General features: G+C 40.1%; 6 protein-coding genes, 1 long non-coding RNA gene, 1 other non-coding gene and 2 pseudogenes across 18 annotated transcripts in view; 6 read left to right on the top strand and 4 right to left on the bottom strand.

Annotated features, from left to right (window-relative positions):
* The window catches only part of PKNOX2 (PBX/knotted 1 homeobox 2), a 243,932-nt gene extending 218,114 nt beyond the window's left edge, over positions 1 to 25,818 (top strand). For 2 of the 4 annotated variants that reach the window (XM_039872786.1, XM_039872787.1), the window contains 6 exons: positions 5,494 to 5,623; positions 6,036 to 6,133; positions 6,950 to 7,069; positions 21,503 to 21,579; positions 22,480 to 22,658; positions 23,578 to 25,446. In XM_039872786.1, the coding sequence (XP_039728720.1) occupies positions 5,494 to 5,623; positions 6,036 to 6,133; positions 6,950 to 7,069; positions 21,503 to 21,579; positions 22,480 to 22,658; positions 23,578 to 23,804 (831 nt within the window). In that variant the 3' untranslated portion in view covers positions 23,805 to 25,446. Of the gene's footprint in view, positions 1 to 5,493; positions 5,624 to 6,035; positions 6,134 to 6,949; positions 7,070 to 21,502; positions 21,580 to 22,479; positions 22,659 to 23,577 lie in introns of all 4 variants that reach the window. The other 2 variants (XR_005654942.1, XM_039872788.1) reach the window with 2 other exon arrangements.
* Positions 25,819 to 29,450: 3,632 nt separating this feature from the next.
* LOC120610592 (U6 spliceosomal RNA) lies at positions 29,451 to 29,557 on the top strand. The gene has a single exon (XR_005654958.1). It is a non-coding gene; the product is annotated as a U6 spliceosomal RNA (small nuclear RNA).
* Positions 29,558 to 35,382: 5,825 nt separating this feature from the next.
* FEZ1 (fasciculation and elongation protein zeta 1) lies at positions 35,383 to 74,790 on the bottom strand. 6 transcript variants are annotated; one of them, XM_039872782.1, is made up of 12 exons: positions 74,633 to 74,788; positions 71,038 to 71,193; positions 70,641 to 70,831; positions 69,151 to 69,495; positions 62,678 to 62,777; positions 48,661 to 48,747; positions 46,579 to 46,747; positions 43,890 to 44,161; positions 42,836 to 42,931; positions 41,350 to 41,425; positions 38,096 to 38,161; positions 35,383 to 35,736 (listed from the first exon to the last, which is right to left on the bottom strand). In XM_039872782.1, exons 4-12 carry the CDS (start codon positions 69,459 to 69,461, stop codon positions 35,720 to 35,722), a joined length of 1,194 nt encoding a protein of 397 aa, XP_039728716.1. In that variant the 5' UTR covers positions 69,462 to 69,495; positions 70,641 to 70,831; positions 71,038 to 71,193; positions 74,633 to 74,788; the 3' UTR covers positions 35,383 to 35,719. The 6 variants fall into 6 exon arrangements, with proteins under 6 accessions (XP_039728716.1, XP_039728715.1, XP_039728719.1 ...); XM_039872781.1 differs by lacking the exon at positions 71,038 to 71,193; XM_039872785.1 differs by lacking the exons at positions 70,641 to 70,831; positions 71,038 to 71,193 and having other exon boundaries at positions 69,151 to 69,297; positions 69,447 to 69,495.
* Positions 74,791 to 111,501: 36,711 nt separating this feature from the next.
* EI24 (EI24 autophagy associated transmembrane protein) lies at positions 111,502 to 123,417 on the top strand. 2 transcript variants are annotated; one of them, XM_039872778.1, is made up of 11 exons: positions 111,502 to 111,639; positions 113,467 to 113,577; positions 116,570 to 116,715; positions 117,295 to 117,355; positions 118,188 to 118,254; positions 118,778 to 118,902; positions 119,214 to 119,333; positions 119,870 to 119,981; positions 120,851 to 120,962; positions 121,371 to 121,445; positions 122,398 to 123,417. In XM_039872778.1, the coding sequence occupies exons 2-11, from the start codon at positions 113,536 to 113,538 to the stop codon at positions 122,558 to 122,560; spliced, it is 1,023 nt and encodes a 340-aa protein (XP_039728712.1). In that variant the 5' UTR covers positions 111,502 to 111,639; positions 113,467 to 113,535; the 3' UTR covers positions 122,561 to 123,417. The 2 variants fall into 2 exon arrangements, with proteins under 2 accessions (XP_039728712.1, XP_039728713.1); XM_039872779.1 differs by lacking the exon at positions 111,502 to 111,639 and adding an exon at positions 114,402 to 114,459.
* On the bottom strand, positions 121,587 to 125,648 carry LOC120610462 (uncharacterized). Its single transcript, XR_005654941.1, has 2 exons — positions 125,519 to 125,648; positions 121,587 to 123,090 (listed from the first exon to the last, which is right to left on the bottom strand). It is a non-coding gene; the product is annotated as an uncharacterized LOC120610462 (long non-coding RNA).
* A 243-nt stretch (positions 125,649 to 125,891) lies between these two features.
* Positions 125,892 to 150,056, top strand: STT3A (STT3 oligosaccharyltransferase complex catalytic subunit A). The gene is made up of 18 exons (XM_039872775.1): positions 125,892 to 126,048; positions 128,212 to 128,338; positions 129,078 to 129,138; positions 130,768 to 130,889; positions 131,259 to 131,404; positions 132,589 to 132,679; positions 133,769 to 133,875; positions 134,775 to 134,939; positions 135,839 to 136,019; positions 136,810 to 136,965; positions 137,951 to 138,042; positions 138,734 to 138,889; positions 139,153 to 139,341; positions 140,262 to 140,378; positions 140,496 to 140,598; positions 146,702 to 146,890; positions 147,401 to 147,516; positions 148,165 to 150,056. The coding sequence occupies exons 2-18, from the start codon at positions 128,251 to 128,253 to the stop codon at positions 148,201 to 148,203; spliced, it is 2,118 nt and encodes a 705-aa protein (XP_039728709.1). The 5' UTR covers positions 125,892 to 126,048; positions 128,212 to 128,250; the 3' UTR covers positions 148,204 to 150,056.
* A 2,801-nt stretch (positions 150,057 to 152,857) lies between these two features.
* On the top strand, positions 152,858 to 189,876 carry CHEK1 (checkpoint kinase 1). 2 transcript variants are annotated; one of them, XM_039872776.1, is made up of 13 exons: positions 152,858 to 153,007; positions 153,667 to 153,751; positions 154,594 to 154,817; positions 155,990 to 156,054; positions 156,151 to 156,220; positions 160,367 to 160,555; positions 163,324 to 163,428; positions 164,925 to 165,020; positions 169,414 to 169,522; positions 169,712 to 169,889; positions 170,348 to 170,479; positions 183,824 to 183,925; positions 185,132 to 189,876. In XM_039872776.1, exons 2-13 carry the CDS (start codon positions 153,687 to 153,689, stop codon positions 185,225 to 185,227), a joined length of 1,431 nt encoding a protein of 476 aa, XP_039728710.1. In that variant the 5' UTR covers positions 152,858 to 153,007; positions 153,667 to 153,686; the 3' UTR covers positions 185,228 to 189,876. The 2 variants fall into 2 exon arrangements, with proteins under 2 accessions (XP_039728710.1, XP_039728711.1); XM_039872777.1 differs by lacking the exons at positions 152,858 to 153,007; positions 153,667 to 153,751; positions 154,594 to 154,817 and adding an exon at positions 155,596 to 155,693.
* LOC120610575 (uncharacterized) lies at positions 170,083 to 170,201 on the bottom strand (annotated as a pseudogene).
* A 3,141-nt stretch (positions 189,877 to 193,017) lies between the features above and the next one.
* Positions 193,018 to 193,876, top strand: LOC120610551 (nucleolar protein 7-like; annotated as a pseudogene).
* Positions 193,877 to 204,774: 10,898 nt separating this feature from the next.
* Positions 204,775 to 218,026, bottom strand: ACRV1 (acrosomal vesicle protein 1). Its single transcript, XM_039872920.1, has 7 exons — positions 217,993 to 218,026; positions 216,980 to 217,116; positions 213,229 to 213,311; positions 211,975 to 212,095; positions 207,299 to 207,911; positions 205,872 to 205,991; positions 204,775 to 205,129 (listed from the first exon to the last, which is right to left on the bottom strand). The coding sequence occupies exons 1-7, from the start codon at positions 218,024 to 218,026 to the stop codon at positions 205,005 to 205,007; spliced, it is 1,233 nt and encodes a 410-aa protein (XP_039728854.1). The 3' UTR covers positions 204,775 to 205,004.
* Positions 218,027 to 288,358: the final 70,332 nt, after the last annotated feature.

Below are 288,358 nucleotides of genomic sequence, written 5' to 3'. Positions count from 1 at the left end.
AACTCAGCTTCTCCTAGCCTAAGACAGGACACAGGCTCTGCCAGAATGGAAGGACACTGCCAGGAACCAAGTGTCTGGGGACAGCGGCAACCTCCCAGCTCCCCTAAGGCACATACTTACCCCATCCCAGGCCAAAGCCCAGGCCACACATTTATTGAGTATCTACCATGTGCCCAACACTGTGCTAGGCAGTTTAGGGGAATTCAAAGATAGACCTCTCTTTCTCTCAAAAAACCTTCAACTAATCAACCAGCCAAACAAACAAAAGCAAAACAAAACCCGAAACCAAGCTAGGGAAATAAGATGCAGACGTGAGAAAGAACCGCTGTGCTATATGTCTACTGCGTCAGGCCCGCAGGAAGCATTAGAGTCAAGAGCGTGGGCCATGGCCATGCCCGGGGTGTGTCAGGACAGGCTTTGCAGCAAAAGGGAAGCACTCAAAAGCGACTCCCCACGCCCCAGCCCTGGCAAGTCACAGACAAGCCCGCCTTCCTGGGAGGCCTGGGAAGGCTTTGGGGAGCTGGTCTGGGCTGGTGGATCCGCAGAGACCCCTAGTGGCTGGGACGGGGTGGATGCCAGGCAGCTGAGGCTCACCAGATTTCGCTTGTGGGGCCTGGGCACTCCCTGAACCCACTCACCTCTCACCCACCCATGCAGTAAATCTTAGGGAATGGTTTTTCTAAACTCCTCAGGTGAAAAGACCTTTGCAGGTTATCCAGTTCATTCCTCCGTTTCACAAGCCTCGTGGTAAGATAAACTTACAGCATTCCAAAATAACTCAAAGGAAAATTTTTCTATCAGTTCTTTCCTTCACGTCTTCATTTCTTCCTCCCATCTTAATTTATTCCAGAAATTTCTTCCTTTAGTGGAAATTACATCTCCCCAGGCAGCATAAGCCCTTTTCCTATTGACAGTGGCTGGTGAGGTGAACACAGCTAGGTCTTCCTTCCTATGCAGCCGGCAGACCACAATGTCAGAGTTCATAGTCATTATCGGTTCATTTGTGCACCATTCACCGCCCCCCCGCCGACCCCCGCTTCCAAAGGTAATACGGAGCCTTTCACTTTTTCTTGGTGAGGACTTTCTTTTGAACAAGTCATCTTTTTCGTTGTTCCAAAACTAAGCTTCGGAGTAAAACTCACCCAATGAGCACTGTGGTCTTGCAAGAATGACCGATGGCCCCAGGGAGTGAGGGCCTTGCCCCTCGTCCATGGGTGGAGTTCAGGGGGCACAAGCTTTCTCAAGCTGCTCCCCTACTGCTCTGCCCCCTCCTGAGAGGCTCTTAGCTTCTCTGTGTCTCAGAGAAACAACGCACAAGGAGCAGGAGAGGACAGCTTCCGGGGAGGCCTGGGGAGGCCAGCTTCCATCTGATCTCCCTGGGTCACCTGGTCTGTGCCCTAAGAGACATAAACTATAAAAGTTTTCAGCTTTGGGGCCTATTTCCTTACTGGAAAGTAAGAGGCCACATACTCCCCAGTCTGGTGGAATGGCTCCACCACAGAAGTCAGGAAAGTGCCCAGGATTCCCAGGTTTCCAGCAGTTTCCAGCAGTTTCCAGAGACTTAGGGACACCACTGCCATGTTCCTGGTGGAACAAGACCAAGCATTCTTGGGCTGGGGTATGAGACTTGATGCTGAAAAATGTCACTAAAACTGTACCACATGTGCTCCTCACCTTGTTATCGGCACTAAAGAGCCCGGCAGGAGGCAGCTCTATTTGGGTCTAGACAGGGCAGCACCCACCTGGTCTGGCGTCTGACAAGCCCCAAGAAGAAGCTGTGGAGAAGATAATAATACTGTATGCTTCGCCAACACCTCCTCCTAAGGGGCTCCCGCAGCTGCCATAGTAGCTCTCTCCCAGAAAAGACTCGTAGACTATTTCCAGAGATTCGAGGCTCTGTTGTCTCCATAGAGACAAAGGCTCAACCTGAAATAGCTGCAAAGTCCTGTAACAGAGCTGGTCAGAGGCTACAGCTTCGACTTCTAGGGCTCAGCTTTGGCCCAGAAACATCATAGGCAAGGACTGGCAACCACGGCTAGGTGTGCAGCCCCAGATGAATCTTCTGTTGCTAAGAATCCAAGTGGACAACTAGGACAGGTTTTAGTCTTGGCTGTGCCACTCCCTAGCTGAGCGACTTTAGCTAAAGGAAGAGGGGAATGATTTATTGGGTGCCTAACTGTGCCAGTCACTGTGCTCACGTGGAAGCCTGGCTGTAGGACCCCAAAGCGCATCTCTCTATGTGAGCATCAAAGCTACACTGAGAGCCAGAAGACCTGGGTTCGAGGCACAACTTCCTGATTATAGAAAGTCACTTCCATTCTCCGGACCTCAATTCCTCTTCAGGCAAAGAGAATAATTTCCCTCCTGCTGACCCCACAGGTAGTAAAATGAAATAGCATGGTGAAATAATGCTCTCTAATATTCAAAGTGTATGATAAATAGGTAGCTTTCCGACCCATTCAATTTTGGGGACCATCTGAGGGAAGTTTGTAAAAATACAGATTGCCGAGGGTCTGATTCAATGACCCTGAGGATCTGTGTCTTTCAAAACACCCCAGTGCACAGGCGGGTTTGTGAATCAGCTAATATTTACAGATGCGAGGGGGTGAATATCATTTCCCCAGACATTAGGGATGCCACGATTTTGCTTTCTTTTTCTGCCCAGCTAAGACATGGCCAGCCTGGCCCTGCCCTGGGTCTCTACCCATGAAGTTCTCCATTCCATTCCTTTGCTGATAGAACTTGGCTGCCTCTCAGCACCTCCCAGTAGAGACCTAGAGGGTAGGAAAGAGAAGGGTCTGATCCAATGCATCCATTGCCCTTGGTTACCCAAACCAGGTAAGCTGGCGTGGAAGCAAGACCAGCCACAAAGCTGAGAACCAGCCAGAGTTTGAATAAGCAGATAATGTATCTAGTAATGGTCATGGCTCACCCTTTTGCCTCTGGCTAGTAAAATGTGTATTGGGTTAAATCTCAAGGCATACCTCTTGTATTTATTTTACTGACTTTGTGTTTTTCTAAACTTACTGGATACTTTTTCTGGGGAAGAACATCTGGGACAACTTTTTATGTTTGAAATCCCCCAATATCCTTAATGAGGAGCATCATGGCGTGGATGAGTTCAAACAAGAGATCACTGAAAAGTCATTGCCATGAGTTTTAGGGTGAGTGCATGGAGGGGCCCCCTCCTCTATTAAATTTACCTTCCGAGTTTGTTTCAGCTTCAAATAATATCAGTACTGTTTACACCCTGTGAGAACAGTTGGCTGGAATGTCGAATGTTGAATGCTCAACCTTGAAGCAGATGCATAGGTGAAAACTCAGGCTTTCAGGGTTCCTGGATGTCGGCCCTGGGCCGACACATTCTATAAATGAGGAGACTGAGGCTCACGGAAGTGTCATGACTTGCCGGTTCCCAGATCCATCATCTTTGCTCTGGTCCCCATGCTGCCTCTGTACTTCTGGGTCTGAGTTATCTGTTCACCTTGCCTTCAATAACAATGTATTGAATCCCTATGGAGCACCTTGCAGCCCAGTTAATTGGCACAAGGTGGGTGTTTAGTAGTTGTGGATGAAGAAAGGATGTGTGTCCTGTTGCTGCTAACCACCCGGGGATCTTGGACAAGACACTTGGGTTTCTAAGCCTCAGCTCCTTATTTGTACCTCAGGAAGTTGGAATATGTGGCTTTTAAGGGCCGTCCCAGTTTCTAGGCTTCTGCAGGTAGGTCAAACTCAGTGTTAGACTTGAATTGCATGAGCAGGAAGGCCAAGAGTTCTGCTCAAAGAATAACCCTCATTGGCTGGAAGGTCCCAGAAAGGAGAAGGCAGGCCAAGAGCTGCCCTCCCCTTCCCCAAGGTCACAGCAGCAGAGGTGAGCCAAGAATAGAAGTGAGGCCTCAGATGGAGAGGTCCTGTCCAGCACAGGCAGGTGGACAGGAAGGACGGCGACTTTAGTTCTTCTCCAGCTCTGGGGCCAGGGACCATCCAGGAGGGTAAAAACAGCAGCTCTGGAGATGCTGAGAGGAGTTGAGTTGGCTGACCAGTGAGATGTAGAAATCAGTGCTGACCACTACCTGAGAGGCTCTGCAATTAATTTCTCGGGTGCCAGGGTCTGGGAGGTGAATCACCATGGCTGTTCCCTGGGCCTTTGATACTCTTCCTGTGTCTATTGCTGCAGGCGGGCAGTCATTAGCTCTGGGTGTCCTCCGAACACGTTTCCCCACTCCGCCCTCTAGACCTTCCCTGGAGGCTGAAGGCCCAAGCTTCTGTCAGTCCCGAGTCCAAGCTTTGAGCATGGGAACGTCAGCCCAGTGGCCACTGATCATCTGGTTCAATCCCTGTTTTCAAATGAGAAACTGTGGTCAGAAGAGCTGAAAGACCCAGGCCGGTCTCCTACAGCCCCTATAATCACGCCTCATTTGCCGCTCCTCTCACTTTCTCCAAATAAACATCTCATACACCCATTTCCTTTCTCACAAGCTCCCCGAGTGCCCAACTGCAGAGCAAGGAGGGCTCCCCTTCTTGCAGAGATGGCTGAAAAGTCATTCCCCCTGCCCCGCTGCAGTCTTTCAACATCAAGTCTGAGCACTTCCTCGCCCAGCTTTTACACAGCAATGATGACGCGAGCAGGGTGCTTTTCAGCTGAGTTGCCTACTGCAGAAACTAACCGCGAGGATGGTCCACTGGGAAAATGGGGCTGGCAGGTCAACGGTATGGAGCAAAGGGACTCTGTTTGCAGTGGGGGGTCTGTGTCCGGGGCCTGAGAAAGAAGAAGGAATCGATGAAATGTGCTAAAGGTCGAGGCTCGTAAGATGCCCTTAGAAGACTAGGAGACGGGTTACGAAGAGGCTATTTCTTATCATTACTTAACGAATGTTTCAGTAGCCACTGAGTGCCAGGCAATGAGCTAGGTGCTAAAGATACAAAGAAGGGATGTTAGAGGCTGCTATGTGTGTGGAGCTTGGCATAGTAAGTGCTGCGATTCGGATCTCGGAAGTGAGGCCCTGGGGGCGGGGCATATGGAGTGACCGTGTATGAAGGATGATTGGGTGCTGAGAACTAAAGCCTGGTTCTCAGCCCTGGCTGCACATTACAATCAGCTGGGAGCTTGCAGAACCCCCAAACCCCAGCTACACCCCTGACTAACTAAATTAGAATCTCTAGGGTTGGAACCCAGGCATCGATAGTGGAAATTCCAAAGCGAGACCAAGGTGGGGACCACTGGTTCATGGGGGAATTTAAGTCCCAGGTTTGCAGGGGCATGGAATGGCTAAATGCATGACTACTGTTGGTTAGATGGTTTAATATTGAGCCTTCTTATTTAATCTTTCTAGGAAGCCATGAGAATTGCCTTTCCTTCGGATTCGGGTCTGAGGAAGAGCAGGGAGAAGGGAGGAGGGAAGGCAGGAAGAGGGAAGGAGAGAGGAAGAATTGGGGCTGCAGCATCTGAGCTCTTAGTGACGTTGTCCCGAACCACTTCTCCCTTACTGCCAGGACCTCCTGCAGAATTCCCCCAATTCCATGTCTGGAGTCTCCAATAACCCCCAGGGAATCGTGGTCCCAGCCTCAGCGCTCCAGCAGAGCAACATCGCCATGACAACGGTCAACTCACAAGTGGTGTCAGGTCAGTTCAAGGGATTGTGGGGACACCCCTGGGAAGAGAAAGGGTGGCCCCAAGGGGCTTCCAGGGGTGGAGAGCAGAGCACTGCACAAGTGTCCTAGGAAATGGGAGGGAGGGACTCCCCGCTGAGTCTCTTGACTAAAGTATCCTGTAGGTTCACTGATAATTAGCACCAGGACCTGATTGTGATGGTTTAGAACAAATTTGGGTCAAAGTCTCATGAGCCCCTCAGAGACCAAGCAAGGCTATTGTCCCTTCCCCCAACATGTGCCGCCAAAGGCTCTAGACTCCAACCCCCATCCCATCCCTGCCCACAGGGGCTGAATATCTCCAGAGCAGAGGGTGTTTACAGGTGAGTGCCCTCACTCCCACCCGACCCGATGGCAGGAGACACAAAAACTGGTTGTCTCCTCAGGTGGAGCCTTATACCAGCCAGTTACCATGGTAACCTCCCAGGGTCAGGTGGTCACCCAAGCAATCCCCCAGGGAGCCATCCAGATCCAGAACACACAGGTGAGTGTGTGTGCAGCTGTGTGCACATATGCATGGGTGTGGGGGAGGGCAACCATGATCACTTACCATCTGCTAGGCACTTTACACAAGTAACTCATTTACTCCTCATTATTATTCTAAGAGATAACATCACTCCACTCTACAGATAAGAAACTGGGTGTTGGAAAGGTTTTATCAACTCCTGGGATTTTGCTGTCTCCAGGGTTACATCAAAGGCTGCTGCACTCTCTGCTCCTGGTCTTCTTCACTCAGCCACTCTGTAGCTCGATGGGGCAGGACACATGCACAGGGGGGCCGGAAGAGAGTAAGAGAATATGGAGTCAGAGGCCTGAGAGCTAACATTAACTCTGTGATTGTGGATAGACCACCTAATCTCTCTGAGCCTTAGAGTTCTTATCCACAAAAGGGGGATTAACATCAACTAACTGCACACGGCCCTACCAACCTACAGGGCTGCTGTGAAGACTCACCATGGTAATAGACAGGAAGGCGCTTTGCAAACTATAAAGTCCCCCGGGAATGCTAACTATTGGACGGTTTATGGCAAACTCACATTTCTTATACCCTCTGCATGGCTCTGCTTCCTCTGTCTCCTCTCTCGTTCCCTTCCCCCCTCCCCTTTCTCCTTTCTCTTCTCTTCCCTTCTCCATTCTCTGAGGGGCTGGTGTCAGGTGATAGGAAAGGTGACCTCCCAGGGCCCTAGAATGAGTTGGGAAGGGGGTTGGGAGAGAGAGCCTGCCGTCACTATGGCAACAGGTCCCTGGTTGCTGGCCCACCAGCCTGCTGATGCTGACTTTTTCTTCATGCTCCCTGAAGGTTAATCTTGACCTCACCTCCCTCCTGGACAATGAGGATAAGAAATCCAAGAACAAACGAGGAGTCTTGCCTAAGCACGCCACCAATATCATGCGTTCTTGGCTCTTCCAGCATCTCATGGTGAGTGTGTGTGTATGTACTGGGGCGTGGAGGTGCAGTGTGCCGTGTGAATATAACCTATTCGGTGCCAGACTCCATTGTCATCCCTAGGTTTACAGGAGGCGTGCCCCCAAAGAGAGGCTCTCTGATAGGGATATTCTCTTCCAGAGGCCAGGTTGGAAGGGAGGACTAAGTGGGACCTAAAGCTGGGAGACTTTCTTTAGTGCTTGCTGCTGCTGCCTCGAAAAAAAAAAAAAAAAAAAGGTTGACATCAAAGAAAGAGTGGGGCAGACAAATTCTGAAGAGAGTTAAGTACAGGGCAAGTGTATGGAATTGTTCTGTGAACAGAGTTCCTTGGGGATCAGGGCTTCCTGGCCCAGAACCCACTTCCTGCAAGCCTCCACACTCACCCTGTGGACGCTTCTCCTGAAGTAGAAAGCATTCATTCTCAGCCAGGACTCTTCTGTTTCCCGGACTCCTCACCGCTGGGGAAGCAGAAGCTGTGTGTCTCTTTCTCCCTTCCCAGAGCATCAGATGAGGTGCAGTGAGGGGGAGCCGTGGTTGAGACCGTAGACCCTGGAGGGGCAGCCAGGCTGAAATCCTGGCTTCCTCATGTAACCAGCTCGGCTCTGTGACACAGAGCAAATGCTTTCACGAGCCTCTGTGACTACTTCCGTGAAGTTGTGACAAAGCCCTAGGTTTAAATGTGATGTTTATAAAGTGCCTGCTATGTGCACCAACAAGATGGGAGCTATGTGTTTGTGTGTAGGGTTAGCTGCAACAAACAGGACTTTGGTTGAATGTCAGGAATGATTTCAAAACTACAGTCCCCTAGAGCCATCCAAGAGCCATCGCAATAAATAAAGGCCAGTGAGTGTATCTGGGCTGATTGTGTGTGTGCGTGTGTGTGTGTCTCCTGAGTAGTGAGGTAGATTCTGTGAGCACAGGCAGGCTCCCAGCAGCTTGCGAGTTCTTGGCCTGGCCTGGTGGGATACAGACAGATACAAGACAAACACCAAGCTTGGGACCTGCGACATGTGGGGAGAACTAGGAGTAAGGGAACTCTTTCTCAATGAGAAGGATCATGAGAATTAATCAACCAGTTGACCAGTCAGTAGCCCTTCATTTGAAATTGGAGTGCCTCCAGAAGCCACGGAGCCTAGGCCTAGGCAGTGGGTCTCAGATTCAGGGTATTAGAGACTCTGCCCCCGAAGCGCTGTGCACCCAGTGGATGGAAAGAACTGCTCTGCGGTGATCGATGTGGGGCGGGAACTCTGCCTCTCCCACATGTATCCCTACCCCAACTCTAAGGGCTCGGGGCTGCCCAGTGCTTTGCTGAGGGAGTGCATATTGAAAACACCCCTAGAGAACAAACAGTAACCTAGTTTGGAGAGAAGGGGGCTGGAAGGCTGAGGATTGTAGTGGAGAGAGGAGGTTGGAGCGACTCTCAGAGCCTAGTGATAAAGCCAGGGATGTCCAGCCTCAGGCCTCAGAAATGTCCCTGACTTCGGAGCTAGAGCTCATGGTAGGGATGCCCAGGTCTCCTGGCTGCTTTGGTTTCCACACTGTCGGAGAGCTGAAGGTCTCCGGTGGGGTCTGTGGCCCTGGGAGCCTGGTATCCACGCTACAGCTTCCAGCCTCGCCCGTGGGGAGAGGGGCCCCTGGGGAAGGATTCCCTCTGTGCACTGGCCTGTCGCACCCAAGATGGGGCAGCCTCCCCGCTCCATGGGCCTGGAGCTGCCTCCAGCACCATGTGGAGGTATGACAGGAAGGCCGAGGGTGTTGTAGAAGGCTCACGGGCTTTTGAGGCACCAAACCTGGGCTCAGACCTAGGCTTTACCTCTTATTCTGTCACCTGGACACGTTTGCCTCTTGTGAAGATGATGATGAAGCAGTGAAATGATTGTCAAGACTGTGGCATACGGAGGTGCTTAGTACATGTTGGTTTCCCCTTTCCTTTTTCCTCATCTCCCACTGCCATGCACTTTCGAAGACTGATGTGAACACGTCAGTCTTTATTATTATTATTATTATGGTGACACTGATTAATGAAATCCAGTAAGTTTCGAGCGTACAGTTCAACAGTAAGGCATATATATTTTGCATTGTGTGTTCACCACCCATAGTTAGATTTCTTTCTGTCACCACATATTTGACCCCTTTTATCCCACCTACCTGCCCCCTACCTGCCACCCTCTGGTAACCACTGGTCTATTGTTCTGTCCACGAGTCTCTGTTTGTTTGTCATGTTTTGAAGGGGAGAAAGGCAGGCATAGGAGGGAGAAGAGACTGTAAAATAAATTCCCCTGCCCAGAGTCCGGGCATCCAGGCCAGCGGCCCTCACCAACTCCCATCACCCGCTGTGGGCTCCACCTCAGCTACCATCCACTCCTCCTTTGAAGGTCACTGGCCTGAGACTGGACGGTCTCCTATTGGTCCCTCCTGGCTGTGCCTCCACTCTGACCGTGGGCCTCATTTCACGTCCTACCCTCTTGCCCCTTCCTGCTGAGCCCTCTCTGTGGCTCAGGGTCTTTTCTTTCTAATCCATGGTCACTTCCAGCCGGACTTGAGATGACAGAGGAAGGTCAGTGGAGAAGAGAGAGAGGTAGTAACTGAGCACAAAGCAAAAGGGAAGAAAGGACCCACATCGGCTCCATAGAAAGGACCTGGGACAATGGGGAGGGCTTACCGAAAAGCAAGAGTAAGACTTTCTGCCGGTACCTTCCCACCCCCTGGCCCCTCCCCAGCTCAGAGTGTGCTCAGTGCAGGTGCTATTAATAAAACACTTAACATTGGCAAAGTCCTCCCTCAGTTAATGCCTTCCCGCAGAAGCCATCAAAAGAGGACAGGGGAATGACCCCTGGGCCTTTAAAGTCAGAACTCGGAACTTTTGGAGGAGGGAGAGGAAGAGGATGGGGAGAAGTCCAGACTCTAGGGACAAGGAAATCTGGTGTTCCGATCTGTAACACCTGCTGATTTTACCATCATTCGAACCTAAGAACCTACCGACTTATACTGTTACTTCCCTGTTCTGTGTGGATGTGTGTGTCAAAGCTACACATCTTATGTCTCTGACTCAGTTGTAAATAGCTCAAGAACGGGGAGCATACATTTTGCCTCTTCTGTGGGCCCTAAAGCACTGATTCCCAAAGAATGCATTTGTACAGGGCCTTATAGTATCGCTCCCAAGAAAAGGTTCCACGGTGAATAAGTCTGGGGAAACCCAGTTATTCAGATTAGCTTATTTCTTTATTCTTAGTGAACTCGTGGACACTGTAAATTTGCAAGAGGGGGTATGGTTGAAGCTTTTCCCAAACATATTTGATCATTCTAAGTTTCACTATCTTGTTTCACTGTTGCTTCGAAGAACAACCTTGAGACTGTAGTTCTGAGGAAATACAACTCTGTTGTGACGCTGCATTGGACAGATAGTAGCTGTTTAGTTTTAGGAAAGGAGGGTAGAAAAGGTATGAAAAGGGGCAGATCTCAACATATAGTAGATGGTCTCATATCCAGTGCAATGAGGACGACGGATATGTTAATTGGTTAATTGGAAAAGCTGGTTAAAGAAAGGAACAACTATTAGAAAGACACATTTTACTTTACTTTAAAAGATATACATATATTTATTCACTAATCTCTTGATATTTGGTCAAGCTCTTTTCCTGATTAAAATCTGTCATTTTTCTCGCACAAACCTCTCTTATGATATCACATCTATAAGTTCCATCTTTATTTAAAATGGAATAAGAATTTTGACATTTGGGAAGTAATCTGGCTGCAGAATAACTCTAGATTTTTATTGTGTATTCAAGTCTCTTAACGTTTGCTTCTAAGTATAAGACATTTTTAAGCAAATCGAGTCTCAAGTCTTTCCAAAGCATTCCGCTTAGTTTTTTTTTTAGAAGCAATAACTCTTTCTTTTTGCCTTCATATTTTATTGGTTTGAAGAATAGTTCATTAAATTACATAATTACAGTAGCACATATAACTGGCATAAACCAGTTTGGTACAAACACTGTTGACTTCCTGATAAGCAGATAAATTGACTAATAAACATCCTGCAAAGTAGCCTATTCATCTCAAGTATTCAGGACAACGTGGACAGCAGTTCTGATGGTTTATAGAAGAAATGGAGAGCACTGTATAATCTGCAAACTTAGTTAACGGAGACTGGTTATTAGAACTTGTATAGTAAATACCGGTTTTTCCTGTCGTCTTCTTTCCCTCTGGCAGAAGTCAGTATTCTTTGATTCCTTTTGTCCTGTGTCTGAGGCTGCTTGTCATTGCCAGTGTTCTGTGGCAATGGCAGCTACGGAAGTGTATTCAGATGATAGAATGCTCCTGGGATGAAGACTAAACCCAGAGCCTTTTTGCTATTAGGCTGCAGAGAGAGTGGATGGTTTCATCCATTAGCCGCTTGCTTCTGGGTCCCTGAAGAACCCAGTGATACTTTCTTGCTGTTGCATTTTGGCTGAAAGAGGAAAAACTCCTGCTGGAAACAATGGTTCCATAACAAACCCAGGCTGGGCAAGAAATGCTGGCAGAGGGTCCTCTCCATGGAGGGGAAAGGGGAGGGCTGCACTTCCTCCCCAGCTTCTGCTCCATCCCCTCGCTCTAGATCTCAGCCTTGCCCTGCCCTGCTGGGCGATTCTGTTCATTTCCAACCAAAATATGACAGTTCTCTGGGCTGCAGCCACCCAAGTACATGAACAACTTTACAGGATATTCTGTGTGAGGCAGGTGGGGAATCCTACAGAGGAAACCTAGCCCCAGCAATCCCCTCACCCATCAAAGGAGCTACCCCTTCGTTAACCACTGCAGTGTGCTAGATGCATGCATGCTAGCATCTTTTTGCATCATCTTATGATCTACTCGGCCCCCGTAGGAGGCGGGCACTATTATTATCCACACTTAACTAATAACAAAGCTAGATTTAAAGAAGGTAACACGTGCCCCAAGGCCCCACAGGATGTGAACCCAGGTCTATGTGACTTGCGGTTCTACTTCCCTACCTACTAAGCTATAGTGCTTCCACTTTGACCCAAGCAACCACAGCATCTGTAGGTAAAGCAAAGGGGATCCCAGCTTTTAGCTTAGGCACAGACTCTCGTCCTAGGAGAGGTGTAGGATTTATTTTTCCAGCCCTAGTTTTCAAATACAGTGAGGCTGCCTTACTGTCTCTTCCTTTCCTCTCCCTTCTCCATCCATCACATTTAAAAGCTTAGTCAGCATCCAGCCAAGGCCACAGTTGTACTCTGCTCGGTGTTGCCTTCAGTCGCTCAACAGACAGTCCTTGCATGCCTTGCCACCTTCCCTGCGCCTCGCGTTGTATGAAGCCCTAAAGGAATTAGCCATCTATCCATCTGTACAGCTGACTTAGAAACGGCGAGGTCTCTCACAAAGAGAAAGAGTACAGTCTATAGAAAGGACGTGGTACCTGGAGGCAGGATCTGGATTTGAATTTCCCTGCCCCTTCTACCTAGCCAGGGGACCTGAGACAAGTTGCTTGACCTCATATCAGGCCTCAATTTCTTCTGCTGTAAAATGGGGATCACAATCTCCAGCTCATAGCATCGTCGTAAGGATAGAATAAGATGGTAGCGTAAAAGCACTTTGTCTGGATACAGACGTAGCCACTGCTGCAAATGCCTCCAGGCTCACTCTGGGAGTCCCATCATCTGCCCTGCCTTGGAAAATGCTGAGAGAAATCTTGACCCTTCTAGGGAATTTGTGGAGGAAAAAATAAGAAAACCTCGAAAAGCAAGAAAATGGCTTAGAGAGACTGAACAATTCTTGTTCCAGAATGTCTTGTCTGCTACTTTTTCCCTTAACTTCATCACACTACCTAAAATCCCACTCGTCAGAGAGCCACTTAAAATTATCCAACCCCTATCAAACATAGATGCTCAGGAGAGTCCGTGAGGCCATCGCTGATTCACGGCTTGGTAGGAATCGGTCCAAAGCTTGCTTTTCTACTCCCACTCAGCTAAGATCAGCTTTATGGGCAGAGTGCCAATGCTTGTTAGTGGTAGGAGATGAAGATTAGAATTTTTTTTTATCACAGCATTTTGAGAAGGCAAACCAGAATGGGATGCCAGAGGAAGAGTCTCCAGCAATTATTCTGAACCTCTGCTAGGCCCTTGACTCTTCTGAGAATCTGATGAAAACTTTATCTACATCATCATGAACAGTAGTTTCAGGGCATTTGACCTGGAAGTCCTAGAGGCCAGAGGCCTCAGGTTCAGAAAGCTGACTCTAGAATAACACAAAGGCCCTATGAAAAGAGATGCTGAGAGTGTCAACGGGGCCATAGAAAGGGAAAATCTGACAAAATCCATGCTCGCCCATCTCAGAGTTTACCCAGGTCTAGTTCTGTCCCCTGAAAGTAGAGGAAGATCTATTGCTTGTCCTTCCTGAATCTTGTGGATTCCTCCTCTCCACCGGAACATTGATCTTTGAACTAAGTTGGCCTTTGGAGCTAGCCTGGAAAACTCTTGTTTTTAAAATAACTTGTTTCTATGGGAAACTGTGATCTAAGTTCCAAATAACATGTCTATCTACTAACATCTAAGTTCCAGGTATGGGACGTGATGTCAGCACTCAAGGGGCTGCTAACTTCATTGGGGGGATAAATAAGTTACGCATACAAACCATGCATGGTCAACCCATGATGTGATCAAGTACTGGTACGCAAACACACATACTCGAGGAGTCAAGAATGGAGGAATCAATAGAGGTGAGGGGAGTCTGACCATCTGCGCTGGTCAGACATATCTAGAATAGTGTATCCAGGACTGAGCTTCAGATTTCAAAAGATCCTTTGACAAGTTGTGCCCAGGGAAGGACAGCCAGGATGGGGAAATGTCTGCTCAAATGACTCTAACAGGCAACATGTCATATGATGAAGGGTTAAGGCGCAGGGGATGTTTGGTCTTTAGAAGAGGTTTGTTGGTTTAGGGCGGTGTGTAGTATTGAGCTTAGGAGGCAGACAGACCATTTATTGAACCCAGCTCCGTTTTTTACTTGCTATATGACCTTGAATGGGTCAATGAACTTCTCTGATGTTAATTTCCTCTTCGTAAAGTGGAAATAATAGTACCTACCTGTGGGGAAGATGATCAATGACATGTTAAAAAGCCCAGTGCCTGACAGATGCTCTAGTGCAGAGATAGAGTGGATGTGGCTAAAGGTACAAGAGTGTGAATCCTGCTCTGCCACCCACTACTGTATAACCTAGGGCTGATTTTTTTAACCCGTCTGAGCTCAGTTTTCTCATGTGTAGAATGGGAATAATGACTGCTACTTCATAGGTGCCTGAAGAGTTCAATGAGAATGCACATCCAGTACTTTCACGGAGTACTCCGTGAATACCGTAGTATTCAGAGTTAGCCTAAAACTACAGGCATCCAGTAAGTGGTAGCGACATTCGTCATGAGGTGAGAGGCAGTGCTGCAGACGTCTGTTATGATGTCAGAGGACAGTCTATGCTCTGAGGCCAGATGAGCAGGGAGGCAGACTTGAGTTCAACCTTTCAGAACTTCAGAGCAAAGGGCTGCCACACTGACTGACAGTGGCAGGATTCTCCACATTTGGGGGGACGGCACGCATGGAATATGATAGTAAACCAATGAGCCTGCTTGCAGCTGGGGCTCAGCTAGACACTCTGGAGGCCCCCGGCCCCACCCAGCCACCCCTGGGACTGAGGATGGCACTATTTCTGCATACCTGTAACTTATTCAGGGGGCACTGCTGAAAGTTCTGGTGTGTAAGACTCTTGCCTTGGGGAGAGGCTGGCTTCGAGGGCCTCTCGGGCTCTCTGCAATATGGAGATGTTAGCCAACAGGGCTTGGTGGAAGAGCTGGGATGTGAGCCAGGCCTGGGAGGGTGGCTAGCATTTAGGACTGGGAAGGAAGGGCAGAAGGTGGAGTCATCTGGATGAGAATTACTCCTGACAGATCATGAATGCCCCTGCCTGGCCGGTGATTCCTTCTGACCCGACAGACTGAACCCTCCTGCCAGTCGTGAGCACGACATCCTCTTGTCCCCTTCCTCTCACCTTTGCAGCCTCGGGGACTGTGTGGCCCCTCAGCACGGCTGTGACTATTCTCTCTCCCATGCGGCTCAGGCATCTGTATCTGTTGAGCTCTGATGGAAGGGACACCTGGAAGCTGGAAGTCAGGCAAGCTGTGTTCCCAGCTGCATTCATCTTTCTGTGCCAGAGAAGCGCTCAATCTCGAATTCCTGCCTGTTACATGAGCGCGTTTACTCCCGCCCACCCTTCGCTGTAAGGAGGTAGGGAGAACAGACCCTGGAAGCTGCCCTTCGACTCCCCAGGAAGGACGGAGAGTGTCAGAGGCATGGCCTGGGGCAGCTGCAGTCCCAGGGCGTGTGCCACACTGGATGCTTCTGAAGCAGTGAGTGCCAGGGAAGGAGGCAAAATCAGGGGTCTCCATCTAAGACCAGGCCTGGTTGACAATAGGCCAGTTACCACGGGGTTGGACAGAGAGCTAAGCAGAAAAGAAAGAGGTATAGGAGACCCCGGGCTTGCACTGAGCCCCAGAACATTCCACGGGAGCCTGAAGCTCAGAGATGACATCCGAAAAATGGCCAGGGGAGATTTCCAACCTCACAGCATCCCCCAAGAAGCCCAAGACCGAGGTTAGGAGAAAACGTCCCAATCACATGTGCGCAGGGGCTGGAGCAGTCCCAGCGTCTGAGAAATAAAACCCACTTGCAGAAAGGAGCACATTTCTACATGCACGGAAGGGGCTCCGGGGGCTCCTGCCATCCGTCAGGAAAACAACCTGTGGCTTTTACAGAAACGGAGTCACGTGCGCTGAGCAGCACACTTATTTTCTTTGTTATGTATGTATGTATGTATGTATGTATTTAAACACTCATAGAGTATGCCAGGCACTGTTCAGAGCACCTTCCAAATATAAGCTCATTTAATCCTTATACAGCCTGGAGGTAGGTGGAATTCATTCCCCATTTTACAGAAGAGGACACTGAGTGATGAGTGTCAGATGTCAAAAGCTGGTGAGAGACCAGGATCCAAAGCCAGAAAGTTGGCCCTAGAGCCCACGTTCTCACCTACTCCTCACTGCCGCCTCCAAGACTCCTCTAGAAAGCTGAACACTATGCCCCATAGACCCCTAAGTATCTGTCCTTTCCCCCTCCCCCTCAAATACACGTAAAACAATCCATTCAGGAATAGCATTGCCACTAAGTCAGGTGATCTGACTCCTGGGGAGCCTGAATCCCTGATGCTCCTCCGACCCTCTGCCACCCACCTCCACACCCACAGATACACAAGGGAATGATGACAAGTACCAATGACCCCTTAGGTCCTTATGATCATTCATTCGACAAAGACATATTGAACATTTACCTGTGCCAGGCATTTTCCTCCCACTGACGAGATGGAGGTGAAAAGGAAAGTGTGGTCCCTTTTCTCAAAAACTGACAGCCTGTCTGGTTGGGGGGACAGACAACTAAACAAATCACCCTGTCGTATGTGGACTCCTGGGTAGGATGAGGACTCAGAGCTCATCGGAGGGACATCCCTATGAGCTTAAGGAGTCGGGCACAGGTTAAGAAGGACCAGTCTCGCCGCAGCGTGAAAGTTGAACCAAAACAGAAAGCAGAAGGAGGGAGAATAGCTTCGCGGTTGCAGGAGGGTGAAGAAGGGCAAGGCAGGAGATTTTTACAAGAGGAAACTATACAGCAATAAAAATGAACAGCTACAGTCACAGAACCGTAGATGAATCTCTCAACTATACTGTGGAGTGAAATACTACATGCTATATGATTCCATTTACACAGAGTCCAAAACCCAGGCAAAACTAAACCATAATGTTTAAGGATGTAATATAGATGTAAAACAATAAAGAAAATTGAGAAAGTCATTATCATTAGAAAGCGAATTATCTGTGGGGGAGTGATTGAGAGGAGGCGGAAGCGGGGAGGCTTCTGGGTGCTGACAGTGTCCTGTTTTTTGACCTGGGTGGTGGTCACGTGGGTGTTCGTGATAATACGTGAAGCTGTACGTTTTAGTTCTTGGTGCTTTCCTGTGTGTACACAATTGTAATGGGGAGCAGGGTAACAAAAAGAGAAAATGAAAGAATGGGAGCTCTGAGCCAGGGCAAGGACGCTAGGAAAGAGAAGTTTCTTGGGTTCTTATTGTGCTTCTCTCCGTTCTCAAAGTCTTGTTTCTCTGTTTAGCCTCTTTGAAATCGGAGTGCATCCTGCCATCGACGATGAAACGTGGTTGTATCAGGGTCCCTCGCCATCTCATTGCTTCCTTCTGATTGGCCTCTGACCCACCTAGAGCAATGCCAAAGCCAGTAGAGTTATAGCCCCCAGCAGGCCTCGTACCCACAGTTGGTCAGGAGTCAGAGGGGAAGAACGATGTGGTTCACTCCTCGTTGCAGAGAAAAGCGGGAAGGGAAAGCTGGCTCCAAGTTCTGCTCCACTGGCAGCATGGGGCCGACTCACACCAGCGGGCTGTTTTTTCCCATCTTTCATGCCCCTCAGTGACCTGGCCAGCCTCATGCTTATCAGCATGGGCTAGCGGGTGGAAGGACAATCTCAGGATGAGCTGTCAGTAAAAAGAAATGGCCAGGAGCCTATGAACCAGCCCTGGCCAAGTTTCTTCAGACCCAGGACCCCGGGCAGAACCCGTTCTTCAAACTAAAAGATGCCTCCAGCTTCGATAGAGCCCAGCAGAGACGGAGGCTACGGGGCTCTAAGGGGAGGTGTCAGAGAGAGGTGGGGAACAGTTTAGGTTGGAATTCCGAGGAATTTCCTGATGGCAGCTATGGTGCCATCAAGCACCTACTCTATGTAAATCCTACAATTCCTTTCTCTGAGAGACATCACAACAGAGTACAGAGTGAGCCAGTGGAACATCTATGCTTTCCTGCATTATCTCATTAAATTGTCTACCACGTCCCAGAGGTAGGCACTCTTGTTATTTCCAGTTTCAGCCAAGGGAACTAAGAATGGAAGACATAAAACAACAGAGTGCCAAGGTCACACAGCTGCTAAGAGTGGTGAGTGCAGGGCTTGCCCTCTCCAGAGGCCATCCTCTTAGCCACCTGGCGGCACGCCGAGTCACATGAGGCTCCGGGCAGGCCCCGCGAGAGATCTGATTTTCTGGCCCGTCTGTACCTCTTATTCAGGGAAGAATTGTCTGCTTCCAGAGAGCTGCTGCCTGCGCCCTTCCCTCCCGACTCCAGAGGAGTTCGTCCAGGTAGTCATCAGAGAGTAGCTACCGTAGCTCGATGGCTTCCCATGGTCTCATTTGATTCCTCGTCCTGTCCCTGGCCCTGAGCCGTTTCAATCGTGCTAAAAGTAGCACTGACCAAATCGAGGTCTGTCCAGGGGCCAGGACTATTTTGATTCTGTCCTCAAGAATCATCTGGTCTAAGGCGTGTACAAGCTGGACTGCTCCCATGAGCACTCAGATGTGGTGCCAGGAATGTTCTGGCTGACACACCTGTCCCCCAGGCTGGACCAACTGCTGCTTCTCATCCACAGCCTCCACCACATGCCTCCTGAGATTCTGGTCCCGGGAGGGATGGGTGGTAGGACTCACACTCCGGGAGGGGAAGGGGTTAATACCCTTATCCATAGAGAACCAGCAGTGAGCTTTGGTGACACTCCCCTTGTCCCTCTCCATTAAATGGGAGCATGTTGATCTATGGATTTATGACATTGACTCACCATGGAGGCCTATACCAGGAGCCTCCTTAGAGATAGCAAACGTAATCCTTCCATGGGAAGCAGAAAGGTTTCCTTTTCTGGAGGTCTTTATAGTGGCAGAGATTTGCATCTGAGTGGCTTAAACATAAGTCCTCCTGCAGGGCTTCTGCCCCAAAAGGCCCATCCCTTCCTTCTGATGGACCAGCCATTCTTCAAAGTCCACGGAAGGCCTGCGTCCGAGGGGAGTCCTCCCTGACCAGTCAGCCTCACCCTTCTCTTACACACTGCCCTTTAATAGAGGTTTTCCCCCTGGGCCTCTAGCCTTTCCCTCTCAGCTGTGAGCTCTGACGACCGGGTACCTTTCACGAGAGGGCACCCAGGTTGCAGTGGCCTCCCAGCCCTTGTGGGTTGCTGAACGGGCACGGTTGGCAAGGCCAGCCTTGTTCTGCTCAGGAAGCAAATCGGCTGTCCCTTCCTTGTGTTGATTCACTGATTTGTTCTAAAAACGACCACTGAACATCTACTCTGCCTGTTTCTGGTCTGGACACTGGAGATACAATGTCTAATAAGACTGGGTTCCTGCCTCAGAGCAACTCCCAGGATGGTGGGGAGACGTATATTATCAGAGAGTGGACTAAACGCAATTATTTAAGTGCAGCGGTGACTAACGTTGCCCTCGGGGCTTGGGAAAGGTCTCACGGAGGAGTCGATCTGTGACTGGTCTTCGCTTGGAAACGCATGCACTGGAAAAGTGGAAGAAAGAGCATTTCAGTGAAGGAAGCGGCGTGCGTAAAGGCGTGAAAGTACGAAAGGGCCTAGTACAAAAGTTGCCATATTTTTGCTTTGTTCTCAGCCCTGCTGGCCATGGACAGGAAAGCAGCTTGGCTCCTTGGGGAGGGGGATGGGAACTCCACGGAGCAGGTAGCAGGGTGTGGGGACCACTTCTTCCCCAGAAGATGTCAGGATGCACAGAGCCCCTGCTCCTCTGCCCCCTGGGGCCTGCGATCTCTCCTCCCAGCCTCCCCTGTTCTCTCCTAATCAGGATGAAATTGGCTCCTACGACACCGATGTGCTTTCCTCTTGTTAGAATCTTAATGTTGCATGAATCACAAGTCCCACTGCCCTGGCCTGGTGGTCAGGATCAGAGGTGTGAATTAAACAACACGTGATCCTGAGTACTTCGGTCAGGGGTGCTGAGGCCAGCGGAGCAGGCTGCTTCCTTTGTCACTGATGATGAGGGTGCCCCCAAGGCTGCCGATCTCAGACTCATTCCTTAGAGAGCTTTAGGCACCTTGCTGACATCACCCAATAATAATAACATGGACGGCCACCTCTTACTGAACACTTTACAAGTATAATTTCATGTAATCATTAGATGACTTTATGATGCCGGAGATCTCACAGCTGGTCAGGATAGAGCCAGAATTTGAGTCCCCAGCCTTTGGGACTTTAGAAATCCCAAGCACCACTTTAATGCCACCTCAGTCTTGAGGAATAATCCTGGCCCGAGGATGCTGGACAGCTTGGCTTTCTGCCCTAGGAGTCCCCAAATCTCCTCTGGCTTCCAGGGCAAGACTTTGGCCTATTCGGACATTCATCGCACCTCTACTGAGTGTCTCCTGGGTGCCAGGTGCTGTGCGGAAGCCTAGGAAAGATGCAAAGACCAGTATTCACTACCTGGGGAAGCCAGGAGGACCCCCTTCCCACTGCCGCCCCACAACTTTCCCATTCTTTAACGTGACCTGTTCAGCCTTCCCTGTACTCTGCCCGACACCCATTCTTCCTTCTTCGAAGCTTCCACAGGTCTCGTTACCCAAAGCACAGCACCTCTTGCTTTGTTTCTGCTTTCTTTCACCTGAAAGTCGTTTGTATGTCATTTGCATATGGAAGGCACCGGAGATACATTAATAGGACAAATTAATAAGACATGGTCTCTGCCACGATCTGACAGGGAGACGCACATGTAATCAGTGCATGGACTGAAGTGGCAGACACCTGTATCACTTCCTCACGCGCCCCCACCAAGACACTGACTTGGTCTTGTAAGGGGGCATCATGAAGTAATGGGAAGGAAACCGGACCCAGTTCAGAAGAGCTGAGTTCCAATACTTAACTGGCCTATCTTATGAAGTTTTAATGATATGCTTTATTAAATGAAAGTAAGTGAACGAAAGCATTTTACAGGTTACAAAGTATGATACGAGTGGTAATTATCATGATAGTTATCTTCTGTCTCCCTCCTAGGATGCCTAGCATAAATCTGGGCACACAGTAGATATGCAGTGAATATCATTTAGTTTAGATTGAGTTGATGCACTCACTCCATGTGTCACATTATGATAGTCCTGTGGGCTTTTGATGGGTTAGTGTGAGTCCTCACACTAACAGCGCCCACCCTGCCTGCTGGGGGGTGGGGGAGATGAGGGGAGGACAGAGTGAGAAGGATGTAAAGTGCCTTGGAGACTATCGATATCGAACTATAAGGAAACCACCTTGGTCCCCATCACGGGGTGCTGGGCTGAGGACCAGGGGTCCCTGAATTTGGAGCCAAACGCCTGGGGCAGCCACTCTCCAAGCCGTTGACCCATCCTTTTTGAGAAACAAACATGACACCTTTTGCCATTTGGGGTTCCAAACCATCGGGGCTGGCTGGCCCAGGATAATGCCTGTAACGTGGGCACGGTCCCTAGGGGGACCAGGCCACCACCTGCCCACCCCTCATCATCCCCTCGCCTTTCATTTCAGCACCCCTACCCTACGGAGGATGAGAAGAGGCAGATCGCGGCCCAGACAAACCTCACCCTCCTTCAAGTAAATAACTGGTGAGTTAGCATCGCCCGCCCAAAGGCTCTCAGATGCAGGGGCCACTTGCTTGGCAGGGGAATGCACGGCAGGGAGAAGAGACTAGAATGCCTAGTCCGGCCGCAGTCACAGCCCAGCCACCACTTCAGCCCTCCCACTTGGGCTGGACACAGAGAGCCAGAATCAGCACAGGCTCCTGTTACTTCATCTGCAGCTATTTTGCGCCCTCTGCTGGGAAACTGTGGCAGGAACATCACGGGTTAGAAAACCCAATCCCACCTGCACTGCAGAGACAAGTGCCTGCACCCAAGGACAGGAGGGGCCACAGTGGTCACCTGGTCTACCCACCACCTGTGCAAAACTAAAACATTCTGCAAAACCAGAAGTTGGCAGGAGGAGGAAGAGTTGGCTGTTCTGACCTCACAGGGATCTCAGTTTCCCCTTCTCTGTGTCTGGCTGGGCTGTCACAGAAACCTCTGAAAACGAGGTTGCATGGTCTGGTTGCATGGGAGTAGACCCAAGAGTTGGGTGCCTTGATCTGAGCCCTTGGCCCCCTGGAGGGAAGTCAGAGGTCAGTGCTTTTGATTAATGGGGTTCTTCCTTCTTCTGTTCAATCCTGAGGGGTCTTGAGTAGAGATTCTTGACCCTCCTCACGCATTCATCTCACGCTGCTCTGTGGTTGGTTACCAGGTGATTCCATGAGCTCTGCTGTGCCCAGGGCCCTTCTCCCAGCTGGGCTTCCACAGCCCAGGTCAGACCCCAGTCTGTTCTGCACAGTAAATCAGCTGCTGAGAGTGTGGAAGCAGCTTAGCCCTCTCTGCACACACACACACACGCACATGCACACACACACACGTGCGCACATCCCCACCGCCACGCAGGTGGTGACTAACCAGGCCTCCCCCTTCGCCCCTGGACAGGTTCATCAATGCCCGGAGGCGCATCCTGCAGCCCATGCTTGATGCTAGCAACCCAGACCCCGCCCCTAAAGCCAAGAAGATCAAGTCACAGCACCGGCCCACCCAAAGATTCTGGCCCAACTCCATTGCTGCGGGGGTGCTGCAGCAGCAGGGTGGCACCCCAGGGACAAACCCTGACGGTAAGACCTGAGGCTGAGTATACTCTAGGCTGGAGCTGGTGCGTAGGAGGGCCCCTGGAGCTCCTGCAGGACAGCTGTGCAAAGATTCAAGGGCTGAACGTCCACTTGCCCGAGAGGCAGGGGCTGCTCTGTCACAGTAGTTATCCCTCCCTGATCTCCATGAAAGGGTGTGTGAAAGCCGGAAAGAAGGGGATGTTTTGCATGTACTTTAACAAGCCGAAAGCAATCTCACGAAGACCAGTGGGAGTGAGTGGTCATCTGAGTTAACGACTGCTCAGCAGAGCCCCTTCCTCACTCCCACACCCACCCTAAGTTCCTTAGTGCCTGTCAGTTTCTGCACAGTTCCCCCAAAAGCCAGGGCTATCTATAAATACCGGGCAGGCAGCTGGCTTGTGAACGGAGGCCAGGAAGAGCTTTGTTTTCCCAGCTTCTCCATCACACCCCCCACATACACTTTTCTAATTGCCGGTCGCCTGGTGCACAAGGAATAATTCAAGGAGCCAGACATTTTATAACTCGGCACGTGAGGATAGCTGTACGTGGGGGGTGGAACGAAGGTGTTCATGTGCGTATACATACCTTCAGGTATACGTGCATTTATGTGGTTGTGTACCGGTTCCTACGTGATGCGTAGTTGTCTTATGAGGCATAGTGGAAATAAACAGATTTTTAGTTAAACCGGCCAGGGAAAGAATCCCAACTCTTTCACGCCCAACCGTGTCACCTTGCACTAATGGCTTAGCTATCTGAGACTCAGTTTCCTTCTCTTTAGAATGGAGATAATACCTACCCCACAGAGTTGTGAGATGGGGGGCTTCAGACTGGGGAATTGCCCAGCTCCCCACCCCAGCAGCCTGTCCATTCGACTCTCCACCACGGAAGTTCCTGGGCCTGACCCTCTCCTCCTTCTCTCGCGTAGGTTCCATCAACTTGGACAACCTGCAGTCCCTATCCTCAGACAATGCCACCATGGCCATGCAGCAGGCTATGATGGCTGCACACGATGACTCATTGGATGGGACAGAAGAAGAAGATGAGGATGAGATGGAAGAGGAAGAGGAAGAGGAGCTGGAGGAGGAGGCCGACGAGCTTCAGACGACGAATGTCAGTGACCTGGGCTTGGAACACAGTGACTCCCTGGAGTAGTCGGCATCCCAGATGGCACTGATCACCGAGCAGGAGAGGAGTGTCGTCAGGAGGGCTTTAGGGTGGGGGGGAAGGGGACATGGGCAGGCAGCGCCGAGGAAGTTGGGCCCCAGCTTCCCAAAATCCGTAGCTTGAAGAAATGCAGAGGAGATACCTGCTCCTTCCCAACCACCAAGCTTCTATGATACCCCAGCCCCACTTCCCTAGAACTGTGGAGGACTCCGTCTGGTGGGGCCAGTCAAGCAGGAGTGAGATCTGGACTCACCAAATCCCCAAGGACAGATTGCACCCATGGGCCCCCCACCGAAGGACTTGAGTTGTTTACAAGCCCTGCACTGTGAGGCGGTCAGTGCTTTTCGCAGAGCGAGTCTTTGCCAGGGGACAGAGTTAGGAGGAAAGGGAGAGACAAAGGGGGTCTGGATTCTACCCCCAGAAGGTTCTCAGCTCTTTTGAGAGACATTCAAAGGCGAGAGGAAGCCCAAACACGCAGCCGGCGGCTGGAGGAGTGGGAGGGCCTGAGGCATCACATCTTGCACATCGGGTGGGACCTGGATTCCGCAGGGCTCCAGCTCATTCCTCCAAGGCCCCGTCTCTGGGCTCGGGCAACCACGGACTCGGGGGAGAGGGACGGAGCCACCAGAGCCCACCTGTCTCTCTCCCCTGGAAACAAATGGTAAGATGGTGGGCTCCAACTATGGGAGGTTAAGAGGAGTCCCTTCACCTGGGTTGACTCCGGGACCCAAGGAGACGGCAGAACCTGGGCTAGGAGCCTATCGAGGTGACTTTGGGGACCACAGCTGTCCCTAGGTGGTCACGGAACTCAGCTCCTATAACAACAGGATGGTGGTGTCTTATCCCAGATGTTCCAGCCCTCGGATGGAGCTGCTCATATGTTCTGCCCACTCCAGAGGCCATCAGAGACGGTGGAGCCAGGTCAGCTCGGAATCTTCCCATCCCTCAGCCCCCACCCCCACTGCGGGCCCTCTGCTCCAGGCCGGCGCCATCAGCCTCCATCTTCTCTTCATTCTATCCTTCGGAGAAGACAGAAGAAACATTGGAGAAAAGCATCCAACTTAATGGGAAGCCAGGGGTTGGAGAAGGTGCTACATTCCTCCTCCCATCAATATCCAAAGTGTGGGGGAGGCCCAGAGAAATGGCACCCAAGAGCCAAGTGGTGCCCCACCCCACCCACCTCCTTAATCTACATACCACCATTACACACAGCACGGGAGGAACTGGGGCTCCGGCAAGGAGGAGGCTTTCCGCCATCTGCGCTAACACACGCCTTCCCACCCCAACTCCCAGGCCCCATGATTGGCACCCCTTATTGCCCCTCCCTCTTACCCCTATGGCTGTGAATGACAGGACTGGTCACACGTGTGTTCTCCATTGGATTTAATTTAATGGACTTGCAGTTTCACTTGTAAATTGTGCATTGGCCATCTCCTTCAGTGGCAGAATGTGAGCGGCTCCCTGGCTCAGCTTGAGGGGACCCTCAGGGCCCTCTGGGGCTACCCCTCCCCCACCCGGTTGGGGTAGAGCGAAGGGATGGTCGCTTTCCTGAGGTCTCCCTGAAATGAATGTATTTCTCCCCCAAAAGAGCTGATATTTAATGTTTTAATAGGGATTTTTGAGAAACAAATAACCTTATTTATAATCTGGGTGATTCGATCATTTTTTACTCCCTTTTGATGCCACAGGTAGAGGAAAGTCTAGCTTTTTTGGCAACGTGCAGTGGGATAAAATACATTTCTTTTTCTGGTTTGTTTTTCTGGTTAAAACACACACACACACACACACACACACACACACACACACACACACACACCCTTCCACTTACCACTTTGGACAGGTGTCCCACCCCAGCACAGGCACACCCGCACACACGTGCCCGCACACCCTCCTCCCAGCCCCTCCACCTGCCTAATGTTATGCAACCTCCTTCTGATGTATCCACCAAACCAATACTGAATGTGGCCCAGAAGTTTCCAGTAAATCTTATTACCTACCGTAATTCAACTGCGTGATTCTCTTTTTCTGTGGTTAGTGGGACTGTGGACCAGAGAGAATTTGGAGTCCTCAGCATAACCCTTATTTAACTGACTACCTACATGGAAGGGAACAGGCAGAGGGCTCTCTGGTGACCTCAGTTTACCTGCCTGGGGAGGAAGACAGCCAAGTTTGGCACACTCGCCACATATGTGTCTACCTCTAAGACAAAGAGAATCGAGAGAGAAGACGGAGGAAGCAATGCACTACCCTCTCCTGATGCTTTCCTCCAATAGCAATGGAGAGATCAGAATTTGGTCCCCTCCTCTACCGCATTCCACCTCCCCCAAAGTTCTTTGCTTTTAACAGCTCCATCCTAGGCTCCAAGGGTTTTCATCATTGAAGCTGGTGCCACCGCTGCTGCACATCCCCAGCTCTCACATGCCCACCCTGGCCCTATCCTTCAGGTCTCGGGAATCAAGGAGAGAAAGTCTTGACTGCCACATTTAATCCTGGATCTGTGTCCAGAGGGGAGCCTACTCTTTGAACCCCAGAGTTTGTCATTGTCTTCCCTGGACCAAGAAGAAATTTAGAGGCAACTTCTTTCTTGTCTCCCCAAGTAAGTGAGAAGCAGATTTCCTTGTTACCTTGAGCCTAGAGGTGGCCTCATCTGGACAATATTACTGAAATGTCCAGGGAATCGGCTTAGAAGCGGGAGGGAGAATTCCTCGTCCACATTTGCAAAGGCCGCAGTTTGCATTTACCAGTGAACACCCTAGAGCCAGGCTTAAGATGGGGAAGGGACTGGCGACATAGGCAAAATGGACCTCCAGCAGCTCTGATGGCGGTTCCCTGGGTCACGGCTCTCACTTGACCTGGCCCTCTCATCACAACCGGGGAATTCTGCAAACACAGCAGAGCCCTGGCTACAGGCAACAGAGAAAGGCTCAAGATTAGCGAGAAGGTGGTACCTTAGAACCTCACTTTCCAGAGCCGGGAAGATGGCAGACTTTCAAATAAACATTTCCCAGAGAACGCGCTGTTAAAAGATATGGTATATAAAAAAAAAAATCCGTGGCCAAATTAGACTAGGATGAACTGCACATTATATTTCGCTAATAAAGTTGCATAAGGCACGTTACTACAGTAAAGGCTCGGAAAAGTCCTGCAGAAAAGAAAACTGTTTAACTTTTTTTAACCTATTTCCCAAATTTATTTACCTTTTTTCCCCAAGTAATATCTATTCAATTATATTAGTATTTCACAAAACATACTTTACGGAACGCTATTCTAAGAAATTACAGAGCAGCCTGCCCAAGCCTTTCCCACTCCTTCCAAAGTTTTCCTCCCAAGTTCTGTCATCTTTTCAGCCACGCTGCCAACAGAAAAAGGGGTTTCCTAAATTATTTGAGATGTGGGTGGTTGTGTTTTAAGGAGGCAGCAGCCCCTCTCTGTGCATGACCCAAATCCCATCCAACCCAAGGAAATGTGCCACAATCCCTGTGGAAGTAAGAGAGATGGGACGATGTGGGTGCGGAGAAGTGGAGGGAAGATTTCCTCTACCCGCAGGATAGGCCTCTGATGCCTGGGCCCTGAGAACTCTCCACTGACTTCTGGCCCCAACCCCCAGCCCATCAGGAAAGACCTTTCAGGTTTGGAGATTCCCGCTCATGGGAGTTGATGGCTAGAGCTACACTTCCTTGGCCAAGGAACCCCCGACTGCCGAGGACGTGGCCGGATGAGGGCAATGACTCTGTCAGACAGAGTCTTGTTTGGACTCATTTGTTCAATCTGTATTTATTGAGCGCCAGCTCTGTCCCAGGCAGTTTTCGATCCTGAGGATACCGCTGTGATCGACAAAAACAAGTTCTTGTCTTCAGGAAGTTTACTTTCTAGTAGAAGACTGAGACTGAAAGTGTGCTCATGACGTCCCCTTAATGGTTAAAATGTGATCTCATCCTAGGATGGTGACCACAAACTTTATCATTCTGAGCCACAGATCAGGAGGCACTCAGGTCCAATGTGGAGTTCAGGTCAAATTCAGCTTGCAGACATGTTTTGTTTGGACCATATATTGTTTTAAATTTCTTGTGCCAACATTTAAGAAAGATTGCATGTAAAAATTCAGATTCCTGGCTTCTCTCAAAGAATCAGGCAACTCGGGACCTATATTCACACACAGACAGGGTCGGGTGTGCTTGGATCATTGCTGCCCCTTACGACATTGTCTCCAGGTGTCATGATATTGGCCACTCAGGTTGTCTCAATACCAAGACTGAGAATCACCCGCCGCTCATCATCGAGCTATCCCTACTCGATTGACTTATTGGTTAGTTCTGCTTCCCCCTCCCTTAATCCCTCTTTTGCGCCTTTCCCTCCAATTTTCGAATGGTTGTTTTTAAGAGGGCAAATATTTCTCTCTGCCCATTGCTCCATCAAGAGCAAGAAAACAAAATAGTACAGAAAGGGCTCTGCCTTTGGGAAAACAATGGAGAGAACACATTTGTTTGTGGAAGCGAAGATACTCCTACCTTCAACGCAAAGTGTACCTGTGTCTTGCACTCAGACATCTTCATTCTATGTTACCTGCGTACCTGGCTTATTGAGGCAGTCATGAGCCTTAGGGTACAAAAACCACCAGAGTTGCTCCTTATAAATGCAGATTAGGCCCCATAACCAGCTTTTCCCAGATTCAAAACAAGATACCTAAAGACTTTGAGAAACATTGCTCTCAGAAAATAGTTTTCAGTTGCCTTTAGAAGTTCGTTGTTTTAACTTCCTTTTGCTATATAGACTACAGCCCCCCAGGCCAGTTACTCATTGAGAAAGCATTCAGAGGTGCCTACTCTGTGCCTGACATTGGACAGGGGTCAGATAATTCAACTTCGCGGAGCATCACAGGCAGAGGGATCACCGAAGACCGGCAGAGAGGAAGCCGATAGCACCATAATCTGTGCATTTCCACTTCGGCATCTTATTTTCATCCCACAGATGAAGCAGATTTTATTACACCACGTTCAAGTGTAGATATCTTATACTTTTTTATTTCTCAGCATCTCTCTGGGCCAATCTCATTTAGCCCCTTAGCAAATTAAATGCATCTCATTAAACCAAACCCATTTAGGACAATGCCCTTCAGGTGTGTGCATCTTGGTGCATCTTTCATTTAAGACAAGTGCTTGATTTATTTTTCATCTCATTACACTCTTTAAAATTATATGCATCTCATTACACTCAGTGCACTGAGACGACTTATTTCAGGTGTAGACATTACACCCAGTATTATCAGGCAAGTATATTTTTTTCATTTCATTACAAGCCTTACAATTTATGTACATCTCATTACAATCAGCCATTTACGACAATTCCCTTCAGTTGTGTATATCTCATTATACCTTTTCATTTCAGATTTTTTTCATCTTATTACACCCAAGCATTATTCAGAGAACTCACCTCAGGTGTGCATAGCTCACATCCACCTGTTATTTCAGGAATTTTGGAGTGGTTGCTTTCCCCCATTGTATTGCAAAATTTTTATTATACCAGACTCACTTAAAGCCCACTCTGTTTACTTGTGGGCCTCCTATGCTCCTTTGTAGGGATAGGAAGGATACTGGGTTCCCCTGGATTTGGCAAGACTGTCAATAATTTCCTCTTGTGCTCACTTTAGCAGCACACATTCTAAAGTAGGAATGGTACAGAGAAGATTAACATGGCCCCTGCGCAAGGATGACACGCAAATTCATGAAGTGTTCCATAAATAATAATAATAATAATAATAATAATAATAATAATAATAATAATTTCCTCTTTCACATAGGGACCATCTAAATTAGCTTCCTCACTTGCACATTGAGAGTGTTAAAAGAGATAGCCGCTAAGCTCCCCTTTGGTTAATACTCTCTGAAACTCTGGTCCTGTGCACGACAGTGCAGCATGTTCCCCAGCTTCTCCTGGGGATGCCGCAGCTCTCTCTGGACAGGCCCCGCCCTGCTGGAGAAGCTGAGATTGACACCACTGCCCAGGCTTCTAACGGCTAGACTGCTTCACACTTCCTGCTTTTGACTGGATACTGCTGTGTATCCACGTGGGGTCACATCTTTGAAGGAGATGAAATAACTTTGCTCTCCTGTGATACACTCTCTCCAGCACCTCCAGGCTCCCTGGCATCTTCGTCTCTCCCCAAACCTCCACTCCAGGAGTTCTCAGTTGGGGGACATCTTAGAATTGCTAAGCAGGCTCTTGGAGTTGCGGGTGCCTAAGTTCCATGCTCAATCTACTAAATTAGAATCTCCAAGGGCGGGGCCAAAGTAGGTGCATTTTTAAAAGCACCTCAGAGATTCTGAACCACTACGTCACCGAAGCCTAATTTCAGAAAAGCATCTGCAGTGCAGTCGCTCTGAGCCGAAAACGTCTGATGCTCTCAGTACACCCCTCCCAGCTATATTTGCATGTAAGAATCCAAGCCGAGAGTGAAAAAGTCACTTTCCAGTCCTGAAAAGGGCACTAGGGGTCAGTAAACCCAACCTGCCCACCCCATACAGGAATCCCATCCACAGCACACTATAAATTGTCATCTCCCTTTACTGCCCAATGCTTCCCAGGCCAGAAAGGCAAACTGGTGCCCAGAGCCACCTTATCCCTCCGACTCCACCAGTGATCTGAGATCCGCCTTCTGGAGACAGATGGATGAAGGAGAAACCCTCCAGACTGTTTAATTGTGGTCCTCAAGGCCTATTTACCGCACACGCGGCTTCTCTGAGTACGTCTGGGTGGTCTGTGTGCTTCCTCTTCTGTCACTCTACCTGTCTCCTTGCCAATGAAAATAGAATCTTTTCGCTAAGCATAAAATAAATTTGAATTTCACCATTTCTCCTCCGCCACTCTAACGGAACGACCCTGCTGAGAAATCAGAATTCGGCATGACTCCCGCCTCTTTGCTTTGGCTCCCCATCCAGGGCTACCCCAAGCCACTGGTTCTAGAATCAGCAGGTGCCAGGGCTGATGGGACCACGACAAAGCAGGATTTTATGAGGATAAAGGGCAGGAGTAAGGCTGATTTTAGAGAAAGGGGCCACGCTCTGTCTTGTTTTGTTTTTGTTTTTGGGTTCTGTGTCTACTGGATTGAAAAGAGCGGATCCCCAAGGCTTAAGAGGCCATAGGGCCAGCCCTTTCTCTGTGTTCCTCGAAGTTTACTAATAAAAATAAAAGTCACAATTTATCGAGCACTTAGCATATATGCTAGATACTGTAGGTTATTCAAAATAACCCTGCAATTATTATTAATATTAGTATTCCCATTTCTAAAATGAGGTAACTAGGGCTCAAAGATATTGAATGATGTTCTCAAAAATTATTTAGCTACTATGTAGTAGAGCTGGGATTTGAACCAAAGACCAAACACATGCTCCTCTCATGAGGTAATTTGCCTCCCTAAGCCTCTGCTTGACAAGGGATGGCCTTCAGAGTCAAGTGCGAAGCCCTTCTTCCTCGAAAGCCTCAGAGGTGCCGGCAGCCCTGCACCTGCTTTTGCTTTTCTCCTGTAAGGTCCCAGATGAAGCAGCTCTCGGAGATTTGGACTCAAACCTCAGCCTGCTTCTCCCACAACTCAGCATCCACCGAGCAGCCCACCAGCTCCTAACTTGAACCGTCTGTTTTAGAGGCAGGGAGCGGGGCAGGATTTAGGTCCTCTGAGCTTACGAAGTTGCTCTGCATACTGTTCTAGGAGCTATAATACGGAAGTGGTTGGAGGCTAGTCTTGGAGGAGAGGCTTCTGCTGATTGTCCACAGACTGGGACAAAGAGGTGGCAACGGCAGGTCCACTCTACCGTTGTTGATGGTCACTCAGATGTGCTGTAGAGATTGATGTGTGAGGTCAGTGACAACGGCTGACATCCAAGCCTTTCTCATTTCTGGCCTGTGCAGGTGATTCCTTCTCTCCTGTCAGAGAGGGCAAGGCCAGATTCTTGTGTTTTTTTTTTTCAGGCTTGACTACTGAGAGTGAGAGCAAAACCAGGTTGAAAGATGGAGGAAGAGCAAAGAGAAGAGAGGTCATGTCTGGGAGAGAGAGACAGACTGGGTGCCCAAACGAAGTGGGGCAGGGGGGCGGGCTGTCTACTGAGAGCGGAGGACAGGCCAGGGCCAAGAGCACTGTCGGATTGGGCAACACTTTAATAAAAGGAAAAAAAGCCCAAACGCTTCTGTTCAAGGAGGAAAAGAAGAGAGAGGATAAAGTGGAAATACAATGGACTAGAATACAGACACCTGGCTGTTCCACTAATTTGCTTCTCTGGTTCTGTGATTCATTGTCCTCTTCTTTGGCAGGTTGAAAGCTGAGGAAAAAATGAGGAGGGGGACACACGGTAGAAGTAAGAGGGGGTGGAAAGAGAAAGGGAGAGGAACTAGATGTGCTTGTGTCTCTGGGGCTTTTCAGACAAAGCTATTATCAAAATGCCAACCAGCTCCTGCCTGGCCAATTTGCATACTCCATGCTGTGCTCTTTGAAGCAAGATGAATATGCATGAGGGCTTGGGCGGGGGTGTGGAGCTACTGGGCTGTGGGCTAAGGTGGCTCATTGTTCTTTTAAAAGAAAGGCATTAATAGAAAGCCAAAGCCCCGTCCTGGTCAGCAGAGTGGCCTTTGCTTCCCTTCTCTAGCGAAGGGAAGAGGAGGGCAAAGCTCAGGCTCAGTCAGAAATCTCGACTATTCTCTCATCCTCCCAAGGAAATAAATAATCAGGCGCCATCAAGAACCCAAGTGTCTCTTCTCCAAGAGCAGCATTTAATTACTCTCCTCTCCACGCATACTAATCACGGAGACTGGCTGGGCCAGCAGTCACCTCTCCTGCCTTCCGTGGAAATCAGGCTGCCTCTCTCGTTTCCCGCTTCTGCTGCAAGGAAAGCTGGGCACCCAGACTCTCCCTGCTTCCGGCCTTTGGTGGGACCCCAAGTGCTCTCTGTGGCTGGGCTGTGGTGAGAGTCCCTTGGACACAGTGGGTGCTCAAAAATGCTCACGGAATGGGCTCGCCGATGTCCATTAGAACTTGGCTTATCATTCATCCTAAGACACCTGGAGGATCATGCCTTCTCACTGACCTTCTCCATCTCTTCCCTGACCACGAGCGGAAGAGAGTTGTACTCTAGGCATTATTCCGGTGAGCATGAAAAAGATTTATTTCAAAATAGAATTTATCCCACAAACTTCAGGGCCCCAACACCCTTCCTTTTGGGGTTTCTTTCTGAGATATCACATCTGTCTCCCATCCTGAGACAGAAATACAAGGATAAGGAAATCCGGGATTTTGGAAAATGGCTCGTCCCTTGTGATCATCTGTTTCACCTCTACACGAATGAAGGCTGACGACTGGCTCTGTGGTGGAGTTGCCTTACCAGGACTTGAGCTTAGCAAAATCTACATCGAGACCTTTCATAGATGGGAACACATCTCAGTTAAAGAATCTACTAGCCAGACCAACCTCCTATCCACCTAGGAGGGTGCCCTACAGGCCTTGGCTGTCCAGTTCTCTTAGACTGGACTTGAGTTTCACAATCAAGACTGACTGGGTCTGAAGTATCGGTTCACCCTTGGGACCCTTCCTACAGTCCTGAAGGAGGAGACAGGAAACTGGGGGAAGAGATTTGCGTTCGCCCGTTACTCACAATACCTGTGCTTTCCTCAGGTTCAGCATCCGAGAGTCAGGGATCCCGCAACTGAAAACCTAGAGCAAAGCTTCTCCAAACCTTAATGTAAATAACAATTGCCAGGAAATCTTGTTAAAATGCAGCTTGTGACTCACTCGGTAGGTCTGGGGTGGGGCCTTAGGTTTTACATTTCTAACAAGTTCCTAGATGTTGTCAGTGATGCTGGTCTGGGCACCACATTTTGAGTAGCAGCCAAGGACAGAAGGAAGGGCAATGCAAAACCACGAGAAATCGATTTAATATTCCCTCTCAACTCCTGTGTGGACAAAAGGAGAGAAAAGAGCAGCCACCACTTCCACCCTTCCCTCCCAGACTCACCTCCTCCTAGACGCAGTGTATCCCTGACACGTGAGATTTATTTTTAACTGCCAGCAGCTTTGATGAGCTTGTCTCCGCTGCTTCAGACACCTGCTGGCAGGATAAATTGGGGGAAAGGAGTGGCTGACCCAGATCTGACAAATCCAAGGCAGGAAGAAAAGCTGCTGGGGAGTCAGTGCCTCCCCTTTGCTGAGACTGGTGACAAACCCCACCACTGGCTGTGTTAACTTGCTCATGACTTGATATCACCAGTGACCCTTTGCATCCTTAGCTGTAGCGCCAATGAAGGTAGAACTGAATTCACTCATTGTTGTCAAAGCCTGGTACTTACGTGAATTTTTTGACCCCTGAGGATCTACATGGGTGCCTATGTTTGCTTCTGTCTCCTATAGCAGTCAAGGTTCTATCTACACAGGGATTCTGCTTCATGTAGACCCCTGCATTAGAGCTGCAGGCACTGGGACAGCTTCCCTGGTGGAGCGAGTCCCCTTCACCCCATGCGAGACTGCTGCTGCTCCTAGAAAAGCAGAGGCTCGGGAAGTGAAAGGCAGGCACCGAGGATGGCGTCTACCGCCACCTACGTGAATCTGTGGCCTCCTGCGGAGTTGCCAGGGTGATACAGTATAGCTTTTCGCAACATGTACACTTAGTTCAACCAACACGGAGCCCCTAAGAGTGAGGAGAAGTCTCATTGGATAAGAGACCAAGCGGCAGTCTGACTCCACTCCTTCTGAACACCTCCGCTTCTCAGCCTCCTCATCTGTGAAATCAGGCCCTCACTCCCCATGCAGAGTTGCTGCGATGTGAGATAACGTATAGAGAGTGATAAGGCCGGGGGCAGGCTCACAGCCAGTGCTTGATCGAAGTTTTTGTTGCAAAATGAGGCTGTGGAAATTGTCAGGGTTAATATCATTTCAGCAGGAGAATGGAAGCCAAGAGAGTTCAGGTTGTGGTGAAATCAAGCCAGCATCTGGATACAAAGACAGCATTCACCTGCTGGTCATTCAAGGCTGCCACCGATGCCTGAGACAGCACAGAGGGGCCAGAGCTGCTGAACCACTGGGGCTGCAGGAAAGACACAGGACATGAAGGGATCATAGGATATGGTTCCCAGGGGTCGTTAGGGGCAGTGAAGAAAGCAGCTGCAATCCTACAGCTCAGCAGAGCTGCCTCCCTCCGACACCTGAGTCTCTAGGTTCCTGGGGACGGGCTGGCCATCTCAACAGGAGGTGCTACAGATGCCTGGCTGCTCCTTGAGGCTCACTTTCTATCTGCTAACTTCACAACCTCCCTTGTCATCCGACACCCTCTCCAACCAGTAGTTCCTACAACACATCGTGCAACTCCCTCTACAGTTGCCAAGGCACAAGATCTCAGAGCCTGTGGACGGCCTCCTCCCTCTGGCTGTACCGTGCGCAGCCCCATCACAATCACAACAGGACATGTTCCCGGTCCCTAAACACTATGCTGCCACCACAGGCCATGCAACATCACGTGAAGGCAGCTATACGTCCTTTCTCTAGAGGGCTCGTAACAGGAGCCACTGGACACCACACTCTAAAGCACGTGAATATTAATTAAATGAAGGTTTATTTCAAAATTAGTCTTAGAGTATAAGCTGTTTTTGAGGGTGGAGCCAGACTACAGAATGAGTGGTGAGAGCGTCTGCCTTCCTCCGACATAGGCGGAGAGGAGGCAGTGTCCCCAGCCCTGCCCCTCATCATGCATCCAATGATTACTAGGACTAGAAGCCAACAGCAAAGAACCCGCGCGCTTGCTCGTGTTTAATCCAGGTTAAACTCTACACGTGTAAATACACATCGGAGGTTACGTGGTGTCATGCAGTCCCTGTGATGGAATGACTCTTGCTCAGTGACCTCCGCTGCAAGGCTGCTCCCAAGGGCAAGGTTAGGTGGGACAGAGCACTGGAAAGAGAAGAGAACAGAGGTCAAAGCACAGCATAGGTCAGAACCTGCCATCCCAGGTAGCCCTGGCCGACAGCGGTCACGCTGGCTTCCCACCAGCGTCCTGAGCAGAGAACTGCCCCCTTAGAACAAGGAACAATTGCAGTCACGTGTCTTTCTTCCAGAAAAATGAAGAGCCAGTGGTAAGGGATTGTTTGGTGTAACAGTTAAGTACGTACTCTCCAGTGCCCAGCTGCCTGGGTTCAAATCCTGGATTCACTGTTTGTAATTCTATGACTTTAAGGAGATTTACTTTACCTCTCTTGCTTATTTCTTCATGTATACAATAGACAGTGCCTTTGCCTGCCCTTAAAGTGTTGTTCAGAGGCAAGTAGAAAGTGCTCGGTAAATGTGAACTAGTTTTATAAATTCACTGACATTTCAGTGGATTGTAAGGGGTAAAATCCAGCCCTCAGGCTCCCAGACTTGTAGAATCTATTTCTACAAATCATCTTTAAAAACACCTTTTGAGAAATGTGCTGCTCTTTTAAACCTTTAAGAGTCAGAAGTTCTTCCCATGTTTAGCCTAAATTCCTCCTGCAGAAATTTAAGATTAATCTCTCTGATCATTATGGAAATGCTATAGTTTGGAGGTTCTTAACCGAAGGTCCAAAATCCTTCAAAAACTATACCCAGTTGTCTGCATGTAGAGCAAAGGCTAGTGAAACAAAGGGTCTAGACAATGAATGATCATCAATGGGTACTGTTATAGACTGAATGCTTGTGTCTCCCCAAAATCCATATGTTGAAGCCCTTGAAGCCCTAACCCCCCAGTGCAGCCGTATTTGGAGATGGAGCCTCTGAGGAAGTAAGGTCATAAGGATGGAGCCCTTATCTGATAGGATTAGGTCTCTATAAGATTAGACTCCAGGGAGCAAATCTCTTTCTTCTCTCTCTCTTTCTGTCTCTCTCTCTCTCTCTGTCTCTCTGTCTCTGTCTCTGTCTGTCTCTCTGTCTCTCTGTCTCTCTGTCTCTCTGTCTCTCTCTCTCTCTCTCTCTCCTTGAGAACACAAAAGGAAAGACTATTATCTGCAAGCCAAGAAGAAAGCCCTCAATAGAAACCAAATTTGTTGTCACTTTCATTATGGACTTCTAGCCTCCAGAACTGTGAGAAAATGAATTTATGTTGTTTAAGCTAAGCAGTGGTATTTTGTTTTAGCAGCCTGGGCAGACTAACACACACACGCTAACGTCACAAAAAGAAAGACAACCAGAGAGTAGGTGACTCTTAATGGAAGTTTACAAATTTGAGGCTGAATCTGATCAAACTTCTAGCTCTACCAATGAACAGAAGTACAAAAGATGGAAGCACATACCCAATTAAACGATGTGGACACAACCATCTAGCAAAGGCCAGAATGAGAAAAGTCTATGGGACAAACAATCTGGCTTTTCCAAGAAATAAATGTCAAGGAATGCAAGCAACAAAGAAAAGGGGAACCAATATATATTAAGAGACTTAAGAGACATATTATCCAATTGCAAGATGTGGGACTTCACTGGATCCTGATCCAAACAAACCGAAAAAAATTTTATGGGAAAATCAGAGAAATCTGAACACTGATTGAATAGTCAGTGATATTGAGAAATTTTTTATTTTTCTAGTTGTTATAATATTGTGGTTATGTTTTTAAGAGTCCGTATGTTTACACTCTTTTACCAATAAATCCTTACTTCTGTCCAAGAAAAAAAAGAGTCCTTATGTTTTAGAAATCTATACTGAGATATTTATGTATGAAAAATATTATGATTGGGATTTGCTTCAAAATAATATGAAAGAGAGAAGTTGGGAAGAGGTATAAATGAAACATGATTGACAATGCGTTAATAATTGTTAAAGCAGGATGTTAAGTACATGAGTTCTCTCTGCTTTTATATGTGTTAAAAGTTTCCATAATACAAGATAAAACAAAAAGAAAGTTGTTATGAAAGGATCATAACTCTAGTTCATTGCCTATAAGCAGCTGAAAACTATTAATAGTATCCTCAGGCTTTGTTTTTCCCAACTAAATAGCCCAACTCCACAAAACTTTCACAATAAATCTTTTGTTGGTTTGGCTGCTCCTCATGTACAGTCCCTCTGGTGACTCGGGGGTGATGGAATCTGCTTCTCAGGCCTCCTAGCAACATCCAAAATGCAAAACCCCATGGCTGCGAGGGCCTCACAATGGTCCACTTGCTTTCCCGGCCCTGCCAGGCTTGGTCTGGTGTGAACACTCTTGGGAAGGCTGTACAGAGGGCTCCACACCTTCAGCAGGAGTCCTGGGGGAGGGGCCCCAAGAGGACCACTTCTGCTCCCAGGAGGCTGGGCTGCTCATACCTTTTAAAATGTAGTCCGTTAGCAAAGTGGGCACCTTCTCATTATCCTCCTTCATGGCAAAGAGAACTGGGGAAGGAGAGAGTGAGAGAGATGAGCCAAGGGAACCATCGGGGCGTAAAGCTCACTTTCTAGGGCAAACGACCCACACACGCAAAGTGAGTGAGAACTGATTCGGGGAAACCAGACATGCTTTGAGTATTGAGCAAAAGTCTAGAAGCTTCTGTCAAGAGTCAGCCTTCAACATGGTGATGAAGGAAAATATATCAAGAGTCAGAGTGGCCTATCATTGACTGTATTTTCTTTTTTTCCTTTATCTTTTACTTTTCTTTCTCTCCTATAATATCCACATCATCTCCTAAGTATATTTTTAATAATCGTAAAAATAAATAAATAAAGCGATTTAAAAAAAGAATCAACTTTCAGATGCAGTCAATCTAAATGTCAAAATAGTAGTTGTCACATCACTGAATCACCAATAAAACTGTTTCTAAAGATAGTCTATTCATATAAACAGACATTACTAGAAACCCTCCTCACCATCAATTTATAACAAATGTTAGGATATGTGAAAATGCAAGAGACTTATGGATCTTCAAAGAACTTACAGACTTCTTGTTGAAACTGGACATGACTACACATGAAGCAAACAATGTGAAGTTATTAAAGCCTAAAGGCTTTTTATAAAAGTTTTTTAAATAGCTTTTTTTGTTATTAAACTAGGTAGCATCTTTTCATATTCATAATTCATATTGTAGAAATCGGCTTTGTAGAAAATCCTTCAAGAAAGTAGCCCAACCTTGTTTTTGATATCAAAAAATGAGGGAGGGGTGTGTCCACCAATAGATTCCTTAGATTCTTTAAATAAACTCCGGTATATCTATTTCCTGTAGTCTTATAGCTTTATGAAAAATTAGAGAGATCTGTGTATACAAGACATACTTATCAGTGAAGAAAGGCCGTACAACATTATGTATTCCCTTTTAAATAAATGTTAATAATCATAGAAAAAAATCTAGAAAGATGTGTATAAAATTGTAAAAAGTGGTCATCTCTGAGAGGGAGACCATGGGGGAATGTTCTTTTCTGCATTAAATGTCCACAGTGTCTGGCTTTTTTTTGATGAGCATGTATTACTTTTTGCAAGCAGAGAAAACAGTAAAGATCACCGGGCACTGATTATAAGGGTCAGGAGGCAGCTGTGACAATAGAGGGACCGTGGTCACTTCTATTTCCTAGTTTCAAGTCAGGGTCATGAAACTGGATTCCAAAAACAGGGGTGGGTGAAGGACAGAGCCTGACAGGGGCAGGAGTTAGCAGCCAGACCCAGAAAAAAAAGAGAATGAACCCGAGGCCTTCCACATGTGGGTTTCTTTTGTTTTATTTCTTCTTTATTTTTAGATATGTATCCATTTCGACTGAATAGGCTGAAAATACTTTGCAGCTGAGCATGGGCAGACCAGATGCTGCACCAGGGAGACAGCCGTAAAAATACAATAAGTGCACTCAGTCAATATGTATCTAAGTTGATCTCCAAAATCTAAAATTGATGTGAGTTGTTCAGTCCCCGGGGCTGGTCTTTGGCCTATATCCTTGATTCAGGAGTAGGATAAAGAGGAGACACTCCTCACAAATGCATACGAGGATTTGCCAAAAAAGAGCTTTCATAACCTACGGAAGAATTTGGTATTCAGGAAAGATGGCAGCTTTTTTCTTTTAAGGGGAATAAAAAAATTGGAATGTGGTCTATCCACATGCTAGAAGAGAGCGCCATAAAAAGAATGTTAACCAAATGTTAACTAATGTGACTAAAATCACGATACAAAATTTTATAGCCAGTATAATTTTCCTTTGTTCGCTTTTCAGTATTTCCAAAGTATTCTAAATGATGGATACACTCTAGCTATAATTTTTAAAGTGAACTCGAAAAATGTAAACAAACCAATGGTTTCTTAATTAAAATGAAAGGATTTCACACTGAATTCTTGAATAGGTGTCTGTAATAGATAGCTCTTCCTTTCGTTAAGACCCTGAGTACTTTACACGTGTCAACCTTTGTAATTTGTCCAAATTATTTTCCAAATGCTTATTACTCATAAAAACATAAACACCTATAAATGTCAGTTCTCATCTATCTGCTCTCTTTTAAAAAATTTTAGTGCATATTTATGCAAATAAAGGACTTTAAAATGAGTCAAGAGGAAGCCAATGTACTTTGAATTTAAAATTCCAGTTTCTCAAGGACACAGTATCTATTGATGTCGGCAGTATTTTTGTTTACCAGAATCTCCTGCTTTAGTTTCCTGAAGTGATAAAAATGAGAATGTTTGGTTCCCTTCAGCACTGGGGCCCAGCAGGCATCTATCTCCCTTAGCTGAAGAGATGAAGTTTCTCTTCCTGTCCCCTGGGGTACCAAATAGCCCTGTGGCTGGCTCATTCTCTACTATGGGCTGAGCAGCCTGGCTAGTATGTCACTCAGTGCAGAGCATGGTTGCCAGGGAGATAGATGGATGTCTCTTGATTCACTGAGCCTGTTACCACATCTCAGCCTAGAATTCTCTTCCTAAAAGAATCAAGCTGATGCTGATGGCTAACATCATGTGCCCTTGGCCCTTTGGGGGTTGTAATGTTAGATGTATGTATATAAAGAGATTTTGCCTACAAAAGGCTCTCTATTACACACTGTTTTCTCCCATAGCTCAGAATGTTTATTAATATTTGACAATAGAGCCAAAGTGGAGGAGAGGAGGCAGTCATTTCCTGAAAGGAAAACCAGACTCCATTCTTTCTAATCAGCCTTACCCCACCCAAGAAACTTTGCTTCTTGTTAAAAATACAGTTGGTCCCACAGACTGAGCTCTCTGCTTTGAGGACACAAGTTCAGAGGAGGCAGCACCCTCGAGCTGCAGAGGAGAAAAAGGGCAAGGCAGAGAATACAAAGCCTTGAGAACTGCTGGGTGAACTGGAAGGTTCCTGCACACCCACCAGCCCTCTACTCTCTTTCACCAGGTCATTTTCTTCTGGCAAACCTCTTCCCTTACAGGCACCCAGGAGAGACAAGACAGCTCAGATCATCACTGCAGAGTACTTTAATTTTACCCCTGCGCAGGAGGAAGGGATGCGATGATACAGAGCACCTTTCGACCCATCTAAAATTGCTCCTGGAATTCTCAAGCCTGAGGCACCAGGGGTGCAACTCACAGAGAGGGAGGCAGACAAATGAGCAGCTGAACTCGCTGAGAATGAGACCAACTCACTGTTTGTCAGCATCTGGAGGTCTTCCACTGATGGAGGGGAGGCTTTCTTCTCGTAGGGGATGACTGTGTTCAGATACTACAAGACAAACGGCATTCAGGGCTTGAGACATAAGATATGGTCCCTCTGGGGTTGAGATACATGAGACAGTTTGCACGGGGATTGTGCTTTTCTCTAAGAAACACACTCCGTTGAATTTGACATTCTCAACAACACCCATAATAATTTGCACACCACTGTTTCAGGACCTTTTCCTCATGTTTGGGGGCTGTCTCTTTAAAATTAAGACTTTACCATATTAGCCAGGAAAAATTTCAACCGCTATTTCAACTTCTACATTCTCTTGACACTAGAAGCTCTTCAGTTATTTAGAAGTCCTGGTGGGCTTTTTCCCATCTGGGCTGAGAGCAAAGAGGGGGTATCACATTTTCTTAGCCTTTGCAGTGCAATTTGAAAATGAATGATTTCCCTTTTGTCAAAACCATGGGAGAGAGAACCTTAACCGCACCCTTGGTCTTGGATGTGGTTTGCTCCCTCTGCTGGGTATGAGGTGATTCTACAACAAAATCATCTTCGGGCCCAGTGGGATATCAAAGACACCAGGCCAGAAAGACCTTGAAGGGCTCAAGGAGAGCCTGGCACAGTGAGTGGGAAGACCTCTAGACCAAAAGTCAGAAGCTTGTATTTTAGTCATGGCTCTGCCACTTGGGAAAAGCTTGCCTAATCTCTCCAGGCCTTAGTTCTCACAGCTGTGAAATGAAGGGACTGGGTTAGATATTCCTAAAATCTCTTCCCGTGCTGTAGTTCTAGAATTCTAACATTTAGGATTCAGCTACAAATATGTATAAAACACATACACGATTTGTGTGCACTTATTCTATAATCTCATACTTGTCCATTTACACACCAGCCACCTCAGTCAGAGCATGCACTCCATGGGGACAGGACCAGGACTTACCTGAGGGCCTAGCGACAGAGCTCAGCACATAACAGGTATGAAATAAAAGTTTTGGACACTGTCTAAATAACCAGAAATGCTTCTCGGGCAAGTAACTGACTAAATGGAGCCAACCAGGAGGTGCTGCATCGTGGGTTACGGTCACAGCGGGCAGCCGAAGGAACAGTCTTGGTGGGACTGGTCAGCTGGTGACCCACTATGGTAGATTAATTAAGCTCTTGGAGATGGGGTCGATCCACAAATGGAACCGCCTTTTAATGCCTTTCGTTATTAAAACAGGTTAACCTACAGGTCTATAAGCAGTGTTGAGTTTTAAGTTGTATCCATGTCCTAGAACGTTAGAGCTTAAGAAACTGTTCACCTTTAAAAAGACACTTTCTGTTCCTCCTTCAGAGTGACAGACAATGTTAGGTCCCACCCCTTGCCCAAGTCCTGGGATAATTCTATTGAATCACCACTCCCGGCTCTGCTGGGGAGGCCAAGTCGCAAGAGTTTAGGAGGACAGCTGGGAGCAGCGGGATAGCTCCTACCTGTTTGTCGGGTCCTGAGGAGCCGAAAGTCTGGCGGATGCCGCTCTGCAGGATGTTGGAGATGCCTTCCATGCTGAAGCGCTGGGGGACAAGAGACTCAAGAAGGACAGTTGCTTCTTGTTCCATAGTTATCACCCCCAGGGACTTGCGTGTCCTCCCTCAACCACCCAGACACACCACACTGCACAGATAACTGCCCCCGGGTTCTGTGACTAGAAAGCTAATGTAAAAGACTTGGGCGAAATGACAGGCCAAAATGTAAGCCTGAGGTTCGCAAGAATAAAGAATCGAGTCTCAAAACCTCTTGTCTTAGCGGGTCTCAGGGCAACGAGACCCCTCTGCACTCTCCAGGTTTCCTCATTTCTGCCTCCACTGTATAAATAGTAAAATAAAGCAGCACAGCAAAATGTAGACAGATAATGATGCAAATATCTTAGGGAAGAAAACAAAATGCCCAGTCATTGGGGAGGGCAGATATAAAGTAACTATTTAACTGGGACGCTTTTCCCAAATGCACACGCCTAGGCCCGATTCAGTAGGTCTGGGACAGAGCTGAGGCGAAGACATTTTTTAAAAGCTCCTTAGATGATTCCCTGAGCTTCCCTGATTAAGAATCATCGGCGAGAAGAATCCTATCAATAAAGCGATAAGGCATCATAATTTTCGATCCCGAAACACCCTATCGACCTCCTAAAGAGGTAAGTCAGAACTCTAAGCTCAGCCAGTTGCAGAGGTTCTGACCCAGAGCCCCAAAGCACAGCTCTTCTCAGTCCTTCACCCCACCTTGTAAGGCCTTGACTCAGAGAACATATTCAATAATCGTCTCATGTTTACATCCTGTCTCCTCCAGTTATACTTGAGTCCTCTGGGGGAAGAGAGGAGACAGATAGCATCGTCTCCCTTTTTATGTCCCACTGTTTGCCACAGTGTCCTGCTCAGTCACTGCTCAGCACAGGCCTGTTTCTGAGCTCACTGCAGGGTTGGCATCGGGACCTGAGGTGGCGAGGGTTCATGGTGGGATGCACCCAGGCTTCCAGCTGGGTGGTTCACATACCTTGAGAGGCATCTGGTTCCCCTTCTCTATGCGGCTGCTCTGTAGGCTCAGCCCTTTCTCTTTCCGCCTCTTTTTCATCAGTTCTCGCTGCTCCTTCTGCTTGTTCTGAACCTCGATAAGCACTGTGATGAAGGAGTTCTTCACTTCCTTCTCAAATTCCAGCTCGTCCCTGCGGGCCAGCTGTTGCACCAGCTCCTCTGAGAAGTCTCGAATGGCACCCTCCACCTGGTCCAGCAGCTCCGTCAGCTCAGACCCAGACATGTGCCTCAGTCCTGTGGGGGAAGATCATTCGCAGGTCACACCTGCGTCCAAGCCAGAGCCCACTGCAGAGGCTCCTGGGGCTGCTGCCAACGTGAGATGGGACTGCCCCTCTGGAGGAGACCCATTCCAACTTCTCGAAGGTCCAGGAAAGACCTTCACAATTTAGAAGCATGCCAGGAAGGGCGGGGTCAGTTTATCGTCTGCAGAAGAGAAAATCATTCTTGAGAAATGAAAGAAGAAGAAGAAAGCCTCCAAGGAAGCCAGGGGTCTTGGCGCACAAGAAAGTGTGTGGACAGACATGTGGCTTCTTGATCTCTTATTCTGTCTGTTAATTTTTTCCTGGTTTCTATAATATTTCTCATATGAAATGGATCAAAAATTGGGGGGAAAAAAACAGTAAAAGGAGGGTTTTGGCATCTGTGGTGAAGAGCAACAGAGGGTGGCACTTATTCCCAAGAACTGATCAAGACATAACTGACAACCAAATAAATAGAGTGATTGGAGGCCTTCTTTATGCCTTTAGCCCTGTGTGGCAGTGCCTGTATTAAAAAATATATATGTGAAAAGTGTGGGAGACTGGCAACATGTAGGGGAAAATGAACCTCGGCTAGCTGAGACAGAGTGGTCTACTGTCAGAGAAAAGAAAAGGGAATCTGCGATCATGGGATGTAGATAATTTTATTTTAAATTTCTGTCCCCTAATCCTTCTTCATTTAAAACGGATTCAGAAAGCATCTTGGCAAAGGTATCCCTTCCTAATGGCATCTTTTGATTCTGCCTTAGAATCCATTTTCCTTTTCATTTCTGCTTTGCTTGGATATTTGCTGACTTGGTTCGACTTTCCCCTTTATTCTGTTCTACGGAGCTGTCCTTCTGTTTTTGCCATTTCACTGTGTATTTCAGCTGTTTTCACAAGTCTTTTGCTGAGCATGTCTGTGTTTGGGACCTTTGTGTGAATGAGAATGGCCTAATTGGGGCAGCTGTGTATGCAGCGCCACAGCCAAGTTCGCTGCATCGCTCTGCACAGATTCCTTCTGCTCGACACCACCCTGACTCTGCTCCTTACAGCCACAGTTTTACTTTCTGACACAGTTCTTGATTGAGATCATGCCTCTGTATTTACCACTATTCTAATCCGTTTTTGGAGCTTTATATCCTGGCCTGCCCACCTTCTCTCTTTGTTCTTCCTAAGTCCCTGTCACCCCACCTCTCATGGACTTACTCCCCATGGGCGTGGCCCCTCCTGCAACAAGAACATCATCATCCCTACAGATTAACAGATTTTATACTGTTTTGACTTTGCTGTGTTACATCGTTTCATCCCATTCTTCATCAACCTCTTTCTTTGCACAATCATAATTACTACAAACCTGTGTCAGAGAATTAATACGATACTCCGATTAAGAGTATGACCTCTGGAGTTAACCTACCCGGCTTCAAATTTGTCTCCACCCTTTCTGATTTGTATGTCATATAAGGGGAAACGCTAGTTTAGAATAAGAAGCTGGGTTCTCCTTGTTGAAAATAAGGGAGGAGACTCACCCTTTCCTTTACCTTCCTTTTCTTTTAGAATTTCTTTCTCTGTCCTTTTCAATTGTATGTCAATTAATTTAATGGCTGAATAAGGTTCTTGCCTCTCTTAGGACTCAGGACTGTTTCCACAGGAGGTCACTGTTTTGAAAAGTAATTGTCAGGGAAGATAATGAAAGGGGCATAGCTTGTCATCTGAGTCCAAATTGCAAAACCTCCTTAATATAATGGGTTGTATTCACTTAGCTCTAGATAAGAGTGAGATTTCTTTCTGGTCCTGCAGTCCCTTTAGTGAGTTGCCTGTGATGTACATCACATTCTGGCTTAATGCTTATTCAATAATAAAGTAATTTTCTTTCTCTTCTACTTCTGTAGAGAGGTTGCCTGGGTGAGAAGATTTTGTTTTTAATTCTATTTCCACCAAAAGTGGCCTTGAACAGGTCACTTAACGTCTCAGAATACTCAGCTCAGTCCTAATGGGGCTGATGTGGGATGAAATGAGATTATGCACAGAAAGTCTTAGAATAGGATCTGGTACATAGAAGCTCTCCGAAAATATAAGCTACTAATTATTATTATTATTATTATTATTATTATTATTACCTCTTGTAGGTTTTTTTTTTTCATTGATTTTATGGTAGCATGGTTTTGAATAGTGGGTTCAGATTTCTTCTACTTAGTCTGCTTTAGTTTTGTTCTTTGGTTAGTTTTACCATTTTAATTTTGCTCAACTGCTTCCCCACCATGCCCCACCAAAATGCTAACTTCTCTCCTGACGCCCACTAAGAAAGGTGCCAACTCCCTAGATGCGAGGTTCTACTGGCTACGCGTGAAGCATGTGACCAGTGTCCAACAGAGAGGGGTTCATCCTTGGCAAGCCCACCCCCAGGGCCCTCACCTTCATAGGACCAGTTGTTGTTGAAGGTCTGGGTCAAGGCCTGCATCTCCTGCAGGAGGACCGAGTCCGCCTGGGAGGAGGTTTCACCCCCCTCCTCCTCTTCCAGAACCTCTTCTTCTTCCTCAGGGTCTGGGGAGTTCTGCATCATTTCCTCAATCTCCTCAATTACCTGGAGAAGGTACACAAGAGACTGTTAACTCTCTTCTCTGCTGGAGGGACTTCCAGCCTGGATTTTGATCAGGTAAGGACATTTCTAATTTGCTGTCTGTAAAATTGCTACTTATTAAATATTGAATAATAATAAAAATAACTCTGACCAAAGGCTTACACATACTCTTTATTGTAAACCTTCTTCCAAGAACTCCATTTAGATGAGTGCTTTATTGGAAATAAACGACTCTTTCAGGAAACAAAGCAGAGCTGCCTGGAAGGGAACATTTACTTCAATTTGCTGAGCACTTTATTTCTAAGTGGGAAGATATTTTATCCAACCAACTTTAACTCAAAACCCAGTCCATTAATTGTTGTAATGTATATGACTGGAGAAAATAAAAAACAAACAAACAAACAAACAAAAAAACAGTGTTCTTAAGACAACTCAAGATGGGGAGTGTTTTTTTTTTACCTAGAAAGAAATGGCTTTTTCTCCAGAATTCACCTAGATAGGAACAAGTGAAAATAAAGATAATAAAGCAGTTTAAAAAAAAAAAAATTGGCAGGGTCTGGAGAGCAGAAAATATATTTAAAAATTCAGCTTTTGTCTAGACTACTGGGCTAGGGGGCAGCTCTTACCTAGAAGCAAGAGTAAAATTAGATAACCGCCAAAAGGAATAAGGGTGAACTACTTTGTGAGTTAATTGTTTACACATTTAAAGAGCAGAATAAGCAAAGACTACTGCTGGAAGGACTCCATCTGAGTCTGGTCACAACAGTGACCTGATTTGTGCATTTGTCTGTTTTTTGATGCTGCGATGGCCTCCAGCTTCAGGCTGATGGACCGTGATCTTTAAAGTGGGTTTCTTGGTGTTCGGCTGAACCAAAGATAAGAGGACTTAGGGTCCCCTCCTTTAGAATAATTGCCGTTTTATTTCCAAGCCTTCTCATCTCTACTCATGGATTTAGGAGACACTCAGTCTTCGATTATTGAGAGCCATTCATACAATGTAACCAAAGGAAACGACCCTCTTTAGAATTTTATGGCTTTTTTCTCTCAGAGTAGTTGTTGAATTTGTATCATTGAATTGTATTTCCCCTAAAATTCGCAAGAATAACTGTTAGCCCCTATTCTTTTTTATCTAGTTCCCTTCAATCTCTTGAGCCTCACTTATTTATATCCCACCTTTTAACACAGGTACAAAAGTGTTCCTTTTACTGAAAATCACTTTCTGGTGCTGAAAGCTCCCAGTGGAGCATTTTTCAGAATTACTTTGTGAAAATACTTGTACGATGCCTGCTCAAAACAAACACTACATATATTTGTTGACTAAAAGATTGAATAAGGAATCTGAAGACCCAACATTATTCCTCCTCAGTAATAAATTATCAAAATCAAATGTGAAACACTATATGTTTTCTCTTCTTTCTTTCCTTTTCTTTCTTTTCTTTTCTTTACAAAGAGACACAAGTGTCTCTAAGACTCATTTTGGAAGGTCCAAAATTTTCAATGGTCTATAAAATATTAGAATATATCTAGCACACAGAAATCTTATCTGTTACTTTTATTTTGGGGAGAACAGGTATTGGGACTCTTGTTTAAGTTCTTGACTCTAAGCACAATGAACTATTATAAGAGGCCTAGCAGAAAGTGAAGTCAGTAACCACTGGCCCTGCCTCTGGCTGTTATCACACACGGAGCCCATCCAACCCAAGTGTCAGGAATTATGTTCCTATTTACTACAGGTGGATAAACTGAAGCATAGAGAGAAATAAAATCCCTTCTGAAAGATACTCCAACTCAAACACGACCACCATGAGACCATACATTTTTCTTCTGCCTTAAATGAAGGTAGCAAGTATTTTCTCTTAAACCTTTTCTCTATCAAAATAACAAAAAATCCCAAGAACCGAGGGAGATAATCATACCTGATCTGCTGTGAGTAGAGGCTCCTCATTGATACCAGAGTCATGTTCACTCTTCTCATTGAATTCTTCCTCTTCTTTCTCATGGATCTGAAGGAGGGGAATGAAATTCTGATTGACCATCAGCAGAACTAAGATTTTTCTCTAATCTCTAGAATGAATGACACTGACCAAGAGGCCACTCCAGCCATCCTCTGGGTAAAGAAGGAGTCTGAAGAGGCCTCTAGAGTTCCATGCAATCCCAAATGTGACCCTACCACACTGCATGCACCACTGAGTACAGCTTGGTCAGAAAAGGACAATGAAGGATGAGTGGCTGGCACCATTCTGACTCAAAGGGAGCAGCATTGTTCCTTTACCCCCAGACAAGTCATCCTTGTGTGAATAGGAACCTTCTCAAGGAGAGTGATATTGTGACCAACAGCTGCAGCAAAGGCATACTTATTTATGTGAGGAGTTTCAATCTGGAGGATTTGTTTCCAGATTTTACATTATAAGGCATTCTAAAGGATAGGCTGGTCCAGTCCAAATAGTCGTTTGATGAAATGCCATCCTGTTATTGGAATCTAGGCGTGATGTCAAATCTGATGAAGAATGTAATAAATCTACCTGGGACATTCCACAGAATAGCCTAACCACATGAACTAAAGGACAAACTAAATGACAAACAATGTTGAATATTTTCCCTGTGTCTCCAAATTCCATAATCCCAAGTAAGATTCTGAAAGTTTTCGACCATCAAGATTCCACATGTTGACTCCAATGAGGTATCTACAGCATAGCCAGCTTTACTGTCCATATCCAAAATGGCCAGTCTGGTATTTATGTTCAAATCCTCTAAAGAATAAACCATTAAACTACCTAACAAGCAGCCTATGTCCAGAAGTCTGATTTGAAAGTCATAAAGGAGCTGGTAAGAGATGTCTTACCAGTTCTGGTGGGGACGGCCACCTGCCGCGTGGGCCTCGGCCCGCTCTGTCCAGGACGCTCTGTCCAGGAGATTTTCTGCAGAGCCCCTGACCATCCAGGAAACCGTTTTCCTTGCTCACTAATGGCTAGCATGCTCATCTGCCTCTTTTCTGGGGATATACTTTCCAATTCTAACAGGAAACGCCCCAGTTCCAACCCAAGCTGTCATTCCAAAGGTAGCCTATCCTCAGAAACTTCTCCCCTCTTCTTTGAGCTTCGCCTTGGCAGACACCCCTAACAAAACACACCTCTTCTGTCTTCGTTTGCTTAAAACCAGGACCATGTCATTAAAAAAATCAATCAAATATGTACTAAATGCCATCTGTGCTCAACCTGGAGAACAGGTAGGACAAGGGGAGTAATGGGATCATTCGAGGTGCTTGCATGCCAGATGGTGACATCTATTTCTGCTGTAGAACCCAGATACTCCTCTCTCTGCCAAGTCCACCACCTGTGGTAGCCACCTGGCTTCCCAGCTCCCCATCATGCAGAACGAAATTCCCGGAGCCACGGTTTGTTCACAACTATACTCAGATGGCAGAACTTTCTTAGGGCCAGAAAGTGGTAGAAGTCAGCTCATACCAAGAAACAGAGCTTTTTGTTTTCTGTCTGGATTGTTTTTTATAAGCGTCTGACAGCAAGTGTTAGTCTAGAACCAGATTTTTTTACATTAACTTTATTTTAAAAGTGAAATGTTTACATTTTCTGAAATGTGGCCAGTTTTAGTGGTTTTATCTCAATGACTGTTAATTCTGCATCTTTCAACTACACCATATCCCTTCCTGAGGTTCTCTGTCTGTGTCCCTGGCTGAAGGTAGGCCGGGAACTTTTTGAACAGGTCTTTCTTGCTGTTCAAATGTTATGGGCAAATGCATGGATGACTCTTAGAGCTTTCTCTCTTCTCCGTCTCTCTGGCACAAAGCCCGTAGTCTGATTTGTTAGGCTTGGGTTAAATGAGATTTTATAATCAATTACAAGCTTGTGAAAGTTACCATGAGTTCCTAGTACTAAGTGAGCTATACCTACCCCATATTTTCTCAGATCTCAAAAGTCTGCCACTAAAAATAAATAAAATAGAGTAAAATAAAAAAGTAAAATAAAATAAAAATAAAATAAGAAGTATACACAAAGTATTCCCCCAGAAAGTCCTGTCTCCTTGCTCTTCTACACATGGCTTATCCCCTCCTTCTGCCTCCTTTTGCCACATCCACCCTGTTCCTGGCCTTTCCTCCTCTGATTCTTTCATCCTTTCTCATTCTTTCTAGGCCCTTAGCCTCACATTTTCTCTCAATCCTACCAGACTCTCTTCTGCTCCAACAGCTTCTATAACTTCTCAACAAGCCCTCTTTCCTTACAAATGACATTTATAGACTTCTACCTGCCTTCCGTTACCAGGACAATATCTTATGCAGAGATTAGAAAGCTGGGAGGGAACTAACAGGGAGAAAGAGAAAGATTTTTGAAAAATGACAGCACTTCGTGTATATGAATGAGTATATGTGATAGATGATAGATGATTGATAGATAGATAGATAAGCACTATGTATATGAATATTCTTATTCCTAATATACAGCACAGTCAGAGAAATTGCCACAAGGAGTCCCATTAGCCTCTTGTGGGGCAATGGGAAGGTGGTAAAATGGGAACACTAAAGCTAACAACAATCTGCAAGCCGGGTCATTTGGGGCTAAATTTCTAACCGCAAATTGTTTCCACACTGTTGAAGTAAACTACAGCTTCTCCAAGAAAAATCCTTCTCCCAAGTGACTTCTTCCCAGAACCGAGAAAAGAAGACCTGGATCCAGGAAAGAGTCTGGCCACGCCATTCAGCAAGCTGTTTCTTCCTCCTGCTTTTGGTTAAGAGTGTGTCTTTAGGGCTATAACATGGTAGCTGAAAGCTTGAAAGTAAATTCAGAGAACCTTCCCTGGAGCCTGTAACAGTGCTGATCTGGCTGAGAAAGGCTTAAAATTACAATGAGTCCTTGTGTTCAACATGGCTATTAACCAGTGTCTTTTGTTAAAGCATTCCAAATTAGTCCATTTATAGAAAAGGGAATTTCTACTGCACAATATTTCTCTCCCCTTACTACGACTGTTTCATATGGGTAGTTGCTTTCTTGGCTAAATTAAGAGAACAAAGATACACTTTCACCTCCAGTCAAAATGTAGAAAAAAAAAATTACCAATAATTACCCAGCCCAAGGAAAGGGCAACTATATCCCTTTTGAGCCTATGAACAACCAGGAAACATTCTGTGTGGGTTAAGCCAATGCCCCTGTTCCCACAGTGAGATGCACAGAGCACAGCAAACAGCACGTGGCCAACAGCTATTTGTTGAAAGAATTAATGAACAAATGAAAATGAGGGGACTCGTTTTCATTTATTAAGTCCCACCTCCACAGGTAACTTAGCTGCTCAGTCACCTGGAAAACAGACAGATGTAACTTACAGTCCTGGACTTCCATGTCCTTCTTTTATATCATAGTTAGAAACAGTAAAAGAGGAGAGTTGTGAATAATAATACATACGTACATAGCTCAAGCATATTATCTTGACCTAAAAATATAAATATACATTTATTTATTCTCCAATCTCCTAATATAAGGCCAAAGGCCTTTTCTTCTATGATGAGCCTCTGAGTAGAGTTTCACATAGTCTTTCTTGCATCATCCACATCAAAACACGAATTTTAAATGAATTCTCATTTCTTTTTTTATAGTAAAAAGAAGGTACATAGGAAATTGAGCACACACATTCATCTCTTCTTCCTCCTAAAACCCTACTAAAGTTAGAGCTCAGGGATCAAAAAAGAATGTTCCACAGGGACAAATGAACTGGAGAAAAGACAATAATAGCAAAAAAGATGCCAGAAAGCAGATGTAGACCTAGATGACTAGAGAGAGTTAAACCCTGTGGAAGAAGCTGCCAAAAGAAAGTGGATTTGCACTGAAGATCTAGAAAGGCTCAGGATTTTTTATCAGGAGAAGTGAGACCCCAGGTCTATTCTCCCTTCTTATGTACAAGGACCATTATCATCTTCTAGCCATCAAAAAACTAGAGATTTCACTCTGGGAAGGTTGAACTAGAGAGGCTCTGGACTCAGAGATACAAGGCCGCTTGAAAGTAGGGGTGAGAGATCTTACTTAAGTCAGAGGGAGTAAATGAAAATCTACTCACTAGAGACCGCAAGCCACTGACTAGACCCCTGAGACACTGGCACTCAGGCTTATTCTCCTTAAGCAAGACATTGCAGGACTACACTTTATGGTTAGTATACTTCTGGGATACCGCCTGAGGAAAAAAAAATGTACAGATACATGCCAATATTTGGGGTCTCCAAACAAAATGACCAGGTCCTGACTGGTCACTCTACAGTGTGGTCAAGCAGGAAACAAGCCTTACTCCACAGAAAGAGTTCAGCCTGCTGGCCTCACTTTTAGGTATGAAAATATGCCCAAGGATTGTCAGACATTGGAGGACAATCCCCAACATGAGAGATAGGGATTAAAACAAATATACAGAAAAAGAACATTAAAAGCAATACAGAGAGCAGAAGAAATCCCTTGCTATCATCACTATATTGTTTCCTTGAAACAGAACCTATTTACTAGAATAAATCAAAAAACAAGAAAGTGCTCTTAGAAATTAAAAATATGATAGCAAAATTTAGATGTTCGGTGGAAGAATAGAAGACAGGTTAAGAAAATCACCTAGAGAATAAAACAAAGTAAGTAGATAGAAAATGGGAGGCAAAAAATATCAGGAGATCCATTTAAGTCCAATACTTGAATAAGAGAAACTCCAAAAATGAAAACAGAAGAGATGGCCTCTTGCAGCCATGACAGAGTAACCAGTACTGATATTACCCTCCCTGCCATGAACAAATATAAACCTGGGCAAAATCTATGAGCCAATTGTTTCTCCGGCACTGGACACTGGCAGTACAAGGCCGTGATCCTTGACAGAGGAGAAAAACATGAAATAAATGAAAGCTGAGAGAATCTGTCACTTGTGGACTTACACTACAAGAAATACTATAGAGAGGTTTTTGACCTGAAAGGAAATGATAGAAAATCAGATCTATAGGAAGGAAGGAAGAATACCAGAAATGGTAAATATGTAGGTAAATATTTAAAAATATCCTGAACCACTTGTACCACTTGAGGATACAGCCTTGGCAGTCTGCAAGCCGAAGAGGGCCTTTACCAGAACCTGACCAGACTGGCACTCTGATCTTTGACCTCCAGCCTCTGTAACTGTGAGAAATAAATTTCTGTTGTGTATAAACCACCTAGATAATTTGCTATAGCAGCCCAAACAAACTATGACTAAAAATAAAGTTTAAAATATGATCTAAGCTCCCACATTGAAGCTAAAAAAATGAAGGGTAAAGTAAATCCTTAGTAAGTACAAGAAAGGAAATAATGTAGTTAAGGGAAGACATCAACAACCTGAACAAGCAATAGAGAAAAAAAAAAGTGTTTCTCCAAAAAGATGAATAAAAGTGTTAAACTCATACATAGACTGATGAGAGAGAGGAGTGAGGGAGAGGGAGAGAAAGAGAGCGAAACAAAAATGAACAATATCTGTACTAAAAAGGGGACATCACAATAGATTTTAATGACATTAAGAGAATAAGAGAACATCATAAGCAACTTTGTGGTCGATACAGCCAATGACTTAAAGTCGATGAACAAATGCCTTGAAAACAAAATTTACTAAAACCAACTCAGGAAGAAATGGAAAATTTGAATAGCCCTACATCTATTACAGAAATTGAATCTGTAATCAAAAACCTTCCACAGAGAAAACTCCTGGTCTAGATAGTTTCACTGGTGTAGTCTATCAAACATTTAAGGAAGATATAATAACAATCTAACACAACTCTTTCAGAAAATAAAGAAAGAAAAATTCCTTCATTTTATGAAATTACAAGAAAATAAAGTAATAGGCAAAGATTCCTCATGAACATAAATGTAAAAACCCTTGGTTAAAATATTAGCAAATCAAATCCCACATTATATAAAAAAGGATAATATATCACAACTAAGTGGGGTCTATCCTAAGAATGAAGATTTGGTTTGATATTTGAAAATCGATTAATATAATTCACCATATTAACTCAATAAACTGACCTACATATATAAATTGATCTAAAGAGTTAACACAATCACAGTTGAATTTCTAGCAAGCTTTTTTTGTAGAAATTGGTCAACTGATTCCAAATTTTATGTGGAAATGCAAAGGACTTATAATAGCCAAAACAATTTTGGAAAAAAAAGAACAAAGTTGGAAAACTCATACTATTTTAGGTGAAGACATTCTAAAGTTACAGAAATGAATACAGGACCATATCGATATAAAGATAGACACATATATCAGTGAAACAGAATAGAGAATTCAGCAATAGATCTATACATATATGGTCAATTGATTTGCAACAAAGATGCCAAGATAATTTAATAGGGAAAGAGTAATAATTCCAATGAATAATACTGGAACAATGGATAGTCACGCATACACACATGCACGTGTGCACACACACACACAAGTGAACATTGACCCTTACTTCACACCGTATACAGAAACTAATTTAAAATGGGCCATTAACCATATAACCACTAAAACTACAAAATTTCTAGAAGACTTAAGAAAAAAATCTTAGTGACCCTAGGTTTGGCAATTTTTTAAATACTATACAAGAAGCACATAAAACTATAAAACTATAAAAAGAAAAACAATCAATAAGCTAGACTTCATCATGTTTAAAAACATTTGATCTTTAAAATATAATGTTAAGAAAGTTAAAAGGAATTCCATAGACAAGAATATTCATAAAACATATATCAGACAAAGGACATATATCTAGAATATAGATGTTAAATTAATTAAACGAGGAGGTCATTAGACTCAGGTGGCTTTAATGCCTTAGTAGCCTGCTTAGCAAACCTAAGCCTCTAATGCCTCAGGGTTTAGAATTCAAACCAAAGGAAAACCAGTCACAGCCAGCTAGGCTTTCCCAAATAGTACAACCATTTAAGCTATAACCAATCAAATAATTTCCTTTCTTGGCTTTCACCTCTTCTCTATAAGTCTTTTTTTTTTTTTTCATGTCAGCGAAATACTCCTAACCACTTCAGGTTTGGCACTGCCCAATTTGAATTGATTTTTGCTCAAATAAACTCTTATAAATGCAATATGCTTCATTTTATCTTTTAACATAGAACTCTAACAACTCAATAAATAACACAACAACCTACTAAGGAAATGGGCAAAAGATTTGAACAGGCACTTCACCAAAGAAGACACACGGGTTGTAAATAAGCACATAAAAAGATGGTCAATATCATATGTTATTAGGGAAATGCAAATTCAAACCAAAATAAGATACTACTATATACCTACTCGAATGTTTAAAGTTAAAAAGACTGTCCATAACAAGTACTGGTGAGGATGTGGAATAATTGGAGCTTTCAAACTGGGAAATAGTTAGACAGTTGAAACAAACTTACTATGTGACCCCAGACATTCCACTCATAAACTTTTACCCAAGAGAAATGGAGGCATACATCCACAAAAAGACTTACACAAGAATGTTAATAGTACCTTTGTTTCCAATATTCGAAAACTGGGAAACAACCTAAATGTCCATCAACAAGTGAATAAGTAAGCAAATAATGGTATAACCATATAGGAAATATTACTCAGCACTAAAAAGGAATGAATTGTCGATACATACAATTAAATGAATATCTAAATAATTATACTGAATTTAAAAAGTCAGACAAAAAGAGTACACGCTGCATGATTCCATTGATACAAAAATTCTAGAAAATGCAAACTAATCTATAGTGACAAAAACATGTTGCCTGAAGACTGCGGGGTAAATAGGAAGAGAGAAAGCTATACTCAATATCTTGATTGTGGTGATGATTTCACAGATATACGTATATCAAAACTAATCAAAATTCACACTTTAATATGTGCTGTTTATTGTATGCCAATTATCCTTCAATAAAGCTGCGAGAAAAAAGAAAACAAAATTAAAAAGTAAAATAAAATAATAATACGTCATGACCAAGTTAGGTTTATCTCAAGAATGCAAGGTTAATTTAATATTTGAAAATCAATTCATGTACTTTATTGTATTAATGTAATAAAGGAAAAAACTATATATTCATCTCTATTGAAGCAGAAAACAGAAATAATTAATTTTCAGAGAAATGACACAAGAAAACACGCCATAATATAAAGTCATGAACTTCCAGGTTAAAAGGGCCCACCGAGTGTCATGCAGAATGCATGAATTAAAAAAAAATTTTAACTCACTATAAGGTACATTATGTAAAATGAGAAAGGAAAAAATATATTCTAAAAGCTTCTAGAGAGAACCAAAAGAGAGTCACATATAAAAGATGGGGAATTTGAATACATTTTGGGCTCACAGCAACTAAAAGCTGAAAGATAGGAGAACAATGCCTTCAGAATTCTGAGTGAAAAAAAAAATTTGCAACCTGAAATAACTATTAAGTCCAACTCTCCATCAAGTAAATGACAGGAAAATAAAAACATTCTCATATATTCTAAAATACATATTCTTTTGTACCCTCTTTCAAGAATATACTAAACTTTTTTTTCACAAAAACAAGGGGCTATACCCAGAAAGATAAAAATATGGCAGTCAGAGGACTAGGGAGAAAGGCAAGAAGAATCCCCAGGAAGAAGGTGAGGTGTTTCCCAGGACAATGGTTGTGTGTCTAGAGTACAACCAGGCTAGTTTATAGCAGTAAGCTGGAGGATACTATTTTAGATGTTTTCTAGAAAAAAAATTGAAGTGATAGAATATCTGATTTTTTTTTAACCTACTATGAGATTTGGAGTTCATTCAGAGTTTGGGATTGAACTAATGATAAATATATAGGAAATTAAGCAAATGAAAAAACAAGGTAATGCTTCACTCCAGGTTGTACAAGAGAGGAAATATTCATATAGAACCCTACATGATTCAGCAAGAAACAGTATGTACAGAGTTACATGAGTGTATATATTTAATATTGATTTAACTATAAATTGATGATGACCCTTTATTAGAAAGTGTCAGGCTAAGTGGGAGCATTTGAGGTGATGTAAAAGAATTAAATCTTATCTTCAATAATTCAAAGTTAAAAGATAACAGCCAAAACTGTTAATTTCAAATAATCAGATAAATAGCAATAGAAATGTGTTATTTAGAAAACTGAAGATATCTGCCAAAACAAACAGCTAAAAGAAATAAACATGGTTGTCTCTATGGATTAGGGAAAGACAGTCAGGGGCTGCTGTTTTTATTTGCTTTAAGTCTCATAATATATTATTTAAAAAGTATGATTTGGAAAATGGCATAGATGATAGAAGCTTCATACATCCCCTCTTGCAACCACAGCAAAGTTGAGACTGAAACACAGAGCAAACAGCAAGCAAAGTAACCTGGGAGTCTAGATGATCAGAAGCCCTACAACTAGGGAGAGAAATAAGGAATCATCCTGCAAAGGTAGGAGGTAGGAGGGGGCTGAAGACATGAGGCTGCTGGGTCCCCAGAGGCTGAGTGGGACAGAGGCGATGGCAGTGCCAGCCAGCAGCTGCAGATGCCTCTTAAAGGGGCCATGTCTGAAACCAAACTTTCACTGTGACGGACCTGCTCCCTGCTCCCTGAGCACTAGCACGGGGTAGGTTTCTCGGGGGTCACCAGGGACTTAAAGGGGGACGCTGAGTTGTCGGAGTGAGGGCCAGAGGTGAGGCTTTCTACTGGGCAGAAGTGCTGGTGGTATCCATTCCTCCTCTGTTGAGTCCTCCTCCGCCACAGTGTATACATGCAGTGCCGCCATGGCGAGACATCATCAAACTCAATGACGGAGGTCACGCTGCCCAGAGGATTCCCTGAAACTCCACATCCCCCAACTCATGGCCCCACCCAGGCCACATCCAGCTGTGTCCTCAACAAGTCCTGTGCCACTTGCTGAGCAGCACCAAGACTCACACTGGTGGCAGCTGACCTTGGTTTTCGATGTGGCTTCTTGAGGCAATTATAAGCACAGCATTTGTGGATTGCTTGCTGAATCTTAACAGGTGGCCCCAGAGAGGCACAGGCTGGGGCTAAACTTGGCCTGCAGTTGAACCCCTCTCAGGACTGTGCTGCTGGACACCTACTTCACAAAGCCATGCTAATAAGACCAGAAGACTTAGGAGCTTTGATTAGTACATAGAGACACAGAAAGGTAGCCAAAATGGGAAGAGAAAGAAACAGAAACCATATGAAAGAACGGAACATAGATCAAGGAAAAATGGAGTCAAGCAATCTCACAGATGCAGAGTTCAAAACGTTGGTTACAAAGAAGCTCAATGAACTTAGGGGAAGTATCGATGAACTCAGCAAGAACTTTAACAAAGGGATAAAAAACATAAAAATGGAAATGGAAATTATAAAAAGGAACCAGTCAGAAATGAAGAACACATCATCTGAGATGAAGAGTATATTAGAGAGAATCAGCAGAGTAGAGGAAGAAGAGGCTCAAAACACCAAAATAGAGGAAGAGGAAGCCCAGGGCACCAAACCAGAACAGCAAGAAAAAAGTAACCAAGACTGTAATAATAATTTAAGGAGCTTATGGGACAAAATTAAGGGTAACAACATCCATGTCACAGGGGTACCTGAAGAGGGAGAACAAGAAGTTGAACTTATATTTGAAGAAATAATGATGGAAAATTTCCCTAACCTGGTAAAGGAAATAGACATACAACCCTAGGAAGCTCAGAGAGTCCCCCCAAAAAATGAACCCAAAGAGGCCCACACCAAGACACATCATAATTAAAATGCCAAAGGTTAAATACAAAGAGAGAATCTTAAAAACAGCAAGAGAAAAGCAGTTTGTTGCCTACAATGGAGCACCCATAAGACTGGCAGCTGGTTTCTCAAAAGAAACTGCAGGACAGAAGGGCTTGGCACAAAATATTCAAAGTGTTGAAACCCAGGATCTAAACGAAGACTATTTCACCCAGCAAAGCTATCATTCAGAATTGAAGGACAGATAAAGAGCTCTCAGACAAAAATAAGCTAAAGGAATTCATCAACACCATGCCAGTAGCACAGGAATTGTTGGAGGGACTTCTTTAAGAAGAAAAAAATCATGTATCAAAAACATGAATAAAGAATGGTAATAACTACATATTTATCAAGTACCTCAAATGGAAAAGAGTTAAGTGCTCCAACCAAAACATAGAGAAGCCAAATGGATAAGAAAACAAGCCCCTTATACATGCTGCCTACAAGAGACTCACTTCAGATTAAAAGACACACACAGACTAAAAAGAAGGGGATGAAAAAAGATATTGCCTTGATGGACCTGGAGGGTATTGCGCTGAATAAAGTAAGTCCGATAGAGAAAGACAAATACCACGTGATTTCACGTACATGTGGAATTTAAAGAACAAAATACACAACAAAACAACAAATGGAAACAAACTCATAGATATAGAGAATATTTTGAAAGCAACTAGACAGGAGGGGAGTTGGGGGGGGACGGTGAAAAAGGGCAAAGGGATTAAGAAGTACAAGTAGTCATGGAGATATAAAGTGTAGCATAAGGAAAATAGTCAACGATGTTGTAAAAAATATGTAAGGGTGACCACTTTGTGAGTTATATAGATCTCTAATCACTATATTGTACAACTGAAGCGAATATATTATTGTAGGCCAACTGTAATGGAAAAAAACTCATTGAATTATACAACGTAAATATGAGCAACTGTCTATTCTACTTCAATAAAGCTGGAAGAAAAAAAACTGCAAAACGCATTCCCCAGAATATATGTATGGTGTTTAATACTTCTTCAAAAATGCAAAAAAAGAAAATAGAAAATAATGGAATAAATCTAGTTGCCAAAATTAAATCAGGTCTTCAGTTTTTTGGCTGAAATAAACTCTTATAAAGTTAAAAAATAAATATAATAAAAGTATTATTTGACTTTTAAAACTATGTGTATGTTTTACTTTAATTTTTAAATTAACTAATTAATTTTTATGGTGACATTGGTTAACTACATCCGGTACGTTTCAGCTGTACATTTTAACGGTAAGGCATATATATATATTTACATTGTGTGTTCACCTCCCATAGTTAGATTTCTTTCTGTCACCACATATTTGACCCCTTTTACCCCATCTACCTTCTCCCTACTTTAATTTTTTAAAAAGTAAAAATGACTCTCTTTGCAGTCATAATCTAACAGCTTCTATATTTAATTAAATTGCTTGGTTACAGTCACAAGGACAAGCACGAACAGGTTTGGGAACAAACACAACTGATTCTTGGCAATGAACCACTTAGGTAGAAGAGACATCTGGGCTTGCTAGAGAGAATCCTACCAGCTGTGTGCAATCAACACACCAAAGGAGTCCGGTCAGTCTGTTTTACAGGAGGAATATGGAGCACCGATTTAAACTGAGATCAGTTAAAAGAGCTTCTACTGCAATGAATGCATATAATTAAGGAGAATGAAATAAAACAGCCTTGATCCGTCTACTTTTGCTACCCTGTCTTTTTCCCATGGATTAGACAGAAGAAATTCTACAAGGAATGGAGTTCAAGATCATCTTTCTCAAGGTCATTCGATTTGCCCTGAAATATTAACCCTCTTGAGGAAAATCTGCAAATGAGGATAAATTGGAGTCCTGTCGAAGGGCAAACTATCTTATATATCCTTTGGCTTAATCCATAAAATGAGTTGGAAAGGTGGCAGAAGAGATAAAACAAAATCTGCCTTTTGTACCACGACGGAACTGATTTAATTTCAGTAAAGAGATTTATTCCATTATTGCCGATTTTCTTTTTTGCCTTTTTGAGGAAGTACTAAACATCACACATATAAGCACTACAGGAGAAAAAAAGCAGGTGGGAGTTCAAAACAGGACCTGAGACACGCCCTCCAAGATCTATGCCAAGTAGGCTGTAACAAATCTGAGTCTCAGTCACCATCTTACCTGCCCCAGTCAATGAAGCCTTCAGGTTTTTGAGTATTTCGGGTTGCTAATTATTAGAAGAGTTAAGAAGAATATACCTTTTCAAAAAATCAGCCAACTGATGTCTTTGGTCTGCTATTTTGGGCAATGATTTGCAGAAACATCACCCATTAAGGGAAACCTGTTTCTCCCTCTTTTACTTGGACTCAATTCTAGAGTACCTAGGAAGATCATATCCGCCCCTTTCCCTCATCTGCTATGCCTGCAGGGCTGTGACAGCCCTTCCTGATAAGAAATTGTCAAATTTCCTTTATAGCTGAAACTAGAAAACCAAACAAGGCAGAAACTGGCTTTTAGCAGAACAGAGCCATTAAATGTTTAGACTTTTCTATATGTAGATTCAGCTAGGAGGGGCAGTTTGGATCTTCTGAAAGGTCACTCCTCACAGCCTATGCAAATCAACTCGAGTATTCTCTTTATTTTTTCAGAAGCCCTTATGATACTTTCTTCTTTTACATCAATAATCACAGAATGTGACTCAGGTCCAGCCACATAAATATCTTATTGACTGAGTTTTATAAAGAATTCCTCCAAAGTGCATGGCCACCTCACTAATATCTGGACCCCAACTATGAGCCAGGCTATGAGCCAGGCTCTGAGCTGGCCACAGATTGGTCAGCACTTGCTCTCAACAGTTTTTTTTTTTCCAGCACTGTTTTTGATGGGACTGACTGTTCATTTTAACAGTCATTATTTGAACACAAAAGAAGCTTGTGATAGCCACTCTCCTCCTTTTACTTCAGACCACCTGATTTTCCATGTGGGAGTGCACAGATCAGCAACAGAAGTATCTGCATTTACATTTTTCATAGATAATGAGTCCAAGCACCTCATGTAAATTGGACATGCTCCCTCATCTTATTTTTCACCTCCTCTACAACTCCTACCTTCCCAACAATGACACTGAGCTAATGGCGAAGACTGTCGAGTTACTGAATATTTTTCTAACTGGAATCTTCTCAAGCCCTGTTAAGTGGGGGGCCCCAGAGAGGTACCTCGGTGTCAGAGCTGTTGCCATTCAGAGCCTCGATGTTTGGGTCCCTCCAGTCTTCTGAGAGTGAAGGGATGTAATTGTCTGTCAGAGCATCCCAAACCCTGTAAACAAAGAGAAGCTCTCATTAGCACACATCTGTGGCTTGGCCCCGCCTGGAGGAAGGAAGAGCTGGGCCAGGGGAGGAGAGAGGCTTCTGTGTGTGCCAGGCTGAGATCATCTGCCTTCCAGCATGCAGGAGCAAAGCAGCTTCGAAACTAAACAAGGCAGGACCAGGACAGAAAAAGCCAAGAGAATGGACCCTGCAGGAATTTCTAGTGTAACAGGTGTTTGCTTCAGAGACGAGAAATTTCTCATCGTTGAGATACAAATGGTAAAGTCTGCAATCAAACCACCTCTGGCAATAAATAAATTGTCCCAGAAAATAAATATTCTCCTCAACCAAATAGTTCATGAACCTAAGAAATGCCCCTGTTCCTTTCCTAAGGGCAGAGAAGAGTGAGATAAAGAGATGATAGAGGTAGAGGTAGACGTAGAGGTAAAGGTAGAGGTAGAGACATAGATAGATCTAGATAAAGCTCTGGGGAGGTTTTCTGGCTGGATCTCATTAAGGTCAGGGTCATCACCTAGTGCCAACATTGTTAATGCTTACTTATTAGAATATTTAGTGAGCCCACAGGTGGCACAATCCTGCCCTCTAACAATGTGGAATCTAAGTATGCTGTGTATCCACCATAGATCCTCTGAGGCAAATATATAAAAGAGACCAATAAATACACCTCTGTCTACACAATTACTTTTCAGTGGGGAAAGATGGGGATCCCTTTATTACGTTTTTCTTTAAAATTCTGATATATACATTACAAGAAAGAATCTTCTACAATTCTTTTTGCTTAACTCACTGATTTTAGAAAGATTTCCTTGGAGTTTGGGGTGGGAGGGGGGAAGAATCGTGAAGTCACAAACTCTCACACACAGGAAAATAAATAAAGTTAGTCAACATCAAGAGATTAATGTAAATCAGCAAACCAAGCTCCTAAAATAATGCTATCCATATAAGCCAACAGCATTTGAATTAATATTAAATAATGATAAATGAGGGCTCTATGCAATCTCCTTTGGATGCCTATGCATGTCAAACATGAGTGATACCTATGAAACCAAGACATAGGAAGGTTTACTAATATAAGGAAATATCCATTTAAAAATAAGCAAATATATATACATATGAATCAAATTTAAAACATGACAAAATATGAGTTAAAATGCTGAAAAGATAAGTGCAAATTATATATAATTACATATCAATGTATATCAGAGCACAGATACTTGAAATCAAAATTAGACACAAAATGAGGGAGAGAAGTGCTTTTAACACATATAAAATCAGGAATGATATGTGATATACGGGTACATAAGCAAAGAGATTTTCCTAGTGCACAATGCATACAATTTAAATTGGTGATGAAACAAAATAGACTCGAGAAAACACAATTTAATGGCAGTGCTTGGGTTATCTGCTTATTCATTATTTTCCTACAGTTACAAGACAGCACTTTTTGAGACCCCATCAAGTGTTCATTAGACATCTATTCAGCAGATTTTCAGAGTCTACTTCTTAAACACGGGTAATAATCCAATCTCCATCAGGCACTATTAGAGCTTCATTAATTTAGCCTAATTCTAAATTCAAGTTTCACTTGCATTCTAAAGGCAACAGGCAAACATGATTTGCTCTCTCCAAGATAGAACTCTAAGCACCACACTCACTAGAAAGGTCGGTCGGTGGATGACCCTTCCTTGCATCCCTGCATCACATTCTTTGTGAGAACGAACAACGTGCATGCAGGCACTGACCTTCAGATTTGTTCTTGCAGCACATATCTGGAAAATGAAATTCAGCAAAACCCAAAATAGGCAGGAGCCTTCTATACCTCTCTCCTAGGCAGGACGAAAGCTGGAAACTTTAATAGACTGCACACTTCCCAATGACCTTGAAACCGTTCAGATCCTTAAAGTAACAACTGGGGACTCTCTCAAATTTTTAGGGAGTAGCAACTTTTCTCATCTGAGCCTTCACTGCCATACTATGGATTTCATCTCCATTAGTGACAATTCTCTAAATGTTTATCTTCTCAGGATTTCGAGCCATCCCCGTTTTCTTTCAGGTTTTGTCCAGGTTTTCTTCCCTTCTGAGGTACTTTTTATCCTTTGAGGGTCATAAACAACTTTTAAGATAGAGCTACTCTCACCTCTTTCCAGTCACTTGCATATCCTTCCTATACTTATTAGGTGCCCATTTAACGATAATAACAATAGCAGCCAATACTTAAAGAGCTCTTAACGTAAACCAAGTACTATTCTAAACTTTATGTGAACTAATTCCTTCACTCCCTAACTCTGTAAGGCAGAGACTAATGAGAAAAAAAAAACCCTGAAATCTAGGGTTACTTCTCTACGTTCACACAGCCAGTAATGACAGAGTCAGGATTTGAACCCAGGCACCAGAGCTACAGAGTGTATATTCCTAACCACTTAACTCCTCCAATTCTTTTTTTTCTTTTTCATTTTTTTAACTCCTCCAATTCTTGATAAATTTTATTATTCTGATGCATGAACATCAGAATAATATACCAAGTTCCAAATCACACCCTAGAACAGCAGTTCAGAAAGCGGTTCTGCATGAAAAATCTAAAACCGCATTGTTCTAAACAATGTGCTTTCATTAACATACGGAAGACGGAATGGCCCAAGCCGCAGGGGCACACACTGCTTTCTGCTACTTCTCCATCCTAAGGAAGGTTAAATGGAAGGCAAAGGAAGAACACTGGGAGGCAGGCAGCCATAGGAAGGAGGATACGGTGGCGAGAGGGAAAACGCAAAGCTTTCTGTGAAGAAAAGAGTGGACAGGGCTTTCTCCCCAGAGAGGCTATCTATCTGATTGTAATCAAGATCCTTGGGAATAGACATACTCCCTTTTATAGATAGGCACCCTGAGGTGGACTGTACACTTCCCTGAGAAGCATCCTATTTACTCTTACCTTGGGGAAAGAAGACTTTAAAAGCTATCTACTATATCTTTTATCAAAGAACTAAAATCAAAGAGGGTGCCTCGATTCCTGTCACTATGCTGCCATAGCACCCAAGATTCAATTTGCTCTCTCAGTCTCTGTAATAACAGAAAACGCTTTTCAGGTGCATATTTTATAGCTTGGGTTTAGATGCCTATAGAATTGACTAAATGATCTTTCACCAGAGAGGGCTAGGAATTTGGAAAGGATGCTGGATGAACAAAACAAACAGAATGGGTTGTGATAAGACACCTCTACAAAAATTCAGATCTGGAACTGGCAACATGGCCATCAAGGCTACATTAATCCTGCTACATGCTACATGCTCACACGTGCGCGCTCACACACACACCTATATACCTATTCCTGACAACATGGTAGGCAGTTTGCAGGGCTTATTAGAATTCCAGCTTGGTAACATTTCCCTTAATCCCCTATAGGCTGGCTACAGCCCTTGTCCCGTGTTTCATTTGCCTCCAGTCGAGCCAATATCCACACTTAGACACTTTTGCAGTGAATATTTAAGAATTATTCATTATTAGCACATTAATGACTGAACGACTTTTTAGATTCTTTCAAATTCTTAAATAGAATTAATACTATCTCTGCCTTCTATATGGGGAAACTGAACCTATAAGAAAAGAATTAACTTTCCTAAAAAAAAAAAATCATAGTTATTCATCAGCTTTTCCATTCTGATTATTCGGTACTTACTTGTCTTCGATTTAAAGAGCTGACTCCAGGCCGTCTATTGTGTGAACTTTATTTTTAACATCACCTTTAACCCTATAATTCCATCTGAAGAACAGGAAACTGCCATTGTTCTCACATGTTTGGCCTCTCTGTCTCCAGGGCACTAGTAAGAGGCTTGATAGGGACCCCAAGGAGGCAGAAGGTCAGGTGAGAACTGTTCATTACCATTTTGTAGAGGCCCCGAAGAGGCCCTGGCCTCCAGGTCCAATCTCTTATGATAGAGGAAAGGGTGATACCACATAAGCAAAGAAGAGATTCTGAAATAGTTTCCAAACTTAAAAGCATAAGGTGTATATTCAAGTTTAACACTGTTTGATGCCTAGAACTTTCATGCCCTGACCAATCAGAGATAAACTGATATCTCAGCCAATTTTGTATTAGCCAAACAGTTCCAAATGAGAACTAAAGAAATCAAAACTTCAAAGGGAATCACTGTGTTTGCTTTATGATTTGTGCAGTCTTCAAGGAGGTTAGTTTGACCAAGAATTTCATAGATTTTGTTTTAAGCTTCTATCATTTAGCTCTAGCCCACCCAAAACACTTTCATGCGTGGATGAAATATCCTTCTAAATACTAAACCTAAGCAAGTGTATTAAACCCTAGAGCTTTGCTCAGGAGAACTACAATCAAGTTAGATATTAAATCATCCTTTTCCTTTACCTCATCATAATTTTACAGTTGAAATATCTGGATAGTTGTCTATAAAACAAAGTATGTACTTTAATTCTGATTTTTATTTTAAGTTGTAAAGCTTTAGACACACTGGCTGCCTAAAAAGTATAGTGTTAATTTCTCAATTCCCAGATTCTTCCCTCTATACTCTCCCCAAATCATACTTTATCTCTGAGTAATTATTCAACCTTTGGTCTTCTAGCTGAGACAGTCAATGAGGCAGGCAAGTCGGAAAAATCAGGATGAGAAGCCCAATAATCCCTTGTGATGGTAATTGACATTGAGTGGCCTCTGCTAATGTGCTGGAGAGAATAAGAACCTGCTCGCTGGGCCTTCACCCTTAATGAGGCAGAGGGGGTGTTAGATGGCGGAGAAATGATTTGTTGGAAGCAAAAGGAATAGGACACATCTTAAAATGTCATTTTCAGAGAGCAGCCTGGGTGAGGTAAGAAATTAGGTTCTTCGCAAGTCCTTAGTCCCGCTTCATCAAGATTCAGCTCTGGAGGTTTCAAAGATGAGGACCCACGCAGTCAGCTAGAGTTAAGTGACTAGCCCAAGGTCACACGGCGAGTTAGTGAGAGTATGAAAATTAGAATTCATAGCCTTTGTATTTTTAGTTCATTGCCTGGTGCAATGAACTAGAGTGAAAAAAAAAAACCTCTGTATAATAAAGCCCCACAGTCATTCTTTTTTGACTTAAAGGAATTGAGCAAATTATAATGGTCTCAGTACCTAAAATGAACCAGTTTGATACTTAAAATGGAATCAGAACACACAGCCCACAGTGATAGTACTGGTCACCAGAATGAAATGTTCTCTATGATCATGCCTTCAGGCTAGCATTAATTAAAAAGAAAATAAGGAAATGGTGTGGACTTGGAAATACTTTACATGTACCTATAAGGCTGGCTATTATCGCTCATCCAATTCATTCAATATTCAATATTTCATTAAAAAAATATTATTTGATCACTTACTACACACCAAGCACTGTTTAGACAGTGAGGATATAGTAGTGAGTAAGTCAGGCAAATATACAGCCCTTTATTCACAGAGATACAGTCTTAGTTACCAAATTAGCAACTATCTGCCAAATGTGGTCAGATTTAACCCTCTAGGACACGCCTCTTACCAAACTTGTTTATAGTCAACTCTTCCCACTCTTATCCATTAAAAAAAAAGTACCGTTGCTCAAAACTTCCATTACCAACTATTTGACATTTCTTGTGTGATGCCTAAAGAACAATTGGTGGATATTTAATCTCTGTAGGGAATTCATTTGTACTTTTTACCAAACACACAAACACCCTACTTTATATAACAAATTAGCCCCTTCTTCTCTTTCTAGTCCCTCCTCAAACAGCACTTTTCTCAGATCCCTTCTCTTGACTACCATTCAGATCCAAGAAAGTGGCTAGTAAATGGCACAAGGAATCTGCACACTCAGAAGCCACTTCGCCCAGTTATCACCTTGATATTGTCCAGGCTCTCTGTTCAATCGGTATGCTATCTTATTTGGACATAGCTTAACATTTCTAGATAATTTTCCAGTCCTGAGGGGTTGTGAACAATTTGGAAATGTTCACAATTCTGGTGTTTCTTGAAACAAATTATTCTGATGACATAGATTCCTCTGTCACCGTTAATTTTTTTTCTGGTTCTTATTTCTGATATCTAGGTGGATTACCACTGACGTAAAGAAAGCTGAAGATAGACAGACCCCCAAATTTTCCATGTTCCTGAAATTCTATTTCATATCTAGGAAAACCTTTATATTTCCTAAAAATCCTTCACTCCTTTAAGGTTTGACTGTAAAGGGACATAACAGACCAATGTCAGCAATTACCAGTGCACTGCCCCATTGACATAAAACTATAAGTAATAAGCCATGAACTTGTAGATAGAAACTAGTTCTATGTCAAGAAGCCCCAAGACTATAGGCTCTCGTCTGAAGCAGAAGAGGGCAATTAAGATTTCTTACTCTTCGTCTTGCAGGGTCTCTTCCTCCTCTTGGATCTGGAACTGGTTCTTCACAGGAGCAAGGTTCTCGGTCTTGGCATTGTAGTTCCGAAAGCAGACATTGAGCTTCTCATCAAATTCATTCACGAGGTCCTCCATGGACTTGAAGCTGATTATTTCAGAAGAAAAATTCTCAAGCTCAGAGAGGGAGGGGTCCTCTAGTTGGTGGGGAGATGAGCCATAGAAACACCGTGGCTTTTCCTCACGTTCCTCCAAGCAGGAGGGCCGAAGGTCCTCAAACTCTTCATCCAAACTCACCAGTGGGGCCTCCATTCTTGCACAGCTGCAACTTTCAGGATTCGTTTATCTAGAAGAATAAACAAGGTAATGTGAGTTCGAACTGGGCTTTCGGTCCGAGGAAACGTAATCACATATTCCATTATCTCTGTCTCTCTAAAAACAAAGATTCCGCTTCGCTGGCATCCATCACTTCTGCACTTCCTCATCATGTACTTAGAAAGTTCAAATAGCATTTGAGACACACCCGCTTCCAATTCCCTCCTCCAAAAAACAAAGTGCAGTGGTTAAGTGTACGGCCCCTGGACCAGACTGCCTAGGTTTGCATCCTGTTCTGCCCCTTACCAGCTGCGACCTTAGCAAAGTACTTAACTTCTCTGTGCTTCCTTTTATTCATCTCAGGATAGATATAATAACAGGACCTATCTCCAAGGGTTATCATGGGGTTAAAAGAGTAAACACAGGGAAGAGCTTAAAACAATGCCTGGCAGACAGTAACTATCAATATTGTTCAATATGTGTACACATCCTTAAGCTGGAAGTTTTTCATAACATATATGGGGGCAAAACCTAACCTGACATAAGCTCATTTGGCAACTAAACCTGATCTACATGAAATATAAAAGCTGCTTATGGTTTTAAGTTATCCCATTTAGTGTGTTTTGCTGGAGAAATATTAATTTTTTAAATTATAGAGATTGCTGCCCCAGCCTCCAGGGGAAGATATGCAGAATATGCACTCTCTTATTGCCTTCAAAATTTGAGATAATTTATATTCTGAAACATGCCTGGATAGGAATTTGTGAGCCTGGATATTACTACCTTCATCAATAAATACGAGACCAAGAAAATACCAATAGAGACTTTCAAACAAGCACCTGAGTTTTTTCCAGACACAGAGCATATGTCTGGGACTAGAGGAATGAATTAAATGATCCATTATCCTGTAAGAGACAGACCCAGCTGTTACACGGCCAGAGTCCATAACAATCTTGGGCACTGCACCCTGGAGGGCTGCATACTCAGGCCTCCCTTCATTTCCCAACAGCTCCAGGCCCTCTTCAGACATTGCCTTCGACTGTGCTTTATCCATCTGTGTGTACCTCCAAGCCCTTGAATCTAAATTCCTCGAGGGCATAGACATCCTCTAAATATCCTCCACCACTCCCAGCACACACTGCCCTGTGGCTAGGCAATCAATCAATGTGTACTTACTGAAAAATTATCTTCTCACGCCACATACAGTTTCTCGTTTTCAAGTTCAGGCAGCACCAGCATCATTATCTATCACGTCCTTCTCTACACACAAAAGTTCCTTCCTCGTAACACAGAAAGACAACCCAACTTTTCTCTCCTGTCCGTGTGATTACTTATCCAGTTAGATGTTTTTAAATTGGAACCACCACCTGAGGACCAAACAGACAGCAAAAGCCATGGGTTTTGCCCTAGGAGTGCCATTCTCCATCTCCGCCTAAGTGAGGCAAAAGGTGTGCCAGGTGAGGATGGACAGCTCTTCCTGGGATTTAACTGGGATTAAGTCAGTTAGCATAGCATCACATCAAAACATATTCTGAGTATTTACAACTTTCAAAGGCAACATAATAGGACCTACCTTAAAATATAAAAAGATATAAAAGCAGGATGATATCTTGGAAGGAACACAGGCTCAAGAGCCAACAGATCTGCCAAATATCTGGCTCAGTGACAAGCATCGTGGGTCCTGATTACCTCATTTGTTAAAATGAAGGTGTTGGTATCGACCTAGTACCTTTGGAAGTTAATTTTAATAGCATATTAATTTAATTAATATTTAATTATGATATATTTTAATATTATATTTTATTTAATTCAATACACCCAAAATATCACCATTTCAAAATGTAAACCATTCCATGTTTTAAAATATTAATGAGACATTTTACGTTTTTTTCCATACTAAGGCTTTGAAATTCAGGGTGTATTTTACATTCACAGTAAAATTAAAAAAAAGTGTCCATTTGAATGAGCTGCCTTTCCAACACCCAATAGTCTCATGTAGCTAGTGGCTACCATACTGGACAGCACAACTATAAAGCAATATACAACTACTTGTCAGTCAAGGATTCTTCACCTAGGGTCTACAGACTCCAAGTGTTCTTTAAAAATAACTGCATTTTATTTGATGATTTTAAAAACATATTCGGAGAAGGATCTCATAGATTTCTCTATGTTGTCAAAGGGACCCATAGCACAAAAATGATTAGGAACCCCTGAGTGGCAAAGTGAGTTTAGAAAAGATCACAGAGTGCAATAGATAGTAAGGAAAGTTTTACAGACAAGGCCTTTGTGTTGTCGGAGATGAGACTCTGTGATGGTGAAGAGCCTGGACTCCAGGATCCCGTCCTGATCTTATATCACTTTCTAGCTGGGAGATTTGGGCAAATGATCAGCCTCTTTGTGCTTCAGTTTTCTCATGTGTAAAATGGGATTTAGAATAGCACTTACATTGAAGGTTGTTTTGTGAAGTAAATGAGATCACCTTCGAAGTGCTAAACCCAATGTATGGAATACACAGTGTCCAATAAATGTCAATGATTTTAGGAAAACGAGGATAACTTAGTTACATGGAAATGTGGAGTAAGAGTGCTTCAAGTAAAAGAAAAACTACCCCTGCTATGATATTCTATGTGCAATGCTTCAAAATGCTTATCAAATGAGAGAACTATTGCTAAATGAATTTTATCATCTTTTTTGCTAAAGCACCACTCCTGTTTTCAATTCCAAGCCTCTGGGACCATGGGTCTCATTTCAGAGAGATATGAAAGCTAAATAGTTGATGTTCCAAAAATGTGCACTTCTTTTAAATGTGCACTCTTTAGGAGATAAGGGGGCGCTGGGAGGAGAAGGAAATACCAAGGGCGCACTGATTTGAAACGGCAAAATCTATACTAATTAACCAGTAACAAGAAGGCAGTCCAACCAGAGCCTAGGACTAAGATCGAGTTTGGAATGTTCGCAACAGGAAGATTATGCCGAAAACACCTATCCTCAGCCTAGGCAGGCCCTACAGATATGGATTCCTCTAGAAGATGATAGAAGAAGAAACAGATGTCACAGCTCTAGATTTCAGAAACATGATCATAATCCATAATAAAGCCTGATTTATTTTCATTAATGTACTACCTAGGAGCCAAGAAGCTCTGCATGAATGGCCAGCTGGAAATCGAAAGTCACTCAACACCCAAAATAAGCCCAGCATTTGTAGAAAAATCCCAGGCTGCGGCAGAGGAAAGCCAGGCATTCCAACTGGCCCTACCATGGCCTTGAGGAGGGTCTCTGGGTTGGGGCTGGCAGCCCTTCTTGAAATGACGCCCTCTCTCTCCTTCCTTCAGCTCACTTTCTTTTGCTCTTCTCTATTAGTGGGATGCCTTTGCCCCCCAGCTGAAATGTCCTACTCTTGCACCCTGGTAAGCTCACCCCTATCTTCATTCACAGCTCTCCTCCTCTTAAAAGCTAGAGTTAATGGAATGGATAGCTTATCCTCTTTCCCTATACTTTCAAAATCGATTTTTAAAAAATATGTAAAGAATGGCAGAAAGAAGGAACCATAGAAGGGTTGTCTTGTCTTTTTCTCTGTATCATAGAACAGAATGCAGAACTATAGTTCAGTTATGTCCTATAACCTATTCCATTTATTTGGGCTCCCAATAGATGGTGTAATCGGAACAAGAAAAGGCACCACGGAGCTTAACAGAGGCCCAGTAGGAAACACATAAACCTCTTGTGCGGCATAATGATGTACTAGCCACAGCTTGGGGCTGCAGTACAAATTTCCAGTCCTTGCTTTGCTGAGCAGAGTAGACTGCAGCAGATCAGCAAAGAATTCACCATGCCTCCACAGACGCCCCATGACATCTTCCCCTTCTTCCCATTACTCGCCCCATAGATCAGCTGATACTGTGTGCGCCCACCACCATCCCTAGAACCTGCCCTCCGCTACTCAGCAAAACCCAGTCAGTATACATGATTGTGCCAGCTTCACATTTGGACAGAAAGAGAGTATTTCATTTGCATGTAAACCAACAACCCCTTTGCAGTTCTACTTCCTCCTGTTTCCCCTCCGCCTGCTGCTCCATTCACCCTCATCGCACATTCCCCCCACCCTCCGCCTCTGCGCTGTTGGGGTAAAGAAAGGCTCCTGAAGCAGCACAATGGCTGGCGAGCCAAGAAAGCTGGGCTCATCCCGTGGGCCGCACACAGACTCCACCGCCCTTGTGGCCAAATAAGACCGGGACACCGGAGTGGGAAGGGGGCTTAGAGGTGTGCGGCGAGGAGGGAAGGGATAGGCAAGAGGGAAGAGAGGGCTGTGAAAATAGCCTCCAGTTCGGGCTCTGTCCAGCGTTGTGCGCGGAGCTCTAGAGGCCCTGAGCCCACAGCAGGCGGCGCGCCCCCCACCACACTCGTCCTTTCTCCGACCTGTTCTGTGGTCCGACAATCGCTCCCCAGCGTCGGCGGCAGTAGCCAGGGTGCTGACCTTGCAGGAATGTTCAGACCTGGGGAAGGCCTGGCACCCCAAGGAAGGCACGGCGCGGGGGTGGGGGTGGGGGCGGGGGTTAGGGTGGGTTCTTAGGGCAGAGATGACTCTGAGGCGTTAAAGGTGGCAGACCGGATAACGGTCCTGGGAGGAGGCACTGACCCACTGCTCCAGCACAACCAGGCAGCGTCCTCTGCCCCCCTGGCCCCAGACCGCGTGCTCGGGCACACACGCGCACACACACACGCACACACACACACATTCTCTTCCTCACACACAGTCTCACACACACACATGCACACAGGCGCGGTACACGCGCACACACATAATTGTTGCACAGTTACACACACACACACACACACACACACACACACGCCACACACCCCACACACCCCACACACCAGGCCTGGCTGAGGGCCCAGGCTCTGATGCTGCTGGCAATGTCCATCGTCCCACGTCCCCAGCCCGGCGCTGCGTCCCCGCTGCGCTCCGGCGAAGGGCCGGGCAGAGAGCGCCGGCCTCCCGGATCTTTCTTTCCGATTCCAAGACGGGACGGGTCGAGGGTGCGGGGCTGCAGCGCCCCCAGACCTACCGACTGGGAAGCCCGGGTCGCGGGGCCTCCTTAACCACCCCGTCCAACCCCCACCCACGACTGTGGGTCGGTCCGGACCAAAGTCGCCCCCCGCGACTGCACCTGTGCTGATCCTGGCGGAGGGAGGCGAGTCCCGGGGCTCAGCGGGACACCGCCATCCACAGAACAGCCCGAGCTCAGCGCAGGGCAGCAGCGGGGCAGCGGCGGCGGCTGCGGCGAGCTCCCCTCAACCCGCCCTCCGCCCCTCCCCGCGCTCGTGCCCGGGATCTGGGGGCGCGCCCGCGCTCGGGCACTCGCCCACAGGCACGCGCGGGACTCATGCGTCATCCCCTCGTTAACATTCATAGCCTTCCTTGGAGCAGGTGGCTGGCTGCCTTTATTAATATTTATGAATTACTGTCCCCCTCCCCCTTTAACATCGGCCTTTCTGCTTCCCGTATGAATATGCAGAAGCTCCAAGATGTGCGCGTGCAGTAACTCCCAGTATGGAAACCTCACTGGGTCTGATGCTGTAGATTCTTCAGAAAAACTAGGCGGTGGCTGAGTGGATGGGCAGGCGGATGCCAGCAGACACTCTAAGACCCCCTGGACTCTCTGGACTCCCCATTCTACTCTACTGGTGCTGAGGCGGGCAAACTGACGGATGCCTTCCACCACCAACTCTAACCTCCAGCCAAAAGCCATAAACCCTTTTACGGCTCAAAGATGCAGGATGCGAGCTGAATCCAGGCCGATAAAGCTGAGATTTCCCGCTCAGGAGAACGTGAGATGATGAGGCTAATTCACCAGGCGATAGAAGGAAGGACCCTGGGGCCTTATGAAAATTTATTCCTCCTTCATGTGTCTTGTTCACTATACATAAGCCTGTCCTTGTAGATGCTCTGTAGGAAATCTAAAAATTCATGAAAGCGGACAATGAAAAGTGCAAGAACTGCAAGTGTCAATGAGAGGCACCTTGGAAGAGCGTGTTTGCTTAGAGAACCCGGGTTCTTTGACAAGTTAGAAATGAAGTCAGAGGAACTGGTGGGAGTCTAATGGTGAAGAATCTCTGGGCTCGGCTGAGACTCTCAGCTGAAAGCAGCAAGCAGCCTTTCCTTTGCTCATTTATGCATTCGTTCCACAAACATATCAATCATGAGAAGAAAGCAAAGCAGGGGAATTAGGTCCCAATGAGGTGAGAGGAATAGCTGGCCACCACCCTCTTGGTGGCATTAACCAGAGGGTTTCTTTCTGTCAGAGTGAAAGAAAAGTAGGTGGTTAGAAGGTCCCCGAGTCTACTTTCTTTGGGTTGATACTCAGTTCTGTGACTTGAGGGACTTAACCTCCTTGGGCCTCATGTCCTCCTCTATAAAGTGAGGACATTTAATAGCACTCACTTCTGAGGCTGTCGTAGGATTAGAGTTGATGTGTGTGAAGTCCTTCCAGGCAAAACAGATGGTACCATTTAAGTCTCGGCTATTATCTTCCCTAGGGGAAGCTTGGGGACACTGTACTAGAGGCTGCCTCCTGTCCCTATCTTCAAAGTATAGGACTCACAGGTTTGAGAAAGCTTTTAGGAAGTATAGGAAAGTGATAAAGAGCTTGGGCTCTTCAGAAAACTTGGGTTCAAACCCCAGAGTTCTATTTATTAGCTGGTGACTTTGTGTACGTTACATACCCTCGATGAGCTTCAGTTTCCTCATCTATAGAATAGGGATTCCAATATCTACTACAAGGTTGTTGTTGTGCACATTAAATAATATAATACCTGAAAAATACTTAGCACGGTGCCAGGTATATAATAAGTATTCAATAAATGAATTCTGTTGTTCTTTTTTGGTATGTGTGTGTGAGAATTTGAAGGAATTGGAAGCTGAGGACTGATATTCTAGGTATCTGGGGTGAAAATGTCCTGAACATGAGCAAAGTTATTCTTCCAGCAAATATTTCTTTCATTTCACTGTGGTAAAAACTACATAACAACATTTACCATGTGAATGTATATAATCTAGTGTCATTAAGTGCTTTCAAGGTTCATCCATGTTACAGCATGTGTCAGAATTTCATTCCTTTTTTAAAGCTGAGTGATATTCCATTGTATGGATATACCACAATCTGTTTATCCGTTCATTCATCTATAGACATTTGGATTGTTTCTACCTTTTGGCTATTGTGAATACTGCTAATTTCAGGGAACATTTTCTTTTATTGCATTCTATGACCTATGCTAGAACCTAGAGAGGTCATAATGAAGGTATGTCTTTGAAAGATCCAGACTTCAGTGCTTTGATTTCCAAACTCTGCTACTTGGAACCCAGAGTGCCTCCCCCAAAATCTATATCCACCCAGAACCTCAAAATGTGATGTGTTGTTTTTGTTTTTGTTTTTTTTATAAACAGGGTCTTTACAGATATAATTAGTAAAGATGAGGTCATACTGGATTAAAGTGGCCCTAAATCCAATGACTGGTGTCCTCATAAGAAGAGAGGACATATGGAGACACAAGAAAGAAAGCTGTGTGATGATGGAGGCAGAGATTTGAGAGATACGACTACGAGGTAAGGGACACCAAAGAAAGCCGGACACCACCCAAATGTGGAAGAGCCAAGGAAGGACTCTTCCCTGGAGCCTTGAGAGGGAACATGGACCTGCTGACCCCCTGATTTTGGACTTCTCCAGAACAGGGGGACTATAAATTGCTCTTGTTTTAAGCTATGCAGTTTGCAGTGATTTTTTTCTGGTAATTCTAGGAAATTAATGCAGATTTTGGTACTGGGAAGAGGGGTGCTACTGTAACAAGTACTTAAAAACGTGGAAGTAGCTTTGGGATTGTGTAATGTCTAGAGGCTGGAAGAATTTTGAGACACATGACAAAAAAAACCTAGATTGTCCTGAAGAGACCGTTGGTCTTTTCTGGGGAAGGCTCAGGAAAAAATGAGAAGCGTTGTAGAGAAAGCTTCTATCACCATAGAGAATCCATATGGTATGCACATGTCATGAACAGAGTGTTGCTAGAAATATGAATAAAGGTGCTCCTGGTTAAGATTCAGACGGAAATGAGAAACATGGATGAAAGGCAATCTGGTTATCAAGTGGCAGAGAATTGAGAACTTGGCTGAACTGTATTCTGTTGTTGAACAGCAAGTGGCCCTTGAGGCAATGAATTCAGATATCTTGCTAAGGAGATTTTTAAAGTGTGGAAGATGTGACCTGGTATTTCTGCGCTGCTTTAGGTAAAATGTAATGACTAATGATAACCTGGACCTCCTTCACTCCTAAGCATCGAGTTGCTTAGACACTGCCAGCCTGGACTAAAAGGGACAGAGATGGGATGAAATAAAGGAAAACTGTTAGGTTTCTAAAATTTCAGTCAAGAAACAGACTGACAGAGTTACAGGTATCCTCAGTTTTTTGGACATTCACTTTATAACGCTTCATTTTTACAGAAGACCTGCATTCGTACCTATTTTCTCTAAGCGAAAGAAATTTGAAGAGGGGTTTGGCTTTTTTTTTAAAAAAAAAAAAAAAAGGTTTAAAGTGAAAATAGTATTCAGCACAAGGGGTAGACATGAATTTTGGGAGTCTGGAGGGCAGACTGTGGTGAGTTGGAGAGAGTCCCTGTCAAATTCATGTCTTAGTCTGATCAGGCTTCTCTAACAAAGTACCACAGACTGGGTGGCTTAAAAACAACAGAAATGTATTTCTCATGGTTCTGGAGGCTGGAAGATCATGGTGCCAGCATGGTAGGGCTCTGGTGAAGGCCCTCTTCCAGGGAGCAGACTGGCCTTTTCTCACTGTGTCCTCACATAGTGGAAGGGGCGAGGAATCTCCCTCGGGCCACTTTTATAAAGGCACTAATCTGATTCTCGAAGGCTCCAACTCATTCATGAGGCCTTCCAAAGACTCCACCTCCTGATACCATCACACTGGGCATTAAGTTTTCAACCTATGAATTTTGGGAGGACACAAACATTCAATCCATAGCAACCCCAAACTTCAGAATATAACCTTATTTGGAAATAGGGTCTTTGCAGATGTAATTAGTTAAGGTGAGATCATACTGGATTAGAGTGGACCTAAAATCCAATGACTTGATGTTTTGTTAAGGCAGTCTTAAAAAACCAATACAGAACCTAGAAGAGTTAACCAAGATGAATCAATATATATTAATACCTCTTTTGTGCAATCCATGTAAAGCTTTGGCACGGGACCTAGCGTAGAGTAAGTGCTCAATAAATGCTCCTGTGTGGTGTTGTTAGGAGGTTCGAGAATCCCCCTTAGGGTTGACAGGGAGAGCTATTCCCACCTCTTCACCTCTCCAATCAGAGTAAGTTCAACTTTATTTCTTTTATACTAAGAGTTTCTAGAGCTTAAAAAGTTTCCAAACCACATTCCCAATGGACAAAGTGACAAGTGCTTTAAAGAAGATACAAAGCATTTTAAACAAAGCTCTATGTGATGGTGGGGAAGAGAGCAGAGGTTTTGCCCAAAAGTCACCTAACTTAGAGCAGGGTTTCTCAAGCTTGGCACTATTGATATTTTCGGTTGGGTGAGTCTTTGTTTTGGGGAGCTGTCCTGTGTGTTGTAGGATGTTTAGCAGAATCCCTGGACACTAGATGCCAGTAACACCTCCCCACCGCACCCTCCCTCCCACCCCGCCCAAGCGCCGTAACAACCAAAAATGTCTCCAGACTTTATCAAGTGACATTTTGGGGAAGTGGAAACATCACAAAAGCACCCCAGTTGAGAATCAATCACTCCCTTCGACATAGGTCTTTAAGTGATGAGTGAACATTCTGCTAAGATGGGGCTGCATTTCATACAGAAGGAACCGGCAGAGCAGAGCTTGGGTATGTGCAAAGGCACACACGTGCCTTTTAAGCAAACAAAAACAAAAACAAAAAAACTAAGGCTGTGTCATAGGTACAAACTGGTGGTTGTTGGAGATACAGGGCAAATATTCTCTTTTGGAATCACAGCAATCCATTCTAAGGGCTTATTTTAGTTCCCAAACTGAATTTATTTTAGTCCCAAATTTACTTGATATAATCAAAGATTCTTGGAGTATATAGAGCATTTAATGGTCATCTAGGCAAACCACCCACCTGATTCAGAAACCAACATGATGATACACACAATTTCTACTTCAACACCACTAGTGATGACAAACTTGACCTCACAGGGCTGACCATTCTTTGTTTTGTTTTGTTTTGTTTTTATTGGTTTTTAAACTAGAAATGACTCGCTAAGGTTAGAAATTCTGTGACAGCGTGGTAGGGGTTGTGCTCATCCTATTTGATCTTCCTTAGAAGGATCTTTCTTGGAGAAGCCAGTTTTCCATAACATTCTGGAAATGAGCTGCTGAATCTTTATTCAAAATTTAAGCTCATCACAGCCCAGTAAATAAAGATGAGATCACACCTGCTAACATGTTAAGACTCCTTGTTTTTTTCAACACTGGTGGTTCTCGAATACCAACATTCAATTCAAGCCTACGTGCAGCTCCATTCTCAGCCTCCAGGGCTGCTTCAACTCCCTGATTCGATTATACAAGGGAAATGGAATATTTTCCAAGACTCAAAATCTGTTCACAGCCATCTCGTGAGCAGGTAGTTACTCCCTACCACAAAGTACATGCTCCAAGAACAAGACCACATTGCGTTCAAAAAGAATAAGCAGTGTTATAAAAACTGACAATAAAACAACTCCTAGAATAATTATAAATTCCAGAGGTACTGTGATAAAAAATTTCAAAATACATGAACTAGTTGGCAAATAAAGAATTAGATCCCTCAAGATATTGGAACTCCCCATAAGTGTAAATGCAATGACAATTTTTTTTTCTATAAAGAAGAGAAATTGAATATTTTAAGAAAGAAGAACCACGAAATTTAATAGGAAAAGGCGAATGAGGTCCCCAGGATAGGGGAAGCTTTGATATCTACCGCAGTCAAAAAAGAAAAGTCATTAATCGTCCCTTCTGTGTAGCTTCCAAGTGATTTATCAGGGCAGATCAGCATGTGCTCTGGGTGAATGGGGATGAGATAGGTCTATTGTTGTCTTCTAGTCTCAATAGAAAATAGATCCAGACAGCAATGTCATGAGGGGAAGCTATCCATGACATGGTTCAGCTCCACCGGCTCACTTTTAGTTAATTTTTGGTCCTCATGAGACCGCTAGAGAAACTTGTAGGAACATCATTTGTATGAATCCCTGAGGACTGACTTTCACTCCCTTCAGTATTGGGGAACCGTCTCTGTTTTCTGCTACTCCCACATGCCCTGGTATTCCAAGATGTGATGATTCAGAAATGAACTTGAGGAAATGAAAATGCCAAAGAACATTGCCATTTTACTATACCAGTCTAGCCATGTAAAAATCACTTCACCAGCACACCCTCAGATTCCAGCATGCCCTGCTGATGCTGCCCTAAGCCACAGCCATCCTCTTCGAGGCCTCAACTCTGAGTCACTGCAGCATTTTCAACCTTGTGAAAATGACAAGCAAGGACGTGGTTCCATAGTGTAGCAGTTAGCACATCTGTTTTACATGTAGAAGGTCCTGGGTTCATGCCCCAGTGGAGCCACGGTCCACGGTCTACGGTCATGCCACCCTGAACAAGCCTGACGTCTGATTTCGGAAGCTAAGCAGGGTCAGACCTGGTTAGTATTTGGAAGGGAGACCACCTAGGAAGACCAGGTGCTGAGGGCATAAATAATAATATTTAATTTAAAAAAATAAGCGAAAAGCCCACATTTCCCTCTAAGTCTCATTCTCAGCAGTTGGTGCTTTTCATAAAGTTGTTATAGCCCATCTCTTCTTGTTGTGAGAGCTTAACAACACAGAACACCAATCCCTGGGGTATGTGCTGGGTCGGTAATAAGCATGATTTTTCCCTTTGAAATATACAGATCAAATGCTATCCTGCAAAATTCTTGGCATGGCCCGGCATTGTGACTGGGTTTTGGAGAGCTTTGAAAGAAAAAACTCATTGTTGGATAGTGAGCAGATCCTTGGAACATGTGAGAAGTTGATGAAGCAAAGCAGTCACTGCTGTCTTAGAAACACACAAAGCAGTTAGACATAGAACAAGTATAAACCAGAGGCTTTGACAGGCTTGGCATTTAAGATCATTCCAAATGTGCTGATTTTATAATTTGCATATTTGAATAAATCCAAATGATTTCCAGGTTAAGAATTTGTTCATTGGATGTAATGGATGAAATGCCAAATATATAAATCAAAGGAACTTCACTTGTTACCTATTAGAAAAGAAAAGATTATGCCAAAATCTGATAATGGCAACTCTTCACAGATAAAAAAAAAAAAAAAAAAAAATGAATAGAAAGTATTCTTAAATCCTTTTGTAAACTTGTTTAGAACAGAAAAATATTTGATCCATATTAAGTAATCTAATTCCCTACTACTTGCAAGGTCTAAGAAGAATCCCCAGTTAATGTTTTATGTAATAGTATAACTATGACTGGTCTGATTATCTAGACTACATTAGAAGAGAAGAAACTAAAGGGAAAGGAGAGGAGGAAGGGCATGGAATGTTGGTAACTTCGGAAAAACTCCATAGGCTGGGAGTCAGAAGTTTGGGATTTCAGAATCAACTTCACCATTAGTCAGCTTGATGACTTAGGGAAAATTCCTTAAGTTTTCTGAACCTCGATTTCCTCTTCTAAACTATAAAGAGCTCCAAATAAGAGCCTTTCCTGTTCTTAAATCCAATAAATCTAAACTCTACATTTTCTTTCAAAAACCAATCAACATTTTGGTTAAATTGACCCCAAACTGATTGAGAGATCTTAGAGTTTTTTTAACATCTTTGCCTTTGCTTCTCCATTTGTAGACTCCTATGTATTTCTTAGAGATATTGTGAGAAAGCAAGAGGATACACACTAAGTTATTTAAAGCCCTCAGGAGAAAGCAAAGTAAATTAAATCTACGAATTAACTCCAAATTCTATTTTATTCTAGTATTTTCTATAACCAAACCTCAGTTGCTACCTTGTCATAAAAACAATTTATATCCACTGGATGTTCTTTAATTTCCCCTTCTAGTGTTAGCAAATTTACCAAATAAAAATATTTGAAATTTGAATTTCGAAAAAAGAATGAATTTTTTTTTCCATGGACATGGGCTGTATTTGAGGACTGTTGGAGGAAGGGAGGGAGGGAGCCTAGGACCAGTGGGCAGGTGGGGGCAGGGGCTTCTCAACTTGCTTTTTAATTTGAAATAAAGAATGAAAAATTTTTTAAAAAGACAACTATGTCACAAGTATTGCATAAAATAGACTTATACTAAAAAATTATTGATTGTTTATATGAAATTCATATGAAATTTATATGAAATTTATATGAAATTTAACTGGGTACTCTGTATCTCTATTTTATCTGGCAACTCTATATCTATCCTTACCTTGGTAAAGACAGGCAATTTCTAAAGGTGTGTGTGATAATTAATTGAGTTGTACACCTTTTAGAATGTAGAGCCTATCTCAATGAAAAAGTTTAAAACAATGTTTCTAAGTGATATTTTAATCATCCTTGAATAATAAGTCTGGCCTAGGTATCGTTGTCTCTCTCTTCCTCTCTCTCTTCCATACTTCAAGAATATCTTTTGTGGGGAAAAAATAATATCTCTTGTGAGCATCTAAAAATGCCATATCTAGAAATTTGCATGAGACTGACTAGACTGCTCTATAGGGAGAGGTGAGAGTAAGTATAAGGAGAAAATAGTAGTAAGGGAAGGTGTAGTCAGGAGGAAATTTAAAAAGAAGTAATGACATCAGCCTCTGTTTGTCTGATCATGGGGCCGGATAAACCATAAACTAAAACTTGATCAGTACATGCACACAAAAACTTGTACCTGAATGTCCATAGCAGCTTTATTCACAATAGCTAAAAGAGTGGAAACAACCCAAATGTTCACTGACAGATTAATGGATAAACAAATGTGGTATATATATGCAATAAAATATTATTCATCCACAAAAAGAAACAGTACATGGATGAACCTTTAAGACCTTATGCTACAGTGAAAGAAGTCAAACACAGAAAGCCACAAATTGTATGATCTCATTTACATAAAATGTCCAGAATAGATAAATCTATAAAGAAAGAATGTAGATGAGTCAGGGGTTGTGTGGAGAAGGGAATAGAGAGTGGCTGCTAATGGGTGTGTAGTTTCTTTAGTTCCTTTCGGGGTGATGAAAAAGTACTAAAATTAGATGATGGTGATGGTTGCGCAATTCGGTGACTATATAAAATCCACTGAGTTGTGTGCTTTCAAAGAGTGACTTTTATGGCACGCGATTATATCTCAATAAAGCTGTTATTTTTTTAAAGTCGATGCATTAAAAATAAAGAAGAAACATGATCAGCTCTCAGGTGATGCCACAGAACCACCCAGAGCCACTTCTAAAGAGTCAACGGTGTAACAGGGTAGCTATTGTTTGTGTGCCCGTCATTGTAAGGAGCTTTAACTAATGTTACTGCTAAGTTTCACAATGACCCTATAAAGTAGGCATTATTATGCTCTGTCTTGAGAGAAGAGGAAACTGACTCAGAGTAATTTGTTCACAACTCGCACAGGTAAGTAAGGTGCAGGGCAGGGTTCTAATCCAGAGCCATCTGATTCCAAAGCCCAGGGTAGAGGGTAGCCCTGGCTCACATGATGTCCATCAGAGAAACCAAGGATGACAAGGATTCTGGCTAAGCCTAGGAAAAGGACTGGAAGGGCACTGCCAATTGCCCTGCTGCCCAACTCCTTTCTCTTCAGTAGAAGTTCTTTCTCCCTAGCGAATCTCGTTTTTGTTTTCGCTACATTCTCAGCCTTCCTTATCCATATTGCATAGACTTATTTCTCACTTTAGATGCTGCTTGGAAATGACCTCATCCCTAGACCTCTTTAACAAAAGCTTCTTGGACTCTCAGAGCCCAACAATAGCTCTGCATGGCATTTTGCCGGCAATCAAAACTTCACGTCAGAATTTGCTCACGTGTTGTGAGATGTTTTGCTCCCAGTCCCTTTTCTTCTGGTGCTGCTGAGCTACACTACGGAATAGAAAAGCATCAATAGGTTTAGGTCTTGGTGCCTGGTGAGATCGGAACTCATCAGGGGCTTCTCCTTGGGACCACCAAAGAGCAGGACATCTTTCTTCCTCATTTTCTCTTCTCCGGAGGAAGGAAGGCGCTCCTCCCTCCCTTCTTCCACAGAACTGCCTCCCTCCACTTCTATCCCTCCCGTCCTTACTGCCTTTCACTGTGGCTGCCAGGTTGCCATGCCAATAAGGTTCCCATGGTTACTAAGAAGAGCTGCTGCATTCCCACAGGCAAGGCCTGTTAACCAAAAGAGAAAGGGACACCATTATTGTCCCCAGGGCAAAAAAAAAAAAGGCAGGTCTCAGTCCAGGGGATGTGGAAGGGCAGATCTTGTTTATCCTGATGTCTCCATGCTGGACCGTAGACCAAATCTTGCTGCCTCCACTCAAGTTCTCTCTTCCCTAAGCTGGGAGAGAGGCGCCTGGCACTAGTTCAAGTCCATTGTTTTGCCTAGTGTGGGTCCAATAGGCACCACATTGTGAAAATCGTGTTAATATGTAAATACACTAATACATCTGGACTCTTTGTCTAGCTAGGAAAATTGTAAAATACAAAACATGCTCTACTGTCTCCTCAGCTGGATATCTTGTCTGAGAATCTGCTTTTCTCCTTATGGTGTTTCTCTCTGGATCGACTAGCTTAAGCTATAACACTTATTTAAAAAACAAAATTTGTTTTCTCCTAAATATAAAGAAATGTATTTTAATGTAAAAATTCAAAAATAAAGAAAAATTTTTAAAATTATTTACAGTTCAATCATCAAAATATTTATTTTTTCTTCTTAAAATACACAATTTTTGTTATTGGTTTGTCTTACGTAGTTGTAGCACATTATTTTTGAAACATGATTTACTTTATTCAAATTTTCCTGTGAATTTTTTCTCTGCTTTTATCAAAAATAAAAAATAATAATTCAAAAAAACATAATTGCCTTCTGTGCCTGAAAGCAGGGCGTAAATTTCTCTTTGAGGAAGTGCTCCTTCTTTGATACCTGGGTGAGAAAAGTGATTCTTGTCTTCAAATATGGGGAATCGATGCCAAGAGGAGTTTGCCTAAATGGACCTTACCAAAATAGTCCTTATAGTGCATTAGTTCCCCCATATATTTCCTAGTCAATTCTCCACAATTTATTGTCCATTGATGCTCGAACTATCTCCCCTTTGATAAAAGGTTATATAAGCCCCCAAGAACAAATGCTTCTTTGAGTTTTATTTCTTTTCTGTGAATTCCTGAGCACATAAACATTAGTAAAAATTATGTGCTTTTAACCTTGTTAATCTTCCTCTGTCAGTTTAATTTACAGGCCCCCAGGTACTAAATTTAAGAGAGTAGAGGAAAAGTCATCCCTGACACATCCATATTCATAGCAGCATTATTCACAATAAACGAGAGGTGGAAACAACCCAAGTGTTCATCAATGGATCAATGGATAAACAATATGTAATATAACCATAAAAAGGAATACTACTGAGCCTTAAAAAGGACGGGAACATTGAAAACATTATGCTAAGTGAAATAAACGAGATCTAGGGCCTCAAAAGGAAGGCAATTGACAGGAAGATGGGAATAACAAATGTTTGGTGAGCAAATGTTTGCCATGCCATGCAAAGACATAAGGACTTTGAACAAACAGGTTCTGCTGGGGTGTCCCCAGCCCAGCACACTTCACCCATACTCTTTGTAGTTGTCTCTGGTGATAATTCTCTTTCTACACCAGGCCCTTTATCTAAATTCTTTTAGGCAGTTAAAAAGAGGTAAAAGCTCTTCTTGAGTTTTTTTGCGTGTGCTTCAATTTTCTTCAGCTCAAAATAATCTACATGCCAAAGTAGCACATTCTGGGGAGATTTGTTCTGAACCCCTTTGCTTGCATAAGAAAAAGAGATTTACTGGTCGTCTCCAGTGGAAAACCAGCTATTGTTTTGAGCACATCCCTATACGTAATGTCCTTCTAGACTTTCACTCTTTGAGGGAGGAAGAATTTCTTTCTACTCTATTAGGTTCCGTGTCTGGACCTCAGAATTAAACTGACACAAGACAAATTAAAGAGAAGAAAAGTATACAAAATTTTAATATATATCTACATGTCCACAGGAGTCTTCATAAGGAAAATGAAGACCTGAAGAAGCAGTCTAGACCAAGAGCTTTTTTACTTTTTAAACAAAGAAATGATAAACTTGTAGAGATATGACAAGACAATGGGGTTGGAGGTAGGGGCAGTAAATTGTGGGAAAGTGACTAGGAAACATATGGGGGAAACCAGTGGAAGATCAGGGTTATTTTAGCAGATCTGGTTGTACAGATCCATCTCAGCCTCAACTCCCAGTCTCCAGTGATGAGAATGTTCTTCTCTTCCTGGTCCAGAGAGGGCACCCTTCTCAGAGGAAGTGTCATGACCTGCTTTTAGGGAGAAAGACGGAGGGCTGAGAGCCCTTCCTTCATGCACCTGCTTTTTCTCAAGTGCCTTCAGTTCAAAATAGTCAATATACCAAAGCAATGTGTTTGGGATGGTTTTTTTAGAACCCCTTCATTGCCCTTGAGCTACTTATAAATTGTAAATAATGTATAGAAATGCAAAACGATTCTTGCCTAAAGGCATGCAAATTAACTGTGTCACTGGAGGTTCAGCTGGCATCCCTCTCCCCTGAACCTTGGGAAAAGTCAGATTACCATTTATTTGTAAATTCATTTGACATTTCTTTAACCCATATAAATTTGTTTCTTTGACTTCTTTGAACTGGTTATAACATCTTATGAGCTCCTTCATTAATAATTAATTAAAATGTTAACATCGTTCTTTTTAAAAGTCTGTATGAGAGTCCTGTTTGACCATTGTTGAAAATTATCCTTTTCAACACTTTTTTACTTTTATGTTTGTTGAAAAACAAGGAGGAGTGTTTCTAGTTGTGGGCTTTTCCAGTGCAACATGAAAGTTAGTTCAATGAAGAGAGTAAATAAATATTTACTTTACTAAAGATTTTATCATATACACATGAAAAGTAATTCGGCTTTCAAATGTTAGATAGGGATAGTAATAAGAGCTTATATTTACCAAGTACTTAATAGGTTCCAGGCACCATTTTAAGCACTTTATTTGCATCCCTATGAGGTAAGTACTGAGAACCAAAACCCTCTACTCACACTCAGCCCAAGCACTGAGAAACAAAACCTTTCCTTACTGTCTGTAATCACAAGACTGCTATTTTACTGTCTTCATTAACGTTACTTTACTTTGCCTTGACTTTCCTGCCCAAGCAAATGATTTGATTGTACATTACAGGAATTTCCCATTAACTTATCAGTGAAAAGCATTAATAGTTTGTATACTACGATTCTTTGAATCATATTATTCGGTAATAAAAAGAAATGAAATATTTTCATTTTTTGCTACCACATGGATCCATGTTACAACATGGATGGACCTTGAGAACATCATGCCAAGTGAAAAAGCCAGTCACAAAGGATCACATATTGCATGACTCTATTTATATAATACATAATAGGTGTGGAGACCCATTCGGGCCTCCGGAGTTCACATAAAGATTATTTAAACTGAAGACTGAGATACAGCAGATGCCTTTTCCAGAGCTTCCTTATCTGACTAAAAGACAAAGCCTTCCAAGTGTGAAACTGCCATAAATCTCTTCAGGGAGCTTCACACCCAGGAAGACAGAGCACTCACATCAGGAAAGGAAAATTGCATAAATGAACTATCACAAACTGTTATGCTTTTCATTTGTTTCCCTAAAAGTTTGTTTTCTTTCCTAAAAAAATAACACCACCAAACTATTTGTTCTTCCCACAGAAGCCCTTTCTTTCCCCATCCTCTCCCCTATTGTACTGGTATAGAAAGTTCAGAGGGTTCTGCATGCATATAAATAAAACTTGTTTTCTTTTCTCCTGTTAATCTATTGTTAATTCGAAGGCCCCATTGTTGAACCTAAGTTGGTAGAGGGAAAGTTTTTCCTTCCGACGTAGGCAAATACAATAGGTAAATCTACAGAGACAGAAAGTAGATTGGTGGTTGCCTTGTGATGGTGGTTGGGTGGGAGGATATTGGGGACAATTAGAAATAACTGCTAATGAATAGGGAGGGGGTTTATTCTGGGGGGTAGTGAGAATGTTCTAAAATTGTTTGTGACGATGGTTGCACAACTCTGTGAAATTACTAAAAACCATTTTTTGGTATGGGAATTATATCTCGAAGTTGGTATTTTTAAGAATCTTTAAATCCCTCCTCTCGAATCCTCGCCTGGCTTTTTCCACCAATTCTAAACTGTGATATTTTGATTCTTGCTCCATCTTGTCTCTAATCAAGTCCCCAGTATTGAAAGGATTGTCTTAAACCAAGCTTAAAATTCTCAATAAATTTTGACTTTCCTTCTGTTACCTAACGGAAAAGGGTCTGACCACTCAACGCACCACAGAGCCAAACATTGAGCACCCAGTTTTGTAGTGGAGAAATCAAAACAATTTATTGGTGGGGTGCCAAGCCAGGAGACCGTTAAGCTAGTGCTCAAAATATGAACTCCTCATGGATTTTGATCAAGAGTTTTTAAAGGCAAAGATTGAAGGATGGGGGTCGGGGTCACAACTGAAGCTGATTGGTTAGTTCTTTTGCAAGCTTCTATGTCTTTCCTTAGTCTGAGTAATTAAATTCCTGACGTCATCTTGTCTGATGCCTTCATCACTGTGCTTGGGTGGTCTAACTGGGTAGGAGGACCAAGATTCTGCAAAATAGCTCATAATTGTGTATCAGTGACATTATCTTTAAAGCATAAAGCAAAAATATAATAAATAAATAAATAAATAATAAAGCAAAAAGCAGAAATGAAACATCTCATGACCTTTGTTATTGTTTAGGCTATCATTGTTTTGTGCTTAACTGGCTACATTTTTCTATTATCTCAAGCAAAGTGAAAGAGAAAGTGTTACCTTTTATAATCAAGCTGGCTAAAATTGAATCGTTATATAAGAGTTTTAAAAATTAAATTTTAATATCAATGGTGTACTTTTGTAAAATCAAAACTTAATTTTCTTTCTTCTGCTGAAAGGACAAAGTTTTCTTGGACTGTCAGATTGTTTTTGATAAGTAATCTGCTGAAGGGAACCCAAATTTTGCCACCCTGAAGCTGCCTTTTGGAATATTAACTTTAAGTTGTTTATTAAGAAATGAGCCTCAGAAAGAACCTTTGAGCCTCCCCACCTTTACTGCCCAAGAGATTCAGACAGAGAAACCTGCTTCGAGAAGGAAATCTTAGAAAAGTATGGTAAGTAAGGACATCAGGCAGGTGTCTATTAGCTGGATACCTGCAGTGTCCTGTTGTTTCTGAGCTGCCCTGAAAGAATTTGCCTGCCCCGTACTTTCCACTCTTTCTCAAGTACTCACCCATTCTCGCTTCTGAAATCTAATACCGCTTCCTCTCCTTTCTCCTTTGTCCAAAAATGTTTTATTTACCCAATGTTTTGGGAATTTATTTTAATATATACCCATGTGAATTCCCCATGTGCATGTATTAAAATTTTGATTTCCTCCTGTTAACCTGTCTTGGTTAATTTGACTATTAGCCCAGCTCAAAGAACTTAGAATATGGAAGAAAAGTATTAATTTTTGTTATCCCGCACTCTGCCCCCAAAAGCAGATTCTGTGTTTTATCGAAATAATTTTCTGGGCTTTATGTTTTTTAATCATACTGAGACAGGATATCACTTGTAAAATTCTTAATCTTTTAGCAGGAAATAAAATGGGACATCTCTTGCAGAGTTAATCTTTTTAGTAAACCTAGTTAAGTTTTCTTCTCTCCTTTCTTTGGAAAAAAGGCCCTCTCCCTCAAATCCTGATAATTGCCCTGGTGACTCAGATCCTCTGGCTATTGAAAAGAGTCATTAGCCCATTGGTAGCAGAAATGGTGTTAAGTTAGACAGGGCTCTTAGAGTCGGAGGGGGAAGGGGACTTTAGGCCAAAGATCTTTTTCACTCTTTAAGAAATATATCAACCAAGCCTGTTTCCCTTTACTCACTTAATAGGCAAATCAATAATAGAAATTAATAGATATATGATTTAAATACTAAGTTTGTTTCTTCTTTTCCTTGTCTAGGGACTGAGGTGGCACTTTAGCAGGAAACCCAAGACCCCACCCTGACTGAGGCAGAAAAGGAAAGAGCTCCATGAAACCCCTGTAGGCGGGGACTATGCCATTCTCAGCAGGAAGCAGATAGGGAAGAAGAGACCTCCCTTCCCTCAACATCCACACTAATAATAAGGGGGTTCATGGTTCTTAGAAAAGAGTTAAGCAAGAAAGTTAGTTAAGGGATTTCTGGTCTGCCCGCAAAGACTCTGAGATCATCCTATACCAGAAGTGGTCCACCCCAATCTGCCCACAATTAAGCAAACCCAAAGGCATTTTTTTTAACTCACACAAAGAAACCAGTAGGCAGAGAATTAGGTACCAGTTTAAGCCAGTCACTTGCACCTTCGCAGTGAAGACCCCAATGACCTTCAACTCACCTGACCTTCATCATACCATCATTACAATATGATGCATATGCTCAGAAGTTCATTAATATCATTGTAACAGACTGAATTCTAGGAACAAACATGCACAGAACAAAAAATGATGAATCACTGAGTCCTGTCAATCTTAGTTGTCAATCAAGGAAGCCCACTTTTCTAACCACTCACAGCAAAAAGGGATAAAAACACGGAAGGCTTTGTTACCAGACCTTTTGAGCCACACTTGTCTTCCTCAAGCCCACTTCCACTTCTGGAAGTGTACTTTCCTTTCTAATAAAACTTTTCTTTTGTATTTCGGTGTCTTGCTCAATTCTTTGTTCGAGACATCAAGAACCTGGACAATGCGCCAGGAGAGGACCCCACTCTCCGGTAACAGTATCTCTTAAGAAAACTGAATCTTCTCAATAGTGAGAATTCATCTTCTGTATCTGTCTTTGAAAGTGTTTATTGTTACTTTGGTTAAGTAGATAATTAAGTATCATTTCATTAAAAAAAAAAAAACCCTGTAATCCTTATTTAATCAAGTATTCAAACCTTTTGATAAATTTCCCCCAAATCAAATTCTAATAGAAGTCTTTTTGACTCCAAAGTAACTTTGAGAATTCCCAGTGGGCCCTGGAAAAATCTCAAAAAATTTGTCTCTCTCCTTATAAACAGGGAGATGTTGAAGTAATTAGGCTTATTTTATACGATAAATTACATGGGAAGCATTGTCAAGTATATGTTATAAGTGTTCCAGAAATTAGGTGAAGTTCCTGGAAGTCTGCTATATCCTGGCATAAGTTATTTGTCATTAAAATTGAAGCACACACTAAAAGGACCGTGTGAAGGGTGGGAAATTTTCAAGTGAGCCAACTAGCTAAGTCAGCTACAGGGAAGAAATATCTTTAGATACCAGAAGTTGTCCTACTTGCTTGTGTGTGGTTTAGGAAGTGTATTGTGTAAGATATGTAGATGGCCAATGTCTGCTTCTGTAATCCATTTACTTGTTAATTAAGGGTGTTGTTCCAGGCAAAGATATGCTAACAGCCAACTTCCACTTCTGTAATCTGCTTGCTTGTTCAGGAGACCACCAGGATATGGTCCTAAGCTTTATCAGCTGCCTCCTCTGAAAGCTCGGGGCTGCTCTCCTCTAGCCCTGCATGGTAGAGAGTCAGTCACCGGCCTAATAAAGGCTCATAATTAATCTCAATTGGCTCCATGGGTCTCAGAATCGTTCGCGCCATAACAACCAAACCTGAGTACCAAGGAAATGCCCTAGCTGTCTTTTCATGAAAAGGCAGCAATAACAAAATATATAAAGATTATGGTACATGTGGATGAAGTCCATCCTGATTTTGCAAAAATTACCCCTCATTGCCAGACTTTAGCTATCCTGATGTCCTTGTAACATGGCAACAGTCTGTTCCTGAATCAGAGAAGTTAAAATGAGTAAACAATGGCTATAAATTAAATAAATAGGACCATAGGAAACTGAAGACAGCTGCTTGGTTCTTTCCCACTCCCTGGCAAACATCCCACCCTTTTGGGTTTGTTTTGTTTTTTATTTTTTGTTTTTATATTCTTTCATTCATCATAGTGCATTTAAGCTGGACTATATTCAACTGCCACTTAGTAAGAGTTATCAATATGTTCTTGTTGCAGTCTGTATGTTTTCCTGATAGGCTGAAGCCTTCCCCAGTCATAAGGCTGATACCTCACACTGGCAAAGAAACTTAGAAAATATGTTTCCATTCTACACAAGAAAGTCACCATTAGAACAATGTCTATTGATATATAACCTTTTGTTGATCCCTTGTTGCTTCGTGTTAGTATGACCAGCTACTACTGTAAGACTTTAATGTCTTATTCTCAAGCCAAATAATTCAAGGGATCCTGTTGGTTATAGTCTAGAGTCTGGTGACTGGGAATTCTGGAAGCTTCATCAGAGAAACATAGCTCTCAAGCCCCATTAAAAGGAACCTTATCAAGTACTCCTGACCACTGATACTATTGCAAAACTAGAAGGCATTGAACGTTGGGTACACATCCCACAGTTGAAGAAGGCTCCATCTTCTGATTCTTCATACCAACTGGGGACCTCCAAATCAAATTGACTGGGAAAAGAAGTAGCTGACATCGATGTAGACTGATTCTGACTAAGATACTGGATCAAGACTTTCTACTTTAGCTAAACATAAAACTCTTTCTTCCCTTTCTTTCCTTTATTCTGACATTGGCCTGGAAAGATAACACCATCATCTGTATCTCCCAAGCCATTGCTAAGTGGGGTGACCTCTGGAATTTGTAATAATTTTTTATTTCTGGCTAGGAAAAAATCCAACTAACCCCTGCTTTGAATGAGCAATTGTACCCTGATAGGATTTATCCTTGTCTGTAGTGGTTATCATTATTCTCCTTGGGCCTATAAACTCCTAGATGGCTGGCACACAGCTGGGCAGTGACTCTCAGATTATCTGACTATGCCCCTAACTGTTTTAGCAAGGCTTACTAGGAGGCATTCATGATTCAGGAATCGCTTCCTTTGGCAGGGCCATATTTTTCTGGTTAGCAATAGATACAAATGTGAATATGATCAGAACTCCTCCTTAACTCTTAAAGACATTGCAGATTTCATTGCTAAGATATTAGCTGTCCAACAAAGATCCTTAGACTCTCTGACCAAAGCTGTTCTTGATTATAGAATAGCCTTGGTTATCTTTAGCTGAGCAAGGAGGTATCTGTGCTGTGGTCAACACCACCTGCTAAGCCTAGAACAATAATTCTGGGGAAGTTGAAATTCAGTTACATGAGATCATTAAGCATGCCATTTGGCTTAAAAGGATGACTCCTTCGGTGGAGTCTTTCTTTGACTGCTTTGAGTCTTGGGGACTCTGGAGGCTGTTACTTAGCTCCAGATAGTTTCTTCCATCTGACAACGCAGGAAATGCTGCCATATGGTCAAATTGTTTGAGAGGCTGAAAATCAGGATTTTCATGTGAATTCTCCTGATTTCTTAAATGTTAGAAAAACTGAAGTCCAAACAAAACATTTCTGCAGGGTAGATTCAGCCATGGATTATTATTTCCTGATTTTTGTATTAAAACATTTGAATAAGGGAAGAAATGAGATCAGATTTGTGTTTTAGAAATTTAGAGGAGGTTAAAACAGAGGAGAGGGTAGGAGACTGAAATTATAAATTGAGGTTCAAATGTGGATTAATCGAGGGTCTTATTGAATTTGTGTTCCTGAGTTATAGTCCTTAGTAAGGCCCAAATAAAACTTTCTTAAATTTATAGGGATTTAGTTTTCTTTTTGTCAACAGTTCTCATCACAAGGAAAAAAAATTATAACTATGTATGGTGACGAATGTTAACTAGACTTATTGTATAGTTATACAAATATTGAATCGTTATGTTATACACTTATAACGTTATAATGTAATAATATATGTCAATTATATCTCAATTTAAAAAGTCACAAAATTATGTACACATTATAAAACAAATCACATTTTATATGAATACATTCAAACAAAATGATACATATCTAACATATTGGAATATTTACATGAGAAAGGATGAAGAAAAGAGATAATGTATAAGTGAAAAAAAACAAACAAGTAGGACCTTGTCTAGACCAATGATTATAGTGAATTATGAACTGAGCCCAATAAACTTAATCAGATGTATCTTAATCAGATATCCTAAAAAAAAATGTTTAAGAAAAAAAAAAGGAAGTTACAACTCCTTACCATGTCATATACCAACCTCCATGATGGTCTTTATTTACCTTACCAACCTCTATTTCCTATTCCCCTTCTGCAGAATGGATTCTGTGCCTGCAGTTTCCTGGATAACAATGTCACTTCCTTTACAAAGACTTCTCCAGACTAGCTGTAGAGCTTTGTTTTGAGTTGTCCCTTATTGAACCTCAAATTAAAGTTTCACATTGTCGTAATTATTTACGTGCAAATGTGTCCTGCAATACTGTATGAATCCCTTGAAAGTATGGACCAGCGTATCCTTAGCACTTGTATCAGGACTGGGTTCAAGGCAGAAACCCGATAAATTATTTGGGATCAGTGACCATCTTGAACCAGAAGTCTCTCTCTTAAATTTTAGGAGACAGTATAGAATAATGGTTAAATGTATAAACTTTGGAATAACATAGATCTGTGTTTGGATTGGTTCTGTCACTTATTATCTCTCTGTCCTTGGGCAATTACTTAACCTCTCTAAATTTCAGTTTCTTACCTGTTAATTGAGAGAGGAATGACTGATAACATAACATTTCTATAGAGTTGCCTTGAGGTTTAAATTATATGATAAAAGTAAAGTGCGAGTCCAGTTTCTGTCACATAGGAAGCCCTCGATTAATAGTATTTATGATGATAAATAATTTATTTGAATATTTTATTTCACGTGAGTAAAGTAAAGCTTCTACTGTTTCATTTGCAAACCACTGTTTGATAGGACAGTATAATCTATTATTCGTAACGCCTTTCAATGGCTTAAATATGTTTTCCCTGGTTTATTTGTGTAGGAGATCTTTGCCTACTAAATTTGGGCTCCTTCTATCTACCTATGGGCCGTATGACCAAGACTCCTAGAATACCTGATCCCAAAGACAGACAAAGAGGTAGCTAGCAAAATCTTACTGATGCACAGTTTACATGCATTTTTCTCATTACTCATTCTCGTTTCTCATTAAATGTATACATTTAATTGGGATGTTTAGACCATTTACATTTAATGTGATTATTGACATAACTAAATTTAAATCTATTATCTTATTGTTTCCTACTTGTCCCATCTGTCTTTTCCCCCCTTTTTTCTCTTTTTCTGCCTTCTTTTGGATCGACTGAGTATCTTTTATGATTCCATCTTATTTTTCTTGTTGGCTTATTAACTATAACACTTTGAATTGTTATTTTATTGGTTGTTTTGGGTTTTATAGTCTAAATCTTTAACTTATCACAGTCAACCTTCAAGCAATATTATATTTGTGTACATTATGAAAACCTTAATACAGTATACTTTCATTTCTAATTTCCTTGCCTTTTTACTATAGTTGTCATACATTTTACTTCTACATATGTAGAAGTAACCTCCAATATATATATATATTTGCTTTAAACAGCTCATTATCTTTGAAAGAGATCTTAAAAATAAGAAAAATTTTTTTTATACTTACATATTTTCCATTCTTAGAGCTCTTCATTCCTTTACATAAATATGGGTTTCCATTGGTATGATTTTCCTTCTTCCTGAAAAATTTCCATAACATTTCTTATGGTTCATGTCTGCTGGTGATGAATTCTTTTACTTTTTCTATTCTCTGGAAAAGTCTTTATTTTACCTTATTTTAATTTATTAAGGCAAAATTCACGTAACATAAAATTAACCATTTAAAAGTGAACAATTAAGTATCATTTAGCACATTCACAATGTTGTACAACTAACACCTCTATATAGTTCCAAACATTTTCATCACTCCAAAATAAAACCCTGTACGCAGTAGGCACTTTTTTCCCATTCCCCCCTGGCTGGACCAATCTGCATTCTGTCTCTAAGTATATTTTATATAAAGGGGATTATTATAATATGTTGCCTTTTGAAACTGGCTTTTTCCTCTTAGCATATTGCTTGTGAAGTTCATCAAGTCATAGCATGATGTACTCATATTTCATTTCTTTGTCTATTGTATGTATACGCCACAATTTGTTTATACATCAATCCATTGATGGACATTTGGGCAGTTTCCACCTTTTGACTATTGTGAATAGTGCTGTTATGAACATTTGTGTACATGTATTTATTTGTGTCTCTGTTTCAGTTATTTCATGTTACTTTTATTTTGAAAAGTATTTTGCTGGACATAGAATTCTAGATTGACAATCATTTGCTTTCAGTACTTTAAAAATGTTGCTACATTCTTTTATGGCTTGCATTGTTTCTGGTGAGAAGTTTGCTATCATTTTTATCTTTGTTCCTCTAAGCATAATGTTTCTTTTTTTCCTACTGGCTTTTAAGATTTTCTCTTTATCTCTTGTTTTAAGCAATTTGGTTAAGATGTACCTTGCTGTAGGTTTCTTCATGTTTCTTGTGGTTGAGGTCTTAGATCTGTGAGCTTATAGTTTTTATCAAAATTGGATATTTTTTATTCATTATTTCTTCAAAAATTTTATATTTCCCTTCCCCACCTCACCCTCCTTTAGGCTCCAAATGGATGTATATTAGGTCTTATGAACATGTCCCACAGCCCACTGATTCTTTTTATAATTCTTTTTATAACTCTTTTAATGTTTTATTTACTTATTCTATCATTTGTATCATTCATGGATCTGTTTCTATTGTTAGGTTATACTCCTCATTATGCACCATATTTTCCTGCATCTTTGCATGCCAGGTCATTTTTAATTTGAATTTCAGACCTTATGCATGTTTCCTTGCTGGATATTTTCGCATTCATATACATATTCCGGAGCCTTTCTTCTGGGATACAGTTAACTTACCTGGAACATTTTGGTATTTTTAAGGATGAGGATGCCATTTAAACTTTGTTCAGTAGGACCCCAACAGCCTTTAGTAAGGGCTGGTTTTCCCCACTATTGAGGCAATATCTTTCCAGGCATTATTCTATCCTACATCCTTTATTTTAAAAAAAATTTTTTTACGTTAATTTAAAAAAAAATTTCCTCATCTACTACCCTCCTTCCACCTCCCTCCTACCATCTGATAACCACTAGTCTATTGTCCATGTTCATGAGTCTCCGTTTGGTTGTCTTGTTTATTTGTTGCTTTTAGGTTTATATCCCACATGTCAGTGATATCATGTAATTTTTAACTTTTTCTGTCTGGCTTATTTCGCTTAGCATGATTATCTCAAGGTCCACTCATGTTGTCGCAAACGGTAATATTTCATTTCTTCTTATGGCTGAGTAATATTCCATTGGATATATGTACCACAGCTTCTTTAGCCAATCTTCTATTGTAGAGCACTTAGGTTGCTTCCATGTCCTGCCCACTGTGAATAATGCTGCTATGAACAACGGTGTGCAAATATCTTTTTGGATATGAGTTTTCAAGTCTTTGGGGTAAATACTCAGTAGAGGGATTGCTGGATCATATGGTAGATTAATTCTTAGTATTTTGAGGAACCTCCATAGTGGCTGTACCAATTTGCAGTCCCACCAGCAGTGTATGAGGGTTCCTTTTTCTCCAAATCCTCTCCAACATTTGTTATTACCTGTCCAGTTGATTATAGCCATTCTAACAGGTGTGAGATGGTATCTCATTGTGGTTTTGATTTGCACTTCCCTAAAAGCTAGTGATGTCAAGCATCTTTTCATATATTTGTTGGCCATTTGCATGTCCTCTATGGAGAAGTGTCTGTTCAGGTCCTCTGCCCATTTTCTGATTGGATCGTTTATTTTTTTTGTTGTTACTGAGTTGTGTGAGTTCTTCATATATTTTGGATATAAGGCCCTTATTGCAGGTATTGCTTGCAAATATATTTTCCCATTAGGATGGTTGCCTCTTTACCTTGTCAACAGTTTCTTTTGCTGAGCAGAAGCTTTTGGTTTGATGTAGTCCCCATTCATTTATTTTAGCTTTTACTTTCCTTGCCTTTGAGGTCAAATTCATAAAATCCTCTTTAAGTCCAAGGTCCTTGAGTTTAGTTCCTATATTTTCTTCTATGCTTTTTATTGTTCCAGGTCTTATATTCAGGTCCTTAATCCATTTTGAGTTAATTTTGGTGTTCGGTGCTAGACAACAGTTTCATTCTTTTGCAGGTAGCTTTCCAGTTTTCCCAGCATCATTTATTGAAGAGGCTTTCCTTGCTCCTTTGTATGTTTTTGGCTTTTTTGTCGAAAATTATTTGCCCATATGAATATGGGTTTACTTCTTGACTCTCATTTCTGTTCCACTAGTCCATGTGTCTGTTTTTCTGCCAAACCATGCCATTTTGATTACTGTCACTTTGTAGTATAATTTGAAGTTGGGCAGAGTGATGCCTCCAGCCTCATTTTGTCAAGATGGCTTTGGCAATTTGGGATCTTTTGTGCTTCCATACAAATTTGACGATTTTTTGTTCCATTTCTTTAAACAATGCTGATGGGATTTTGATGGGGATTGCATTAAATCTGTATAATGCTTTAGGTAATATGGTCATTTTAACTATGTTGATTCTTTCAATCCAAGAACACAGAATATCTTTCCATTTCTTTGTATCCTCTTCAATTTCTTTTAATAGGGTCTTATAGTTTTTTATTATATAGGTCCTTCACATGTTTTGTTAAATTTATTCCCAAGTATTTTCTTCTTTGTGTTGCAATTGTAAAAGAAATTATTTTTTCCACTTCTTTTTCTGACACTTCGTTATGAGAGCATAGGAACTCTATGGATTTTTTAACATTAATTTTGTATCCAGAAACTTTACTCTTTTTGCTTATTGTTTCCAGTAGTGCTCTTGTGGAGTCTTTAGGGTTTTCTATACAGTGAATCATGTCATCCGCAAATAGTGACAGTTTGACTTCTTCCTTTCCTATTTGGATGCCTTTTATATCTTTCTCTTGTCTGATTGCACTCACCAGGACCTCCAATGTCATATTGAATTCCAGTGGTGATAGTGGACAGCCTTATCTTCTTGCTGATCTTAGAGGGAAGGTTTTTAGTTTTTCCAATATGGCCTTTATTATATTAGGTACTTTGCTTCTATACCAATTTTGTAAAGCGTTTTGATCATAAATGGATGCTGTATCTTGTCAAAGGCTTTGTCTGCATCTATTGATATGATTGTATGATTTTTATTTGTTAATTTGTTTATGCGGTATATCACATTAATCGATTTGTGTATGTTGAACCATTCCTGTGTCCCTGGGATGAAGCCCACTTGATCGTGGTGTATAATCTTTTTAATATGTTGCCGTATTCGGTTCACTAGTATCTTATTTAGGATTTTTGCATCTGCGTTCATGAGAGATATTGGTCTGTAGTTTCTTTTTTTGTGTTATCTTTAGCAGTTTTTGGTATCAGAGTAATACTGGCGTCATAAAATGAGTTGGGAAGTATTGCCTCCTCTTCGATTTGTTAGAAGAGTTTGAGGAAATTAGGTATTAAATCTAATACTGGCATCATAAAATGAGTTGGGAAGTATTGCCTCCTCTTCGATTTGTTAGAAGAGTTTGAGGAAATTAGGTATTGAATGTTTGGTAGAATTCACTGGTGAAGCTATCTGGTCCTGGACTTTTACTTTTTGGTAGGTTTTTGATGATTGTTTCAATTTCCATGCTGCTGATCGGTCTATTTAGATTTTCCAGTTCTTCTCGATTCAGTCTAGGAAGATTATATTTCTCTAAGTACTGGTCTATTTCTTCTAGGCTATTAAATTTGGTGTTATATACTTTTCAATAGTATTCTTGTATGATCCTTTGTATTTCTGATGTCAGTCGTAATTTCCTCTCTTTCATCCCTGATTTTGTTTATTTGTGTCCTTTCTCTTTTTTCTTTAGTGAGTCTAGCCAAGGGTCTTCCGATTTTATTAACCTTCTCACAGAATCAGCTTTTGTTGCATTTATTTTTTCTATTTTTTGTTGTTTGTTTTCAATTTCATTTATTTCTGCTCTAATTTTGATTATTTCTTTCCTTCTGCTGACTTTAGGCTTCATTTGTTCTTCCTTTTCTAGTTTTTTAAGATTAAGCATTAGGTCGTTTATTTGGGCTCATTCTAGTTTTTGGAGGTAGGCCTGTAATAATATAAATTGTCCTCTTCTGACACTTTTGCCGTGTCCCAAAAGTTTGATATGTTGTACTATCATTATCATTCATTTTTATATATTTCTCGATCTCTCTTTTTATTTCTTCTTCTTCAGTAGTATGTTGTTTAATCTCCATGTATTTGTGATTCTTCCCACTTTCTTTTTACAGTTGATCTCTAGTTTCAAAGCATTATGATCAGAGAATATGGTTGGTATGATTTCAATCCTCTTATCTTTGTTGATGCTATCTCTGTGTCTCAGTATGTGGTCAATCCTTGAGATTGTTCCATGTGTACTAGAGAAGAATGTGTAAGCAGCTGTTTTGGGGTGAAAGGCTCTGTAAATGTCCATTTCGTCCAGTTGGTCTAATGTGTCATTTAAGGATATTATTTCCTTATTGATTTTCTGTTTGAATGATCTGTCCATATCTGACAGTGGGTATTTAGGTCCCCTACTATGAAAGTGTTTTGGTTTGTTTCTCCCTTTACTTCTGTTAGTAATTGCTTTATATACTTTGGGGATCCCTGATTGGGAGCATAGATATTAATAAGTATAAGTTATGTCTTCTTGGTGCATGATTCCCTTTATCATTATGACGTGTCCCTCAGTATCTTTCTTTATCTTTTTTATTTTGAAGTCTATATCATTTGATATTAGTACTGCTACTCCTGCTTTTCTCTGAATGCCATTTTCTCGAAATATCATTTTCCACCCTTTCATTTCGAGTCTATATTTCTCTTTGGAGCTGAGATGTGTCTCCTGGAGGCAGCGTATGGTTGGATTTTGTTTTTTGATCCAATCTGCAACTCTGTGCCTTTTTATTGGTGAGTTCAGTCCACGTACATTTAGGGCAATTACTAAAATATGAGGTCTTCTTATAGCCATTTAATCTTTTGCTTTCTGGTAACTCAGTGTTTCCATTGCTTCCTTGTCCTTGTGTTTATATTTTCTTTATTTTGGTTGACTTTTGTGGGTTTCTCTCTGGTCTTTCTTGTTTTATGTTATATACTTCAGTTATGAATCTTTGGCGTGCGGTTGCCATTATAAATATGTAAAGGATAGTTTTATACATATATATATATATATATATATATATATATATATATATATATATATATATACAGTCATCCATTTTCTTCTGTGCGTGGCTTATCTCCATTCCCTTTGCAAATTTGGATCTTTGAATCCTCCCCTTTTCAGTCATTGTTGTCTTAATTTGTCCCTATGTATGCTGAACATTCATTACTATCTTGCTATAGCAAATTTCTTCTTATTTTCTAAGCTTATATTGCCCTGTTCTTAGTATGGGTTGCACTCTTCTGCTTCTATCAGCCCGCTAGTCACCTTACTTCTAATTATGTTTTTTTTTTTGTCATTTTTGTTTTAGGTGAGCTACCCCTTTCAGTACTTCCTGTAATGCAGGCCTCGTAGTGGAAAATCTCCTTAATTTTTGTATGTCTGGAAGGGTCTTTATTTCTCTTTCATATCTAAAGGAGAGCTTAGCTGGATACATTATTCTAGGCTGGTAGTTCCTTTCACTTAATAGTTTGAATATTCGATTCCACTCCTTTCTGGCTAGTAAGGTTTATGCTGAGAAGTTCCATAATAATCTAATGAGTTTTCCTTTATAAGATACCGTCTTCTTTTCCCTGGCTGCCCTGAGAATTCTGTCTTTGTCGTTGATTTTTGATAATTTTAATACAATGTGTCTTGGAGAAGCCCTTTTTGGGTTGAGATCATTGGGTGTCCTGTTGACTTCTTGAATTCCATGCTTCTGTTCATTCCTTAAATTTAGGTAATTCTCATCAACTATTTGTCTGAAAATGCTTTCTAATCTCTGCTCCTTTTCCTCCCCTTCAGGAACGCTCATTATTTTAATGTTTCCTTTCCTGATGGTATCGGCTAGTTCTTGTATTTCTCTTTCATTATTTTTCATTCTTCAGTTTCTCTCTTCTTCCTTCTGATTTATTGTTAGATTTCCATCTTTGATATCACTAATCCTTTCCTCCATTTAGTCGACTCTATTTCCCAAGCTTGCTATTTCATTTTTCAACTCTTGCAGTGTGTTATCTCCAGCAGGTCTATTCAGTTCTTTTTAAGGGTTTCATTCTCCTTGCTAAAGAACTCATTCTGCTCATCTAGTTGTTTTTTCAATTCATGAAATTGTTGATATGATTCATTTCAGATCTCACTGAGTTTTTTCAGAAGTACTATTCTGAATTCTCTGTCATTTAAGTCACATATTTCTATGTCTGTAAACTTATTTTCTGGAGATTTTTCTCTTTCTTCCTGCGATGCCTTGTCATCTTGGTTGTTCATGATGTTTAATGGACTATTTCTCCATCTGGGCATTAATGGAAGTGTATTCTGCTTTTTTTGCCAGAAAGATTTATTATATAATGGTCTTTCTAGCCTGTTGCAAAGAAGATGTTTTTCTTTTGGTTTCCAGTAGGTGGCATCTAAGCCTCTTGGATCCTGCTTTATATAAAGTCTTAATAATGCCTTTTTTTCCCTTATAGATGTTTAATCACGCTTGCTACCCTCAGTCTCAGTTCCTGTCAGTATTAGTAACTGTTTAGGTAGTGTTTGCTCAGATTCCCCTAGGGCTCCAGAGGGTTCCATCTCAGAGGGTATGGGGGAAGGGGCCCTCTGGGTTGGGGAATGGGGACTGCGGTTCAGCCTTGGTTTTGCATCCGTGGCTGGTAAAAATTAATTGTTGTTTTTCTACTGTACCCGCTTTTCTGCCATCCGCGCTTCTCTGCTTTCTGCCCTGATGACTGGGCACTGCCACCGGCCACAGGGAGCTCACAGCTCTCTCGGGCAGGGTTATTCAAGGAAGTTGCCGCACTTTCTCCCCTCCTCCCTCCTCCTACAGGGAGCTCCAACTGTAAGAGGTAGCTTTTTTGTTTCTCCCAGTCCAACATCCGGGGTTCTGACCTGTGGTAGCCTCTATGCGCAGAGCCCACACTCAGACATGCTGGTGTGCAGTTTGGGTGTTTTTTTGTTGAGTTTTTGATGTTCAGCTTATTGTTATTTCAAGGAGAGAGATCTGGGGACGTCTCTCACTTCACCATATTTCTGACGTCATCTCTACCCTATGTCCTTTAATTATCAAGTTTTCTCCACTCTGGCTGGTTGGAACATGAAGCATTTGTAGCTCTTTGTAAGGTCCAGGGATTATTTCTTCTTGTCCTTTTGGTAACTCTTCCTCAAACTTGAGGAGCTTCCTCATAATTCTGCACTGATGTATACCCAGCTGAACATGCAAGGAAGCCCCTCTACAGACCATTAGATCCTCCACCCTCTCTCTGCATTCTTTCATTTCTAGTGAACTCTAGCCACCTGTGCCTCCCAAGACCTCCAAATCTACCTCCTAAACTCAGGGAGACTGCCTAATTCTGCCTGGGTACCACTCCCTGTGCTGCCACCTCCATAGAGTAAAACAGCAATAGTAGGGCCCATCTTATTTGTTTACCCCTCGGGGATCACCATTCTGTATTATCTGATGTCCAATATCTGGAAACTGTTGTTTCATGTATGTTGTCTGTTTTCAAAGTTGTTATTGTTGCTGTTGTTGTTGTTGTTGTTGTCGTTATTGTGTGTGTGTGTGTGTGTGTGTGTGTGTGTGTGTGTAAATCCAGTCCCTATTACTATATCTTGGCCAGAGGAGGAATTCCTCCTCTTATATAATTTAATTTGATTCTTTATTATTCTGTAGTTGATAATATTATTACAGATGAACCATCTGTAGCTTGGAGAAATGAAGTAAGATTGCTCAGATCTTTACGTGATATATGATTTATGGGCACTAAAGCAAAATAAAACAAAATAAACCAAAACAAAAAATGCAAGAATTACAAAACTCTCCTGATGGAAGATAAAAGGGCAAATCAGAAACTGTGACAAAAATTCTCTGACCCTCAATACTGAGACCGTTCTGCATCTATCACTACTTCAGGGCAGTGTTTCTCAAGGTTAAGTCCAAGACTACCTGCATCACAAACACTTAGTTGCCTGGTTTAAAAGGGAGATGTCTCTGTTCCATTCATGGTATATTGAATCAAAATTTCTGGTGTAAATCCTTAGAATGTGTATTTCTAAGAAACATCCTTGTCTTAAGAAATAGAAAAGTTTCCACAAGAAATTTTGATTTTATACTCTCTCAAATCTCTTCAAGAATCTCTAACTTCTCTTTCTGGTTTCTTCAACTTTCCATCATATCTGACTCTTTACCCTAACAAAAAATATTCAATTTCTCACAACTTTTAAAAAAAGCTCTTTTAGTTCTAATTATGTAATGCCTGAGCTCTTCTTCACATTTAAGGTTTCTTAGTAAAAACTTTTTCATTCAATATGATATATACAAAAAAAAGCACAAATTGTAAGTGTACTACTCAATAAATGTTCTAAGTGAACGCATCCATGTACTCCCACCCATGCTAATAAATAGAACATTATCAGGAACCCAAATGTCCTCTTCATGTCGCTTTCCTTCATCCTCCCCAAATATAACCATTAACATGATCCATCACCTGGGTTAGCTTTGCTTGCTTTTCACCTTCATATAAGTAAAACTGTACAGTAGTCAGACTCTTGTGTTTGGGTTCTTTTGCCTAATTTAATATTTATGAGATTGACCCATTTTTATTTATAAAGAATTCTACTTTATAAATGCACTAGAATTTTCTTTATCCATTTACTGTTGACAAATGTTTTTGTTGTTTCCAGAATTTGGCAGTTAACCCATTTCCCATTTGCCCCAAGAATACTCACTGGTGGCACTTGTGGCTGCAACATTTACTCAGAGATAACTCATGGATTACAGTCCTAACCTTACCCCCAAAGTTTGCCATGAAATACCTCGCTTTTATTAATATTTTTGCATCACTCTAGTATGTCAATTGTCTTTGGAAAGCAATGACATTATTTTATGTATAGTATTCTGTTTTTAGAAGTTGTATTTCCATTTACAAAATACATTAATTCTCGATTGCTGAAAATGTCAAATCCTAGAAAACGTAGCACTCTTTCAGGTGATGATTTAACATCATTCTCAAACAGTTGTTAGCCGCAGGTTCATTTGATGAATCCAATATGCATATGTTCCTGTTACATTAGGATTAGAGACAAGTGCTATTTTGAAATAACCCTAGAACAGTTTTTATATTTTATTTTCACATTGAAAAACCAATCAGATTTGCTTCAGCATTAAAGAGCATGTTTCTATAAAATTAAATTAACGCTGGCAGCGAGCTGCACTTTTTTTTTTTTCTAAACAGGGGATGGGTTAAGAATAGTGCTGCTGTGAATATTTTCATGCATGCCTTTGGTGAGCTGTGAAATTAGAGGAAGCACAACCTATAAGACCACTTCCACTTCTGACTTTAATTGCAAGTTCAGGAGTCTCCAAGACCTCCCTTGGTTTCGATAATTTGCTAGAAGGACTCACATAACTCACTGAAAACTGTTATACTCATGGTTTCAGTTTATGCTGCTTTATTTCTATGCATTTTCCTTGGGCGATCTCTTCTACCTCCATCATTTCAACTAACCTTGTATGCTGATGATGCCCAAGTCTGTGTTGCTACCCAGATCTCTTTCCTGATTCCAGATCCAATTGCCTACTAAAAGATCTCCACTTGTATGTATGATAGGCACCTCAATATGTCTAAAACAGAATTTATCTTCCTCTGTATTTCTTACTTCTTCTGTATTCCTAATTTCAGGTAATGACATTTTTATCCATCAAGTCAGCCAACCTAGAAATGTAGGAGCCATTCCTGAGCCATTTACCTCTCTACCTCCCACCCAATCACCATGTCCTTAAGTGTTTTCCTTCTTGTTATCTCTCTAAACTGTTTTCTGCAAATTCAGGCTTTCATCATTCCTCCCTTGAATAATGGAAACAACCAACCTACTACTTACATTCACTACACCAATTTTGTTTGCCTCAAATCTATGTGCCTTGTAGCTACTTAGAGTGGTCTTTCATAAATGCAAATATAATCATATCATTTTCCTTAAAGTTCATCAGTGGCTCCTTGCTGTCACCAGATAGTATCCAAACTTTATGTGATGAAATAAAAAGCTACAATCTAACTTCCAATATCAACTTCATTAATTCATTCCCATAATCTTTCAACAGATTTTGAGTACCTACTCTAAAACTAGACACTGTGCTAGGGACTGGGAATGTAAAAAAGAACAAAGCAGTAATGGTCTGCTCCTAGTCTAATACAAATAATTACATAAATACTTATAATTTAGCAGGATGAGTACTTTGATAAAGGTAGTTCAGGGTGCCCCAGGAGCTCAAAGGAGGAACAGAGAATTGGCTGGGGAGGGTTTCACAGAGAATGTGATGGACGAGGAGGACTCAGCCAGGAGAAAGGGGTGTGTGCAGAGGGGGCAGAGGGAGGCAGAGGGAATGCCATATGAAGATCCAGAAGAAAGAGTGATGGTATGTTTTAAAAATTGTGACTAAAACGGAGTACAGAGAAGCATATGGTAAAAGAGGTATGCAGGCACAGATTCCCAGAGCCCTTACAAACCATAATAAAGATAAAGAGTTTAGACTTTATTCTGATGGGAATAGGGGCCACTGAAGGGTTTTAGGCAAAGAGAATAATCAGATTTCCATTTTCTAAAGCTCTATCTGTCTACTCTGTGGGTAATGGATTAGAGGTGGCTGACTGAAGCAGGAAGACTTTTGCAATAATTTAGGTGAGAGGTGATAGTGGTGTTGAGGAGGAAAAATTATCCTCTACCTTTTAAGGTTCTTTTGGTTGGACTAATCAACTTAACACAAGACAGATTCACAGGAGATAAAAACAAATTAAAGTTTAATAACATACACACCTCCTACATACCCAGAGACCCAGGTACACTGAGTAACTCACCAAATGCCAGAAGCCATCACCTTAAATACCACCTTCAGCTAAAAACAAAAGATGTTGGGGGTGGGGAGTCAGTTATAGAAGGTTACCAGCAACAGCACAGAAAACGGGTAAGATTGTTACACAGATTTAAGTGCAAGCCTTCTCCATTGATAATGAAAACAGGCCTGGTACAGTGAGGGAGACACCCTTACATATGGAGATTTCCTGATCTTTACGTGGCTGGCTCCTCTGCATTTAGATCTCAACACAAAGCCCCTCAAACGCACCTTCCCTTCCTACCATTCAAATAGCCAATGGCAGCTACCTGCCATCTGTCCTCTATAACATTCTCATGTTTTATCTTTTTCATTACTTATTACTGTCATTTTATTTTATCCTATCCTATCCTATCCTATCCTGTCCTATCCTACCTATTTACTTGAATGTAAATAGGTTCAAGCAGACATCTTGTCTGTCTTGCTTATCATTAACCCCTATTATTTGAAAAGAGTGGCAAATCGAAGGCACCAAATAAATAGGAAGTTTCTCTCCTGCCATTTCTGCTAATCTAAGTTCCAGCCATAATGAAAAACTTACAGTGCTCTAGACATGAAAGGTAGCTATGCCTGTGCTGTTCCCTTTGTGTAGAATCCCCTCCCCATCTGTTCTTCTTTTTGCTGACTCCTCATTGTCTCTCAGGACTTTGTTTTTATCACATTGCGTTACCTTGTCCTTTTTCACACTGAAGAAAAGCAAGTTAAGGGCAACCCTCAGGTTGAATGAATCAGAATATGTGTTTAGCAAGGTCTCCAGTTGATTTGTTTTCCCATTAAGATTAGAAGAGCAATACTTTAGTGTGATGATACAAGCATAAATTTAAAGGGGTAGCCTCATAGTGATCCATAAGGGAAAGCAGGTATGGTAAAGAAAGGGGCATGGCACTGGGAATCCGAAAAACCTGGTAGAAATTTTTTATCAGTTACAACACTTAAATGGTTGTGAAATAATAAATATGAAAGCCTTGGCACATAGTAGATGCTTAAGAAATCATAGAATCTCTCCCTTGAAAGATTCCAAGGCTAGAAACTAGGGTATATCTGGCCTCTAGATCTGGTATTGTCATGGAACCATAGAGTAAGAAGGGACCTTCATATAGATACTATTTATTTTATCAGCTTTGTATTATAGATATAGAAACTAAGGCTCATAGTTAGACTGGAGATCAAGTTTTCTGAGCTCAGTGCTCTGCCTCAGCTTCTTCATTTGTAAAATTAAGAAAATAATACCCTCACTTGTCTCCCAGGTGGCCTCTAATCTTACACAAGTATTCAAGAACTCTTTAAAAATGCAAGGTAAAAAAAATGCAAGGTAAAATTATTATTGTTTGTTAATTCTAGATTGTGATATGCATGTTGGAATTTGTAAGAGTTTCTTCCATCAAGCAAGTTGGAATAGGCTCATAGCTACTAAATTGTTCTAAATTCACACTTTTAAGAAAGAATAGTTTGGAACAATTGCTACTATTGTAATTACAAATTACAATAATCAGCTTATCATTAAACCACTTAAATGTCTTTATAATAATATATCTAAACCTCAGCAGATAAATTTATTTTACACTTGATCTTAACCAAAAGGCTGAGAAGCAATGGACTGTTTATTTTAATAATATAAAATTCCAAAAGAAATAAAAATATTTTCTATATAGTTCCTTATATTTAAGTTAAAGAGATTTACTCATATGAGACAAAAGGAAAATTTAGGGATGTCCCCTCTTTGTAACGACCTTAGTGATAGAATAAATATATTTATGAGAAAAGGAAACTTAAGTGGATATTCCTAAATCTGTTCTCAGTGAAAATGAGGTTACGACTCACAGCTGAAACAAAGAAAAAAGGTTCCCCGCACCCTTATATAATTGGCCCTTTACTTCAGGGTTTCTACTATTCTAAACGTTTCGTTCCCTTCTATCTTGCTAGTTTAACTTCCAGCATCTTCTTCCTTAAAGAGAAGGTAAGGTTCAGGATGCTCGGGGTAAGGGGTTTGTTTGTTTTGGAATGAGGCTGGAAGTTGGGCCAAGGAGACAGGTCAACAACCGCTCAGCCCACTGAACTGGAAGAGTCTGGAGGCCTGGGTATTTGTTCTGCTACTGACCTCGAGTAAGTCATTTGATATCTGGGCTTTGGGTTCCCTCCCGAATGGAAGGTTGCATTAAGTTTCTTCTAGTTGTAAAAAATCTGATTCTGTAGGTGGCCCTAGCACTAGCAGCTCTAAGCACAGCTAGAGAGGAAGGAAAATAGGAATTGGAAAGAAAACAAATGGGGAATGAGATATATGAAGTTGGGAATGGAAAAAAAGGTTAGAAGTGGGGCTTGACGGTTTGATGCCAAGAAATTGCCATCCCCAGGGTAGAAGTTGTCTAGTGGGAATGGAGATGAAAAGCTTTATTTCTATTTACTTTTACTTTTTTAGATCAACCATCACTTTGTGGTCAGAGTACACACCTAATGCAGCTGAATGGCAGAACAGCTTGTCCTATTGATGCAAGACAGGGCAAATTTCTCTGAGTGGGGGGAGACTAAGTCCTACACTGAGAAAGGTTCTTTGGCAGAGAGTGTAGAAGGAATTCAACACAAATGCCAAAGTTAGGGTCAAAAGGAAAGTTTATTAAAAAACTAATAATAAATATGAAAGCCCTGGTACATATAAAAATAATAAATATGAAAAAGCAAAGACTAGAAAAAGCAAAGACAAAAACCCAGGACAGGAGTGTCAGGGGATTCAGTCTGTCATTCTTTAGTTCCTGTGAGTTAAAGACTTTGTTTACCCATTTCCTTTGATACTAGGCATACTGTGAGAAAGGGGAAAGGGAAGAGTGGGTAGCGTGAAAAGGTAAGAATATGTAGTGTAAAAGGGCGGCTGGTAGTTCCCAGCTCTTAAACCATAGGTTCCCTATGGTTTTAGCCATAGGGATTGAAATTTTATTTTGTCTAGGGCAGCCAAAGACTTTCCTGTTCCGCCTTTCATAGGTGTGGGAAATAAATTGTTAGCAATCCCAGTAGAAATCTTTGTTCTGCAGGTGTCCTGGCCTGGCTGCAGAGCTGATTAGCATATTGTAGTCTTGAACGGTAGTTTAATTCTTTTGCCGCCTTCCTACATTACTATTCTTAAACCTTTTGAATTAAACTTGACTTAAATCTTTGGTTACAGAAAATTAACCAAATGAAACAAGGTAACCTCTGTATATTATTGCTCTCCTGTTGTCAGGTTTCGTAGGATTTCATAAGGACAAGCAACACTGCAAAAGCAAATGGAAGAGAGCAAACAACAGGATGACTGTTCGGGAAGGACCAGATTAGGGAAGCAGTCAGGTAAACCCAGGCGTCCCCAGACGCCTCACCCGACAGGGGAGGCCCAGGTAGACCCATTCCATTGCCTAAGCTGTGTCAGCCCCCGTCGTCCCCCGCCTTCGCCCTGGGCGGCTCCATTAAGGATTCAACCGACTTTCCAGCGGCCCTATGCATCCCAGGAATTCCCAATGCCGGCGCAGTACAAGCTAACTCCTGCGCCGCTGCAGCACCGCCTCCTTAATCCCGGAGGATCCATCGCCGACCGACTTCCCACCGCCCCGTGCGCTCCGGGCATGCCCAGTGTGGGCGCATCTTGACCCCGCCCCCTCCGCCGCAGCGGCCCCGCCCCCTCCGCCCTGGGCGGCTGGGCTCGGCGCCCGCCGACTTCCCACCGCCCCGCGCGGCCGGTGTCTACCTAGTGCGGGCGCAGCGGCCTCGGCCCTGGGAGCGCCCAGGCGGCAGTCCTCGGTCCGGCGCGGAGGAGCCGAGCGGCCTGCGGTGGGGCCGGGCTGGGCCGGAGCCAGGCGGCGGAGCTGCCGGGTAGGTTCAGGCTCGGCGGAGCCAGGCCACTGGCGCGCTGCAGGGCCCTGGGAGTAAGGGGTGTATGGTAGGGCGATGAGGGCCAGCAGGGCCCGAGCACAGGGTCTTGTGGTTGCGGGAATGGCTCCAGGAGGGACCCCCGGCCGGAATGTGCGGGCAGGAGCTGGCCCAGGTCGCAGCCTGGGGAGAATGCCCAGGTGCGTTGCGGCTGTCCTTAGCCTACGTGGGACCGAGGTGAAAAGTGGGCAGCTCCGCGCCTTGTGCCCAGCTGTGGTTGCAGAGGGAGTCCATGGTTTTCAGTCAGAATTGCCGAGGACCTATAGAGAGAAGCGTCCAAGGCACCTGGAGCCAATCCGCGAGCCGGTGAGAGTGAGAATGCTCGCCTTTCCACTCCTTCGAGTGGATCTGGCCGCTTTCTGTTTTCCAGACTTGAGTTTCGAGGCTTAGAAATGAAAGTGCAGGGCTGTGCCTCCGTAGATGCCTGAGAAGTTCTAATGACTGTGAGGCATTTAGTGGCCAGGTGTATTTCCAGAGGTAAGAGACATTTTGTCCGTGAGATGCTCGGGGTAAACAACAATCCTCTTTGCGAAGCTGGAGTAAAAAGTCCAACTGAGGGTTAGAACACCAGAGTTTTCGAGTTCCCGGTAGCCTTTCATTTGCTGTAGTCTTGGGTAAGCCATTTAATTTCGGAGACTCGGTTCCTCCATCTGCAAAATGATGTGAACCAGACTAATCTTATTTCCTTCTAGCTCAGTTGGAGGGTTCTCCCTGCGTTATTCAGTCTATGTGGTCTCAAATCGTGGCAGATTACTTTTCTCCAAGTCTCAGCTTTTTGTCAAACCGGCAATTCACCAGATATTCCTGTAGGAAGGCTGCTAGGAACTTCATGTGAAATTGAAATGACTTGTCCTTCAAAGGCCACCGTTGGTCAGTAGTTACCACTTGGTACATGCCACTTGGTACATGCAGAGCCAGGTGTTAATGGCCATGGTTCAGATAACACAGCTGTTCTACTGGACTAGGACTGACATATTTCAGAATCTGTCAGTGCCCTGTGAGAAATCCAGAATAAATGATTGGCTTCCTTAAACTCCCAAGTTAGCTCGTTCTGTAGTGGGATTATGTTTATGGAGAAGTTAAGTTTTTATTTTCATGTTTATTGCACTTTATACTAAAAAAAAAACCTACAAAGATTTTAATATTCTTAATTTATAGAAGAGGAGAGTAGCTGATTAAGAGTGAATTCATGATAGTCTCTACAAGCTAGGGTCTTGTGTATCATCATTGAGCATGTTATTATACACTTGGTACTGAGTTAGCTATCACTCTGAGCTGGCTTTTTGTTTGTTTTTAAGTGGGAGTATTAACAGAAGTTTCTTACCCTAGAAACTGGTCTACCTGAGGTGAGTACATCTGTGTAGGATTTGACCTAAGGAGCAGATGGTTCATATGGTGTGTAGGTTGTCTTTCTCCTGCTATATTCCTTTTCTTTCAGTTCTGGGTGACAGTAGCCCAGTTGGGTCAGTAAGGTACAGTTTGGTAAGGTGGTTGTAGGTCAGGGAAAGTATACTTATATTTTGAAATTTGAGGTTTTAACAAGCAGCCTATGAAATTCTGTCATTTTGATTTGTTTCAAATTGAGAATACCCTAGATTGGTTTAATCACGTTTGAGAACTTTAGAATCCCAAGTTCTAGTATGTAAGGGCTAAAATCTACTCACTCCTATTAGAAACATATGTGGAAAATAGCATCATGTAGAAATTCACATGAAATTACTTATCTTTAAGATAAATATTTCATCCCTATTATGCTCCATCTGTTTTCAGGTCCTTCATGATGAAAGATTTTGAGACGCTTCTCCCTCCTCTGTAGTTGGTAGTTTGGGTGGTGAAGAGATGGCTGACAGTGTCAAAACCTTTCTCCAAGACCTTGGCAGGGTGAGTACATCAAGCCATCTCTTGACCCTTTTCCTGCGGGAATTGACTATGAAATCCTTTAAGTGTTTTGGAGTTTATATCCTATTTGTTGGGTCCTTCACATACATGTGTTTCTTTGTTTTTTTAAAAAAGTAAAGTCACATACAGGTTTTTATTCTAATCCACACTGCTCAAGAGATACGTATTACCCTACATCTTGCAGAAGCTTGGTAAACCTGTCTGTCTAGTGAGTGTCTCTGGTATTAGAACTCTAGTCAACTTGGCTCCAGAGACCTTTTTTTTTTTTTAACTTAATTTTTGAATAATTTTAGACCTACAGAAAAGTTACAAGGTAGTACAGAGTTCCCCTGTATCCTTTAGCAGGTTCTGCTATTATTAACATCTTCTGTAACCATGATACATTGATCAAAAACTAAGCAATGAACATTGGTACATTAGTGTTAACCTGAACTACTTCATTTAGATTTATTTAGAGAACCTTCTGCTCGCCCCCATTCTACAAGGTGCAGATGATGATGCTCTAGGAAAGTGTCCCAAAAGATCTGTTTAGGACCTAGTTACCCAAATTTCCAATAGTATAAAATCCTGTTATAGTGAATGTCTAAGGTCTGATGACCTAGTTGTAGCCCCTGTAGCTATAGTCCCAGAGCAGGAGAAAAGCCAGTTCTGATTGGGGGTGGGGGAGAGGGAGAGGGGAGGTATTCCTCAATGGGAATGTTTAAAAGTTTATTACCTTAGAGTTAAAGGGGAATTGAAAGAGATTCTTAGAAAGGCCACAGAGACTTCATGCAATGTGATCTACTTTTAATACCTTTACTTTCTAGCCATTCCTGTGTGATATAATTTCAACCCTGGATCAGTTCTACAATGTACACTTTACAGGTTTGTCTGCCCCACTAGACTGTAAATGTCTCAGAGGTAGGGATTCTTGTCATCATTCTAGCACATGTTAGGCCCTTAGCCATTTGAACTTAACTATCAAATATTTAAACTATTTGTAGGAGATTGAGAAGTTAAAAGCAAAATAAGACTAAAAATTACTCAGGTAAAAGATCAAGTGCACACTGTGCCAACTTATGCTCCTATTGATAGTTCATAAACTTGCTCATTTCTCTGTTCCTGAGTAAAGGAGACTAAAGAGACATGACAAACTAAATACAACATGTGATTCTGAACTGAATTCTGATACTTGAGGGGTAAAAATGCAGTCAAGGGCATTATTGGGACAAATGGAGAAATTGGAATATGGACTGTAAAGTATTTCGATATTAAATTTCTTGATAACTGCCTTGTGGTTATATAAAAGAATATCATTGTTTTTAGGATGATTAGAGATAATCCTGGCAATTATCTCTAAAGTTTGTTTTAGTTAAGAACAATAGGTGAAATGCCACCTTTGAATCCAGTTCACTATTGCTTCTGGAATGCCTTTTTGTGCTGCTGCTTAACGAAGTTGAATAGCCCAGTGCTACCACCCTACTTTGGACATAAAACTGTTGAGGCACTTATGTAAACTATAATTTTTTGTTGTTTACTTGTATACTTTTACTGCTAAGTTATGTTTCTTGAGCATTTCCGTATAGCCAGTGTTTAGCTCATTAAAGATGCTTAGTATGTGGGTGAGTGGATGAGTGAATGCAGTTCTTTGAACTGGGTGATAGGCAGTTCTAGTGTTTGTAGCAAACAGTAACCTTTCTGCTATTGGAGCTCTTCCAATATGGTTGGCAAGTGCCTCTGTCACTGTTTTTATAGACTTAAGGGCCCTCTCCTCCATCACATAGTCTTTAAGGACATTCTCCTCCGGCTACACTACCATGTTGTTTGTCTTATTGGCATGTTCTTTTCCTATAGCTTTTCACATTTTTTTATAGTAATTATTTCTTTGAGTCTTGCTCCAACCTTGGTCCAGCCCTTGTCCTTTCTAGAGACTGATGTTTAATTTACCCTTGTATCACTAGTTTAGTACAGGATATTGGTCATACTGTAGGCATTTGATATTGGAAGAGTATAAAGGAAGGTTGTAACTTGGCTTTATAGTATTGATAAGTGTATAGGAGTTGGAAAACCACTATTTTGCAACCATTTTATTCAAGATTGGTTGGGCCAGAATTGTCAATGGATGTAAATTTAGGGGAGGGAACTTGAGCAGGGTATTTGGATGGTCTCAGAAGCGTTTGCCCACAGATTACTTATTAGTTGCAAGGGGGAAATGTGCAACTCCACAATGGAGAAGCTGGATAACACCTTGAGTGAGTATGTAAAATTAACATCACCAGCAAGACAGATATCGTGTGCCTCTGAATGTAATACCTGAGAGTGTATATCATCACTTATGTAATATTCCTGTCAAAAATATATAATCTGGGTCTAATTTGAGGAAACAAACCTGAATTGAGGGACTACCACAAAGCAACTGGCCTATATACTTCAAAAAGAAAGGTTAAGGAGCTGTTCCTGAGTAAAGGAGACTAAAGAGACATGACAAACTAAATACAACATGTGATTCTGAACTGAATTCTGATACTTGAGGGGTAAAAATGCAGTCAAGGGCATTATTGGGACAAATGGAGAAATTGGAATATGGACTGTAAAGTATTTCGATATTAAATTTCTTGATAACTGCCTTGTGGTTATATAAAAGAATATCATTGTTTTTAGGAAATACACAGTGAAGAATTAAAAGTAAAGAAATGTGATATAGCATCCTACTCTCAAATGATTCAGAAAAAATGTGTATATATATGTATGTAAATAATTATGGCAAAATATTAATCTGGTGAATCTGGAGAAAAAGGTATTAGGAAGTTCTCCATTCTTGCAACCCTTCTCCAAATTGGGAATTATTTTAAAGAAAATATCAAAGTTCTCTTAAGCCATGTAGCAAAATAAATAAAATGGTTTCCACTGTGATTTCAGTTTACCATATGTAACTTTGGAAAGTATTCTCTAATCCATAATCTTCCCTCTTTAAAAATAATACTCTTGTCTGTAGGGAATCAAAGACTCCATCTGGGGAATTTGTACCATCTCAAAGCTAGATGCTCGGATTCAGCAAAAGAGAGAGGAGCAGCGTCGAAGAAGGGCAAGTAGTGTCCTGGCTCAGAGGAGAGCCCAGAGCATAGAGAGGAAGCAAGAGAGGTAAGGAGTGGAGGCTGGTGTCAGAAATGTCTGAGCTCCCTTCCGGAAGGCGCTTTAGGAAGTGACTTATCCTTAGTGTACAATTAAGATCCTACATCGTGACTTGTAGTTTTAGTACCCCATTTTTTTGTTTTTTGTACTTTCTCCCCCAAAAATATTATAAGTGATTTTTTTTCCTCCCATGTTAAATTAAACTAGGGTCTAGCAATAATCCTTACTCAAAAGCCATGGTATTTTTTTCTTTAAATCTGAATGGTGAGTAGAGACTCACGAAAAAATTGTTTGGATTGATTCATACTTCTAAGAGAGCCAGTGTGGAATTACCTATTGGTTGAACCTCAGACATCCTCTTTTAATCTTCTCCAATCTGGGATTTTAGAAAATACATTTTTGTTTTAAGAAAAGCTGCTTCTTTAGAAATATTTTTAGGCTTTTCTCATTGACATTAGGAGAACACTGGAATGAAAATAAGTGCTGGAAAAGTAATACCAACAAAAGATATTAAATGGAGAGCTACTGAATGACAATATGGAAATGGCCTATATGCCTAATAAGCTAAATACATGTGGTCTTTTCCAGTGAGCCACGTATTGTTAATAGAATTTTCCAGTGCTGCGCTTGGAATGGCGGAGTATTCTGGGTAAGTTCTCTTTTCTCAAATTCCAGGCATCTTATAAGCATCTTCAGATTGTCACTATGTGGATAGTTCTCAACTGTTTTCTTTAAACTGAGACCATAGTAGCTATCACTGCTGATATGTACATAAGACCATAAGTCAGGATTCTGTGCAATTGCAGTGATTTTATTCCCACTCAGAACAGTTGCATGTAGATAAAAGGATAGCCCTGAATATATACTTTTAGTATTATTATTTTTAAATGACCTATTCAGAAGTTTTAATGTTATAGGTAACAATTCCTCTTGATAGTGTCTGGACTTTTTGGCTAAGAGCATCTATGGAGGATCATAGGGGAAGGACAAGTGGCCAAGGGCAAGGTTTCCCCCTCCTCTGGTCATAGCAGTCTACTAAAATTGATATGTATTGAAACCCACATTAGAAAAGGTTGCCTACAATTTACTGAGAACCAACACAGGCTTAAATGAAATCGACGTACTTTGAGGAACAGGTAGTTAAATACTTCCTTTGACTTGGAATTCAGTATAATTCAGGTTTCCTTAAACATTTTGTAGATGTTTTTAGATGTTAACTTTAATAAAATATTAGTGTGTACTTAGTATATGCCTGTATTTTGTCCTGAATACTATTCAAAGTGTTCTTCTATGCCCCTAAAAGTTTTTTTATAGGCAATGTCAGGTCTGTAACCCTGAGTTGAAATATTGGGAATAGAAATAGTTCCAATTTTGGTGCCCCTTCAGGCCTTCTAATTTACTAAAGGCACCTCCATCTGGAAAATAATTACACTGAAACAGGAAGGGTTTTTAATGATTACTTTATTGCTTCTTTCCTTCAGTTCAGTCTCCTCTTGTTTTATCGAGTGTTTATTCCTGTGCTCCAGTCAGTAACTGCCCAAATTATTGGTAAGTATATATGGTGCTGTCTGCCTGGAATGGAGATGGGAGGTCGTTTCCTGTGTCCTTCAGTTTATTGAACACTTCCTGTGTAACAGGAGCTTTGGATGTTTTTAACTCAAACCTCTCAACAATCCTTTGAGTGGGTATTGTTATAGATATCATTTAATGGTTGGGGAAATGAAAGTTAGTTACCAAGGTTAAACTATTAGTAAGTGGCAGAGCTGGGATTTAAACCCAGGTGGTTTCCTGTATATTGCATACTATTAATCATTGTGACATCTCAGTAACTACCAGGTAAGCAGGCTTATCTCAAGGTAAGCAGCACATATCTATGGCTACTCTGAACTGGAGTTGTGGCCAGAATTTGGTGTGTCTGTAAAGACTAAGACTATTTGAAATAGGTATATTGATGTGCTGGCAAGAAACAGATGTGTGTGGGGTCAAGGAGGGAATAGTCATAAACTAGGGGTTCGGTCTTCTGGCCTTTCATTTCTGCAGTTAAACTAAAAACTCTTTCCCTCTTTCTTAGGTGATCCATCACTACATGGAGATGTTTGGTCGTGGTTGGAATTCTTCCTCACGTCAATTTTCAGTGCTCTTTGGGTGCTCCCCCTGTTTGTGCTTAGCAAAGTTGTGAATGCCATTTGGTTTCAAGTAGGTCCCGGGCAGAATGGAGACTGGGCCCTATAGCATGATGGGTTGACTGGCAGATTTCAGCCCGTGAAGTTAGTAGCCGTAGGGAGCACTTTCACAGCTTTAACTTTTCTTGATCAAGCAGCCAGTGGGTGATCTTTGTGCTCTTTTAAAGGGAATAATTATCTCAAGTCACTGGAGCATCTCATTCCCAGATGTCCAGGGGCTTTTCTCACCTGGCAGGTCTAAGGGCAGATCAGTGGCCTTAACTTTGGGGATGGATATTGAGGCCATTTAATTCCTGTTTTGGTAAGTTACTTTCTCCATTACAGGATATAGCTGATCTGGCATTTGAAGTATCAGGGAGGAAGCCTCACCCATTCCCTAGTGTCAGCAAAATCATTGCTGACATGCTCTTCAACCTTCTGCTGCAGGCTCTTTTCCTCATCCAGGTGAGTCCGGCTTGGGCATGTGGGCAGATTATAAAAAAAAAAAGTTCACTAGAGGGAGCTTCACAAAGATGGGGTATTGCATTTGTACTTGGGCAGATAAGCTTTATGGGAGGTAATGTTTATACTGGGACAGATACACTTTATGGGAGGTGATGATTTTCTGTATCGTTCCAATTTTAGTACATGTGCTGCTGAAGCGAGCACAGGAGGTGGTGATTTTTATTTAAATCACTTTTTTTCAGGGGGAGGTAGATGAGGAAGAAGAAAAAAATTAAAATAATTTCTTCAATTAAAATAAATAAAAATAAACCATTTTTTTTTTCCACAGAAACTAGAAAATTTAAGTCACAAAATAAGAAACATGAATTTACGTGCACTTCCCTGCCACCCTGGCCATTTTCCACTCTCCTGCTAGTCAGAAACCTGAGAAGCAACTGTGCGGCTATCTAGGCAGAGAGTGATGACCCAGAGTGGCAGGTGAATAGTGTTAGGTCTCAGAAGCTTTGGAATTAAGATTTTCCATGTTTGTTCTTCAGGGGATGTTTGTGAGTCTCTTTCCCATCCATCTTGTTGGTCAGCTGGTTAGTCTCCTGCATATGTCCCTTCTCTACTCACTATACTGCTTTGAATATCGTTGGTTCAATAAAGGTAAGTCCATCTCAAGAAACTCAGAACTTGGAGGCCCTGTTTGGAAATGCTGCTGCTAAGCAGACTTCTTAAAACTATTCAGTGCTTAGGCCCTTGGCAAACCATCTTTGGCAAGAGGGAACTTATATTTGGTTTAGGGGGTTTAACCCTTAACTCTGATGCTGGAAGGTACAGCATGTAGCATTACCTTTATGGTGCTTAATGTGATGTAACTCTGAGCCATAAATAAGTATGAGTTATTCTGAATTAGAGAAATTTGATGTCAGAGAAATTTGACATCAGTACATTCAGATTTTTTTGGATATTTTAAAAGCCCTTGGCATGTTTGTCTGGGTGTATATGGTTGAAAGAGGATAATTTCCATAGCAAGGGCCCCCAACTCCCAGGCCATGGCCTGTTAGGAACTGGGCCACACAGCAGGAGGGGAGTGGCTGGCCAGGTAGAGAAGTTTCATCTGTTTTTGAAGCTGCTCCCCAGCGCCAGCATCACCGCCTCAGCTCTACCTTAGATCATCAGGCATTAGATTCTCATAGGAGCACTGGTCCCTGGTGCCAAAAAGGTTAGGGACCGCTGTTCTATAGAATGGTTGCCTTTTTGATATCTTGCTTTGTTTAGGACTGCTCTTGACCAAGGATGCTGGTGTTGTAATTCATAATTCAGTTAGCCTGCCAGCTTTGAAATTGTGGTTATTATAAAATTTGCATAGCAGCTTTATAGGAGATTTGGGCAATTTTGAACTATATTCATTAGCTGTGTTCTAAATGGCAAATCTGTATCTAAAACCCAAACCTCAAATAATTTTTCTATCATGTTTAGTCATTTTACTAAAAGGAAATATGATTTTTAATTGTACTGGCTCCTTGTTTTAGGAATCGAAATGCACCAGCGATTGTCAAACATAGAGAGGAATTGGCCTTACTACTTTGGATTTGGTTTGCCCTTGGCTTTCCTCACAGCAATGCAGTCCTCATACATTATCAGGTAATTTGGCTGGAGGGGCTGGAAGGGAACTAGTACAAATAGTGTAGGGAGCATCTTCCGGGTACCTGGTTCTGTGCTAGGCATCCTGCATTCTTATTTGGCCATTAGAAAGTCAGTAGGATTTTTCTCTTTGACAGATAGTCATAGACATTTGTCAGTTAGCATTAACATCTAGTCTGCAGGGTCCTATATGCCATATTCTTCTATGTTGCCTCCTGGAGCAGTGTTAAATATAGACAGTCTTAGAAAAATCCTATTTTATTTTTTTGAAAGATGTGTTTGATTTATTAAGGGTTTATCAAGCCATGATATTAGCACTAGAGGCAAAGGAATTTTGCACTAAAGTCATGGCTGTTATGAAGGTGACTAATTATTTGTTCTTTTTTACTTATTTGTTTATTTTTACAGTGGCTGTCTCTTCTCTATTCTCTTTCCTTTATTCATTATCAGCGCCAATGAAGCAAAGACCCCTGGCAAAGCGTAGTAAGTATTAGCCAGTTGACTAATTGTATACTAAGTATTTAGTATAAGTATACTAAGTATTTCTGTGTAAAGGGGATTAAGACTACAATGCCTCAATTATGTAAATAAGACTTTTTTTAAAAATAACCTTTTACATTCCAGGAAAACATTAACAGAGTTTAATGAGAAAAAAGCACTTCTTGGATATACCCCCAAATTTTCCATATATTTGTATATATACACACATGCACAAGTGTTTCAAAAATTTATATATTTTTAAAATTTAACAATTTACTAAATAAGGCACTTGTAAACACCTGTAATTAAGCTCATTTTTGCAAGAATGGCCAATTTTTTAAAAAAGTATTGGCCATGTGATCTGGCTACATGAGTTTATTGATGATAGTAAAACAAAGTATTTTAAGATGAATCTGTAGCAGTAATACTGGCATTCCAAAAGTTTTATCACTTCCGAGAAAAGGTCAATCTCTGATCAGTTTTGGTTAAGTCAATGAGGATACACAGATACTAGGAATGTCAGATCTGTTTGGGATTTTGCATGTTCTTGCTGTTCAGCAATGCTCAGTGTGTGTCAAGAGAATTGACTTTCTCTTAAAACTGTCTTGAAAATGAAACACATACAGCATATGTCTTCAGATATAGCTTGAAGTTTGTGCCCAAAGTCAGCTATAGAAAAGTGCTTCTCGAGTCAGAATTAATCTGAAATATAACTTTATTTCTGTTAAGCTACAATACTTCAGATGGTGGTGTCCACTGCATTCATGATAGCGACAGGACCCAGGGCATTCCTTGGTTGCTGCCTATTTAATCCATGTGTGTAATATCTGTACTGCCTTGATCAAATTTCAGTCGTCTTATTTTCCCATATTTTAAATTTAATGTGGTCAAACTTAAGTTGTCAAATAATTCTGATCAACTGGGGATCTAACAAGTTTGGTCTTTTGCCCTTTAGCCTTTTCCAGTTGCGCCTCTTCTCCTTGGTGGTTTTCTTAAGCAACAGACTCTTCCACAAGACGGTCTACCTGCAGTCTGCCCTGAGTAGCTCAACTTCTGCAGAGAAGTTCCCTTCACCACATCCATCTCCTGCCAAACTGAAGGCTGCTGCAGGCCACTGAGTCATCTGCCATCCAGAGGGGATGAGTGGGATTGGGAGGAGGCTGTGCAGCTCTTTTCTTGTTCACCTCCCCCAACAGGGAAGGCAGGACCCACTCTGCCAAGGGCCCTATGCATATTCCCTTCTCTCTGAAGAATTGGGATTGTTTCTGGTGCACGGAAGGCACAATCTTCCTGATACCAATATGTGGATTTTTAACACCTGTGAGTCTGAAAGGACCACATGTTTTTCTGCAGCTCTTTTCTAGCATTTGCCAGCCCCTGTGCCTGGACTGATTTGAATACTTTTTCTCCCGGTGCCATTTACCCTCCCACTTCCTCTTCCTGCCTTCCACTACCCTTGGATGAATGGATTTTGTAATTCTAGCTATTGTATTTTGTGGACCTGTTGTTTTTGTTGTTTTTCTGTGAAGCACATATATTGGATGTGGGAGGTAAAGGAGTATCTCAGTTGTTCCTGGTCACTCCCTTTAAAATAGCCATCACTGTCTTGTTTCTTGTAACTCAGGTTAGATTTTGGTCTCTTGCTCCACTGCAAAAAAAAAAGCCTGAAGAAACAGGACAGGAGAAAAGACCTCATAGCCAGATCTGCTGGGTTTTGAGGAGTGATTTTTCTTCCCCTTGAAGGGGAAAAAGCTTTTTTCACTGGTACATGTAAAGTTCCCCAACTTCAGGGAGGTACCAATTTTGGACAAGTGCCACTGAAACACAGAATGCTTAGAGAACCTGAACTTTTAAAACCCTGGAGATCTGAAATTTACTGTCAGCCACTGTGGGTCTGTCTGGCATTTCAAAAGAATATTGGGTGCTGCAAATAGGAACTGAAGGGGTAAACTTATTAAACTCATTAAACTTGTGATTGGTTGCTGTTTTCCTGTCATTTTAAAGAGACTACATATGGGGTGGGGGGAAGGGGACAGATGTCAAAACACTTATATAATTTTAAAATGTCAATTAAACTTGAGCTGGTTTCCCACAAATGTTTAATGGTTGAATTTACAAATCACCACATCAAGAACCATATTCATGGAACCCAAGACTTTGTCATGGGTAAATTTGGTTGTAGTGTTTTGAGGGATTAGTTGTGAAAAATGTTCCCTGAGGAAATTTAGATTATGTAATTATGATCATATTAACATCTTGGAAAGAATTTAGGATTATTTGTTTTAAAGTCTGTATGTATATCTCTCATGTATTCATGAAGGGAGGGTTTCTTCTAGATTGCCGTGTATTGAACATTTTCATTAGGGAAGAGATTATTTTGTTGACAGAAACGTTCACTGTGCAAGACAAAAGGGTTTAAAAATCACTGCCAGGAGATGTAAACCAAGTTCAAGGTACAGCGAGTTTTCAAATAGTGGGCATCTTGGAAGTAGGCTTGTGCACAAAAAATTGTGAAAGACATGGTTTAAAATAAGATTTACTTCCCGTACTCTGAAATCTCTGGTCATTTGTCAATACTATTGCAGAGAACTGACAGGTTGATGTGCAGTGGTTTGAAGACCTCAGTATTTCATCAGCTGGTAACTGATCATTGATTACATTATTTAAGTTTTAAAAATTAGCTTAGTTATTTAAGTGGCCACATCTTTGCTACCTGAAATTTGTATGTGTACCTAGTAAGCTGGTGTTGGAGGGAGGCTGAGTGGATGATGGCACATGATTTTATCCTAGCTATAGAAAATGTTTAATTTAAGTGGTTGGAAGTGAGGAATCTGCAGTTTTATTAGTGCAGTTGAGAGGCCAGGCCTGTGGCATATCTACAATAGAAATGTGGTAACAAACACATGAGATAATGTACACAAAAGCAGCATAAAAGAGATAAGTAGATCAGGAGAGACCCAAAAGCTCCACGGGAAAGACATGACTCCTACAAAGCAAGCTAAAAATAGCATTATTTTAAGCAACTGATGGAACAGTAAAAACTTTATCTGAAACAACCAAGTCAAAACTTTTAGTCCGATAAATCAAGAGAAAGGATTAATCGCTATACTGAATTCAGGTATAAACTCTCAGTTTATGGTAACTATAGAAACGACCTTGCTGTCTTGACTGGTTTTACTTAGAGATGCCTTTCCCTATCAATTGGTATCAAAGAATTACCCTAAAAATATACCTACATTTTAAACTTTGTTCTTTAGTAGTACATTTTGACTTCTGAAAAAGTTGACTTAATTTTACCACCTGGACATTTGAACATATTCCCTTATAGAAGCATGTTCAAAATTTAAAAAATTAACGAGAACCCCATCTTAATGTTCTTGCAAAAGTACTTTTTTTAACTTCAAAGAATCTTTAATTCCTCCTCCCCTTTTATTAAGGAAGAAATCCAAAATATTTTGAAGAAGCATTTACTTGAAGTTCTGCAATACTTTCAGGTTCAGCTTGAGTTTCCTGTTAATAAAATTACATTGAACACATAAAAACAAAACAAAAAAGCAGGTCTACCGGATCAAACTTCTTGGGGGTAAGCTTGATAACGTGAATTCTGAAAAATACACACGATTCTGAAAACAAGATTAAAATGGGCTTTCAATAAGTTTTGAAGGTTGTTTTCCTGCATGGAGTTGACTGCTTCCCGGCCCTCAGGAACATTTTTGGGGCGGGGGGCGGGGGGTGGGGGAGAGGACAGCTTTCGCGGCCTGAGCTGGTACAGCACGGCAGCCGCAGGTGGGCTGTACACCGCCGGGAGGAGGACGACCTCCGCGACCGCGGGTTCCTCAGCCTATCGCCCCTTTAGGCCAAGCACGCAGTCAGCCATTCAGGGACTGGAAACGAAAGGCCTCGCGAGGCTGCAGGGCTCCTGTCAGCCACGGGTTCCAGGAGCGCCGTCGTAAACGGCTCCTGAGCCAACAGTCCGAGAAGAGACGGTCTGCACTAGGAAGCGTTTGCGTTTTTACTGATGACAGAAAATTCTCTCTTCTCCTTTAACCTTAGGTTAGGTAATGATTAATTTTTACCTTAGAGTAACTCAGAAGTGGACCCGAGAGGTTTGTAGTTTCGGCTGTTTCTCCGCGTAGTTTCCGCTTCTGGTCACGTGACTAGGCCTCAACGGACCGCGGTGGCACCCCGCCCACGCGACTTACTCGCAGTCCGCGGACCGACACGTCACTCCTCGGCCCTCAACCAAACTGCCTCGAGCACTATCTGGCCGCGCTCTCGCTCGCACTAGTGGGCCAATCACAGCCCGGCAGGAGCATAAAGTCCCACCTCCTGGATGCTAAGTGATTTCTGTAGTACCCACTTAAGAAGTGAGAACGCAGCTTCAGCCACGCCTCTGGATCTGACAGACAGCTCTGATACCCTATTGTTCCCCCGAAGTGTCGTGTCGGTCCTGAGCCAGCCAATGGGGAACAGTCCAGGAGGTTGACCCGGCCTCTGCCGGGGTTGGGTGCGCCTCTGAGCGGATGGCCGAGGGAGCCCAGCAGATTCCAGGGGACCGTGGGCCAGGTTGGAAGGCCGTGGGATAGAACTTGAGGATTGGCGGCAGGTGCGGCCCAGGGCGTTGGTGGGGCTCTGAGAACTGCTGGAGGTGGGGCCCCAAAGGCCGGGTCAGGGAGGGAAGGCAGGCTGGTGGGAGCGCAGGAAGGGGCGTGAGGCGTGGTGTGGGGGCGTCCGGCAGTAGAAGGATGTGAGGATCTGGGATGCGGCGTGCGCTTCGGCGGGGAGGGCGTGGGGAAGCTGAGATCCTGGGACTGGTCCTGGGGAATGCACTCGGGATGCTGAGGTGGAGGGTGTCCTCAGTGGGAGTGTCAGAGGTGTAGAGTCGTGTAAGGGTGGGAGAAGGGAGGTGGGATCCGCAGGAGTGAAGGGTGGAGGGGAGTGAAGGAGCGTGAGAGGGTGAGAAAGGGTGCAGGCGAACGCAGTTGGGAAGGTGTGTCTAGGAAACCAGAACCGAGATGGGACAAGGGTGCCACGGTTTGCAGGCACAATTGAGGAGAACAAATGCTAAGTGTTTTTGAGAAGTGTCTTCCCTTACTTGCTTGAGCGCTGTGCGAAGAGACCAGAGAGGGCACACAGAAAACTCTCTTAAGGTCCTGCCTTAAATTACCAAATCCTGTACTCAGCTTTTCGGATATGGGTTCTAGTACTCACCTTTCCTTTGCTTACTCTTTTATGTATGTGGCTCATATCAACTCAGTGTGTAAGTTTTTTGTTTCAGGCATTCCAGAAATACAAACTTGAGGGATGTGGCTGGATCTTTGACTTCCTGGAGTTAGGTGTTTATTTTTGGTTGCAAGATAAGGTTTTCTTTTGGGATTATAATTAAAAACCCATGAAAAATGCTCATCTAGGACAGTTAGTTATGGGAAAGATGCTTGATTTCGTATTGTTGAGCTAAGAATGTATGATTCTTCTTGCCTTCCACCCAGTGCAGTGTTATTTTTCCCTCCTTTCCTTTGATAATCCTGGAGAAAAGATCAGGATAGGTGGAGGCTCCTTATTTTCCACCCCCTGCAGTCTTGAACAATGTTGCATATCCTTATTCTTTATTTCTTAGCTCTCTACCAGTATGGATGGTTTAAGCAAGCAGTACTACCTTAAACAGAAATAGTTGACTTCCTATGGTAAATTAGTGCTAATGAATCTCGTTCATCAAGTAATCACCATTCAGATGGTCTACAGACTGCTTCCCTCGATCTAAATTTTCCCCTGAGCTTTTCTTGCTTCAGTAGGAAACAATTTTTTTTCCCTCCAGATTGTCATCTGGTTCCATGAGCTGTCTTGGATCATTGGCTTAAATTAGCAGTGTCAATTACAGAGATGTCTTGAGACAGCTGATTAGAAGTGGGTATAGATCTGAGGAGTAGTTACAGTGTGATATATCTGATTTTAAGTACAGCGATCTACATACATCTCTCTCCCTCCCTCCCCTTCCTTCCCCCTCCCTCTTTTCTCTCTCTTCCTTTCCCCTTCCTTCCTTCCTTCCTCCTCCTCCTCCCCTTCCTTCCCTTCTTCTTCTTCCCTTCCCCTTTCCCCTTCCGTTCCCCTTCCCTTCCCCTTCCCTTTCCCTTCCCTCGTGCATGACTGTACTGTATTAGTGTGATCAGTCATACTCTTTTAGTTGAATTTGGAACAGAAGGAAGCTTGAAGCCAGTCAGTTGAAGCTGAAATTTAGGGCTGTAAATTGGTGCTTATTCAGTCATGATGTCTGTTTCTACACTTTCTGCTTTTACTTCTGTATTCAATATTCATTTCTTGCTTCCTTTTATACATTTCTGCCTTTTCTTGAATGATTTCTTTCTCCATGTAATTATTTTTTTCTCTATTTCCAATCTTTCCTATTTTCTTTGCATCTTTTCCCCAAACACTCTTTTTCTATTCCTATGTTTCCCTTTTTTTCACCTGTTGTATCACACTATTGCCAGTTCTGCATATGTACTTGTTAGCTGTTAGAAAGTTGGAAACAGAACTAAGGTGATAGAGTCTAATCACTCCTTTTTAGTCTTTTCTCAGGCCTGACTTGTGCCTACTTCCTTGCCAATGGATCATTATTCGGACAAGATTTGGGTATTGGTATTAGTCCTGACCCTTTGTAGTGTGTTCTCTAGCTCCTGTCTTTTTTATGTTTCTCTACCATCATAAAATATTAAAATGAACTAGGTAAATTGAAGGTGTTCAACATCCTTTGGTCTTGATTTTTCCATTTTAGCTCTTCGAGTATCATCTATTGCCACCCACTGATGCCAAGATGACCAAGCTGGGATTTTTGCGGTTGTCCTATGAGAAGCAGGACACACTTCTGAAGCTTCTCATTCTGTCAATGGCTGCTGTGTTATGTGAGTATGCATGTGGACCTCTCTTTCTTAGGGGATTGAAAGGAGAAAATCTTGAAAAAAGTCAAGTATGGCTTTCTTGGTTTTTTTTTCCAGCAGATTGTAGTGTGTTCTTTTTACTGTTCTCCATCAGTATAATTTTATGAAGGCAAAATAAAAAAGATTATAGAAGGACTAGCTTTCATCTGGGAAAGAATGGGAAACACGCTGTGCTAATTCTGTTTTCTCATGGAGCTGAAAGAGATACTGTGAACCATGGATGCTGAATTTAGAGAAGACAATTTTCTTCAGTTTAGTTTGCCTGCCTTAGTAGTTTTGAAAGTCTCTTCAGAACTTACTCTTTTTGTTTGTTTTGATTTTTAGCTCAGCATGAGTTACAAGTATAGTCTTGATTTCCTTACCTCTTAGTTTGCTCCAAAGTTAAGGTTAGTTGTGGGAAGGTCAACATATATAAAAGATGACCATGTAAGTCGAGTGCAGTTTTAATTGGTAAATGCATTGTTACAGACGTTGATAATAAGTAGTTAAATGTGTCCTGCCTAAGTAGAAATGTAGGCATCATTGTCAGAGGTCATTGTCTTTTCTTCTATGTGGGAAGGATGGATTTGTATCTTTTTCAGGGGTCATTTTATACTTCCTCTGTCTTCTGAGATGGATAATACTATTACCTCTATAATACTACTGCCTACTATTATTTTCATAGCATATTACCATAAAAATATTAATTCTCTGGTATTTGCAGCATTCTCCACTCGTCTCTTTGCTGTTCTGAGATTTGAAAGTGTCATCCATGAGTTCGATCCGTGAGTACCTTTGCTTGGTCTGGTATTTTTTTGGGGAAGCATTCAGGTTCATATGTTTCAAATTCACATTCCAGTCAGCGCTTATTGATGGGGATGTACTTCTATACATTTAGGGAGAAAACATCCTTAAGTTTTCCAAAGGAGATAATTGTCTTCTTTGCAACATTTTTGTTGGAATTAACAAGTGAGTCTTAAATCTATAGAAAATGTGAGAGGCATTACTGATGTGCCTGCCTATGACTTAAGATCTGGTTAGGTTAGGAGCAGTCTGGCTTTTCAACTTGGTCAACAGTGTTGCAGATTGAGGGATAGCGGTCTGCTGTGTGTTTGAGGATCAAAAGAATATCACAAGTCATGAACTTGAGATTCATGACATTTTTTTTTTTCTGTATTTGCAAATTTATCATTTTTTTTTTCTATGTAGATATTCAAAAGCATTTTGGAGGCGTACAAATAGTTTCTTTGGGAGTCCCTAAATTAATTGACATTTTTTTCTCATCAATGAGGAAACTTATATCCTTTTGTTTCTTAATCAACAGTGTGTTAAGGCTTTTTTTCTCAGGCCCTCTAGATGAGCAAACATTGAGGTGAGATGGTCAGGGAAAGCAAGAATATCTGCTTTGTAGTCATAGAACTGGAAAGGACTATAAAGATCCTGTGATTCGACACTTTTGCAGAGCAGGAACTAGGCCCATGGTCTGAGCCTTGTCCAGACCTGTTCCCGCTAACTACTTCCTCTGTCTCACTCTGGCTCTGTTACTGTTAGGTAAAGGACACAGTTCTGACACATGTTGACCACCTGTTACCCTCTTTCCCTTCCATCTTTTTGACAGTTACCAAAATAATATTCATTAGGAACAAACAGATGGATAGAGATTTCTGCCATCTGCCGCTTCTACCGTTGCTGCTAAAACTTGACCAACAAGGAAATAGGGTTAAGGGGTGGGCAGGAAAGATGGTTAGTCATGATTATCTTTAGTAATTAAACAATTCCTTGTATTTGTTTATATTTTTATTTATATTTATTTTTTGTTTTTTTAAAAATTTCTCTTTTAAGTGAGACGTTTAGAAAAGGACCAAAGAACTGTGTCTTTCCATGTATAACACTAAGCATTTTATATCAAATATTTTTAATGTAATTTTTAAAGCTACTGTGTAGGTGGCATTCAGAACTATTTTTAGTAACAACATGAGTTGACCTTGTTATAAGTTTCAGCACTTATTAAGAAGTTCATGTAATAGAGTGCGTTAAACATTTTCATACAGTGTATGATGTTAAACCAACATCTTTAGAGATGTTCATCACTTGAACTTATCCATGTGTCTTTGTGTATGGTATGGAAATGTTCTTTTGCATGTTCTTTAAAAGAGCCAAATTTATTGATGCCCACATCTCAGCTGTCCTCTCTTTTGGGTGTTTGGCTGGTGGTAATTCCTGGAGCTAGAAATGAGACCTACAGTAACATAAAATGATTTTCATGGCTGGTATAATTTTTGGTACCAAACTGACTTTATTAGAGTAATGATAAGTTCCACAATGGTATAAACTGAGAAGCAAAATTCACTGCAAATTGGTGCAAGTATTTGAGTACAAGAGGAAGAAACACGATCTTTTCTTTTTTGCTATAGGTACTTCAATTATCGGACTACCCGGTTCCTGGCTGAGGAAGGGTTTTATAAATTCCATAACTGGTTTGATGACCGGGCCTGGTATCCTTTGGGCCGAATCATTGGAGGAACAATTTACCCAGGTGAGGGAAACAGATTTTTTAAAAAAACCCAAAAAACCAAAAAACAGAAATAAGGTATTTGCATATTTTGAAAGTTTCTTTTTTTCCTAATATTTTCATTTTGTGACACTTGTAATTTCGTTCTGATTATAGATTCCTAAAAGTAGATCTTATATAGACAGGAGAACATGTATGGAAGAGTGGGAATGGGTGGTTTTCCATAAAGTTTGGACCTCTAAATCCTCAAGGGAGAAATTAATAGGCCTACTGCATTTACTCTGTTAGTATTGCTGGTGGTTTATCGAGACCTGTGTTGATACTTGGATTTTCCCGTTCCCATAAGTTCTTTATCCTAGGATAACTTAATGGAGTTTCTTCTTCCCGTTATAGGCTTAATGATCACCTCTGCTGCAATCTACCATGTACTCCATTTTTTCCACATCACCATCGACATTCGGAATGTCTGTGTGTTCCTGGCCCCTCTCTTCTCTTCCTTCACCACCATCGTCACGTACCACCTTACCAAAGAGCTCAAGGTGAAGGATTTGGGGTGACAGGAGGTTTGGGAATGAATGTTGTTGAACCTCTCTAGTAGACAGTAAATGGTGGGGGGCTGAGTGGTAGCAGGGCAGGGAGCCAGAGGCTAAAGACACCTTTTGCTGGGCCAAATTATTGGGTTCACTGCAGCCCCTCCTTAGAATATGTGGTTTCTTATTATTAACAACTGTTTATTCTTATAAGAGAACTTTGGAAGGTCAAATGTAAATTGCTACATAAAGAGAAAAAACATTTAAAACGCAAAATGTGAGGTTTAGATTTTGAAGTCCTCACAATCTAAGAGAGAGGAAAAGTAACTACAAGAACTATCCTAAAGTGGTTAGTTCTTCCCACTGAAAATGGACACTTAGAAATTATTTGTTGACTTTTTAAACACTTATTTAAAAAATTTTCAACCACTTTACTTTCATAGTAGACTCCATCATGCTGACTTTATTTTTCTAGGTTTCTGCATTACTGACTCTGGCTATTCTTAGTTTGTGGCTGTGGTGTCAGGGAGATACCTGAGAGGTGGTAAACTAGTAAGAGGGTTTGGGAAACTCGAGTTCAGTTTGGAAACCTTTCATCCTTCTCCTTGCTGCCCTTGTTTCAAATTTAACTCTTATCAACAGACAAGTCCTTACTCTTTTGGAGTGTGGTTTACATTTTATTTTTCCTCTTTCCTGAGGTCATAGATTGCCCGGTGAGACTCCAACTTTATTATATAAGCTCTTGGCATCTTTAGTCCAAATAGATAATCACCTATCTTTGTTGGCTTTTTAGCTCAAGTAATAATTGTCTTCTTTTGCTTGTACTTGCATAGCTTTTGGAGGTGTGACTGGTGTTCCTGTGGTGTCCAGATATTGTTAAAGATAGTGACTCATAAGCCTGGGGATACTCCAGCCAAACAGCTCATTCTGGAGCAGTGTCTGATGTCTGACAACTTACATGATTTGTCTGCTTTTCGCATATGTGTACTCAGTTTCAGACTTGGTATCATCATGGGGAATCGGTATGAAATTTTTAGCTTTCTTGTGCCGTGAACATTTCTAGCATCACATCTACCTTTGAAAGTGTTGGAATGTTCTCTGGGCCCATTTTAAACAGAATGGACTAGTGGATCCTCTCTTCTCTTTCATAGATGTGTTGGTGTTCACTTCCTGTCACCCCTCTTTTCTTACAGGATGCAGGGGCTGGACTTCTTGCTGCTGCCATGATTGCTGTAGTTCCTGGATATATCTCCCGATCTGTGGCTGGCTCCTATGATAATGAAGGTAAGAGGATCTGTCCACTTCATTTCCCAGTAGAATTTCATGAAGTTCAGTAGAATCTGGTTTCAAATCTGTTTAGCAGTAGCAAAAAATGGTACTTGGGCAAGAAAATTAGAAATGGGCAAGGAGGGACTTCAGACAAGTTTGTATTCTCTCTCTGTTATCCTCTGTAGGGAGGTAGCTGGCAATTTTCCTTGTAGAAGGCCTTTTGATCATCTCTGGACTTATAAAAGTAGAGTTAATTTTTAGTGTTGAGTGATACTCTTGTTTTAACATTATTCATTTGCTTTATTTTCTGAGATAAGAGGAATGGATGTTCTTAAAACAGTAATGACTTTTATTGACTTATTTTCAATTCAACCTATATTTATCGAATGTTATTGGGAAAACACAATGTTAGATATTATAAAAATAGATAATAAGGTTATTTTGGCTCATAATTAAGGTATTATAGAGGTAGACAATGAATAAAATTATGTCGACCCATAATCTATTTAAGACATATACAGTACAGATCTATAAAAATAATTAATAACAGGCAGATAGTATTGTGTGTCATGAGAGACGTTTGAACAGAATCTTTTGGGAATGTAATGAAAGGAGACTTTAATTCAGATTTGGGGATCCAGGCAGGCTTTTTGGAAGTAGTTAAGGTTGAACTGAACCCTGAGGCTGGAATTTGCCAACAGGCAAGTGTTAAAGAAAGGGGCAGTGAGGGCCAAAGGCCCAGCTCATGGTGAGATGAAGTAGCAGGATGGTACGGGATATCTTTAGGACTACACTAGCGGGGAATTTAGTGCCTGGGAAGAATAGTAATAAGAATGGCCAACACTCATTGAGTGCTTGCTGTATGCACAGTACTATTCTAAGTGCTTTACATGCAATAATTAAATTCGTCTTCACAACACTTATGAGGTAGATACTATTATGGACTCATTTTTACAAGAAACAGACAAAGAGAGGTAAAAATAATTATACTATTAAGGGTAGTAGATCTAAGATATGAATCCAGGCAGCCCGTTCCAAAGCAGTATTCTTAAATATTATGCCAGCATGGCCCTATATTGACTTTTTGTTGTATTCTTCTTACAGGAATTGCCATCTTTTGCATGCTACTCACCTACTACATGTGGATCAAAGCAGTAAAGACTGGTTCCATCTACTGGGCAGCCAAGTGTGCCCTTGCTTATTTCTACATGGTAACTTTTCACTCTTTTCTTCCAGGACACTCTCTATATCTGAATACCTACTGGGATCAACTGCTATAAATTGGAAGTAGCTTTTGGGCTTTGAAACTATGGACTGGAGGCTAGAAATCTTTATTGTCTCTTGTATCCATACAAAGCCTAATCCAAGGACGGTATGGAGAGCCATTGTATAAAAAGATAGAGATGTTTTACTTTGTAAAATTCTCCAGATACTGTATTTCCTGTTGGTACATATCGGCGGGCCAGCTCTCTTCTCTGAGATGTTTTCCTTAAATTTTTCCTTTTCATATACATATTGATTTCATATATGTATTTCATATATATCTTATTTCCTTTATATATGTATATATATTTATTTATATACGCATATATTTATATATTTACATATTTAATTATATATACATATATATTTTTTATATATGTATATATAAAGGAAATAAGATATATGAAATATGTGATTTCACATATTATTTGATATATATAAGATATATATTTTATATATATATGTGTGAGTGTGTGTAGTCATTCAGTCTTACACATACATTTAGACTGCTTCCCTTAACTGCTTCTACTTGCTCACATTTCACATGTATCCCTAAATCCTCCATGTGATCTTATAGTAGATTGCATCTAGATTAACCCTGAAGGTTGGGTACCTCTTATTCTGTGATCTTCTTGGCAGGAGCCATAGGGAACAGGAGACTGAATTACAGCAGTGAGTGTGAATTTGATTTTTTTATTTAAAGAAATTAGTTATTTAAACTCTTTAAGCCACTTGGCATAAATAAAGTTTATTAGTTACTATAAAGAGATGTTCTTTAAAAAGGTCACAGGTATAGTGGTGGTGTGACAAGTGCTCAGAGGAACTGTTCTATTTTATCCTGTCATAGGTCTCTTCATGGGGAGGTTACGTATTCTTGATCAACTTGATTCCTCTCCATGTACTGGTGCTGATGCTCACAGGACGATTCTCCCACCGGATCTATGTGGCCTACTGTACCGTTTACTGTCTGGGCACCATTCTTTCCATGCAGATCTCCTTCGTGGGTTTCCAGGTAAGCCCTAGACTGAATGGGATTTTTAGCTTCTTCCTCTTTTTCTAAGTATCTCCAACTAGATTGATTTATTTTGGATTTTAGTGAGAAGAGTAAGACTTATTTACAGGTCTAACTTTGGACTGCTTGTGTCAGCACGTATTTTTTTACTGATCACCTGTTATGTGCAATTTGCTAGTCACTGAGAAATGTAAAAAGTAACAACATGGCCCTGCTCCTTAAGGAATTTACAGTCTTGCTTGGGGGAAAGAAGTGCATGCAGCTGTTTACAGTGTATAGTATGTAGTTCTGGAAATGTAGTTCATGGACCAGCAGCATCCGCAGTATCTGGGAACTTGTGAGAAGTGCGAATTCTGGGGCCCCACCACAGACCTACTTACTGCATCTGAAACTCTAGGGGTGGGGCTCAGCAATCCTCTTAACACCCCTTTTTCTCTCCACCCCCATGATTACGATGCCAACTAGATTTTGAGAACAGCTGATCTAAGCAAAGAATTTTAAGTGATAGAAGAGATCTAAATTGCAGGGAACATACAGGAAGTAATCAATTTCAGTTTGGCAGATTAGAGGAAATGATATTTGTATTAGGCCTTGAATGATGAGAATTTTAGTGAATGCACATTTTGGGAAAATGAGAAAATTGCAATACAGGCTAAAAAAATAGCCTGAGCAAAGGCCAGAGATGTGATAATAATGGGGTATGGTTTGCTTTGGAGGACTCCATATATTTTTGGAAAATGTGGCAGGTGAATTAGACCCTCCCCTAGATTGGTCCTAATTCCTTAATGGCTTCAGAACTCATTTGACCCTTTGGTCTGAACTAGGTCAACATAATTCAGGTCTAGGTTAGACCTACTCTTTTCCTGACATTGTTCTCACACATTTGCTTTTACCGACAGCCCGTCCTTTCATCAGAGCACATGGCAGCTTTTGGGGTCTTTGGTCTCTGCCAGATCCATGCCTTTGTAGATTATCTGCGCAGCAAATTGAACCCACAGCAATTTGAAGTTCTTTTCCGAAGTGTCATTTCCCTGGTAGGCTTTGTCCTTCTCACCGTGGGAGCTCTCCTCATGTTGACAGGTAGGAAGGCTCATGGCTTTTAGTGTTAAATGTAAATGGGTACAGGCATAGAATAAACTTTAAAATATGGGTTATTTCCTGACCATGGAAAGATTCATTCTTTTCCTATTTCTGTTTTCATTTTAAATATATGAAGTCTTCAATATTCATTTCACTTCTCAGCCCAGTGTTTGGATTCAGTATATCAAAGAATGTCTTGTTAGAGCAGCTCTTAATCTTGGAAGAATCACATTTGGTGAAAGGACTGTATCTCACCTTGTTATTAATCTTTCTCTGCTTTTTTTACTTTTTTTCAGTAGGTAGTGTGGGAGAAAGCCTAACATTGCTTGTCATACCCTACAATATGTAGTCCTCTATGCACTAAACCACGACTGTTTTGTTTGGTTGGCATGCCACCCATTCTTCATATCTACTTGTCAGTGGCTGGTTTGATTTTGCCAAGGCTTTGTGTATTGTCTAATTCAGAGCAGCACCGGAGAATGTAGTTGACTTAGTTTATAGAGTTGGCCTTGGTTTGACCAGATTTGACCTAAACCCTTCCAAGATGCAGTTCTTCTGAGTTTATTATATACAGCCTGACTTTATTCTGCCAGCTCTGTTGACAAAAGTACTCTCAAGTTTGAAAGAAAGGAAGGAGTGAAATTCTCAAAGTATTGGTGGCATCTAAAAAGCCTTAGTCCTTCTCCTTCTCAGAGAATCTTATTAAAATGGAAAGTTTTGATTAGTTAGAATTAGATGTTATTTTGTTTCAGAAGTGAATGTGGAATATTTGTTGCCTCTTTGCTGCCAGGAAAAATATCTCCCTGGACCGGGCGTTTCTACTCACTGCTGGATCCTTCTTATGCTAAGAACAACATCCCCATCATTGCTTCTGTGTCTGAGCATCAGCCTACGACTTGGTCTTCATACTATTTTGACCTGCAGCTTCTTGTCTTCATGTTTCCAGGTCTGTCTGCCTTGTGTTCTGAAATGGCCTTTGTGAGAATTACCATTTGTTTCAAAATAAGTAAAATACCCTCATCCTTGTGTTTTTGTTTTGTGCCTGTTTACCCTGTGCAGTACAGAGCATAGCCAAGCACTTTTTTCTAATATTTGAAGCAAAGTAGGTATCAACATTGAACAGTCGCAGACACTCACAAGTTTAGAGCCTTTTTCAGTTTTAATTTTATTTATAAGTTAAAATTCAACCTTAATTTATATTCAGGTTTTTTTGTTTTGTTTTGGTTTTTTTTTGGTTTTTTTTGTTTTTTTTTGGTATTTCTGATGTGTATCTTCTCTACTGCCCATCCCTGACTCCTCCCCATTTATCTTGGCAGTACTGGAGTTCGAGAAAAGGCACAGTTTATTGAAAAGCCTCTTCATTTAACTTATCTTCTGGTCAAACCAGATACATTTAAAAATGTACCAGTGGTAGGGGGCTTTCTCTCTCTCTCTTTTTTTTTTAATAAAATAACTTTTACATTTTTTTCTTACAATGAAAGTAAGTTGTCTATTGTAAATAATATTGACAAGTGAAAAAAAGGTTGTCACCACACATCTGTTGCTACTTTTAATGTTTTGATGTATGTTCATCCATTTATTAGAAAAAAATATGGTACAGTTTTTTCCCCTGATTTTTTCATTTCAGAGAATCATGGTAATTTCTGTTTAGTATTATTTTAGAGAGATAATATTTATGATATATCATTTGTTTTTTAAAGTATAGAGATGTATATAGGAGAAGGCAAATGGTCCATAATCTCTGTAGCAATATTTTAATTGATATATTACATTCTGTATTATAAATATACTATAATTTACTTCCTTAATGTTGGACATTTAGGTGGTTTCTGATTTCTTGTGTTTTAAAGAGTGCTGTAGTAAACATCTTTGCACATATCTATGATTGTTTTTTTAGCTGCTTATTTCCTTTTTTACTTTTACTTTTGTAGTTGGTCTCTATTACTGCTTTAGCAACCTCTCTGATGCCCGGATTTTCATCATCATGTATGGTGTGACCAGCATGTACTTTTCAGCTGTAATGGTGAGGAATGCCCTCAGTCCTAGCAAGGCTTTCCATCCCTAACTCTGAGGTGCTTTTAAGTTTGCTATATAGACGGATTCAGAAAATACTGATGATTGTACAGATGCTTCCCTCTGAGCATTTGAGGGCTGAGTCATAAAGCTGCTCACTGTTCACTTTTTGCTGGAATGTCCGAGGTACTCATACATTCTGATTGTGGGGCCCGACTTTCTTGGATTCATAACCCTTGTGTTAAGGAGAGGCACTTTTATACTTGTTGGAGAAAGTGACCCTGGGCAGATTCCTTCCACTGTCTTTCTGGGTGTCTTAACAAGAGAGATGACTTTTTTTTCTTAAAGGCCTGGGAGGATTGTTGAGTGCTAGTTTGCTAAAATGGAGTGATTTTATGTATAGTAGCAAGACAGTGTTTCTTACACTCTTTTGGTCCCAAACCACAGTTAAGAAATACATTTTATGTCATATCATTACTCAGGACACACATACATATATACATATATTTAACTGAAAAAACAGTTTAGGAAATATGCTTTTGTAGATGTATCAATTATTTTCTCTTCTTTTTTGTTCTAATTCATTGAAAAATCAAGTTTGTTGAAAACCCCTAAATTGATGTCATAATCTACTCATAGGGTAAAATCCGTAATTTGTATAACACTGAATAGACCGTGCTGTGGCTGCCTGTCTCTTTTAGGTGCGTCTAATGCTAGTTTTGGCACCCGTTATGTGCATTCTTTCTGGCATTGGAGTCTCCCAGGTGCTGTCTACGTACATGAAGAATCTGGATATAAGTCGTCCGGACAAGAAGAACAAGAAGCAACAGGATTCTACCTACCCTATTAAGAATGAAGTGAGAATTAAGCAACACTAAGAACAGTCTTGGGAAACTGTGTGTGCTTATGCATGTGTGTGTTTATATAGATATAGATATATCTCTCTATATATTTATTTTTTGAGTAAGGGGTAGAATGCTGTCATAAATGGTCAGAATTAACTCATATAGTGCCTGACTTATTTTGATTCATGTCATCTATACTATTGACTGCGTGTAAGAAGCTGTTCTGTGTTCTGTAAATTTAATTTGGTTTTACAACGCCATTCTTCCTTATTCAGGTGGCAAGTGGGATGATATTAGTCATGGCTTTCTTTCTCATCACCTACACCTTTCATTCAACCTGGGTGACCAGTGAGGCCTACTCTTCTCCTTCCATCGTGCTCTCTGCTCGTGGTGGGGATGGCAGTAGGATCATTTTTGATGACTTTCGAGAAGCATACTATTGGCTTCGTCACAATACTCCAGAGGTGAAGATTTGGAAGGAGTGGGATTATGGGGTTGCGGGGAGGGAGAGACATTTGATATTATAGGGAATCATAGCTTTTAGATGGCTAGAAAGCTTGGAGAAATTGGAACTATGGAACTCTAGTGTTGAATGAGCCCTAAAGGTCGTCTCCATTCAATTAAGGATTTTTTATAGGTCTGTAATAACCTTTATTGGTAATTATGTACACTCTGCTTGCATACTTGTATTGTCAACATGGTATGGTGATTTTCTCATGATGTAGACCATCCAGTTATAAAAAAGAAAAAAATTTACAGGTAAATAATACGTATTTATTGTAGAAAAATCAGAACATAGAAGCAAGGAAAGAGATAAAATTTTCCATAAAGTGATTACCTATTGATAACCATTTTTAACATTTGGTTGATACCGTTTGAGAATCTGAAGTGATTTCGTTTGCAGTAACCATTATAAATAGCACTTCTAGATAAGATTCTTAAGGAGTCCAAACTTTATGTATTTTGTAATCCTTTCTCATCATATCCTGTGATTTGTGTTTTCTCCCTATCTTTGTAACAACTGATTTTTGTGATATTGTTAAAGGTCATTTCATACAGTTACTGGATGGCATCAGGCTATTTATATGTAAATATTGAACAGTCTCCTACACTTCCCACCCCAGTATCTTTGTATAAGGTGATCTGGGTGAAAGTACTGGGAATATTGGATTGTATAATTTTGCACTGAGTTTTCATGATTGCATGTAAATATAGAACCAAGTGCAAAGATCTATTTTCTGTTTAGGCATGCATTCTTTTGTAAAGAAATTGATTAATTAGCCATGCCTCATTTCCTATTAGATGCCCTTCCACTACTTCTCTCGTATTTGATTTTTGGAGGCAGTGGGACACTTGTTATTTCCATTGCCCATGTTTCTTTCAGGATGCGAAGGTAATGTCATGGTGGGATTATGGCTACCAGATTACAGCTATGGCAAATCGGACGATTTTAGTGGACAATAACACGTGGAATAATACCCATATTTCTCGAGTAGGGCAGGTAAGGTGAAGGGATCATTTGAGTGTTTGGCATATAAGGTCTAGTGGTAAATATTTCTCCATGAGGGATCATATGACCAGGAAATTTTCTCTGAGAAATGTGCATTTATTTTTCTAGGCAATGGCATCCACAGAAGAAAAAGCCTATGAGATCATGAGGGAGCTTGATGTTAGCTATGTGCTGGTCATTTTTGGAGGCCTTACTGGATATTCCTCTGATGGTAATGTACTTGATTCTATTTCCAGCAATAGGGCATAGATTCTAAGAAAACTAGATGGCATTCCCATTTTTCTGTTCTTTTACTGATATATTATTAATATTTTTTTAGTTGGAGAATTTCAAAACTATTTGCAACTTGAGGTTGGGTTATTTTGATTTTTTTGGGGGGGTAGGTGGGCAACAAGTAGGAAGTAAATGTAAATATTTCTTATGTAGGTACAGCATGCTATACTTGTTTTCAGACCTAAGAGTAGTTCCACAACCAGTAAAAAAAACAATATGAGGCTTCTGAAAGTGAACTTAAGTATGTACATGTTATATGTTCCCTATGATTATTAGGAAAACTATATTTTTAGAAGAATCACCTAAATATTGTTCTCTGCCTTAAAAAATATTTAAAAAAATTAAAGCAATACCCGTTTATACTTTAAAATGTTAAACTCTTCTGAAGGTTTATAATAAAGGATGGTATTCCCCTGCCCGTAAACCTAAACCCCCTTAAAACATTAATTCCCAGAGACAGTTATTTCTCCCGTTGTTTTTTGTAAATACTTCTATTTATATATCTCAATAATATGTATTCTTTGCTATTCACTTATCATTTTAGATACACTGTATCAACTTATTACAGTAGATAAGGAACTTAGTTCTTTGTATCCAACCCTTGCCCAACCCCACCTCCTTTCCCTAGTGCTGCTTCTCAGTAGAGCTAATTTTCAATTTTAGATGAAATTCATATAAAGTGTTTTCAAAATTATGAATATGTAAATATTATTCACTTCTGAGTCGACCAGTAAACCATAGTTACATGTTTATCTATAATAACTTGTTTTCCTGTCAATAATTACGTCATATTTCTATCTTCATTTTCTGTGGATATATGGCTGCTTCTGAAAGATATTAAAATTTTAGATTATCCCTGGCTTCTGATATAGACAGACTTAACAAACCCATCCTGATAGTACAAATGAAGTGTAAATATAAAGTAGTAAGACTGGTTTCCATGTGTGTCTTGTATAAGCTGAGGAAGAATGATAACAGAGGTGGTGTCCACAGACTTGAACTTTCACAAACAATTGCACCAGTACTATTTTGCTGTGTGTTTGCTGTGTGTAATTATTTATGTTTTCACTTTAATGATAATAATATATCCAGCTACTACAGAAAAGTATTTGTACATGTACATATATGTGTATATATTTTATATATATAAATGTATACATATATATGGTAGAAAGGGATAGTTACTTAAAATCTTAGCACTAATCATTGTTAAGTCACCACAGTCAGTCAACCTTTTACTGCTTGCTAAGGTGAATAGAAGTATATATTTAATGCTGACATAAAAATGAGTGTTATTATACGGTACATATTATATTTTTTGTGTGTGAAATTAAGAAAATTAGCATGTAAGACCATTGACAAAGTAATTTAGCATGACAAGAAAAAGCAATAAAGTCAAGAGGTCTTGATTATACAGCTTTTTAAAGTTAACTTTGTGTTAAAGTTTAACATTTAAAAACTGCAGATATTGTAAGTGTATAGCTTGATGAATTTTCACAAAGGGAACATATCCATGTAACCAGCACTCAGACCAAGAAACAGAACATTACAGGTGTTCTAGAAATTCTTCCCATACCGCTTGCATTATCTACCACCATCTTCCAAAGGTGACCACTATCTCAGCTTCTAGTGCCATTTGTTTGTTTTTGAAACAGATTTATTGAAGCATAATTAACATATTGTATACTGCACATATTTAAAATCTGTAGTTCGATTAATTTTTGAAATATTTATACCTGGAAAGTTTTGTCTATTTTTGAACTTTATAAATGTATATTCTCATTTCTGGCTTTTTTGGTCAGTATTATGTTTGCAGGATTCATTCATATTGTGGGGGGCCAAAATTTCTTAATTCTCATTCCTGTATGGTATTCCATTGTGTGAATATAGCACAATGTATGCATTTTAGTATTGATGGATATTTGTGCTGTGTTTGGTTTGGGGCTATCATGAATCATGCTGTTATGAACGGTCTGAGGGTACATGTTTTCTGTGAACGTAAATAACAAAGTAGAATTACTGGTTTAGAACAAATGCATTTGTTCGAAGCTAATAGGATATTGGCAAAGTGATTCCCAGTGGTAGTACCAATTTGCCACACTTAGTATTACAAATGTTTTTGTTTGCGCATGTATATAGTGATAATACAAATGTTTGAATGAAGATGAAGACGCTGCTCCTTCATAATGAATTGATCATGTAGGACTAGAAAAATATGAAAATAAGAGATTTAAATAGATCTTAATTGTGTGAATAATAGCTTAGGTTAAGTTTACATAAAGATTCATTCATAAAGCAGAGAAAAATTTTCTTTAGATATTATGCTATGCTTTTGAATTGTTGAAAGAATGATGATTTGCTAATTACTCTGATCTATGTATTTCTATAGAAGCTAGACTTAAAAAAGAAACATAACATAACCACTAAAAACAACACTCATCTAAATCCATGGTAGCATGCATGTGAAAATCATAAAAGAAGACAGTATTAATTTCTCATACTAAATTTATTTCTCAAGCTCAAATTATTAGGCTTTATTAGTTGGAATTCTGAAAATTTTGAAAGGTATCGTACCATGAGAAGGAGTGAACCCAAAGCCTAGAGGTTATTATTTTTTTTTATTATTTAATCATGGTAACATTTCAGCTGGTGCCTTCTGTGAATACTTTTTAACAATTTAAAATAGCTTCTCTCCCCCCTCCCTTTATCCTCCTCTCCACTTCTCCCCCTCTTTCACAAACACACAAATACAAATATGTGCCAAAAAATAGTCACTGGTATTGCTTCGATTGCTGATCCCTCCTTCCCCCATGCCCCAACTCATCTTCAGTCATTATTCTTTCCTGTCCTCTGAGTTTATTAAAAAAAAAAAAGAGAGACACATCTCATTAAGTTGTACACGTTAAATATGTCCAGCTTTTTTATGTCAGTCATACTTCATACACACAGACATGACTTTGGCTCTGAAGACAGTTCCAAATGAGAAATTCTAAAATGTCTTGAGCATTTTTATGCTGAGTGGTACAAGTTCGAAAAATCGACATTTTCTGAAAGGATAATGGGCATTCAGTTATAAAAATTCTATTGTGTTTTTAAAAAGTTTCATTATTTCATGGTCATATCTCATGTTTCTTAAATGTCTTAATTTAAACTATTTTGGGATATTAGTGTTATGGACAAGATTTTGCCCTTTTGCAAGTTATGTTTATCTCATTTTCTATTAAATGCTTATGCATATATAAAATAATATATTTAGATCTGTTCATAGTCCTAACTCTCTTATGTTAGAATTTGATATAAGACTACTCTTTAACTTTTCCTTTTTTGTAAACAATGCCTTTTAGCAGTAGGCTGTCCTTGATGCAATTCCTATTATTTTTTACTGTTCCATTCTTTTTTTAAGTTTTGAAATTTTTAATAGGAAACAAATGAGAGATTTAAAATGTTTTCTCAAATATTGTGTGGAAACTTTCAGATAAGATACTTATCATTGACAGATAATCCAGTAGACCAGAGGTCTATTTATTAAGAGCACAAATGTGCCCATTCATTTATGTATTACCTTTTTTCTCCAGTTTTATTGAGATGTAGTTGACATATAACAATTGTATAAGTTTACACTATATAACATAAAGATATGATATATGTACATATTGCTAAATGATTATCACAGTAAGTTTAGTTAACATCTACACCTTCACATAGTTACAATTTTTTTTTGTGATGAGAACTTTTAAAATTGCTTCTTAGCAGTTTTCAGTTATATATCTAAAATACAGTATTGTTAACTATAGTCATGTTGTCCATCACATCTCCAGGCCTTATTTATCTTAATACTAAGAAGTTTGTACCTTTTAGCCACCTTCACCCAATTCCCCTACCGCCAGCCTGCTCTGTTTCTGAGTTTAGTTTTCTTAGATTCCACACATAAATGAGATCATGCAGTATTCTTTTTCTTACTTATTTCGCATTTTATCATAATGCCCTCAAGGTCTATCTATGTTCAAATGGCAGTGGTTTTTTTTTTTTATTTTTTATATGGCTGAATAGTATTCCATTACATATATGTATGTGTCTGTGTATATGTCATTTTTTCTTATCCATTCATTCCTTTATGGGAACTTAGGTGGTTTCCATGTCTTGGCTGTCATAAATAATGCTGCAGTGAATGCGGAGATGCAGATATCTCTTTGGGATAATGGTTTCATTTCTTTCGGTTATATACCCAGAAGTGGGATTGGTGAATCATATTGGTGAATCAGTTTTTAATTTATTAAGTTCCATACTGTTTTTCATAGTAGCTGTTTCAGTTTACGTTCCCAACAGTACTGCACAACAGTTCCCTTTTCTCCACATCCTCACTAGCATTTGTTATTTTTTATCTTTTTGATGGTAGCCATTCTGACAGGTATGAGGTGATAACTCATTGTGGTTTTGATTTGTATTTCCCTAATGATTAGTGATGTCAAGCACCTTTTCACATACCCATTGACCGTTTAAATATCTTTGGGAATAAGTCTATTTAGGTCCTTTGATGATTTTTAAATTGGATTATTTGTTTTTTTGTTGTTGAGTTTTATGAGTTCTTTATATATTTTTAGATATAAAGCTCTTATCCAATATATGGTTCGTCAACATTTTCTTTCATTCTGTAGGTTGTCTTTTCATTTTGTTGTTTCTTTTGCTGTCCACTCTTCCATTCTTAAAGTGTGTCAGGTTTTTGCTTTGGACATACCTACCAGGAAGCTACAGAATCAGTGCTTTAAGATAGTTAAGTTGATGCTCTGGGGTTTTGTCTCTGGTCCTGTTTTTGGCTGGGATCTAGGCAAGCTCTGTGTCTCAGTTTTTCCATTTGTAAGAGTGCAAATACTATATGAGAGTAGTAACATTATTTATTGAATGTTTACTATGTGATAAATGCTATATTAAATGCTTTACATGTACTTATAATAGTGTAGCAACCCTATTGTGTTAGCTACTCTCATATTTATAATTTGATAGATGAGGAAACTGAAGCACAGAGAGATTAAGTAACTTGCCGAAGGTTAGTTACTTACCTATTTCGAATTGGCAGTGCCGGGATTCAAACCCAGGCAGTTTATCCAGAGTTTGTATCCTTAACCACTTTGATATAACTTGGAACCTTCTGCAGTAGTTCAGTAAGAATCTTTTTTTCTTACAGAGCAATGATAGTTTTTATACTCACCATCCCCTGTGAAGGGGATACAGAGAGAGACATACTCTCAGAGAGATAAACATCTGTGTGTGAATATGTAATACATGATGTTTATTATACAGATGTATGGGATTTTATTTTGTTTTATGAGATGACGATGGTATCAGTATTTTTGGATCCAGGTAGTGTGTTTGACATAGAAATGTTGGCTTCTCATAGATGTATGCTTTGGAAGTTTGTAACTTTGCAACTATAGGTCAAGAAAGGGAGCATGTTCATGTCTCTTTTACCTTTCTGGTAAAGCTTCTGCTCCCTAGGTCAGTACTGTTCAATAGAATTATAGTAGAGGCATATAACAACATTTAAAAATTTTTATTAGCCACATCAAAATATGTAAAAAGAAATAAGGGAATGAATTTTAATAATTCTATTTAAGTATATCTAAAACATTATTATTTAACATGTAATCCAGATATTTTACCCACTTTGTTTTGTTTTTGGACTATATCTTAGAAAACCAGTGTGTATTTTATACTTCCAGCACATCTTAATGTGCACTAGCCACATTTCAACATGTGGCTAGTAGCTACTGTATTGAACAGCTCAACCCCAGCTAATACGTGGGACTAATTTCAGTTATGACTTAAGTCTGGACCAATAGCATAGGATTTCAGGAGTCTAATAATCTATAGGGAAAGTTGTATGTTTTCAGAGAAAATGTTTTGCCCACACATTATCTCTCCTATTTTTATAAATTAGAGTTAAATATTTGGGGAATTTCCTTAGAAATAGTGACCTTTTCATTAGGTGATTTAGTTCCAGCAACCTTTGTGATGCAGTAGTTCTTTTTCTTTTTTTCCCCTAGACATCAACAAGTTTTTGTGGATGGTCCGGATTGGAGGGAGCACAGACACAGGCAGACATATCAAGGAGCATGATTATTATACTCCAACTGGAGAATTCCGTGTGGACCGTGAGGGTTCTCCAGTGCTACTCAACTGCCTTATGTACAAGATGTGTTACTATCGCTTTGGACAGGTCTACACTGAAGCCAGTGAGTGATTTATAACAACATTAATAATAACAGTAATAACAGTGATAGCTAACAGTGTTTTTCATATGCCAGACACTGTTCAAAGTGCTTTACATCTGTTAATTCATTTTATCCTCACAACAATCCAAAAAGTAGATACTTATTCCCATTTTATATATGAGGAAATTAAGGTACATATAGGATGCCTAACTGCCCAAAATGACATAACTAGTGGCAGAGTCAGGTTCAACTCAGACAATCTGGCTCTAAATTTTATGCTTTTACCCATTACTTTTTCTTCTGTGATCCATGCAAGGGTTACTAGTGTATCACTGAGGCCTCTGGGTGGCAACCCTCAGGAATAGAGGGGCTTGAAAGTCAGCCCCCTACTCTTATAAGATATAACAAGCATCATCGTGGAGAGGATTTGCCTTTGTACCTGATGTCCTTTTCTACAGGCCCTACTCTCTAAACAAACTGCAGGAAATCAGCACTGTAGAAAGAAATGTGTCTCTTTTTGACCCTTTCTAGAGCGTCCACCAGGCTTTGACCGTGTGCGGAATGCTGAGATTGGGAACAAAGACTTTGAGCTTGATGTCCTGGAGGAAGCATATACCACAGAACATTGGCTAGTCAGGATATACAAGGTGAGCAGATGTTACACTAAGAAAGCTGCTATCATATTTGCAAATTGATTCTAGTGCTTAAAAGTGGGCCATATGTTTCTAAAATAGGGATATTTCTAATGTCTGAAGAGTAGCTTGCAATTCAGAGTTTTACTGTTTTTATTTTAGATTGTTCTTAGTAGACATCCCAGTCTGTTGCCATTTTGGCAGTGGTTACAGTGATGTTTTTCCAGTTGGGGCTGAACTTGATCTGTTTTAGTGATTATCAGGCGCCAAGCGGGGCGGGGGGCAGGGAAGAAAAGGGGTGTGTGTGTGTGTGGTGTGTGTGTGTGTGTGTGTGTGTGTGTGTTTTCTTCAAACTACATTTTTTTCTGTATCAAAGAATATATGACATAGAGTCACATAGAAATGTGTTACATTTCTTACATAAGAATAGATTGAGAACCCTCAATATATTTGGAGGGTAGATCATTTATACTGCTCCCACAGAGGTACTCCAAAAAGCTAAGCAGAGAGAAGCTAGTTTCAAACTAGTGCTTGTTTAGTAACAAAACAAAACCAGGCAGCAGAATACAAAGTAACCTCTCCCCATCTAGGTGAGCCCAGCTCAGAGAAGCTCTCCCAAGTTGACCTGATTGTAAACATTAAACTGACGTCTTTATGTTGCAGGTAAAGGACCTGGATAATCGAGGCTTGTCAAGGACATAAATGATACGTCCAGCCTGATACACTTCGCACTGAGTGCGTCACATTTAGGACGCTGAAGACATTTTTTACATATGCAGTTTATAAGAGGAGAGCATGATGGAATTAGAATTGTCTGAAAGTTTTGCCCTGGGCAGTACGGGCTGGGCCAAATGGAATGATTTTTTAAATTCTGAGGTTACCAAATGAAATGTCATGGCTTTACTTTGGTCAGTTAAAGGGGGAGTTTTTTTTTTAATGTGCCTTATTTGTTTTGACTTATGACTGATTTGAGGAAGGCAAAAGTTTATGCTGGGTTGATAGAAGGACAGAAAGCAAACCTCATCTATGCTTTTAGCTCCCTAAATGAGCTATGTACGGGCATTCTGTCTTTCTCAAATCAGGAAAACTGTCAAGGACTAGCTCAGATCCTACATATACAAACAATTTTGTTATTTCAAAACTTGCAGCACCTAGCACAATGCCTTGCACATAGTGGGTGCTCAATAAACTTTTATTGAACAAATGTTTATGGGACCAGAGGAGTGCCATTTCTAAGCAGGAAAGTCAGCTATGTTGCCATTATGTCTCTGTTCTCAACATATCTTGTCCTTAGAGGTTCTTTTACTTTATGAGGGAGAGAAGGTGGCTAACTAGACCTGATCTCAATATTCTTTGGACTCGCTATGTGGGGTGGTTTTTTATTTTTGTTTTTGTTGTTGTTGTTGTTGTTTTTGAGCAGGAATAAATCAAGTGAGATTAAATTAGCAGTTTTGAAGATTCAAGACAGTGAAATTATTATTTTCATTCTCAATAGAGGAAGAAACTCCTCCAACATTATGTATAGAACTTGATGGTCAGTAGGTGTTTAATCAGCTGAAATGTCATGCATATCTATTTGAAATCCAGCTTTTCAGTACTCTCAACTTACCTATGATACAGCAAATGTTTCTTTGCTCATTTCCTTTAGCTTATGCACTAAAACTCATGTGGTTATTTAAAGGTGAGCTTCTTTATCCCTTAGTCTCAGCCTATTTGCTATTATGTACCACTAAGAATCTCAGTGATCTGGTTTTGAAGTCCCTGCCAAATTACAAGTTAAAAGGAACAATTGCTATTAACAGGTACCTAAAGAGCAGTGCTAGCCTGTGTAGTAAAGGGGAAGAGAAACTTTAAAAAACTTTAACTCGTAGTAGTCCTATGGATCTTTAATGTCAGTCTTACATTCAATACAGTGGAACATTATGTATTTTACAACACAAAACATATATAAGTGATGTATAATAAATCCTAAGTCATTAAAAAAATACAAGGTAACTGTTTAATGTTACCTGTTTAAGAAACAGGAGCAATCACGTGGCTTTTAGATAAGTCAAAATGGTGCTCCCAGAGGGTATGTGCAGGTACACTTGTACACTCAGGAAACAACCTTCCAAACCAATTTATATACCAAGTGCTTCAACCATGGGTGAGATGTAGATCTGATGTAAGATTTGATTTCTATATGTAAATACATGACTTGATTTATATACAGAATTACTCCCTAGTAGAAGAGGTTATTCTGAGGTTTTATTTTTATTTTATTTTTTACCAAAATGAATAATACCTGTTAGAAATCATTAGTGGTCTTCCTCTGTAGTATATATGGGATAACCCTTTAACTCACCACTATAGTTGCTGCTCTGATGATTTTAATTTTGTTATTTTCTATAGCCAACTTTTTAAAAATTTTACTTTTCATTTTGTTATGATGCAATTAGTGTAAAAAAATCAAATTATTCTAAAAGCAACAACAGTGTTTTCCACTCCCCAGAGGCATCCACTTTCAACTGATTCTCACATTACTTACCTCCATCTCATTAAATAACTTGCTTTATTTTGCTGTGTTGGTTTTTTCAATATTGGGTATCCTTTGTTGACTTTCTGATGTGGAAGTTGAGGATTTAGCTCTTTTTCACCATCCTGCTATTCCCACGGACCACACATATTCTTACCATCTTAAGGTTCTATTATTAGTCATGACTAGGTTAGTTCAATTGTTTTTACCTTATACTAGGCCAGGTGGTATATACTGTTACTACTTCCCCCAACCCCACCCCCACATAACATTTTGGAGTTTTTCATTTGTTTTTGTGAACTTGTTCCTAATTTCTCCCCAAACTCTTGTCATTTGTGACTTTTAATAGGTTCAGACTTATTAGGTATTCACTCTTAGAGATGTCTTCGTTTTTGTATGTTCGTTTGGTTTACTCTCTAGGTCTGTTACACATCTCTTGGGTTGGTGTATCCATCCTTTCACTGTCATATATGTTAATCCCTTGATTTCTTTCTTAATTGGTCACCTCTAACTACCTTCCTGAGAAAGTATGTGGGAGATCAATTTCTTGAGATCTTGCATGTCTCACATCACACTTGATTAATAGGTTGGTTAGGTAGAGTTCTGGGTTGTGAATAACTTTTCCTTAGAATTATTTTGAAGGCATTGGCCCATTGTTTCTCTCTTCTAAATGCTGTTGATTTTTTTTTTTTTTTAATATGTGTCCATTCCCTCTCACTCCCACCCCAGACCTTTTAGGATCTTCAGTGTAATGTTTTGAAATTTTCCCAATGTGTCTTGGAGTGGATCATCCATTGTACTGGGTACTTTAAACTTTTAAGTATGGAAAGTCAAGTTCTTTAGGTCTGGGAAATGTCCTTATTTGTGGATTTTCCTGAATTCTGTTTCTCTTTCTGAAAAACAAGTTATTTTGATGTTGGACTTCCTGGATTAGTCTCCCAATATTCTTATTGTTTTCTATCTTTATTCTTCCTTCTGGAAGATAGCCTAAATTTTTTTCTAATCTATTTAGATTCTTTTTTTCTTTCATTTTTTAACGTCCAAGAGGTTTTGTTTGAATATTCCCGTGTTTTGACATCTTTCACATTAGAGCCCTTTTTAAATTCTAGGTTGTCTGCTGTTTTTAAGAGTGGGACCCTAAAAAGGTGATTGGAAGGTCTGTTTGGGCGGGGTAGGGGAATTAGTGAATGTGGGCTTCATTCCTTTAATCTGGCTGAGCTGTGACATTAAGAAATTCCCAATATTGGTATCTTTAGAGTTTTTAAAAATATATAGCCAGCATCTCCTTGAAAAAGCTTGTATATCCTTTAAGGATAAAAACCTAATTGCCAGATTTCTGGAAGTGAAGTGGGGAAAGAAGGCTTAGATATTCAACCTTCAATGCATAAACTTAATCCCTTTTTCAGTAAGGCACCCAAGCCTTTAACTGTGCCTGATATTCTCTTACCCTCTCAAGTCTTTTACCAGCTTTGGGGAGGAGCAGTTCTTTGAGTACACAGGAGGTAGAGGGTCCAAAGTTCTATTCGCTTCTTACCTGGTCTTTCAGTCTACGCTCCTTCTAGCCCCATTTTCACCTCCACATTCAATTACCTACCATGTGTCACTAATTCAACTTGAGCCTTTTGGAAGTTCTGTGATGTAAATCAAGTTGTTTTTGCTTTCCCACTGTTGGCTTTAGGATTCATTTTTGTCATCTAAAGACTTGCCATTTGACAAAATCTTTTGTTTTTCATACTCTATATTGTGCTTTTTAAAGATTTACTATTGTTTCAAAATAGTAAATTTACTATTTTAACATTTACTATTAAATTTCACCATATGCTATTGTGTACAGTCATTCTCCCGTATGCTATTTTTTGTGTATTCTGCCTGAAATCCAATTACCTTTTTTTTTTCAGGCTAAGATACCATAATTCCATCCAGATACATAGGAACTGGGCAGGTCCTCCTCTTTCATATTCTTTGCAGCACACAGACCGTACACTAGAGAAAATGGAATAAATGACCTGAAAACTTTATAAGATGAAGCCTAAATTGTGATGTCATGGTTAAAAACTCGCATAAGCATCTTAAAATGCTCCGATCTTGTTCTAAAACAGATGTGTGTGTTTTTATGTAACATTTTACACATATTTTACTCCAGGCTAGTTATGTTCAATGTCTGTGGCCCAGTTTTAAGAACTGGAGAACTTAAAAGATGATCTTACCTGCGCCTGGAGTTCTAAGGATAGTTTACTGTCAAGGGGGAATACCTATTTAAGTTTTCCACATTATTTTGTCCTCAAGCAGGTCCCTTTCCCCACAATTTACTTTCTCATTTAAACTGGTCACTTTTTAAATTTGTATTGTAAAATGAAGGAAAACAGCCTTACCTGCCTGTTTCTTCCACATTAAGAATAAGATGGCAGGTAGGACTAAGCTAAACAAAAGTTCTTCCTTCAAGAAAGAAGGTGGAGCTAAGGTACTGTTTGGGAGCTGGTTCAGACAAGCCAGGGCAAAACTGGTCATCCCGACTCTACCTCAAACTGCAAGTGGAGCTTCCCTCCGGATGCCTTCCCAACCATTTACCGAGGGGCTAGGCTGCCCGCTCCCCGCAGAGTTCCCTTCGTCCTTCCCAAGACCGGTTCTCAGCAGCTGTCCCCAGCTCCTCGGTGACAGCCTGAACGTGACCCTCACAGTCCTGTCCCGCAGCTGGCAGGTGCTCGGAGACGCCAAGTCCCCAGCGGCGTCGCCCGGGACTACGACGCGTTTGGGCTCAGAGAACTTTCGCGCGGGTGCGCTCTGCAGCCAAGATCTCGTTCCGACTCCACAGTAGCTCCGCCGCGCTGTCTGAAGCCTCCGGGACTGAACGGCCACCCTTCCGAGGGTGGAAAGCGCGCTTCCCTGCTTTACGGCAAGGGCGCGCGCGTTTGCGACAGTGTGACGCTAGCCAGTTTTGGCGGGAAAAGTGCTGCATTTGGATTCCTGTGGTGGCAGGCAGAGGACGGCCTGGTGAGGAAGGTGGCGGGTAGGATGGGAAGGGAGTCTGGAGAGTTCAGGGTCTGCATTAGCTAGGAGGGGTACTGCGAGGGGTTCGGAGAGACTCCCGCGGACGGGTGGCTCCAGAGGGCGGTAGAGGGTGGTAGGCTGGTCCCTGTGGTGGAGGGACTGCAGAGACCACCCCTCTGTTAGTCTGCGTGCCACGGGCCCTTTCTTCCGCCTCTCGGGGCAGTTTGGCTCCGCCCCGGGCTCCTCCCGGCCTCGGGGACGCGGTGGGAGTGCGGAGAAGGGGCTGCGGTGGTCGTAGTTACATTCCTCCTCACCCTCTGACCCAAAGCGTCACCTCTCACCCCTTCCCCACATCCACCGGGAGGCGTTGTTTGCCCCAACCCCTCATCACAGCTGTTACATTCCCTCCGAGGCCGAGGAGGGCAGCGTTTCAGCCTTCCGCGTGCGTGGGAATGGGAATGGAGATTTACAGAACCAAATGCTGGAATTCAGAATACTTGCGTGTGGTTTAGACGTGGATAAAATATGGGTGATGAGGTGTCAGGGAAACAAGAACTGTTATTTATATTGAGGACTCATGGCAAGAAGCAGAGTTCAGTAGCTTCGCAGATGATTGAAGCTTGTACTCTTGCCCCATCTTTTCTGGATCCTGCCTTCTACAGCCGTGGTACACAGTGGAGTCATGGCAGTGCCCTTTGTGGAAGACTGGGACTTGGTGCAAACCCTGGGAGAAGGTGCCTATGGAGAGTGAGTTTGAGTCCTTTTACCCTGCTTTCACACTTGGTTTTTTTCCCTGTCGCCTTGAGTACATATCCGTTGTTTTGGAGTTGTTTATTTTAATACAGTGGGGCCTTAGAAAACATCTCAGCATTTGAAACTAAGATTTTGGGGAACTGAAGCTATATAGTCTTTTGTAAGGATTATTTTTCTTTCTTTCTTTTTTTTTTTTTCTTTTTCTTTTTCATTTTCTTGTAAAGGGCTGGAAGAGACCCCTGAAGTGAGTTTCTCCTCCAACATATTCTTTCTTGGGGTTTAAGCGTAGTAGTTAAATGAATAGACTCCAGTCAAACTGCCTGGTTGTGTTATCAGTCTGCTACATACTGAAATTGTTTTGGTCTTAGGCAAGCTTCTTAATGTCGTTGTGTGCCTCTTTTTCAGCTGTAAGATGACAGTAATACTACTTACACCATAGGTGTCTAGAACAGTTACCACGGGCATATATAGTATCAGATTAATAAATGTTAGGTCATGTTATTAAAATTAAATGAATAAGGCATGTGTTTATGTGATGTGGCCTAGAATTGCTATTATCTCATTTTAATTTATTTTCTCAAGTATTTATTAAATGACTTTGTACAGCATAATGGCTTCTTTGGAACATTAGTACTTTAGTACACATTTAGTACACATTTCAGAAAGGAGTAGTACCTATTGAGAACATGGCAGACACTATTTCCATAGTTTCTCCTTGGTAGAGAAAGTAATAAAGGTAAAATAGTTTTGGATGGGTCATGTTTAATCTTTTAAAGTTTTAAAATGAATAGAATTAAAATGTCTAGAATGTTATAACTTTTCCTTTTTTCTTTTAGGGTTCAACTTGCTGTGAATAGAAGAACTGAAGAAGCAGTTGCAGTGAAGATTGTAGACATGAAGCGTGCCATAGACTGTCCAGAAAATATTAAGAAAGAGATCTGTATCAATAAAATGTTAAATCATGAAAATGTAGTGAAATTTTATGGTCACAGGAGAGAAGGCAATATTCAATACCTATTTCTGGAGTATTGTAGTGGGGGAGAACTTTTTGACCGAATAGGTATGGAAAAAATTTAAGATAATTATTCTACTAAACAAGTTTCTAAATTTGTTTTTTAATTTTGGGCTCACCATTCGGTCATTGTCCATTCCAGAACTGCTGATGCAAAAGAGAAATTAGAGTAAACTTTTTTGTTTTTGCAACTTATATTAACTCATGAAGCAAATGTAGAATCATCAAAGAAGAGTTTTTTTCTAAGTTGTATAAATGATTTTGGTTGGTATGCTGTTTTATAGAATTTAAGAATGATAAACTAATCTCATGGTAAAGTATAAGTGCAATGCATTTGTTTGCCTGTACAATTTGTATGTAGACATTCTAGTTACGTGAAATTATTGCATACATTTACAGATCCAAAATAATAGCATGTTATGTTTTTCATCTTTATTTGGTTAAGTGAAATACTTTAGAATTTCCTAGGATTGCTTGATATATATTAAATAAATTCTGTTTCTGCTCTTAAATGTTCTATGTAGATTCAGAGGCTTGATGTTACAGAACACTGAGAAGTACATAAAATATATTCTGTGGGTCTAAATTTATTATTTAAAGCCATTGTAATAACAGTTCAAACATTATTAGAACCTCCAATATGTATCTTAAGAGAGAGTTGACTGTAAAAGAAATCAAGAGTTAATGAGGAAGATTGAGATATGAAAAGATAACTGACAAGAGAACATTTCTTAAAACTTTCCTGAAGGAACTTCACAGGCATTCATGACTTTGTAGTATGAGAGGTTATATGACATATAATCTGTTAAATATTTAGTGAAATCAGCTTAGATGTGCCCAAGCTTCCACTTTGGCAATTACATTTCAGGAGTGAGAAAACTATTGGCATAACATTTTGAAGAAATTGAAAGCTATCAAATAATGGTTAGTATAAGATAAGCAGAGGCTTTTCAAGTTATGGCTTGCATTCTTGATTCGGATGATAGTTTGTTATTTCTCTCTGTAACGATGTTAACTTATTTTGCCACATAACAGATGGGGAAATGTGAGTTATTAAGTGCTATATGTATTAGTGGACACCAGAGTCTTTTAATTGTTAACATAAGATTCTGTTTGTTAAAGTACAATCACAAATGTTTAGCCTTAAAATTGAGAAACAATGCTGTCGATGCCTGATTATATTTATCTGGTAAACTAACTTTCATAATTAATTCTTATAGAGCCAGACATAGGCATGCCTGAACAAGATGCTCAGAGGTTCTTCCATCAACTCATGGCAGGGGTGGTAGGTAAAGTTGTCTCTTTGACTTTTATTTAAAATTAGTATGAATGAAATAAATTACTAAATTCCGGTATGCTTCCTTTCGCTTTTTCTTCTTAGATTTATCTGCATGGTATTGGAATAACTCACAGGGATATTAAGCCAGAAAATCTCCTGTTGGATGAAAGGGGTAAGTTTAGCATTTTGTCACTGCTACCTAAATTATTTTAATACAGCCAGCCATACAAAGCTGTTTGAAGGTTTCTGCATTACTGAAATTACAGGACAAAATATCTAAAAAGTCTAGAAAATTTGGGAGACTTATAGGAAATTTGGGAGATATAGGCTTCACAAGTCTTTAATGATATAGTTGTGGATGAGATAGAAATCTGAGCTAGATACAAGAGTAGTTCATTAGATGAATACTACATATGTATAGTGTTAAACAACTCTTTAATGAATTAATAAAGGAAAGTTTCTGTTAGGATAGCCTGGACTTTAGCTTTGTCTTGTTTGTACTTTTAAATCTATGACTTGGATAAATATGCAAGGAGTTTAGTTATATTTTATGGATGTTATAAAAACTAAGAGGGATAGATAGTGAAAGTGTTAGCTTATAGAATCAGGATCAAAAAAGATGACAGATGTTAGCTGCATGGGGTAGTGATTTTTGTCTGTTTTGTTTAATGCATTAGAATTAGTGCCTGGCAAATAGTAGGTTTTCAAAAATATTTATTGAATGAACAAATTTAGCAGACCAGAGAAGTGAGTCAGATTTAACAAGTTGTCTTCCAGTAAGGAAAAATCTACAGTCCAGTATTTGAATTGAAAAACTAACCAAATAAGTATAGTTGAATGGTGTATCTTTGGTAGCAAAGCAGGTTAAAAAAGACTTTTACTAGGCAGCAAACTTCATAATAGTCACCAATGTAATTTGGTCATTAGATAACTAAGGTCGTGTTATTGAGAATGAGGGAGGTAGCAGTCTAACAGTTCTCTGATGAGGCCACACTGGAAATAATGGGTATCCTGATCCTGGGACAATACTGTAAAAGGCATGTAGAACACTAAAATACTTTTATAAGAGAGTGACCAGGATGATGAAAGGGCTAGAAATTATGTAAAATAAGGAATAATTGAAGGAACTTGGGAAACCTGCTGATTGTTAAATAACAATTCTTCAGAACACTTGGTGAAACTATACAGAAGCAATTTGGATTAGTGTCATGATGATCTCCATTAAAGGGTCTAAAGCTGAATAGATTGCTTTGGAAAATAGTGAGTTTATAACATAAGAGTCAAACACTGGATTATTAATTATCAGAGACATTATAAAGGAAATTTAAACATTGATTGGATAGTTGGACTAAAGTATTTAAGATCTTGTTCAACCTTAAAGTTTAGTGTTTCTGGCAATGTTGTACCCCATGACAAGTAACAATGTACTGTCTTACCAGCCTCCCTCTAACTTCTTTCTGAACTCTATAATTGACTATACACAGGGATAAATTAAGAAACGCTAGCTTATATAAATAATGGAGATGCGAATATGTAGTAATATCTGGAATATGAAAACTTTGTTCCCAAACTTAAAATATTGTTTTTTTCTCTTTATAAAATAAAAGATGATCATAAAATAAGATCAAAAGTGTAAAGAAGAAAGTAAAAAATCGTGGAAACACACCAGTCAGTTACAACCACTGTTTAATGTTTTGGTGAATTATCTTTTAGATATCCTTTTATTGACTCATCTACTAACCTAGCTACGTAAGATCCTCCCTTGGTTATTTAGCCTTCTACAAGTTGCATCCAGCAAAATTTTAGATATTCAGAAAATTAATGTACGGGGAAAAAGGAACTATAGAATTACCTGTTCATGAAACCTGAAAAACGAGCACAAGCTGGGAGAATTCCTTTTGCTTCTGTTTTTCATTCCATTCCCATTACTCTTTGAATGCTAACAGCCTTGATAGTATTACAGTCAATTTTCCTTTTTCCTCATCTACAAATTAAATCCTTTTTTGATTAAATGCAAGTTTCAAGCTATACGTAATCCTCTGGAAAAGAAGGATTCCATGTCTCTAAATATGAAAGGCAGTATAGCACTGTTAAGGGCTTGAGCCTTAGAGTCATTTGAACCTACGTTTAATCTAGGCTGCTTCATAGTAGGCGTGTGGCCTCGGGTAAGTTGCTTAACTTCTTTCTGTCTCTCTTTCCTCATCCATAAAATGGAAATAGTAAGAGAATCTACTTGAGTTGTGAGTATGAAGGAGATTTATATAAACACCTGTGTACCCACCTGCCTTAAAAAATAAAACATTACACATATATGCACTGCTCACAGCAGTGGTGTTTATAATAGCAAAAACTAGAAACAACCCTAAATGTCTATCAACAAGAGAACAGATAATTATGAAATGGATGATTTATAGCTATAAGTAAGGACATGGATGAATTTCTGGAATATGATATAGAGCAAAAAAAGAAGGTTGCAAAAGAATTCATATAAGAATTCTATTTATATGAAGTTTAAACCAAATATATTGTTTAGAGATACAAACATGGGGGGGAAATCACAAAAGAAGGGACATAATAAAACTTAGAATGGTGGTTATTTCTGAGAAGGGAATGAAGAGAATATATTTAGAGAGGTATTTATAGGAGATTTCAAAGGAAATAGAATGTTCTTAACTGGGTGTTGGATGGGTGGATGTTCATTGTATTGTTCTTCATATCTTGCATATTATTTAAACTTTGTTTTTATTCAATAATAATAATCTTTAAAAAAAGAAATAAAACATTATCAGTATAGTTGAAGTCCTTTTGTGTATTCCCTCACAAATGTATTTCCCTTTCTTTTTCTCAGAAGTAACCACTGTCCTCAATTTAAAATTTGTTACATGCAGTTCTCTAATCTGAGTATTATGTTGAAGACATTATGAAACAACAAAATCCAAAGAATACTATGGTCATCTATTAATATGTTCATTGATTACTACTTATAAATAACTTAAAACTCTTAATCTCAGTGGTTTGTCAAGATCGTGTCACATATAGATATTAAAAGGCTAATTATAGTAGCTACCGTCAAATACAGGTAAACATTATCAATGGCTTACATATTATATTGTGCAGATGTGATTGATTTTTTAAGAATTAATTTCTTCTTTTGGGACAGTTAAGTTGCTCAGTGATGACTTTTATAAATTTGTGCACAGACTCAATATAAAAATTTGATCATGTTATAATATTTGTTATGACACTTGCCTTTTTTTTTTTTAACTTATATCTGCTTCCGTGTTGGTACATATAGATATACCTTTTTTTAAACAATAACCTACATAGTTTCATTGTGTAAATGCATTATAAGATTTAATCATTTCTTTATTAATGGACATTTAAGTTATTTACAAGTAATATTGCTATGAATATCCTTATGTTTGTGAATTTGTCGGAGTATATCTGTGGCTGTGGTCCTAGAAGTAGAAATTGCTAGTTCAAAGAGTGTGTGAATATTTCAAGTTTTGGCATTTTTTGCCATATTGCCCTCTAAAAAGGTTGATAATAGGGAATCTTCCTTATTAACTAAGACCAAGTTAGATTCCCTTGCTATAAGAACTTGTAATGCTCTGTATTTTTATAACCTTCACAACAGTTGTCTGTTGTTAGTCTTTTTCCATAATTTATCCACCTACATTGGCTAGCACAGTATCACTCAGTTACAGTAGACTTTCGCCAAGTATAAGTTAGTTGAAAGCTCTGCCTGCAATTTGTTCATGTTGAAGGTAGGAAGTTAGAGTGGAAATTTGCTTTTCTGGTTTATTTCTTTGACAAGTTTCTTCCTCCTTTTCTAAAGTTAGCCACTTTGACAAGAAGTTCTGGTGGTGTGTGGACTTTAGTTTTATTGTCTTTACATATTTTCTTCCTGCCAACAGGATTTGTTTGCTGCTGGGAAAGCTGTAGCTAATATATTATTGATGTCTCCTTTCTGCCCCCTGCACAACTCAGTGAAGGGCTTGGCTCTTTCAGCCTAAGTTTGGAATGCCCTTTTCCATAAGGGCAGCCCCTTGTGACTTCACTATCTTTCTTTAACCTGTTTAGTGTATTGATGATATTTCTCTGAAATTAATAGAAGTGATGAGGCCTTTTTCTAATTTTAGCTAGATGATAATGTCTTTTATTCTTTAAAAAAAATTTTTTTGGTCATTTTAAAGTAGAGAAGTTCTACAAACCATAAATAACACCAGTGACTTTCTTTTAAAAAACTTGATTTCTTTAAGTATATCTAGTTACAAAACATTTTTAACTAGTATTATCTTTTTTTCCTTTGGGTTAGATAACCTCAAAATCTCTGACTTTGGCTTGGCAACAGTGTTTCGGCATAATAATCGTGAGCGTTTATTGAACAAGATGTGTGGTACTTTACCTTATGTTGCTCCAGAACTTCTAAAGAGGAAAGAATTTCATGCAGAACCAGTTGATGTTTGGTCCTGTGGAATAGTACTTACTGCAATGTTGGCTGGAGGTAAGAGCTTTTTAACCATGATAAACTGACCTGTGGAAAGCCAGATTTGTTATACCAAAATAAATGAAATAAACCAAAGGAATCCATTTTTATAAGATAGCATTTTAATACTAGCTTATTTATAAATAAATTGGAACTTTTAATCCCAAAGATTATATAACTATTAAATGAAATGCCACAATATCTCTTGCTTTTAAGATTCATGTGAATACTTTTGGAAAGTTGGGCAGGAAATGGTTCATGGATCTTTGAGTGCCTCTAAAGGTTTTGTGAGTTGGTATCCTTAGTTTAAAAACCATATTGAGAGGAGAAAAAAAATGGCATAGATTATAGAGGCTCTGTTCATCCCTCTGGCAACGAAATCAAAGTTGTGATGGAAATAAAGAGCAGCAGCGAGGAGAAATCGCCTGGGATCTAGAGGAACAAGCCATACAAGTAGGGAGAAGTCCAAGAAAACACCCTGCAATGGCAGAAGGTAGGACAGGGCGAAGGTGCTGAGCTGCCTATTCCCTAGCAGCTGAGTGAGACGGAGGCTGTGGTAGTGGCAGAAGCCTCTTAAAGGGGCCGAGTCTGCGAGTGGATTTTTGTGGTGACGGACCTGCTCACTCTGAGCACCAGTGCCAATTCAGCTGCGTACAGGGGGTACCAGGGACTCACAGGGAGACATTGTCAAAGGGAAGGCCATGACGAGACTCGCTGGGTACAGAAGTGCCCGTGGTAGTCATTTTCCCTGTTGAGACCTCCCCCACTACCAGTGCACCAATTACAGTGCCGCCATAGCCGTGACGTCATCAGACTGGATAACAGAGGTCGCTCCGCCCAGAGGATTCCCTGAAACTTCGCCTCCCCCAACTCGGGGCTCCACCCAAGCCACATTCAGGTGTATCCTCAGTGAGTCAGGTGCTCCTTGCTGAGACTCACACTGGAAGCAGCCTGGGTTTCTGGTGATGCCTTTTGAGGCAACTATAAGCACAGCATCTGTGGATTGCTTGTTGAATTTTAACAGGTGGCCCGGAGAGGTAGAGAGGTGGAGAGGTAGAGAGGCTTCGGCTAAGTTTGGCCCGCAGCTGAACCCCTCTCAGGACAGTGCCACTGGATGCCTACTTCACAAATCCACACTAAGATTGGGAGACTTAGGAGCTTTGCTTAGTACATAGAAACAGACACAGAAAGGCAATTAAAATGGGAAGACAAAGAAGCAGAAACCATATGAGAGAACAGAACAGAGATCCAAATATAATGGAGTCAAGTAATCTAACAGACGTAGAGTTCAAAACACTGGTTATAAAGATGCTCAATGAACTTTTGGGAAGTGTAGATAAATTCAGTAAGAACTTCAACAAAGAGATAAAAAACATAAAAATGGAAATGGAAGTTATAAAAGGGAAGCAGTCTGAAAAGAAGAACACATTATCTGAAATGAGAAGTCTATTAAATGGAATAAACGAAGGAATAAACAGTGAATAAAGAAAAGGATCAAATGCCCTATCTAGAGGATTGGAAAGCCAATCAGGACACTCAATCAGAACGGCAAGAAAAAAAGATGCCAAGACTATAAAAATAATTTAAGGAGCATATGGGATACTATTAAGGCTCCAAATATTCGTCTGATCAGTGTAACAAGAAAATCTAGATGTTGAACAGCGGTTTGAAGAAATGATGGAAAACTTCTCTAACTTGGTGTAGGAAATGGACATAAAATCCCAGGAAGCTCAGAGAATTCCAAAATTCAGGGATCCAAAGAGGCCCACACCAAGACACATCATAATTAAAATGCCAAAGGTTAAATACAAAAAAAAACAAAGCAAGAGAAAAATAGATTGTTACTTATAAGGGAACACCCATAAGACTGGCAGCTGATTTCTCAAAAGAAACTATGCAGGACCGAAGGGCTTGGCAAAAAATATTTGATAGAATGAAGACCCAGGATCTACAACCAAGAATAATTAATCCAGCAAAGCTGTCATTTGGAGTTGAAGGACAGATAAAGAGCTTTCCAGATAAAAATAAGATGAAGGAATTTATCAACACTAAGCCAGTATTGCAGCAAATGTTGGAGGGACTTCTTTAAGAAGAAAAAACGTATGAATAAAGAAAACGTATGAATAAACGTAGGAATAAAGAATGGTAACAACTACATTCCTATCAATAAGTACTTCAAATGGAAAAGAATTAAGTTCTCCAACCAAAAGATAGAGTGGCTGAAAAGGTAAGAAAACAAGACTCCTACATATGAAAAGGAAGGGGATAGAAAAACATACTGCTTTCATGGACCTAGAAAGTATTTAAGTTAGAGAAAGATAAACACTATATGATTTCACACTTATATGCGGAATCTAAGGAATAAAAAGAACAAACTAATCAAAAACAGACTCACAAATATAGTGGACAGATGGAAATTGTCACTCTGCAGAGGAAGTGCTTGAGGTTGGGGTGGGAGTGAAAGGGTAAAGAAAGCTAGAGTGTGGCTTCCAGTGATTAAATCATGGGAATGGGGAGCCCGGCATAGAGAATGCAGTTAGCATCAATACACTGACTAGGTGGAGGGTCAGGGGAAGGAAGGTGCAATTGGGGGGATCGTTTTATGAACTATATAGATGTCTAACTAATGTACTATATACTTGAAACTAAAAAAATAATTTAAAAAGAAAAAACCATATTGAATTAATTTCGAGGAAATGGATTTGTATTGTTGATTATTTTCACTTAAAATCTTTACCATATAATAATGAGAACACTCAGAAAGCTTACCCTTGTTTCTTTTATAGAATTGCCATGGGACCAGCCCAGTGACAGTTGTCAGGAATATTCCGATTGGAAAGAAAAAAAAACATACCTCAACCCTTGGAAAAAAATTGATTCTGCTCCTCTAGGTAACTGGGTTATCTTGATTGAAAATACTGATTTCTTGGATAATGAATCCTAGTGCTATTTGATTTTTTTTCTTATAGTTTTTTTTAACTTTTAAATGATCATGTAAATAATCCATGAACCTTGCAGATAAGTTTTTAAGTAAATAATTAAAAACAAAAAACCGATTCTGTAATACCAGCACTCAGAAATAGCTTTTGATATTTTGATATGTGCTTCTATACTTTGTCGTGAAAATATGTAACTCTGTTATATATATTTGTTATATATGTATACTATTTATAAGTATTTGTGTTTTTACAAAAAAATAAGATCATACTACACATGCTATTTTGTAACCTGTTTTTTTGTGTGTGTTAATGCTTTGTGAGCTTTTTTCCAGGACTGTAGTTGCAGGTCTACATCATTGTTTTCAAAGGCTGTGAAGGTATTCTGTTATATGGATATGCCTTACTATACTCATCCAATTCACTTTTTTAGAGATTTAGATTTTTTTCTAATTTTTCATTGTTATGAAAGAGATATGATGATCATCCATATAACTTAATCTTCGTACATACCTTTAAAATATTTAATTGAAATAAAACCCCGGAAGTGGAATTGCAGAGTCAAGGATGTATGCAGTTTTTAATTTTTATGGGTAACTGCCAAATTGCTTTTCAGAAAGCCTGTACCATTTTATCACAATCGCATTAATTTACATTTAAAAAATATTTGACTAACCTAATAGGCCTATAAAAAGTATATTTACTGTTTTATGGTTTTATTTTAAATTTGGCATCAGTGGTTATATGTCCATTACATACTTATTAGTTTTTTAAACATAATTTCATTTGATCTTTGCGTTTGTTAAAATATTTTTCAGCAATTTGTCATGTATTTTTATTTTGTTTATGCTATTTGACATGCCAAAGTTTTATATTTTTATTTATTTAAATCTATCATCTTGTCCTTTGTGATTCCTGACTGTATTGTCATATTCGGAAAGGTCTTTTCTACCTCTTAACATTAGATAAAAATTCTCTATATTTTCATTTGTCTTTTTATGACTTAGTTTTTCATTTAAACCTTTCATTAGAAACTGATTTTGATAGTGGGAGATGTATTAATTCTTTATCAAGATAATTAAGATACCTTAGGATGCCGGAAAGTAAATTTTCCTTGTAAAACTGTGAATGAGGACTTGTGAACAATGAAATTTGGTACTGAAAATGGATGAGGGTTTTTGTATTTTTTTTTAATGTTATTTGTGGAGAAACATTTCCATCTAGCTCTATGCTACTTATTTGCAAATAACTGAGAATCAAATCTAGGAAGACTATTTTAAGCAAAAAATAATTGCATGAAAGTAAAGCAATAATTTAGTGGCTTTATTCTTTTTCTTCCCTAGAAATAATATTTGGACATAAGGAGACCAAGAGAGAATGTGTTCTGTACCACAAACTAGGCTTTTCCAATCTTCATGACTTTTGTAAATGTCTTAATGTTTTGTTTTCAGCTCTGTTGCATAAAATCCTAGTTGAGAATCCATCAGTAAGGATTACCATCCCAGACATCAAAAAAGATAGATGGTACAACAAACCACTTAAGAAAGGTAATATCCTTAAAATTACAACTATTTTTTTTTTCTGTGAAAGAAAAGGTACTTGCAAAGTCAGTATGACAAGTCAACAATATAAGATAGCTGTGGTCTCTGCCCTCATTGAGATTATAATGTCTAGTAAAAAAAAAACAATATTAAAAAATAATTTTAAGTTTACTAATAATTATAAAGTCAAAAGTCAGGGTACTGTAGCTTTTTGACAAAATCTGAAGTGACAGAGAAAACTTGTCTTCCTGAGGAAATCACATTAAATCTAAGATTTGAAGAGTAAAGAAGAGCTAGCAAGATGAATACTACCAAGATGAGTGGCAGATTCTGAACATACGAAGCAGGCTTTGGAACATCTTAAAGTTTAGAAAGTAGTGTATTTGAGGAACTTGAAAGAAGGCTGGTGTGGCATGGACCATGGACCAAGTCTGGCTTATTCATCATTGTATCACAAGTGGTTAGCACAATGTATGATACATTGTAGGCACTCAGTAAATGTTTGTTGAGTAAATGAGTGAGCATGTTAGGTAGCTGGTCAGACATGAGCAACAGGGGATCAAAGCCTGGAGACTGCCCAAAGAACACCCTATTGGTAGTTAGAGAATCCCTCCTGCATCCCCAGAGACAAAGGATAGGAAGGCCATAATCTGTAGCTGGTTTAATTCAGCCACAGACACATGCGCAGAAGGTACTACCCTAACCTGCCCACAACCTCAGCCTCATTATACCATCATTATAATACCAAGCTTATGCCTGGAAGTTCATGAATCTAATTTATAACAGACTGACTTCTGTTATAATTAGGCAAAGTGTTATATAACAGCCAAATGTCAATCAAAATGGCCTCATGTGCCAGTCACTTAAGAACGCCTTTGTAACCACCCATCACAGCCCTAATATAACGCAGACCTCTCCCTCCCCCAGAGTTACAGCTCTCTATCTTCCCTGGCTGTAACCCCTGCCCACCCCGCATCTGAGTACATATCCTCATTTCCACGTGGTTAGCCAGTTTTAGGCTGGACCCATCTTCTACCTCAAAACGTGCCTTTAATAAATAATACTTCTTATAATTGTTATGGAGTAGAAATTCATTTCTTCATCAGTGATAAGAGCCGAGGCCTGTGTGTTACTGGAACTCTGATCACTGCAGCGGTAACAAACAGAAGCGGGAGAGGGAGAGAGGTTTGAGATGAGAACAAAGAGGTAGATAGCAACCAAGTTGCGGAAGAGGACCTTGTAAGTCACGTTTAGAATTTGGAGCTTTAACTTAAGGCTATTGGGAAACCTTTGAGAGATTTTAAGCAAGAAAATGACATGATCATATATTTAGTTTTAAAAGATCTTCTGGCTACTTTTTTCAGTAGTTTTTGATGTTTTTGATCCTAGATCTGAGAAGATGGTAGCCTGGACTGAGTTAGTGACAATGGAACTGAAAAGAAGAAATAGATTCAAAAGAAATTTAAGAATTAGAATTGGTAGGACTGGTGGTTGTTTGTATGTGGAAACGAAAGAGAATGAGGAATCACAGGTGTTTCCTTTCTGGTTTGAACAACTGTAAATGGCGATACCATTTACCAGAATATAGCTCAAGAGGAAAAACAGATTTGTGGAGCGGGGGGAGTTTTATTTGATTTTTGGACATGTTGAATTTGAGAAGTTAAGTAAAACTGTCTTTGAGGGTGTGTGTGTGTGTGTGTGTGTGTGTGTGTGTGTGTGTAGCCAACAAGACTAGGCTTGAGGTGTCGATTTAGTGTTTTCTTCAAGTAGATGGTAATTTAAACTGGTAGGTGAAATTGAGGTGTTTTCTTCAAGTAGATGGTAATTTAAACTGGTAGGTGAAATTGAGTGCATGAAGGAATGCCAATGTTAAGTGATGGGTAGAGGCCAGGGAAACAAATAAATATAGCCAGAGAGATGGAAGAATATCAGGAGAATGTGGAGTAAAGGAGGCTAAGAGAAGAAAATGCATGATAGTGGCAGATCCTGTTAAGTGAATTAATAACATAAAGCCTAAAAATTTGTCTAGTAGATTCCATGATATAGCAGTTATTCATGGCCTTGGCAACAACAGTTTTGGTGGGGAGCTGGGAGTAAGTTATAGAGTCCAGTGTAGTGATTGTAGTCTAAAAGAGAGGTAAAGAAGCAGAGTATAGACAGCTCATTCCAGAAGTTTGAGAGAGGACAATAGCTAGAGACAGATGAGGAATTTTTAACTCTTCTCTGAATGTTTCTTTTACTTTTCACCTTATTCTAGTTGAAATCCAACTCTCCGCTAAGGACACTGCTTCCTCTTAATGATAGATATTTTCTTTCCCACAGTCTCATTCCCTTGGCTCTGGGAGCGGGCCAGGCATTCTCTTTGCTCTTCACTGTCATTTTCTCCCTTCTTCCCACATTTCTCCTCCTTCATTTCAAATCTTATATTATCAGACTCTACAACCTGCTATTCCCTCCTTGTTATTATCAACTTCTAAACCCTAAATTAAAATTCCTGCCACATTGTCACTCTCCAACATAACTCCATGTCATTTTTGTCATGGTTCTTGGTGATTTAAATATGCATCTGGATGATTCTTCCAGTATCATCTGGATGACCTCACATTTCCTTGACCTCCTCTCTAGTGATCTTTCTTCAGTCATCCTGCTCCGACCACCAATATATATTTTTTTGGCTTCCTTCTCCTAATATCCAGACTCAAACAATCCTTTGACCCTATCTGGACTTGCAATCCTTTAATTCTATTACCTTTCCCCTAACTCTTATCTGTACCCTTCCTAGTTCCTGAGTTCTATCCTCACAATTTTAAATCCCAAGGTTAGTCACTGTAATACTTCTTTATATTCATCTTCAACTGCCTTGTCCTATACTCTCTTCATTATACTTGCTGGGCAAAACCTAACCCAAATTTAAACCAGTTTTTACTTACTCTACACTTATACCTGCACAGTTCTTTGCAGCTGGAAAAGAATAGAAAAACAATGTTCACTTTAATTTAGGGTTACTAATCTTGAGTGAGCCCTTAATTCTGCTAGGCAGTCACAATGCATTTCCCCACTTCTTTCACAACTCTACTCTCCTAAAACACATTTTTATACTTTTCCTTTTCTCTTCAACTTCTAATACTTCTGCCCATCCTCATTCTGAGTTGGTGTCAGTATTCCTGTTTCACTGGTAAATAGAAACAATCACAAGGCAACTTCCACAAGCTCTCACTGCCATCTCCACCCATCTAACTGCCTCTGCTCATATACTTTGCTTTCTCCCCTGTTGCTATTAATAAATTGTCTGCTCCCGATATAAGCCAACTTTTCTCTTGTGCACTAGATCCAGTTCTCTTTTGCCTACTCAGGGACATTGTCTAGCAGTTGTTCTCTCTTCTGCATCATTAATTTTTCCCTCTCTACTGGATCTTTCTCATCAGTATACCAACACACTGTTTCTCTCATTTTACTGCCTGATACATCATAGGCTTAATAAAATGTTTGAATGAATGGATTGACAAAATGATAGGCTAGACTTAAGCATGTTTAAATAGTTTCAAGACAGATCCAGTTGAAAGGAAGAGGCCGAAAGTCTAAGAGGGAATAAAAGAGTATCTAGATTCCTGGGGAGACAGGAGAGTATGGGCACAAATACAAGAAGAAGGGTGAACATTTGGTGGGAGGAGAGAATGTATAGGAATGCAAGTAAATTGGCAGATTTGGTAGTGCGAGTTGTGGGAGTTTCCAGTGACCTTATTTTCTTTGTGAAATGGGAGATTATATCATATGCTGAGAAATGAGGTGCTGGAGGGTGGTTTGGGAATTTGACAGGAGTGTAGAAATTTTGAAACAGTCATGGAGAAATGGAGAGAACACTCGAGAGAACATAGGACTGACTGTCAGTGTTGAGGATCCAGCTGAAGGTAGTAACCATGAATTATAGTGGCATCATTTTCTGCATGACGATTATTTGTGGTAAAGCTTTTCCAGTGGAGCAAGGAATGTTGGATAGAGCAGATTTCTAATGTTCATTGCCGTTATCATAAATTATTTTTTATTTTTCAAAATTTTGACTCTAGCTAGGTCTCTGTCTTCATAGAACACTGTTCTTTTACCATAAATAGTACCATTAAAATTATGGCGTCATACCCCACACTTGGAACACACTTACAAGTCAGGATTTGTGAAATGTGTAATTCGACTAGTGATTCCTAGTAAGTTCATAATGACCACATTTCTCATAAAATCTTGTACAAAGAGCCACTATTTGTCATTTAAGTATTTTGTGTTAAATGAATTTAGATGTAGTTTTACTTCTTCAGGTTGTCAGCTGAGTTAATTTAAAAATATCTGCATAGAAGACTTGAAAGCATTTGTACTTATGGGTTTTTGTTTTGTTTGTTTTGTTTTTTAGGGGCAAAGCGGCCCCGAATCACTTCAGGTGGTATATCAGAGTCACCTAGTGGATTCTCTAAACATATTCAATCCAATTTGGACTTCTCTCCAGTAAACAGTACTTCTAGGTAGGAATAGTTAATAAAGACCAAGTAGTTGTTTAATGTAATATTTACTGTGGAAAATAATGCATATATGCATATTTTTTTGTTAATAATGAATGCCACTTTTATTGGTGTGAGAATGGTATTGTGATATAAGAAAGACCTGACATTTTATTTAAAGATAAATTTTTTTCCCACATCTTAATGCCTCAGTGAAGAAAATGTGAAGTACTCCAGTTCCCAGCCAGAACCACGGACAGGTCTGTCCTTATGGGACACCAGCCCTTCATATATTGATAAACTGGTACAAGGGATCAGTTTTTCTCAGCCCGCATGTCCAGATCATATGCTTCTGAATAGTCAGTTACTTGGCACCCCGGGATCCTCACAGGTAAGAGAATTTAGCTTTTCAAATAAATAACGGAAGCCCTTTATTTTTTATTGTCTTAAAGTCTTTTTTTAATGTATAAATCTTAATAGTATTAACATTAATTTATACAGATTTTTTTTTTTTAGGCGAGGTAACCCTTGGTTGACCTCACAGATTGCATGGACCTTGTCAGCTTACAGTCCCTTATTTTTTACGACTGTAGCACCTGGTCTTCCTATGTGGTCTCCCATCCAAGTACTAACCAGGCCCGACCCTGCTTAGCTTACAAGATCAGACGGGATCGGGCTTGTTCAGGGTAGCATGGCCGTAGACTATATAGATTTTATTGACAGAATTAGAGGAGACCTTCATGGATAAGAATCTTAAATCACAGAAAACAATTTTCAGATTATATAGCGATGATATAACTGCTTTTGTTAATATCAGATTTATTCTGCTTTTCTTTATTTGACATATAGAACCCCTGGCAGCGCTTGGTCAAAAGAATGACACGATTTTTTACCAAATTGGATGCAGATAAATCTTATCAATGCCTGAAAGAGACTTGCGAGAAATTGGGATATCAATGGAAGAAGAGTTGTATGAATCAGGTATTATTTCATTGATTTTCATTATTTCTTTTCCTGAAGAAAAATTTAAATATTTGATTAAAAAAACTATCATTATCAGTATATTTTAAAAATTTAGTTTAGTTTGAAAAAGAAATAATTAGAATTGAATGAACTTAAGTAGAATGTTTTTTACCTTAAGAAATACTATTTCTTAAAAGATTTCTCTAATTTATTAAAAATATTAAGGCTCAAGTCTGCATTTTCTTAAAAACTGTTTGTAAATTCTAACAGTAACAAACAACTCCCTTCTATGAAAGATGAATACATTAACAATCCCACACTTCCTCCATCTCTTCCATTCCCACTTACCAATTTTTATTTGTTATTATAGCATATTTATAACATTGACATTCTAATGTTTTTAGTCTTTTCAAAAATCTTAATATTATGAAAAGCAAATAGAGGAGAATATTTCCTAATGTTAAAGGAGACTAAAGAGGCCTGATAAATAATGTAATTCATGATCTTTCACTAGCGTTAAAGAAAAACAGCTATAAAGCAGCAATCCCCACCCTTTTTGGCACCAGGGACCAATGCTCCTATGAGAATCTAATGCTTGATGACCTGATTGGAGCTGAGGCAGTGATGCTGGTGCTGGGGAGTGGCTGCAAATACAGATAAAGCTTCGCTCACTTGCCAGCTGCTCACCTCCTGCTCTGTGGCCCCATTCCTAACAGGCCATGGACTGGTAGCGGTCCTCGGACCGGGGGTTGAGGACCCCTGCTATAAAGGAGGTTATTAGAACAATTGGGGAAATTTGAATATGGGTTTTATATTAGGTAACATTTTTGTATTTCAGATTTCTTGGATATGATCATAGTATTGTGTTTTGTAGGAGAATGTCTTTGTTCATACAAGAAACATGTTGAAGCGAAGTATATGCTGTCTGTAACTTAGTTTAAAAGCTAAAAAAAAGCAACCAGCTACATAAAGACAAGTTAACGTACTTATCTAGGTCAATAAGGCCAGTGAAGGATATAGGATTATTTATTGTACAATTCTTTCAGCTTTTCTGTAGTTTTGTAAGGTTTAAAAATTCAAAATTGGGGGTGAATGTTACTATGCAGAAATCTGAGGCCAGCCTTATATTCCCTTTACTTGCTTAGAAAATTAACTTTTTAAAAATGATTTATTGAGATATTTTTAAGATTTATTGAGATAAAATTTACGTAACAGGAAAATTATCACCTTAAACATTTTAAAGTGTACAATTCAGTAGTTTTTAGTATCATCACAAGGTTGTATAACCATCACCATTTAATTCCAGAACATTTTATTGCCCCCAAAATAAACTTTGCAATTCTCATTCCTCCTTCCTTCATTCCCTGGTAGCCACTAATTTTCTTTCTGTCTCTATGGACTACCTGTTCTCGACATTTCATATAAATGGAATCATATGATATGTGGCCCTTTGTGTCTGTCTTCTTTTACTTAGCATAATGTTTTCAAATAGCATTTATCCTTTTTATGATTGAATAATATTCCATCATATGGATAGACTGCATTTTGTTCGTGCATTTATCTGCTCAAGGACATGAGAGTGTTTCTACCATTTGTCTGTTATGAATAGTGCTGCTATGAACATTCTTGTACAGGTTTTTGTGTGAACATATGTGTTTTAGTTTGAAGGGCTATCATAACAAAAACCACAAACTAGGTGGCATAAGCAACAAATTTTCTTACAGTTCTAGAAACTGAAGTCCAAGATCAAGGTGTCTGGCGGGGTTAGTTACCTCTGAGGTCTCTCTCCTTGGCTTTTAGATGGCCACCCTCTTGCTGCCTCCTCATATGGCCTTTCCTCTTGTGCATGCATTCCTGGTATCTGTCTCTCTGAATCCTAATTTTCTTTTCTTACAAAGACACAGTTCAGGTTGTGTTATATCCCACCTAATGGTCTTACTTTAACTTAATTACTTCTTTAAAGGTCCTATCTGCAAATTGAGTCACATTCTAAGGTAGTAGGCAATAGGACTTCAATATACAAATTTTGAGGGGACACAGCTAAGCCCATAACAACGTTTTCAGTTTCTTAGGTATATAGCTACAAATGGAATTGCTAGTGCATATGGTAACTCTATGTTTAACATATTGGGGAGCTGCTAAATGATTTTCCAAAGCAGCTGTACTGTTTTATATTCCCACTAGCAATTTTTCCACACCTTTGCTAACACTTACTATCGTCTGTTTTTTTATTATAGCTTTTCTTGTTTGTGAAGTGTTATTGTGCTTTTGATTTGCATTTCCCTAATGACTAATGATGTTTACCATTTCCTCATATGCTTATTGACCATTTATATATCTTCTTTAGAGAAATATATGTTCAAATTCTTTGACCATATTTTAACTGGGTTGTTTTTCTAATTTTTACTATAGAATTGTAAGAATTCTTTGTATATTCTGGACACTTGACCTTTGTAAGATATCTGATATGTTAATATTTTCTCCCATTATCCCATTTTCACTTTTTGGTGAGTGTCTTATGATCCACAGAATTAAAAAAATTTTTTTGTTGTTGCTTATGCTCTTGATACCAAACTTTAAAACTTGTCTATTCCAAGATCATGAAGATGTACACTTTCGTTTCCTTCTAACTGTCTTACTAGGATGAGCTCTTACATTTAGGTTTTCCATCTATTTTGATGAAAAGACTAATTGTTGAAAAGTCTATTCTTTCTCCATTGGATGGATGGTCTTGGCACTCTGTTGAAAATAAATTGGCCATAGATGTATGGGTTTATTTCGGGATTCTCAATTCTATTCCATTGATCTATATGTCTTCAATTATTCCAGTACCATACTATTTTGATTACTGTAGCTTTGTGGTAAAATTCGAAATTGGAAAATGTGAATCTTTTTAAATTTTTTTTTTTTAAGATTGTTGTGGCTATTTGTGGTCCCTTGCATTTCTGAATTTTAGAGTCAGCTTATCCATTTCTACAAAAAGAAAAAAAGGCCTTTGGAATTTTGTTAGGGATTACATTAAATCTGTAGATTAATTTGGGGAGTATTCCCATTTTAATAATATTGTCTTTCCATTTATTTAATTTCTTTGTAGAATATTTTGTAGTTTTTAGCGTTCAAGTCTTCTACCTTTCTGGGTATTTTTACTACTAAGATTTTATTCTTTTTGATATTATTGTAAATGAAACTTTAAAAAAATTTATTTTCAAAATGTTCACTGCTAGTGTATATATATATGCAACTGATTTTTGTAAATTGAACTTATATCCTGCAAATTTGCTGAGCTCATTTATTAGCTCTAGTAGTTATTTCCGCAGATCATTAGGGTATTCTATATATATAAGATCATGTTATGTATTTGCGAATAGAGATAGTTCTCATTTCAATTTCTGATTTTAGTAATTTGAGTCTTTTCTTAATCTGGCTAAAGTTTTGTTAATTTTGTTTATCTTCTCAAAGAACTAACTTTGGTTTTATTGATTTTTCTGGTTTTCTATTCTAGATTTTATTTATTTCTTTATTATTTCTTTTGGATTTTCCTTGCTCTTTTTTTCCCTAATTTTTTAAGATGGAAGCCTAAGTTATTAGAGAGCATTCTTTTTTAATGTAAATGCTTATAAGTATAAATGTCCCTCTGGGCACTCCTGCTTCCCATCAGTTTTAGTATGTTGAGCTTTCAGTTTTGTTCGTATCAAACTATTTTCTAATTTCCCTTGTGATTTCGTCTTTGACCCACTTGTCAATTTATGTATGTTGTTCAATTTCCACATATTTGTGAATTTTCTAAAATTCTGTTATTGGTTTCTAATTGTATTCCATTGTGGTCAGAGAAGACACTTAGTATTATTTCAGTAATTTTAAATTTGTTGAGACTTGTTTTGTTGCCTAACATGTGGTTTATACTTGAGAATGTTCCATGTATACTTAAAAAGAATGTATTCTGCTATTGGTGGGTGAAATGTTCTATGCATGTTGGTTAGGTCTTGTATTATAGTGTTATACATATATTTTATTTCCTTGTTTATCTTTGTCTGACTTTTATATTCATTATTGAGTTGGAGAGCTGAATTCTCCAACTGTTACTGCTGAACTGATTTTTTTAGTTTAATTCTGTTACTTTTTACCTCATATATTTTGGACTTTGGATACTAGATAAATATGTTTATAATTGCTGTATCTTTTTCTTGTATTGACCCTTTTAACATTATATAATATCTTTCTTGCAAAAAATAATTTTACTAAAGTCTTCTTTGTTTGATATTAGTATAGCCACTCCAGCTTTGCTTTGGTTATAGTTTGCATGTATTATTTTTTTCCTTTTATTTTCTTTATATTTGTATCTTTAATCTAAAACTATCTCTTATGGACAGCATATATTTAGATCGCGTTTTTAAAATCTGTTCTGTCAACCTGAGATGGTATCTCATTGTACTTTTGATTTGCATTTCCCTAATAGCTAGCGGTGTTGAGCATCCTTTCATATGTTTGTTGGCCATTTGTCTTGGAAGAAGTGTCTGTTCAGGTCCTCTGCCCATTTTTTTAATGGATTATTTGTTGTTGTTGTTATTGAGTTGTATGAGTTCTTTGTATATTTTGGATATTAGGACCTTATTGGAGGCATTGCTTGCAAATATATTTTCTCATTTGGATGGTGGTCTCTTTACCTTGTTGATGGTTTCTTTTGCTGTGCAGAGCTTTTCAGTTTGATTTTCATTCATTTATTTTTGCTCTTCCCTTGCCTGTGAGGTCAAATTCATAAAATCCTTCTTAAGTCCAAGGTCCATGAGTTTAGTCCCTTTGTTCTCTTCCATGCAATTTATTGTTTCAGGTATTATATTCATATCCTTAATCCATTTTGAGTTCATTTTGGTGTGTGGTGATAGACAGCAGTCTAGTTTCATTCCTTTGCAGGTGGCTTTCCAGTTTTCCCAGCACCACTTACTGAAGAGGCTTTCTTTTCTCCACTGTATGTTTTTGGCTATTTCGTTGAAAATTATTTGTCCATAGTAACATGAGTTTACTCCTGGACTCTCAATTCTGTTTCACTGGTCTGTGTGTCCCTTTTGCTGTCAATACCATGCTGTATTGATTATTGTTGCTTTGTACTATAGTTTGAAGTCAGGCGGAGTGATGCCTACAGCCTCATTCTTTTTTCTCAGGATGGCTTTGGCAATTCGGGATCTTTTGTGCTTCCATACAAATCTGATGATTTTTTTGTTCTATTTCTTTAAAAAATGCCGATGGGATTTTGATGGAGATTGCATTAAATCTGTATAATGCTTTAGGTAATAAGGTCATTTTAACTGTGTTGATTCTTCCAGTCCAAGAATATGGGATATCTTTCCATTTGTTTGTATCTTCTTCAATTTCTTTTAATGTGGTCTTAACAGTTTTCATTATATAGGTCCTTCACATGTTTTGTTAGATTTATTCCTAGGTATTCTTTTTGTTGAAATTGCAAAAGGAATTGTTTTTTCCGCTTCTTTTTCTGACACTTCATTATTAGAGTATAAGAATGTTTTGGATTTTTTTGAACATTGATTTTGTATCCAGAAACTTGACTGTGTTTGCTTATCGTTTCTAGTAGTGTTCTTGTGAAGTCTTTAGTGTTTTCTATATAGAGAATAGTGATAGTTTGACTTCTTCCTTTCCTATTTTGATGCCTTTTATATCTTTCTCTTGTCTGATTGCACTCACTAGGACCTCCATTATTATATTGAATAACAGTGGCGATAGTGGACAGCCTTGCCTCGTTGCTGATCTTAGAAGGAAGGTTTTTAGTTTTTCACCATTAAATATAGTGTTGGCTAAGGGTTTATCATATATGGCCTTTATTATGTTAAGGTACTTTCTTTCTGTGTCAATTTTGTTAAGTGTTTTGATCATTTATAGATGCTGTATCTTGTCAAAGGCTTTTTCTGCATCTATTGATATGATCATGATTCTTCTTTTTTAATTTGGTTATTAGGTGTATCACATTAATTGATTTGCGTATGTTGAACCATCCACATGCTCCTGGGTTGAAGCCCACTTAATCATGGTGTTTACTGCCTATGTTTTCTTCTAGAAGTTTTATGGTTTCGGGTCTAACATGTAAGCCTTTAGTCCATTTGAATCTATTCTTGTATACAATGTAAGAAGGTGGTCCAGTTTCTTTTTATTGCGTGTATCTCCAATTTTCCCAACACCATTTATTGAAGAGACTGTCTTTACCTCAGTGTGTATTCTTACCTCCTTTGTCATATATTAAGTGAGCATAGAGACGTGGACTTATTTCTGGGCTTTCTATTCTGTGCCATTGATCAATGTATCTGTATTTATGCCAGTACCATGCCGTTTTGATTAGCCTTGTAGCATAGTTTGCTGTCACATAGTGTGATGCTTCCAACTTCATTCTTCTTTCTCAAGGTTACTGTGGCTGTTTGGGGTCTTTTATGGTTCCATATAAATTTTAGGATTATTTGTTCTAGCTCTCTAAAAAATGCCATTGGTATTTTGATAAGGATTGCATTGAATCTATAGATTGCTTTGAGTAGTATGGCCATTTTAATAATGTTGATTCTTCCTACCTATGAGCATGATATATGCTTCCATTTATTTGTGTCTCTTCAATTTCTTTTTTCAATGTCTTATATTTTTGAGAACAGGTCTTTTACCTCTTTGGTTAATTTGATTCTCAGGTATTTTATAGTTTTCAATGCAATTATAAATGGGATTGTTTTCTTAATTTCTCTTCCTGAAAGTTCATCATTGGTATATAAAAATGCCACTGACTTTGAATATTTATTTTGTAACCTGCTACTTTACTGAATTCATTGATCAGTTCTAACAGTTTTTGGTGGAATCTTTAGGGTTCTCTCTATATAATGTCATGTCATCTGCAAATAACAAGAGTTTTACTGCTTCCTTTCCAATTCCGATGCCTTTTATTCCTCTTTCTTGTCTTATTGCTGTGGCTAAAACTTCCAATACAATGTTGAAGAGGAGTGGTGAAAGTAGGCATCCTTATCTTGTTCCTGATTAAAGAAAATGCTTTTAGCCTTTCCCCATTGAGTATGATGTTAGCTGTAGGTTTGTCATGTATGGCCTTTATTATGTTGAGGTATGTTCCCTCTATTCCCACTTTGCTGGGAGTTTTTATAAATGGATACTGGGTTTTGTCGAACGCTTTTTCTGCATCTATTGATATGATCACATGGTTTTTATCTTTCAATCTGTTAATGTGGTGTATCACATTAACTGATTTGCAAGGTCGTACCAACCTTGCATCCCAGGAATAAATCCGACTTGATCATGGTATGTGATATTTTTAATGTATTGCTGAATTCAGTTCGCTAATATTTTGTTGAGGATTTTATCATTGATATTCATAAGAGATATCAGTTTTCTTTCTTTGTAATGTCTTTGTCTAGTTTTGGAATCAAGGTAATGGTGTCCTCATGAAAGGAGTTAGGGAGGCTTCCCTCTTCTTGAATTTTTTGGAATAGTTTGAGAAGATTATGCATTAATTCTTTGTTTGGTAAAATTCGCCTATGAAACCATCTGGTCTAGAACTTTTGTTTTGGGGGAGTTTTTTGATCCTGATTCTATTTCATTGGTGGTCATCGGTTGGTTTAGATTTTCTGTTTCTTTTTGACTCAGTCTTGGGAGATTGTATGTTTCTTGGAATGTGTTAATCCAATTTGTTGGCATATAATTGCTCATAATAATTTTTTATGATCCTTTGTATTTCTGTAGAGTTCATAGTTATTTCTCCTCCTTAAGTTCTGATTTTATTTATTTGAGTCCTCTCTCTTTTTCCTTGATGAGTCTAGTTAAGAGTCTGTATGAACTTTCCTCTTATTACTGCTCTTGCCTTGTCAAAAAGTTTTGATATGTTGTGCTACATTATCATTTGTTTCTATGTATCTCTTGATCACTCTTTTTATTTCTTCTCTGACCCAGGCTTCAGTTGCATGTTGTTTAATCTCCATGTATTTATAGTTCTTGCCGCTTTTCTTTTTACAGTTGATCTCCAGCTTCAGAGAATATGGTTGGTATGATTTCAATCTTTTATATTTGTGAGGCTATCTCTGTGTCCCTGTATGTGGTCAATCCTTGAGAATGTTCATGTGCACTAGAGAAGAATATACAAGCAGCTATTTTGCAATGAAAGTCTCTGTAAATGTCCATTTTGTCCAGTTGGTCTAATGTGCCATTTAAGGGTGTTATTTCCTTATTGATTTTCTATTTGAATGATCTGTCCATATCTGACAATGAGGTATTTAGGTCCCCTTCTGTGGTAGTGTTTTGGTCAGTTTCTCCCTTTAGTTCTATTAGTAATCGCTTTACATATTTTGGGGCTCCCTGATTGGGAGCATAGATATTAATAAATGTTATGTCTTCTTGGTGCATGATTCCCTTTATCATTATGACGTGTCCCTCAGTATCTTTCTTTACCTTTTTTATTTTGAAGTCTATTTCATCCGATATTAATACCGCTACTCCTGCTTTTCTCTGAATGCCATTTTCTTGAAATATCATTTTCCACTCTTTCACTTTGAGTCTGTATTTGTCTTTGGAACTGAGATGTGTCTCTTGGAGGCAGCATATGGTTGGATTTTGTTTTTTGATCCAATCTGCAACTCTATGTCTTTTCTGGTGAGTTCAGTTTATTAACATTTAGGGTGATTATTTATATATGAGGTTTTCCTATAGCCATTTTATCTTTTGCTTTCTGGTAGCTTGGTGTTTCTATTGATTCCTTGTCCTTTTTTTTTCTGTTTTTTAGTTTGGTTGGGTTTTCCCTCTGGTCCTTCTTGTTTTATGTTTTATACTTCAGTTCTGCATCATTGGCGTGTGATTACCATTACGTATACATAGAAGATAATGACATGTATAGTAGTCCATTTTCTTCTGCGCGTGCCTTATCTCCATTCCCCTTTGTGAATTTAGATCTTTGAATCCTCCCCTTTCCTATCGTTGTTGTCTCAGTTTGTCCCTATGTATTCTGAATGTTCATTACTATCTTGTAATAGCAAATTTTTTCTTATTGCTTAAGTTCATAATACCCTGTTCTTAATAAAGGTTGCACTACTCTGCTTCTCTCTGCCTGCTAATTGCCTTACTCATAGTTATATTTTTTTTTATCATTTTGTTTTAGGTGAGCTGACTCCTTTCAGTATTTCCTGTAATGCAGACCTCGTAGTGGAGAATCCCCTCAATTTTTTTTGTATGTCTGGAAAGGTCTTTATTTCTTCTTCATATCTAAAGGAGAACTTTGCTGGATACATTATTCTTGGCTGGTAGTTTCTTTCATTTAATAGTTTGAAAATTTGATTCCACTCCTTTCTTGCTTGTAACATTTGTGCTGAAAAGTCTGACAATAATCTAATGGGTTTTCCTTTATAGGTTACCATCTTCTTTTCCCTGGCTGTCCTGAGAATTCTGCCTTTGTCATTGATTTTTGATGATTTTAATATAATATATCTTGGAGAAGGCCTTTTGGGGTTAAGATAATTGGGTGTTCTGTTGAATTCTTGAATTCCAAGTTCCAGTTCATTCCTTTGATTTGAGGAAATTCTCATCAACTATTTGTCTGAAAATGCTTTCTAATCCCCATTCCTTTTCCTCCCCTTCGCGAATGCTCATTATTCTTGTTTCCTTTTCTAATGGTATCAACAGTTCTTGTATTTCTCTTTCATTATTTTTCATTCTTCGGTTTCTGCCTTCAATATCACCGATTCTTTCCTCCATTTGGTCAACTCTGTTTACCAAGCTTGCTTTCATTTTCATCTCTTTTACTGTGTTCTTCATCTCCAGAAGTTCTGTTGGATTTTCTTAAGGGTTTCAGTCTCCTTGCTAAAAACTCATTCTGCTGATCTAGTTGTTTTTTCAATTCCTGGAATTATTGATAAGAATTATTTTGGATCTCATTCAGTTTTTTCAAAAGTACCATCCCGAATTCTCTGTCACTTAAGTTGCATATTTCTGTGTCTTTAAGCTTATTTTCTGGAGATTTTTCTCTTTCTTTCTGAGCTGGCTTGTCACCTTGGTTGTTCATGGTGTTTAATGGAACTATTTCTCTGCCTGGGCATTAATGGAAGTATATTCTGCCTTTTTTCCAGAAAGATTTATTATATAAAGGTCTCTCTTTAAGCCTGTTGCTAAGAAGGCATGGTTTTTGTTTTTGTTTTTGTTTTTTGATTACCAGTAGGTGGCATCTAAGCCTCTTGGATCCCTGCCTTATATAAAGTATTAATAATGCCTTTTTTTTTCTTATAAATATTTAATCATGCTTGCTATCCTCATTCTCAGTCCCTGTCATGTTAGCAACGGTTTCAGTAGTGTTTGCTTAGGCTCTACTGGGGCTTGGCAGTGTTTGGTCTTGGAAGATATGGGGGTAGGTGTCGTCTGGTTTCGGGATAGGGGCTGCGGTTCAACGTTGTGTTTAGCAGCTTAGACTGGTGATAATAACTATCGTTTCCCTGCCATCCCTAATTTTCTACCATACCCACTTCTCTGCTTTCTGCCCTAATCCCTGGTCACTGCCTCTGCATGAAGCTCACAGCTCTCTCGGGCAGGGCTGGTCAGGGAACCCACCACAACTTCTCCCTTCCCCCTTCTCCTGCAGGGAGCTCCAGCTGGGAGAGGCAACTTATTTGTTTCTTACAGTTTACCTCCTTTCTGCAGTTCTGACCTGTGGTAGCTCTTATTTGCAGATCCCTCGCTCAGACGTGCTTGTGTGCAGGTTGGATGTTTTATGTTGAGTTTAAATGTTCAGCTTATCGTTGTTTCAAGGGGAGAGATCTGGGGACATCTCTCCACCATGCTTCTGATGTCCAGTCTATATAATTGTCTTTTAGATCAGGTAGGAAAAAAAACAGAAGTTCCAAAAAAAATCTATTACTGTTGTTTTTTGTATTTACTTGTGCAAGTTACCTTTAACAGTGTTCTTTATTTCTTTATGTAAACTCGAGTTACTATCTAGTGTCCTTCTATTTCAGCCTGTTGGACTTCCTATAGCATTTCTTTTGGGGCAGTTTTAGTAGTTTCAAACTCTTTCAGATTTTAACTGGGACTCTCAATTTTTTCCTTCATTTTTGATGGTAGTTTTGCTGGACATGGAATTCTTGCTTGACAGTTTTTTTCTTTCAGCACTTTGAATACGTCATCTTACTGCTTTCTTGCTTCCATGGTTTTTGATGAGAAATCAGGTGTTAATATTATTGAGGATCCTTTGTACATGATGTATCACTTCTCTCTGTCTGTTTTCAAGGTTCTTTCTTTGTCATTGTCTTTTAAAAGTTTGAATATAATGTATCTTGGTGTAGCTCTCTTTAATTTTATCCTACTTTGAGTTTATTTAGGTTCCTGATGTGTAAATTGTTTTTCAACAAATTTGGGAAATTTTTGGCTATTGTTTTTTCAAATATTTGTTCTGCCCCTTTCTCTCCTCTCCCCCTGGGCCTCACATTGTGCATATTCTGAGACACTTGATGTTGTCCTGCAGGTCTTTTAATCTTTGTTCTTTTTTCTTCATTTCCTTCTGTTCCTTAGGTATAGTTTCTCTTGATGGCTTTTTTCCCTGTGTATGGGCTATATTTTCTTATTTCTCTGTATGCTTTATCCTTTTTTGTTGAAAACTGGGCATTTCGAATATTTTAATGTGACAACTCCAAAAATCAGATTCCCCTCCTTCCCAGGGTTTGTTGTTGATATTTGATGTAATTGTTGATTGTTTAGTGACTTTTCCGATCTAATTTTGTATAGTCTGTACGTGTGTTGTGGTCATGTGTGGCCTGTGAAATCTCTGTTGTTAGATTAGTAGTCAGCTAATAATTGGATAAAGAGTTCTTAATATTCCTGATATTAAAAAAATTTTTCCTAATTTTTGCAGATGGGCCGTGTAAGTGTGTCAAGCATGCCAGTGCTCAGCCAGAGTTTGCAACTGTGCCTTAGACTTCACTTACTGCTTGTGCAATGCCTCATGGCTAGCCAGAGGCAGAATTTAGGGCCTTCTCTGATCTTTCCTGAGTATGTACACTGTCTTGTGCATGAGCGTGGCCTTTTAGATTACCAGGAATATGTAAGGGATTTTCATAGCCTTTATCCCTCACAAATATCCCACTTCCCAGCATTTCCTTTTAACCTTCTTGGGTAATCTGTTGTTTGCCCCAACTGTTACACATTGCCTCAGTAAGCAGAGGCTAAAGATTTGCCTGTGAATACTTTTGACGGATGGCCCCAGGGTGGCATCTTTGGCACACAACAAGTTCTGTTTACTCAGGCAAAATAGAGGCAAGTGTTCTGAGCGGGTATTCCAGGAAGCCATATCAGCTTAAGACGATTTGTGAATAAAGTGTTCTGCTGACACTTGTACCTGTGTCCGAAATGCAGACTATTATTTTTAAGGCTACCACGGAGCTGAGGAGTGGAAATGAGAATAAAGTAAGTTACAGTGCAAGAAGACTCTGTTCTTACTGAGTTTCATCTGTTTTGAATGAGTGCTCCTGTGGAGTTCCTTACTCCACCATTTTAACTGACATCACTCCCTGATTCACTCTTTCTGCCTGAACCTTGAAGAATTTTCTTTGTCTTTGAAGTGTAATAGCCTAATTCATACGTGTTGGGTATCTTGTATTTTCCTAGAATATATTGTGTTCCACTGTTACGCAATTGTGGTACACCTATGTATTTTTTATAGTCATTCCTCGAAGTGAGAATTATTACAAATGTTCTATAATTTGGGCTGGGCTTAGCTGGGCTAATCTGCAGATCTTGCTTGAGTTTATTCATCCAGCTGTTGTCATTTCATGGCTTTACTGTGGCTGGTGGTCTAAGATGGCCTCATCCACATTTGGGGTCTTGGTGCTGGCCATTGGCTGGCCCTTTCTTTGCAAGTTGTTCATCTAGCCTGAGCCTCTTTACAGATCATAGGAATGTCATAAAACACTGAAAAGTGAAAGTTGCAAGGCCTCTCAGGTCTTTGCCATCTTCCGGTTACTACGATAGTTTTCAGCCACAAATCTGGCCTCTTTTTCTTTCTTATGTTCTAATAATCTTGTTTTTCCTCTCATTCTGTTTTTATTCTCTTCACATTTTTATTCTTCAATTATTTTTTGTTAAATACTACTTTATTTTGTTGCTGAGACTCACATAGACATGTTCCCTGCTAATGGAGCTGCATCCTGGTTGCAGTTAGTCCGGTTCGGGCATACACACCTACGAGGAGAGGAAAATCCCTGTCAGTTGGTGCTGCCACTTTTATAGAAGTGCATCTCAAAGTGATACCCAGCACTACCATTGACCTGAAATTGTAGTTTTTGTTTAGAGTATTCTCTATCCATATGTCTGACTTAACCTTTTTTTTTACTTCCTTAGGTTACTGTATCAACAACTGATAGAAGAAACAATAAACTGATTTTTAAAGTAAATTTAGTAGAAATGGATGAGAAGATCTTGGTTGATTTCCGGCTTTCTAAGGTATGTAGGACAGCTCATTTTTTAAAAAAAAAAAACCTTTGTTTTGCTATTAAAGAAGTATTATATGTTCATTGTAGAAATTTTAAAAATACAAAAAGGTATAAAGAAGAAAATAAGAATCAAGTTTAATCTTACCCAGAGAGAACATAGATTTATTTTTGATATATTTTATTATAATTACCTTACTATTACTAATAGTATATACTATAGAGATACTCTTATGTGGAGATTATTTTAAAATGGCATATTTTTATGCACATGGCATTTATAAATATATGGTAATTTGCTTTTTCATTTAATATTATGAACATTTGTTCTTGTCATTATTCTTCTAAAACATATTTCTCCAAATAATATTTCCTTATAAAAGTTATTAGTTTTTATAGAAAATGTAAGTAACAAATAAGAAAATAAAAATGATCCTAAATTATTTTTACCATTAAAATAATTACCCATAATAATTTTGAAGCATTCTAAACTTTTTCTTATTGAATTTAGATATATCTTTTTTATAAAAGTTACAATTTGTCAAAAATGTTTGCACATTATAATTAATGAAACTTTACATGTTACAAGTAATTCTGTGATTAAAATTCATGTACATAGTTTTGTTCACATGTCCGATTATTTCTTTAGAAATTATTGGTTCTGAGGTTATAGTTTTAAAGCCCTTGACATATCAGACAAAAATAGCATCTTCTCTTTTTCTTGAGAGATAATACATAGCTCTAAAAGAAGTTGGAGGAGGCCACATTCTTTATATTGGAGATTGACCGCAGTACTGTTTTCAAGATGCTTGGCATGGAATTAAATTATTAAGATCCTAGTATAGTAAAATCTTTCTTATAAATGAAACATTGTCTTTGTTGCAACAGTATTTTGGCAAGGGTTCAGTATAATTGCATAGTTTATTTTGAATTTACAAACCTCTAATACCTATGGAAAATAATGACTTAAGTCTAGACAAGATTCCATTGTATCTACTTTCTGAGCCCAGTGTGGCAGAAACAGTGATGAGCCCGAAATCAAGTCAGAATTATTTATGTAGTCATTTCTTCTCCCAAGGTATTTGGTCTTCATAAGAGGACCTGAATGGAATTATACCTGTAGATATTTGTCTCCACTTATCACTAGAGAGTTTGGTTTTATGGCATAGGCTTTTTTTTTTTTTTTTGACATTGTTTTTGGATATTATTCCTAATATAGGGTGATGGATTAGAATTCAAGAGACACTTCCTGAAGATTAAAGGGAAGCTGAGTGATGTTGTAAGCAGCCAGAAGATTTGGCTTCCTGCCACATGATAGATCCATTGGCTCTGGGATTCCTGGTGAATATAGTGCTGCTACGTTGACATTATTCTTCCTAGAGAAGATTATCCTATTCTGCAAACTGCAAACAATAGTCCCTAAAGAGTTGTCTTCCCTCCAGCCAAACATTTTCTAATTTTTTGTATGTTCTACACATAAATAATACCTATGTTTTAATTGTAAATAAAACTTTGGGGAAGGGATGGATAGAATTTATTGGATATTTCTTCATCTCTGTTTATTGTCTAAATTTTAGACTCACCTGGTGGAAACCAAGCTTTGGGGATATATGAGTTTACCAGCTTGTATACTAACATAATGAAAGATGATACTCTTGTCCCATTTTTACCAAAACATTTAGCTTTATCCAAAAAGTACATATTGCTTCCACGTTGATTTAATTAAGTGGATGAATTAGTAAAAGCAGTCCTCGTGACTTTTGGACAGTAGATTTATCAGTCTAAAGTAAAGCCAACTTTAAAAATTATATCCCTAAGATTTGTACTCATATTTTGAAAAGGCCCTGACCAAGTATATTAACCCATTTTGAACTGTAATTATTAATTAAAATTGCAAGTAGGTATGGTTTTTTCTGGTGTAGTTAATAAAATATAAATACAAAATATGGGCTGGTTTGTCTTTCAAGTAAAAGTTGAGCATAAACTCGTGCTTAACTATCTTTAAAATTATTGTTGCACATTTTAAATATTTTTCTATATTTTCTTTCATAGTCATTTTAGTTCTTTATTACAGAAATAAATTGTTTTGAAAATGAATAGCTAACTCTGTGAACTTATTGGTGACTAGGCTTCTAGGTGGTAATGAATAAAAGAGGAGAGAAAAAAATAAAACAGTAATAGAAATAAATCTGATTCCTGGTTCTTTTATCTGTTAGATTTACCAAGACTTTGCTCTTCTAATAAAATTTATATTAACTTTTGAACATATTAGATTGAGATGCTGTATTCCTTTTCCTTGGTAATTTATAAAAATCCATCGATTATCTTAGTTTGAAGCCAAGGACAGATGAAATTTTATGGTTAGAGTTTGTACATGTTGGTAAATTGTGCTACTGCACTATACCCATAGGAGGAATAAATTTTAAACAATAGGTGGCTCCTAAGAATCGAGCCAGTAAAATTCAAATATGAAGAAAGTTTGTTCTTGAGAATCATCAGCCAGCATCAGTAACTCTCAAAAACAAAGTAATCTCTGGATTTGACCTCTCCCTGAGCTCCAGACTTTTATAGCTACAGCCTACCTAACATTTCTGCTTTACTAGTGGTCATCTTATGACCTAAAACAATTTGTGGTCTCTTTCCTCCACCTTGTTCCTTTCTAGTTTCCCCCATCTCAGTAAATGTTACATTTAGCTTTTCAGTTGCTTAAGCAAGAACTCTAAAAATCATCCTTGACATATTTTCATATTCTACATTAATTACAGCAAATCCTATTCAATTCAACAAATAATATCCCACTTCACACACCTACTGGTACCACTCTAGTTGAAGGCCCTCTTATCTTTTCATATTACTATTCCTCAACAGTTCAGAAAAGCAGAACGATCCTTCTAAAATGTGAATTGCGTATCCTTCCCCTGCTCTCAACTCGCATGGCTTTTCATCACACTTCAAACAAAATTCAAAAATTTCTCTAAGACCTACATGGCTTTATGAGATCTGTCCTTCAGCCACTTCAGCCTCATCTGCTATTCTACTTGTTCATCCTGCTTTAGCCACATTGGCTCTGCTGTTCTGCTCACACATAAGCACATGCTCAGCTTAAGTTCTTTCCATTTGCTGTTTCCTTTACCCAGAGTACTTTACTCCCAAATATTTGTGTGGTTTGTGCTTACTCTAAGTCTTTGCTTAAATATTACCCCTTTATGCTATTTTTCCTTGACTTACCTGAACTATCACCTCTGTCACTTTTATTTTTTGTAACACTTATTATCTGACATTATAGGTTATTTTTATTTATCTATTAAATGTCTGTTTCCCCCCACGGGAATATGTAATATATAAGCTCCTTAAGATCAGAGACCTTGTCCTGTTCTGTTCTGTCCTATTCAGTTCTGTATTCCCAGTACCCAGAACAGTGTCTGATATATTACAGCACACAATAAACAGTTGTTTAATGAAGAAATAGACACTCATTTGATCTTAACTACCCTCAGAATATATCTGGAAGCTCAATACTTCTCTCCATCTTTATTACTGCCACTGTAGTTCAGCCTCCTTCATCTCCTCCCTGGATTTCTTAATAAAAATGAATGTCTCTCGCTTCTACTCTTGCCATTTCCCATCCCTTTCTTCCTCAAACAGTCTTTTCTTTACATAGATCTTAAGTTTTTTTTTTTAAAGGTAAATTGTACTGTGACACTCCCTTACTTAAAAACCTCCCATGGCTTCCCATTGAATCAGGTATGGAATCTAAGTTCTTTGTTCTAACTGACCTGGCCCAGCCTGACTCAACCCTATGTCCTCTTTGCTCTCTGTACTGCAGGCAGAGTAGCCTTTCTGTTTATTGAGTAAGCTGAGGCTCATCCCCTTCCAGGCTTTGATACTTACAGCTTTCTCTGCCAGGAACCCCTTTTAATAGTTTGCATGGCTGATTTAGCATTCAGCTCTGCCCAAATATTTCTACTTCCCTCAATCACTATCACATTATTCTGTTTTCTTCATAGGATTGATCACTATCTGATATTTTATTGTCTGTCTCCCCCACCACAATGTAAGTTTAGACTTTGTCATTCCTTTTCGCCCTTGTATATCCTGGATATAGAATAGTACTAGAATACAGTAGATATTAAACATATGTTGAATAAATGAATGAATGTTGCATTAATTAAATATCAGATGAGGAAAATGCCATAGAACAGTGTAAAGGTGATTAGATGGACAGTAAACTTTTTAGGCTATTGGAATTTGTATAGACTAGTGAGAAAAGTTCAATTCAGATTTGGGTAGACTCGCTCTGACATTTGTGATTATGTGAACATTAGTAATTGCCTCTATAAAGAGGCTGATGATAACTACCTTTTAGAGTAATTTTTAATCTTAAATGTGTTAGTGCAAATGAAGTATATTGTGTTACACAAAAAGGCATTAGATGAATGTAAGCTGCCATAATTTTTTTGTAGTGTTCATTATGCTATTGGGAGAAGGTGTTTGCTCCCATTATTAAAGTAGTATCTGCTTATCAATGAAAATGCAAGTGTAGAGATGGGAGGAGAGGAATTTATAACAGCTAAAATTTTGATGGAAAGATCAGCCTATGCCGTGTGTACAGTATATGTGATAGTTGAGATAAATATAAATATATAAAATATCTACAGTTTAACAAGCAATTATAAAATTAGCATCTGTTTAACCACAACTCGCTTGAAGAAAGATCATTTCCAAACCATCAGAAGCCTTCCTGTATATGTATCCCTTCCCAACCATAACCTATTCTTTTCCCCCAGAAATAATCACAAAATTTATTTTTGTAATAATCCTTTCTTTGGTTTTCTTTAGTTTTCTTAGCTATTTACGCATCTTTAAATGATATAGTTTAGTTTTGCCTGTTTTTGTCCTTTATATGAATGAAATTATGCTGTTATGTATTTTTGTGCAAGTGTCTTTATATTCATGATATTGCACGTATCTAATTCATTGATTTTAATTGCTATATAGGATGCTATTTATGAACATACCGCAAATATTTATTCATTCTCCTGCTAATGGATATTTGGGTTGTTTACAGTTCAATACTGTCGTTAACAGTTCTGCTAAGAACATTCTTGTACATGTCCATGAGGCTCTCTAGGCCATAGAGAGGAGGGTACTACACCTAGGAGTGTCCTTGCTGGGTTTTAGGTTATGCGTATCTTAAACTTTTGTAGAAAAATAGCAAATTGGTTTCTAAAGTGATCGTACCAATTTATACTGCCCTGGTAAAGAGTAAGCAATTACTGGAAAAAACAGTTGAGTGACCTACTAAAGTATAAGAATTTTCATGGCAGAATGAAAAATTTGTTGCTAATATTCCAAATTTTCACCTATATTTGATGTTATCAGTCTCATTTTTTGCCAAGTTGATGTGTAATATCTGTATGTTATTAATTTGCTTGTTCCTAAGTTTAAATGAGGTTGAGGGTCTTATGTCTGTTCCAGTCTTTTGCTCATTTTTCTATTGTTTTTTCTTTTTCTTAATTTCAGTTCTTTACATGTTCAGCATGCTAATTGTCAGTTACATGTGTTGCATGCATACTCTCCCATTCTGTTATCGTTTCACACTTCGTGGAAGTTTGTGATTTTGATGTAGTCCAATTAAGATCTTTCCTCTGGCTAACATGTTTTCTTTCTTTTTTAAGCACTCATCCCCTACTTCAAGATTATGAAAATTTTCTTCTATATTCTAAAAGTTTTATAGTTTTGGCTTTCACAGATTTACAATTTACCTGAAAATGGTTTTTGTGTATAATCTGAAAGGTCAAGTTTTATTTTTCCCCCCCATATGACTATCTAATTTAGTACTGATTATTGAAAAGATTATCCTAGTCCTACTGTTCTTCATTGATATCCATTCGCTGTTTAGATTTTTTTCTTTTTACAGTACATTTGAATCAGAATCCAAATAAAGTCCCCTCTAGCAATCGATTGATGTCTTTTAAGTTGCTTTTGGTCTGTAAATTCCCCCTTTATTCTCCTTGTCTCCGATTTTTTCCCCTTGCAGTTTATTGGTAAATGAATTCAGCTAGTTTACCCTATCATTTTCTTTAATCTGAATTTGCATCACTATGGTACAGTTTCACATGTTACCTCTATCCTATTTCCTGTAAATACATATTTTGAGAATACTAGTCCTGTGTCAATTACGTGTACTACATATAAGCATTTAAAATAATAAATTTCCCTCTACCACTTCATGCCACAAATTTTCGTATGTTATATTTTTGTTATCTGACTTAAATATTTTTCTAATTTCTTTATGACTTGTTTTTTGACCCATGGATTGTTTAGAATTGCATTTCTGAATTGCTTTTACTTAAAAACTTTTATTGAGATAATTTATATACATAAAATTTATCCTTTAACGTGTACCCTTGAACGGTTTTTAGTGTGTTCACAGTGTTGTGCAGCCATCACCACTATCTAATTCCAAAACATGAACATCATTCCAGAAAGAAACCTTTTTTCCCTCCCTGAGCCCCTGGGAAACACTAATCTATTATTTGTATGAATAGATGTGTTTATTCTGTTCATTTAATAGAATCATATAATATGTGGCCTTTCGCGTTTGGCATCTTAATGTTTTCAAGGTTCATCCATGTTGTAGCCTGTATTAGTGCTCCATTCCTGTTTATAGCTGAATAATATTTCATTGTATATGTAAAACACATTTTGTTTGTCTATTCATTAGGTGATGGACATTTGTGTTTGAACAAAGGCTATCATGGAAAAGGCTGCTGTGAACATTATTGTACAGATTTTCGTGAACATTATTCATATATTTCGATTGTCTTGGGTATATATCTAGGAGTAGAGTTGCTGGGTGGTAATAGTTTTATGAATACTTTAAATTGATTTTTAGCTTAATCGTATTGTTATAAAACATACTTTGTATGGTTTCAGTATTTTGAAATTTGTCGAGTCTTGCATGGTGGTCCATAATACTCCACGTGTGCTTAAATATTCCATGTGTGCTTAGAAAGAATATGGTGTGTACAGTTGTTGGGTACAGACTTCTATATATATATCTATGTAATCAACTCAGGTAATTGTGTTCAAATTTTCTGTATCCTTTCTGCTTTTCCAATGAATTACTGAAGAAGTAAGTTAAAATCCACTGTGATTATAGATTTGTGTGTTTCTCCTTGGGTTCTATTAAGTTTGCTTTATGTTATTTTAGGGCTATATTCTTAGGTTGCATACAATTGTGAACTTGTCTTCTCAGTGAATTAAACCATTTATTTATTTAGAATTGACCCTCTATAGATATAGTAATGCTTTTTAATAAAGCTCTGTATGCTTTTTTATTTGTTTCTTGTTTTTGTTTGTTTTGTATGCTAATTTTAAAAAATAAAAATTAAATCATACAAATAAGTAAAGCCAGCATCACAGGCTTTCTTTGCATGGCACCTTTGTTATCCTTTTAACTTCTAAATCATGTAAAATATAGCTCTTTTAATTATTTTTTTAACCTAGTCTGACAATCTTTGTCTTTAAACTGAAGCACTTATTCCATTTAAACTCAGTATAATTACTGACATATTTGGATTTATATCTGCCATCTATTTTGATCCCACTGGATTTATATTCTTTTTTCCTTTGTTTTAGTCTTGCTTCATATTTTCTTTAAAACTCTATCTATTCCTCCTCTCCTAGTTTGACCTGTATCTTCTATTTTTTTGTTTTGTTTTGAGGGGAACAGATTCTGTAGAATTTACAATATACATGCTTATCAAAGTCTGAAATTAATCCTTTGTACTCTTTCTGGACAATCAAAGGACTTTATACTTTTCTAGTTTATAAACTATATTATATGTTTTAATATGTGTGTCTTTGTATGTAAATATGTCTTTATAAATTTTTTTTAAAAGTTGGAAATCCTTTTGGGCGATCTGCTTAGAAGTTCCTACTACTTCACTTTTCCTCTTAGTTTTAACACAAAAGTTTGAGTGTGCCTCCTTTGTGCTCCAAGCGTACTCTGCACTTTCCCTGTATGGTAGACATGATGGTTGAATTTCCTGTAACCACTATTAATAAGATCTTAAGGAGTTTAAAATAACTGTTCAGACTCCAAATAAAGAATCATAAAACCCCAAGGGCAACCAAAATGGCATAGATGATAGAGGCTCTGTTCATCCTTCTAGCAACCAAATCAAAGTTGTGACAGAAACAAGGAGCAGCAGCAAGGAAAAATCGCCTGGGATCTTGATGAACAAGCCATACATCTACGGAGAACTCCAAGAAAGCGCCCTGCAACAGCAGAAGGTAGGACGGGGCAAGGACACGGGGCAACTCTGTCTCTAGCGGCTGAGTGAGACGGAAGTGTGGCAGCAGCAGCAGCAACAGCAGAAGCCTCTTAAAGGGGCCGCATCCACAAGCGGATTTTCGCGGTGATGGATCTGCTTGCCCTGAGCACCTGTGCCAATTCTGCTGCATGCAGCGGCCACCAGGGACTTACAGAGAGACATTGTCAGAGTGAGGGCCTAAGTGAGACTTCCTCAGTACAGAAGTGGCGATATCCATTGTTCCTTGTTGAGCCCATCCCCCTCACAGCGTGCGGGCACAGCACTGCCATAGCTATGATGTCATTAAACTGGATAACAGAAGTTGCTCTGCTCAATGGATTTCCTGAAACCCCGCATCCCCCAACTTGCCGCCCAACCGAAGCCATATCCAGTTCTATCCTCAGCGAGTCAGGTGCTTCTTGCTGAGCAGTGCCTAGACACACTGAAGATGGCTGGCCTTGGTTTCTGGTGTGGCCTTTTGAGGCAACTATAAGCACAGCATCTGTGGATTGCTTGCTGAATCTTAACAGGTGGCCCCAGAAGGGCAGAGGCTTGGGCTAAATTTGGCTTGCAGCTGAACCCCTCTCAGGACTGTGCCACTGGACACCTACTTCACAAATCCACACTAATAAGACCGAGAGACTTAGGAGCTTTTCTTAATTCACGGAAACAGACACAGAAAGGCAGCCAAAATGGAAAGACAAAGAAACAGAAACCATGTGAGAGAACAGAACAGAGATCCAGATATAATGGAGTCAAGTAATGTAACAGATGCAGAGTTCAAAACACTGGCTATAGAGCACCGTCCAGCGGGGCGTGGGCCATGGTGCAGCTCCGGCCATGCGCATCTCGCACCCCGGCATCAGCGATGGTGGATGAGGGACAGCCCACCTCGGAGGAGGAGGCGGTGGAGCACAGCCTGTTGCTTAGGCAGCCCAGCAGTGGCACTGCCACCGAGCTGCTGGAGGAAGACGAGGAAGAGGATGACGACTTTGACAAGGAGGCCCCGGAGGAACTGACTTTCGCCAGTGCCCAGGCGGAAGCGAGAGAAGAGGAGCGGTGAGTTCGGGAGACAGAGGGCAGGGATAAAACACTCCTGAAGGAGCAGAGGAAGCGATGCGAGGAGCTGTTCATCCAACAAAAGGAAAGGAAACTCCTTCCAACACTATTCTAGAGAAGTTAACTACAGCTTCACAGGCTAATAGCATAAAGAAATCACCAGGAAAATTAAAAGAAGTTAATTTGCAGAAGAAAAATGAAGAACGTGATAAAGGAAGTGACTCCAAGAAAGCTAAGGAAAAAGTACAAAAAGTACAGTCTATCAGTCAGAATAAAAGCTACTTGGCTCTGAGACTAAAAGATCAAAATCTGAGAGATTCAAGGCAACAAGCAGCCAAAGCCTTCATACAAAATTATTTATACTGTCTGGGAACCAACAGAACTACCATAAATAAGTTCCTGTCTCTTGACAACAAGAGGTTACCAGTGAAAAAGGCTGTAGCCCAGTTTTTAAATAATGGTTGGGGAATCCAGAAAAAACAAAATGGCAAGAGGTTTAAAAGTAGATGGTCAGAAAGATGAAAAATTCCAAGAAGTAAATCAAAGCTAAATGAAGAATGAGAGCCTTGTATGTATAGAACTTATAGAAGATGAATTTGTTTAGAAATCTAATCACTTATAAATAAAAAAAAATCACTTGTTATACAGATGCTCAATGAACTTTTGAGAAGTGTAGATAAATTCAGTGAGAACTTCAACAAAGAGATAAAAAGACATAAAAATGGAAATGGAAATTATGAAAGGGAACCAATCTGAAATGAACAATGATCTGAGATGAGAAGTATATTAAATGGAATAAACAAAGAAATAAACAGTGAATAAAGAAAAGAATCAAATGCCCTATGTAGAAGATGGGAAAGCCAAGGACACTCAATAAGAATGGCAAGAGATAAGATGCCAAGACTATAAAAGTAATTTAAGGAGCATATGGGACACTATTAAGGGTCCAAATATCCGTCTGATTGGCGTAACTGAATAAAATCAAGATGTTGAACAGCTGTTTGAAGAAATAATGATGGAAAACTTCCCTGGTAAAAGAAATGGACATAAGACCCCAGGAAGCTCAGAGAATTCCAAAAATCAGGGATCCAAAGAGGCCCACACCAAGACACGTAATTAAAATGCCAAAGATTAAATACCAAAAAAAAAAAAAAAAGAATATTAAAAGCAGCAAGAGAAAAACAGATAGTTACTCATAAGGGAAACCCCATAAGACTGGCAGCTGATTTCTCAAAAGAAACTATGTAGGACAGAAGGGTGTGGCAAAAAATACTCAACAGGATGAAGACTCAGGATCTACAACTAAGAAGAATTTATCCAGCAAAGCTATCATTTAGAGTTGAAGGACAGATAAAGAGCTTCCCAGACAAAAATAAGCTGAAGGAATTTATCACCACCAAGCCCGTATTACAGGAAATGTTGAAAGAACTTCTTTAAAAAGGAAAAACATGTATGAAAAACAGAAATAAAGAATGGTAACAACTACATTCCTATCAATAAGTACCTCAAATGGAAAAGAATTAAGTGCTCCAACTAAAAGAATGGATGAATGGAAAGGAAAACAAGACCCCTACGTGTTGCCTATAAGAGACTCACTTCAGATTAAAAGACAGACTAAAAAGGAAGGGGATGGAAAAACATATTGCTTTGATGGACCTAGAAGGTATTTAAGTCAAACAGAAAGATAAACACTATATGATTTCACTTATATGCGGAATCTAAGGAATAAAAAGAACAAATTAATCAAAACAGGCTCACAAAGATTGTGGATAATTTGGTGACGGACAAAGAGGAAGGGAGTTTGGGGGACTGGGAGAATGGGCTGAAGGGTTATAGAAGTACAAGTTAGTAGCTGATGGATGGTCATGGGGATGGGGAGCACGGCATAGGTAGTGCAATTAGCATTAATACATTGGCTTGGTGGAGGGTCGGAGGGGAGGGAGGGAGCTATTGGGAGGATAGGACCATTTTACAAACTATTTAGATGTCTAACCAATGTAATTAAAATGTTTTTTTAAATCATAAAATGCCCCCTCCCGCAAAATGTTTTAGATTCACATGTAGTTGTAAGAAATAATGCAGAGAGATCCTATGTATTCTTTACCAGTTTTCTACCAAGTGTGACATCTTGTAGAACAATATCATAAGCAGAATATTAACATTGATACGGTCAAAATAGAACCTTTCCATCACCACGAGAATCCCTCATGTGGCCCTTTTTATAGCCTTTGGTACTTTCCTCCCATCCTCTGGCAGTCACTATTCTCCATTTCTATAATTTTTTTATTATAACGATGTTATATAAATGAACTCGTATTTTAATCGTTTGAAATTGCTTTTTTTTCATTCATCGTAATTCTCCGGAGATTTATCCAGGTTATTAATGATATATCAAGTTAATTCCTTTTAATGATTGTTTATTCTAGGGTGTGGATGGACCTCAGTTTGTTTAACCTTTCACCTGCTAAAGGACATCTGGGTTATTTCTACTCTTTTTGGCTATTATGAATAAAGCTACTATAAGCATTCGTGTATTGGTTTTTGTGTGAACGTAGTCTTCATTTCTCTGGGATAAATGGTCAGGAGGACAGCTGCTGTGTCACATGGTAGTTGCATGTTTAGTTTTTGAGGAAATTTCCAAACTTTTCCAGAGTGGCTGTACCATTTCTATTTCAACCATCAATATATGAGTACTTTAGTTTCTTCATACCCTTATCAGCATTTGGTGTTGTCACTTTTTTATTTTAGCCATTCTGTTTGATAGATGTGTAGTAATTCTCATTGTGATTTTAATTTGCATTTCTAGTGACTAGTGGCTAAACACTCTTGTGGCTAATGATGTTAAACATTTTTTCATGTGTTTATTTGCCATCTATGTTTCTTTGGTGAAGTATTTTTTCATGTCTTTCGTGTTCTGGTTGGATTTTTTATATTAGTTCTTTGTCAAATAAGTGGTTTGCTGTAGGGAGCTAAAGCTCCCAAAATTCAAAAGAGTGCATGGATTATCTCGGGAGGCCTGCTTGCATAAAGAAAGGGAAAAGGCTGGTTAAGATTAAGTATAGAAAAAGGAAAGGGAGTGTCAAAGGGAGTGTCAAAGGGAGTGTCAAAGGGAGTGTCAAAGGAAGTGTCGATTGTACCTCGATCTTCAGGATGTTACTTTAATTATGTTATCTTGGGATACACAGAGGAACAGATTATGTATAAAAAGGAGCATAAGAAATAAACTCGGAGAGACAGTTGTGAGATCTGTTCTCCCTCCTACACCCTGTCTGTCTTCTCTTTTTTCTCAGTCCCCGCTCCCCCATTCAGGTACCTGGTTTGACTTGGTCGGCTGGTTTCCGACAGTTTGCAAATATTTTTTTCCCATTTTCTAGCTTTCCTTTTTATCCTCTTACAGGTCTAAAAACAGCAAAAGTTTTTTTATTTCAGTGAAGTCCAATTATTAATTTTTCCTCTTATGGATGATGTTGTGTCTGTTAGACAAAGAGTCTAATAATTCTTTGTCTAAACCTAGATCTTGAAGATTTTCTCCTATGTTATTTCTGAGAGTTTTATATTCTGAAGTCTTTCTTTTTACACTTATGACTGTGATGTAATTTTGAGTTAATTTTTGTATAGATGTGAGCTTTAGGTTGAGTTTAATTTTTTTGCCTCTGAATATCTCATCGTTCTGCCATTTGTTGAAAAGGTTATTTTTTCTCCATTGAATTGCTTTTTGCACTTTGATAAAAAATCAGTTGGGCATATTTGTAGGTTTGTTTCTGGGTTCTCTATTCTGTTCCACTGATGTATATATATCTATCTCTCCAATAATATCTGTCTTGATTATTATACTTATATAATATGAATTTCGGTAGATTGGTTCCTTCCACTCTGTCTTTTTCAAAATTGTTTTAGCCGTTCTAGTCCTTTGCCTTCTAATATAAATTTCAGAATAATATTCTCTGTATCTACAAAATATCTTACTGGGTTTTATTTTTAAGTGTGCTATAAATAAAATTTATCATTTTAACCATTTTTAAGTGTATAGTTCAGGGATAGTCAGCACATTCACATTGTATGATCATTACTATCATCCATTTCTAGAACTTTTTTACCTTCCCAGACTGAAGCTCTGTACCTATTAAGCAAAAACTCCCCATTTGCCTTCCCCCTCCCAGCCCCTGGCACCCATCATTCTACTTTCTGCTTCTATGAATTTGAATAATTCCAGTCCCTCATAAAGCTAGAATCATACAATATTTATCCTTTGGCGTCTGTTACATTTCACTTAGTTTTGTTTTCGAAGTTTATAAACAAGTATCACATTTCATTCCTTTTTAAGGCTGTGTAATATTCCATCATATGTATATACCACATTTTGTTTATCCATTTATTCTGCAATGGAGATTCGGATTGCTTCTACTTGTCTATTGTGAATAATGCTGCTATGAACATGGGTATGCAAATATCTATAGAGTTTCTACTTTTAATTCTTTTGGTTATATACCAAAGTGGAATTGCTGAGTCATATGGTAACTCTATTTTTAATTTTTTGGGGAACCATATTATTTGCCATAATGGCTGCACCATTTTACATTCTCACCACCTACTCATAATCTCTTGCCTAGATGTATGTTAGTCTGTAGTCCCCCTGCAACTTTCACAAGCAGTGCTCACTGCTTTCTGTTGTTGTTTTTCCAGCCTAAGATCTGAGCTATTCTGCTTTTCCCTACCTGAGCTCTGGAGTTGATTACAACAGAGCATTTCCTCCAGTAGCCTCCACATAGGTTAGAACGTTGCAGATAAGGTCTGCCCCATCTGATAGGAAGCACTGTATTAGCAGTTGGACTGCTGCCACCTCCTGATTGTACCATGTGAAAAAGGGGATGCAGCAAGGCTAAATAAAAACACCATGAAATTTCCTACCATTTGTAATATGGCTTTTTCTTGAATGGGTGTTCACTTGTTTGCTGTAGACTTTTAACTATTTTCCAAAGCTCCTGCTAATTTAGACAGTCTCTAATTGTTTTTTTTATGTTTCTGTGGGGAAAGGAAGTCCTGTTATATTGCTGACATCACTCATCGCTGGGCTTTTGATTGGCATTCTATTAAACCTGGTCTATCAGTTTAGGAGGAATTGACATCTTTCCTATGGTGAGTCTTCCAATTCATGAACACCATACGTCTTTTCATTTAAAAAAAAATCTTTGATTTCTCTCATTAGCATTGTGTAATTTTCAGCTTACATGGCCTATACGTATTTTGTTAGATTTATATCTAATTTTTTTAGCCATTGGAAATGACACTATTTTTAGTTTTGATGTTTAAGTTTTCATTGCTAATGTAGAAATATAATTGATTTTTGTATGTCAGTATTGTATTCTATGACCTTGCTGAAATCTGAAATCACTAATTAGTTCTAGGAGTGTTTTTGAAGATGCCTTCAAATATTCTACATGGAGCATCATGTCATCTGCAAATAGGGACAGTTTCATTTTTTTTTGATCTTTATGCATCTTCCTTTTTCGCCCTACTGCACTGACTGGAACTTCCAGCACGACATTAGACAAAATTGTTTCCAATCTTAGAGGGAAAGCATTCAGTCTTTTGTAATTAAGGATGATGTTATCTGCAGGTTTTTGTTTTTGTTTATGTTTTTTTTTTTAAGTTGAAGAAACTCTCCTCTGTTTCTGCTTTTCTGAGAGTTTAATATAAATGATTGTTGAATTTTGGTAAATATTTTTCTCTGTATGACTTGATACGATAATGTTGTTTTCCTTTAGTCTACTAATATAATCGATTACATTGATTTTCAAATCCTGAGCTAGCTTTGCACTCACGGAATAAACTTCTTGATCATGGTGTATATATATATATATATTTTTTTTTTACTGTTAAGGGTGGAAAATTTTCAAGTGAGCAAACTAGCTAAGTCAGCTACAGGGAAGAAATATCTTTAGATATTGGAAGTTGTCCTACTTGCTTGTGTGTGGTTTAGGAAGTGTATTGTATAAAATATGTAGATGGCCAATGTCTGCTTCTGTAATCCATTTACTTGTTAATTAAGGGTGTTGTTCCGGGCAAAGATATGCTAACAGCCAACTTCCACTTCTGTAATCTGCTGGCTTGTTCAGGAGACCACCAGGATATGGTCTTGAGCTTTATCAGCTGCCTGCTCTGAAAGCTCAGGGCTGATCTCCTCTAGCCCTGAGTGGTAGAGAGTCAGTTGCCGGCCGGCTAATAAAGGCTCATAATTAATCTCAATTGGCTCCGTGGGTCTCAGAATTGTTTGCGCCATAACATTACATATTACTGAATTCTATTCAATAATATTTTATTCAGGATTTTTTTTGTCTGTAATCACAAGTAGTTTGTGGTTTTGTTACCAGAGAGTGGGATTCTCCTCTTGGTGCGTTGTCTTGATGTCTTGAACAAAGAATTGAGCAAGACACCGAAATACAGCAGAAAAGAATAGCTTTATTAGAAGGGAAAGTAAAGCAACAGTACAATTCCAGATATGGAAGCAGGCCCGAGCAAGAGAAGAGTGCTCCAAGGGCTCAAGGGCTCAAGGGGACAATAACAAAGTCTTTGGGTTTTTTTATCCCTATTTGTTGTGGGTAGTTACTTAGAGGAGTGAGCCCCTAAGAAAATTATCTTGATTGACAACTAAGATTGACAGGACTCAGTGACTCATGGTTTGCTTTCTGCGCTTGTTCATTCCCAGAATTCAGTCAGTTATAATATTAATGAACTTCTGGGCACGTGCATCATATTATAATGATTTTATAATGAGGCTCAGGTGAATTGAAGGTCATTGGGGTCTTCATTGTGCAGGTGCGAATGACTGGCTGAACCGAGAACCAAATTTTCTGCTTTCTTGTTTCCTTGTACGAGTTACTTTTAGCCCCAAAGATTCCCTCTGGCTTGCTTAATTGTGGGCAGACTAGGGCGGACACTTTCTAGTATAGGATAACTTCAGTGTCTTTGCAGGCAGACCTAAAACCCCCTAACTTTTCTGCCTAACCTTTTTCTAAGAGCCATGAACCCCCTTTTTATTAGTATAGGTGTTGAGAGACGGGAGGTCACTTCTGTATCTACTTCTTGCTTCTGGTCCCTGCCTGTTGGGGTTTCATGGAGGTCTTTCCCTCTCTGCTTTAGTCAGGACAAGGTCTTGGATATTCTGCCGAAATGTCACCTCTGTCTCTAGACAAAGAAAAAGATCCAAACATGTTATTTGAGTCATATCTAGTTATGTTTCTATCATTAATTTGCTTATCAATTGAGGAAGGGAAAACAGGCTTGGTTAATATATTTCATAAAAGAAAGAAAAAAAACTTGGGTTAAAAGTTCTCCTCCCCCTCTCCGTCTCTAAGTTTCCTGTTTTCGCCTAAAGCCATTCAGGGGCCAAGGAGATTGCTGAGTTTCAATGATCCTTATCAATAGTCAGAGGACCCGAGTCACCAGTTTCAAGATAATTATCTAGGTTTGAGGGAGAAAGTCGTTCTCCAAAGAAAGGAGGAAAGAAAAGACTTAAAAAGATTAAGAAATTTGCAAACGATGGCAGTATCATTTTCTTTTTTCTTTCTTTCTTTCTTTTTTTTTTTGGTAGTCTTTGTCTGGTTTTGGTATCAGTGTAACATTAGTTTCTTAAAATCAGTAGGGAAGTGTGTCCTCTATGTCTGTTTTCTGGAAGAGATTGTGTAGAATTGGTGTTACTTTTTAAAAAAATATCTGGTAGACTTTTCCAGTGAAACCATCACAACCTGGAGATTTCTTTTGGGGGAGTTTTTAGGTTATAAATTCAATATCCTTAATAGTTATAAAACTATTTAAATTATCCATTTAATAATGAGCATGTTGTTGTAGTTTGTGTTTTACAGGGAATTGGCTTATTGAACTAAGTTGTCAAGTTGATGTGTGTAGAGTTGTTTGTAATATTCCCTTAGTATATTTGATGTCTTCAGGGTCTCTAGTGATACCCATTTCATTTAGATACTGGTATCTCTTTTTTTCTTGTCAGTCTTACTAGAGATTTGCCAGTTTTAATTGATCTTTTCAAAGGACCAGCTCTTTGTTTTATTGATTTTCTCTATATTGTTTTCAGTTTTATTGATTTCTGCTTTTATCTTTATTACTTACTTATTTCTGCTTTGGGTTTATTTTGCTTTTCATTTTCTAGGTTCTTAAGGATGGGAACTTAAATAATTTATTTGAGCCTTTATTTTCTAAACTGTGTTTATTGCTGTAAAATTCCCTCTCAGCACTGCATTAGGTGTTTCCCACAAATTTTGATATGTTGTGTTTTCCTTTTCATTCGGTTTAATGTATTTTTTATTTCCTTTGATATTTTTTGACCTATGGTTTATTTAGAGATATGTCCTTTAATTTCCATGTATATGGATATTTTCCCGATATCTTTCTGTTACTGATTTCTATTTTGATTCCATTATGTTTGGAGAACACTATATATGATTTTGATGATTTATTTGTTTGTTCACTTGAGAAATTTTGTGAATTTATTTGAGCCAAACTGATGACTATTGCCGGGAAGCAAAATCTCAACGGATTGCTCTAGAGATTGGCAGTTTTGCAGCTTATTTTATACATTAGAATTAACAAAGGCATAAAGCGGGTTACATGGAATCCATTGATGGTAGATTAAGCAGGTGAGAGAAAACAAAGCAAGGAAATCTCTGGGATTAGATAATAAGTAAAATGCAGAAAGACACAGACTTCTTTAATAATCAACACAGCACAGAGAAATGGTATGTGGAGAATAAGATAACTATGAGAGGTTCTGTAGTCTCCTGCTCAGGTGCTGTGCAAGTGTCCTGAGGGATCTCGAAAAGGAGATTACTCTGACGTTTCAAGGGTATGTTATCTTAGATGCAAAAAGACAAGACTATAGACTCGCTTAAGGTAAAGATTGATCCCGGTCGAGGTGATTGATGCTAGACTGGCAAATTCCCTGAGTCAGGAAAGGGGAGCTCAGGCCCTGTACTGAGAGGGATAAGGGTTCTTTGCTGAGCTCAAGAAAGAATTCAAACACCTGCCAAAGTTAGTCAAAAGAAAAGTTTATTAAAGAGAAAAAGCAAAGACAAGAGAAAGCGAAGACCAAAAGCCAAGACGAGACAAAAAGCCCTTAGTGTTGGGGAATCCAGATTGTATACCATTCTTAGTTTCTGTGAATTAGTTTAAAGATTTTGTTTACGCCCCCCCCCTTTTTAAAAATGAACATACAGGGAGAAAGGATGAGTATATAGCATGAAAAGGTACAACTATGTAGTGTGAAAGGCCTGCTGGCAATCCCAGTCTTTGATCTGTAAATTCCCCATGATTTTAGCCATAGGGAATGAATGATTTTATTTTGTGTAGGGCACCACTTAAAGACTCCGTTTTTCTGTTTTCCCTTCACCATGTGCGGAAATGGTTTGTTAGCAATCTCCACAGAAATCTTTCTTAGTTCTGCATGTTTTCTCATGGTCTGGCTGTAAGCATATTGCAGTCTCGATATAGCTTGATTTAACATTTAGTTTTCTTGCCTCCTCCCTACATTAAAGGAAGCTACAGGCCTAGGACATGGCTACCCACTATGACCCCCTTTTAATTAGCAATTTTTATGTTCAGGCCGTCCTATGTGGTTACTTTCGATCTCTGAGTTTGTAAGGCCTACTATGCAGGCCTCCCCTAAGCTTGTCAGATTTTGTGTGTGATCCCTTTTTTGTCCACAATTACCCCTTTTAGTCACAAATCAATCCGAAGGATGCATCTGTGACCAATTTCTTGGTTGGATGATGTGGTCCCATGGTGCTAGGAAGGTTCATTCCTAGGAAGTCTGTGTCGGTATTTGTCTTGCTGAAATGGTGAACCACTGGAGATGGGGCAAGGCTAACATTGGATAGAAGTCAAGGCTGAATTTTTCTCAAAAGGGAAAGGCAGGTCAATGAGAAGCGGTCAGGTCTTACGGACCTTCATTAAGGAAATAAATACTCTGGAGAATTTCTAACCTGCAAGCCATCATGATCCAAGTTTTTCTGTCTGTCTCACTTCTCTGTATTTTGCATCTAGCATAACATTTATTTACAGTTTGAGGGCACAACCATATACCTCTTTGGTTTTCACAGTCTGACCATGAGATGAGTTTCCATTTACTGGTGGTGGTGGTGGTGGTGGTGGTGGTGGTGTAGTTGTTGTTATGCCCATATGTTTCTCAATGGTAGCACTCAAGTGTCATTCATTATTAATCTGATTCCTGCTACTTGTGCAATTAGAACTGTAACTCTAAGGTTTAATTAGGGCCAAGGCTGGAAGAACACAATGGTGTAAATCACAATTACCATCGAAAAATTTTCAGAAGTCAGGACGACAGTAAGAGGTTTACAAATAAATTTTCTGTGCCTCAGCAACTCTTATAGAGGGCTATTTTTTTTTCCATAGCCACTCGATCATCCTTCAGAATTGACAGTTAGTAGTCCTTGATGAGTTACAGGGTACGCACATTACGATAATTGGGTTCTAACGTTATTCATACATAAAATTTCTCAATATTCCTTTTTATTTTATTGTTGAAGTATGTTTTATGACCTGTGATATTGTCTGCCTTATGTTTTCCATGGGCACTTGAAAAGATTGTATAAACTGTTGTTGGGGTGTTATATCAATGTCGATAGATCTTCTTAGTTTATGATATTTTGAGTTCTATATCTTTGCTGATTTTTTCTTGTTGTTTGCATTTGTTGTTTATTGCTGCTGTAACAAATCACCACAGACCGAGTGACTTAAAACAACACAAAATTATTTACACTTCTATAAGTTAGAAGTCTGACATGTCTTAGCGGGTTGAGATAAAGGTATTGGCTGGCCTGTGTTTTTTTCTGGAGACCTTTCCTTGTGTTTTCCAGCTTCTATGGGTTGCCCACAGTCCTTGGCTCATAATCCCCTTTCTCTAACTTCAAAGCCAACAACAGAGGTGAAAACACCTAGAAGAATATAACATTAATACAAGGTGACAGGGATTATTATAGTATTTCCACCTTCCCCTCTATGCTGAGATGAGTCAGTAACATTGTGTATATGAAAATGATTTAAGCATTATGACCTGCTATACGTTTATATAGCAAATAAAAAGGAGTCATTTATTATAATTAATAAGAGTAGACTCTGGAAGACTAAAAACTCTCAAGAGCCAAGAAAGGGTGAGTTTTGGACACCATGATAAGTAGAAGGGGGTGGGGCTTTTTATAGGGATGGAGAGGTAGGAAGAGAGAAAGACCCTGATGTTTTTTAAGCTCGTAAAAGATTAATGCCGACTTTGTATTTCTCTTTGTGGTCTCTGCCCAAAATGTATCCATTTTAACTGGTGGATAGAGCACTTGACTTTGGATCAGCTAAAAATGCGTCCATTTTAATGTGTGGCGTGGAAGGGTACTCAGGCTGACCCTGCAACTGGTTGACAGGAAAAGAAGTCTGTCTGAAGTCTATATTCTTTAACCATGTGGAATTTATTGAAAAAGAAAAGAATATTGAGAGATGGGTTTGAGGGACAGAGAAATATGGGTAATAGGGTATGGATAGGAGAGAAAAGATATTTGAGCATCCTCTCTGACACTCAGGCAGAAGCACATGTGATTAGTTGTTGACTGGAAAAGAAACTAAATATAAATTAAGCCCAGTAGGTTGATGGAGGATTTTTACTGCCTCAGTCAGAACCAGAAGCAAGGGCACAGGCTTCTAGATCTTGTTGCAGAAAGATTGATTCCGACAGCATATAATTTGCATCCTGGTTCCATGGGAGAAGAGGTTCATAGATGGGCACATGTTCTCACACCCCTGAACCATGAATTGGAGTTTTCCACCTGAAAGAAGCAGAGACAGATTGTAGTGAGCGGCAGGCTTCCTCTTCTAACCTTAGCCTTCATCCCATGTACCCCAGTGTCCCCATGCAAGCATGACCAAGACCTCCAATTTATATATTCCTCCTCCCTTTCCCTTTCTATCTGCCTTTTCTGGGCCCTTTTCCCCATCAGTTGCCCCCTCCCTCTAGCGAGGCACCAGACAAACCACAGGCAGTGTGGTTCATGGGATGGAAGTAAATAAGATCCCTTATTTTGGGATGAGGAATGAATGGAAGGGTAGAGAAGTGTGGAGATAAGATGGGTCTGGCAATCTGTGGACACAGACTGGTAGACAATTGTTTATTCATTTATTCAATATTTACTAAATGCCTACTCTATACTGGGCATTGTGCTAAGTGCTAAGAATATATAGCCATGAACAAGAAGACAGACACAGTCTTGAGCTTACTGTCAATGTCTCAATGGCTCAAGGGACAATTCATATTTCTTTAATAAGAGACAGCTAGTCTCCTTGCCTCCTTTTAAGACATCACAGGCCTGCTGGGAATGGTTTCTATCTCTCCATCAGTAGCTGGAATTCTACTCTTAATTCTTGATAAGGTTTCCAATCTCCAAGTTTCTGGGAACCACAGCTTGATCTCTCCTCACGCCCCTGCCCACTCCCACCCCACCCCTGCTCCCCATCAGTACTCAAGTTGGTTATGTTCTCTTACGAAGATCGCCTCCCGAAGTCCCCACATACCTTCAAAGATCTTCTTTAACATGCACTGCTGGGTATTCTGAGTGGAGCAGACACTCTCTCCACGAAGACATTTTCCTTTATCGTTCATGTAAGAGCATACGTGGCAATTCAGTGCTGGGCCTGAAAATTTAAGATAAGCCAGATGAAATTCCCTTGTGGACCAGGTGTGTAGCCTGAGTCACACATCTGGGGAGAGAAGACGGGCAACAAGTAGCCTGGATACAACACATTTCATTTATCAGTTCTTGGGGATCTGAGGCCCTGCGTCTGATAGAGCATATTCTCTCTTTTGTACCAGAGGGAATTCCTTCCTTCTTACTGCTTCATCTGTGATGTTCATTGCTGATGAATCCCAAATTTATCTCTTTAATGCTGACTTTTACTCCAATTCATATCCCCATTGACATCTTGGACATTTATAATTAGATGCCCTCTGCCATGTCTAACTCAATAGGAGCAAAGAAAAACTTATTACATGACTAGCTCCTTTTTCTACTCCCCACCATACTCTCCCTCACGAGCACAAACATTTGGAGTAAAATTTGGCTGATAAGCTATATTAGAATGCTTTAATGTTGCGAACCCTGTGAAGAGTCTGTATCATTCTCCAGTTTCAAAATGACCTGCAATAAGGTCAATTTGTCACCAAAGGCACTCTCTTTGAAATGCTTCCCTATTGTTTCTTTTACTATCTCCACTGCCAATTCCCTAGTTAAGGAAATATAAGTGAAAAGAATACGGTCTTTGGAGTCAGACTTAAGTTTGAATCCAAGATTTGCTACTCTGTTTTTGGCTTCTCATCTGAAAATTTGGAATACTACTACTTAAACAATGGGGTCGAATAGGAAGTATTTATATCTGGGTAATAACTTGAGGCATCAAACCTTGGATCTTGTTTTCCTTCCTTGAAAAACCCCTTTTTACTAAGAGCCAAAGAATCGTAGTTGTCTTGGGAACTTATTTCTGGATCTAAAAGACAAAGTCTTTATGCTTTACTTTCCATTTTCAAACATAAATAAGAGCTACCAGCTCCAGAGCAAGATGTCTTGTTTACAGGGTTTACAAAGCATTCTAACACAGTTAAAAACCAACTTAGCATAAAGCTCATGAAGGTATCTTCCAGGAGCCCTGGGCATTTGTAGTCATAATTTCTTATGTAGAGTGAAGCCGGAGGGACTGCTGGAGTTTTGTATTTCTGTTATTTTTCTTAAAGAGGGCCTGCCAAATTGTTTAGCCTTCAAGACCCCACAAAACCTGGGTCCTGCCTCCTGGTGTTATTGCAAATTAAGCTATTTGGGAGAGCCGTTTGTGAAGTGCTTGCGAACTATTCTTTCTTCTACAGCCTTTCCTTAAAATTGGGTTTTTTTGATATGTTGCCTACTTCCCACCAGAAGTCAAGAGCTGGCACCCATCCAAATGTGGCTCACCTGAAAATGTGCTTGCAGCTGGACTGCCTGAAGGCTGTTCACCCGCTGGCTTTTCAACTGAGGCCTGTTCATCTGAAGCCTGTTCACCTGCAGCCTGTTCATTCAAAGTCTGTTCACTGGAAGCCTTTTCACCTGAAGGCTGTTCACCTGAAGGCTGTTCATTCAAAGCCTTTTCACTGGAAGGCTGTTCACCAGCCGGCTGTTCAGAAGGCTGTTCAGCGGAAGGCTGTTCAGAAGGCTGTTCAGCAGAAGGCTGTTCACTGGAAGGCTTTTCACTCGAAGACTGTTCACCTGAAGATTCTCCAGAAGTGTGCTCACTTGCATCATGCTCACCTGCAGTGTGCTCACCTGCAGCATGCTCACTTGCAGCAGTGTGCTCATCTGAACCCTGGTCACCTGAAGCATGCTCGCCCGGAGCACGTCCAGCTGAAGCGTGCGCACTTAAGATGTTCTTGCCTGAAGAAGTCTCGTATAAAGCCTCACTGTCTGAAGGGTTTGCAAGTGACAAGTGCTCACCTGAAAATTGCTGAACTGAAGCTTGATGATCTATAATGCCAGGAGACTCATCGGGCTGACCTGATGCTCCTGTGATGGAGAAGGAACAGAAGAGAGACTGTGAAGGTGAGAGAAAGTATGTCCAAGGAAAAGACTACTTTTCTATAGAGTAAGGCTTACGTTATGGGATTCTTAAGTTTCCTGTGGGACTAGATCAGGCACGTGAAGATACTTCAGATGTTGGAGGAAGTCAGCTAATTACCTAAGAGACCGTGAAGGATAGCGGTATTGATGAAATACATAGAGACCACCTCTGGGATTAAAGGGAAAATTTTTAAGATCCACCATACTAATACACTGGGGGCCCATTTACCCATGCACCAAAAGCACCTGAAGGGAAATTAATGGGCCTCCCTGACAAAGCCAGCATCAGGAAGTCAATGTACCATCACCCATGTAATCAGAGGTCCACCACCAGCCCTCCCTCCAGACTCTCTATGGGTGAAAGGCAAGAAGAATAGAAATATAAGAGGGAGAGGGAAAGCAAGTTGTCTCAAAAGCTGAGTAATGCTAGCTGAAATTGAGGGTGGAAGATTTTAAATTTTAGACAGGATAAGTTTTAAACTGGAAATGACAAATATCTAACGGTCCCACAAAATTATCAGGAGGGATTAAGACACCTTTATTTGGCAATTTCAAGTTCTTTCCCATGCTCAATCCCCAGTCCTTGTGGGCTGGGAATTCAAAGCAAAGTTGCTATCAATTTTCAAGATTAAAATATTGTTTGCTTATATATCTCTGAATTGAGATTCCTTGTGACATAACATTTACACTCACTTCAAGGAGTTGTCATAAGTATTCAATAAGATAAATTGTGAAGTGCCTAGTCCATTGCCTAAGTGCTCAATTAATTTTAGATTTCTCTCCTCCCTACCTTACACTGGGAATTACAAAACTCTTAGCTGGTCAATCTCTTCTGGCTAGTCTCTTCGTTTTTACTCCATCTTATTAACGACTGTCAAATATTCCTTAAGTATGACTTTTATTTTATTGAATGTAGCACCAGAGAATCTGACTATTATGCTTAGATTCAGCTGAGTCACCTAGAGGAAGGCGAGTAAACTACAACTGTTATTACTCCTAGCCAAAAGCTGAGAATAATGATAAGATCTTTGAGACTGAGGTAGCCTAAGGCCCCAAAGTACTCTAGCTCTGTTGAGTTCTGCCATATACATTTTTTCTTTCTGTGTGATTTGTAGTCCTTATACTCTATGACTTTGAACAACTACGATTAGAATATGTTGATAAAGGAAAGGGAAGACTTAGTAAAGCATCTAGGAGGTTTTTATTTTGTAAAAGTTGTTACAGAAATATTTCTGCTTGACTGATTCTTAACAGTTGACAGAAGCTTTAATAAAGAGATTTCTGAAAGAAAGCTTGAAAGTACACTAATTTCTTAGTCATTCCTATAGTTTGGCACTGCTTTACCATGTGGCTGGCACATATTGCCTTCTGGTAGCTATGTATCTGTTTCTGAGTTAACCTTTGAAAATTCAAGAAAGCCAGACAAAATATCTGAGAACCAGCATTACAGAAAACACTGTCATTTAACCATCAGCTCAGAGCTCACGGCCTCTCTCTTCTGTTACATAGCCCACCGTGAGTGGGGGCCGTGAAAGAGGAAATGCAGACATCTGGAAGGACAGAAACATAGCCATGAAGGAGAGGTGTGTAAGGTCTCCGGCCGAAAGCCCTGCTGTGTTCTGAGCTGGCTTTCTGGGTACATTACATTCTCATCTCTTTATGCCTTTCCTTGCCACATTAACTACATAGGATCTCTGGCTCACTGGAACAAGCCTCCATTGACTTCCACAGAAGCCCTAGACCTATCTTGTCATCTCACAGAGCATCAGGCACAAATGTTGAGTGGCTGAAAGAAGTAGGAACAGGCCTGTGCCAAGCTAGTGGGCTCCTCCGACAGTCGAGTCACAACTAGGAGGAATCAACTGGATCAGGGGCTCGGAGTTGAACTCTGTTTAGCAGTTCCTGATTCTGAGTCGGATTGGTTTGGGTAACTAAGATACTGGTCTTCTTCAAGGACTATAACAACTTAAAGAGGCCTCTTAGCTAAGGTAAAGGACTCACCTCTGGCAGATCCAAGCAGATAAAGACTCATTAGTAAGAGAAACTTCATCTGGATTTTGAGAAAGAGGGTACCCTGGTGTGGGGCACCCAGGAGCCGTGAAGAAAAACTGTGAGCAGAAGCTCCCAACGCTGAGTCACAACTTCTGGGATTCTAGAACCTCAGGAACAACCCATGTTTGCTCACAATGGGTTGTGCTCTGAGGTTCTCATATAAGCTGTCAGGCAGTTGGCCCTCCAACAACCCATGTCAAACTGCACCAGTGTAGGCTATGTGTTTCCCAGGTGCAAGGTGATAGGTTGGAGCTCTCTGCCCTAACTTAAAAAGAAAAAATCTTATTACCAAAATAACATATACTCTTTGTAATAAATTTTAAAGCTATCGACTCAAAGTATTCATGACAGTGAGTTGTGACTGGCTGTTTATTTTCTGTTTGGCTCTCTAAATCAGCCCTTTTGTGGCCCTGTACCCCAGAAGGCTGACCCTCTATTGATTTGATCACTTAAGTGCTGGTTGGGTTTGGCTTCAGATTGGGTTTAGCCAATGGAAGACTGGAGGTGAGGGGTGGGCTGGATAGACACACACATGCGCTCGCACACACACAACGCACACATGGTGTAGGATTGAAGTATTTGTTCTTTCCACTCCCTTCCTGACGGTCTGATACTGGCTGGGTCTTCCTGTGATGCAGGCTCTGTCAGGTGTCCTCCATGGCTCCAGCTCTCAGGGAGGCTATGTTAACATGTTTTCCTTCTCCTGCCCTCTTCGGCCTGAGGTTGATGATGATTTCTTGTCGTTACTAAAATCTGGATGTCCCAACTTTCCTTTTTTTAAATGTCTTTAACCCCGTCCACTTCTGTACATAGTCTTTTCATAAAGGTCTCTATCAACCATGGTTTTGGCAAGAAACAGATGGCAAACTTAACTGGGTCACTGAGGAGCATTTACAGGATGTGGCTACAGAAAAGGGATCAACAAGGAATAGTCAAAACCTGTGCCTTGAGCTGTAACTTCTACTCAGGGAGTAGCCAAGCTGAGGAGGAAGGTGCAGTGAGGCACCCACCTGGTGTAAAGCTGGAACTTTGGAGAGATTGGGTGGCAGAGTCCCTAGCCTTCATCTACTTCTTCCCTGCCTGTCTCTCTTGGACCACAGTATTACGCGTACCACTGAGGGCTGGGTCTAGAATAGATGTATTTGTCATTCTTTTAATTATTTGTTTAATGTTTGTCTCTCCCACAAGATTCTAAGCCCTTTGAAAGCAGGGTCCCTGTCTGGCTTGGTTGCTGTTGTACCCCTGGTACCTAGCAGCATGTTTGCCATGTAATAGGTACATGATAATTTTTTTTTTTTTCCTAAATGAAGGAACGAATGATTTACCATTTATGGGCCTCTCTGTGCCTCCTGGACAAAAATCTATAGAGAGTCCCTAGAATGGGTTGGCTGAAGATTCTGGGCCAGTTGGAGAAAGCAGGATCACCGGGGGTTAATAGGCCAAGGGGGCCTATTCTATTTGGCTTGAATTGAAGGACAAAACTAGGATTTCTAGGTCTGAGGCTGGGTTCCTTTGGAGTAAAGCATGAAAAAAGGAAGAAAAAACTATTGATTCCTTTCCTTCATGTGGAGTGAATGGAGAAACAGTTATGGGATTATACTGAATCAGACTATTATTGTTAGAAGCAGTGGAATTTAGTGGAAAGGAAGAGGTGCTATCTATGCCACCCGCAATTGTTTGAAGTTTGGCAACACCACTCTTTGCAATTATCAGACCGTTCTGGGACATCCCTGCTTCACCCCTCCCCAGGAGTCACAGTATTGAGAGACAGGACCTTAAAGCCTGAATGTTCTCTTCTGAAATCTTACCTTTCAACTTTTTCATCCCTCTTTTCTTAAGGTTGCTTTACAGGAGTATATCCCGGTCCCACCCAGGTTGGCTTTCCCTGGGTTCTCTACTCTGGAAAACGCCTCCCTGTGTCCAGCAGTCTGGCACTTCACAGCCACGCCTGTGAGTATCTGAGCATGCCATTTAAGAAGACTTACGGTGATGGAGAATTCACTGTGGAATTTGAAGAGTTCTGGAGTCAAGACATCCAGAATGTTCAGATCCTGCATCCTTCCTCTGCCAATCTCTTTAATCCTAGATGAGCTAATGTTCCAGTGTCTAATGACACAAATGTAACAAAGAGTCAGCCAACTCAGCCCCTTGTTCAAAAAGATGAGCTGAACCAAAACAGTCTTCTCCCAAAACTTTGCAGCTGAAACAGAAAGACAGAGACAACTAGCTATGGAGAGCTGAGTTAAAAAGTCATTTAGATGTGCTGAAACCACTGTCTGGGGCCAAAGGAAGGATGAGCAAGCTGAGAAGCCAGGAGAGAGTAATAGAAAAGAACACAGAAGAGATAAGAGATACCACGCCTCATTAAGTTTACCTTAAATAATGGGAAATTATATAGATGTCCACATAGGGCTATATACCACCCAGGCTGGGCCTCGTGGAGACCTGAACACAGTCTGTAACCTGAAATGTGGTTCTGGATACACAGCCATGCTAGCTCTAGTTATCTTGTAGGCTTAGTTTCTTAGTCTTCCTGCCTATGTTCCTACTGCTCTTGTTCTAAACTCACTCTCCTCTCTTCTTTCTATTTGGTGACTTCCTTTTACTCATAACTCCTACTGATTCATAACTTTTGCCTACTCATAGTTTCTGAATGTTCATTATTTCTGCTTACTCATGACTTCTGCTTATTCACAGCTTATGCTTACTCCTGATTCCCGATGTGTGCCCTTGTCTGTCTTTTGGCCCTAATGTGCACTGTTGACTCTCCTCACATTTAGTTTTCAAGAGAATTTCAGCCATCTAACCTCTCACTATCATCCCTTTTGTAGAAAATTCCAGTGCCAGGCTACCTTGTAGGCCTTTCATGTGATTCACACAGCCAGAATGGAGGGTATGTGACCCCCAGCATGGTGATCCATATTAAGAGACCTAGAAAAGGGGCCATAGCCATAGTAACCATTCTCAGGCTCCCCAAAAGTCAGAGGAGTGGGGTGCAGTAAAACTGGAAGGCATGTTGCTTCATTTATGTAGTGCTTCTGCCAGGGAAAAGCACCAGGACCTTTTGTAATCTGTCCCCATATTTTCTTCCTCCATCTCATCTTTCTACTCCTTCCCTTCCTCCTCCTTCATCCCAAGCTCCATCCCAAGCCACATCCATACACAACTGCTGGTTCCCTGAATATGCAGTGTTCTCTGCATTTTTATGGTTCCCCTCCCCTCTTTTCCTGAAATTTTACTGCTCCGTCTCATCTTCCTGATGAGAATTAATTCTTAACTCTTCACGCACTCCCTGGGAGGTCTTATCCATGCCGATCACCACCTACAAATTGAAGACCACCAAAATCTATCGATCCGGCCCACAGACTCCTCTCTTCTTAGTTCAGACCAATAGATCCAACTACCAGCTGCACATTTCTATCTGGATATCCCAAAACACCTCAACTCAACGTTTGTAATACCGAATCCATCATTTGTATCCCAACTCTGTTTTGGAGACTTTTAGCTCAGTACTGTTATTGGCATCTTCCTTGCCTTTGCTTCACCATTCTATCAGTTTTACTTTGAACTAGTTCTTCAATTTATCCACTTCTCTCTATTCTAACCCAAGTTCAGGCTCTCATCTTCTCCCTGGACCACTGAAGCAGCTTCCTCTTGGTCTCTGTCGTCCTCATGAGAACTTACCTTTTTTCTGTTGCCAAAACTGACTTCTAAGACTAAAATCCTGAGCGATAAAGTTCCACTTAATCTTCTGCCGAAACTTCAAATAAAACTCTATGAGATCAGCGTTTCTCCAGCTTCAGCTCCCATGGCCTCCTCTCCCTGCCAGCAGCATAGCATGCAAACAGATGGTTAGACACGCCTGCACAGTCCTTTTGAGACAATACATTCTCCATTGTCACACTGCAGTAGCAACTCGAAAAGGAGAGGCCTGTTCAAAGGTGGAAAAATCTTCTCTTTGACTGTCTGTGTAGTTTTGTCCCTCCTGTGATATATCAAATCAAGTCAGGGATAAGGTGAGTGATATTATCACTGAGAATTATGTAAGTAAAGGGATACGGCAACTTCTGCCTTTCATTTGACCAGATTTGTGCTCAACTGGTGGCATGCTGAGACTGGCTGGAACTGGCGTATGAGAGCTGATTGTTAAAGTTTCAAGAAATTTTACAAGTTGTATGTTGAACACAGATATTATTAGAATTAATGTATAAAGTAACAAATTAATTATATTAGAAACACAGTACTCAAAACATCATCACTTCTAAATTATTTTACTATGTTTTACTATTATCTGTGTTCTTAAAGTTATTTCTTTCTGTTATATGTTTATTATGTAATGGTGTGCTCATCTCTTCTCAATTCCCCAGGATTCAGTGATGTCAGGATAGTAGCTGGAAATTGCCATTTACACCATGGAAATCTGCAAACGCTACAAATCAGAACTCTCTCCACCCTCCCTCACCCCACAAGCTAGCTGTTAAACATTTACCGGCTCACCCCTGGGCTAAACTCGTGTACTTGTGACCTGGGAAAACTGATGACCAACTTCTCTTCAGTAATCTTTATTGTGGAAGGGCCTACATTCCCCTTAAGCCCTGGAGTTCTGCCACCTTTGTACCAAGCTTAGGTCTTGCCCTGGGTGTTTTCTGAGGCTGGATCCCTGGTGCCCAAGACTCTGCCTTAACTGGGTACATCTATAGCTGTTCCTCTTCTCACTCCTTGGAACTTTGCCGGGGATCCAGGCCACTTTCTTGTCATTGAGGGTAGGGAGGGGGAGAATTAGCAAACAGTACACAAACTAAATATCTCTTTAAGTTACCAGAATACATACCCCTACTTATGTTTATGCCATAGAACAGAGAAGAGGGTTGTAGAGAAGTGTTACAGGCAACACAGGGCTGGCTGGGAGGATCTCGAGTTACTCGGTCCTCTGAACACAGGAAAGAAGGAAGATGTGAAGCAGAGATTTCAGGGGCATCAATAAGGAATCCTGTTTGGGATAGGAGTGCCCGGAGTTGTTGCTGAGACGGCAGGCCACAGTAGGAGCGGGGATCTGGGGAGGCACTGTCTGCTGGAATCAGAGCTGAATAGCATGCTTTTTCCTTAATGAGTCTCTCCTAGGGTGTCTGGGCTGATTCTACATCAGCCTGGGAAGAACTCAATTCCTGCCTCCACTCCTTTCTCTCTGATAGCATCAGAGCAGTGTTTCTAATGCGTATCATTTTTTGGTAAACATATGTTATCTTACTATACCCTAAGGAGGCCTTTTTTAAACCACCTTGATGGTAGCTGAGAATGAGGCTGATGGCCTTCTGATACCTCCATGTACTGAGATGATTTTGTCCAACTTCGTGTATTTTGTACTAAGAAAGCAATTAGGTTTTCTTTTCTTTTCTTTGTTTAAAGTGTAATGTATTAACTATATTAATTATTCACTAAAATGGCCCTAAGATTCTGATGTTAGAGGCATCCACCCCCACCTCATGAACAATGCACGATATTGAGTCCCTCAGGGTCTTGTCTGTCTTTTCTGCTGCAGGAAGGACTATGAACAGAAGCTAGGGCAACCCCTGGCCCCGGGGAACTTGGACACTGGGCCCTCTGGAAGGGGGACCTGGGAGAAGTGGCAGAGAGTGGAGAGAATCCCCTAGGCCTGGGCTAGACAGCAGGACATACTGCCTCTCCTCCTCTAGAGCATTCTAGTATTAGGCCTAAATAGTTCCAGAAGAACCATTTAGTAAAATCCTTATTCTTAGCAGATTGTAGAAAATCATTTCTGATGAGACATACCCATTCTCATTCATGATGTGGGGACCTTCTGTGTCTAAACAAGCCACCTCTGGCAGCAGGAGTCCTGTCCAGCAAGGAGTCTGGTCCTTGGGCACTAATTTGGAGGCTCTTGGGTTTCCCTGGCAGAATGACAGACTGTGGAGGAGAGACTGTTCCATGATGTGACTGTTGCCCGTCCCGCGAGCTTTCTGCTGTTTCCTGGAACAGGGGGCTGTCCTGACATGGTCAAACATGGAATTACCCATACCTGGTGGCATTCAAGTACTAGTGCCCTTGACTATGTCCACTCTACCTCCACCTCCTGCACCCCCATCACTCACCACTTGTCTTTATCCTATATAATTCTTTGGGGCCTGCTAAGCCACACAGGGATCCATTTCATCTTGCTGCCCTCTAAGACACACCTCCTCTGTAAGTTTCCATTAATAAACTCCATTAATTAACAAACTAGAATGACCAGCTTTTTTTCTTCGGTTTTCCCCTGCCCTCCACTTACGCAAGTAGACTTTCAGTCTCTGGGCTTTTCCCTGGGTCTGCATGTAAGAACGTAGGGTCAACAGAGTCTGCAGATCTGGGTTTGATTCTGCCACTTATTCTCTGACACCTGGGACCGATTCCTTCCTTTTAGTTTTCTCATCAGTAAAATGGAGATCTTAAAAACAACCAAAAAGGCCCTTGTTTGAGAATCTAATGGAATAACATTGCTCAAGTGTTTAGCACTATGTCTGGACTATAGCGAGCTCCCAACCAATGTCACATGTTTTTCTGGGATGGAGTATATGACAACCTCCTCAGATTTCAGAGCTGGCCTGGGGAGTAATTATACCTTGTGGAGTCAAACCTCCCTTTCAGCTTGTTTCCTGTTCTTAAGCTAGGAGAGAAGGGAAATGCAGAAGGGGAGAGGATGTGTTAGAACATTCTTTAAGTTCAGTGTTCGGATAGGGGTAGACCCGGGTTCTGAGTTGTGCCAAGGGTTGTGGAGGAGCCCAAAGACAATGCTCCAAACTTTTTCTCCAGATCAGTACTTTAAAATTACATTCCTCAAGCGTAGAAACAAATAAAAATCTCTATCTCATCTGAAATGCTGCCTGCCTGGAAGATAAACCTTAATCTGCTATTTTGGGTTTAGTACTTTATTAGCAACAGTCTAGGCACATATCCATTTCTGTGAAATCAGGAGATTTCAATAGCTGGACTCACACCATATTCAAGGAAGTAGTCTCTTAAGTAAGGAAGATCATGGCGTAGGCTGTGCCGCACACCCAGGGTCATCGGCTCACCTGAATCTCGCAAGTATTTGGACTGGGTAAGGCAGACATAATTTTCCCATTTAAACGCTAGGAAAAACGAGAGCAAAAGAAGCCACGAAAGAACGTCGCTCTCCCCGTTCGTTCTTCCTCGGTAGGGCCAGTGGGAGTGAGCAATCCTGAGGCAGCAGGAGCTCCATTCGCCCTGCGTCCTGGGGAAGTACAGCCCTTTGCCTCGGCTCCCATTGGCTGCCCCTCCCAGTCGGGTTATAAAGGCGGATTCGCTGGGGCTGAGTGCTAGTTGCTCTGTCTTTCCCTTCTGCTACTCACTGGTCCTGGGTTCAAGATGGGTGCACGCTTCCTGCTGCTGCTGGGACTCTCCTTGCTTTGGGGCTCTCTGCAAGGTGAGCCCCTGTGGGGCAGCTGGGAGGACCGTGGATACTGGGTCTCGGCAAGTAGACCCATTCAGAGGCTGTGGACTGAGGGGTGATAGGGAATGAGGAACAAGACACGGTGTCCTAGCCTTAACCTTAGAGGTGATCAAACCTCACCCCACTCTCTTTCGTCCCCGTCCACTTCTTCCACTTTTGCCCCGCTCTGCTCCTCTTTCCTTTCTTTTTCCTCGGTGTCAATTTTACTTAAGCCTCAACCTCCCTTCCAGCTCATTTCTAATCCCTGATACTCCCCAATTCCTCAAGCTTTCATGCTGAGAGCCCTAAATTTGAATTAAAAGGGAGCAAAACAAGTCCTTCGTGGGCGGCGAAGGTGGGCTGCTACTGCAAGGACTCGGAGGAACGATCACTGGCCTTACACGTAGGGTCAGGTGGAGCTGCAGGGTAGGACTTGACCTTTCTCCAGCAGCACAGTCCATCTTGGGAGTTGAGGGAGAGTCCGTCTGTACTTGAGCACAAGCCCTGCACCCAAAGGCACACATGCCTCCTCCCATGTCCCTCAGAAATCACCTACTTTGAGCTTTCATCAGGCGGTAAGAGCCGGTCATTGTCCAGGCGGCGTCTGGGCCAGAGGATGTACTTCCTCTCCTGACCAGCAGGGACGCTGGGCCAGAAAAGCCTTTTTATGCTGGTTTTGACTTTTCAGCTCTAAGCTGTTTCAAGTGTGATCTCTTCAACGCCAGTGGGATTTGCAAGAGTGGGGAAAGCTTCTGTCGGACTCAAGGCAGCCAGTTGTGCTTTCTGAGAAAGGTCTATGAAGGTAAGTGGAGTCTGAGAAGTCTCCTGGGGCGACCTTTGCCTGATTTTGAGAGAGGTAGCTCTCTTAGGAGCCCTGGGGACAGAAGCAGAAAATGTGGGAGGATTTTTTTTTCCCTAAGAAGTTAGGAAAGAGTTCTCTGGACCTGGTGTTGGACTGTCAAGGGCCCTTGACATGGGCCCTTGTTGAGGGGTCCCTGGGTCCTTGTGTAGTCCCCATACATACTCAAGGATGACAGGAATTGAACTATAAAAATTCCACTGGCGCTTGTTTGTGGTAGTGGTCTTGGGAACTGGAGGCCTTGGTGAGGGCAAGATTAGGGGTTGGGGAGGATGGCCCACCTCAGTCATCAAATGGTAGCTGATGTCCCTTCCTACCTGGCAGCCTGACTCCTCAGTACAATGTGTTGTTTCTCCACATTCATTGAATCACTTAATTTTGCAAGAGATATTTAGTTTAACTCTTAGGTGGCAAACACATGAACTTGGAGGCCACAAATCAGAGATCCTCTTTTGTTGTCTTTCTTCCTCTGCAGGTAACAGGCTCCTGTATGGATACCAGGGCTGTGGGGACCTGTGCATCTCCATGTCTTTGTTTGGACGAGATGCTCGAGTGGATTTTTCATGCTGCAGTGACACATCTTTCTGTAATAGGCTTTAGAGACTTGACCCTTCCTTACCCTGTTCTCTTGTTCACGAGCTTCAGCCTCCCGTTTAAACCTTTTCTATACTCCTGTAGCCTCTCCAAGTCCTGAAATCTGCTCCTACTCAGCCACAGGTATTGATGTCTCAACAGCTTAACCCACCAGATAGATGCTTTCTCCTTCCCACCACACTTAGTGAGTGCTCTCTCCCTCTCAGATTCTCATCTTCCCTTTCTCTCTCTATCCCTCCCTTCCTCCCTTCCCACATCATTGGCTGGCGTATAGCAAGACCCAGCCCCTCCTCTCTTCAACAGATATTTTCTGATTGCTAAGCCCTGTAATTAGGAGCTGATTATATAACTGAATAAGACCTGATCCCTTCCCTCAATGTGCCTTCAGTTTAGTGGCTTCTTCTCTGCTGGGCTGACCAGGGTCACAATGGCTCCAGGATCTGGCCTCCCTCTTACAGATCTTAGGGCTGGAAGTTTTACACACACACGCACTCTTCCTCAGTCTTTCTCTCTTTCCGCTGTTTAGCTTTTATTCCTAATAAATCCTATATTATTTTAGGTTGGTGTTTGGAATTGTTATTTTTATGTTTTAATTATATGAATAGAATACATATTCAATTTAGAAAAAGTTTGAAATACTGGCAAAAGTAGACATCGCTAGCAATCCCATCCTATCATGCAGAAACTTACCTTATTTACATTTTCAGGTATCTTTCCAGGCTTTTAAAAGCAGAAGTAGGTTATGATGTGTATCTCTGTGTGTATTTAGATATAAATATATATACATTTACATATATTAAAAAGTTATAACCTACTTTTTAATATAATATATCATGGATATCTTTCCAACTACTATGCTACCATTATAGTGCATCATATGACCTACAAAATTTTTTTCACACGTTCTATATAGTTATTTAGATTATTTTCAATTTTTTAAAAATCAATTTTTTTAAGTTATTGTCACACAGTAAGAGTCATGCTTTTTAGGTGTGCAGGTCCCTCAAACACGGTCGATTACATCTGGGTATATGTCGTTGGTGTTTGGGGGGTTGTGTATGAATGTCCAATTGTTCTAACACCTTTTGTTGAGAAGACTATCTTTTCTCCTTTGAATTACCTTGGCACCTTTGCCTAATAGACCTACATATTGGTGTTTATTTTAGGACTCTCTCTTTTCTTCCATTGACCTTCATGTCTATCTTTGTACCAATACCACATAGCCTTGGTTATTGTAAATTTATAGTAAATCTTGAAATTGGGTAGTGGGAATCTTCCAAATTTGTTCTTTCTCTAATTTGTTTAAAATTCTCTAGGTTCTTCACATTCTTGTAAAGTTTTTCAAATCTGCTTAATGATTTCTAAAAAAAAATGCTTGATATTTTGATTGGGATTCATGTTACAAGTGTCCTCTAAGCATTGTTTTAGCTGTGTCCCAAAATTTTTGATGTATTGTGTTTTTATTTGCATTCAATTCAAAATATTTTATGTTTTTTACCAGTGACTTCCTTCTTTCAGTTAGAAGAATGTTGTTTAATTTCCAAAATTTGGACATTTTCCAGTTATCTTTCTATTACTGACTACTAGTTTAGTTTTAGTATAGTCAAGAAACATACTTTATATGATTTAATTTATTTTAATTCGTTGAGGTTTTATGGCCCACAGTATGGTCTGTCTTGGGCAATATTCCATGTGCACCTGGAAAGAATACGTGTCTACTACTGTTGTGTATTCAACAGATGTCAATTACTAGAAAAAGTAGATTGCATTTTCAGATATTCCATCTAGTGATCTTCTCTCCACTTGTTCTATCAATTGAGAGACGTTTCAAATCTGTAGCTATTATTACGAATCTGTGTGTTTCTCCATTCAGTTCTAATAGTTTTTGCTTTTGTGTATTTTGAAATTCTGTTGTTAGTGCAGAAAACATTAAAGATTATTAAGTCTTTTTGGTGGATTGACTTTTTTGATGATTAACCTGTTTGTCATAATATTCATTTTCCTGAAATCTGTTTTATCTGATAAAAATATAGATACTCCAGCTTTTTTTGGATTAGAGTCTACGTATATGTCTTCTTCAGTCCTTTAACTTATCTGAATCTTTGTGCGATTGCTTTTTGAGAACAGCATATTTGGCCTTGGTTTTTAATATAATTTAAATCTCTGCTAATTGAAAGCTTTCACACTACTTAAATTTAATGTAATTATTATTGTAATTGGATTAAAATTTACCATCTTGCTCGTTGTTTACTATTTTCCCAGAGAAGAATATAGGTGTTTTTTTTTTTTACCTTATTTTGGATTGTGTATTTTTATGATTCCATTCTATTCTTATTATTGGTTTATTGGTTATAGCTCTTTTCTAAAATACTTTTAGGGGTTTTAAGGCTTAGAGTATACATCTTTAATTTATCAGTTTACCTTAAAATATATAAAGTGCCTTTTTCTCTTGATGTCCTCAAAATTTTCTTTTTATCTTTAGTTTTAAGCAGTTCGAAGTTGTTGTTTTTAGTATTCCTGTTTGAGGTTACTTTAGCTTCTTCGAATCTATGTTTTGATATTTTTCATTACTTTTGGAAAATCTTGGCTATTACGTCTTTAAGAAAATATTCTGTCCTGTTCTCTTTTCTTCTTCTGGGAAATGAATAGCATATGTTAAATATTTAACATTATCCCACAGCTCTTGGGTGCTGTGTGCTGGTTTATCACTATTATTATTATTATATCGCTTCATGTTTCAGTCTGAATAATTTCTGTTGCTCAATCTTCAAGTTCACTGATTCTTTCCTCAGCTGTATCGAGTCTACTGAATAGCCCATCACAGGAATTCTTTGCTTCCAATATTGTACTATCTTATATCTAACATCTTCATTTGACTTTTTCTTGGAAATTTCTTTTCTCCTTTCAAATTCTTCATCGGTTCATGCACGTTGCCTAACTTTTCCAATCAGTCTTTTAACATGTTGATTATAGTAATGTTAAAAAGAAACAACAGACCCAAAAGGAGTCACTTTTGCTAAGCCTCGCCTAGACGTACTACCTAACCTAACTGTAGTTTCACCCTCTCCAAGAGCAGAATTTTCAACTAATCAGTCTGGAATTTCATGGTCAGCACTAGTGATATAATCTACCCGATAAGACCCCCTCCCTGAAATAGTCCACTCTTAACTTTCTTGTCCCACCCTCTTTCTGCCTATAAAAACCTTCCATTTTGTACAACACCTTCTAGTTGCTAGATAGGACACTGCGTGATTCATGAATCACTTAATAAAGCCAATCTGATCTTCAAATTTGGTTGACTTTTGTTCCTTAACAGTTATTTTAATGTCCCTGGTTAATAGTTCCAACATCTGGGCCATTACTCAGTTATAATAATTATTTTATTTCTTGACAATGGTTTTTTTTTGCTTTTTTTTTGTGTTCGTAATTTTTTATCAAATGCTTGGCACTGTGGGCAGAAGAGCAGATAATGAGATAACTAGTACTGATGACTAGAAATGGACGTGCTTCTTTTTTGTGTCAAGCCGTTAGTGTCAGGAATTGCGATAGGCCATTTTTATTGTTGCTACCATTACTTTCCATGTACTAAGGGCTTTGAATTCTCCTAGTGATGGGCTGCTGTTTTCCTGTGCTGAGGAAGGTGTCAGGGATGCTGGAAGATTTCTTCTCTGTTCATGCCTTTACACATCCCAGCATCCCTGCACAACAAAAGAGGTCTCCAAGCTTATGTTCCTGTGGGGGAGGAAAAACAATTTTCCCTCTAACCTTCTAGGTTCTTGGCTAAGAAGCCCCCACCCCGCAATAATAAAGAGATTAAAAGGAGGAAAACAAACAGAAGTTTAATAACAGATACCTGCTGTTTATGTGAGAGGTACACAGGAAAACTGAGTAACATTTTGAACCACTTTAAATACCATCTTCGTGGAATATTACTCAGCCGTAAGAAGAGATGAAATACTGCCATTTGCAACAACATGGGTGGACCTCGAGATAATCATGCTAAGCGAAATAAGCCAGACAGAAAAGGTTGAAAACCACATGGTATCACTTATATGTGGGATATAAACCTAAAAGCAACAAGTGAACAGGACAAACAAGCAGACTCATGGACATGGACAATAGGCTAGTGGTTACCAGAGGGGAGGGAGGAAGGGGAAGGGGGTAGGTAGATGGGGTAGAAGGAGTCAAATAAGTGATGACATAAAGAATTAAAAAAAAAAAAATCTTCAGCTAAAGACAAAAGAAGATATGGGGACAGGGCGAGAGGCAGTTAAGAGGTTACCAGGAAAAGCACAGTAAGGTTGTTATGCAGTTTAAGTTGTTGCCTTCTCCATTGTTAAGTTTCTACAGATTTAGTCATCCTCTTCTTCCTGGTACCTTAGGAGGAAATACCTTTAAGAATAGATATTTCCCAGGAGAGAGAAAAAAATGGCGTAGATAGAGGCTCTGTTCATTCCTCTGGCGACCAAATCAAAGTTGTGACAGAAACAAGGAGCAAACAGCAAGAGAAATTGCCTGGGATCTAGATGAACAAGCCCTACAACTATGGAGAGAAATAAGATCACCCTGCAATGGTAGAAGGTAGGACTGGATGAGCACGCAAGGCAGCCCAGTCCCCAGCGGCTGAATGGGACAGATGTTACGGCAGCAGCAGTCAGCAGACACCTCTTAAAGGGGCCGTGTCCATGAGTGGATTTTCGTGGTGACCAACCTGCTTGCTCTGAGCACCAGTGCCGGGCTAGCTGTGCAGGAGGCACCAGGGACTTACAGGAGGACATAGAGTTGTTGGAGTGAGGGCCAGAGGCAAGACTTGCTCTGTACACAAGTGCCGGCTGTATCCATTGTTCCTCTGTTGAGCTCTCCCTGTCCCAGTACACGAACTCAGCGCTGCCATAGCTGAGATGTCTTCAGACTGAATAACAGAGGTCCCTAGGCCCAGAGGATTCCCTGAAACTCTGCCTCCCCCAACTTGCAACCCCACCCAAGCCACATCCAAATGTATCCTCAGAGAGTCAGGTGCCCTTTGCTGAGCAGCACCTAGACTCATACTGGAGGCAGCTGACCGTGGTTTGTAGCAAGGCCTCTTGAGGCAACTATAAGCACAGCATCTGTGGTTGCTTGCTGAATCTTAACAGGTGACCCTGGAGGGGCACAGGCTAGGGCTAAATTTGGCCTGCAGCTGAACCCCTCTCAGGACTGTGCCCCTCTCAGGACTGTGCCACTGGACCTACTTCACAAAGCTGCACTAATAAGACGGGGAGACTTGAGAGCTTTAGTACATAGAAACAGACACAGAAAGGCTGCCAAAATGGGAAGACAAAGAAGCAGAAACCACATGAGAAAACAGAATAGAAATTCAGAAATAATGGAGTCAAGCAATCTAACAAACGCAGAGTTCAAAACACTGGTTATAAAGATGCTCACTGAACTTAGGGGAAGTGTAGATTAATTCAGTGAGAACTTTAACAGAGATAGAAAACATAAAAATGGAAATGGAAATTATAATAGGGAACTAGTCAGAAATGAAGAACACATTATCTGAGATGAAAAGCATATTAAATAGAATAACCAGAGTGAATAAAGAAGAGGATCAAATGACATCTTGGGGAAGCCTAGGACACTCAATCACAATGGCAAGAAAAAAGAAGCCAAGGCTATAATAATAATTTAAGGAGACTATGGGACACTATTGAATGTAAAAATATCTGTGTCATAGGGGTGCCAGAAAAAAAAACAAGATGTTGAAGAGCTATTTGAAGAAATAATGATGGAAAAATTTCCTCACTTGATGAAGGAAATAGACTTACAACCCAAGGAAGGTCAGAGAGTCCCAAAAACCAGGAACCCAAAGAGGCCCACACCAAAACATGTCATAATTAAAATACCAAAGGTTAAATACAAAGAGAGAATCTTAAAAGCAGCAAGAGAAAGGCAATTAGTTACCTACAAGGGAGCACCCATAAGACTGGAAGCTGACTTCTCAAAAGAAACTATGCAGGACAGAAGGGTTTGGCACAGAATGTTTGATGTGATGAAAATCCAGGATCGACAACAAAGACTACTTTATCCAGCAAAGCTAACATTTAGAGTCAAGGAAGATAGAGCTTCCCAGACAAAAATAAACTAAGGGAATTTATCAACAACAAGCCAGTATTACAGGAAATGTTGGAGGGACTTCTTTAAGAAGAAAAAAATGTGTCAAAAACAGGAAAAGAATGGTAATAACTACTTTCATATTGACAAGTTCCTCAAATGGAAAAGAATTAAGTGCTCCAACCAAAAGACAGAGTGGCTGAATGGATAAGAAAATAAGACCTCTCTACATATGCTGCCTATAAGAGACTCACTTCAGATTAAAAGACACACACAAACTAAAAGAAAGGGGGTGGAAAAAAATATTGCTTTGATAGACCTAGAGAGTATTACGCTGAATGAAATGGGTCGGATAGAGAAAAACAAATATCACATGATTTCACGTACAGTGGAATTTAAAGAATAAAATAAACAACAACAACAAAAGTGGAAATAAATTCATAGATACAGAGAATATTTTGAGGGCTACTAGATGGGAGGGGAATGGGGGGCAAAAAAAAAAGACAAAGAGATTAAGAGGTACAAATGGATAGTTACAGAATAGACATGGAGATGTAGAGTGTAGTATGGGGAAGATGGTTAATAATGTAATAAATATGTAAGGGGGAAAAGAGGTAGTAGATTTAGTGGGGCGACTGCTTTGCAAGTTGTGTGGATCTCTGATCACTATGCTGTACAACTGAAACTGGTATATTATCGTATGCCAATTATAATTGAAAAGAAAAAAACCTCATTGAATTATACAACGTAAATACAAGCAACTAATTGTGTATTATATTTCAATAAAGCCAGAAAAAAAAGAGAGAGAGATTTTCCCTATAAATGTAAATGTCTCTTCCAAAAGAGTAACTTCTACTTGGTTTTCAGAGTTTCTCCTGTGTCTGCTCTTTCTTAAAAATAACCAGCCTAAAATAACCCTTAAGCCAAGGGCATATTTGTGTATATTCTGCTTTCCTTCACTCCTCTCTCAACATTATAATGCAGCTGCTTGTTATTGGTGCTAAACTTGTGGTTGCAACATAACGATTTTCTGTTATCCCGATTTTGTCACCTTCGGGAAGGATCGGAGTTTGGTGTTGCCCCAACAGTAGGGGTTAGCATTTTTCCTCAGTTCTTCCTCAAATGACGTCAGTGAAGAATCACAAGTCATTGAGATTTAATAGTTTTCTTAAAAACATGTTTTAGAAAGACAAAGAATGCCCCAAGGAGGCACATGGTCCCAGTGCTGTAACCAACACAGAGGGGCCAAAATGGACACAAAGACCACCAAAAAGAAAGAGAACCCAGAAAGACAAAAAGTGGGGCAAAAAGAGAGGAATCCTTGGCCCAGAAGTGGGAATGTCTGCCTTATATAGGGCCTGTGAATGGTGGTTCCAAAAGTGTTCCTAGGTGATTGGCAAGTGAGGTCATTTTGATTGACACCTGGCTGCTATATAACTCTGCCTAGCATGCATGTGCGTACCTAGAATTCTACTACTCTAGGGGTGTTCTTTGGGCAGTCTCTAGGCTGGGCCCCTATTCCTTTGTTCCCTTGTGGCTCATGTCTGCCTAGATACCTAATGGTTTTACTGCAATCTTAGGCTATCTCTGTATGCCTGGGCCTGGGGCAGAGCTTTTTCTGTATTGTTGCCCTCCTTTCAGGGCCCTTCTGCCTTGTTCTATGGTTGGTCTTGAGTGAGAGTTTTTATCCCTCTCAAGAAAGTAAAGATTTTTGTTTTTCCTATCCTTATCCACAATAGGACATAGCCTGTGCCCTGGGGTCAGTAGGGTTTTCTGTCTGTCCTCCAGCAATTTAAGACATTTTCAGCAGAGGAGAAAAGGATCAAAAGAAGCAAATGAGACTATGTGCCTTTATTCTAGCAGCTGATGATCTGGTCTTGCAAGTCTGGAAGTCTGTGGCGTGAGGCAGGAGATGGGGTAGAGGGTGGGGCTCCATCTGGTCTCCTGCCTTATCCCTAGTCTTTCTCCTTAGCACTGAGAATAGAGATTGCAAGTGAAGGGGATCTAAAGTTTTGCCTTTTGGGTTATTGTTTTTTAATCCGGTTTTTAAGAAAAGATTCAGAAAGAAACCCTCCCCCCCTTTCCCTCCTAAGAGATTTGGATAGAAAAAGCTGCTTCAGGAAGGGAAATTTAACAAAACAAAATCATCTTAGCATTAGACAGGAAGACTCTAAAGGGCCCCACCCCATTCCCATACCCTACCCCACTGTCCCACTATTTCTGAGTAGCCTGGCAAAAATTTACCTGCCAGATGTGTTCTGTTCTTCCTCAATTACCTGCACATTGCCCATTCTCACTTTTGAAATCTAAGACCTTGTCATCCTCACTTTCTCTTTTGTCCGAAATAATTATCCAATTTTACCTATCTTTGGAATAGTCATGTTTATGTGAATTCCCCATGTGTATGTATTAAATTTCGATTTTTTCCTGTTAATTCTCTCTGCTAATTTGATTATTAGGTCCTTTTCTTTCCTGCCTGGCAATAAAAGTTTTTCTACTTAGGTAGGAAAAGTGTTGATTTTTTTTTTTAAGCTTCCAAAGCTTTGTCTAGCCAGCCAGGGGATTTCACTGGCTGGGACACTGCCAGTTTCCTAGATAGCTGTGGCTAGGAGATCATGGACATCTGATAATCAGCTAGCAGAGAAAGTAAGCATTTGTCAGTCTTTCTGATATTTTATCTTTGGGATTTTATGGAAGTTGTAAGTGGTGAGAATCTTTTTCTCTATTCTAAATTTAGATTGGCAGGAGAAAATATTTGTGAAATCAGTTTGTTAGGCAAAGGCAATTCCAGTAAAGACTTGTTTTCCCTCCAGATGTGGGGGAGTAACAAACGTTCCTCTAGACTCAAGGTTCTTCTGGCTGGTCTACTAATCTAATAGATATGAGACAGGTTAGCAAGAGAAAATAACCAAATTTAGTACATACATTTGTATGGGAACCCCACATACATGAGAGCTCCAGAGACTCCACATGCATTCCCTTGGAGCTCCTCCCTGATTCTCTCTACAAAATACTGAAGATGCTCCTGGCCCCCAGTTCATAGTGTTTACCCTTGAATTATGAGGGATTGGAACTGAACGCTGGATATCAAAGTCTGCTGCCTGTGAAGTAATTATTTTGAAAAGGAAGTTAATGTTAAGTTCTGTTGTAACACAAATGACACTTGGCTGTGGGGGTATAGGGAAAGACTGCCACAGATTCCCACTGCGTGAGTCAGATCTGCAAAGAAAAAGTGGAAACTTTTGACAAAAAAAAAAAAAATTCTGAAATAGCCTAAATTAAATTACAGTGGCCAGAGAGTGAGAAAAAGAGACGTGAATAACTAACCTGTTAATAGCTGGGGGCCAGCTAACCGCTCATATTCCTGAGTGTACGTTGCAACTTCGAATTAACTTCCAGGTGGCTATTTCCAAGAATATCGAAAAGAGAGAATAGCCAGATGCCATTGAACCCTGGGAGCATCAACTTCTTGTTTATATGTGAACTTTCCAGACTGTTGCTCATAACCAATCCAAAGGAACAAACACTTCTCCCTTACATTTAACTAAAGAACAAAAAAAGTTGTGTGGCAGAATAATTTGCTGACAGTTATTTTTTTCTTTTCCTCTTTTCTCCTTTTCAGAATGGCTCTGACTCTCTTCTAAGAAGTTTTCACGCCCTTAGTATTCCCTGGCCTCCAGGGAGGTTTTTTTTTTAGCAAGCATAGCAGTTGTTTGAGATCTCTTTCTGACTTTTTAATCTGAAAATCTGAAATTCTTGAGAGGATTTCATGAGAGAGAGAGAGAAGAGAAGGAAAGCGGAAGAAGAGAGAGAGAGGGAGAGGAGGGAGGGGAGGAGAGGAAAGGAGGGGAGGAGAGAGAGAGAGAGAAGAGGGGTAAGGGAGTGATGGGGGTGTGTGTGGTGGTGGGGTGGGTGGAATTGGTAAGGCTGTGCCCAGGAACCTAATCACTTCTTTCGCTCCACGTCTACTACCTGGTCGAGCTACCATGATCTCTTTACTATAAAGTGCTCCTAATTTGTCTTCCTGCTTCTGTTCTTCTCCAGAGTACCCAGAGTGATCCTTTCAGAGCTAAATTACATCGGATTACTCCTTCACTCAAATTTTCCCAGCCCCCACCCCTTTCTCTCTGTCTCCTTTCAATTTGCCTGTATGGCTAGCTCCCTTTCTTCAAGTTTGGCCCAAATGTTTCCTCCACAAAGAAATCTAAGCTGCTATTTGAAAATGCACCCACACTCCCAAAATACCAATCCCCTTATTAGGGGCTACTTTTCCCCCACTGTTTTTATCACCTTGTCTAGATAATGCAGGATGGGATGAATCCCCCCCCACGTGGGGACTTAAGTCTTGAATTGAGAGAAAGAGAGGGGAGAGAGGGAGAGAGATTCCTTGACTGCTTGCAGGAAAGAATTCAAGTGCACACCAGAGTTAAAAACAAAAAGAAAGTTTATTAGAGAAGGAATTACACTCCACAGGCATGGATGTGGTCTCCTCTCAAAGACACAGAAAGAGAGAATCCTCGAGTGTTCGAGGAATTCAGTTTAAATCAGTTCTCCTTTCTGGGTATGGTTATGTAGCCTTAAAGCTGTGGGAAATAGTTGTTGGTAATTTCAGGAGGAATTTTCCTGTAGGTTCCCCATTGTCTGACTGTATGCTGATCAACCAGGTCCCCCTGACTAGCAGCACATGGCAGGCTGTGAATACAGCCTGGTTTAATTTGTGTAGTTCTCATCCTTCCTCCCTATATCAAAAAGACTACTTATTTCTTTGTTGTAATGTTTCTGTTGCCCCAGTGAAAAACAAGGGCTTTTAATTTTCTTCCCTGTTTAATTTACTAAGTATCCCAGGATACCAAGAACATTATTTACCTGGTACATGGCAGCCATAAATATTTGAAATGGTGAATACATTTCTCCTAGAAGGGTAAGGGAATTGGGAGCCCTAGGGCCCCATTCTTGATTTTGGTAGTGCCTAAAGGAGCAGCTGACCTTAGAGGGTTATGGCTAGTGGTACACTTAGAAAGGTGGCCCCTCATCTCTATGGATTTCAGATTTGGCTGAAATCAGATTCTGAGGGACCGAAGTTTTGCTACATTTTGGGATATTGATTTTAAGCTGATTATTAAGATGCAAAAGACTCAGAAGGAAATTTTGACGCTCCCCTTTCCTGCCTAAAGAATTCAGATGGAAAAATTTGCTTAAAGGAAGTGTAAACCAAAATTAATTTTAAACCTAATAAAGAATAAAAAATGTTCATTTGAAGAAAAGGAACTGCAGCCTGAGAGACACAGATTTAGGTAGCAATCTAAAAAGTGCTCCATGAGACAATGGGGAGGCCATCTTTTATAGAGAAAGTTCCTGCCCGAATTCTCTATTTTATGCAGATGAGGTTTCTAAATTGTGCAGTTCTGATTGGTCCAAGCATGAAGTTCTGATTGGTCCAAATAGATGCAAATGATGATACAATTTGTGTAGTTCTGATGGGATGAGGCAAGTCTCAGTCCATTAGCCGAAAGATGAAACCAAGTCTTCACTGAAGTGATCTACTCAGACAGCATAAGCAAGCAGGGGCATAGTACAGGAAGGAGGTTGAGAGCTCAGTCTGTGGCTTTTCCCGAAATGCAGGGTGTGTGAGAGGCTTCTGTCAGCAACAGCCCTAGAGTCTGGTAATAAATTTGACCCAGTTAGCCATGAGGAGTCCATTTTTGACAGATATATTTCTCCTCACAGGGTTCACAAAAGGAAGCGTCACATTAGCATCAGAATATAAACTATATGTGAAGGATGAGGAGAGCCCCTGCAAAGCCCATTTGTTAAAACTTTCTTTCCTGTCTCTCCTGTCTCATTGTTTCTGCAAGAATTCGTTTACCACATGTTTGCTCTTTTTTCATCTACCTGTGAATTGCCTACTTTTCCTTTGAAATACCAGACCTCTGCCCACTTTCTCCTTTGTCCAAAATGACACATAAGCCTCAACTGCAGAACGTATCTTCTGGTCTCTTTCTTATGACACCCAAATTCATAATAAGTTTTAGACATTTTCTCCTGTTAATCTGTCTCATGTTGATTTGACTATTAGTCCAGCTAAAAAAAAAAAAACTTAGAAGATGGGAGGAAAGTTATTTTTTGCAATCCCATGGTTTTGGCTAGCCATCCAGGAGAAATCACTGGCTGGGACAGTGCTGGCTTTTTGGAACTGCTACAGCTAAGAGATCACAGAAGTCTGACCACAGCTGGCAGAGATGGTAAGCATTCTTATCATGTCAGCCTCTCTGATCTCTTGTCCAAGGGGTTCAATGGAAGTTAGAAGTGATGAGAGTCCTTTTTTCTCTCATCTAAATTTAGATTAGCAGGAGAAAATATTTATGAAACTAGTTTCTTGGACAAATGTGACTGGTACTATTGACCCTGTTCCTCCTAGAGGTAGTCTCTGTTTTTCTTTGTCTGTGTCATTTGTCTTGTTTTATGTTTTGAGAGCTTGGTTTTGAGCTCGTCTTTGATCTCTCCCATCTGGAACACACATTTTTTGCATTTGGCAGCCAGTTAGGTAGCCTGGGGATTCCTGACAGCTGTATAAGCACAGAAATTTACCTGGGGCTTGCAACTGGGCAGGTGTAGCCAGTCAATGGCATCTTTTCACCTTTTTGTCTGACTATGCCAGGGGAATTTGTCATGGGGAGTACCAGTCCATAAGGGGACTCTGTCATTTCTTTCTTTTACTGTCTTAGAATACTCTGGGTGTGAACTTTTGGATCTTGTGAGGGATACATCCTTTGCACTCTCGTGGATGCCTCTTGCTTCTTTGGTTAGCCCATAAGATTTATTGGTTTGAGTCACTATTAAAATCCTGTCACTGGCCAGATAATAGATGCTTTGAATTGGAAAAACTTCTAAATTGCAAAGCTTTTGGAGAGCTCTCATTGTAAACAGCTGTTTCATTGGTACCTCTAGAAAGACCAAAATTTAAAAAGTAGATGTAATGAAATATAACAACTGTCTTAAGCCTTTCGAATTGCTCTCAGCTTCCCTTGAGTCTTACAAATGCTAATAAAAACTGTAAGTTAATTAACAGTAGACTGGGAAAAGGCTGAGGGGAGGATCACAAGACTTTTCCCAACAAGGTAGAGATTTTTCAAAGATTGTTTAAAATGAGGTTAATAAAGTAAGTTCACATACTTCGCCTTCTTATTACAGAGAAACTAAAATATAAATTTGGATTTGTTGACAAATGTGTTATACTTTGTCGAGGTTGCATGTTTCTAAAGAAATTATAAAATATATTTGCCAGTAAAAGAGCTTATGTTTCTAGAGGTTATTAATAAATTTGTCAATCTAAAGAATGTTAATTACTTAGTTTTCAGTTTTCACTAGAAATTACAGTTTCTAAGGATTAAGAATTTTAATTAATATGCAAAGAATTAATATGATTGTGGTAATAAAAAAATAAGGTATGGAAATACATTTTGAGAAAAATAGGTTTATAAACAGGGAATCTTAAAAGAAAAAGAATTTTTCATGTGGTCAAGCTAAATGTGATTGGATTAAATTTAATTAAGTAAGTGAATTTAAATATCAAAAGTAAGCTGATGCAGAATTAGAGTTTGGTTCTCTTTCTCTCTGTTAAAAGAACAAAGTTTTCCTATACTATTGCTATGCTCCTAGTAAGATATTATAAAAAGTTTTCTACCTAGAAAACATAGATGCCTTATCAAAATTACCAAAAATTATCAAAATAATTTGCTATGTTTTATGTTATCTTAATCAAGTCCTTGATTTCTTTACAAAATCTTCTCAATAATAAGAACTTAAGTTTTACTAACAATCTGTATTTGTCTTTGATATCTTATATTGTCGCTTTGGTTCGATGGATAATTTAGAGTATTGTTTCATAGTGATCTGTGATTTTGTTTGGCAGTATCCAGACCTTTTGATATGTATTACAAATTTCCCAGGGTTTATGTTTTGTTTTGTTTTGTTTTGTTTTAATTTTAATTAGTTTCAAGTATACAGTCCATTGGTTAGACATCTATATAGCTTGTAAAATGGTCCTACCCCCACCACCATAGCTCCCTCCCTCCCCTCCCCTGACCCTCCACCTAGACAACATATTGATGCTAACTGCATTCCCTATGCCGTGCTCTCCATCCCCATGACCATCCATCAACTACTAATTTGTACTTCTTTAACCTTTCACCCCATTCTCCCAGCCCCCCAACACCCGTCCCCTCTGTCCGTCACCAAATTGTCTACTATATTTGTGAGTCTGTTTTTGATTAGTTTGTTCTTTTTATTCCTTAGATTCTGCATATAAGTGAAATCATATATAGTGTTTATCTTTCTCTGTCTGACTTAAATACTTTCTAGGTCCATCAAAGCAATATGTTTTTCCATCCCCTTTCTTTTTAGTCTGTCTTTTAATCTGAAGCGAGTCTCTTATAGGCAACATGTAGGGGTCTTGTTTCCCTTTCTATTTATCCACTCTTTTCCATTTGAGGAACTTGTTGATAGGAATGCAGTTGTTACCATTCTTTATTCCTGTTTTTCATACATGTTTTTTCTTCTTAAAGAAGTTCCTCCAACATTTCCTGTAATACTGACTTGATGGTGATAAATTCCTTTAGCTTATTTTTATCTGAGAAGCTCTTTATCTGTCCTTCAACTCTAAATGATAGCTTTGTTGGATAAATTTTTCTTGGTTATATATCCTAGGTCTTCATCCTGTCAAATATTTTTGCCAAACTCTTCTGTCTTGCATAGTTTCTTTTGAGAAATCAGCTGCCAATCTTATGAGTGTTCTCTTATAAGTAATTATTAGTTTTTCTCTTGCTACTTTTAAGATTCTTTCTTTGTATTTAACCTTTGGCATTTTAATTACAATGTGTCTTGGTGTGGGCCTCTTTGGGTTCCTGATTTTTGGAATTCTTTGAGCTTCCTGGGGATTTATGTTCATTTCCTTCACCAAGTTAGGGAAGTTTTCCGTCATTATTTCTTCAAACAGCTGTTCAACATCTTGATTTTCTTCAGTTACACTGATCAGAATTTGAAACCTTAATAGTGTCCCATATGCTCCTTAAATTATGTTTAGTCTTGGCATCTTTTTTCTTGCCATTCTGATTGAGTGTCCTGATTGGCTTTCCTGTCCTCTATATAGGGCATTTGATTCTCTTCTTTATTCATTTTCTTTATTCCTTTTTTTATTCCATTTAACATACTTCTCATCTCAGATAATGTGTTCTTCATTTCAGACTGGTTCCCTTTTATAATTTCTATTTCCATTTTTATGTTTTTTATCTCTATGTTGGATTCTCTACACTTCCTAAAAGTTCATTGAGCATCTTTATAACCAGTGTTTTGAACTCTCCATCTGTTAGATTACTTGACTCCATTATATCTGGATCTCTGTTATGTTCTCTCATATGGTTTCTGCTTGTCTTCCCATTTTAGCTGCCTTTCCATGTCTGTTTCTATGTACTAAGCAAAGCTCCTAAGTCTCCCGGTCTTATCAGTGTGGATTTGTGAAGTAGGTGTCCAATGGCACAGTCCTGAGAGGGGCTCAGCTGCAGGCCAAATTTAGCCTAAGCTTCTGCCCCTCCAGGGCCACCTGTTAAGATTCAGCAAGCAATCCACAGATGCTGTGCTTATAGTTGCCTCAAAAGGCCACACCAGAAACTGAGGCCAGCTGCCCCCACCAGTGTGAGTCTCAGCAAGGAGCACCTGACTCGCTGAGGATATACCTAGATGTGGCTTGGGTGGGGCCACAAGTCGGGGGAGGTGGGGTTTCAGGGAATCCTCTGAGCAGAGCGACCTCTGTTATCCAGTTTGATGACATCACAGCTATGACAGTGCTATGTTCAGTGCACTGGTAGTGAGGAGGGCTCAACAGGGAACAATGGATACTGCAGGCACTTCCGTACTCACCAAGTCTCACCTAGACCCTCACTCCGACAATGTCTCCCTATAAGTCCCTGGTGCCCCTTGTGTGCATCCAAATTGGCACTGGTACTCAGAGTGAGCAGGTGCATCATGCGAAAATCTGCTTGCAGACACAGCCCTTTTAAGAGGCATCTGCCACTGCCATTGCCGCAGCCTCTGTCTCATTCAGCTGCAGGGGACCCGGCAGCCCCGCGTCCTCGTCCCGTGTCCTCACCCCGTCCTACCTTCCGCCGTTCCAGGGTGATTTCTTGGACTTCTCCCTAGTGGTATGGCTTGTTCATCCCAGGCAATTTTTTCTCACTGCTACTCCTTGTTTCCATCAAAACTTTGATTTGGTTGCCAGAGGGATCTAACATCTACGCCATTTTTCTCTTCCCAGGGTTTATGTTTTAAATAGAGTCTTTTTCTTGACCTGGAATACTTCAAAGGATTTGTTCTCTCTCTCCTTATAAAAGAGAAATATTAAACTAATTAGGCTTATTTGGTATGTTAAATTACATGAGAAGCATTATAAAACAGTAATGATAAACTTCTAAGTATATTATATGGGTAATATTGTTAATATAAATGTTTAAAAAATTATATGGAATTTTCAAAATTCTGATGTCCTTGTATAATGTTACCACTGGTAATTCTAGTTGTTGTTTTTTTTTTTTAAATGTTGTGTGTTGCAGAGAAAAACAAATTTCTATATAAATTGTATTGTAATCACATCTTTACCCATGCCATTTTAAGTTTTTATCATTTACAGACAGTTGTCATTTTGTTTGATACTTTTGCAAATATGTTTCATCTTCAGAAAGATCCATAGAGAGGTGACTTATTCTAAAATACAGGCTTTGGAGAATAAATTTACAAGTCATTCCTTTAAACTGGATGAACATTTGCAAAACTCAAAAACAAAAACAAAACTAGATTCATAAGATTCTTTTGTTTTCTATATATAAGGAAACTTGTTTCTCTTAAACTACCTATGACTCAGAGTATATCTTTGTAAGAAGAATTAAAACATGTATTTCTTTCTCCCTACCTGATATCACTAGAATTTGGGAAATTTAGTGGACAAATATATTTAGTTTCATGGCCATATGGTTATTTGCAAATATTCAATAAAAATTTGTTCTCTTTGTAATAGGACACAGTTGGAAACTGGTTTTATTACCAAAGCTTTGAATGGAATGTCATGTTTAAGAAAGACATGCATACACTTGGGTATGACCAGACATCTCTGAAGAATTAAGATTGACTTTGGAAGCTAATAAAAACCTGGGAGAAAACAGCCTGATATCTTGCTTATAAAGTTCACAGCAGTCTTTCCAAGTATGAAAGAAGGTCACTTTACAGATGCGGAGAACCTCAGGATATTTGGAGGACCTTGAGAAGAGAGGAATTAACTCAAATTTAAAAACATACAGGCAAAGTTTGATAGCAAGTATGTGGCTTGGCCTCTTAGCCTCAAGAGCCTGTTAAAGTTCAATCTGGAGATTCCTTATGAAAAATTCCAGCAAAGCCTATGTGATCAATTGCTATTTTCCTTGTATTTGCATAAATAATCAGGCCAAATTTATTGAAAATAGACTTATGTTACAAATAAATTAGTCTTAATTTGTCTATCTTTGGTAAAATGAGGGTTATTTTGGAGAGAAATTGTGTTTCAATAGAATCTGTAATATACACTATGGACATTAGATTCTAATTCAAGTAATTGTACTTAAAGTTTAATTTTCCACCTACAAACTGGATGGATCCTGAGTTCTAGTTTCCCCAAATAGTAGGCTGCAACTCTCCAGACTAACAATTTCATTTTTCTTCCACCTTCTGGTTGAAATTATTGATAACTAAAACTTTCTTTATTTCCTGAGCCTCGCAATTGCAAACTGCAGCTAGATGACTTGATATAAACTTCAGAGAAATCACCACAATAGCTCATGCTTAGAAGTGACTCGTGCTGTGTAAGCCACTACAAAGTTTGCCTGAACATCACCAGGGATATTCAAACTGAGAACCAGGGCAATCTCAGATGGTCACTGTCTGTCCTCACTCCAGCAAAAGATGCTTCCAGCCTAACATCTAGAATTCTTCTCAACTGACAGCCCTCCAGGCTCAAAACTGGTTCATAATTTGCTCTAATCATTAACCTCTGTCTTTGTTTTTTTTTCCCTCCCCATAGAAATACTTCTTATTTAAATACTGATTGCTTGTTAAACAATGTAGGCCTACCTTTGGGAAACCATCTCCTTAAAAAAGACACAACTGAACTGACTTATTCTCAGGACTGAGTGATTTGTTCGATGAAATATGGAGCAATCTACCAACTTAGCTTCTGAAATGTGGAAAATTTTAATTTCAAAGGCAGGACTGAGGGGGATCATCCTAAAATATGCCTTTTGGGATATTGATTTTAAGCTGCTTATTAAAAAACAAATGACCCAGAAAGAACCTTTGACCCTCCTCCTTCCTGCCTAAAGGAATCCAGACACAAAACCTGCTTAAAGGAAGAAAGCACCACCTTAGCATCATAATGTAAACTGAATGTGACAGATGAGGAGAAATCCTGCAAAGCCTGTTTGTTAAAACTTTCTTCTGTGTCTCATTGTTTCAGGGTGGCCCTGCAAGAATTTGTTTACTACACATTGCTCTTTCTCATCTACCCGTGAATGTCTACTTTTCCTTTGAAATACCAGATCCCTGCCCTCCTTCTCCTTTGTTGAAAATGACATATAAACTTCAACTATCCAATGTGTCTTCTCATTTCTTATAACTGCCCTGAATGAACATCTGTAAAAAATTTTGGGCATTTTCTCCTATTAATCTGACTTACGTTAATTTGATCATTAGCCCAGCTAGAAGAATTTAGAAGGTGGGAAGAAATATTGTTTATGCTCCCACAGCTCCAAGCATGAGACAAAATGGACCAAGGAGCTCCAGCATGGGTATCTCTACCCTATGTTAGGACAAATATAGACAGGTTTTCACTGATGTGTTTCTCTTCCTGACCAGCTCCTCTGAAAGGAGGTGAGAGTGGGAAAAGTGCCAATAAAGGCAGAGATTGAATTCTCTGCCAACCAAGTATATAGTGGCTGAGAATTGAGTAAAGAAAATAGAAAATGTGGCACTCTTGACCACAAGCACATAGTCATGGCAAATCCATACATACTACCCTTATACTTACTGCCAAAGTAGAGCTTTCAGAGAGCCTTCAAAAATCATGTATTGGTGAAATTAGGTTTAATTTGAGTGAGTATGAGTCCCCTCCTGGCTTCTTAGATTTTTGTCTTTTCATGTCTCACTTGAATGTTTGGGAAACTAAGGCTCTCACATTACTCCATGCCATCTCTGGTCCTATGTTAGACATTTAAAGCCTTTGCTGCTGAACAGGATAATATGATAGGTGTATGGGGGAGAATGGGTGTATGGGGAAGAAATTTCTCTTGACTTCACATGCAACTCAAACCATATCCAGGAAAGTGAGAAGGTATGAGATGCGCCCATTTTTTACCTGGATTACCTGAGACCTCTGGATCCAGTGGGTAGCCAGGGGAACACATATATCCTTTTCATTTTCTGTCTGCTGGTCCTGCTTCCCACACACTCAGAGACAGGGCAAGCCTAAACTCACATACAGTGAAGGCTATTGGGAGAATCTTCCCAGGGAACCCACCGAAGGTAATATCATCTGTAGGTGAAGAAAACGTTTCCTTTTTTCCTTCTGTTTTTTTTTTTTTATCTAATAAATTGACATAAAGTAGATTAATAGGAGGAAAAAAATTAATTTTGTACATACAGGAACCCCAAAGATATGAAGTTCCTTTACAGTCATGAATTGAGGCTTATATGCTGTTTAGAGCTAAAGAGAAGAGGGTAGGGGTCTGGGAGTTCAAAGGGAGGAAGACAATTCACGGAAAGATGGAAAGAGCAAATGTATGCAGATAAGTCTTTCCGATGTAAAAAGTTATGTCTGCTAATAATCCTCTTCCTGGTACATGCCCCTTATCTAAATTCTTTTAGGCCATTAAAAGAGAGGCGACAAAACAAAATGAAACAAAAATAAAAACCTCTTTCTATTTCTAGTCTGGTTAGGCCTTGATTGCCTTTGGCTCAAAATAATCCATATGTCAAAGTGTCATATTTAGGGATCATGTGTTCTGCTCCCTCTCAGTCCTGCCTTTGAAACTTCCCCAAGAGTTTTCACAGTCCAGAAGATGAGTTGGTAGATTGCTCCTTATCACTGAACCAGTCTCAGTCCTGACAATAGGCCAGTTCAGTTAAATTCATTTCGGTCAAGCAATCAGGTAGAGTGGTCTCCCCTTATCCACAGTTTTGCTTTCTGTGGTTTCAGTTACCAGTGGTCAAGTGTGGTCTGGAATTATTAAATGGAAAATTAAAGAAATAAACAATTCATAATTTTTAAATTATGCATCATCCTGAGTCGTGTGATAAAATCTTGTGCTGTCTTGCTCCATCTTTTCCAGGACATGAAACATCTCTTTGTCCAGAGTATCTACTCAGTTTATAGCATCACGGAGGCATTGTATTATCTCACATCATCACAAGTGAGAGTATAGTACAATAAGATATTTTGAGAGAGAACATTCATAGAATTTTTCAATAGCTTATTGTTATAATTATTCTATTTTATTATTAGTTGTTATTAATCTCTTACTGTGCCTAATTTATAGATTTAACTTTATCATAGGTATGGATGTATAGAAGAAATCATAATACATGTAGGGTTTTGTACTATCCACTGTTTCAGGCATCATCTGGGGGTCTTGGAACACATCCCCATGGATAAAGGGGGACTACTGTATTTAATAAAAAGTATTTCTATGTAAATAAAAGAAAAGCAATGGTCAATAATTGGAGCAGACTATAATCCCAGTTATGTAGGACTTGAAGTATCTGGCAGCAGGCAGTGGAAATCTAACAGATTTTCTTGGTTTACCGTTTGAATGTCTCTGTTGCTCTTCCTGAGTGGCCCACACAATAACAAACATGAGGATTGTCCACAGATGAGCTGTTGTGGCGATTTCTCTAAAGTTTATACCAAGTTGTCAAACTTTAACTTGCATGGTTTTAGAAAAAAAGACAGTTTTATTTCTCAATGATTCCAAGTCAGAAAGGTGGGAGAAAAATTGGAAATGTTACTTTGGAGATTTGTTGCAAGATATTGGAGGAAATTAGAAGAATTCAGGATCCAGTCCAGTTTACAGGTAGAAAACAAAATCTCAGAGACAATGAACAGGACAGAATCTGATATTCATAAAGATGTATTTATAGATTTTTACTGAAACATAACTTTTTCTCTGTATAGTTACCCCCATTTTTATCAGAGATAAACAAAGTAAGATAAATTTGTTTTCAAAATAAGTCTAGTTTCAATAAACATGGCCTAACTATTTACACAAAGGCAGCAAGAATAGTGATTAACCACATAGACTATTTCAAAGTTTGCTCTGCTGGAATTTTTCATATGGAATTGTGAAGTTAGTTTACATAGAACCCCTTTTTCTGGGCCACAAAGGTAAAGAAAAGGAAAATATACATTATATATTTTTAGGATACATTTAAGTAGCTTTATAATAAAGTAAACTAAAGAAAAGCAAGATAATAAATAACACAAAATTCAGGATAGTGGTTTCCTGTTGGAAGGAAGGAGGACACTTAAAAAGGTAGCTTAGCATTTTATTTCTTAATTAGATTTTGTGTAAATGTGTTAATTTTATTATTCTTTTGTGATATAATAAAAAATATATTTGATCATTTTTTCTGTTTTCTAAAACCTTCTGAATTTCCTGATAGTAGTCTTTTGTTATTCATGAGTTCCTTTCAACCATACCTAAGTTTATGCTAATGAGGTGACTCTTGGAGTGGGTCTGGGAGACCCTACATAGCTTCAGGATAGAGGATAGCCACCAGAAAAGTCAGCTAGGTGATTATAGGGAAGGAATTTTCAGGACCATCTCCCAATTTCCAAGGAAGGGAGGGAGACTAGAGATTTAAGTTCAATCAAATAGCCAGTAATTTAATCAACCATGCTACTCAATGAAATCCCATTTTAAACGACCCTATGATTACATATGGGAGGAACTGAATTGTCTGGCTTCAGGATGAGTGCTGAAAGGGCAGCTTTCTCCTATACAGAAGTTCTGGCAGAAGCCATTGTCTCTCTGTTGAGCACTCCACACCCCACAGCCACCCTCCTTCCCCAGAGTGCAGATGCATGTGGCCACCATATCTGAGTCTCCACTGACAGGGCTAACAATGGTCACCCCACCCTGGTGATTCCCTGAGACCTTGCCCCTCCCAACCTGTGCACCTACCCAAGGTGTTTCCAGTGGCTTTTCCATACAAACAACCTGCCTGGGCTCATGCTGCAGACTTTCCTAAAATTTCTTAAAGGTTCACAAAACCCAAACAAGCAGCACTTGGCATCAGTGTGCCCCATACTTCTTGCTGACCAGTCCTAAGCCCAGCACTAGAGGCAGCCAGCCTCAGTTTGCTGCTTGGCATCTTGAGGCACCTCTAAGCCCAGCACGGGTGGCAGCCTTCTGTGGATTGCTTGGTGGTTTATACCAGGTGGTCCTGGGCAGGGCACAGGCTGCAGCTGAAGGCCCCAGAGCTGACTCATCCAATAGCCAGCTTCAGACCAAGTCAGAGCACCACACAGGACTGCATCTGAAGACAACACAACCAACGGGCACACAGGGCAGGCACCAGAGCCCTGCTAAAGTGAATCCTGCTCCACAGGGTCAGCCTCTGCACAACAGCTCCTCTGCTGAAGTCACTGGCCAGTCTTCACAACCAATCAGCCTGAGGGTCAATCCCTCCCATTGACATGTCAATAGCAACCAAGGCTCAAATACAACAGGAGGGCACACACAACCCATACAAGAGATATATCTGGAGCACCTGGCTCAGGGAAGGCAGCCTCTGGGACCCACAGCATTCCTACTACAGAAGGCCACCCTAGTAAGACCAGGAGACATAGGAACACTTCCTAATACATAGAAACAAACAGAGAAGCAGCCAAAATGGGGAGACAAAGATTCATGTCCCAATGAAAGAACAGAACAAAGCTCCAGAAAAAGAACTAAACAAAATGGAGGTAAGCAATTTATCAGATGCAGAGTTCAAAAAACCAGTTACAAGGATGCTGAAAGAACTTAGGGGAAGAGTAGATGAACTGAGCAAGAACTCTAACAAAGAGATAGAAAACATAAAAATGGAAATAGAAAACATAAAAAAAGAGCCAGTCAGAAATAAAGAATACTATAACTGAAACAACAGTAGATTAGATGAAGCAGAGACCATATCAGCAATTTAGAAGATAAAGTAGCAGAAAACACCCAAATCAGAACAGCAACAAGAAAAAGAATACAAAAAATGAGGACAATTTAAGGGGCTTCTGGGACAACATCAAATGTATCAACATTCGCATCAAAGGGATACCAGAAGGAGAAGAGAAAGAGCAAGGAATTGAAAACCTATTTCAAGAAATAATGATGAAAAACATCCTAACCTAGCGAAGAAAATAGACATACAACTCCAGGAAGCACAGAGAGTCCCAAACAAGATGAACACAAAGAGACCCACACCAAGACACATCATAATTAAAAATGCAAAATTTAAATACAAAAAGAGAATCTTAAAAGCAGCAAGAGAAAAGCAATTACTTACAAGGGAGTGCCCATAAGACTGTCAGCTGATTTCTCATTAGAAACTTTGCAGTCCAGAAAGGATTGGCATGAAATAGTCAAAGCGATTAAAAGTAAGGACCTACAACCAAGACTACTCTAATCAGCAAGGCTGTCATTTAGAATTAAACAATAGATAGTTTCCCAGACAAGAAAAAGCTAAAGGAGTTCATCAGCGCCAACTGGTATTACAAGGAATGTTGGAGAAGAAGGAGGTAGGGGGGATGGGAGAGGAGGAGGATGGCAATAACTACATATTTATCAACAATTACCTCAAATGTAAATGGATTAAATGCTCCAATCAAAAGACAGGGTAGCCAAATGGATAAGAAAACAAGATCCATACATATGCTGCCTACAAACACTTCAGATAGAAAGCCACCCACAGACTGAAAGTAAAGGGATGGAAAAAGATATTTTATGAAAAAGGAAACAAACAAACAAAAAGCTAGAGTAGCAATATTTATGCCAGAGAAAATAGATTTTTTAAGAAAGGCTTTAACTAGAGACAAAGAAGGACCCAGTTATCCCAGTTCTAGGTATTTATCTGAACAAACCCCAAACACTACGTCATAGGAACATGTGAATTCATATATTCAATGCAGCATTATTTACAATAGCCAAGATAAGGAAGCAAGACGGGTGTCCATCAATGAATGAATGGAAAAAGAAGAGGTGGTACATATATACAATGGATCATACTCATCCATAAAAAAAGAATGAAATCTTACCATCTGCAACAACATGGATGGACCTAGAGGGTATTGTACTGAGTGCAGTAATTCAGACAGAGAAAGAAATACTGTATGATTTCACTTACATGTGAAATCTAAAGAACAAAATAAACAAACAATACAGAAACAAACTCATAGATACGGAGAACATTTTGATGGTTGCCAAATAAAAGGGAGGTTGGAGGTTGGGTGAAAAGGAGGAAGGGATTACGAAATACAAATTGGCAGTTACAAAACAATCATGGGGTTGTATAGTGTAAAGAATATAGTCAATAATATTGTAATGACTATGTATGGTGTCAGATAGGTACCAGATTTATTGGTGTGATTACTTCATAAGTTATATAAATGTCTGTCTAATCACCATGTTGTATACCTGAAACTGATATAATATTGTATGCCAACTGTAATTGAAAATAAAAAAATATGTTAAAAAGCTAAAAAAAAAACCACCCTAAAACCAAGTTCAAGCTTACAGGTTGGTGAACACGCCAATGTGCTGAAAGGGTGGCACACCAGATAGGCCACGGAAGCTCTGCACTCCCTGCCCCCCATTGCCTTATGTGTCTCTTCCATTGGCTGTTTCTCAGCTCAATCATTTATAATAAAACTGTTCCGGTATGTACAGCACTCTCCTGAATTGTCAATCATTCTGGAGAATTATCGCCCATTGGGGAGGAGGTCGAGTGACCACAGGAATTTCTGGAGACTTGTAGCTGGCATGGAATCTGACAGAAAAGAAGAAGAAGAAGAAGAAGAAGAAGAAGAAGAAGAAGAAGAAGAAGAAGAAGAAGAAGAAGAAGAAGAGGAGGAGAGGAGGAGGAGAGGAGGAGGAGAGGAGGAGAGGAGGAGGAGGAGGAAGAAGGAGGAGGAGAGGAGAGGGAGAGAGGGGGAGGAGCATGAGGGAGAAAGGAGAAGGGGGAGGGGAAAGAAGAAGAAGAAAGTTTAATCAAATAGTGATAACGAGAATATCCAGAATATACTGTTAAAGTGAAAAAAGCATAGCAGAGAATAGTGCAGAGAATATTGAAGTAGATGGAGGGAAATAATAATGTATATTAATATTTGCTTGTCTTTGCATGAACGCTGGAAAGATGACAAGAAATTAATTAAAAATGGTTACCTGTAGGAGACGATGAGAAACAATACTGAGGACTATGGAAGGAGTGAGATTTCTCAGTGCATTGCTTTTTTTGTAGTTTGTATGTAGTTGTTTTTACGTAGTTTCATGTAGCTCAGTCAAATTTATGTAGTTTGAGCCATGTAAATAAAAATACTATCAAAAAATAGTTTTAAAAATCCATTGAGAGAAGCAAAATGTTTTTAAAATTTTGTCTTTTAGTAACAAAAGTAGTAGCTTGAAGTAATGTTGTAGTCACACGTTTTCTGTGCTCAGCGCTTCAAATATCTAATATTCAATAAATCAGAGTTGGGAATAGGAGAAGTTTAGTTATCAAGATAGCCCTGAACCCAAGAACACGGGAGCCCTAGTGGTACCTCAAATCCATCTTCAGTGCGCCTCAAGTTCAAGCATCCTATATATCCAAGGAAGGGAGAAGGGGCGGGGCAAGAGGAGGGATTTCAGGATGAGTCCAGATATCTCCAAATCTCTTTGTTCCTGATGGGTCTAAGTCAGGTCCCAAGGTTCCTGTCCTCTAGTCGATTGGCATATCTATAGCAGGAGCTATATCAGCTTGTGTCTGGGAGAGAGGGAGAAGCATTTCACTCTTATAGAAATGCTGACAAAGTCGTTTGAAGTCTTAGAGTTGGAATGAAAACTTCTGTATCTTTTTTTCTATTTCTCAAACTAAATTATAATAAAAGGCAATAAATATAATCAATCTGAAAAATAGTTGACTCGTGTCAAAGATCACTTATTTGCACTGACTTATTTTGTTAGTAATTAAGAAATACGTTTTGTTAAAATCACTGCAGGGCAGAAATATAAATATACATATTTAAAATATATTTTAAATCTACTTAATGAAATGCAGGTGTATGTTAAAAATCAATGAAGTGCTAACCTAAAAAAGACACAATACCACTCTGATTATTAAATACAATATGATTCTCTGAATAAGGAAACAAGGTAAAATAATATTAAAATTCTAAATTATCTATAATTCTTTTACAAAGGCTGCCAAATTATTTCAGAGTGTGCTCGCAGTTGTACTAGCTTGACCCGGAGGGGAGAGGCAGTGTTGGCTGGGGCCGCAAGTCAGGCACGCTCACCTGAGGTAGGTGCATTAGCGGCATTAGCTTTGCCTGCTGGAGCAGCAGACCGCTGAAAGGTTTTATTGCAGCAGCCTCTCCCCCTCTCCCCACCCTCCGCCCCCGCGGTGCTGGGACAGCCAGGAGGAGCCCTGTCCGCCTTTGGCTGCAGCTGGCCCAACCCACCTCAGACCAAGTCTCCTTGACTCCAATCAGCTGTTGTGGAGCCTAAACCACTTGTTTCTAACAATCATATTTAGGTTACTCCTAAAAATTTTGAGACATTAAAACAGTTAGCCATCATCTTAAGATATTTTTCTGGCTGACAAATTTTGTAACAGAGATAATGTGAGCTTATTTGATTTTTAGTAAGCCTAGAATCAAAGCATGATACTTCATGCTGAGAACTTACACCCACAAACTTAAACTAGCTTTAGTTATCAAGGATTTTCTCAAAGCATGTGAACTTGAAAAGCATTTAGGTTAGTATCTATATTTCTGCGTTTTAGGCACACTTAATTCATAAAGGCTTACTTTTAAGCCAATTAAATATAAATCTCTTAGAAATTAATTTTGTTGATACCATCGGAGGTGGTAAAATATCACATATATGTTATATGCATCCACAGATATCCATCAACGTGCAGACAGACACTGAGGCCCTACAGCTTTCATTGTAAAACTTTGGCCACAAATTAGGTACAAACATATAAAACTCACTAGTTTACAAATAACGAACAGTTGGAATGAGTTAAATTTATCTGCACAGATGGCGAAAGCTTTTCATTATTTTTGGAGAAGACGGTTAAGAGTTAGTTGTCTTTGCCCTTGACAAGCAATTTTATGCAGATTATGTACTAGATGTACTTGTGCCCTTGAACAAGGGAGACTTGATAGCATTTTGTATTTTAAAAAGCGCCCCCCCTTTCCTTCAGTCTCTAGTGAGTGGGGGCTGTTTTTTAATTGTCTCCTAGGGTGTTCACATTTTAAAGACATGGTAAGATTTACATCTTCAAGGGACAAAGAAAGAATGTAACTTTTCTACTAGGAGTTTTGAGGTGCGTTTTTCTACTATCAGAAGTCTAGGAAAATTACTATTTAAAATTTTCCTTTATTTTATAGAAATTCTGTTCCATTGACCTGGTCTTTTACAATAACTACAAGGATTTTGAGTGCAATAGAGTAAGTTTTGGGGATAGTAAACACAGGTGGACATTGAATTATTTCTAGAAATGCATTACTGGTTTTGGAAAAATTTGTAAGATAAAGGCAGTTGCTTTTAATCTTCACATAATTGAGTTGCAGCCTACATAATATCAGGGGCAGATCTGCTCATCCAATTACGTCGTCTTTAATTTGCTAGTTTATAAGATTTTCAACTAAGATGGAAAACAAAAGATTTCTATGTTTTGGGGCTTTAGGATTTAATGCGGTATGCCTTTGTAAAGTCTATATAAAATTTTAACAAAGGCCTTCTTTCTGTGTGTACAATTCAAACTTGGACCAATTTGATTCAGGACAGGGCAAATTCCCCCGAGTGGGGGAAACCGAGCCTGGCACTGGGAGAGAAGAGAGTTCTTGGCAGAGTGTAGAAAGAATTCAAACAGGAGCCAAAGTTAGAGTCAAAAGGGAAGTTTATTAAAGAAAAGGAAAAACGAAGACCAGAGAAAGCAAAGACAAAAAGCCAAGCCAAGGTAAAAAGCCCTTGAGTGTTGGGGGATCCACTTTATAGATCATTCTTTAGTTCCTGTGAGTTTAAAGACTTTGTTTACCCATTTTCCTTTGTTATGGACATACAGTAAGGAAGGATAAGAGTATGTAGCTGTGAAAGGCCTGTTGGCAATTTCCAGCCTTTATGATTTTTTTGTGTGTAGGGCCCCAGTTAAAGGCTCTGTTTTTCCTGTTTTCCCTTCAGGGCATGGGGAATGGGTGGTTAGCAATCCCAGCAGAAATCTTGCTTTGTTCCGCAGGTTTCCTTTGTGGTCTGGCTGCAGGGCCGATCAGCATATTGTAGTCTCTGAATATTGCTTGATTAAACATTTTAGTTCTCTCACCTCCTCCCTATATTAAATTCACCTTAGAGGGGGAGACCCTCTACTACAGTTTCTATCAGCCCCCAAATATCAGCCTCCAGCTGAGCCATTTTTTGGTCATTTGCAGGAGAGCCAGGAAGAATTTCTGGTTATCTCTTTCTTCTAATGAGAGGGTTTTTCCCCCCAGGGAGCTATCTGGCCTTTCTGTTAACTACAGTATAATAATGAGGGTGGGGAGGATGTGGGGGAAAACATCCCTCTGTAGCCAATCAGGTCTTTGTGAGTGGGCGGTGAATGTCCATGAGTCTTCTTAATTCCTCTTTAAATTTGGTAGCATCTTCTGAACGGGGAGGTAAAAGGACTTTATAATTTAAAAGATCTGTTGTTGTCCAGGGGACGGTGAATTCTTAGTAGTGGGGGGTCTGGGATATACCCACAAAGGACATTCACTGGAAGGTCTGCAGCTGGCACAGCCTGATTATAGAGCTCAGTACAGTGAGCCTTACTGTCTGTCCTGAGTGCTTCTGCTAAATTCAGTTCCTGGCTCTCAGCATTTCCCTAAGTAACCTGTGTGTTCTGGGTCTAAGAGATCAGGCCAGAGTGCTCTATGTAAATCTTTCTGTAAATCAGCTGGGCATTTAAGGGATTTTCTGGAGATGATGGAGGAGTTTGGGGAGTTAAAGGAATTTACTGAGATGGGACCCGATTTTTAAAAAAGGAAATTAACAAATGTGGACTTTAATTCTGTCGTAAGTTTAATTTCTGTTCTTCCATCTTGTTAAGGTGACCCTAAGGCTAGCCATTATACTCTTCTGTGACCACGTATAATTTGGCCTATCTGTAGGTCCGAATAAGACAGTTGTTTAGGAAGAGAGCTTTCTAAAAAAATTTTTGTTGTTGTTAAATATTGCCAGTTCAAAGGATCCATCATCTAGCCATTAAAGAGTAAGATCTTATATTAATCTTGATAGTGACTCAAATCAATAAGCCTTTCGACTTTTAACTATGGACTCAGGAGGCATCCTAAAGGAGAGTGTAAAAGATGCAGCCCTCATAAGATCCAGAAAGTTCACTCCAAGAGTTAGCCCAAGAAAGCAAAGACCTTCGTTGTCACAGACAATAAGAGTTGTATAGTGAAAAACGGTGTCTCTAGTCTTTCATGGGAGCGTGAGACACCTCCTCCAGTCACAGACCCACTAATCTGTGACACTGTGCTGGCACTACTAAAATGGGACTTTCCCAGTACCAGCAAAGCAACAGAGTTTGAGATGACAAAGGCCTCTTATGGACCAGGACCCCCTATGACAAACTCTCCTGAGAGCTAGCATGTCCAGACAAAGAAAATGCTGCCTGTGACCTTGTGTCTCAGAATCCGTCTATTCAAGTGGTTTCCAGATGAACTCTGGTATATGCATCTTTCAGATGGCAGAGACCAGAGAGAATATTCTTACTGGTCACAAAGCCAAGCTCTCAAGACATGGAACAAAACTAAAGGCAAACCTCATTTGGTTTTTACACAGGGGACCCACAGCAACGTTTGTCTAAATAGATGCCAGTCTGGTGACAACTGTGAACTCATCAGTCTGTGAGGCCGACTCAAACAAGTTCATAAGACCTATGCCTGCGTCCTACCCTATTGTTTCCTCCTTATGACAAGTAACACAAAAGACAGAGGTGAAGGAAACTTTGACCATCTCTTGGAGGAAAGGAATGAACAGAAAACGAGAGCATGACAAATCTTTACCAAGTCAATATTCCCAAGAAACTGTTCACACGAATATTTTCCTCTGCCAATTTAAGTAATTTGGAAAGAAAAGGACTCTCACTACTCTTACTTCCACCAGACCTTGTAGGCAGAGATCTGGGAGACTGACATGGTAAAAATTTTTATCTTCTACAGGCTTTTTTTAGACTCCTAGCGTCTCTCAGCTGCAGCAGCCTCAGAGCAAGCAGTGTCCAGCCAGTGAAGAGCCTCAGGCTGGGAGCCAAAACTGTAGGGGAGGAAAACTCTTCCATTAGTCTCTTCTACATTCTTTAGCTGGTCTGATAATTAAACTAGCATAAAACAGATTAATAGAGAAAAAACAAATTTAATTTCATAGGCATAGGAGCCCCAAAGATATGAGGGTCTTGACAGCCAGGGCTGGGCACAGGACCTAACACTGTCAGCCAGGCTTGAGGCTTATATGCTATCCTGAGCTAAGGAGAATGGGGTAGGGGTCTGAGACTTAAAAGGGGAGGAAGGCATGTCACAGGAAGATGGGAAGAGCAGATGTTTGTAATAATTCTTACTGAGGTAAAAAAGTCAAATCTGGTAATAGCTCTCTTCTTGGTACAGGCCCCATCTAAATTCTTTTAGGCAGTTAAGGGCGAGGCAAAAAGAAACAAACTTTCCCTGAGTCTGGTAGGCCTTGATTGCCTTCAGCTCAAAATAATCCACATGTCAAAGTGACACATTTTGGGGTCAACATTCTGCTACCCGTAACATCCAAGCCAGCTGCTTCCAAAAGTTCCAGCTGCTCTCTGGGACACTGGGCCAACAACCCAGAAGAGGGGCCATTTAGAAAGTGCCCGTGGCTCTGAGTGTCTCTCTGAGGAAGGAACCACAGGTAGACAGTGATGCTGGTCACAGCGTGCACCTGACATGGAGGCAGCAGGAAGCTCACCTCCTCTCCAGCCCATGCCCTGTTCCTACTGGGTGTGCACAGGTCAGAGGGTGATCTGGCCTTGTGGAGCTGGCCTCTGTGTTCCTTGTCCCAGTCATTGGACTCACACAGATCTGGGAGGGGCCCAAACATAAACATTCTTTGTGTGATTCTGAAAGAGACAGAGAAGCCTTGGAGGGAGGAAGGTGTGGCAGGAAGTTCAGGGCACAGGACCCAACACTGTCAGCCCATCCCCTAAATCCCCCGAAGCTTTGTGATCTGCTCTCCCTTCTTAAAAACCTGTCCTGGGATAATGCACCCTCTTCTCTCCCCTCCTGCCTGCCTGTGCCTTAGACCTCTCAGAGCAGAGAAAAAGACAAAGATAAAAACTGTCTGAGAAATTATTAAGGACATGGAGAACCTAGCTGGGTGCAACACTAACCAACGGACATTCCAGAAAAAAAAAAAAAACAAAGACGATGAATGGGAAGAATTTATCAACAACAAGTAAATAAAAGAAAACGTAAAGAAAATTTTCCAAATTGTCCCGAAATGAGACATAAATCTTCAAATAGAAAGGGTCTAGGAAGTGTCAAGGAGGAAAAACAAAATCAGACCCCCACACTGGACACACCCTCATGAAATTTCAGTATGATGAGTATAAAGAAAAGACACTACTTGCCCTAGAGAGAGGAGCAGATCAACTACAACAATAAATACATAAATAAATAAATTAATTAAATAAAATAAAATACATAAAATAAAATAAAACACATAAACACATAAATAAATAAATAAATAAATAAATAAGACTTTTTTTTTTTTTTTAAAGTAGCAGCACTGGACGGTGGAAATCAATGGAATAATACCTTTATAATTCTCAAGGTCTTCCAGGTTTTAAGATGACTGAGGAAAAATAATTCTACTCAACTCTCCTTTCAGAAACAACTCAAGCACAACAAGGAGAATGGGAGACCAAGTGTGCACTTCACCTTGGAGAAAACACAAAAACACTGTATTACCAAACTACAGCCCATGGAGATGGAAAACTGATGAAGGAGTGAAGATGATTGACAGAGCAGGGAAGATGAAACCTCAGGGCCTGCAGAGGATGTATTGGAAGCAGCTGATGGGCCCGGTGGCACCTAGGAGGCTCCGGAGTTGGCACCTCCAAGGCACTGCAAAGTGGAATGAAGTTTGGGTCTAAAAACAGTAGGAAAGTTAGTCAGAAGCAGTTAGATTCCCATTGCCTGCAACCCCTTGCACAAGAACTGCCCAGCCCCAGCACCCTCAAATCTGAGACATTTATTCAGAGAGCTCCATCTTTGGACTCCAAAATGAGCAGAGGCAAAAGCGAATGGCCTGACTGGAAACAGGGGTCTGTAGAAATGGTGAGACCCCAAGCCTCTGTCCCCCACCTGCTCCCTGAATGTTGGTGGCCATGCTTACTCTTCCCCTTCTCCACACAGTTGGGGACTAGAGAATCAACCTCTGGGGAAAATGGTCAGTGCAAAGTAAGAGAACTATGAATAGTGACGTTTTGAGGCCCAGGCAGAGAAAAGATCGTTCTTGTAATCTCCCCACAGTAAAGATCATACAAAAGCTCTGCCCTTGACAGAGAAACGTGTCAGCCTTTGTCTCTAGATCTTAACTGACAACGGGCAGCATTGTGAGACATTCATCAGCCTTCCAACATGAAAGACAGAAATGAAAGCAAGCACTTTATCATTGTTAAAGATAACAGAAAGCCAGAAGATTTTTTAAAAAAATGAATATGCTCAGAGATAATCTTAAAAAATTTTTTAATTTCATAGTAAATTTGGAAGATAATGTTTTTAAGAGTCTATCAGATTTTTTTTTTTTTTTAAAAAAAGAAAGACAAAGAGATGGACAATAGAGATAACAAAAACTTTGGATTTATTCTTGATTCCATTCTTCCTCTCATACTCTATAGCTTATTTATTAACAGATCTTGTCAACTTTACCTTCAAAACATATCCAGATTGGTCCTAGGTCACCTGCAGCGCTCCTCCTAGCAAAGACCCCGTCTTCCCCTCTGTGGATGGGCACAGCTGCCTCCCCCCTGGTGTCCCTGCTTCCACCCTTGCCATCACTCTCACCTATGGTTTGTCCTCCACAACAGCAGCCAGAGTTCTGCTGCTAAAAGAGAGGCAGGTCAAGTGACTCCTCTGGTCCGCACCTTGCACTGGCTCCCCATGTCATTCAGAATGAAGCCAAAGTCCATACAGGGGTCTACAAGGCACTGTAAGACCTGGGGTCCAGTGTCTCTCTTACCTCATCTGCTACTGCCCTCCCCACTCCAGCATCTCCTGGACTCCCTGCTGTTCTTCACCCTGTATCACCCCAAGTCTTGCCTCAGGACATGTGCACTTGACCTCCCTCCCCTCTTGGACTGGAAACTTCCTCTAGAAAATGTCAGGGCTTATTCCCTAGCTTCCTCAGGTCTCTGCTCAAATATCACCTTTCGATAAAGTCTGCACCCATGTCAAGATAACGCCACAGCTCTTCTCGAGAATCATTGAGTGACAATCCGCCAGCCACAGCCTTCTCTATTTGACAGTGTTGGATAATATTCTAAGCAGAGGAAATCCTGATGAATTTCCTTCCTTCACAAATAGCAAGTGGTAATAATTCATTTGGAAAACAAGAAGAGGCAGTTATTTTTATACACTTATCATTTTAATACCTTGTGGCATCATTATGCAAAGATTTTTAAATAAAATTGAAAAGTTCCTCCTGTGTTCCTTGACATCTATAGGCATAAGTGGCATATATTGAATTAATATCTACAGAAAAAGATGCTAGCATGCTCTGCAGGTGTCCAACTATCATGGAGTTATGGTTTACACAGAAGGATGGTCTGAGGAACTCTTGTTGGATCAAGCAACAAGTAGAGTTAGAAGTTTTCTGTTTAAGGAAAGAAAGACTAAAATATTATGGTTAAAAACACTCCTATGTATTATAATGTGCAGAAAAGTTTAGATGATGATTATTCCCTGGAATACAGGAAAGAGACATGAGAACTACACAAATTGACTTAATATTAAACCAGGTTATATCCAGAGCCTGGTATGTGCTGCCAAATTGGGGAACCTGGCTGATCGGGCCAGACCACGGGGACTACAGGAAGATTTCTGCCGAGATTACCAGCAATTATTCTCCATGTCTTCAACACTGCATACCCGTACCTGGAAAGGAAAACAGATTTAAAATGAATTCCTCAATTTGTCTATAGAGTGTTATTCCCTCTCTAATAAACTTTCCTTTTGTCTCTAGCTCTGGCGTGCGCTTGAATTCTTTTCTGCGCGCAATCAAGGTCTCTCTGTCTCTCTCTCTGTCTGTCTCTCTCTGTCTCTGTCTCTCTCTCCCCTCACTCCTGCTATAGCTATGCTAATCAGCTATCTCCTCCTCTAATGAGAGCTCCCATCTCCCAGATTAGCATCTCCTTATTTCAAATTCTGACGTTTCGAATATTGGACATTTGAGGTTTCAGGCACACAAAGCTTGAACCGGTGACAGGTTACCAGGTTGCTTCAGAACACAGTTGACATATCTTATAAAGTTACATGGGAACCAAACTAGTAAATTTATCCAAAAGGTCAAATTCATTCACAATGGATAAAAAATTATCCCTTTGATTTTTGTTTAGCTCCCTTAACTAAAGGAAAAAAAGACAAGTTAATATATACATAATCACAGAACTCGAATTGCTACATGAGACTTTAATGTCCCTCTCATTCCTTAACTAAATAGAGAAGAGTTTGACCAAAAATAGTTTTACAGAACCCATAATTTTTTCTATTATTTGAGTTTCTGCCAAATAACAGTGCACGGTGGTATTTAACACTCCGAATATCATGTGGCAAGTTTAAGATATCAAATCACGCTGTGAAATCATTTTTACAATCTCTCTCGGAATAGAGCATCATCTTGGTCATCTCGTGCTTGGCGTGGCAGCCAGCCTCTAAGGTAGCCTCAGTATTCTTCACCTTATGTGAAGCACTGTGGCCAGGCTATGGTAATAGGTTCCAGTGGAAAGATGTCTTGACATCCTAGCAGCACTATGGAAACTAAGGGGATGTCCAGTGTCCCTGTGTTGAGCAGGATGTGGCATCTCTGAGGTCCCGGAAGCAGGCTGACAGGGAGAGGAAGGCCGGGAGGCATTATAGGGTCTGGGGTGGTTAGCAAGCAAACTTCCAGCAGTTCAGGAAGACCAGACCCGGGATGTACCAAGTGTCTCAAAATTGAGACAACAGGTCACTCTTACTTCAATGATTGCATAACTACAGTTAATAAAAATATACAGAGAGGAATGAATGAGGGGATTGCTCAGGAGGGAGATTGCCTCCTTGAAAATAATCTGTCTTTAAAAGCTTTCTCTGACAGGCGGAGAAGGCCTTCTTACACGGTTATTCTCTTGTGAAGTTGTTCTGAGTTTTCATTAAGGAAATTCCCACACAGGGCACAGCCTGGTGTGTAGGCCTCAAGGGGCCATCAGGCTCCATGGGACAAGGTGTCAGTTCACTGAGTGGAGCCCAACCCTGAGTTCAGGTGTAGAAGAGAGGTTTGGAGAGCAACCCCAGGAGCTGGGAGAGGCAGGGAAAGAATCAGAGAGGACCCTCCTAGAGGAAGGATCTGAGAAAGACATGCAACGGTTGGCTACTGCAAGGGTGCTGCCCTCTAAAAAATGGAGAGACGGGGTGGGGGTGGGAATGAAGGAGAGAAATTAAACAATTAGGTTGTATCTATAAAATATGCATAATAATGGTACCTCGACTATTTTATTGGTTTGTTTTGTGAAGAATCTATTCAATGATAAATGTGGACAGAGCAAATACTATACAGGTTCTCACATACTTCTGAACACACTCTAATCCTGAAAGTGCTTGTGAAAGTAGAAATGTGGAAATTAGCTTCCGTGTTATAGCCAGGTTTCCATTCTTAGAATACTAAAAATATCAACTTCCTAATTACACATCGTTACTTAGAAACGATCTATAATACATTTACTTTGAGCATCTCAACACATTCCTCATGTCCAATTATTTCCACGGCTGTTCTTGCAGGAACCTGGACTGAGTCCAGGGGCTTCTTACTGAAGCTTTCGATCCTGCTTGGGCTGCAGTTAATTACTTTTCATTTTTGGATCGAGTACCGTACTAAGTTTATGAAAACTGTGATTCTTATTTCTGGTACCATCGTTTTTATGCTTCAATTTTCCATCCAATTTTGCAATCAAGAGAAGCAAAATGGAACAATTTTCAAATGATCTCCCAAACACTGCTGAGACCTTTATAGGCTGAGTGGAGTGGGTCTGTGGCGCCTCCTTGTGACGGCCGGGAGTATTCTTTGTCCGTCGACTCGCCAGTTTATGAAGGTGGGTCAGGGAATCAGCATTTAATGTTCAAAAGTACAGATTGATTACAAGCTAAATATAAGAATGCACAGGATAGACTGTATGTCAGTTTAGGGTGTGAGCTTCAGCAGCCAGCAGCCCGACAAGAGCTGTTCACATGTGTGAACGATCAGACTTGCCCAGGACTTCCTTTTACACAGTGTGCCTTGCACAAGGCCTTCCTCAAAGTAGGAGTTCAAAACCTGTTTTCTGAATGCCTTTTAAAAAAAGGCTTCAAAAGGTCTTCAGAGAAATCTGAGGCCACAGCCGAAATGTGCATTATCGATTAATTAAATAAACATATTCATGCAAGAGAAACAAGCGTGATCAATGAAAATGCCGACTTCTAAGTGAATTAGCATTGTATTAAACTGATGAGGAAGAAGGGAAAAATGCATTACATCTTTTCTATTTCTAAAGCTGAGATCTTTATTTTTGTAGAGAAATGGTTGAGCCTATAGATCTGTGAAGGTAGGATTAGGGCCAAGATAGGGGATATGAGGAAGGTTCTGGCGAGCTCTGTGGTTATTAGGGCTCTAGAAAGAAAGAAGAGGGGAGAATAGAAAGGAGTCTGAGGGGAGGTAGTAAGTAACATGGCGGTATAAACCTCTCTGTTAAACCCCAGACTAAAAAACCCTGTGTATACAGACACGATTTCTTACTTTGGAAGTAAAGAATGAATTAGAAAAAAAGGCTAAGCTCCTGGTTGGGGTGGATGTGAGCGCAGGAACGAGGAAAGCTGAGGAAGGTAAAATGCCGTGAGATCATGAGTCCAAGGAAAGGTAGAACGTGGAGCCAAGAGCGACCATGAGAAAGTAAAACGCTGCGCCCACAGGCATGCACGCAGAACCTCCAGGTAAACTGGAGGCTTTGCTTGTTAAGGAGGAGCTAGCCTGGGGCAGACGTGCTTGGACTAGTCTGTGGTTCTACATCTGCTCCATTAACAGAGACAGAATCCCGAGGACCCTGGGTTCCCATCCACACAGCACCTGCTAGAGGACAGATGTCACAGAAACAGGTGCTCTCTTAGGAGAGAAAGATTTTGAGTCAAGCTACATCTCTCTATAAAGATGTTGCTGACCTGGCAGGTGTCTGAAGCAGAGAGGTGAAGGAGGTTGGGAGGAAGTCTCCAGGCAACCTGGGAGAGCTGGGTCTCCTTGGTCAAAGTGTCCATAGGCTTTTCCTATGAAACACAATATGACCAGAAAGTCTGCCCAGCACAGCGCAGCAGTTGGAAAACAAGCTAGGCCGAAACTGTCTTTTGCCTCAGAGGCTGCATATAGGGTGTAGGCTTGCTTCAATTTGTTCTGAGTGCATAAGATGTCAGACTCTTTCACCTGTTCCCAGCTCTGAATTTGCAGGTCACTGAGGTCAGTGTGGGAGGAGGAGGATGGTTACAGAGAAAGACTTGTAGCAGAGAATAGAAACCCTCACAGCTCAAACTGGGTGAGAGGGCTCATTGATGACTCTGAAGGGATACACAGATCCAAAATCTCCTGAAGACTCCCTAAATAGGTCCTGAGATGGGCCTCTGGAGGAGTTATCCCTTGTTACAGGTGTGAGTCAGGCAGCCACAAACATGGCAGTGGTGACCAAATAGCGATTTTCTGCATCCTCCTCCCCCTCCCCCCTTTTTATTGTTTTGAAGAAGCAGAAAAAGCTTTTTTTCTCTATTCTTCTTCATAAGTTTGTTTGTTTGTTTGTTTAGTGTGGCTAAAGGCCAAGCCTTGGAGCAGATGCCTCTATACTTTGGTAATGACCCTGCACATGACATCTACACAGAGTGGCCCTGGCCTTGATGAGCGCTTACATGTGTCAGGCTCCGTTTCAAGTTCTTTCATAACAATGACGCCAGGTAGGTTTGTTACGACCGTGTTAACGCTTGAGGCAGAGAGGTTGAGAGTTTGTCCCAAGTCCCACAGGTAATGGTGGCAGAGATGGGATTTAGATCTGGGCAGTTTTCCTCTAGACCTTCAGGCCCTCGTGACAACAGCACAGTGTTTCTTTCATGAATCTTTAAAAGGAAAAAGAGACACAGAATCGAGAAGGGGCTGGTGAGCTAAATGCGCTGAAGTTCTGTAAGTACTGGCTTCTGAAATCTCTGAATGTTTCTTGAAGGGAACAGAAGTCACCAGTTAGTTCAGTTCTCTCTGTGACATCACCTAGGTATGGCAGGCAGAGGTGAATGAGTGTCACCTGCAACCAAAGGAGTACCAGGGAACCCTGTGTTGGACATCTTTTACGAATTGGAATAGAAGTGGCAGAGCTCTTGTTTCCATCCTGTTGATAAAAATAATAAACTATAAATAAAAGTGGGAGAGATGAGGGAAAAAATATCTCCCTTCCTAGCCTCCTCCTCCACCTCCAGAATTTAGCATCAAATGATTTTCTTGGTTCCATTTTTTCAGCAGTAGTGCAAAAACCATACATTTCATCAATATAGAAATGAAACACACACACACACACACAAAATGACCATTTTTTAATAGAAGAAATAAGATATGAGGCAGGGACATTAGTATTAAAGATTTAGGAGAAATAAGCAAGTGTGCCCCACACCCAGACATCTTCCGGTCACAGGTTGAAGGTGAGGGCAGTTTTAAGACAGCTGTCCATGCAGAGTGGAGCAGGGTGGTGTCCATCTGAACCCCTCCAGCATGGGCCAAGGTCCCCACAGAGGCTAAGGGGAGAACAGAGAGGCCGATGTGGTATTGGAGGTGGGAACCTGGAGCTGAGCAAGAGTGCAGCATAGAGAGTATCTGGACAGATATGAGGGGCACTGTCATTCCTTAGGAGGGGGGACGATCCACAAAGGTCCATCTGCTATGCAGTGGGGGACATTAGCCAAGGACAATACAATCTGAAGTTACATACTAAAGTTACATACTAAAGCCTAGGACACTTGGGTTGGTCACTTCATTTTATACCCAGAAAAACTACTCTTTAATCAATTCATATTCTTTTTCTATTAAAAACTGTGACCAGTACTTCAGTGCCCAAGGTGCTCCTCAACTTTCCCTGAGACCTGTGAGTGCCAGACGGTGGCTTGGTGCTGGGGATACAGTGAATCAGAGCATGAGCCTGTCCCTGAGGGCTCTAAAGACCCGAGTGAGGACATATGAACAGATACAGTAGGCTACAGTATGAGTAAATGCTGTGACAAAGATCAGCATAAAGTGAAATGAGGACACAGAGGATGGAGAAACTGGCACCTTTTAGGTAAATTAGGAAGAGACATTTGAGCTGGGTCTTCAAGGAAGAAAAGGAGTTTTCCTGGCCTTCTTCATGTGAGAAGATTTAGAGGTGAAGCCTCATTGTAGTTAGGATAGAACTGGGGACGAGACAGGCATGTGGGGTATTTGTCTGAAGCCTTTTTGAATGTAAGTGTGGGTGTTGCATTAGTTTGCTAGAGCTGCCATAAGCAGATACCACAGACTGGGGGGCATATACCACAAAAATGAATTTCCTCACAGCTCCAGAGGCTGGAAGTCCAATCAAGCTGTTGGCAGGATTGGTTTATGCTGAGGCCTCTCTCCTCGGCTTGCAGATGGCCTTTTGTCTGTACGGGTCAATCCATCTGGTGTCTGTCTGTGTGTCCAAATTTCCTCTTCTTGTAAGGACAACAGTTGGAGTGAATTAGATCCCACCCTAACATCCTGTTTTTAACTTAATCACCTCTGGAAAAGCCTAATATCTAAATACAGCCATACTCTGAGTTCCTTGGGGTTAGGGCTTCAAAATATTCCTTTTGGGGGACCCAATGCAGCCCATAAGAGATATTTTGCTTTGTTATGAGTGCAATTCCTTCATATCAGGTTCATGGCATGAAGTGTTTTATATAAATGTGCCAGTTAATATCCCGGAACTCTGTTGGATGTGGGGGAGGAGACAGGCTGAGGAGAGAAGTTAGCTGGGTTTGCTGGGATGTGTGGGGTGGGGGTGGTGAGAGAGAGATGGAATGGGGAGAAGGACCCTCCTGCTCATTCCCACGGTGTTGACCTGGCTCTCTGCCCTCACTGGCATGACTTGATAAATTGGAATGAGTCAGGCTGTGATTGAGTCTTAATTTTGTCTCTGATAAGCAGTGTGACTCATGACAAGTTACTTTGCCATTCGAAGCCACAAAGTCCTTATTGATAAAGTAGATACCAAAAATCCTTTCCTAGTCCGTGATCTGCTGTGAAGAGTTCAGTTGGGGCACGTATGTGCAGTATCCTTTGAAAATGCAAACAGCTGTTAAAATCTGATGATAATTTCTCCATCTCTCCTGCACAGATGTGAATCTTTAAGTTTGCACTCTGCTTTGTGACCAGTGCTCCTGAGTGTCAATGAGATAACTTTTCTCTGGGTGGGAAGAGGGCTAAGGGCTAAGGCTCTGTTTATGAAGATGGTCAGGAGCATGTCCATTGGCACTGCCCTAGCTTTCTGGGAAGCAGGGAAACGGGCCTCTCCTGAGCTGGTAATGTGCCTGAATTAATGACATTCTTTCCTTTTCCTCAGCACGTCTTCTTACTATTCTCCTCTCTTCCCTCAATTTCTCCATTTCTCTTCTTTCCTTTCTACCTTCCTTCCTTCCTTCCTTCCTTCCTTCCTTCCTTCCTTCCTCTTCTTCCTTCCTTCCTTCCTTCCTTCCTTCCTTCCTTCCCTTCCTTCCTTCCTTCCTTCCTTCCTTCTTTGCTTCCTTCTTTCCTTCCTTCCTCTTTCTTTCCTTTTCATTTAGATATAACCGACATACCATAAAATTCACGATTGTGTGTAATTCAGTGGTTAAAAAACCAATTTGTGTATTCACAAAGTTGGACAACTGTTGTCACTATCTACTGGCAGAAAAAAGAGACACTGTACCCAACTGCTGGCAACCACTTATCTACTTTATTTTTTAAATATTTAACTGAGATATAATCCACATACCATGAAACTCACCTTTTAAAAGTATTTAAATTAGTACTTTGTAATACACAAAGTTATACAACCATCACCGTGATCTAATTCCAGAACATTTCCGTCACCACGAAAAGAAATTCTGTATCCATTAGCAGTCCTCCCCATGTCAACCAACCCCCAGTCCTTTGCAGCTACTCTCTATTTGTATGGATTTTCCTATTCTGAACATTTCATGTAAAGACAAGTTATAATGCGTGTTCTTTCGCATCTGGCTTCTTCCATTTAGCATACTGTTTTCAATGTCCATCCATGTGGTAGCATGTATCAGTTTGTTGTTTATTTTTATTGCCGAATAGTATTCCATCATCTGGAGATACCACATTTTGTTTATTCATTCATCAATTGACAGATATTTGGACATTTTCCACTTTTTGGCTATTACAAAATTATACTACTATGAACATCTGTGTGCAAGCTTTTGTGTGACCTTGTTTTCAGCCCTCTGAGGTATAATCTGGGAGGGGAATTGTTCTGTCATATGGTAATTCATTATTTACCTTTTTAATCAAAAGTTAAAAGATCTGCCAAACTGATATTGAAAGTGGCTGCACCATTTTGTATTCCTGACAATGATGTGTGAGTGTTCCAATTCCTCGACATTCTCACCAGCACTTTTTATAGTCCATCTTTTTGATAATAGTCATCCTAGGGGGTTTGAAGTTGGTATCTCATTTTGGTTTTGATTTGCATTTTACTAATGACTACTGATGTTCAGCATCTCTTCATATGCTTTTTGATCATTTATATATCTTTGTTGGAGAAATGCCTATTCAAAGTTTTTGCCTATTTTTAAATTGGATTATTTGTCTTTAAACTGTTTCATTGTAAATGTTCTTTACGTATTTATTATTGTAATTAATATATTTTATATTTATTTGTTATATGTATTCTGGATACTAGATTCTTATCAGATACATGATTTCCAAATATTTACTCTCGTTTTGTGGCTTTACAGGTTTTTGATAGTGTCCTTTAAGACACAACATTTTTAATTTTAGTTAAGTCCAATATTCTATTTTTTCCTTTGGATGATTGTGCTTTTGGTGTCAAGGTGTTGTATGGGGTTTCTACAGGTAGGGAGGGGGTCTCCTCAGGAGCCCCAGAAAGAGTTGCAACTCTGAGTGTTATTGAGCCCTCAGTCTTTTAAATCTGTGGTACATCTTTTGGGGGAAGATCCTTGACCTCAAAGGACATGCTATAGAAACAGCAGGAGCACCCCTGGGGAATAAGAGCTTTGGAGAGAAGGACAGCACACCACAGGTGTTGACTGTGCTGTAGTCAAGAAGGGAGTGTGGCAGGGCTGGAGGTAGTCAGGGAAAGTGTTCGATGAGCCTTGAATTATCAAAGCACAGGATGAGGGAGTGTACCAGCATTTATTTCTAACTACTAACACATACTAAGTGCTAGGCACTCTGCTTGGTTCCTTACATCCTCGATCAAGGTCAATCCCTGCTGCTTATGAAGCAGAAAAGGAAATGATGCTGGAGAAGTTTATCAGTTCTTACTGAAATCACAGATGTGATGAGGGTGGTATGGGCCTGACCAAGAGCTTCCCACTGTGTCACAATGCCCTTAGCCTGGGAGATGTAGAAGGAAGCCAGCACGGGGTGAAGGGGGTGCAGAAATGAGTCTTTTCTCTGGTTACCCTTATGTTGAGTTAGTCCTTCTGTCCTGTGCACCACATGTAGACTCTTCCTCCATGTTGGAAAGTTAGTGTTGCACATTGCTGAGGCAAATCCTTCTATCGGCTCTTCTCTTCTTCCTGAAACATGGCTTACATGCTTTCAGTGCCTTCTTCATCTCGCTCATCTCTTTGTCCATATGCTTCTGAGCAAGTGAATGCCCAGCAAGGTGTAGGGAGCAGCAGAATCACGGTGGGGACCAGCCAGGTTGTCTGACAATTGTGGAACCTATACAACCCACTAGAGCCTGTTTTGAATGATCAGAGAATTAAGAGCTGTCCCTCACCTTTCTACCACATGTTGTCTTCTACAGTCATTCCTCTTTCTCCTGCACCCTGCTGGCTCCCAACCCAATCAGCTCTTCCATCAGCTGCTGTGTACCAATCCCATGTCTCTTCCTTCCACAAAAAATCACACAGAAACCTCGATATTTGGAACAGAGAAGAAACATTAAGAAGGAAAAGTGTGTTTACCACAGGGTGGAAGAGGCGGAAGGGTGTTTAGCAGCAGAGCTGAGAAACCCATAGGGTAGGCAGATAGGTAAATATGAGCCAGAGGGAGAGGAACAATGAAGGATTAATGAGGCCCCAAGACTGCTCTGCAGAAGAATGTACTCAACAGGATATATTAGTCGAGTATATCTCCAAACTAGATGGACAGGATAGATAACTAGTGGCGCCTGGTGCCTTCCTCACGCCCCACTAACCACACTCCCCAGTGGTCAGTTAACTACAGATAACCATTGTATGACTGTACTCTGGAGGCACTCAAGGGATACGGACAAATTAGTTAACTGAGCATGCGCCTACCCTCAAAAGGTGTACGATGTCCCGTCTACCGGCACACACTGTGCATACCCAAGCCAGGAGTGGGAGATTCTGAGGGAAGAACAGGGGATTCACGCCATTGGAGATAGGAGGGACAGAAGGAAAACAAAGAAATCCTCTGGCCCATGTAAACTCAGACCTGAATTCTCAGAGCACTCGATTTTCTATGGAGCTACTCACGTGGACTTTCTCCCAAGTGTACGTTACTTTGCTTGCTTTACTTAATAAAAATAGCTTCCTATTTTAACATAAGGATTATTTTAAGTTGAAGGCAATTGAGGAGAAGCAGATACAATAAAAACCTGTCTGCTCTCTGTATTTGCTTAAAAATAGCACATAAATTTTCTCCCTTCTCTACCAGAAAGGGCAAAAGTTAATCACTGAAGACAGTTTTAGACCCTTATCAGCCTGGAGAAGGCACCAGAGAAATCTACATAACAAACTTTGCTAACTAGGCTTTATCTACCATTATCTACCCATATAGTAGCCTTCCTATAGTTTACTGTCCCTAAAGACTCAAGTTTCTTCTTTGTCTTGTCACTTCTCCAAAAATGTATTGTTCCTTTGCTAAAATGCCATATAAGCCCAAGTTCTAACCAATACTTTGAGTTACTCACCTCTGTATTTCCATGTGTAAATACGATGCACAAGCTAAAAAACTCCTGCTTTTCTCTTTTCATTCTGTCTTTCATCAGCCCAATTTACGGACCCCAAGTAGAGAACCTAAGAGGTTAATAGGAAGAAAATTTTTTCCTGCCCTACTCCACCCACACGGACTATAGTGATTTGTTTTCATTCTGACAGTCTGAGCTAATACACACCATTTCCAGCTAAGTCTCTAGAACAGAAAGAAAGAAAGAAAGAAAGAAAGAAAGAAAGAAAGAAAGAAAGAAAGAAAGGAAAGAAAGAAAGAAAGAAAGAAGAGAAAAAGAAGAGAAAAGAGAGAAAGAGAGAAAAAGAAAGAGAGAGAAAGAAAGAGAAAGAGAAAAGAAAGAAAGAAAAAGAAAGAAAGAAAGAAAGAAAGAAAGAAAAGAAAGAAAGAAAGAAAGAAAGAAAGAAAGAAAGAAGAAAAAGAAAAGTTTGCCACTTTTCATCTGCTTTGTCTTTCTTCTCTGAGAGTTAGACCTTCAAGCAAATCTTTCATGGGGGATCCAAGGACTGAGCCCTGGACTCACACAATACAGCCATCCAAGTACCAGTAACAAATCCATGAAAAGAATTGGATGGCTCAAACCAAACACATAGACATACATGGATGACGAAAGGACCCTGTCTGTTCATAGGCACAGATCCAATCTCTCCCTCTACCAAGGCACTCGCTGAGAACACACGGTGTAAGGGATCCCTGAGCTTAACCAGTGGGGAACTATGCACAGATGTTGGGGCTGGGCTTGATCTTATGTCTCAATTTTTGAAAAATTTCAAGAGATGTAGATTGCAAATCCATTCACAGATGAGTAAATGTTTTAGGGTGCCCAAATCCCAGTGACTGAAGATCAGTGTGGTTACTTAAAAAAAAAAAGGCTAGGTAGATTAGAGTGTGGGTGAAATAAAGTGATGTACTTAGGGAAATGACTCAAATAGCTTTGTGTTAAGATTCAAGATGATAATCTGGTATTCTCTAAAGATATTGGTCCAGTGTGAAGCTGTATCCTGGATAGTATGAGGAGCAGATATAGAAAAACGGTGTGGTCAGTGTGTCTTTGCATTAAGACAACTATGTGTTGATACACTAGGAAGTTTTTCATCCTCAACCAGAAAAATGTGAAGAATTGGTACAATTTAGATAAAATCTAAGTGTATTTTAATTTGAAACTGACTGGGACTGAAAAGCAATGAGATGAAATCAATAATAGTCACTTTAGTAGGTTATTTAGTAGGTTACTTAGTAGGTTATTTCCTCAGTAGGTTAAGAATTTCTAAAATTCTCTGTTTGAAATTACAAATTACATAAGAAGATAAACTTTCATTATTACAAATTACATAAGATTACAAATTACATAAGAAGATAAACTTTCATTATTTTGTAATCATACCAATTTGGTCTCAGAATGATATTCTTCAGCTTGATCATTCACCTCACTCACCAGACTTGGTTCCTGAGTTGATTCAGTAATTACTTTTGGGGGACAATTGTGTGCTAATTTCACTATTTTCTTTAAATAAAATTCACCCCAAAGGAAAAGGGCATTCTAGCCCTGAGGATGTTGCAAAGGATACGCAGCAGATTTGAAGGCAATTGTGTGATGATTTAAGCAGAGGCTTGATGATATAGTCAGAGAATTTCAGTGGTCCTCAAAGTGGGGCAATTTTGCTCTCCAGGGAATTTGGCAATGAGAGCTGGTTCTGGCTGTGAGCTACTGGTATCTACTGACTAGAGGCTGAGGATGCTGCTAAACATACTGTAATGCACAGCACACTCTCCACACCATTGAATATCTCGTCCAAACTGCCACTAGTGCGGAGATCAAGAAATCTTAGGTGTGTTTCCTCATCTGCCTTTCAAGGTATGAACATGGAAAGCTGTGGGAATCTGTCTACTTGGGTGGTCGGTTAGGACTTCCAAGCTTTGCCAAGGCTTGGTGCCTCTTTTGCAGTCTTCATGATGATCATGATAATGTAACATGATGACAGTTCACATGCATTGGGCCCTGCTTTTTCATATGTCCATACATGTAATATGGGGTGGGGGTTGGGGTCTAAGGGTAACACAGGGAAGAGGCATGAAAACTAAATGTTAAACCAAGCTACATTCAGAGACTGTGATGTGCTGCTGCCAGACCACAGGAAACCTACAGGAAAAGGAAGATTCTTGCTGGAATTACTAACAAACTATTTACCCATACCATGAAAAGAAAACAGGCAGAGTCTTTAAGTTGTATCCTATACAAAATAAACCGGACCATTCATTCCCTGCAGCCATACCAGAGGGAACCTATAGGTCAAAGGCTGGAATTGCTGACATGCCTTTCATGCTACATACCCATACCATCAAAGGAAAACTGGTAAAGAAAGTCTTTAAACTGTAATTCATAGAAACTAAGAATGACATATAAACTGAATTCCCTGAACACTCAGAGTCCCTCTCCGTCCCTCTCAGTCCCTCTTGGGCTCTCTCATTCTCTGTCTTTGAGAGGAGAATACATCTCCGTCTGTGGAGTGTTATTTCTTCTCTAATAAGCATTTCTTTGTCTCTAACTCTGGGGTATGCCTGAATTCTTTTCTGCACACAGTCAAGGAACCTCACTGACTCTCAGTGCAGGAATTGAGTCCCCACTTGTGGGGATTCACCTTGTCCTACATCAAAGGCACAGGCTTTTAAAAATTCTTTTTATACTGAGTCAAAAAATTATTTTAATAGTTATGAAACATCTTCCTTTTTTCTTTCTTTCTTTCTTTCTTTCTTTCTTTCTTTCTTTCTTTCTTTCTTTCTTTCTTTCTTTCTTTTCTTTTTCTTTTTTTACAAAATTAGTATAAAATAGTAGTTGATTTCTCCATAATTATCAGAATTATTTATATTAGAGGTCTTGGCTAAGTGGGGCTGAAATCAACAAAGGTCTTGGACTGTTGGCTCAGAAATCATCCTAGGAAGCCCTCCTAGTTGATGTCTGTCATGCTTAGCTCTTAAGAGATGACCCCCCCCTTTTTTTAAGTATCTTTTTATTCATTCTTTGGAAGCTTGAAGTGAATTTTGCAGCATCATTAAACGCCTTACAGCTCCTGTATTTACCACTTCTTCAACATTTAGTTCTGACTACATCCTTTTCAACTTAGCCTGCTTCTTTCTGAGTTGTTTTAATAACATTAAATCATCCAAATCCTTTTCTCTTTCTTCTGGGAGGTGTTTTACTACTGATGAAGTCTGAGCTGTACATTTCCCTAATAGCTAGCAATGTTGAGCATCTTTTCATATGTTTGTTGGCCATTTGTCTGTCTTCTTGGGAGAAGCGTCTATTCAGGTCCTCTGTCCATTTTCTGATTGGATCGTTTGTTTTTGTGTTGTTATTGAGTTGTATGAGTTCTTTGTATAATTTGGATATTAGGTCCTTATTGGAAGCATTGCTTGCAAATACCTTTTCCCATTTGGATGGTCGTCTCTTTACCTTGCCAACAGTTTCTTTTGCTGAGCAGAAGAATTTTAGTTTGATGTAGTCCCATTCATTGATTTTAGCTTTTACTTCCCTTGCTTTTGAGGTCAAATTCATAAAAACCTCTTTAAGTACAAGATCCATGAGTTTAGTCCCTATGTTCTCTTCTCTGCAATTTGTTGTTTCTGGTCTTATATTCAGGTCCTTAATCCATTTTGAGTTAATTTTGGTGTGTGGTGATAGACAGTCTAGTTCCATTCTTTTGTAGGTGGATTTTCAGTTTTCCAAGCACCATTTCTTGAAGAGGCTTTCCTTTCTCCACTGTATGTTTTTGGATTTTTTGTTGAAAATTATTTGCCCCTATAAACATGGGATTACTTCTGGACTCTCAATTCTGTTCCACTGGTCTATGTATCTGTTTTTCTGCCAATATTCTGCTGTTTTGATTACTGTTGCCTTGTAGTATAATTTGAAGTTGGGCAGAGGGATACCTTCAGCCTCATTCTTTTTTCTCAGGATGGCTTTGGCAATTCGGGGTCTTTTGTGCTTCCATACAAATCTGATGATTTTTTTGTTCTGTTTCTTTAAAAATTCCGATGGGATTTTGATGGGGACTGCATTAACTCTGTATAACGCTTTAGGTAATAAGGTCATTTTAACTATGATGATTCTTCCAATCCAAGAATACCGAATATCTTTCCATTTTTTGTAACTTCTTCAGTTTCTTTTAATAGGGTGCTATAGTTTTCATTACATAGGTCCTTCACATGTTTCATTAGATTTATTCCTAGGTATTTTATTCTTTTTGTTGAAATTGCAAAAGAAATTATTTTTTCCACCTCTTTTTCTGACAATTCATTATTAGAATACAGGAATGCTATAGATTTTTGAACATTGACTTTTTATCCAGAAATTTTACTGTATTTGCTTATTGTTTCTAGTAGTGTTCTTGTGGAGTCTTTAGGGTTTTCTATATAGAGAATCATGTCATTCACAGATAGTGACAGTTTGACTTTTTCGTTTCCTATTTGGATGCCTTTTATATCTTTCTCTTGCCTGATTGCACTTGCTAAGACCTCTAATGTTATATTGAATAACTGGTGATAGTGGACAACCTTGCCTCGTTCCTGATCTTAGAGGGAAAGTGTTCAGGTTTTCACCATTAAGTATAATGTTGGTTGAAGTTTTGTCATATATGGCCTTTATTATGTTAAGATATTTTCCTTTTATAGCAATTTTCTTGAGTGTTTTGATCATAAATGGATGCTGTATCTTGTCAAAGGCTTTTTCTACATCTATTGATATGATCATACAATTCTTATTTTTTAATTTGTTTATGTAGTGTATCACATTAATTGATTTGCGTTATGTTGAATCATCCCTGTGTCCCTGGGATGAAGCCCACTTGGTCATAGGCTTCGTCTTTTTAATATGTTGCTGTATTTGGTTTGCTAGTATCTTATTTAGAATTTTTGCTAGTATCTTATTTAGAATGCATCTTTTGGGTATTTTGTGCTTCTATACAAATCTGATGTTTTTTTTTTTGTTCTGTTTCTTTAAAAATGCCAATCGGATTTCTCATCTGTGTTCATGAGAGATATTGGTCTGTAGTTTTCTTTTTTTGTGTGTTATCTTCACCAGGTTTTGTTATCAGGGTAATATTGGCCTCATAAATGAGTTAAGAAGTATTGCCCCGTCTTTGATTTGTTAGAAGAGTTTGAGGAGAACAGGTGTTAAATCTTCTTTGAATGTTTGGTAGAATTCACTGGTGAAGTCATGTGGTCCTGGACTTTTATCTTTTGGTGAGTTTTTGATGATTGTTTCAATTTCTATACTGCTGATTGGTCTATTTAGATTTTCCAGTTCTTGATTCAGTCTAGGAAGGCTATATCTTTCTAAGTACTGATCTATTCCTTCTAGGTTATTAAATTTGGTATTATGTACTTTTTCATAGTATTCTTGTATAATTCTTTGTATTTCTGCCGTATCTGTCGTAATTTCTCCTCTTTCATCCCTGATTTTGTTTATTTGTGTCCTTTCTCTTTTTTCTTTAGTGAGGATAGCCAGGGGTTTGTCAATTTTCTTAACCTTCTCAAAGAATCAACTCTTAGTTGCATTTTTTTTCTATTTTTGTTTGTTTTCAATTTCATTTATTTCTGCTCTAATTTTAATTATTTCTTTCCTTCTGGTTACTTTAGGCCTCATTTGTTTTTCCTTTTCTATTTTTTTAAGATGTTTATTTGGGCTTGTTCTTATTTTTGGAGATAGGCCTGTAATGATATGAACTTTCCTCTCATGACTGCTTTTGCCATGTCCCAAAAGTTTTGATATGTTGTACTATCATTATCATTCATTTCTATGTATCTCTTGATCTGTCTTTTTATGTCTTCTCTGACTCAGTTATTCTTCAGTTGCATGCCATTTAATCTTCATGTATTCGTGGTTATTTCGTTTTCTTTTTACAGTTGATCTCCATTTTCAAAGCATTATGATCAGAGAATGTGGTTGGTATGAGTTCAACCCTCTTATATTTGTTGAAGCTATCTCTGTGTTATCTTTGAGAATGTTCCATGTGCACTAGAGAAGAATGTATAAGCAGCTGTTTGGGGGTGAAAGGCTCTGTAAATGTCAATTTTGTCCAGTTGGTCTAATGTATCATTTAAGGATGTTATTTCCTTATTGATTTTCTGTTTGGATGATCTGTCTATATCTGACAGTGGGTATTTAGGTCCCCTACTATGATAGTGTTTTGGTTTGATTCTCTCTTTAGTTCTGTTAGTAATTGCTTTATATATTTCAGGGGTCCCTGATTGAGAGCATAGATATTAATAATGTTATGTCTTCTTGATGTATGATTCCCTTTATCATTATGAAATGTCCCTCAGTATCTTTCCTTACCTTTTTTTATTTTGCAGTCTATTTCTTTTGATATTAGTACCACTATTCCCACTTTTCTCTGAATGCCGTTTTCTTGAAATATCATTTTCCACCCTTTCACTTTGAGTCTATATTTGTCTTTGGAGCTGAGATATGTCTCCTGGAGACAGCATAAGGTTGGGTTTTGTTTTTTGATCCAATGTGCAACTCTATATCTTTTTATTGGTGAGTTTAATCTATTTAGGATGATCATTGAAATATGAGGTCTTCCTGTAGTCATTTTATCTTTTGCTATCTGGTAGCTCGGTGTTTCTATTGCTTCCTTGTCCATGTTTTTGTTTGTTTGTTCGGTTGGTTGGTTGAGTTTTGTGGGCTTTCCCTCCGGTCCTTTTTGCTTTATGTTATATACTTCAGTTCTGTATCTTTGCCATGTGGTTACCATTACGTATATGTAGTGGATAGTTATATATATAGTAGTCCATTTTCTTCTGCATGTGCCTTATCTGCATTCCCCTTTGTGAATCTGAATCTTTGAATCCTCCCCTTTTCTGTCATTGTTGTCTCAGTTTGTCCCTATGTGTGCCGAATGTTCATTACTATCTTGTAATAGCAAATCTCTTCTTAGAGCTTAAGTTCATAATGCCCTTTTCTTAATAAGGGTTGCACTACTCTGTTTCTATCTGCCTGCTAGTCACCTTACTCGTAGTTATGTATTTTTTTGTCATTTTGTTTTAGGTGAGCTGACCCCCTCAGTATTTCCTGTAATGGAGGCCTTATAATGGAGAATTCTCTCAATTTTTGTATATCTGGAAAGGTTTTTATTTCTCCTTCATATCTAAAGGAGAGCTTTGCTGGATACATTATTCTTGGCTGGTAAATCATTTCATTTAATTGATTGAATATTTGATTCCACTCCTAACTTTTGTGCTGAGAAGTCTGATGATAATCTAACTGTTTTCTTTATGGGTTACCATCTTCTTTTCCCTGGCTGTCCTGAGAATTTTGTCTTTGTCATTGATTTTTCATCATTTTAATACAATGCATCTTGGAGAAGGCCTTTTTGGGTTGAGATAATTGGGTGTTTTGTTGACTTCTTGAATTCCACTCTCCAGTTCATTTCTTAGATTTGGAAAATTCTCATCAACTATTTGTCCAAAAATACTTTCTAATTCATGCGCCTTTTCTTCGCCTTTGAGAATGCTCTTTATTTTTATGTTTCCTTTCCTGATGGTATTAGCTAGTTCTTATATTTTTCTTTCATTATTTTTCATTCTTTAGTTTCTTTCTTCTTCCTTCTGATCTATTTCTAGTTTTCTGTCTTCGATATCACTGATCTTTTCCTCCATTTGGTCGACTCTATTTCCCAAGCTTGCTATTTTGTTTTTCAACTCTTGCAATGTGTTATTTATCTCTAGAAATTCTCTTTGGTTCTTTTGAGGGTTTTAATGTCCTTGCTACAAAACTCATTCTGCTGATCTGTGTTTTTTCAATTCTTGGAATTGTTGATATGAATTATTTTGGATCTCACTGAGTTTTTTTCAGAAGTATCATCCTGAATTCTCTGTCATTTAAATCACATATTTCTACATCTTAAAGCTAATTTTCTGGAGATTTTTCTCTTTCTTCTGAATTGCCTTTTCACTTTTGGTTGCCTTTTCACATGATGTTTAATGGACTATTTCTCTGCCTGGGCATTAATGGAAGCGTACTCTGCTTTTTTTCCAGAACGGAGATTTATTATATAAGGTCTCTCTTTAGCCTGTTACAGAGAAGGTGTTTTTCTTTTTGTTTCCAGTAGCTGGTGTCTAAGCCTGTTGGATCCCTGCTTTATATAAAAGATTAATGATGCCCTTTTTTTCTTATAAATATTTAATCATGCTCCCTACCCTCAGTCTCAGTCCCTGTCAGTGTTAGTGATAGTTTCAGTAACGTTTGCTCAGATTCCCCTGGGGCTTCACGGTGTTTGGTCTTGGAAGATATGTGGGGAAGTGCCGTCTGGGTTGGGAAAGGGGCACTGTGGCCTGTAGCAACTGAGACTGGTGATAATCAACTGTTGTTTCTCTGCCATTTCCAATTTTCTGCTGTCCCCACTTCTCTGCTTTCTGCCTTGATCCCTGGGCACTGCCTCTGTGTGAAGCTCACAGCTCTCCCAGGCAGGGCTGTTCGGGGAACATGCTCACCTTCTCCCCTCTCCCTCCTCTTACAGCTTCTTTGTTTCTTCCAGTCTATCCCCCTGCCTCTGAATCCTGTGGTTCTGACCTGTGGTAGCTCTTATGCTCAGATCCCTTACTCAGACATGCTTGTGTGTAGGTTGGGTTTTTTTTATTGAGTTTTAAATATTCAGCTTATTGTTGTTTCAAGGGGACAGGTTTGGGGACCTCTCTCACTCCACCAAGTAATATAGATTTTTGAGAGAAATTAACCCAGATAATTTATTTTGTCTTAGTCAAAGACTGTCTTTTTCTCTTAGAAGACTTCAATAATAATGACTATTAATTTTGTAAGCACCTACTCTGTTAGAAACACTACAAACTCATTATCTGACATAAGCATACTCATATGGTGTTTATTATGTCAAACAATGGGCAGTTCCTAAGGCTTTCAGCTTCCAAAGAATACTCAAGAAGAAACAAATACACTTTTATCTATTAAAGATATTGACTTTGTAGTTAAAAAACCTTCTTAGGGAGAAATCTCAGATTGCTTCACTAGTGAACTCTTAAATATTTCAGAAAGGAATAATACTATTCTTGAAAATTTTTTCTAGAAAATTGAAGAGGAATTAATTTATCCTAATTCATTTTATGGAGCCAAATTACCCTTATACTGAAACCAGATAAAGACATTATAAGAAAAGAATTCAATCTGTGACAAAGCTTCCAAACTCTGACTTTCGATGCACCTTTCTCAGAATATTATTGACTCGCTGTTTATTTGCAAAACCGGGAGGTCGGGGAGAACGTGGTAAAGGAATGTTAGGATAGAAGCCTAGCTACCTATTAGCTTACAATTTTATCTTAACCATCATGGGGTTATCGGGTAGCCCTCCTGGTAGAATTTACATATTAGGGGTGCACGTATATATGCATTTAGAGTACTTTAATTCTTTTTTTAAGTTTCAGGGCATGAGTACACATTTTAAACAAAAATGTATATTTTAATAAATAATATAATCAGTTATTGAAATATTTCCCTAAAAAGAAAAAAGAATTTTAATGTAAAAGCATATAAATGTCAAAAAAAAAAACAAGTTAGAAAAAATAGCAAATGGTATAATTAATATGCGGAATGTGACATTGCTTTACTAAAGATGAAAGTGTTAAAATAAATAATAAGGTAAGGTAATAAATTTATTGTTTTTAGAAGTATTCCATCCCTCCTTGTGGAACTTATTACCCAATTTCCTTAAGACGCCCAAAGGTTCTAGAAGATTTTTAAAAATATAATTGTGTGATTGACCATTTATACTTTCAAACTCTTTTATTAACAGAGTTGTTGGAAATGAAAAAAGAATGCCATTGATCTTGATTCTGCTTAACCAAGTCCTACAATTCCTGTTATTGTACCCCTCTGTAAATTAATTGTTCTCTTATTCTAGTCGATGGTGATTGATTCCTCCTCCAAATAGATTTTAGTCTGTTTAGGTGGATGGACTGTATTATGAAAGTATCTGAAAGATATTGGGTTCTATAGCAGTGAACCTCAGAATAGGCTTCTTGGACAAAGAGAAATGTTTTAAATTCATCCACATAGAGGTGGAAATACTTGAAAAGGGAGCAAGGGATCTAACTAGGAGACCAGCAAAAGAAGCTATAGCAGCCATGCTAAAGAGGTTGAGGCTTAGGCTTGGTTGTGTCCATAGATGTGGTCCAAATATAACTTAGTTAAGAGACATGGGAAAGAAGAACAAGTGAACTTAATGAGTTGTCAGAAGGAAGAGAGAGGAGGATAAAGAAAAAAACACGTTGGGATGTTAGCAATCTTTAAGTTGCCTTCCTTTTGAATAGGTGCCATAGATTTCTTAACATATAATCTCTTTGTGTGTTTGCATGGATAAAAATATAATTGCTGCAAAATAGAATGTCAATTCTCTCCTTTATTTTCCTTGCCTCTAATTTCTCCCAGCTGTGGACTGATGAGTATATTCTTTTTAAATTTTCTATCCTATGAATGGCTCAGCAGTTGAGACACAGTATGATATGGCTACATCTTGAGTTTCTTGTGTTGGACGTGCTTTTGAATGATAACTGAATTTGTAGTCTCCAACTGCATTCTTATCAGACTTACTGAAAGTCTGAGGTGAGGTAGTTGCTTACCTTCACCTGAATGGTCTTTCCTTTTACCAGACCAATGTTACGCAATTTGGCCAATTCAAGGAATCCAAAACAACACGTGGGGGTGCTGTGCATTTTGTGTGCCTGTGAGGCAAAGCCTGATACCAGGGCTCAGTAGGCTAGTTGGTAGCATCACACACAGTAAGTTGAATAAGCAGAGAATATGAAGGTAGCTCCCATCTCTGCTTCACTTAGATCCCCTGCCTTCTCTGGAATGAGGTAATTTCTGTCTTGTTTTCCTCCAGTGACCTCTTTCTTGTGCAGACTTCTTGGTTGAGGCCCTGAGCTGGCTGTGGAATGGAGAGAGGAAGCAGCACACCCACTCTCTTAGAGGCAGGGCCTCCCAATACAGCTAAACAAAATGTACCTTTTATAGCCCAGGACACAACTCACAGAGCAGGAGGCTGGGAGGAAACTGCAGCTTTATGTCCATCCCACATCCTGTGTAGTGCACCATTACTGAACCCTTCCTGGAGCTTGATTGCTTGCCTCATCACCCTTTTTCCAACATATATGGACTGGATCCTTTTCCTCCTGATCCCAGGAGCCCTCCTGGTTTGTGCTGGTCTTCCACAGAGGGTGAGTCCCAGGGCAGGGAGACAAAAAGGGCAGGGAGGTGAAGAGGTGAGGAAGCTACAGGGATGGCTTTTTCTGGGTCCAGGCCCTTGAGACCTTGACTACTGTAAAATCCCCCCTCACCACAAGAACTCTTCCTGGCCACCCTGTGGTACCTGCTGTCCAGTGGCTTCACCAAACTCTAGCTCCTGGAATGGTGTGAGGGGAAAAGGCGATAAAGAATCATGGAGGCCTATACCTGGGAGCGTTAGAGAGCCATATCACCTTTTCTCTCAACTAAGACTCAGGCCTTAATAAGTAACTCGGAAGAGATATCCTTCTCCCTTTTCCCCACTGGATCCTGGGTCTTTTCTCTGAAACAACCTTGCCTGGCTCTTGCAACAGTAAAATGGCATTTCAGTGTCCCCTTCAGAAGCCACAGCTGCCAGCTGAGCCTAAAAATAACAAAAGACGAAGGCTATCTGGTAACCCCATGATGCCTGAAACCAAGTTCCTTGATAGATCTGGACTCTGTAGAGAGGGTCCACAGAAGTTGGATGAGGGAAGCCTGGAAAGTCCTGGGTCCTGGCCTCAGTCCCTACGCGCCTGAAGCGCAGCCCTCTTCCTCCTCTCTTCCCCTAACTACTTGGCATCCCTTGGCATCCCCAGTTTCTCTGCTCCACAGTGGCCCGAGCTGCCTGAAACAGAGTAATTTGCCTCAGTAGGATCCTCAAGGGCCTTCTGAAATGAACCCACCTTCAGCTCCAGGGAAGGTTGTTTTAGTCTTTGGCTCATAGCAAAGAGTAGACAGTTAGTAAAATCAGCTGAGGACTCTCAGAGGAGAGTAAGCAAAAATCTTAGCTGAGTAGAAAGAAAGGCAAAGGAGGAGTTAAAAAAAAAAAAGGCCAATAAGTGCATCCTTGTACTTAATAAATCTCAAGCAGAGGAAAAAAAAGAAAAAAAAAATGGCCCTGGACTCTCAACTGTGCCTAGGTCTCCTTTCTTCACTCTGCCTAGAACTCTGCTGTCAAGCAATTCCCTGTCTAACTCAGCTCTCTGTCCTCTTAAATGTGTGGTCTACTGAATAGGAGACTCAGTGGAGAGCACAAGCTTTGGCTCAAACAGACCCAGGTGGACGGCAGGGCTCTGACACTTGCTGGCTGCAAGACTCTGTGCAGACACTTAACTGCTATGATTCTAAATATCTTCTGTGCATTATGATGTGATGATGAAAAGAGATGAAATATATATAATGAGCCCACTGACACAGAGGCTGGAACACAGTAGTATCTCAATGAATGGAAGCCGTTGCTCCTCTATTTGCTAGGTAGATTTATGTCCTGTAATTTGTATGCTAGTTCTATTCACAGATGAGGAATCTGAAACTTAGGTGAAATCACGTAACCAATGTCACACAGTTATTACATTACTGGGATGAGCTAAACCAAGATAAAAGGTTACAATCCAGTGCTCTCTACTCATATGGCTGCCTCAGCTCCATGGACTCCTTGCCTGGTTCTGCCCAGGGTCCCAGCAGATGATGTGGAATGATTCAGCCACAAAAAAACCAGAAGCAGAATAGGGCACAGGCTTCAGACTCAGATGCACCTGGGCTCTAATTGTAGCTCAGCACTTAGCAACATGACTTTGGTAATATTCTCTAAGCTTTTTGAGTCTCCATTTTCTCCTCTGCAAACTGGACTGATAAAAGCTTCTTCACATGGCTCTAGTGAAGTCTCAATGATGAAACATACCACTGTACATAGTGACTGGCAGGTCGAAACTGCCCAAGGGAAAATAATTACCTTATAATTCATAATCATATTGTAATTTAAGTCCGAAATCAAAGCAGATTCTATGTTGTAATAACGAAAACCATACGATGCCAGTTTTTTTCTTTAATTGTGGAAAAAATAAATGACAAAATTTACCATTTTAACCACTTTTAAATGTACAATTCAGTGACATTAAATACATTTACAATGTTGTTTAACCATAACCACTAAAAATTTTGTGTCTCAAGTCTTACATTGAAGTCTTCAATCCTTTCTGAGTTAATTTTTGTGTATGGTGTAAACTAGTGGTCTAGGTTTATTCTTTTGCATATGGCTATCCAATTTTCCCAATACCATTTATTGAAGAGACTGTCTTTTTGCCATTGCATGTTTTTGGCTCCTTCGCTGTAAATTAATTGTCCCTATAAATGTGGATATATTTCTGGCCTCGCATTCTGTTCCATTTGTCTGTGTATCTATTTCCCTGTCAATACCAAACTCTTTTATTTAGTGTATCGTTGTGGTATAGTTAATGTCGGAGCGTGAAATCTCTGGCTTTGTTCTTTTTTCTCAGGGTTGCTTTGGATAATCAGGGTCTTTTGTGGTTTTCTTTTCTAATCCTTTGTATTTCTGTGGTGTCCATTGTAACTTCTCTTCTTTCGTTTCTGATTTTACTTATTTGAGTCATCTTTTATCCTCAGTGAGTTTAGCTAGAGTTTTGTCCATTTTGTTTATCTTTTCAAAACCAGCTCTTCATTTGATTAATTTTTTCTATTATCTTTTTATTCTCTATTTCATTTTTTTCTGCTCTGATTTTTATAGTAATTCTTACAGAGACTGTATGTAATAACTAATAGCAGGTATTTAAGCTAGGAGATCCAGACCAGGATCCGTGCACTATTATACCCTATACTCACATCCTTGCCAACACTTTTGTATTCTGAGTTTCTTTTTATATTACAAATCCTAATGGGTGCGAGGTGATAAAATGCATTTTTAAAAATAATAAAAAGTCCTCTCATTGGTCTTGCCTCTGTCACTGGGACCCATCTCTAGTTTTTTCTGGTGATCAGATGTAATAAGTACACCCAACTTAATACGTAATAGAATATTTGAATTGGGTTTTGTTGGCTTGATCACGATTGGGTTTTTGATGACATTTATCATCATAGTGTAAGTCACTGGCTTATACTATGCTTCACAATGGTTAATCCAACCTTTATTTTATCTCTTATCTCAGCTCAAATTCAGAGGTGAAATTGATAAAAAGTATTTAAATTTGATATTCTAAAAAGAGTAGATTTTTAGAAGACTTTTCTAATGACTTTGAAATTTTTTAACCTAAATAAAAGTAACAGAAAATGAATATAATTTATTTTTTAGCTTTTCCGAGAGAAATGTAAAATGTTCCTTTTAGCTTATTTTAAATGTGAATGGGAAATAGTCAATAAGTAATAAAAAATAAAAATCATAATCTTCATTTTCCCATAGCAAACAAGAAAAGAAAAAAAAGACTAAGGAAAGAGAAAGAGAAAGAAAAAGAAGTGAACAAAAAGAGAATAAAATAATATATATAGAAGAGGAAAAAGTTATGGAAATATGCATTGCTACAGTTTTAACGAGAAGATTTTTATATTAAACAACTTTGAAACCCTGAGAAGAAATAAATCTTTCTTTGCTGAAAAACATTAAACTGACTGTTCTCAAAAAGATTACTATTTCACTCTCTCTATTCTTCCCAAACTTCTTGGAAGAACTGCTCATACTCACTACTTCCTCCTCAATGTCCAATCATTCCTCAATGTGCCACTTCTCCATTGAAACTTTGCTGTCAATAACCTGCAACTTTTCACAGAAAACAGATACTGATGCCCATGAATCACCCACGAATCTTTTTGGAGAGAGGCCTTGACCCACTTTTTATTTTCACAGCCTCTAGTGTTTATGATTCATCCACCCCCGTCCCCTTCTCTTCGCATTCGACAACTGGTTTCTTCGTCTCAAGCTTTCAGTCTCAAGTCTGTAAGCTCTGAGGAGATTCTGAGTGTGTACGTAGCATCTAAAGCTGAGGATCCCATCATTTTCCTCAGGTCTTAGGACCTTCTTGGACTTGGAAGCCTCTTTGTTTATCTGCCAGTTGGACACTTTTTCCTGAGTTTTCCACTGACCCCTCAAACTCGTGATGTATGAAATGGAACCCATCCACTTCTTGGGCACATTCCAGTCGCTTCTGACTTGGTGGAATTAGAAAGCAGGCAGCCACTCAGCCAGAGGAATGTGGTGATCTTGAGGAACCAGGACATGCAAGGTGAGGAGGGCTGATGGTGATTTGCAGGTGTGCAGGAAGCAGAGACCTGACACAAGGGTGAACTGAGAGTATTTGGTGTCACGGGGTAGGAGCCAGTGGCCAGGAGAAAGGAGAAGAAGGAAACATGGAGGAGACAGGAGGGACATGTGGAAGGAGACAGGACCAGAGGTGCCAGGGACAGGACAGGGTGAGTGACCCCACCACTGAAAAGACATAGCAGTTACCGAATCTTATAGTCCTTTCCTTTTCCTTGGTATCTGTTACAAAAATCTTGCCCTTTACAACAAAAGGTCGAAATCTTCAGGGCCCCATAATAGAAATTTGAAGGCAAACAATATTCTTCGCAGTCCAATTGAGTGTGGTTGTAGCGCCACTTATCTGGAAGAGAAAGGATTTATACTCAGTGTCAGAGGACAATGCTTGGAGCTCAAGTAGAAGTATCTTCTCCAACCACTCTAAGCCTGGTCTCCAGACTACGGACATATCCACCTCCTAGCAAGGTCTCCATCAGACTGGGGAGCTCCTGCACAGTGTCTGAAGTCAGTGGCCTGCTCAAGACAGAAGAGCCTGGCTCAATAGCATTACCTTTCTCAGTGAAAATGAAGAAGTCTCTGCTTCTGCATCCAGGGCCTTGCTGTATAGTGCAATTGCCCTTGTCCCGCAAACAATGACCACTCTTCAGATTGTTGCAGACCATACATAATGTGGCTGGAGCTGTGGAAAACAGACAGGAAGGCTGATCCCCAGATTGCATGGGCTGAGACCAAGGTAGGCTAGGACACTGATAAGGCCTAGGACTTCAAAGGAAAAGCATGACTCTATATTCCTCCTCCAATACACAATTTATTTATTTATTTATTTATTTATTTATTATTATTATTATTATTATTATTATTATTATTATTTATGCCTACAGCATCTGGTCTTCCTAGGTGGTCTCCTATCCAAGTACTAACCAGGCCCGACCCTGCTTAGCTTCCGAGATCAGACATCAGGCTTGATCATGGTGGCATGGCCATAGACCATGGACCAGGGCTCCGCTGGGGCACAAACCCAGGACCTTCTGTGTGTAAAGCAGATGAGCTAACTGCTATACTATGGAACCACATTCTTCAATACACTCTTAATGCCTGAAAAATATTTCCATAAGGTTATGTCCCTCGATTCTTTAAGGATCTGGGCCTTTGACATAGTTCTTGATTCCGTTAAAAAAAGAAAGTTCTTCCCTTCGCTATGGTGCCTTTATGCAGAATATATTGAGAGCATCTCCATACAGACGCCTGAGGCTAGAAATCTGTTAGAATACCATGGGACATAACTGTGCTGGCTCCAAGGTGGGAATGTAGTCCCACAAATCTCCTATGACACCGAACCCCAAAAGTCATTGGAAGTCCAAACATATTTAAGTGACAACAGTGTATTTGCCACGGAAATATTGGTTTCAAGATAAGCCCTCAGTGACCTGTTTCTGCTAGAGCCCTGCCCTTAGGCTACTTCTTTAAATAAAGTCTTGAGTAACTGTTGGCTCTGCCTCTTAGGGCCACCCCAGCCAGCTCCAAAGCCCTCAATGAGAAGGGCCCCCAGCCTCAATCTGCCCCATGGGAGTGACTGACCCCACTCTGAACTTGGGAAGGAACCTGAATCCTTTCCCTGGTATTAGTCAGGGTGGGACAGCAGAGAGAGACCCCAAACCCTTGCTGGTCGGATCATCCCAGAACCTCATTCTTGACCTTGTTCTCTCCTGAGCTGGTCAAATCTTCATCCTTGGACTGTTCCCACTCCCTCTAAGTCCTCACCCCTGCCCAGCTGACCCAGGTCCTCACCCACTCCATGGAAGAACACAAAAGGGAAGACTCCCAGCAGCAGGACCAGGAGCTTGTCCATCTCAGTCTGGGATGGCAGGGAGATGCAGAGCAGAAGCTGGAGCAGGGGAGCAGAGCACCCAGGAAGGGCTAACACAGGCTGCTCTAGCATGCGGTTAACAGAAGGCTAGAGATCTGGACCACGCTCCTGCTGAGCTGTGGGCAGAAGTTTCCTTTTACAGGCTTGCCAGTGGGTGTTTCACTGCCCCCAAGGCCAGGAAATGTTCCCAAAGAGCCAATCCCCCTAGATACTTCTGAGGACAGAGGATGTCCCAGGTGCCCCGTCCTGTTCCATGGAGGCTGCTTCCTGATGAGTGAGGACATGATGTTTGACCAGATCAACTGAGCCCCTTGAGAGTCACACCCTCTACTCTCCAGACATCCCACTGCTCTGGGCCCAAGAACTGGGGCTTGAATGGGGACAGGGCTGTGCTAAAATCCTCTGGGTTCAGTGCTCTTCTGACCACGCCCCCCCCAGGCCTACAGCCCAAACCAGTCCACAACTGGGCTGACACCCTGCCTTGGGCCCAGGATGCTTTCATTGTAGGTGCAGTCTGGGCCTTTTTCTTCTTTTCCCCCATGTTTTTGTTCACAGTTAGGACCAAGGCCTTTTCAATATTGAATCGGCGTTGACAACGGTGAGGGTAGTCACAATAGCAAACATTTCTTTAGTATTTTATCTAAACCAGTATCCACTCTGCTATTACACATAACTTCATTAGGTTATGTCATACATCATAAAGCACATCAAATATATAGCAAAAACTAACCAAAAAAAAAAAAGGAACAAAGCACCATAAGGAACTAGCTTATATTAAAAGATATGAAACTATTCCTGCTACATTACTCTTACTCTCTGGACCCCTAAAAAAGCAAGTGATTTTTTCTGATTTTTAAAAAAAGGTTTTTTTGTGTTCAGAATACCTCAATTCTAGTATCTCTGACATTACAAGCCTATGGTGTCCTGATTTCACTCAAATGTTTAGTAAAAATAGCCCAGACTTTACCCAAGTATTTATGCTTGGAGGTCCAGTCAAGGGAAGGAGAAAGATCCTGGAGCAAAATCCCAATGTGCAGATTGGGTGCTAGAGATAATGTTTCAGGGTTTTCTGGTTGGGCAGTCTCTCTTTCCTCTCACTCCTTCTCTATCTAGAGAACCCGTTCATGACGGAGACCTGGACAGTCAAGTTCACCAGTAAGCCAGAGCACTTGGCACAGTGCTTGGTCAGGACAGGGACTCTGTAAATATTTCCAGTGAAACAAAGAAGGATGGAGCAAATGAATGAGTGCATGAGGATCATCCAGCCCATAAAGCAATGGGGAGGGGGTTAGGGGGTTAGGAGGTGGAGAGGAAGGGCTAAGAACTCCAGGCACCTCCAGTCTAGGAATCTGGTTGCATCCCACACTGAAAGCAGAGCTATCATGCAGGAGAACTCCCTTTCACTTTCTCCAGAAGACAATGATCATGCACAATGCACACTGGAGGAGTTTGGTGTGCACAAGTAATTCAATTTTCTTTGCCAAGTCCCCAAAATGAGTAACTTTGCTGAATAACTCAAGATTACCTTCATATTCAATGTGCCTCCCTAACAGGGCCATGGAATTCCAAGGATGCTCATAGTTCTCCATCATAATTGTGCAAGAAAAGGGGATGAGGAAGGAGTAAAATGAAGAGAACAGGGATAAATAAATTATCGAAGCTGCCAGAGAACAACTTTGTTCTTTTGTAGAATTATTTTACCAACGATAGGCTGTTTTATGCAAACTTGAAGAATGTAATAATAATGATAATACATAATATGTAATGTGATATTGGAAAGGGAAGTATTATCACATGGGAATCTAGGAAAAGAGAGTGAAAAACTGAAAATAATGATCTGGTCAGATCTTCCTGTGGGGATGCATGCTCCACGGACATCCTGATGGTGCTTCCTAAGGAAAGCACAATGGTGGATTTTTGACTATGGAATTCTTTGAGCACGATGTCCCTGTTCTATCTAGGTTGCTTTCAACACACGAGCCTGCTTTGAAAGATGTATGGGATGTGGCCGTACTAGAAAGTGTCTGTGACAGCTGTTTAATTATAAAAATAAAATTGAGATGGTGATTGACTGAAACAGCTCTGCTTTCATAGCTGATACCGCACATGAACATAACTACAGATGTCATAAGTTCAAGCTATACCAGCAAAGGCCATGATTACCTCACAGAAGACTATATAGCCACAGATTTCTGGATGGTTTACTCCTCTGTTCCACAATACCATTCGATAGTGTCTTTACCTCAGGTTGGACAGAAAAAAAAATTAAATATTAGAGTTGTGCTGAACGATAAGCTGTGGAGATTTCCTGACTCTTCAGAAGTGGGGAGTCTTGGGAGGTCCATGAAGAATTGAAAGCATGATGGACGCCATGTATGAAATTCATTCTGAGCCCATGAGTGTCTCCCAGACTCACAAAGTTGGCAGAGATCTAACATTTAGACTAATCTATGCCTCTATTCCAGGCTTAAATATTTAAAAAGACCCATTTACTCCCACAGTGTCTTAGTCTGGAGGATAAATTATACAGCCCACCTGCTTAGAGGTCATCAAGCACATAGGATTCTCTCTCTCTGCTGAATCCAGACAGTGGGCGTCCAGAACCACCACAAGCTTCCAGGCCCACGCCATTCCCCATCAGATCTTCCAGTAATGTGTCTAGGCTGAGATCCAACAAGGGAGTGCCCTGGCCAAAACACAGACTCAGACAGATATCAGACAGATCTAAGTTGGAAGCCTAATTTCAACATTTAAAAATTTGAGGCCATGGCAATTTATATCCTCTGTGTAGATTTCAATTTCTTCCATCAGGAGAGATGATAATAATTGAACTTAGGTCACAGAATGGCTGTAATGAAAATATATGTATGTGTGTGTGTATAGAATATATATTTACTGAACGAAATTCAGGTTTTCTAGCACAATATGCACTACAGAGTAAGGACTGATCAACCTTTGCTCTAAATATACTCAGTGGGGCCAGAGAGAGTCTGGGAGTAGAATTTCTGGCTCCTCCCATCCCTTTCTGTGGAGGAGAGACTGTTCATGATGTGATTGCTGCCTGACCACTGCCAGACCCTCATGCTAGATCCAGTTATATCTAGGGCAGAACAGAGATTGCTTCCTGTCAACTCCTTCAGAGACTGTCTGACCCGTCCCATGGCTCAGGCATGTTGGTTTCTAAGACCATAGTCCTTCCCCAGGCAAGCATGTAAGGCTTTTCCCCTTATCTGGGGCAGATCACACCCCAGCACCTCCATCCTTTCTGCCCTATCTTGTATAACCCTTAGCACCTGCCACTCAGTGTGGAGAATATCCATGTTGTCTTGATGCCATTCGAGATAACCACGTTTGTAAATTCCCTTAATAAATTCACATTGGAATGTTGGAGTCATCAGCCTATTTGTTTAGTCTCTCAGCCTGGAACAATTTTACATAACCCCTCCCCTGAAGGGGATGATCTGGGGGAGAGTCTGAAAGGGTGGCTGGAGCAAGATCTAAGCTGATCTAAGACAAATCGGGAGTCTGAGGCTTTGTCTGTGGCCTTGTCCTAGGCCACCAAAGAACAGTTGTCATCCAATGTACACATTCTAAGTATGCTTCCACTCTTGTCAAATATATGTATAAAAAATTTATGTATATGTTTTTGCATATATCTCCATGTATGCATGTATCATGTATGTTTATGAGAAGTCCTATACTATATACATAAAATTTAAAATATAAATCTCTAAGAATTGGTTTGAGTGCATTTTTCCAATAATTTTTTAAATTTTAAAATAGTTTAGACTTACAGAAAAGTTACAAATATATTACAGTTTCTCACCCAGTTTTCCCTACTGCTAACAGGTTATATTACATAGGTACTTTTGTCACAACTAATGAAAAAATATTGGTTCATTATTATTAACTAAACTCTGTGTTATATTCAGATTCCTTCTCTTTGTACCAAATGCCTTTTTTCTCTTCCAAGATATTGCATTTCTTTTGCTCATTATGTCTCCTTATCTCCTCTAGATTACAACAGTTTCTCAGAATTTCCATTTTTTGTGATGTTGATAATTTAAAGATTACTGTACAGATATTTTGCAGAATGTTCCTTGTTTTGGGTTTACCTGATGTTTTTCTTGTGGTTAGACTAGGGTTATGGATATGGGAGGAGGAGGACCACAGAGGTAAAGTGCCATTCTCATCACATCCTATCTGAAGTATGTACTGTCAACCTGTCTTATTGCTGTTGGTGTAGACCTTGATCACCTGGATGACGTGCTGTTTGTCAGGTGACTCCACTGTAAAAAAACTTTTCCCCCTTTTCATATCATACTTTTTGAAAGCAAATCATTAAGTATAGCCCATTAAGTCTGTTTTTAATGTTTCTGTTAACTTAATAGTATTTTTTGAATATTTCACAGTAGTTAGAATTTACATTGCTCATGAGAATATGGCTAATAAGGCAGTTTTTAAAATAAAAAAAGCCCCTCACTTGTCCTGCCTCCATTTCTCTGGCCCACCCGTGGTTCTCTTTAGTACAGCAAGACCTAACTAGACAAGCTTAATGTAGGCTGGAATACTTGAGGTGGGTGATCACTATTGATGCTGATGGGATTGTTTCTGATGTTTTAGTGTTTAATGACAAGGCTCTGGCTTAGACTGTGCTCCACAATGGCTTATCTAACTGGACTTACCTTATACCTCCAATCTCACCTCAAATTTAGGTGGGGAAATTCATGAAAAATATTTACATTTGACATTTTGAAAATAAAAGTAGATATTTAAAAGCAAAAACAAATGAATGGGACTACAGCAAACTAAAAAGCTTCTGCCCAGCAAATAACCATCAATAAAACAAGGAAACAACCAACTGAATAGGAGAAGATACTTACAAATGATACACTTGATAAGGGCCTGATATCTAAAATATACAAAGAACTAGAATAACTCAATAACAACAACAAAAAATCTGATTTAAAAAAAGGTAGAGGGATTACTGCTTATGTTTTTTTCTAGAAGTTTTATGGCTTTGGGTCTTACATTTAAGTCTTTAATCCATTTTGATTCTATTTTTGTATACAGTGTAAGAAGATGGTCGAGTTTCATTTTTTTGCATGTATCTGTCCAGTTTTCCCAACACCATTTATTGAAAGATTGTCTTTACCTCATTGTATATTCTTGACTCCTTTATCATATATTAAATGAACATACAGGCGTGGATTTATTTCTGGGCTCTCTATTCTGTTCCATGGATCTGTGTCTGTTTTTATGCCAGTTCCATGCTGTTTTGATTACTGTAGCCTTGTAGTATAGTTTGCTATCAGGTAGTGTGATACCTCCAACTTTGTTCTTTCTCAAGATTGCCATGGCTATTCGGGGTCTTTTGTGGTTCTATATAAATTTTAAGATTATTTGTTCTGGCTCTGAAAAATGCCATTGGTATTTTGATAGGGATTGCATTGAATCTATAGATTGCTTTGGGGAGTATGGCCATTTTAATGATGTTGATTCTTCCTACCCATGAGCACGGTATATGCTTCCATTTATTTGTATCTTTTTCAGTGACTTATAATTTTCTGAGAACAGTTCTTTGATCTCCTTGGTTAATTTGATTCTCAGGTATTTTATTGTTTTTGATGCAATTGTAAATGGGATTGTTTTCTTAATTTCTCTTAGTGAAAGTCCTTCATTGGTGTATAAAAATGCCACTGACTTCTGAATATTAATTTTATATCCTGCTACTTTACTGAATTAATTGATCAGTTCTAACAGTTTTTTGGTGGAATTTTTAGAGTTCTATCTATATAGTATCATGTCATCTGCAAATAACGAAGTTTTACTTCTTCCTTTCCAATTCAGATACCTTTTTTATTTCTCTCTTATCTGATGGTGTGGCTAGGACTTCCAATACAATGTTGAAAGGGAGTGGTGAAAGTGGGCATCCTTGTCTTTTTCCTGACCTTAAGGAAAACGCTTTTGGCCTTTCTCCCACTGAGTATGATGCTAGCTGTAGGTTTGTCATATGTGACCTTTATTAAGTTGAGGTATGCATTATCTGTTCCAACTATGCTGAGAGTTCTTTTCATAAATGGATACTGGATTTTGTCAAACACTTTTTCTGTATCTATTGATATGATCATATGATTTTTATCTTTCAATTTGTTAATGTGGTATATCACATTAATTGATTTGTGGAGACTGTATTTGGGAGAAAGGAGTGAAGGGTTAAAGAAGTACAAATTAGTAGTTGATAGATCTGGTCACAGGGATGGGGAACAAGGCATAGGGAAGGCAGTCAGCACTAATGTAATAGCTAGGTGTAGAGCCAGAGGAGAGAAAGAATAATCAGGGGGGGTCATTTCAAAAACTATATAAATGTATCTTATGCTTGAAACTAATAATAAAATAACATTTTTTAAAAAGGGGACTTGAATAAACACTTTTCCAAGGAAGACAATATGGGTAGCCAACAAACTTATGAAAAGATGTTTAACATCATTAGTTATTAGGGAAATGCATATAAAATCACAATGAGCTACCACTTCACACTCGTTAAGATGGTTACTACCATAAAAACAGAAAGTGATAAGTGTTGGTGAGAATGTAGAGAAATTGGAACCTAGCACGCTCTTGGTGGAAATGGAAAATGATGTAGCCAAGAGGTGGAAGCAACCTAAGTATCCTTCAGTGGGTGAATTGATAAACAAAAGGTGGCATATACATACAACGAATATTATTTGGCATTAAAAAAGAGGAAAATTCTGGCACATTCTATAACATGGATGAACCTTGAGGACATTATGCTAAGTGAAATAAGTCAGTCACAAAAAGACAAATACTGAATGATTTCACTTATAAGAGAAGTCTAACGTAGCCAAACTCACAGAAGCAGAAAGTGGAAGATGGTTGTCAGGATGAAAAGGGTTCTAGAGATGAATGGTGGTGATAGTGATGCAATATTGTGAATGTACTTATTGTCACCAAACTACATTCTTAAAAATGGTTAAAATGGTAAATTTTATGTTATGTACATTTTACCACGATAAACAGTACCATCAGTAAATAACAATGGAATGACAATAGTAACACAAGAAGCAGAAAGGAGTAAATGGAGTCAAATTGTTATAAGATTCTTGAATTGCTAATAAGGTGGTAAATGTATTAATTTAAGGTAGACTGTAAAAATCAAGAATGCATAACTACTAAAAGAATTATTAAAGAGTGTATAATTAAAAGCTAATAGAAAAGATAAAATAAATACTAGATTAATCCAATAGAGTCTGAGAAAGATAAGAATGAGAAAATATTCTATAGTTGCATAAAACACATAATATTTTCTGTCATAAGACAGGTTCTGATTAATAACTACATGGAGAACACTCAAAAAGTATTGTCCTTACTCTCCTACTCGCGGGGAGAAGTGTGCA

The sequence above is a fragment of the Pteropus medius genome, unplaced genomic scaffold, assembly GCF_902729225.1.
Source record: "Pteropus medius unplaced genomic scaffold, Ma_sr-lr_union100, whole genome shotgun sequence".
Lineage (NCBI taxonomy): Eukaryota > Metazoa > Chordata > Mammalia > Chiroptera > Pteropodidae > Pteropus > Pteropus medius.
Note: the sequence above shows the minus strand (reverse complement) of the source record. Positions and strands in the feature narration are given on the sequence as shown.

Bases quoted from the DNA above. Each gene is read 5' to 3' on its own strand.
- FEZ1 (XM_039872780.1), bottom strand. From the start codon at position 69,461: ATGGAGGCCCCACTGGTGAGTTTGGATGAAGAGTTTGAGGACCTTCGG. The intron at 48,748-62,677 runs GTACCTCTCTGG...CCCCTCCTTCAG, and splicing joins GCAACAGCTCTGACACCGAG to ATCCATGAGAAAGAAGAGGA. The intron at 38,162-41,349 runs GTGAGTTGGTCT...CTCCTTCCCCAG, and splicing joins CCTCCAGATGCTGACAAACA to TTCTCTTTGCCATGAAGGAG.
- EI24 (XM_039872778.1), top strand. From the start codon at position 113,536: ATGGCTGACAGTGTCAAAACCTTTCTCCAAGACCTTGGCAGG. The intron at 118,255-118,777 runs GTAAGTATATAT...CCTCTTTCTTAG, and splicing joins AGTAACTGCCCAAATTATTG to GTGATCCATCACTACATGGA. The intron at 119,334-119,869 runs GTGAGTCCGGCT...TTTGTTCTTCAG, and splicing joins AGGCTCTTTTCCTCATCCAG to GGGATGTTTGTGAGTCTCTT.
- STT3A (XM_039872775.1), top strand. From the start codon at position 128,251: ATGACCAAGCTGGGATTTTTGCGGTTGTCCTATGAGAAGCAGGACACA. The intron at 131,405-132,588 runs GTGAAGGATTTG...CTTTTCTTACAG, and splicing joins ACCTTACCAAAGAGCTCAAG to GATGCAGGGGCTGGACTTCT. The intron at 140,599-146,701 runs GTAATGTACTTG...TTTTTCCCCTAG, and splicing joins TACTGGATATTCCTCTGATG to ACATCAACAAGTTTTTGTGG.
- CHEK1 (XM_039872776.1), top strand. From the start codon at position 153,687: ATGGCAGTGCCCTTTGTGGAAGACTGGGACTTGGTGCAAACCCTGGGA. The intron at 153,752-154,593 runs GTGAGTTTGAGT...TTTTTCTTTTAG, and splicing joins GGAGAAGGTGCCTATGGAGA to GGTTCAACTTGCTGTGAATA. The intron at 183,926-185,131 runs GTATGTAGGACA...TTCCTAATATAG, and splicing joins TTGATTTCCGGCTTTCTAAG to GGTGATGGATTAGAATTCAA.
- ACRV1 (XM_039872920.1), bottom strand. From the start codon at position 218,026: ATGACCGGCTCTTACCGCCTGATGAAAGCTCAAA. The intron at 213,312-216,979 runs GTGAGTCCAGCT...TTCAATTTGTAG, and splicing joins ACTACTTCCTTGAATATGGT to GTGGTGATCGGCATGGATAA. The intron at 212,096-213,228 runs GTAAAATTTCAG...TTGTGTCATTAG, and splicing joins CAGGAAGATGAGACGGAGCA to ACACTGGAACATTAGCTCAT.